The sequence below is a fragment of the Oryzias latipes genome, chromosome 19, assembly GCF_002234675.1.
Source record: "Oryzias latipes chromosome 19, ASM223467v1".
In the NCBI taxonomy this organism is placed as follows: Eukaryota; Metazoa; Chordata; class Actinopteri; order Beloniformes; family Adrianichthyidae; genus Oryzias; species Oryzias latipes.
The window spans coordinates 21,777,500-22,019,315 of NC_019877.2; the positions used below are offsets into that span (position 1 = coordinate 21,777,500).

Sequence of the window (241,816 nt, forward strand, 5' to 3'; positions counted from 1 at the left end):
AGCTGTACGATCTTCTGTTGATGGGCAACCCCTTCCTGAACCTCTAGACCTACGTATGGTTCCTTCTGAATATCATGACCTGAGTGTGGTATTCAGTAAGGTTCGCGCTAAGTCTCTGCCTCCCCACCGCCCCTATGACTGTGCAATAGACCTCCTACCATGGACTCAACCACCTAAAGGTCACATCTACCCTGTGTTTCTACCTGAACGGGAGGCCATGGAGGAGTATCTACAGGAGGGTCTTCAGGCTGGAATCATCCGTCCCTCCTCCTCTCCAGCAGGGGCTGGGTTCTTTTTCGTGGGAAAGCAGGATGGAGGACTACGACCTTGCATTGATTACAGGGGGTTGAATAACATTACTGTCCGGAACACTTACCCCCTCCCTCTGTTACAGTCCGCTTTTGATCTGTTTAAGGGGTTCCAGATCTTCACTAAACTAGACCTGCGGAGTGCATACCATCTGGTTCGCATACGGGAGGGGGATGAATGGAAAACTGCATTTAACACTCCCAGTGGTCATTTCGAGTACCTTGTTATGCCCTTTGGACTTACAAATGCTCCCGCAGTTTTTCAGTGTCTTATTAATGACCTACTCAAGGACATGATTAACAGATCTGTGTTTGTATACCTTGATGATATTTAGTTTTTTTCCCCAGACCTTAACACCCACGTGCAGCACGTCAGAGCCGTTTTACAACGCCTCCTCGAGAATCAGCTGTATTGCAAGGCAGAGAAATGCGAGTTCCACACTACTCGGACTAAGTTTCTCGGGCATGTGATAACCCCAGGGTCTGTTCAGATGGATGATGCCAAGGTTAAGGCTGTTCTTGAGTGGCCAGTTCCTTCTGGACGAAAGCAGTTACAGCGCTTCCTGGGGTTTGCCAATTTTTACAGGCGTTTCATCCGAGGTTTCAGTGGCGTGGCTGCACCTCTTCACAGACTCACCTCGGCTAAGGTACGTTTTGTCTGGGATGAGGGAGCTGATAAAGCGTTTGTCGGGCTAAAAAGACGATTCTCTGCATCCCCTATCCTGACTCAGCCGGACACCTCTAAACAATTCATTGTGGAGGTAGAGGCTTCTGAGTCTGGGGTGGGGGCTGTTTTGTCCCAGAGGGCGTCTGATAACAAAATCCATGATCAACCGTTTCTAGTTTGGACAGATCATAAAAACCTGGAGTATATTCGAGCAGCCAAAAGACTTAACCCACGCCAGGCCAGATGGGCCCTGTCTTTTGACAGATTCAATTTCTCCATCTCCTATTGGCCTGGCAGGAAGAACATCAAGGTGGACGCTCTTTCACGGCAATTTCAGCGGGAGGAGGAATCCGAGGATTCTACGGCAGCTGCCACCATTGTTCTTCCGCATCTAGTGCTGGGAGCGTCTCGATGGGCCTTGGAGCGCAGGGTCAAATCTTCAGTCCCTGATGTGACTACCATTCCTACTGGATGTCCTGCTAACTGTCTTTTTGTTCCTCCCTCTCTTCGCCCAGCAGTCCTCAAGTGGGGGCACTCCTCCCGGTTGGCTTGCCATCCTGGAGTGACAAGGACTGCGTTTTTGGTGGCCCAGCGGTTTTGGTGGCCCACAGTGTCCTCAGACATTCGTATCCTCATGTCCTGTGTGTGCCAGTGTCAAGGTCCCCAGAAAACCACCCGCCGGTTTCCTACAACCTCTACCTGTGCCTTCCAGACCTTGGTCCCACATGTCTATGGACTTCATTACTGGGTTACCCAATTCTAAGGGTAATGTTGTCATCCTCACCATCATTGACAGGTTCTCCAAACTGGTCCATGCTGTGCCTCTGCGGAAGTTGCCGTCAGCCAAGGAGTTGGCTGTTATTGTCTCCAAGCATTTATTTTGTTTACATGGCCTTCCGCAGAACATTACTTCTGATCGAGGACCGCAGTTTGTTGCCGCCTTCTGGAAAGAATTCTGCAAACTCCTTGGGATCAAGGTCAGCCTAAGTTCAGGTTTCCACCCCCAAACCAACGGCCAGGTAGAGCATTACAACCAGGACTTGGAAACAACCTTGCGAGCCTTGTGTGCCAAGAACCAAAGCACTTGGTCTTCTCAGCTGCCCTGGGCTGAGTATTCACACAACACCCTTCAAGATTCCTCTGGTTTTTCCCCTTTTCAAGCTGCCTATGGCTATCAGCCACCTCTTTTTCCCCACCAGGAACAATCGGCTTCAACCTCGGGTCCCGCTGCTTTTGTGAGGCGTTGCTGACGTACATGGAGCAGATATCGTCACCTACCTCTGCAGAATCAGGAACGGTTCACTGCTGTGGCTAACCGACGCAGATCGGCAGCTCCTGAATACAAGGTGGGGGACAGAGTGTGGCTTTCTTCATCCGATGTACCGTTGAAAGGGGGAGCTCGAAAAATTACATCCCCGGTACATCGGTCCTTTCCCCATCACACTGATCATCAACCCTGTGGCAGTCAAACTGGACCTTCCGAGCAGCTTGCGGATCCACCCGGTCTTCCACGTGAGCAAGCTGAAACCTGTGAGAGACAGTTCCCTCCACTCCACTGTTCCGTCTCCTCCAGCCCCCCGTTTTGTGGATGGGGGACCAGTCTATACCATCAGCAGTCTTCTCGCCTCTAGAAGGGGTTGGTCGGGGAATCCAATACCTCGTAGATTGGGAGGGGTACGGTCCTGCCGATCGACAGTTGGTTCCGGGACGTCATATTCTGGACCCGGATCTAATTGATCGCTTTCATCGGGACCATCCTGATCAACCATGTCGTCCGTCTAGAAGCCGGACTTAGTGTGGGGGGGTTGTGTTATGGTTGCCCTCTAGTGGTGTTTCTTTTGGTTGCATTTCTGGTAGGTTAGCTGTGGTCCCTCAATAATTGATCACAGCTGCCTGCAATCATGTTGCTTCCTATTTAAGTTCTGTTCTCTCTGTGTTTTGTGTTAGAGCATCTTCTCTGTTTGGGTCTTGTTTGGTTCAAGTAAAAGCTTAAAACTTGATAGATTTGTTTGAGTCTTCCTGCTTCTGGGTTTATCCTCTCTGACCAGCCGTAACAGTCTACTGGACTTTAAATGTGTAGTTGTAGTGTTAGACAAGTTAATTCTTCTACTATGAGTTCTGGTAAATCGCCAGTCTGTCCTGGGGGAGGATCCCTCCTTCATGTGGACACCCCTGAGGTTTCTTCGTTTTTTCCAGAATCTGTTTTTTTTAGGAGATTTTCCTTACCGCGAAGGGGGGATCTAAGGGCAGGGATGCCAGTTTAGCTTAGTCAGTTTGTTAGTTCAATTCAATATTTTCCTATTGAATTCTATGTATTCATGATTCTTCGATTTTATGTTTAACTTTTTCAATTACCTATACGAAAGCCCATTGAAAGGACTGTTGTTGTGAATTTGGGCTATACAAATAAAATTGAATTGAATAAGTAGGACAATATGATTCATTTTTGTTCAAGTAAAGCTATCTATTCAGGTGGAAATCCTTTCCATAATTTTTTTATGTTCATTCAATGTGAAAGTTTTTTGAGTGTCCAACCAGATCGAATGTTTGCCGTACAATTTCATCACACGGGTTCATAACAGGTTTTATCAGGGTTATGGAGAGTCTTGCTGGGGATGTGGGGTGGGGGGGTGCCACCCACTTCCATATTGTTTGTGACCGCAAAGTAATTTTTCAGTGCGAGCGTAGAGTTGATGAGCAAACACTGACTGTCCTCACCCTTTTAAATTTGAAGCCTTATCTAAGTCACATATCAACAGACAGACTGGACTCCTTTATATGCTACCGGCAGCAGGTAAAAAGGCTCCAACGAGGAGAAACTCAATCCTCAACCACCAAGTGAGGACTGGAGAAGCATTGTACGTTGTTTTATTGCATGGAAGTTTGTCTTTTTGTCAAGTCTGAGCAGCTGCTCTCTTTCTCTCTCTCCACTGCCTGCTCTGTTTCTGCTGATGGCTTCAACTGTTTCTACTTACGCAGCTTTTCACCTGCTGCCAGAGTCTAAAGGGCCTGTAGCCTTTTCGTCCAGCCTGCCGAGTCTTGTATACAATTTGAATGTTCTCACCTGTTTTTTTGCCCTGACCTATGAGTTTTACCCTATGCCCTGAATGTCTTTGTATTAGACATGGATGTCTATTAGTTATATAATAGATAGACATATTAGATAACTAATAGACATCTATCTCTGTTTTATTACTCTATTAAATGTCCACCAATAGTGTTCTGCATATACCTGTAGATGTCTATTAGAGTACTTTATAAAAATTTTGTAGAAATAAATTAGATGCCCCCCTCCGCAATCTCAAGTGCATTTTTGTGATAATTGTGGCAGAAAAAGCTGGAAGTTGCAGCTGTTTTTTCTAAAAGATGTGATAAAAGTTAAGTTAAAAGATTTAAAAACTGTTTGATTTGTGTTCGTTGTTGTTTCAAGATGTTAAAAGTAGAGACTCATTGTGCGCTGAGACGCTGTCACTTTAACCCAATGCATCATGGGTGTAGTAGTGGGCAAGTAGTGGGATGTAGTGCAAACATCCGCCGAACGCAAACAAACTGGCGTCTCTGAGCTTCATTGTTTTGTTCTCTTGTTCCACGGTCTGATACCGGATTCTGTGGAAAGCTGCACCACTAAAGACGAGCTTTAGCTGGTATTTTTGTTGGAACTGAGAGACTTTATGAGCAGAATCAGAACAAGGAAGTGAAGACTTTAACCACTTCTGATTGGTCAGACTGATGACGTGTGATTAAGCCTCCAAGAATGATTGGTGGAGGGGGGGGACTTTTCCCAATACAGCTAGCTGCGCCTAAATCGCGGTACCGTCATTCTTATCAAAATGTCTTTAATAAAATCAAATAAACACAAAGAAAAAGTATTTTATGATCTTTCATATTCCTAACTACTCAGTGTTTTATCAGGGCCTGTTTGGATGAACACAGAGCTGAAATCCTGGAGATGGGAAATGTTTCTAGATCAGTTAATGAGGGTGATTTCCCACGGCACACCTGACCATCTCCCACTGGCGGGACACTGGTTGAAAAACACTGTTCTAGAGGAAGACCAGAGGTTTCTGGATGCAGAGAAGGAAGACATGAAGGTTGCTGCTGGTAGAGGATGCAGGAGACAGAAGAAACTGATTGGCTGTGGAGACCCTGAAGGGAAAAGCCCAAAGGAAAAGAAGACTAGACATAAAATAGGAAAGCCCAGTCCAACATGTTTTTGTGACCTTGGTATGCCGTTGTCCTTTTTTCTCCTTTTGCTATCAAATATAAATAAGACAACATTGGCGTTGATTCCACTGGTTCCCAAGTTAACTGCTATCTGCCCCTAATTGCCCCTGAGAGTGTGTTTGTGTGGCCCTGCGACAAACTGATGGACTACTGGATGGGAACCAGAAAACCTGTGACCCGAAAATGGGTGCAGTGGGTTCTGAAGATTGGGTTGTGTACAGTCTTCTAACCTGAAACCAGACTCACTGTGACATGGATGACATGTATGTTACATCATAAACACTCTCATTCCACATTCCATGGGGGGAAAAGATCCTTGTGAGAAGAGATGATCACTCAAACCTGATTTTTTTTTTTCTAATCTGAAAAATACAAACAGACGATCAGGTGCTTATTGTAGTCCCACCACCCCCTCTGTGCTGCTGCCCTAGGTTGCAGACCCCTGTGCCCTGTAGACTAAGATTTGCACTAAACTAGCAAGTTTTGTATGCATCGAATAAAATGAAAGTAACAATTGAAAATGTTTCTGCTCACAAATAAAGACCCATCAAAACTACTAAAAGAATATTGATCTGGCTAAAAGATTTATGAAACAGTCAAGTCTTACATTTATGTTTGCTAATCTTTACAGAAGGCGTCATTTTCACCAAGGAACTGTAAGTGAACAATCATCCAAGGATCTGAGGGTTGGAAGACATTAGAACAATAAAAAGATGAAGTTCCCGTTTCATTTTTTGGAGATGTTTAAATCCTGGTGTCACTGATGTTAACTCTACGGGAATGGCACCTATCCTGCAGTAGAGAGGTGTGCAGCTGATGCAACTGGATCTGTGGGTTTGTGCTTTAAAGGGTGGTGTAGTGTTTATTTAGGTCAGTGGATCTTGATTTAATGAGTTTGCTTTTTCCGCCCATTATTTTATGTCCAGTTTCACATTTAAAGCACTAAAGAAAATAAAGGAGCACATTTTAAATTAATGTATGCTATCAGTCAGATGCTAATTTTCTTTCTAGAACTCATTCATTTTCACAAAATGTTTGTATTTGATCAAAGACATTTGTTGAACTGGAGCTCCATGACTGTGAGCTGTAGAAAAAGGACAGCAGACAGACTCCTACGAACAGCTCTGAGGGGGGAGATGGCAGGCGTCTTTGGGAAACCAGTCGCTCGTGTCTGTCAGCTGTAAATTATACAGGAGGATTTGTTTCCTCAGCCTGTGAGATGAGGTTATTAGGAAGCTCTGACACTCAGCACAGGCAGAATGAGGAAAACTGTCACAACTGCTGCTTCCATAGTGAGCACAGCCACACACATGTACAGACAGAGACCTGTCCTCTCAGCAAACACGCATGTCAGGGGTTTGAGTCTGTAATCAGAGGGAGGCAGAATGCGGTAACAAAACACGAAGGAGCACAGATGGGGAGGCTCTGGCAGTAAAGAGGAAAAGAACCCTTCACCTGAATGTGGTCAAGAATAAATGGTGTTCTTCAGAGAGCTGGGCAGGGTGGTCATAGGGCTCGATTGTCAAATGACATGTTTGAGGGATTTAATGATTAATGGTGGAAACGTGGGCTTCCTGTGATCGTAGTCTTCAACAGCTGACTTGAGCTTGATGATAGAAAAACTTGAACCCTGCTCCTAAGCTTCTAGTCTTGCTACCGTTCCACCTGATCCTCTGGACACACAGTACCTTCCTCCTCTGCATGTCAACTAACTCTCTACCTTTTCCTGTCATAGTTCCAACATTCAGTGTCCCTCTTCTCAGTCCAACTCTCTTGACTTTCGTCTTCTCTCTCTTCCTATGAACGCGCCTTCCTCTTCTCCTTGGTCGTCCAACAGTGGTCCAATTTCCACCAGTACCTTGATGATGAACGGCACCGATGGTGGTCGTTGTTTATCCGGGCCACGGATTCGGTATGGATATCACAAGTGTGACTCGCAGATTTGGTTTGGCAAAGATTTTATGTTGAATGCCCTTCCTGAAACAACCTCCCGTATTTATCTGGGCTTTGGAGCGGCACCATCAGACCCTGGCTTAGACCCCCCTCATAGCTACATTCTGAAACTGAGACCTAATTTTGTTTTCCTAAACTCAGGAGCACCTCAGGAAATGACAAATATATATTGTACTTTTTTGCCATTTCCCTATACTGTCATAATACGAACACCAGACGGACCCAGATGCTGTAACCAGGAAGGAGGAGGCAGGTAAGTGGTTAGGTAAGTAAAGAGATTTATTGTTGCGGATCCAAGTGGTCTTGTGGATTAGCGTGGCAGGAGGTTTTTAGTGTTTTATATATTTATTAAGTTTTCAGTTTTAAAACATAGAACAAACAAACTCAAAACCCAGTCCCCCACCCCCTGCTGCTGTCAGTGTCATATACACCAGTATCAATTTTAGTAATGGAAATATAAGGAAATAAAATGGTACAAGTTATAAGCAGAAACATGAATATATAAAATCTGTCACAGTATAGGTTAAATAACATATACATTACAAAAAAATAAGTAAAGTGCAAATATATTAGTACACACCTAAAGAAGAAGAAGAAAAAAAACAAAAAAAAACAAAAAAAAAAAACGGCATCATTCTGTTACACTTGTAGATGGTAAACTATAAAAGTTGAGAAATGGTCTCCATACCTTATAAAATTTATGCTCTGATTGTCTTACAGTAAATCTTATTTTTTCAAGCTTAAGATGGTAAAGCACATTTTGAATCCAATGTGATATAGTGGGTGGGGCAGCATCCTTCCACTTAAGCAGAATGAGGCGTCGAGCTAGTAAAGCTGTAAAAGTAATGATTCTCTGACCACCTGCAGGCAATGTCGGAGCCCTGCTGTTTATTCCAAACAGAAATACAAGTGGGTTTAAAGTCAGTTGGACTCCCAAGATGCAGCTAAGTGCCTCACATATATTTCCCCAAAAGCACTGTATTTTGGGGCAGTACCAAAACGTATGAACTAGTGTGGCCTCTGCTGATTTGCATCTGTTACACAGTGGATCAATTTGTGGGTACATTTGGGCTAATCTGGATTTACAGAGGTGAGCACGATGCACAACCTTAAACTGCAATAGACAGTGTTTTGTACAAATCGAGGATGAGTTGATGTTCCTCACTATATTTTCCCAGTCTGTTTCATTAATGGTTTCATCAAGATCCTGCTCCCAATATGTTTTAATGGTTAGCATCGAGGAAGACTCTATGGCTGAGATCATGCCAAGCAATTTAGAGATGGATTTCTTCCGGGTGGGATTGAAGATCAAAATGTTATCCAGAGTATTTTGAGGAGGTTTAATAGGGAACCCTGTGATGGAGGTCATGATGAGATGACGCACCTGCAAGTATCTAAAAAAATCTGAGTTAGGGACATTATATTTGTCGACCAGTTGCTGAAAAGTGGCAAATTGATTATCAAAAAATAAATCGTTAAAGGTCGTCAAACCGTGTCGCCGCCACCTCTGAAATGCAGCATCCAACAACGAAGGTTGGAAAAATGTATTGGATGCTATTGGAACTTGCAGGCTCATCCCTAAGTAACCAAAATGTTTCCTGAATTGATGGCAGATTTTAATCGAGTTATGTACTACAGGATTATCAATAGTCAGAGGTTTAGTCAGTGGGAGTGCTGCACCAACGACCGAGGGTAACAGACCAGGTCCAGCAGAAAGTTTTTCCATCTCCACCCACGGAGGTCCAACATCATTAGAGTAATGTGCCCAGTATGTCACACAACACAGATTAGCAGCCCAATAATAATAACGTAAATTTGGAAGTGAAAAACCACCATGTTGTTTTGCTTTCTGCAGATGTTCCTTGCGCAGCCGTGGTTTTTTGCCGTTCCATATGAACGCTGAGATAATAGATTCAAGTTTTTTAAAGTAACTATTAGGGATATATACGGGGATGCTCTGAAATAGATATAGAAATCTGGGTAATATCGACATCTTAACCACGTTCACTCTCCCAACTAGCGAGAGGTAAAGGGGAGACCATTTAGCCAGGTCCTTTTGTATTGTCACCTGCAGTTTCCCAAAATTTTCTTTAAACAGATCACAGGGTTTTTGTGTTACAGTTATTCGTGGCAGGAGGTTTTTGCGAGGCTGAGGTCGAGGCGAGACGAACCAGAGTTGGCGTGGCTGGAGATCTTGATGAGTGGTGTGGCTGGAGTTCTAGAAAGGAAGGCTTCAGCGTAACTAGGAGGACAGCTGCTGCTCGAGGTGGTGTAAGACTCAGGTGACTCTCGTGACATGAGATTCCTGAGGCACAAAAAGACAAGGTTAGCAAAGGTGCGAGACAAGGGGGCCAGACATAGAGCTCAGAGAGACTAGGCACCATCAGGGTTGACGAACTGGTGATAAATGCTTGAGCTGGGTCTCCTTAAGTAGCACAGGTGATTTGATGAGATGAGTAGTCACAGCTGGTGAGACAGGAGCAGAGCAGAGCTGGGAGGGGGAGGAGGACTGACAGAGGCACCATGACATATACGCTTAATTGAATGGAACTGCATTTGTCTTCTCTTATTATATAATTGTATTATATTTATAACCATACAATAATCATAAATATTATAATTTAGAATTATTATAAAGGATTATACTGCATTCACTCTTCTATGCATTCACATGTGGGGGTTTTATGGCTTTGCTGAAGAGGTTATTCATATCTGGGTTCCCATGCAAACAAAATAAGACTCATTTTTAGGCAGAGCAAAGAAATTTTTCAACTGTTCCAGAAGGTCTGAAAGCTCTGCCACCTTCACAAACACAGTGAACCATCCCACAAAAGTGGTCTGGACCTAACAGCCCTGATGTTAACTCACCCAAAATCAAACAAAAGAAAACAGCACAAGACCATTTTTATTCATACTGGAGATCCTGAACAGCACACTGGCAGCTCACAAAGAAATAAACAGAAAGTCCAATCTTGCAATTAAACCTGCAGGCATTTTACAGTCACCCAAACTAATTTCAATGAGGCTGTTAGATCATTAACTGTGTTTCCAGAATGTGACTTTCCCTCTAACTATGAAAGATTCTTATGTCTCCGGTTAATGTCACCATTATCCAGCTCTATCTGCCTTTACTGTGCAGCAGCCAGTCGTAAAACTACAAATGAGCTTCAGTCAAATGTTGTGGGTCCTGCTATTGGACACACCCACACAGTTCATTCTGTAAAAGAGGTTGCCCAGAATCTTAAAAACTGTCTTTCTCATACCTGCAAAAGCTTAAAGAAGCTCATTTCTGATTCATCTCATCAAAGTATCTGTGACCAGTGATGAGCCACTCACATGCATACTGTAGATTTGGTTTAAAGTAATCCAAGAGCTTACAATACTACTTTGTGAAACTGTAATGCATTACATGCCTCCAGTGTTACTTTATCTGTCCTGCAGTAGTGGAACATGAGCACAAGTGAACCATGTGCTCATTAGGGGAACCAGATCCTCCCCAGCTCGACCGGCCAGACCAGGAAAGAGAACTGGCATTAGACCCCCAGACCCGCAGCACCCCTTGCGAAAGGACGCACGCAGCCCAAACGAGGTAGACCGCCCACCAACCCAGGTGCAGGGGAGACCCCCCCTACGGGGCCCCTGTGGCAGCACAGAGCACAGGTGACCCCGGCATCTGGGCCCCGAGGCCACAGGACAGGCGCGCTTTGCCGTACCGGGCAGCAGCTATTGGGGCCACATGGGGCAAGGATGGAGCCGGGACCCAGAGGACCCAGAGGACCCAGAGGACCCAGGAGCCGCCCCCCCCCACCCAACGGCATTTTGTCGCCGCAGGCCAGAGCTGCCCCAGGTGCCTGACCCAACACAAATGTAAAGGAAGCACATCTGTGCTGTCTGGTATTAAATGTTATGAAAATGAAAAATTATTAAATGGGGTACCGTCCCATGTTGCATGTTGGCCAAAAAGATGATAACAAGATATAATGAGTGACGTGAATAGAAGCCTGAGAGCTAAATATTGTAATTTGCAACAAGGAACTTAAAGAGAATATTCTCGTTAGTTCCATCCTACATGACTCAACAGTGTTGCTGAAGCTAGCTGAAGAAAATAGCTCACAGACCTCCATATTTCTGAGCTTAAAAAGTTGATATTCCGTGATACAGACCCTTTAACCCACTAAAGCAAACCAGTCTTTGCCCCTCAAAACTAAAACAACAGAGATAAACCCAAATTATTTACTTAAACTAATGACCGGCACTCACTAAAGCTTCCACAACTGTTCAAATTCCTCCTGTTAACCTATAAGGCCTTACATGGAATGGCCCCTCCTATATTAAGGACCTCATAGTGCCTTACCATCCAATCAGAACACTTCGCTCGCAAAATGCAGGACTGCTTGTGGTTCCTAGAATTATTTAAAGTACAGTTGGAGGTAGAGCGTTTAGCCACCAAGCCCCTGTTTTATGGAATAAACTCCCAGCTCATGGAAGAGAGGCCGACACAGTTTCTACATTCAAAGTTAGACTGAAAACATTCCTCTTTGGACAGGCTTATTGTCAGACTAGCTAGTATTATTATATTATTTAACTTAATGTTAATCTGTTTAAATTAAATTTGACAAAAGCAATTAGTTGTTAGTAGGCTGCTAGAAGTTAGAAGCTGGAGAAAGTATGGTGCACTGGGGTTCCGTCCTCTATTCTCATCTACTTCTCTCATCCTCTCCTCTATTTATTTATCATTTACTTCTCCATGCCTCTGGTTGGTGCAGCGCAATTCATGCATTGCCCCTCTTTTCCACTCCCATCCTGGGGAGTTGGAATTATTCCATATTCCGTGCTCCTGTACCTTACCATGTACCTCGTCTCTGCTCCTGCTCTTGGCTGTGGACCCTGCCCCTTGCTCATCTCGCGCCCCCAGCCATCTTCCAACTCTAACTGAATGAAGCTGAGGGCCTCTTGTGTTGGACATATTTTACTTTAACAACAGGGGTTATTAATCTTCAGACAAACCAAAGGCATGACTGAATAAACCCCTTTTGTAATTGAGGCCAAACTTTATTAATTTCAATCAGGTTTGAAAATCTTTGGTGTTGGACCGGACGGAAAAGGAAAGAAGGGAAGAAGAGAGAGGGATGTTAGAGAGAGGGGGGGGTAGGAGGGTGATAATAGGAGGGGAAGGGGGATAAGACCATGAAGCAGCATAAAGCAACAAGTTTACTGGATGTTTATCGTTACGGTATCATCACAATACAGATAGTGTTCACACGCATACTTATGCCTTTAAACCAACTAGTGTGAAATATTTCATTCATTCAATCACGCAAACTGTTAGTGCAAAGGTGAGCTAACACCTGTGCTCAGGTGAGTGTTTATGTTCTTCTAAAATGGATGGTGGAATGTGAAAAGAAGGAGGGAGAGCGCCCACCCATCCCCACCCCTAGACCCCCGCCACAGCAGCAGCAGCAGCCAGAACCCCCCAACGCCACATGGCAGCAGGCAGAGAACAACCGCCCCCCAGCGGGTTAGATCGTCCTGTATGCTTTTCAGTAATGGGGTGTGGTTTAGCTGCACCAGTTCTGATAGTTTGGGGGAAAAATAGATACCTAGAAATTTGATATTTCCTGATTTGACTGGTATTGTGAGTCTTTGTGTCATGATTCTTCAGGCTAAGCGAACCCAGATGCTGAAACCCAGAGTAAGACAGGTAAGTGGCAGATGAGTAATCGTTTATTGATTCTCCGTGTGAGGCTGAGATTTAGTCCCGGCGAGGTCCCAATGTGAAGATGGCTTGTGGCGTGGCTGGAGGTGATAACGCGGTCAGCGTACGGCGAGGAGTCTTCCGGTTCACTGGAACGGCTTAACTGATGACCCACACTGGTGTCACTCGTAACGTGGTTTCCTGAGGCAGGAGAATAGGAATTAGGTTGGGTACGTGAGCAAAACAAAACAAGATAGAGCATAGCAAGACCAGGCGAGTCACCGTAAGGGTTAACGATCTGGCGTCGGCTTGAGGCGTTGGAGCTCCTTAAGAGCAGAAGTGATGATGAGGAGAGTGACAGCAGCTGGTGGCAATCAGGAGAAGAGTGAAACAGTGCTGGAGGGGGAGGAGTCTGCCAGAGGCACCATGACACTTTTCTCCGCATTACTGTTCAGTGGTAATAAAACAGACTTATTCCAATTAATGGAGTAGTCTGATATGGAGGACAATTCATTAATGATTGTTGCTGTTTCATTTACAGAATGTAAATTACTTAAAAACAGTAAAATGTCATCTGCATAGAAGATAAGATATTTCTCTATAAGAGTTCTGGTAAAACGCCTGTCCGTCCTGGGGAGGATCCCTCTTTCATGTGGACACCCCTGAGGTTTCTTCTATTTTTCCAAAATCTTTTTTTTTTGCAGTTTTTCCTTACTGTGCGAAGGAGGATCTAAAGGCACCGATGCCAGTTTATTTTAGTCTGTTAAGTTTAGTCTTCTCCTACTGAATTCTAAGTAATCATGATCCTTATGATTGTGTGTTTACTTTATAATTACCGGAACGAAGTTCATTGAGACGACTGTTGTGATTTTTGGCTACATAAATGAAATAGAATTGCATTGAAATGAACTCCCGGCTAAAATGCTGTTTTGCTGATTTTTTTTCTTTTTCTTACAGCACAGTGTGTTCTGCATCCTGATTGTCTGTAAATATAGTCAATCAATCTCCTCCGTGGCAGGTCTCCTGTACAGAATGTATTCAGTTTGTCAGACTTACATAAGTATCTGATCGCTAAACAGCTGTAAACATCTGTTTATTTTGGAAAAAGAAAAGAAAAAGATCAATACATTTTTGAATATTTTTTTTTTCAGAACACAACTTGCGGTGATAAATGAAGAACCTCTGTTGATAGTGGATAGTTATTGTACTTTTGTAATATTGATATGTGGCCAGTGATCATTGCTTGTTTAAAAACAAGACTTTCTCCTAAATTTCCAAACTCTCTCTCACTACCTGCATCCACATTATGACTGGAGCCTGAGGGATTCATGCCGCTGTCTAAACCGGCGGCACAGTGTGAACCACTTCATGAGTCAGTCAGACGGTACAGCCACAGTGAAGCTTCGGACTTCATCATTTCTGGCGCCTCCTCTAAATGAAGCCAGCTTCACAAAAACTCCTCCCCCAACACTCGACACTTGCCTGGAAGCCTGGGTACAGAGCGTCACATGACCAGGTGGACTGGTTGTCCGATGATGAGCAGCATAGACCCTTGCCAGGGCAGTTGTGGACTCACAGTTGTTCCCATGACCTGCATGAACTCCAGTGTTGAAGGTGCCATAATCCCCACCTGCTGGACCTGATCAGTACTCGGAACTGTTATCATTACCAGAAGGTAAAGAATAGATGTCCCAAAGGGATACAGTCTATTATCAGCAATGACTCAGAAAATGGGAGACATTTTTTGGCACATGGTGGTAAAAAAACAACAACAAAAGAAACATCCCCCAGATTTTGTTGCACATTTTGACTGCAGGACAAAACAAACACATAGACTTCAGTGGGGATGGATCCATCCATGGACGGCTGGGATGCAGTGGTGGGGCGGTCGACATCTGATTGTCAGATTGCAGGTTGAAGTCCTGCCCCATCCCTGAGACCCTCCTTGCTAACCAAGACACTGAACCCCGCCTCTGTGGAAGGTTGGCGCCAGCGTTCGGCAGTGGAGCCACCGTCAGTGTGTGACTGAAAACGCTTTGGGCCTTCCAGGTAGAACAGCGCTAGAATACGCAGGAACCACAGAGGAAGGGTGGATCTAACTGCTTCTTTTGACATTAGCATAATAAACAGTTTTTGCCTGCACCCTCGCATCTGCTATAAAGATCATCTAATTTGTGCTTCAGTTCACTACAGTCACATGATGACATGAATCAGTCTAACTTTTGACAATCTGACAGAAAGCTTCTGATTATGATTTGAGGTGGAGCATTTAGGTTGAAGTTGTAACTTGGTGCAGATGTGCTGACGTCATGTTTGGTTCCTGAGTGTTTTGACTTCCAGAAACAGAAAGCGGACCCTGACAGGCACAGTGCGCACGCTCCTTTTTAGCCCATTCAAGCTCAGTTTCAGACATCCAAACGTTTTGAATGGAGTTTCATCTCCACTCTGACCTTCCTGAGGAATGAGTGGATGTTTCTGGGGAGAGTTTGCTAAGGACTTTCCGTCCTCTCAGTCCGTGAAGCTGAGAGAGAGGTCTGTGCGTAAATCACAGTGGGCCGAGCGCATTTGCGTGCGTTGGGGGGTGGGGGTGGAGGGTGGGGGCTGCCTACAGAGAGTCAGCGGCTGGAGCCGCAGATGCTCCAGGCGCGCTGCAGGATCCAGACGCACGCGGTAATTAGCGGCGGATGCAAACACGTAGATCATGAAGATTTGACGGGGACAGGCGCGTGGATCCGGTGTCCTACAGGGATTGAGTCAGGCGCCCCCGGTCCTCCGTTCCGGCGCGGTGATGGAGATGGACCGGCGGCGGAGAGCCCCGCTGGCTCTCACCTTGAACTTCCTCGCCTTGCTCCTGGCCGTGTCGGCGCTCACCACCAGCTACTGGTGCGAGGGGACGCGCAAGGTGGTGAAGCCGTTCTGCCAGGGCCCGGTCTTCAAAAAGCAGTCCTTCTGCATCATGTACAACAGCTCCAACATCAACGACACGCGCCTGGTTCAGTACATCTGGGAGACCGGCGAGGACAAGTACGTGATGAGGAAGTTTCACACCGGAATCTGGTTCTCCTGCGAGCAGAACATCAACATGACCGGTGAGTTGGTGGTCTGGAGACGCGGCACAGTCAAAAATGCGCGCATCGGGATGCGTCACTCTGCTGGGGGTTTGAAGCCACAAGTTCGTCCTGCTTTAAACTACAGACTCTGCTGTGGGAAGTCAGCCCAAACGTGAAGAAGCTTCACGGAATCAGCCTTAAAGCTCTGTGGGTTTGAATAAAAGTCAAAGACTTGATTCACATGAACTCAGTTGAAGAAAACATGTCAGTTGTGTCACCTGCAGTCGTTCTCGATCCACTGATATGAATGCATACTAATGAAAGCTGACTTATCAACATGTTGCCGCACGACTGCTGTCATTCAATGTCAACTAAATGTCTCATTTACATTCTGTTTCAGGGGAAAACTGCAGAAGCTTCATTTCTGTTGCTCCCTCAAATGAAAGAGGTAAGAAAACATTTTTATAACATTTTTTAACATGAGAAAAAAAATCAATAGTGTTAGTTTGCAAAAAAAAAAAAAAGGAAATCAATAAAAATGAGAAAATGAACAGAAAATAATTGCTGTCTTTTTCATCTTGAGGGAGGTGTAAAGGTGAAAAGAGGATTTAAAGTGGGCTCTAACTCCTTTTGTTGGCCTCATTGCTGGAAAAGAGAGAGAATAAACTCATCCAAATTAGTCCTTATGGTTCCAAAGATGAACGTTTGACACTGTCCAGATTAAATCTTTGAGTATTTTTATCCTTTTAAGGATTCCCTGCTGGTTTTGTCTCTGTTTTTTCTGAAGCCAAATATTAGAGTCTCTCAACACGACTGTAGTTAGAGGCTTACTTAAAAGGTGTTTACTGTTCTACGGAATTAGGATTGAAGTTTAGGACATTAATGACACATTTTTACCTCAGCATTGTTTTTTTTATGCAGCTTCTTCCCAATTGCAGAAATCTTTGTCTTACTTCTACTTTGATGGTCAGATGATATATAATAAAAAAAACTTTTCTTTGTTTTAAAAAGGGAAAAAATATAAAGCAAAGCAGAACATTTTATGAGTAAAACTGCTGTCACTGAAACAGCGAACCTTGAGGGATGTCTTGTTTATTGCAGGAGGAACATACTAACGGCATTCTCCACAGAACGACTCCAGACTTAAGCTCTCCTTAATGTTTGCCATCAGACACAACAGCAGCTGGTTTGAGTGTCAAAGTGATGCAAGACGATGCAAACACTGCAAGGATCCGGAGGTGGACCCACCGGCCTGCTTAGTCCAAAAGTTATTGTGAAGAGTCTCAATATATTTCTGTCATTTTTCCATAAAAAAGGCCTGAAAAGAAGACAAAGAAAACAATCCTGAATTTATTTTGAAAAAGAAAAAGAGACGTTGAATGTTCCACTCTCTAGGGCTGAGTGCCAATTTGATGTAGAATTGAATCTATGATTTCATTCATTTGTTAAATAGACATTTAATTTCTTTATTTAAAACCAAATGTGTTCTTATAAAAACATTTGTTTCAAGTTATTTAGGGCTAAACTACGGATGACCCTGAAGGGGAAATCCCATCAACAAATCACAAAAAACCTTTTAAAGATCACAACAACAATTAAAAAGCAAAACAGATATTGGAAAAAACAGCATTACATTTTAGAAAACGGAGTCTGAAAACAAAACGTATTTTCCAGAAAACAAATGAAATGTTTGAAAAACAAAAAGGTAAAGGTACCGGTAGGTATTATGGGACATCACTGACTGGATGATGTTATCCAGGATCGCTTCATGTCAAATAACTGTCAGCTGAAATGATAAACAAACGTCATCGTCCAATCAGAGACGTCCCATAGTACCTAGCATCCGGTTCCTCATGGTGGATCGCTTTTCTAACATTTTGTTTTGTTCTTGTTTCCTAAATGTAAGGCTGTTCTTTAATATTTGTTTAGTTTTTTTAATTGTTGTGACTTTTAAAATGTTTTTGCGTTGACTGATTTGTTGATGTGGTTTGCACTGCAGGGCCACCGTACTAAACAAATATTTAATTTATTCAGCAATGAATTCTTACCATAAAACTAACTAAAATATAGTTTTTGACTGAAAAAATACACATATTTGAGTATCTTTACTGCCTGCTTATAGAACCAGTTATGAATACATTAATTGTGTGTATTATTCACCAAATGCAAAAATTGAAAGAAAAAATGTTTTTTTATTGATTCATTTTCTTTGCTGAGCTTCTAAAGGGTTAAAGGAAATTTAATACTTATGAATCCTAATGTACTTTCCAAATAAGGAATTGTTTTGTTGTTGATTCATTATTTTATTTAAACCCAGGCTAAATTATTAACAACAAGAAAATAACAAAAGGTACACAACTAAACTGACCATCTGACAAAGACTTTTTACTCCATTTAATGAATCAGAAGCCTTTTTAAGACACAGCTGGTCAACTCTCAAAAAATCAACAAATCATAGGGCGGCTAGCGCACAACTATTGGAGCAGTCAATTCAAGAATAACAGAACATGATTCTAGGGCGGCAGGTCGGCCAATGATCGAAGAATGTGCGGTTTGATCCCCAGTCAACTGCCGTTGTGTCCTTGGGCAAGACACTTCCCCCTCCCTGCCTCCGGTGTGGCTCCACTGGTGTATGAATGTCCCGGTGATGGTCAGAGGGGCTGTGGCTACATCAGTAGCTACCATCACCAAGAATGAATGAATAATGGACACATTGGAAGAACTTTGAGCGTCTGGAAAAGCAGATAAATCTAATCCATTATTATTCTATTTGGTGTTTACAGGCCTCAGAAGTGTTTTTGACAGCATTATTTGGTTTCTGCCTCTGTCTACAACCTTTAAAAGTTGATTTGTTCTTTGAAATTGTGTCTCTGAAGGCTTTTGGCTTTTTTAAAGGTGTCCCAAAACCCAGCAGACGTCTGGATCCAAAAGCAGCAGGTTTATTAGCTCAGCTAAAAGTCTGGAAAGCTAAATCTGAGTCAGGCAGGCAGGAGTCCATAGCAGGCATGAGATCATCAGAGGAGAGACGGGATAGTCAAGATCCAGGCGAGAAAGCATTTTTACACAGACCCAGTCCAGGATTTCAAAGACTATGAGAAGCTCTCTGGATGAGATCAAATAAGACGACGATACTTTATTATCCCAGCTTGGGAAATTGCGTTGTTGCAGCGTCCACATACAGGCTCAATACAAACACACAAACGATGGGGGACACAATCAGAAAAAACAATCGGTTCACATAACAGCTCTAGAAAAACAGACACCACACATGAAATGAGTATATCTGTTGCAAATGGATGGTGAGTTATAGAGTCCAATGGAGTGAGGTAGGAATGGCCTTCTGTAGGTTGGTGTGACAGCCTTAGCCTCTTGGAAAAATGTTCTCCGCTGTCCGTCAACAACAGGATGGAGACTCTGGATTATCCATGATGGATACGAGCTTGTTCAAAGTCCTCCTCTCCATCACAGCTTCAAACGGGTCCACTTTACATCTGATTACAGAGCCAGCTCTTCTGATCAGCTTGTTCAGTCTATCAGTGTCCCTGGCAGCTATGCTGCCCCCCCAGCAGACCACTGAGAAGAACAGAGTGATGGCCACAACAGACTGGTAGAACATCCCGAGCATCCTGCTGCACACGTTGAAGGACCTTAGTGTCCTCAGGAAGTAGAGTCTGCTTCTGGCCTTCTTCTTCTTCTGTTCCAGCTCAGTCTGTTGTCGATGGTTCCTCCCAGGTACTTGCACTGCTCTACCTCTACCACATCTCTGCCCAGGATGCTTTAGGGGCTTAGAAATCCTCAACCTCATTCGAAAAAGTTGTGTTGGACCTAAATTTAGTTTGAGAGGTTTTACATTTTGGTTTCATTTCTTTCAGAGAATATTTCCCTCTGAGGTTGATCTCACTTCCTTTTTAAACCTAATCAGGACCAGCAGTTTTACAGGAACTCTCAAGTGAACATGGTTTTCCAGCTGCCCTGCTCTTCATCCCAGTCTCTGAAGTCTCTGCTGAAGTCTGTTGGATTCAGAGATGCTGATTTATGCTCCACCCAATAGATAGTCCTCCTCTTCTTGTTCTTTTCTGCCTGGAGCTGCAGCACTGGTTTATCTGGGGTTCTCAAAGAAATCTTTCCCTTCTTGCTTTGCAGCGTAACATGTTTTGTTTTTAAAAAAAGGAATCACATAAAAGGGTCAATCCTACCAGTTTTTTCCTGACCCAGATTGTCCCGATTCTCCTTGTAATCTAGTAAGCAGTCGTCAATGTACGCTCATGTAAATTAAGGCAAAAACTCCAAAGTGCAAGCAGCAGTTTGAAGATCTGTAACCAGGCAACTGCGTCTTTTTTCCCCCTTCATAGAAAAAAACAGAGACTGGCTGAAATGAAGAGAGCTGGAGCAGCGGCTCAGAAACAGCCCTTTCAGTTCTATTACAACCCTAATGAGTGTGACTCTGGCGAGGAGCGTCTCTTCTGCTGCTCCCTCGCTTAATGGACGGACGTGATTGAAAGGCAGTAAAGGCCTTAAATGTTCTTAACCAGACGATCACTTCTTTCTTTAATGCTTTCAGGTATTAAACACCAAGTCTGACATTCAGTTGAGCTGAAGGATGTGCTGATTATACAACAGTAATGTTCTTGTTATTATACAACGTACTGGGAGGATAAATGACAGTTTGAAAGATTGTTTTTTTCACATCAGAAGGGGTCAAGAGCTTTTTCTATCACGCTGGCTTAAACTCAGAATGTCCCCTGTTTCTTTATTTGGCACTGAAGGTTAATTGCAAACGGTAAGAGCTGAAGGTCGGTGAATCTTCCTCTTCTTCGTCACCCTTATGTTCCTCCGGACGTGTGGTCGCTAAAGCGCTCCTCTCTCCACAGGCGTGCTCTGGCTGTGCATCGTGGCTGAATGTCTGTACATCCTCCTGCTGGCCACAGGAGGCCTCCTCATGTCTTTGGAAGTCTGTCACTTTGGCAATGTCATCGACGGCCTCAAGCTCAACGCCTTCGCCGCCATTTTCACTGTGCTGTCAGGTAAGACGTGTCCAGATGGATGCACTATTTTTGTTGAAGGTAAGTGAAAAGCCGGTGCACCCAGAGACGGCGGTTAGCAGCTTTTCTGCCTGTGGTTTTTCATATCCACTCCCACGTCACTGAGTTTGCACAGGAAGGTTGTTTTTGTGTTGATCCATCTTTTCTGAGCTCAAGAAATGATGAAAAGAGACACTGAGGTCTCCATTCATTCTATTGAATTTTGTTATGTATACTTAAAGACACAAAGCTGACGGCGCGTCTGCCTGGTTCAGATGTTTCTCAGAATAAACAAGACTTTGACTTCCCTTCCGGAGCCGAAATTTGTCCCGTCACACATTCAGGTTCCACCTCACAGCCCAGAGAAGATTTCCAGCTGTTTGCAGAGGAATTAGCAGTGACCTTCTTTCTAATCCACTCAGTGACAATGACGCCGTCCACCAAACTCTCAGCGGTGAATCAGCAGCGAGAGAGACTTGGCTCCGGCAGTCTCTCGGCCACACAGGTCACATTCAGGAAGGAGACTGTTCCTGCATCTTTCCATGAAGGATGAACATGTATTGAACACACTAAAACAACATTTTTAAACTTTTAATTATGTAACTTTTTTTACATGCATATAAAAAAGACATAAATATTATTCCAGAATAAATAAACTTGAACCTTAAAAAACTTTCAATATTTTGCTCTCCACAAAAATATACATATTTCTGTGGAGATGCAATAATTCTTTTAAATTATACAAGTTAGAAATAAAGTAAACGTTAAAAGAAAAAATACTCAAATTCCTTTACTTTTCTGTCATTTTAAATGTAAGAAAATAAACTTATAAATATCCCAAAAGATTTTGTTCTGCATAAAAATAAATCTTGGAAATAAAACTAACGTTTGTGCTTTTCAGCAAAAACACATCAGAAGGGTTTTATTTGCTCTTCTGTGGTTTTATCAGATCTGGACTCCTGGCTTCATTTTTTAGCCTCCAGTTCATTTCTGTTTGGTGTGTGTGGTCCTGTCTGTATGAAACCCATCAGACTCTTTTCATTGATAAAAACCTGTTAGTGTGAATATTATCTTTAATAAAACACAACAAACTAAACCAAATAACTTCATCACATGAAAATACTCCAAAAATATTTGGTGTTTTCCTCATTTTGTGCAGCACCAACAGTAAAAATCCTCCCAAAAACTTCTATACGTTCATCAACAAGTGAACGACCTGGGAGTATTTCAGGCAGACAACTGTAGCAGTGCGTTTACCTGGTTACTCCTCCCTGCGGGCGTTTCAGTCTAATCAACTCACCTGTTCAGTGTCCTACTTAAGTCCAGGTGTGCGGTCCAATCCTCTTCTTTCATTTCCGCGAGCTCTGCGTTCGTCACCCCACCCTCCTCCCCGGCTTCCACCTGTGAGCTCCGTTAGGGGTAGTTTATTACCCAAAGTTTTCTATGGAGATCTTTGTTTTATGTATCTGAACAGAGCCTGATGCCAAACTAAAAGAAATATGGAATAAATCTTTACTGCATGAGTTCTCTGACTGAAATGATCTATTGTTTCTTTCTGAATGAAAAGCGCCGCTGGTTTACTGCCTGCATCACCGTCTGCAGCTTTATGTCAGGTACAAACACCAAAGAAACCACAGATAAATGTAGAATAGATCATATATGACAAGTAAAGACGTATTAAATGTCTACCCCTTGTGCTATCCTATGGCGTCCAGATGACCCCATCCTTACATTGTCAGAGCACTGTCTAGTGGGTCTAGATGACCCAACTCCCATGGCCTCAAATTTACGGGTGATGTCCCTCAACCCAGCCGGTTCACACTCTGCCACAAACCGCCCCAATGCATGTTAGAGGTCCTGGCTCGATAAAGCCAACAGGACAACATCATCTGCAAAGAGAAGAGAGGAAACTGCAGTGGAGAAGGAAATTCAGATTCTTAGGAATGCTTTTCAGATCAAGTCCAGAGCATCTGCAGATGTTCAGTTCTGGCCCCTAAAAAACGAGAGGGGATGCACCTTTTTGTTTGATTTAATGCACCTTAGTGGATCTATTTTCTCCCACATGAAATATATAAAAGTAACATTCAGATCCACTATGATAAAGAGGCACATGTCTAGCGGCCTGCTGCACACCTGACTGAGCAATCCTCTTCTCTGTGTCAAACATTACTAAAAAGGTGAAACATAAACCGTAAATGAACCTTCTGTTCACATCTTTTAGGTCAAATGTCTTTATTTATTTTTTTATTGGTAGATTTTAGACAAATCAAAAAACAATAAGTAAATCTCTTGTTTAAATACAAACAAAAACCAATAAGCTGCATTCACCGGCTTATTGCTGTCATGTTTGATTCGTTTTCTTTCATTGTGTGATTTCATTAGAATTAAGAAACTCTGCAATAAACTGGGAAGCAGGAGTAGATGGAAAAGTGGAGAGAATGGCTCCCCAGTGAAGGTGGAATACTCCATCTCATCATCATCAGACAGATGTTTCAGCTGGTAAACTGCGAGCTGTCCTGATGCTCATTTATACGTATGTCAGCGGTCTTTCTGATCTGAAATCCTGGACGTCTGCTTACCTCTCTGCTTAAGCCTCTTCACATAATCCGCCTTCCATGGACTGTCATTGAGGGTTTCCTCCTTAAATCCACAAACAACACCTTCATCTTAGTGTGAAGAGGAAGATTACTGTCTCCAGGGCAACTGCTCCACCTCATCTGTGAGCAACCCCCCCCAAATACGTTTTGTGATTGGGACATAAATGAGTTTTTATTATTAAGGACCCACAATACAGTATGTGATTGTTGCAGATGAATCTTAAGTGAACAGAATAAACCAAAGTACACTACTTGAACTTTTTTTTTAGTCCGAAATCTGCTGTTTCAGATTATTACTGTTTTTTTTCATAAAACAGGATCAGAAAAAGTGAATTGGGAGGCATTGCATTTGAGAATTTAACAAGTGAGCTGCCGGGGAGGCAAAAATAAATCACTCAATTTGGCGTTCATCAACTTCAAATGAAAGAATTCATCCAGAACAGGCATTTTCTCTGCAGCTTCCATTGGCCCTGACACAAAGCTGCTTGTGATTTGCATGGCATTATGGTAATTCTGAGGGATAACCTCATAAAAACCCTGACAGGTACGAGAGGAAATGTCGGCTTTCGTCGCCGAATCTGGTGCAGGGATTTGCAGCGGCGCTTTAGGTGCTAATCCGATTGAAAGGCTCTGATTGCTGTTCTTCATTCTTGGTCTATCTTGTGGCCGTCTGAGGTGTGGGAAAAGACGAATCCTGCTTTTCTGGTGACAGAATCTTAAGCACAAGACAAGAGGAAATCAGAGCAAATATTGAGACAGATGTGGAAGAAGGAAAGACTGCAAACAACTCCAACCTACTTCTGGTGGCTTACCTGACTTAGGTCTTGTGGGTTGTGGGGTCACAACTCACGGCCAGCTCACCAAAACTTCAATGGAGGTTTATGCCAGAAGTTGGGAGTTCTGAGTTCTGCCGTGAGCCACGCCCAACTAACTTTGGGTCGCAGCTGAAGTACCGTCACTTTGCCGGAGCAGAATCCTCAAGTGAGGCGAGGCCGGGAAGTTTAAACCCACTCATCAGATCAAAAAAAGGTTGGAGCCTAGATCGGTTCTGATCCAGAATTCCACTCTTCCATTTCTCACTCAGTAACTTTTTTGTTCCTATTGTTATTTATGCTTCAGGTGTAATCACCATTTTTGTGATGATTATTCTGTTTTTAGAAATCAAAAAACTGTGTTGTTTTCTACGACATTGTTTCCAGGAGTCTGATGATACGATACATATCACAATTTATCTCTAGACAGTACCATAGACAAAATGTCCCTATTTTACTAAAGTGTGATCTGGAAAAAACTTTGAATGTTCATACACCTTTCATGTTAATAAATGATAACATTCATTTTCCTTTAGTTCAGAACATGAAGCACTGCAACTGTATCTCAATATAGTATCTTTTACCAAAGCTAATTCATGGGGCGAAAAACGTCAACCTTCAACTTTGTCTGATTTCACAAGAAAATATTTGACGGTATAAAAAAAAATAACAAAGAATAAAACTGCCATAAACAATAAGGTGTTATAGGTATGGATGAGAAATAAAGTGTTGTTTGTTTCAAATACTGCTAAATGTAGCCAAACTGGTACTTCTAATAAAGAAAGAAAAAGAAAAAGGAAACCTCGCCGATTCTTTCCAGAAACATTGAAGTGTGATGAAGCAGCGAAAGCAGGTATTTGATTGAGTGCAGCGCTGCATCTCCATTTTCACACACGTGGAAGTAAAAACATGGATTTCATCTCATCACCACGACGATTGTCTTTTTTTCAGCGCGTTAAACATGAAACTCTGACGAAATCATTTCTCTGAATTAGAATCGTTTGCTGTGAAGGTCCGCAGAACTTTGGCCCGCATCGCCTTCAGCATCTTGACTGAAGCTCTGTTCAGGCCTAACGTGCGCATCGACAGCATCATTCCCCACGAAGCACCAAATACAGGCTACCGGCAGCAACCCCAGTTAAAACTAAGTTGTACGTGTCTCATTGAGCTCTGCAGCAACCATTGACTGTCTAATACAGCTGGACTGATCGCGTCTGATGTCATCCATAGTTCCAACCAAATGAAGTCAATTCAGCCTCCATTGTTTTTTCTTCCCTGAAAGCCGGCTCGGGAAAATCTGTCAATCAAACGCTTTGAACATTTGACCTGCTTTCACTGAGGCATCTGATTGGTTAGTTTGTAACTAGAATAAAAAAGAGGATTATCAAGAAAATGTTAAAAATCAGATCCAGAACGGTTCTTCTGACCAATAGAACGACTGAGGAACAGCGGTTTATTTCACCATAGATGTCTATGGGATGTTGTGACACTTCCTGTTTAGAACACTGGGGGGGAGGGGTCAGTCCAGTCCTCATCTACAGTCAATGAAAGCAGTTAAAAAGCGCGAGGCTAATAATGAGTGAACACAAGCTGGATCTGATTATTGTTTTGGTGCAGAGCAGCTAAAGAGGCTCGGTGCTGCCGCCTAGTGGTCGGGGTTTAAGTGGAAAACAAAAGTAAGAAGCTGAACTACATGTTTGCTCATGAACAACTAGTTCCGTATCATCTTGGCAGCATTTTAAATCCATACAAATATCGTCAAATAAAATATTGCAGTATTTCACTTAATGGATTTTTTACACCCCTGATAGTTTCTGCTGAGCGTCAGGAGTCCGTTAGAAATTTGCCTCTGAATTGTGGGTAAGAATGTTGGCGCGGAGCAACCCCGCTCCCATTCCCATCACCCATAACTGAGCTATCTGTTTTTCTTGTTTTCTCCTGCCGGCTTACAGCCCCTCACAACCCCAACCTAACATTGGTGGTGCAACAATAGTGGCAGCAGTGGCAGATCTGTCCATCCGTCCAGTTTTAGTCCAGATTCCAGCTCAGACCAGGAAAACAAAGACGTTCATGGATCAGTGTGTCTGATAATGGTAGTCTGCATGCTCCGCCCCTTTCTCATTTATCTCTAGCATGTTTTCTTGTCTTTAATGTAAATCTCAACAATTATTTTTTCCCTCCAGTATAAATAAAAAAAAACAAACACTGCTAACTCAATTCCATAGAATTAACCCTTGCGCTATCCTAGGTACTTTAACGTTGGGAGTTGGGTCATCTAGACCCACTAAACAGTGCACTAAAAAGAAATGCCAAATCAGTGATCAGTTATTCCCAGATGAATGTCCTCGGCTGCTTTCAGACAACCAGAATGTTGCATTTGGGTTCATTCCGCTGATCAGCAGCTTGACCGTCTTTTTGTGGGAGACTGCCACCATGTGGTGAGATCTGGTGTGATTGTGTGGCGCAGGTTTGCTGGGCATGGTGGCCCACATGATGTTCACCACAGCCTTCCAGCTGACCGTCAGTCTGGGCCCGGAGGACTGGAAACCCCAAACATGGGACTACAGCTGGTCATACATGTGAGTGGAGCTTCTTCTGTTTTTCCTCTCAGATTTTTGTTCTTTAGCTGCATTTCAAAGTCTTGCTAACAGCTTATGCTTAGTTTTCACAGAACGTCACTGGAGGTCAAACGGTGTTCTCCAGACTTCTAGATACTGCCTTTTAGTTTAAAAACAAACACATTTTTTCCACATTCAAACTTTTTGGGTAATGATTTTAGCACTTGAATAGGTTCAAATATACAAAATACTCCTAAACAATTGTTTTGGTTTTGTTTTGATATTCCAAACCCGTTTTTGTCTCTTTCAGGGTCACAGGGCTGCTGGAGCCTATCCCGACCACTCGTGGGCGGGGACATCCTAGACAGGTCGCCAGTCTGTCACAAGGCCACAATCACACACCCATGCACACTCACATGCACACTTATGGACAATGTAAAGTAAATGAACCTATGAAAAACAATAGTATTAAAGGAAAAAGACTAAAGTGTATTTTGGAGAATGCACTAAAATATTAAATGCGCCCACTTTGGCCGCCCTCATTTTATCTGCAGCGCTTAGAGAGCCATTCAAGCGTTTTTCACCCTTTAGAAAAAGAAAACACTCATTTGTATTCATGCTATTGTTACTATTGTGATCAATATAAAATGAACTACTGTTTTTTTGGCATAAATAAAACATAAACATGAGAAAAATGTCATATTTCAAAATATAAAACAGTGGTTCACATTCCTATCAAAATAAAAGACACTGCGTCCCACAGGATCATCTCAATGCAGCAGATGTGGTTACACAGAATCAACAGTGATTTAAAAAAAAAAAAAATACTGTTTGTGGGGCATCTCAGCCAAAAATGTCTACGTTCACTAACCAAAATGAGTGCAGAGCTAATTTAGTGAGTCTGGCCTTTGTTAGTCTTTGTTAGTGTCCTAACAAAGGAAAATCTCTGCCTTGGTGTTACGGCCCCAACAGGCAAACCTCTCACAGTCCAGGGGAAATCACAAAGGGGCCATAACATTTGAAAATTGGACACCAAGAAGTTGAGGAGCCCAGTTTATTGGGAGAAAGAACCTGTGTCCTGTAAAGCAAAAAAAAAAAATGATTGTGCTGGTTCTGCCTAACAGAATCTAACTAATGAAAAGAAACAAACAAAGCCTGCAAATAAAGACTACCACGGTCCAACCCCAAACTAAGATAACAAAACCCAGCAGGATAAGACTGCTGAGGACCAAGACGGGATCAAAAGAGAAACAAACCAGCACATCTCCAACTCAAACCACAACCTCTGCTCTGCTCCTGCCCCAGACGGAGGAGTGAGGGAAGACCGGAGCGTGAGATTGACAGGCGGATTGGAGCAGCATCCACTGTTATGTGGTCGCTGTACCGCTCCGTTAATCGGAAAAAGCAAATGTTTTCATTTGTAGTTAAAAATTTTATTTTTGTCATATTTTAAGTTCAAAAGTCAAAACATAACTTCAGGAAAAATGCTTTTTTCACACTTTTGACCGAAAAAAGGATTTTTTAGTACAGAATGTACTCAAAAGGCAAAGTTCCCATTTGTATTTTTAAAAAAAGTGTTATTGTAAGTTGAAAAGTAAAAACAGTTAGAAATCAAACAAAAATGCTTTTTTTACACTTCGCTATTGTGGTGAAGAAAGAGCTGAGCCAGAAAACAAAGCTCTGAATTTACCGATCGATCTTCGTTCCAATCTTCACCTATGGTCATGACCCAGAGGTCATGACCCAAAGAGGGAGGTCCTGGATACAAGCGGCTGAAACGAGCTTCCTCCGTAGGGGGGCTGGGTGGTACCTTAGAGGTAGGGGGAGGAGCTAAGTCACCCTAGGGCCAGAGTTTCTTTTTAATTTATCGACAATTATAGAATCAATGTTCAATCAGAACATCAAATCCTTAAATGGATTTCTTTTAAACTATTCTCTTTTAAAGCAGAAAGAAGATTTTTTTATTTTTGCTATGAAACAATTCCTGTTTTTATCATTTGAACGTGCGACAGACTGGTAACCTCTCCAGAGTGTACCCCACCTTTACCCAACAGCACCTGGATAGGCTCCAGCATCCCTGTGACCCTGAAAAGGGTTCAGCTGTTTCAGAAAATGGATAGATGTATAACTGCAAGTTCCACCGCTGTAGTTGAAATCATCACTTACACAAAAAAGGGTCTTTTTTCCCAAACAAGTTAGGTTTTGGATGGAAATCCAACAAATGCCTCAGAATTGAATCCTGTGGAATCCTAATGGAAAGTAAACTGGTTCGGGATTCCGTGGCGATGCCTTCCTCATTTCAGAGTTAACACCAATAACTTCAGTTGAAATTCCTTTTAACTGAGACTACATTTTGACTGTTTCTTAGCTTGGCGTGGAGCTCCTTCACGGCCTGCATGGCGTCTTCAGTTACAACCATTAACCGCTACACCAAAACCATCCTAGAGTTCAAGCACAAGCGCAGAAACATCGAGAAGAACCTGAAGATCAAGCAGAAGCTGCTGGAGCTGGACTCTCCTGAGCAGGTGTGGGACATGTACATCAGCTCTGTGCCAAGCACCGCGGAGGAGCTGCTGGACCTGTCATCCAACGGGCGCAAACACTCCAACACCTCCGTTTTCCTGGACCTCAACGACCTTCCTGATGCTCAGGGTGAGGAGTACTGCTAGACGAGGGGACTGGGCTCTTCAGAGCATCAGTGTGGTGGTCAGTCGGATCCATATGAGATGCTGCGGTTGCTTTGTAGTGTGGCTTTACTTAGAGACACACCACACCGTTAGGAAGATCAGGATGATGTGTGACGAGAACCAGACTTGACCCAAAACCAGGTGGTTTGGCTGCTTAGCAACCATCTGCCACACTCGGTTGGGCTTTCCATCTGCTTGCTGTGGTGGATGGGATGCATTCCTTACAGGCCCACTCTAATGAAAAGAATCTTCTTGGTGTTTTTAGCATGTTCTTGTAGCTTCTGTCTCATGATTTTGGAGTATTTTTGATTCAAATCACGATGGATTAGGAGAAGATTAAACATTTCTCTCAGTTGTGACACAGATACTGCGCTGGGTGGGGCTAAAGTCTCCATGCTCCGCCCCTTTCTGATCCTCCACCTGCAGACCAATAGATCCATGAACGTCTTTGTTTTCCTGGTCTGAGCTGGAATCTGGATCAGAACTGGACGGATGGATAGATCTGAGGTTGCTGCCATTTTTGTGGTACTGCCAATGTTAGGCTGAGGGTGTGAGGGCTGTAAGCCAGTGGGAGAGAGTGTAAAGAAAGGGATGATGGGATAGCCCCTCCCACAACTCAGAGGTGAATTTTTACTCCTAGAAAACCACCAGGGGTTTGGATAAAAACGGCATCATCATCTTGAGAAAAGCACTGGGAAGGTTTTGAAAACAGATCCAAGTTAGCAGCCGTGAAATTAACGGGTGTTTCGTTTCATAGGAGCCATGGAGTTCAAGTCCTTTAGAATATTTTAGAAGCGTCATTTTCTTTTCTTTTGCTGCCTGGTCCACCAGTCATTTGAAAGGATGGGCTGAAAAGCTGGAGGAGGGAGTTGTGGATCAGATTTTCTTTCTGTTGTGTACCTGGCAGAAGTGCGTAACTGTGTTTCCACTGGTTATTTTGAAGCATTTTTATGATTGTTTGTTACAATGACACACTCATCTTAACCAGGAGCTTGAGGACTTGGGGCCTCCCGGTGTCATGTGACTCTTCGTCTACTTGAAAGCCTGCAGCAGTGTGTTTGGATCATCTGTAGAAGCTGCATTCTGCGGGTCTGTGGTCCTGTTGAGAAGATCACTGCAGTAATCGGCTGAAAGACGATGCCTGAAAGGTGTTTGATCTTCCTGATGTGGAAAGAGGGAAAAATCTGCACACAGCAACATCTTTCCAGCCGTTGGTTGATGATGTTACCCCTAAAGTTGTGCAGACTCTGCTTGACTAATCACTAAAGAGGCAACCCTTTCATGAACACTCTTTTAGCCAAGGTCTTCTAACAGTGTAGTGCAAAACCAGGCCAAGTGGAACGTGTAGAACGTTCCAACTCAAAGCCAACCCCGTTACAAACGTTGGATCTTGTTCTTCCTGAAAAGCAGCAACCTCTGTTAAACTGATTAGCTTAAAAAAACCACGACACTGTTCAGATGTATGCACTCTTGGGGGTTTTAGGGAGACATGAACGAGCGATTGTTTCCAGAACGGATGGCGACAGGAAACACAGTGCCTTCACTTCCTGCCGCCTATGGATCGCTCGCCATGCTTGAGAAGAGAACAGCTTCCTTCCTTCAACCTTCAGAACTTTGTAGCATTGTGCAGACGGCCAAACCTCTTCAACAGGAATCGATCTTTTCTGAGGGAAAAAGGCGTCTTTGTTTACATCTATTTGATAATGCTGGTGTTTTATTGTAAGTGCATTCAATAATAATTCTAATGTGTGTTTTATTTATGTGAACGTTTCAAATTCTACTTCACTGAGTTTCTTCTTCTTTCTTCATCGTTGTGTGAACTAAGTATTTCCAGAGGATCTTTTTTGTAGTTTTCATCAGTTTGAAACATTTGAGAGTTTTAAAACATTTACTTCATTTTTGTTGATTTGTAAAAAAGATGGATCATCTCAATAAATGAATGCTTTCTTGTTTTTGTTGCTTCATGTAAGTCTTTCCATATTACCACTAGATGGCAGTATTGCTTTATTCATTGAAAGGTCCTCCCACCAGAGCTGACGGACAATTATTTTATTTATTGGTTCATGATATGAATTATTAGTTCTTTTAATTTGGAAGACTCGATGAAAATGGAGAGGGAGCGTTTTCAAAAAATACTTTTATTTTTGTTTTCAAACTAGTGCAAATGCATGCAAACCTAAACCAAACAACCCTGTATGCAGAAGTGTGAAGCCTTCATAAAGTCCTCAAACATGCTTTCAGCTCTGATGATCGGTACTCGCTCGGCTCCACTCGTCCTCCAGCAGTTGCAGCTGGCGGGTTTTTCAGCGGGAACGTCGACCTAAGGTGGTGCTGGGGCGTCCGGATCCGTTTGCTGCCTTCATGTTTTACTTCATGAAGCCTTTAGGTCGTGTCTGAGCTCAAGCGTGAAACATGAAAGATGGCTTGTACTTTCAAAACAAGGCTTCTCTTGGATTTCAACCTTAAATTAAAAACGGGGCAAAGGTCTTTGAACGGGTTACGGAGTGAAAGTGGTGGGTTCCTTTATCATCTGACTAGAGCAAAACTAGAACCTGAGACTAAAGACTAAAAAAGCTACACGAGCGACCACAGCCTCTGTAACCATATCTGTGACAAAGGGATTGATTTGGAACCGCATGACGGATTCATGTGCTTGAATATTTTGACTTGTGGTCTGAGGATGGAAGCTCCGATGTGGGCTCCCTCTGGGACGGCAGATCGTCCCGTTCAGACGTCACTGCCATCCAAAGTCCTGTCCTGCCATCTGATAGAAGCGCTGGTTGTGGGGTCTGTAGAAATCTCGGAGTTTCTGAACCACCTCTGGGTCTATAGAGACGTGCGTCCTGCCTTTGGTCTTTCCTAGGCAGTGAGGTTTGCTGCTGCCCTCCGGTTTCTTCAAACATGGGAAGCCTTTGGTTTTGTTGAAGTAGAAATGCTTATCCGTGACGATCCTCTGAAGGCCCAGAAAGTCCTGGACCTTGCCCAGTTCTCCAGCCGGGTCTGAGATGAGCCTCTCACCACTGACCAGGTGGATCTGTGCCCTGGGGAACCACGCCAACCAGCGCTCCATGTGCTGAGCGTACAGGCCGATCCAGAGCGGGCTCCACAGAGAGTCGATCTGACCTGGAAGCAGATGTGAGGGAAGAGGATTTTATTCCAAATGCTCTGTTTCCTTCTCCTTTTCAGACTCTCTACAGCTAAGTGGCTCTGTATCCATTTTTGCAGAATTTCTGTTCTTCGGGTTCCTTTCAAAGACGCTTTGCTGCTCATTCCAGGAGATTCTTTCCTCCTTTCAGTCTGGAAGGATCTCTGAAGAACAGAACTCCTGTGTTTGACCCCACTGAGGCAAAACGGGAACTCCTCCCTCTTAATTTAGCTGCACTTTGGTCCAGAAAGGACCTGATGTTTTATTGGAGGTTTTTTTCCAAACAGGGCCTTCAGCTTTTGTCTGAAAATAAAGTTCTAATCTAGTTTTATGACAACCTCTGTACCAGAAATTCGCACTAGTCTGAATGTTCCACAGTTAAGACGCCTAATTCAAGTCAAGGAGGACCACCGAAGGACCACCCCGTTATGGAGACATCATGTTCTCACGCGTCCGTCAGCTTCCCAAAAACATCCTGTCACTCCAGGAGCAGTCCATTCATTGATCATTTCACAACATTTTACAACAGACCATATCTCTACAAACAGATGGTTTACATCCAAACAACAGTGGTTCCCGTCTTCTCAGCGTGAACTTTGACCTGAACTTTTGAACTTGGACACACCCCTCGTCATGACCTTCGACCTGTCTGCCGGGGTGTCCTCTGGTGTTGACTGTGAGGAATCGGTACATAACTCCTGAAGATGCTGCAGGTTTGAGTGATATTTTTAACCAAACTCCTGCTCAGATTTACCTGCACCCTGTGATTATGTGGTTGATCTTTTCAATAACAGACTTCCGTCTTCCATAGAGGCAGCGGCTCCCTTCAAGACAGAAACACTAAGACCCACTGCTGAAACGCCATGGAAGACCGATGACATTAACCCTTGTGCTATCTTAGATGACCCCGCCCTTACATTGACGTGTTCTCCCTACCATGACAAAGGTGGATAAAGGTGGAAAGATTTCATGTAATCCATGGACACCAGTGAAGATCACAAATCATTGAAGAAAAAAGGTTCAGAACACTGTCTAGTGGGTCTAGATGACCCCACTCCCAACGTTAAAGTGCCTAGGATAGCACAAGGGTTAAGCATCTGAAACAGAACTGCAGGAGAGCAGAGAGGAGATACAGGAAAACGGACTTAATAATTCAACTCTGAATTTACCATAAGTTCATTAACTTGCTGTTTTCAAAAATCATTTCAGAAAATGAAAACAATTCAAATTTCCTATTTAAACGTTTAACATTGCTATCTAATGCTGCATGATGCTGTCCCGGTGTGGGGGGGCACACACGGCCGAGCTGCTCTGGGTATGAAGACATTCCCAGATACTGTTTCCTCACAGCAGAGCCACGCCTTGAGCTTCTTTACGAGCTGACGTTGATAGTTTCCATTGTGAGTTTTATGTCTTAATGGAGGGGAGTGCGAAGGGTGGGTTGGCTTTTTATTGTAATATTGTGTCTGTTTTTTGACGATCTGTTGAACAGACAATGAAACGGCGTCGTACCTGTGGTGTGGTTCTTGAAGGCCAGCGTCTCAAAGGGGGGGATGTCAGGGGTCTTGGAAATGATTTGTGTGTAATCTGATATGGCTCGGGTCACGGGATCACGGACCACCACGATCAGCTTGATGTCCTGGGACATGGCATGGACTCGTGCCGGCGTATCCACGGTTACAAAGTAACGAGGAGTCTTCTCCATGACGATCTGACCACCAAGCGCTTTCGGCATCATGCTTCTGGAAGCACATTGGGAGAGGCAAGTCAGTGAGGGAGGAAACGAAAAGGCTGTGAAGAACAAGAAAGTACTTTATATCCCCCAAGGGCACTAAAATACACACACACTAAATAAAAATACACATAAAGGAATCAAAAATGTTTGCGTTAGAAACAGTTAAACACAATAGTTTGAAACACTCATTTTATGAAGGTGGACATATTTGTCATCCAGATGTTAGAGACTTTTTTTCAGTTCTGTGTCTACCTGCTCATGACGATGTTACTGCTTCAAAATATCTGTGACTTTTTTGTTTTTACATCCTCTTTAGCGTCTGAATACCCGCAGTCATTGTAGACCTGAAAACCTCTGCTGATCAAACACAATTGATTAATTCTTCATCACAGACTCTACAGGCCTCAGCTCACATGAAACCCAGACATCCAAGTTCCTCTGAACAAATTCCTGATGTTCTGCACTCTAACCTTTATAACTACATTTATTTCCAACGGTGAATACAGTGTAGTAGTGCAGTAGTTGTCATGGTGCCTCTGTCAGTTTCCTCCCCCTTCCACCGTCTGCTCTGCTCCTGACTCCACCAGCTGTGACCACTCACATCATCAAGCCTCTGCTCTTCTTAAGGAGACCCAGCTCCAGCATTCACCCAGCGCCAGTTCGTTGCCCCTTATGGTGACTAAGCCTGGTCGAGTCAGCTTATGTTTAGCTCTCTTGTTTGTTTGTGCTTCGCTAATCTTGTTCTCCTGCCTCGGGACTTCATTCCAGGAGTGTTACCTGAGTCGGATGTTACCACGAGCAGTTCCAGCGTTCCAGAGGAAACCCAGAGAACACTACCACGCTACTACCTCCAGCCACGCCACATCAAGATCTCCAGCCACGCTAAGAACCTGCCCAAGTCAAAACCTTCAGGCCTCATCCAAGCCGGATCCGCCTCTCGCCAAAACCCACACCGGAAAATAAAATCATTACTTACTTTTCAACTTACCTGTGTTTTCCTTCCGGGTTCCAGCATCTGGGTCCATCGCATCTACGAACCATGACAGTAGTACTGTGAATACAGGCTGAAAGGGTTCTGGTCGCAGAAGCCATTTGTGTTTGGCCAAACTGGGTCACGTAACCATAATTAAATACCAGAGAAATGACGATGACAGTGGTACGCTTCTGCAGTGGTTCCAGTAGGTATGCAGACCTTATGGTGGCTAAAACAGAGACTGACATGATGAATGCATGTCTGCCAAAGACCCAAACCTCTCCACAACAATGAGAGGAACCTGCCAGAGAAAATAAGCCGTTGCTGTTTCTGTTTCACTCAGAGAAGTCAAGATGGCGACTACCGCTACTTCAAATGAAAGAGGGTTCCGGCCGACCCAACCCACCAAAGCCCCTTTGGCATCATCACCGGTACACCACTCAGGCTTCATGCAGCATTGATCTCTGGACGCTCAGGCCTTTCTTATATTCATGACAGTCCAGAGACTCTCTATGCCACAGACTCTCTAGGTCAGTGTTTTTCAACCAGTGTGCCGTGGCACACTAGTGCCGTGGGAGATGGTCAAGTGTGCCGTGGGAAATTGCCCTCATTAACTGCTCTAACAACATTTTCCATCTCCAGGAGATCAGCTCTTTGTTTATCCAAACAGGCCCTGATAAAACACTGAGTAATTAGGAATATAAAAGATCTTAAAATTACTTTTTCTTTGTGTTTGTTTAATTCTATTAAAGAAATTTTGATAATTATGACGGTACCGGGATTTACCTGCAGCTATAGCAGTTTGCGGAAAAGTCCCGCCCCTTTAACTGTCTCCGCCAATCACTCTTGAAGGCTTAATCACATGTCATCAGTCTGACCAATCAGAAGTGCTTAAAGTCTTCACTTCCTTGTTCTTAATTCTGCTGATAAAGTCGCTCAGTTCTAACATATATACCAGCTAAAGCTCGTCTTTAGCGGTGTAGCTTTCCACAGAATCCGGTGTCAGACCGTGGAACAAGTGAACAAAACAATGAAACTCAGAGACGCGCGTCTTTCTGCCCTTTTTCGGCCGTTTTCACACTACATCTCCCATGATGCATTGGCTCAAAGGGACAGCGCATGATGAGTCGACCTTGTGAAACGTCTTTAAACCACAACAACAAACAGTTTCTAAATTTTCTAATTTAACTTTTATTTCAGCTCTTAGACAAAACAGCCGCAACTTCCTGCTTTTTCTGCTACAATTATCACAAAAATCCACGTGAGACTGCGGCGGGGGGGGGGGGGGGGGGGGGGGGGGGTGTCGATCAATACAGACCATGAATTTCTGCTTTTTTTTTTTTGGGATACTGGTGTGCCGCGGGATTTTTGTCAAGGTTAAAGTGTGCCGTGGCTCAATAAAGGTTGAAAAACACTGCTCTAGGTAGATATGAATGTTTTAGAATAAAAACAGCCGTCCACGGCGTCTTCGTCTGTCCAATGATTCATCTAAATGGGGAAAAGAATAAAAAACTGATCTGCAAACATTAAAACAAATCGTCAGCAAATCTTTTCACAAAAGTCACCCCTGTGTGTAGTTTGTGTGTGTTTTTGTGCATGTTTGGGTTTGACCACAGACTCCAGTGGAAATATCCCTTTGTTTTCTGTGAGAAAAGTGTGTTTTTAAAGTTGTTCCGGCCTCTGGGTCGTATAGTTTGTTTCTGTCTGCAGGCAGTCCGTCCTGGTCTGCTCCGATTGGTAACAGCTGACTGGAACCAGCTGACCAGAACCAGCTGACCCTACAGCACTGCCGTGACCCAAAAACGACTTTATGAGATGAATGAATGAATTTCCGATTGATCTTATAAATATTGTCTTCAGAGTCTGTCTGGATCGTACCTCTTTACTGGCACTCAACCTTTACAGATGCAGATGATGATTCATCTGATTAGGAGACATATTTTAAAGTAGAAAATGATCAAATGCATCTGAAAACATTTAAAATGTTCTGTTTTTTCACAGCAAACTGTCTTTTCTTGGAAAAGCAGAGATGAAGTTTTTATGCTGACTCCAAACACAAACACTCCATGAGCAAAAAAGTAAATTTTTATCATCCAGCACATAGAAATCTTTTCTTTTATTACATCTGATTTTAAGAAACTTTAAACTGTTCAACTATTTCCTGTTCACTTCAAAAAAATGACTGAAGCCTGCAGGGATTGGTAACATTAAAAAAATCATTTATTTTGCTTGTGTCATAAGAGATGTTTTTTTTCAAATTTTATACATTTATCCTCATCTTTGAATCACCAAACAGCAGTTGTAAAGAGTCCTATGACTTACACACGCACACTCACACAGGCACACGCACACTCACACAGGCAGGTACACACTCACTAGGGGTGTAACGATACAAGTAGTTGAACCGAACTGTTTTGGTACGACAATTTCGGTTCGGTTCACTTCTGTACCGTTTCGGTACCTTTTTTTCGTTTTTTCCCTCGCACATGCATTGTAACAACCCAGCTGCTTTGTCACTCGAAGCGGGGAAACGAGAGCCAAGCTGCTGATCAACTAGCTGTGTTGACTGTCCGTGCCCCACACGCCCTCAAACAGTCTCTGAGAGAGAGGAGACAGAAGTAGATGCTCCATCTCCTTTCCGGCATTTAAACCCATTCATTATGAACACACAAACAGCGTAACAACATGAACCTCACTTCTCTTCATCGCTCTCTCAGTGTTGATCAAGATTTCACACTTCCCATGAGTCTAAGTGGCTATAGGCGGGGCTAACCTCCCAGATCGCCACTGTATTAACTTTGCGTCGAGGCGGAAGTAATAATGGATTTTCCTCTGAGATGCTATTAGGTGATGGACAGTAAGCATGTCAACATAGGGCTAATGCAGACGCAAGGCCAGAGATGAGGACCCCCCCCCCCCAATCTCCTTACGCTCTCCTGTGTAGGGGGAACACTTCAGCTGTGTTGTCAGCATCCATGAAGGGAAAACACAGTTGGATAAGTCGAACGCTGTGTGTTGACTTTGTTACACAAAGATAGTGTATGCCACAGTAACACATCTAATCTGTTAACAAATTTTAAACGGCATCACCGACTGTAACAATCAGGTCTACAAGAAAAGAAATGTGCAGTTCAAATGTTTTTTTTCAGGCCAGTGTTAAGTATCCAAAGTTTTTGGTTCCTGGCAGCTAATAGTTTTTCTTATTTTATAAAGCAGATCACCTACATAGGTCAATTTTATTTATTGTTATGTAAAACCAATAAATGCATTTTGTTAGTAATTTTTTTCTGCCTAAGTCTTTTGTACCGTAAAAATACCGAAAATAGATGGATGGATAAAAACTTTATGAATCTCCCAAGGGAGAAATTCAGGTGTCCAGCAGCAAAACACACACAATAGATAACAATAAAATAATAGTTCATAAAAAAGCAGTTCAAATCAGGCAGATTTGTTAAACAGCAGTACCGAACCGAAATGTACCGAACAGAGACCTATGAAATTCTGAAACGAACTGAATTGATATTTTAGTGTATCGTTACACCCCTAACACTCACACATATGCTATATAAGCTCTGGTAAAAACTTGCCACACACCCGCGTGTTTTTGATTTTTGTTATAAAAAACTTCACTTGAACATTTGGCTCAGAGGGAGTGCAGACACATGACAACAGCTCATGTCTAATGAGGGAATAATAGCTGATTTTTAAAAAATCCTTGGACACGTGTGTGTGTGGTTGTATTTATGTGTGTGGGTGGGTGGGTGTATTTACGTGTGTGTGTGCAGGTGTGTGGATTTACGTGTGTGTGGGTGCAAGTGTTTGTGCGTCTTGTGGATTCTCAGTGTACTGCAGTTAGAAGGGATGTCTTCAGGCTAAGTGGTGCCTCACACTGATCATGTCAAATTGCATTGTGTGTGTGAGACGGGGGGGTTATAGAGGTTATATTTCAGATGCATTTGAAACCTGACCTGATAGCAAACAGCTAGAGGACTGTGCCATCACTGTAGAGAGTTTGCACGTGTCTGTGTGTGTGTAGGTGCATGTGTAGATTGCATCCCAGAACCTTTTCTTTGTTTCAGATAAGGTGGGGAACTAATGAAGGAATGATGGAGCAGATGCAAAGATGCTTCCATTAGTGATCTGTTTGGTTGCAGCCTCATATCCAAGAGTCCATAGCATATAATTCAATTCAATTCAATTCAATTTTATTTGTATAGCCCAAAATCACAACAACAGTCGTCTCGATGGGCTTCGAAGTAAAACATGAAATCAAAAGGATCACGAATACAAAGAGTTCAATAGAAAAATACTAAAATGAACTAACAAACTGACTAAGCTATACTGGCATCCCTGCCCTTAGACCCCCCTTCGCGGTAAGGAAAAACTCCCAAAAAAACCGGATTCCGGAAAAAACGAAGAAACCTCAGGGGTGCCCACATGAAGGAGGGATCCTCCCCCAGGACGGACAGGCGATTTACCAGAACTCTTAGAGAAGAATTAACTTATCTAAATCTACAACTACATATATAAAAGTCCAGCAGACGAGCTTCATCCAGCCGTGGTTGTGGGGACAGTCAAAGGCGCGAGTCGAGCCGGAGACAGGAACCACAGCCAGGTGTAGGAGCAGGAGCAGAGACGAGGTACTCGGTCAGGTACAGAGCAGAGACGAGCCAGAGATGAGCCAGAGGCAGGATCCACAGCCAGGTGTAGGAGCAGGAGCAAAGGCGAGGTAAACGGTCAGGAACAGGAGCACGGATGAGCCAACTGGAGTCTGGAAGCACTCCCACTCCCCAGGAGGGGAGAGGAAAAGAGGGACAATACATGAATCGCACTGCACCAAACAGAGGCATGGAGAACTAAATGATAAATTATGATCAAGAATAGAGGAGAGGAAGGGTAGAAGTAAAAAAAGGAAAGAGGACAGAACCCCAGTGTACCATAGTTACCCCAGCTTCAACTTCTAGCAGCCTTTTAAAAGAAATAGTTATTATTAAGTTTAATTTAAACAAACTAACATTAAGTTAAATAATCTCTGAATACTAACTAGTCTGACAATAAGCCTGTCCAAAGAGGAATGTTTTCAGTCTAGCTTTGAATGTAGAAACTGAGTCGGCCTCTCTTACATGAGCTGGGAGTTTATTCCATAAGACAGGGGCTTGGTGGCTAAACGCTCTATCTCCAACCGTACTTTTACTAATTCTAGGAACCACAAGCAGTCCTGCATTTTGCGAGCGAAGTGTTCTGATTGGTTGGTAAGGGACTATGAGGTCCTTAATATAGGACGGGGCCATTCCATGTAAGGCCTTATAGGTTAACAGGAGGATCTTGAACTTAATTCTAGAATCAACTGGGAGCCAATGGAGCGAAACTAACACAGGAGTGATGTGATCTCTTCTGCTAGTTCCAGCTAACAATCTAGCAGCTGCGTTCTGAACAAGCTGGAGACTTCTTAAGGAACTCTTAGGACACGCTGCTAACAAGGAGTTACAGTAATCCAGCCTCGACGTAACAAATGCATGGATGAGTTTTTCAGCATCACTCTTAGAAAGTATATTTCTGATCTTAGCAATATTCCGCAGGTGAAAAAAGGCAGTTCTACATGCCTGAGATATGTGAGCCTTAAATGATAAATCCTGGTCAAGTAAAACCCCAAGGTTTCTAACTGTGGAATTGGGGGCTATACTTATACCATCCAGGGAGACTATCTGAGCAGACAGAGCATCTCTGAGGTTTTTAGGACCAAGTATAATGACCTCAGTTTTTTCTGGGTTCAAGAGGAGGTAATTAATTGTCATCCAGGTCTTGATGTCACTGATGCAGGCGTTCAGTTTCTCTATCTGGTCATTCTGGTCAGGCTTCATGGATAAATACAACTGCGTATCGTCGGCATAACAATGAAAATTAATGCTGTGTTTCCTGATTATGTTTCCTAGGGGTAACATATAAAGCGTAAACAGGATCGGTCCCAAGACTGAGCCCTGTGGGACTCCATAGTTGACTCGAGTGCACTGAGAGGAATGGCCATTTACATTAACGAACTGATACCTATCAGACAGATAGGATTTAAACCACTGGAGAGCAGATCCTCTGATCCCTATGTCCTGCTCTAATCTATGGAGTAAAATACCGTGGTCGATAGTGTCAAAGGCAGCACTGAGGTCCAACAGGACCAGAATAGAAAGTAGTCCCTTTTCTGAGGCCAATAACAAGTCATTAGAGACTTTAACTAGTGCAGTTTCCGTACTGTGGTGAGGTCTAAACCCCGACTGAAAGTCTTCAAAGTGGCTGTTGTCCTGTAGGTGGCAGTAAAGCTGCTTAACTACAACTCTTTCTAGGATTTTAGAAATAAAGGGCAGGTTTGATATCGGTCTATAGTTGGCCAAGATGCTAGGATCCAAACTGGGCTTTTTCAGAAGAGGTTTAACAACTGCATATTTAAAAGACTGTGGCACGTAACCCGTTTCCAGAGAGGCATTTATCATTGTTAATATGGGATCATTAATTAGGGGAAAAGTTTCTTTAAAAAGTCTAGTGGGAATTGGGTCTAACAGACACGTTGAGGATTTGGAGGACGTAATAATTGATGTTATTTCCGCTTGATCCACAGCAGTGAAGCAGTCTAATGTTACAGAGGTTTCTATGGATGCCTCCATTTCTACCGCTTCAGCCTGTTCTGGGCTGATAGTAGGAATAACTTGATTTAACTTATGTCTAATATTTGAGATTTTACTATCGAAAAATGTAACAAAATCATCAGAGCTGAGAGAAACAGGAACATGTGGTTCTACTGAGCTCTGACTGCGAGTTAATTTAGCTATAGTGCTAAAAAGAAATCTTGGATTGTTTCCATTCTCTGTTATTAAGGTTGAATAGTACTGGCTTCTAGCTCTACGCAGAGCTTTTTTATAATTTAATAGGCTATGTTTCCAGATATCCAGAGACTGCTCTGAACCGGAGCGGCGCCATTCTCTTTCCAACTTACGGGTTTCTCGTTTAAGAGAACGAGTTTCAGCGTTAAACCACGGTGCTACTCGTATTTGTCTGACGAACTTAGGTTTCAAGGGGGCAACAACATGGAGTGTACTCCTGAGGGCTTGTAAGGCATCATTAACAAAGTGGTCATTTATACTAGGACTGATACTATGGGAGCTGGTCTCAGAGTATTTTCTCAGAATATCACTAAGTACTGGCTGAACTGTGTGTTTAAACTCAGACACAGAACGGTCAGTTAAGGTTCTTCTAAGTTGTTTCTTATTCACTGGGGCAGAAGGATGTTCCAGTGTAAGCTGGAAGGTAATCATAAAGTGATCAGAAATGATGGGGTTAAGAGGAAGGACACTCAGCTGGCTGATCTCTATACCATGGGTTAGAACAAGATCCAGGGTGTGCTTATGACAGTGAGTGGGTTCATTCACACTTTGGGTGAAACCAACATCATCTAATAAAGCTGCAAAAGCCTTTCCTAGGCAGTCACTGGGGTCATCAACATGAATATTAAAATCCCCTAATATTATAGTTTGATCAGAATCTAAGACAATAGTCGATAGGAAGTCGGAAAACTCAGTTAAAAATTCTGAATATGGGCCGGGGGGGCGATAAATAATTATGAGTAAAACAGGTTTTCGAGTTTTCCTGTTTGGGTGACTTAAAGACAATATGATGCTTTCAAATGAATTATAAGCATTTTTAACTTTAGGGCTGAGAAGTAAGCTAGACTGTGATATTACTGCCAAACCACCTCCTTTCCCTGAAATCCTGGATTTCTGATAGTTAGCATAAGTGGGGGGGGTTGCTTCATTCAATCTAACATAGTCATCCTGATGGAGCCAAGTTTCTGTTAAGGCTAAAAGACTAAGATTGTTATCAATGATTAACTCATTGACTAAGAGGGACTTGGAGGAAATGGATCGAATGTTTAATAAACCGCATTTAATTACATCATAATTCTGCTTGTGAGTACTGCTGTCTGTCACTTTAAGGTTTCTAAGACGCGCTCCTTTCATTTGTCTTTCAGCACATAAGCTAAAGCTTGAACCTGCTTGACTTTCCCTGCATGGGTTTTGCACCGGCACTAACCCTAAGGGAGGCTCAGAGGAGCGTTTTACACTGCTGCTCTGCGCCCGGGTCTCGTCTCTGGATTGTCAGGTTAACAGACTAAGGCTAGCAGAAATGTTTCTAGAAAGAAGAGCGGCACCGTCCCGGGTGGGATGGACGCCGTCTCTCCGCATGAGACCGGGCTTCCCCCAAAACGCGCTCCAGTTATCCACAAAACCAACGCCGTTTTCTGGGCACCATCTAGAAAGCCAGCGGTTAAATGATGAAAAGCGGCTGTACATTTCATCATTGACTAAGTTCGGCAGGGGACCAGAGAAAATTACAGTGTCGGACATCGTCTTAGCCAGTTTACACACCGAAGTTACGTTTAACTTAACCACCTCTGACTGTCTCCGTCGGGCATCATTACCGCCTGCGTGAATCACGACTCGACGGAACCTGGACTTACTCTGAGCTAACATCCTAAGGTTCCCCTCGATGTCACCAACTCTGGCCCCCGGATAACACCTGACAGTAGCCGCTGGGAGCTCCACGTTTCTAACTTCAGAAGAGCCTATAACCAGAGTTGAGTGTTCAGCGGGTGTGTCGCTGAGGGGGGAGAACCTATTACTAACGTGGAGTCTCGGGTGCTCTAAGTTTTTGCGTTTAGCACTATGTTTCCTCCCAACCGGTACAAACCCCTGACTGTCTCCCGGCTGTTGGGAGGGCGCTGGGGTGCTAGCTAAGTTATCCCTGGTAGCGCGGCCCGCGCTACGAGTAACGACCTGGCTAGCCGGCTTAGCTTCCACTGTGCGGAGCCGCGCTTCTAACTGCTCCAGCCTGGCCTCCAAGTCTAACACAAGACTACACTTAACACAACTACCGCTATCTTCACTAAAGGAGGCAGGATCATCACTAAACATATGGCACATGGGGCAGGAGAGAGGAGGAGAGGCGGAAGGAGTGGTGGCCATGCCAGGTTTTAAGCTAAGGCTAGCGGTGTTTAAGTAAAGAGAAGTGGTTTATTTAGCAAAATGAGAAAAGTGAACAGCAAGTGGTTTAACAGTGGTGAATTCGCTAATAAAAGGTACTAGATGTGAATATTAACCCAGATAACCCTTAGAGTAAGCAATAGTAGTAAGGCTAATGCCAAACAAGAGGACAGCAGTCACACAACTAGCACTGGGAATAGCTCACCCGGAAATGACGTCACAGGAAATCCGTCTTGATGCTATAGAGTCTATAGCATCAAGAGTCCATAGCATCAAGAGTTCATAGCATCTAGAGTCCATAGCATCTAGAGTCCATAGCATCTAGAGTCCATAGCATCTAGAGTCCATAGCATCAAGAGTCCATAGCATATAGAGTCTATAGCATCAAGAGTCCATAGCATCAAGAGTCCATAGCATCAAGAGTTCATAGCATCTAGAGTCCATATTATCAAGAGTCCATAGCATATAGAGTCTATAGCATCAAGAGTCCATAGCATCAAGAGTTCATAGCATGTAGAGTTCATAGCATCTAGAGTCCATAGCATGTAGAGTTCATACCATCTAGAGTCCATAGCATATAGAGTTCATAGCATCTAGAGTTCATAGCATCTAGAGTCCATAGCATCTAGAGTCCATAGCATCTAGAGTCCATAGCATCAAGAGTCCATAGCATATAGAGTCTATAGCATCAAGAGTCCATAGCATCAAGAGTCCATAGCATCAAGAGTCCATAGCATCAAGAGTCCATAGCATCAAGAGTCCATAGCATATAGAGTCTATAGCATCAAGAGTCCATAGCATCAAGAGTTCATAGCATGTAGAGTTCATAGCATCTAGAGTACATAGCATGTAGAGTTCATACCATCTAGAGTCCATAGCATATAGAGTTCATAGCATATAGAGTTCATAGCATCTAGAGTCCATAGCATCAAGAGTCCATAGCATCAATATTGGAGGCCTATTATGTTAGATGTTTGTCACCTATGTCGACGAGTGACATTTGGAGTATAATTTTTAAACTGTTGCAATGTAATGGGAATGGTTATTTGGTTATTTTGCTATTTGTTTATATACCGCAAATTATATCGTTATCGCAATTTTAATCTCTAATATCGCATATCGCGAGTTTTCCTCATATCGTGCAGCCCTAGTCCATAGCATCAAGAGTCCATAGCATCAAGAGTCTATAGCAGGGGTGTCAAACATACAAACCGCGGGCCGAATCCGGCCCGCCAGATGGTTCAATCCGGCCCAGTCATGAAGAGTAAAAGTTATAACATAGCATCAAGAGTCCATACCATCAAGAGTCTATAGCAAGGGTGTCCAATACCAGGTCTCAAGGGCCGGTGTCCTATATGTTTTCCAATCAACCTGCCGTTGAAGCTCCTAATTGTCTAAACACACCTGATCCAGGTAATCAACAGCAGATGAGGCAGGGTTTCTGGAAAACCAGCAGGTTGCCAGCCCTTGAGGCCTGGATTTGGACACCCCTGGTCTAGGTCATCAAGAGTCAATAGCATCAAGACTCCATAGCATCAAAAGTCCATAGCATCAAGAGATGGCGTACGCCACAGTAACACGTCTAATCTATTAACAAACTTAAAACGGCATAACAACTGACTGTAACACTCAGGTCTACAAGAAAAGAAATGTGCAGTTCAAATGTTTTTTTCAAGCCAGTGTTAAGTATCCAAAATTTTGGTTCCTGGCAGCTAATAGTTTTTCTTATTTTATAAAGCAGATCCCCTACATAGGTCAATTTTATTTATTGTTATGTAAAACCAATAAATGCATTTTTTTAGTAATTTTTTCTGCCTTAGTTTGTTGTACCGAAAAAATACAGAAAAGAGATAGTTAGATAAAAACTTTATGAATCTTCCAAGGGAGAAATTCAGGTGTCCGGCAGCAAAACACACACAATAAATAACAATAAAATAATAGTTCATAAAAAAGCAGTTCACATTAGGCAGATTTGTTAAACAGCAGTACCGAACCGAAATGTACCGAACCGAGCCCTTTGAAATTCTGAATCGAACCGAATTGAGATTTTAGCGTATTGTTACACCCCTAACAAGTATGCAGACAAATAAAACAATAACAATGAGAATACCAGGGGAATCTGTGGTGTTAACGTGTTTTATCGCGTGAGCCTCGTCGTAAATATGAACTTAACTTTATTTTGAAAGTGCAGTGGAATTCTTTTATTTTGAAGCTCGCGTTGCAGAGGCACAGATGTGGACCGCAGACATGACAGATGTAAACATTCTGATTGATCAATGGACGATCTGTGTCAACGCAACAGAGGAAACCGCCTCACTTATTAGTGCATCAAACATCCAACATGTCCAGTCTCTTAAATGAAGCCCCCGTTTCCCTTTGAGGAACCCCTCTTCTGTAAGGTATTTTTCACCCCCTCCCTGAAGAATCGTGCTACTCAAAGCAAGGCCGCTGGATATCGATCCTGTGGTCGTTAAGATTCCTGAATGTTTGTGGCTAGATGATGTGCACCTGGGATCATGGCGCTATGATGGGCGGAGAGCAAAGATGTTGCGTACAAAGCCAAGAGGAGTTCCAGACAAAGGTGATGTATGACAGGGACTCAGCTGGCTGAGAGTGGCAGGAGGACACAGAGGAGCCAAAACCCTCTGGTGCCTCATCAAGACCCTGCTGTGTCGTGTGATGTGTGTGTCTGCTAAAAAAGAGGGGAAAATGACAGCATTCATCATCAGCACAGAGGCAATTATGCAGCCAAGAATGGCAGAATTTAGGAAAGTCCTGGACTAATATAGTGTAAAAACCGCTCCATCTATCTTTCTGGTCGGTTCAGCTTTACAACAATAGCCAGTGAGAGAGTGCCAGCCATCGACCCCTCATTACACACACACCACTGCGTATTCATGACTCAAAAATGAGTTCATCTGTGTGTTTTGGCGATCCGTTCATCCATTTCCTCTGTATGGGGGCCTATTAAGGAATCTATCCATTGTGGCTGGGCCCTGTCCACTTCCAGGAGACATCCATCATACGGGGACTACCTGTGATTATGGATACCAAGTCCCATGGGAAGACTTTAATGAGGGTCATGTGGCCCTGCCGGTCTAGGCCTTATGGTGATCACCTTCAGTACAGTAGTGAGATGGGGCACCTGAACAAACAAACATAACCCCCAACATCTCACATGGCAGAAGACAAAAGCATTCTGCAGCGCTAACAAGCTCAGTAAAAACAGCAAACCTGCTTCCATGATATGATCTTCCTTCCTCTATCATCTGCATCACAATTACATTTGCATTGTCCAAAAAGAAAAGCAGCATGTGCGGAGTCCTTACAGCACAAAACAATCAACGTATGGGAATGAATTGAAAAGCTTTGCCTAATGACTCGTATGAAATGCAAATGAATGGTCACTGAAGCAGCTGACTCTGACAAACCCTCACTTAATTGCATTTTATCAAGAGGAATAAAGGAAGAAAGTAGCTTTTTTCTGCCTTTTTTTCGGCTTTTTACAATATGGTAAATATTAAACATGAAATGTGTTTCTGGTAATTGTTTATCAGGTAAAGTGAGAAAAACAAAACCTTTTGCGTTGATGGTCTCATCAGACTGCTGGTGATTTCCTCACCTGTCTTTGTCACATCTTCAGTTCTTGTGTCTTGTGTGCAGGTTGGATGTGGCTTTTACCTGGAGGGCTCCGCCCCCTTTCCTGTGGCTCTCCATGAGAGGCGCACAGCTGCCTGTACTTAAGGTCTCCGAGTGTTGCTTAGTTCAGTCTGTTTGTCCTGTTATGTTTGGGGAGTTTTTCCCACCATGAGAGCAGTTTTCTGTCAGTAAAAGAAGTCTGGATCTTCCCCGGATGCAGGACTTGTTGTCTTGTCCTGCATCTGAGTCATCTGGATACACCGTGACATTCTTAGTTTGCGTTGTGACTGTTTTCTCGGTTGTGGTCGTGTTTTTGTCACACCGGTTTTAAATCGAAATGATTATTCGTTGTCTCTATGTGAATTATTCTTTGTCTGCTTTTCAGTTCATCCTGGTAAGACCTTCTAGGATCTGTTCCTCCTTTGTTCCTGCTGTTGTCATGTTTACATTTATCTATGGAGACCTGAAGTCCCCACCAAAGAGCCTGGTATGATGGTCTGACCCAGCTGAACCCAGCAGGAGATTCTTTGCCATGTCCCATCATGCCCCGCTCCTACACCTTCCTGTGGAGGACACGTTCTGCTGCTGAGGAGGGACTGCTCCTCTTCATGCTCCCTCACACTGAGGAGCGTCATTGGGACCACTCCCCTTAACGTTCGCTGTACCTCAGGAGAGTCGTCAGGTCATCCCCATGTTCACACCCTCTGTCCTTGAGGTGGGGATTGCCTCTCTTCATGTACCCTTTTACACGAGGGGGTCAGAGGGAGTTCTGCTCCTCATGAGCACACAGACATACCTGGATCATTCTAGAACAAATCCACATACAAAATACTAAGACAAGCAGTTTCTGAGTAAATGTACTTGTCCTGAGACCACATCTATGAAAAACAACAAGAGAAGAATGCTTGAAAACAGTTTTTAGAATACAAAGAAGTCTGGAATACCCCCGAAAAAGCCATTGTCCCCTGTCCCACCCCCCAATGATCAAAGGGAATCTCAAATAAAATGGTCAAACTGACATTTAAATGTCAGTTTTTGGTATTTTTTGTTTCATTGTTGTCTGTTCTAACTCATTCGTTTGTTAAATACAATATTTCAAATAATTATTATTCAATCAACCGTGGTACCATAACCTTTTTAGCATGGTAGAGATCACATGATCTGCTGGACGTGAGTTTTCCAACAGAAGCAGCAGAAAAAAAAGATTTCCTCTCTTCTGTTTTCCATATTTTCAGTAAAGATTGAAATAAACCCAAAGAATCTGAATGAGACTTTTCTATTTTCTGTACTGATTTAGATGCGTTTGTGGTCTTGGTCAGCATTAAAAGCTCCGTAAAAATCAGCTTCACCTCCTGAGAGAAAACTACATCCTCATAGTTACGGTGATTAGAGTAACAGTATGTGTGTGGAGAAGACACACACACTCACACACATACAAACACACCCACACAATCACATAATCACACACACACACAATCACACATACACACACACCCACACAATCACATAATCACACACACACACACAATCACACAATCACACACCCACACAATCACATAATCACACACAATCACACAAACATACCCACATTCACACACACAATCACATAATCACACACACACACAATCACACAAATACAATCACAATCACACAAAGATGCACACCCAATATCACAATCACACACACACATTCAGACACACAAACACAATTACACACCCTATCAGACAAACACACACACAATCACACTAACAAGCACACAATCACACACATAATCACAAACACACACACACAGACACACACATACTCACACCCACACAAACAATCACACAAACACACAATCACACATACACAAAAACCTACACAATCATATAATCATACACAATCACACAAACATACCCACATTCACACACACAATCACATAATCACACACACACACAATCACACAAACACACAATCACAATCACACAAACATACACACCCAATATCACAATCACACAAACACACACATTCAGACACACAATTACACACCCTAACACACAAACACACACACAATCACACAATCACACACACATTCACACACACATACACACACACAAAGCTCAGCAGGGATTGTGGTAACACTAACTTCCTCCTCTAACCAGCCTTATCCTCCTATCTCCTCCTCTTCCTCTCCCTTCCTCCTGACCTTCCCCCGCCACGCTGTCTTTCATGAAGATGTGAGCCGCTTTAATGGATTCTTCTGCACAGCGGCGGCGTAACCTGACCCCCGTGTTTGTGTGAAAGAGCCAGAACCGCCATAGCGTGTAGGATGAAGCTTCCTGTTGGTTGTAACAGTAGCCCGGCTGACCACAGCTGACTGCTGGGATGCTGAAGTGGACCCAAGGTCAGAGTGAAGAGATAACAGCATCGATCCCTAAATAGAGAAGGAAACCTGCAGGCCGCCTCCAGCCTCATCGCACAGCTGCTGCACGTGCACTGCAGGAGCGTTAGGCCGTCGGTGTCATCTGTCCTGCTTTTTACCCACAAAGAGCAGAAAACAATGAATCTGAGGCGATGCAATGCCGGACGGGTTCACGCAATCCAAAACCTCTGTTGTGTTGACTTATTGTCACTTCCTGTGTTGACAAAATGATGGAAACGTTACTTAATTAACGAGAGTATAAAGATTTATTGCATTCCAACATTTACCAAAGCCATGAGCATCGTCTTCAAGTCTGCAGCAGAGTCTGCTTGAAATTCATTCTTACTTTTGAATGATTGCTAAATTATTTAAGGAAGTACTGAAGAGGGTAGATTGGCTCTGTTTTCAGCATTAAAAAAAACATCAGTGTCTTCATTGTAAAAGTTCTTTTACTTATTGTTTCTTATTTTTTGGAACAATTTTCTTGAACAAAAATCAAACTGACAGCGTTTCATCAGACCACGTTTATGCTGCTGTTTACGAGCTGCAGTGAACACATCATTGACTCTCAGCATGACGACCTGAGGTCAGAGGTCAGACAAGCCAATGTGTTACCGGGGCCCCGAGGAGGACACCTGACCAATAAGCCCTACCTGGCGTGACACTGATCTGAAGGGCCAGGAAACTGGTCTTTCAGCCCACTCCTCCTAGGATTTTCAGGTCCAGTTCTGTATTTAGTGATTTTTCTGAGCATCATCACAGAACCACTGCTGCCAAAACACAGCAAGGTTTAAGGCGGGATGTCCTGAATGAGCGACTGAATGAGGTGTTTTCAACCAAACCAGGATGAAAAAAACTCCAAAATATCTAACTGAATGTGCAGAAAGCAAGTTACCATTGTCTTCCCAAACCAGATGTGAGTAACATCCTCCTGGACGGCTCCCCGGACCCCCCAGTGTGAAACCAACCAAGGTTTCCAGGTTTGTAGACAGAAAACCAGATCAGATCCACATGACAACATCTGGCTCCAGAGATGATTACAGCACTGAGAGTTTATCCCACCAGCCTGTCTGTCCCTCCCCATGCTGTACAAATGCACCCTGCACACACACATGCACACACACGCACATGTGCTCACACACATGCACACCCACACATGCATACACATGCACACACACATGCACACACATGCACAAACACATGCACACACCCACGCACCCACACATGCATACACATGCACACACATGCACAAACACATGCACAGACACATGCACACACACACACACACACCCACACATGCATACACACGCACCCACACATGCATACACATACGCACCCACACATGCATACACTAAAGGTTCGGTTCATTTTGGACAAAAAAACTCTTTTCATACAAAAACAAACTACTGAATTGCGCACACACCCATGCACACACACATGCACAAACACATGCACACACACATGCATGCACACACACACACACACACACACATGTGCTCACACACATGCACACCCACACATGCATACACATGCACACACACATGCACACACGTGCACAAACACATGCACACACACACCCACGCACCCACACATGCACACACATGCACAAACACATGCACACACACACACACCCACCCACGCACCCACACATGCATACACATGCACACACACATGCACACACATGCACAAACACATGCACACACACATGCATACACGCACATGCAGCACACGCATGCACGGACTGTCCGTGCCTGATGGCACAGACGTTCTGTCACCTTTGAGTCAGAAAGGCTGGCAGCATGTGTGAGGATGTGCTTCACCGTGACTAAAGGTTCGGTTCATTTTGGACAAAAAAACTCTTTTCATACAAAAACAAACTACTGAATTGCGTGCAGAGCTCAGGAGGAGCTCTCTCCCCGTCTCGACTTTAGCGCACGTTTCTTTCCATATTTGCTTGAAAGTGACTAAAACCAGAGAAAAGATAGTCTCAGAGGGGTTGACCCAGACAAAGTCCGCGCGCGTGCTTACCTGTACCAGTCCAGTCCTCGTGCATAATGCCGATCAAAAAAGTGCGGTTCGGACCCCAGGGCGCGGATGTCGGGGTGCAGCCGAAGAAACTCCAGCAGGGCTCTGGTGCCCCCCTTCTTGACCCCAATGATCAGAGCCTGGGGTAACTTCCGAGAGGCTGTCCACTCTCTCCCCGAGCTGTTCGAGTCCTGCGCTGGCTGGCCGCTGCCAGGCGCGCCCTCTCCACCAGCCAGGCTGACCAAGCTGGTTCTGTTCCGCCCATAAGGCCAGTCCGGGCCCGGTACCAGGAGGTCCCGCGTGGATGGCCTGAGTTCATTCCTGTCTGTCAGTTCCGAGGCGCACAGCCCGGAGAGGAGGTACACCAAGGAGCAGCAGAGGAGGCTCAGGGAGGAGGCGATGGTGAGGCGGTGGGACAGCCGGCGCGGGTCGGCGCGTGGGTGATGGGGTAGAAGGTGCTGGGGGGGGGACGCTGCCATCCTTCGGTCGCTGGAGCCTCGCGGAGGTCCATTCTAACAGGAGTGCGGCTCCTCCACCCTGCCGGAGAGAGTCCATCGGCGCGCTCCGCTGCTCCTCTCCTCCTCCTTCATGCTCCTCCGCTGTTGGTGCCAAACTCTGAAAACGCTGGAACCGGTTTCACACCGGGAGGTGTCACTCCGTTTGCCGCGGAAGCTTTGATGTCTGAGCGGGATCTTTGTGGGATTACTCTGCCTCTCTGGGCGCAGCCCCCCCCCCTTCATCCTCCTCCTCCTCCTCCTCGATGAGGGGGTCATGGCTTCAGGCGCTTTTAATTCCACTATTATTTATGAGGTAAACCGGAAGTAGCTCCGCCGGGTTTTTGATGGACTGACAAACATCTAGTGAATTTCTGAACTCCTATATCTGCCAGATCGTGAAGTTTCCCGCGCTTCGGGCTGAAATGGATCCATCAAAACTGGCAACGCTGAGATCAGAGCTGAAGCAGGTCGGAGAGCTTTGCCATAATTGGTTTAGTGATCAGACAGTAATAGTCTGCGGCGCACCTGCTGACCCAAAGGCTCCTGAACTCCTGCCCCCCCCTGCTGCTCATTTCCCAGAGAGCATTGCAACTTGAACACAAGAAGGAGACTTCAGCAGGCAGAGCTGCACACCTCAGACCCTGACTGGTGTCTTAGATCATCCACTGCAGCCCAACACTAAACTGAAGTTTCATTCATCATGATGTGTGTGCTTGGATGCAGAGAATCCTCCACGTCACGCATGGTTCTGAGTGTCCTGAACCTTTGGGCTCAGCAAAGCTCAGTGGGATAAAGAGCTCTGCAGTGTTGCCTTTTCTAATTGCAGAGCAGAGCTGAGGTTTGGCTAATGGCTCATAGGAGACTCATTAGTTCCTCACAGCCACACAAATATCAGCACACACACACAAACACACACGTGCTTCATGTTCCATTTGGCTTACCGTGTCATTATCCCGGAGCAGATGCGACCCACGCCATAAAACCTCTGCACTGTCCAGAAGCGACTGAACATTCTTTCAACCCCAGGATTTTCTGTGGTTCCGCCGTTTCTCCGTTTTCATGAGACATCAGAGAAATCAGAGGCTTTGATGTGAAGAAAGCATTCATGTCTTTGCAATACTTTGTCATGTGTTTAAGTCCCACTCCAATCATCTTCTGATCTACTCTTTAAACATCACAGTGCTCTTATAATTCTGATTATGCGGGTTTTGGCCAAAATGTAAAAACCTGTGTGGTTTTTCCAGGACATAGTTTCTGCAGAGCAGCAGGACTTATTCACCTTTAAGTTGTGGGCGGGACCGGCGGCGCAGAGTAAGTCTGCACACATTTCCCATCATTCCTTTGTTTACACTGCTAGCTTAAATGAAATTTCCCCATTGTGGGATTAATAAAGTCATCTATCTATCTATCTATCTATCTATCTTACAGCCCCTCACAACCCCAAGCTAACATGATCAGAGCATTGTTTTATGCTAAGTGTTGTATTTGTTTGTCTGCAGATGGAAATGAGCTCTGACAGCTGGAGTCTGACACAAAACATCTTATCTCTGACTGATGCTCCTCTACACGGTTCCTGTCAAATATCTAGATAAACTAAACCCCTGGAAGAGCAACATCAGAACCATCCATCCGTCCAGTTCTGATCCAGATTCCAGCTTAGGCCAGGAGAACAGAGATGTTCGTAAATCTATTTGTCTGCAGGTGGAGGCATCAGAAAGGGGCGGAGCATGGAGACTTTGGCCTGTTGATTGTAGTTTGTATGTAAGAACTACAAGCTTTTTTTAAATCTGCTCCTGATTTGGATAAAGAAATACTCAGAAATGGAATTTCAAGCTTCCCCTTCATCAGAAAAAATGCTATATGAACACGTCACCATTTCCATTGGAGGGGGTCTTTATGTGATCTAATGTTACAGGTTTTTTTTGTTCTTTTAACACTTTGTTGACTGATTCCAAATAGAATGTTGGCAAATGCATTAATGCCAATATTTATTAGGAAGTTTCCTGTATAAACTGTCTGAAGGAATGCAGATCAAGTCAATAAGGTTCATCTTCCTAACGGTAAATATGCAGAAAAAGGTTCCAACACTTCTTTACGTTTTTATTTTTAACTCATTGAACAGCTTTTTTTCTTTGTTTTTGTCATCTTTCTTGTTTTTTCTCTTCCCTCTCTCCCTCCAGTACATCCCTTCCTCCTGTGTCCAAAGCAGACGTTCACTCATTTCCTGTTTATTTTACCACCAACCTGGCTCCATGGATCATGGGGCAAAGGTCATCAGGTGGGATTGTGTGTCTTTTGTCTGCAGTCACCAACAGATTGTTCCATGATAGAGTGGCCGTCTATAAAAGAGTGACCCCGGGGTCAGGGCCGGAGCCCAGACCATGATTCATTATCAACACAGCCACATCTATAGGGACAGACCCACACTCCATCGCTCAGGAAAACCTACCAGATTTTTTTTCTTCATTGATGAGAGCTGTGGGGCAGCGTACTCAAGTCTCAACCTGGAAGTTTGAGACTGGGTTTGGTCACAATCAGGAAGAGTTTCCGGCATGAATCCTGGAAAAACAGACTTCTTTCACTGTGGCTCCTTCTATTATAGCGAGCAGCTGAACTCAGAAAATGACGATAACCGTTTAGTGCAGAATTAGCTGCTGTTGTCTTTCAGTAACATTGACTGGGCGTCCCTTCCAGCTAGTTTGATTGACCCCCTCATTGACCACACCATTGCAGGTAAACTAATGGTAGATGTAGCCATAGCTGAATTACAGCCATAACTCACATGTGGGGAACCTTCTGCCCCTCTGGCTGGGGCTGGCTTCATCATCTCACCGGGAATTAAGATCTCATCTCTGTTTTTGGGAGGCTCCAAGCTTTTCACTGATCTATTTTGTGTAAAATATTGAAATACAAAGAAAGAGAAACAAAGAGACAACAGTACTAGATCAGGCTTTAAAAAAGTCTCATCAGGATTCTGAGCAAAATCGCCTCAGAGGTGCAGGAAACAAACAAGAGAGCTAATGAGGAGCTGTCGCAGAGCCATCACTAGACTTAAACCGTCCAGATGAATCCATCCATCCGTCTGTCCATCCCTCCGTCCGTCCGTCCATCCCACCGTCTGTCCATATGTCTCTCCATGCGTCCGTCCATCCGTCCGTCCATCCATCCGTCTGTCCATATGTCTGTCCATATGTCTGTCCATCCATCCATCCATCCATCCGACATTCCATCCATCCGTCTGTCCATTCATCCATCCGTCCACCCATCCATCTGTCCGTCCATCCAACCGTCCATACGTCCGTCCATCCATCCGTCTGTCCATATGTCTGTCCATCCATACATCCGACCGTCCATCCACCCGTCCGTCCATCTGTCTGTCCATCCATCCATCCGTCGGTCCATCCGTCCATCCATCTATCTGTCTGTCCATACGTCTGTTCATCCAGCCATCTGTCCATCCATCTGTTAATCCATCCATCCATTCGACCATCCATCCGTCTGTCCATGTGTCTGTCCATCCATCCATCCATCCATCCGTCTGTCTATACGTCTGTCCATTCATCCATCCGTCCACCCGTCCGTCCATCTGACTGTCCATCTGTCCATCCATCTGTCCATCCATACATCCGCCTGTCCATCCATCCATCTGTCCATCCATCTGTTAATCCATCCATCCATTCGACCATCCATCCGTCTGTCCATGTGTCTGTCCATCCATCCATCCATCCATCCGTCTGTCTATACGTCTGTCCATTCATCCATCCGTCCACCCGTCCGTCCATCTGACTGTCCATCTGTCCATCCATCTGTCCATCCATACATCCGCCTGTCCATCCATCCATCTGTCCATCCATCTGTTAATCCATCCATCCATTCGACCGTCCATACGTCTGTCCATTCATCCATCCGTCCACCCGTCCGTCCATCTTTCCATCCATCTGTCCATCCGTCCATCCTTCCATCTTTTTTCCTGCTATTTTAAATGAATAAATGTTACTGTGGTGAGTACTTATTTACTTTATAGATATCCTCAAAGAAGGATTTTCACAATAAAATTCACTTTGTTTCAGGGCTTATCATAGACGTATTTTCATGTTTTCTTGGAAAGATTTTGGTTCATAACAAGGCAGATGATAATTTAACAATATATATATATATATATAAGATGGTGTAAAATATATCAAAATATTTCAAAATGCCCGGTGCTTACAGTGGGTTCATTGTCATGGGTTGTAGATATCTGCTGGCATAATGTGTGCTGTCTGCAACTTTATCAGAGGGCTAAACCTCTTGCATCACCTTGGCTACTCATTATTGACCTGCAGGCAATAATCCTGCAAAAGTGAGGAAGTTTGTGAACATGCACGGGGTAAACAGGGATCAGACAGAGGAGTCAGATTAAATCAGAGATATTTAAGGAAGGATGAGGTCTACTTATGCTGCTCCACGAGGGAGGGGTTCGTGGGTTACTGTGTTTCCTTTGTGTTGCCCTCAGGCCTGTTTCTTGTGTATATGGTTTCTCATTAATGACTAAGGTGCTGCTTTGACCCCTGCATGTCATAGCTGCAATGAGGTCATTGTGCAGATGTAAAATACAGGTCACGCTCTGCTGAACCACTGAGCTCTACTAATTAAGTGAGTCTGCAGGTTGTGACCAAGATGTATTTGTTAGCTTTCTGAAGGCAGCAATAAACCCAGATTTCATTTTGTGTTCAGAGGCACAGGACAGAGAACAGTCGTATTTTAACATTCGTTTCAGAGACTATATGGTGCACCAAAATGACACCCAAGGGAGCAGAGACTCCAAATGAGAAGAAACGTCTTTTCTGTAGCTGAGCAGGAAAGTCATGGCAGTGGACTTCTCAGATTATCTCATGAACGGCGGCTGAGCATCAGTAAAGGTGGTATGGAGGATGAATTAGACCTCAAACGTTGGAGAGGTCCAGGGGTAGATCTGGAATTGGGCTAGAAGTGAGACAAAATATAGTCCAATTTGAAGATCCAGGAGAGTGGGAGAAGAGCCAAAATTTTAATACTTTGTAAAAGTTATCTAATATTTATAAAAAGCAATAACAAAAGTTTTTTTTAGTAACTGTCATGTGCAATCACCATCCTTATTAGGAATGTTTTTTTCATAGAGTGTACCATCAAATAACAACGAGACAAAAGCTTAAAAACACGAGGGAAGGATGACGATGCAAAGGGAGCTCCTGTGTTTTTACTGTGACATTCACTTACTAGTTATTTTAGAAGATGGGAGTCTTGTTAGACTGACCTAAACTGGCCCTAATGCCCTGCTGCAAGTGTCAGCTCCACGATGAGCATGGCTGTGAGGAAGCCTGGCTAATCAGCTGAGCTGCTGCCATTTAAGCCCTTTACGCTGCGAGATTAGCACACTTTGGAAAGGGGGTTTGTCCTCATGGCATGAGCATTTCTGTTTGAGTTCAGAAAGCTGAGCAAGTCCACAGACGCTGCAGAGTTCTGCAGGTTTGGACAGATGCTTTCCTCTAATGGAATAATAATCAAATGTAATTGCTGAGGGCCACTTTCTGGGTTTTCCAAGCATTTTTTTTTTCAATATTGACAAGTCCGCAGTCAGCTGGAGCATAAACAGCTCACATTCCATATCGATCCTGCTTTTACAACCAGAACCAGCAGTAGTGATTTATCTGAACCACCATGGAGATACTCAGATATGCATGAAGGAACATACATCTGATCAGAGACAACAGGTCCATGTGCCGGCACTCAGAGGGGGAGCGTGCAGGAACAAAATGTGTTGGACAGAGACAGATCAAGGCAGAGAAAAGAGATTAAGACTACCTGCTGGAAAGCCTGTCCTCATTTCCAACCCCATCTGCTTGCATTGTTTCACATCCCTGTGGTAAAAGGGGAAGATTACTGCTCCCCTTGGTCTCTGACAGGAGAACAGACTATTTACTGACATGAACGTTATCCCAGATAAATCTGTTAGCCAGGATTTCTGCAGATATTCTCCACAAGAGGATTAAAGAGACAGAAAGTATAGCAATAGGAAAGTAATCCCATCTCGTTTATGTTTCACCTTTTTCAAAAGCTACTATTAGCGGGGGTTCCCCGTCCATCTGGGGCACAGTGGTAGAGCGGTCGACCTCTGATTGGAGGTTCACAGGTTATAATTCTAAAATGACTTGTAAGTGAATGTCACAGTAAAAACAGAAGCTGCCTTTGCATCCTTACCCTGCCCCGCCCATGTGTGGAAATGTCCCTGGGGGAGACACTGGACCCCATGTTGCTCCTGGTGGCTATGGGTTGGCGCCAGTGTGATGTTGTTATTAGTGGTCTTGCTATCAAACCGTCTTCCTATGCCAGGGCAGTTAAACCAGCAGATGATGGGGTAGAAAGACAGGCAGAGCAAGAATCAGCGGAACAACAAGTCATAGCATTCCTTAATAAAAAAGGCATTGCCATCAACAGCAACGACATCGAAGCCTGCCATCCCCTACCGAGGAAAATGAAAAATTCCTCCCCAGCAATAATAATGCGATTTATAAATAGAAAGCATAAAAATGCCCTCCTAAAGCAAGGAAAAACCTAAAAGGAACGAACGTTTACATGAATGAACATCTAACCAAGAAAAATGCTGCCATCGCACGGAAAGCACGGTTTCTCAGAAAAGAAAACAAAATACAATCAACGTGGACAACAAACTGCAAAGTTTTCATTAAAATAAACGGCCCACCTGAACAGGCAAAAGTAATTGCAATCAGAGAGATGGAAGAACTGGATCAATTTTGAAAGAAGACGGCAAAAGTACAGTCTTCTTTAACACAAAAAAATAAAATAATAATACACAACTATGGACGTAGACATCGACCCAGATACCAATTTCTTTGACTTTGTAAATAACCACTGCAGTTATGACACAGAAGAAGAATACAATAGAAACACAAATCCTAATCACGAACTCTCAATCATACATTTCAACAGCAGAGGCTTATATGCGAATCACCAAACCATTGAAGAATACTTACAGCAATTTAACAAACCTTTAAAAATAATTGCAATTTCAGAAACCTGGCTAAAGGCAGAAAAGGGTTTCCACTTCCAGCTTGAGAGCTATGACTTTCACTATGTGAACAGGAAAAATTAGCAAGGTGGGGGGGGGGCTCTTTATATACACAACAGTCTCAAACACAAAGTTGTGGAGACAATGTTGGGCTGTATTGATGATGTCATGGAATATATATCTGTAGGGATTAGTATGGAGAAACAGAGTAACATCAGAATCAGCTGCGCGTATCGAGGCCCTGCATCTGACATGGAAACCTTTACAAGCGCTATTGAAAACATGTTTGCCAATATTTCCAAGAAGGTCATATTTCTTTGTGGTGATTTTAACATAGATTTGTTGAACCCAAACAATCACACCAAAACAGAAGATTTCACGCATACAATGTACAGTCTAAGCCTATATCCATTAATCAACAAACCCAGCAGAATAACAACAAACAGCGCAAATTTGATAGATAATATTTTCACAAACTGCATAGAAAACAGAATAAAAGCGGATTACTAATGACAGACATCAGCGACCACATCTCAGTATTTGCTAACTATGAATGCCTTTGTAGAGAAACAAAAGAGAAAACGCAAATAGTTTACCGAAGAAAACTAGCAGAGGAATCAATAAATACTGTCATGGTGCCTCTGTCAGCCCCGCCCCTCTCTGCTCTGCTCTGGAGGATTCCCAGCTGTTGCCACTCACCTCATTAGCCCTGCTGCCTTCTTAAGAAGATCCACAGCCAGTATTCGTCGCCAGTTCGTTGCTCCTCCATGGTGCTTGTCTGGTCTCTCATGTTTATGCCAAGTTAAGTTAATCCTGTTTAGTAATTTGTCTACGCCTCGCTTCCAGGACTCAATCATCACGAGTGCTACCTGGGATTTCCTCCAGAACCGCCTGTTCTATCCCCGCTCTCCTCACCAGCCGTTCATGCCCTCTCAGCCTCAGCAGAAGCCCTCCAGCCACGCCTCGCCTTCCTGCCACCTACCTGCAGTCTCGAGCCGAAGACATCACCTCTGGGAGATCACCTTCAAGAACAAAATAAATCAAATTACTTACCTTACAACTCTCCTGTGTTCCTTCCGGGTTCCAGCATCTGGGTCTGTCTCGAAGCCTCGAATACCATGACAAATACATTTAAATCAGAACTACAAGCAAAAACCTGGAAAAGTCTGTATGAAAGTAATGTCAACGCAGCTTATGAAATATTTATGCAGGAGTTTACATCCATATACGACAAACTGCCCACTTACAAAATCCTGTAATAGAAATCAACGTAATAAAAACCCATGGATGACCACTGGACTGAGAAACGCATGCAAAAAAAAGAAGTTTATACAAACAATTCTTAAAAACAGAACTGTTGAAGCAGAACAGCGATACAAAAAATGTAAAAACGAACTAACCAAAAAAGACTATTATACAGAAATATTAGAAAAAAATAAATCAAACACTAAAGAAATTTGGAAACTACTGAAACAGTGTCATTAGAAAACACAAAGAGAAAACAAATTACCCAGACTCTCTGGTTGGTAAAAGTGAGATGTGCAATGATATTCAGGACATGACAAAGGAGTTTAACGAATATTTTATAAAAATAGGGCCAGATATAGCCGACGAAATAAAATGTTCAAAAATATCAGAAACTGTCGAACACGGCATAAAAAGAAATCCAAACTCGATGTATTTGAGACCCGTGGAAGCAAAAGAAGTTCTTAAAAGCGTCAACGCATTCAAAACCAAAACATCTACAGACTGTAACGGAATTAATCTGATGGTGATAAAAAAAAGTAATTGATTCCATTGTTGACCCGCTAACCTATATCTGCAATTTATCCTTTCAAACAGGAACATTTCCACAAAAAATGGAAATAGCCAAAGTAATTCCATTACATAAATCAGGGGACAAACACCAACTAACAAATTACAGACCAGTGTCTTTACTCAATTCTCAAAAACACTCGAAAAAGTCTTCCTCACAAGGCTGGAAAGTTTTATAGAAAAACACAAACTAATATCCGACGACCAATATGGTTTCAGAAAAAAACAGATCAACGTCCATGGCGATTACGCAACTAACTGAAGAAATTATAAATGGCACCGATAAAGAAGAGTTCACAGTAGGAGTGTTCATGGATCTGAAAAAGGCTTTTGACACTATTGATCATAACATTTTAGTAAACAAACTGGAAAAGTATGAAAAACGAGGACCAGCATTAGAATGGTTAAACAGTTACATTAATAACAGGCAGCAGTCTGTCCAACTGGATGACTGTAAATCATCCCTGCTAAATTTAAGTTATGGAGTTCCACAAGGGTCAATATTAGGTCCCATACTGTTCATACTTTACATCAATGACATACACTTGGTATCAAATACACTCAAATACTTTTTATGTGCCAACGACACAAGTATAGTCTGTACAGGGGAGAGCCTCAGGGAAATTGTAAAAACAGTAAATACAGAGTTAGGGAAACTGAAACAATGGTTTGACAAAAATAAACTGTCACTCAGGGTTAACAAAACTAAATTCAAGATTTTTGGAAATCACCACATTCCTGCAGATTTAGAAATAAAAGTTGCCATTGATAATCTTTTTCTGGAAAGAGTGACTGAAACGAATTCCTCTGAGTAATTCTGAACGACAAAATAAGCTGGAAACCACCAATAAAGCAGGTCAGAGCTAAACATGATAAAAGCAGAGCAGTGTTGGGAAAAACGCATCATAGTCTCACTCACAAAGCACGTTTACTAATATATTCATCCATAATACTACCATAGTTACAGTACAGTGCAGAAGTTTGGGGAAATACTTATAAAACAAACCTACAGTGTTTAAATATCTTACAAAAAAAAGCTGTTTGAATGATTCATGGAGTGGACTGTGGGTCACATACAAACGCTCTGTTTTTAAAGTCGGGTTTATTGAAAATACGGGATCTGAAAACAGCACTCGTCATGTACAAAGCCAGATACAACTTACTTCCAATAAACTTACAGCAAATGTCCAAAGACAGAGACGGGGGTTACAATCTAAGAAAAAAACTGAATTTCAAAAAGCAGTGCATTCGAACAACAAAAAAGAAAATGTGTCTATCCAATTGTGGTGTGGATTTATGGAATGGAATGGATGAAAGTTTAAAACAAACTAAAAGTTTACATGTATTCAAAAAAACTTACAAGAAGTCACTAATAAAACTGTATTAGGCCAGAAACGATTAGTTAAACAAAAAATGTCACTTTGGCACAGTTACAATGCAGAATTGTATTGTGAATGTTTTGTAACTATCTGTAAATAGCAATACGAGTATTGAATACGCACATCATCATGTTTTGTAAAAAGGGGTGGGAGCAGACAAGATTTATCTTTAACCCACTCCTTTTCAAGCACACTGTATTATTTTATGTCTTTTAAACCACTGTGTGTGTTGACTTTTCATTTGTGTTTAAAATAAAACGAAACTGAAACTGTATGTGTGTATTTGGACACACACAAACTTTGGACTTTGGACCTCCAAGGAAGGTAGAGAAGCACCATATGAGAATACGGCAACATTCGTTCCGCTGCGTATGGTTCTGTCAGGCACATTGTGAAGCCTTCTTTCAAAATGACAAATTAAAAGGTCTTTGAGTCTCTGTTGACGTTTGGGTCTCATGGTCAGTACACACGAGTCTCACTTGTTCATTTTCATAACTCATACGAGGCAAATGGTGAAGAAAATGTGAGTCAAATTTAATCACACTCTGCTCAACACAGGATTAGGTTTTTCCTCCTGCATGTCATACCACTGGATTAGTGCTCCCGTCTGCCTCCTATATCAAACAGGATTACATCTGTAATGCATTTGCTAACCTTTCATTTGGATTTTTTTTTACCCACAGGTGTAGGAAACAGTCCATCCATCCATCTGATTCCTCACATTTGACAAGAATCTGACAGATTTCTGTCAGCTAAGAAAAGCTTTTCATGAGATTCTTATTCTGCTGACTTTTTTTTACTTGTTAAAGTCTTTTTGTTTTATCCATACTTTTTTCTGTGTGTAACTATTTTTTATACTGGAGTCTAGCTTTTTTTTATCTGATCATGTTTTCAGGTCATATTTCATTTTCTTCCATTATTGAGTTTGGTTTTCTTCAACCTTGTCAGCCAGAGAAAGTGGATCATAGCTGCAGCCCTCACGGCCTTCACGCCTGAAAAACAACAGTGGGCTGAACTTTAGAAACCAAAATGTGACTGGATTTGACATTCATTCTTGTTTACTTGTTTGTTTGGACACATATTTATTTACACTTGATGATCTGGAAGAAATCTGGAAAACTTCTCCTGCACTGCTGGAACTGCATTTCTGTAGCTGTAGAATTCACTTTAAGTCAGCTCTGCTTGTGTTCAGTTTCACCAAAGTTCAAGTCTGACGTATTTGTCCCCTAAAATCCAGCTGGGACTCCGTGAAGCTCCCAACAACCTCCACTGAATTTGCTGAGTTTGATCCTTCTTCATTTGTATTTGAGAGGTTTGAGTGTGAGTCTGGCTTTTCTTTGAAGATGTTGTTATCCATTTGAAGCTGTCAGGTTCTCTCCTCTCCTCTTTCCCCTCGTTTTGTTAAACAGGTGTTTCCTTGTGTAGACCATCAGTCTTGGCTATTATTAACACGAGCCTGTTTTCTGGTGTGGCACCTCTTAGTTTTAAGCATGCTGTGGTTGAGCCCCTACTCAGACAACCAAACGTCGATAACAAAGTCTTGGATCGTGTCAGGCCTGTCTCCAAACTCCCTTTTTATTCCAAAATCTTGGAGAAAACTGTCAACACACAACTGCAATCTTTCCTGGTCAGAAACAATGGGCTGGAGGTTTGGAGGTCATCTATACCAAACAGAATCAGTTATTTTAAAGGGTTTTTAATGACATTCTCCCGGCAACCGACATGGGAGATCATGGTTTCCTTGTTTCACTTGATCTATCTGTTGCTTTTGTCACAGTAGACCACAAAAATCCTGCTGTCAAGGCTCCAATATGTGGTGGGGCGTGGTGGCGTCACTCTCACCTGGTTTTAAGTCATACCTGACAGACCAAACATCAGCATATAGTCTTTGTAATTTTACCTCAGACACAGATCCACTGTCTTCTGGGGTCCCACAGGGCTCAATTTTAGGACCACTTCTGTTTTCTATTTATTTACTATTATAAGGAAACAAGGAGTGTCTTTTCATTTTTATGCTGATGATATCCAGATATATCTCCCAATTAACAAGAATGGCTCCTCGCTGAAACAGTTAATGTCATATCTAAATGAAATCAGAGCATGGTTGAAATGAAGCTTCTTGAGTTTTAATGAGAGGAAAACTGAAGTAATGGTAGTTGGCCTTAGCAACCACTGTGACCCCTCTATTCTGGACCCTCTACTACATAAACTTTGCTCTTCAAGTAAACCCTCCTTACCTGGCTGAGGTGTGGTCCTAAAGGTGGTACATCATTGCTCACTCCATACTCCCATCATTCACATGCCCATTTAGCGGAACTTTACTGATGGTCCAGTCTCTTGGCCAGGGCGCCCATGTCATGATACTGCCTCCACCATGTTTGGAAGATCTAAACTGAGTTCAGTTTATCAAATATGTTGTAATGTAGACTTGAAATCAACAGCAAACTGCTTCCTCTCTAAGATGCAGCAGTATAGGCTGAGCATTGATGATGATGAAAATTGTGTCATTGTGTTCCTGCAGAAAAAAACTAACTATTTTCAGAGCAGAGGACATTTTTTATATTTGTATTTGTGAAACTACTGATAGGCAAGGCAAGGCAAGTTTATTTGTATAGCACAATTCGTACACAAAGTAATTCAAGGTGCTTCACAAAACAGAAAAATGCATTAAAATCACAATACATCATAGAAATAATCAACATAAAATTTACTTTAAAAGAAAAGAAAAAAAAAATTTGAAAATTGATTTAAAAATAAAGGAAGGAAAGGAAGGAAAAGTGCAGATAGGACCTTTCAGTCATATACACGGCTAAACAGAAATGTTTTAAGTCTAGATTTGAACATGAACACAGAAGAGGCCTGTCTTACGCCTTCAGGGAGGCTGTTCCAGATTTTAGCTGCAGAATATTGAAACGCTGATTCCCCTTGTTTAGTTCTGACTCTGGGAATCAACAGGAGGCCGGCCCCTGAGGTCCTCAGAGTACGAGATGGTTCATATGGCACTAACATGTCAGAGATGTACTTTGGTGCTCGGCCATGGAGAGACTTGTACACAAGCAGAGCTGCTTTGAAATCTATTCTTTGAGGTACAGGGAGCCAGTGCAGAGACCTGAGCACAGGACTAATGTGATCATACTTCCTGGTTCTGGTCAGGACTCGAGCAGCAGCATTCTGGATGTACTGAAGCTGTTTTACAGCTCGTTTGGACAGGCCGGTGAGCAGGCCGTTACAGTAGTCTAACCTACTGGAGACAAATGCATGGATAAGTATCTCCAGGTCTGGCTTTGACACTATGTTTTTGATTTTGGCAATGTTTTTCAGATGATAAAATGCCGCTGATGTTACTGACTTGATATGGCTGTTAAAGTTCAGGTCAGAGTCCATGATTACCCCTAGATTTCTGACTTGATTTGAGGGTTTAAGAGACAGAGAATGAAGGTAGCTGCTGACTCTTTGTCTTTGTTTCTGTGGTCCAAAAATAATAACTTCGGTCTTGTTTGAGTTTAGCTGGAGAAAGTTGTTCTGCATCCACGCACTGATCTGTTGGAAGCAGTGGCTGAGAGAATCCACCGGCCCATATTCACCTGTTGTCAGTGACACATAGATCTGAGTATCATCTGCATAGTTGTGATAAGATATGTTATTACTGCGTATTAACTGCCCTAGTGGCAGCATGTAGAGGTTGAACAGAAGGGGTCCCAGGATCGATCCCTGGGGCACACCACAAGTCAAGGCCATGTAGTCTGAGACACAACTCCCAATTTCAACAAAGTATTTCCTGTCTTCCAGATAAGACTTGAGCCAACTTAGGGCAGATCCAGAGATGCCAACCCAGTCTTGGAGTCTGTGCAAAAGGATACTGATAACACATTTGGGAGGACAGAAAAGGATGGTGTGTGATTCGTCAAAGTTTCTCAAATGGAGGTGCTTAACTTCAACAATTCAGCTGATTGGAAGGAAAGGTGAAGAGACCACAATGAATGAACATTTCTGTTGTTCCTGTGACGCCTGTCTTTGGACAATTTGACAAGACGAGTTTCCACAATGGAAGACTTTTAGAAAACAACTGGTTTAATGGCCACATACTGTGGTTAAGACTTTCAGGGGGCCGGCATACGCACACTTTCTGCTTTATTTTCTCCTTGTGACACATCGCTTCCATTTTAAATTGTATTAACACACAGTTTCACAGACGGACTTTTCTGCATCAACGGGAGCTTTGCATAGATCTATGTGTAAAATGGGGGGAGGGGTCATCATCAGTCGACTGGTCCAGAGGATCCAACAAACTAAAACGGCCTCCATTCATAAATAAAGCCTTCCTGCCGCCGGCAGCCAATCAAAAGGCTGAGCCTCAGCAGGAGTAACCGCCAATTTCTTTCCAAAACACTGATCTGAAACCTGTCCGTGTGTAAGGCAGGCCCCTAAACACTGACCCTTCATCTAAAGAAAAGCAGAACAAAGGTCTTCTTAACACATCATTCACATTTCTGTCATAGCTTCGGTTTGTTGTTTACATCCAAGCATGTCCTCCTTCTTTCTTCCATATTCCTACTTTTCCAACTCACCTATACAAAATGTGATGTTTTAAATAAGTTCCAGAACCTGAGAGACGCTCGCTCGAGTTAACGTCTAGTTTCCATGAGATCTGTTGGTTTCCCAGTGATGCACTGGTGATGATGTTTCCTGGGTAACCCCCACAGAGAGCTGACCGGCTCCTACAGTGTACATACATGCTTTAGCCTCCATACATTTTCATGCCTTAAAAAGCACAAACCTTCATGAATGGTTATACTTACGTTTCAATTGTTTTTGCATTTTTCAAAGTGAAGAATCAGAAAAGAAAACATGAATCTTGCAATCAAATTTGAGCTGTTACCACGAGAATGGCATCATTTGACCCAAGCAAACTAGAAAACGATGTAAGTTTCTACTCAGTCGCACAGACAAGAACATAGAACAACGTTCTTTAAACCTGGGACTCACTAAAATTAATGTTTATAATAATATAATAATAAGGGATTAGATTTATCTGTGTTCTTCCAATGTGCCAAAGTATCTCTCAACAAAAGGAATAAAATCTTTCACATCCAAGTTTCAACTGACGGTGGTTGGAGATCATTGTCCTAGAGAACAACACAGGTTTACTTTTATCTTGGCTAAAAACTGCATCCTCATCATCATCATTAAAAGAGCACTGGGAACACTTTGAAGATAGATCCGAAGATGACTGGAGTGGGACTTTAAAAGAACCAGAACAAAAGTGAAATACAGTCAGGATGATAGAGGCTCCTCTGGATTGGTGACATCAGAAGAACAGAGAACCAACAGACAACATGGTTACAATTTAAGCTCAGCTATGCTTCATTTAGGGCTCTTTGAATTGTTATATGTTGTAGTATTTTATCAGTTGAGCTGAATTTATCAGCTATATTTATGAAATAAAACATTTTAATCTCAAAAGGTTTCCCCTGGTCTCTAGTCCTGTCAACTGCGTTACCAGTTTTTGTGCCATAGATCTCTTAAACGTCGAAAGAAATGTAACAAAAATGATTGTTAAGATCTCTGAAGAGGGAAATATAAAGACGGAGATTAAATTCACACTCAGTGTACCGTGGATTTATGTAGAAAACAGTTTCATCCTCCAAATCACGATCACATGAAAGCCATAAAATGAGCTTAAGTTACCCAATTAATTCATTTGGCATATTCAGTGTGTAAACTAGAAACATAAAGTAATCAAACAAGAAAACTGATGTTTTGAGTTTTTGCTTGACATGAAATGTTCCACTAATTATAGAATGACCCAACTAAACCGTTATCTGACAGCTCCCACATGGGAAGAATAAAACAATAGAAGTGGTGGACCTGAACATGATGTTCAAATGGTCAGAAGTCTGTGAGGCGTTATTGTACTACATTACTGAGGTACATTAGATGATGATTGCCGCACCAGATGTCTTTATTTTAGAATTTAAACCAAAAAAAAAACAAAATTTCTTTTGCTTTTTAATTATTTTAAATAATCCAATCAAGTCTTTTGAACAGCTTATGCCACTCTTGTGTCCTCAGGAGGCTGAAAGGTGGGGGGCCCGGGGCCAGGGTCAAGGCATCCAGAGACATCTGAAATGCCTGGTTACCCCGTGCCCCTTCTGTTTCATTAACTACCCCTTGTTACACCAATTTCATTTTGACGGACAGCAAGAGAGGCTGACCCCCCCTTTTGTCGTTGTGGGGGTGGGCATGGTTAAACCGATTGGTGTTTTCATTTGCTTGTGTGTTTCCTTCAACTTTAAGTCAAAGCAGATTCCAGCAACGCAACTCCTGATTTTTGTCTTGCCTAACCGTTAAAGCCTCTTAGTTTACACGTGCGGCTGTTAGACTCCCACGGCTCTCATTTTAATGTGCAAGGGCAGAGATGGTTCATGGGAACGCAGTGACAGAGGAGTTGAAGGTGGAGGTTGGGACTGCACCTAAGATCAGCTTTGAGCTCCTTCTTGTTTCCATGGTGATGGACAGACTGACAGATGAGGTTAGACAGGAATCTCTGTGGACCAGGATGTTTGCAGATGACACTGTGATCTGTAGGGAGAGGAGGTGGAGGACCATCTAGAGAGGTGGAGGTTTGGTCTTAAAGGAGAGGAATGAAGCTTAGCTGCAGCAGAGGAGAGGAACTGAAGAGGAACAATAAGGCTACAGGGAGCAGAGGTGGAGAAGGTGGAGGACTTTAAGAACCTAAACTCAGGAGTCCAGAGCAAGAGAGAGTGTAGGAAAGAGGTGAGGAGGAATCTACAAGCAGGTTGAACCAGGTGGAGGAAGGTTTCAGGAGTGGTGTGTGACTACAGAGAGTAATCAAGAATAAAATGAAAGGTGAAGAAGACTGTGCTGACAGCAGCCATGATGTTGGTTCAGAGACTCGAGGAAGAGCTGGAGGCAGCAGAGATGAAGATGCTGAGGTTCTCTTTGGGACCAGGATGGATCATCAGAGGATCAGATCATGGTAGATGTTCTGGAGATCAATGCAAGGAAGCAGGTGTAGATGTTTGGACACAATGAGAGGAAGAGCAGTGACCGCCTTGTCATATCTGACCTTACGTTTGGATACGGGCTGTCTGCAGGTGACAAGCAGGTGGCCCGCTCAGTGACCCCAGAGAGAAAAATGTTTTTCTACGGGCATGCTGCAGATGACAGGTTGTAGTAAGACGTAGGATAAAGAAAGGGTAACGGTAGGTGAGACGCTGAGATTTGTCATTTATTTGACTAAATTCTGCCGCGCAGCGTGAGGGCATCCTTCAACAGCGTCACCTGTATGTCATAATGCTGCGTTCACACACCGAACGCGGTTCACGTGTAAAATTTTTGTCAAACGCCTCCCTTTAAGCCAAATCCACGGCTCAATGTATGTCCAAAAACGTGTTCACACGCTTGTTGCCTCAAACGTGAGTGGGAGGAGCTACCGCCAAGTGATTTCAGCCTGATGGCTACACGGAGCGGTGTCTGTGTATGAAAGACCCGAATGATGTTTAGAGATCAGGTTTATTCATTAAGAGTTGCAGAGTTTGCAGAGTTCTACAAAACCATGGGTGGTAACGTCTCCATGTCTGGTTCATGACATCATTCAGAGACTCTCCTGGTACGGAGAGTCTCTCTGTGTCTCTCTCACACTTCTGTCTCTCTGTGACCCAGTTTGACGACCTGTGGTTCCACATTAGTCCGAAGCAGACAAATAATAAAAATGGAGGATCTTTTAATTCTTTTTCAATGAAGAAAAGAAAACTATCATAAAGTTTAGGACCAAAACAATCAGCTTCTCCCTGTGTTGGGTTTGGACTCTACCCACTCATTGAGTCATTGAACACATCACATGCCCAGAGCTGAGTCCCTGATTGGTTGACACGATACGTCACCTTCGCCAAAGTTCCTCTGCGCCGCCACGTCCAACGCTCAAAGCGCATCGAAGGACTTCTGCTTACATCTGTACGATGACTGGTCCAGTTATTTGCACTCTGCTACTGAGATATCCTTTACTTCCTTTTATTCTGACTCCATGTTGCTGGGTGGAGCCTCAGTACATGTCTGAAGTGAACAGCCATTGTCAATTCTGTCACATTCTGACTGTATTCACCTTCAAATGCTCTATTTCTTGTTTTGTTTGTTTTGTTAGACATAATGCGCTGAAATCTTTGTAAAAACTATGGGTGAGTGAAAATAAGTTTTTGAGAACATTTGGTGGCAACTCAGCCAGAGGAAGAAAGCAACAAGAACACGATCTAATCACAGGCATCTCTGTACATCCCACAAACCTCTGGACAGTCTGTCAGACGAGCAGAAACTAGAAATGATCAATATACAGGAAGACTTGGATGAAATTTATCAAAGAAAGGGGAAGGAGCTTTCATTAGATCCAGAAAACAACTCTTCATATTTTTTTAAGTGGAGAAGCATCAAGGACAAATAAACACAACAACTGAGCTAAAAATCAATGACATAAATTGTAGTGATGATAAAATAATCTCTAACTATTGCTCATCATTTTACAAGAATCTGTATTCTTCACAATATTCTGAAATAGAGGCTGAACTCTTTCTTAACTCTTTAAGAAATCCCTGAACACTTAAAGATTCTGAAAGAGATTTTTGTGATAATCCAGTGAGTCTTGAAGTAGTCTGTGAATGCATCAAACGGTTACAACAAAACAAAAACAAAGTATTTCAAATGATACCTTACCCTGGAGCATGACCCAACGACTTATTACTCTTATCCCAAAACCTCACAAAGATTTACTCATCATTGATAATTGGAGACCCATCTGTCTTCTTAATAATGACTAAAATTTTAGCTTTAGTTTTTGCCAAAAGAAGGAAAATTTGTTAACTCTGTAACGAATCACAATCAGGTTTTTTAACCAACAGACATATCGCAAATAGTATTCGTTTAGTTTTGGACATACTCAATTACTCATATTTAATTGCAGATGAGTCCTTTATGTCATTTCTGGACTTTTTAATGGCCTTTGACACAGTAGAACATGACTTCCTGTTTCGCTTATCATAAAAAATGTTGGTTTTGGTGACTACTTCTGCGAAGTCATTAGAACTCTTTACAACAATGCCACCTGCTCTATTAAATCTATTAACTTCAACATGGTTCATAACCTAAGTTTGACCTAAAACGTGGAATTAGACAGGGATGTCCTATATTTCCATGTCTATTTCTTCTAGTAGCTCAGCTTCTCTGTGACCAAATTAAATCCAGTCAATTACAAGTATCTCTATCGCTAACAGATCTACTGTCGTCAGTCAGCTTGCTGATGACACAACTCTCTTTCTTAAAGACAGCTCACAGATTTAATTAGCGATAGCTATAATTAAGTCTTTTTCCAAAGCTTCCGGTCTCTCATTAAATTTGAAAAAATGTGAACTTCTCCCAATTAAATCATGTGATTCAGATTCACTCTTTAATATTCCTGTGAAGACATCCGTCACATATCTTGGTATAAAAATATCCAAAACTGAAAATGACAGAGGTAATATGAACTTTCTTCCAATTATTGATAAATGAAAAAGAGGTTTAACCTCTGGCTCTTACGTGACCTTTCCATTAAAGGTCAAATTCTCCTCTCCAAGGCTGAAGGGCTCTCCAGAGTCATTTATGCTGCTCAGCCTCTTCATGTCAGCAGTGTCATAAGCATAACTATTGATAAAGTGCTGTGACTTTGTTTGGAGAAACCGAACTCATCATATAAGGAAATCTGTTCTAATGAATGATTATACTAGTGGGGGCCTGAACTTCTTGGATTTCAGTACCTTAAGTATGACTTTTGGAATGAATCGGATCAGACAGTTTCTGAAAAATCCAAACTCTCTGTGGGACTTCTTTCCCAATTACGTTTCCTCACAGGTTGGTGTTCTCGACTTTTTACTGCTCCGCTCCTACAAGCCCGACAAAGTGTCCATCAAACTGTCTTCATTTCATAAACAGATGCTGCTTATTGGTTCTTGATTTATAAACATAACTTTTCTCCTCACAAGTTTTTCATTTGGAACAATAGATATATTTTTTGCAGAAACAAAACTCTCTTTAACCAACAGTGGCTTGATCATAATATCAGATTAGTCAGTCAATTATTCAATCAACAGTTTCGACTCTACACTTACACTGAATTTATTCATTTCTACAACATCCCTGTTTCTGTGAAGGACTTTTCAGTTGTTTTTGATGCTGTTTCCCTCAGCCTCACCTATCTTTATAAAGGATCTCCGACTCCATCTGCTCCCCAACTCCAGGTTCGCGTGACGGAAACTTGCTGTCGGAAAAATCTGCTTCTCAACTTGGAGAAACCAAAAGATCATTCATAGGTTTGATCCAACATATACTAGAATATAGGTATAATATTACTAAAAATGGTTCTGTTTTCAGTAGGCCTGCACAATATACCGCAAATTTATCGTTATCGCAATATCCAGCTCTGCAATATGCATATCGCAATAGACAGCGAATATCGCAATAAATCGCAAACCCAAAATATGTTAAAACAATCTTCTAACAGCTTGAAGCATTTAACGAATCAAATAAATCCCTTTATGTTTTGACCAATCAGATGGACGCCTTCCCATTGTTGACCAATCAGATGGAGGTCTATTATGTTAGATGATTGTCCCCTATGTCGATGAGGGTCATTTGGAGTATAATTTTAAACTGTTGCAATTAAATGGGAATGATGTTTTTGTTTATTTTTCTATTTGTTTATTTACCGCAAATTATATCGTTATCGCAATGTTGATTACTAATATCGCATATCGCAAGTTTTCCTCATATCGTGCAGCCCTAGTTTTCAGTGTGAGGAAACGTTTATTCATATTTTTTGGAGCTGTAAGTACAATGAAAAAATTTAGGACAAATTAACAAACCTGATAAAAACTTACATTTATTCACATTTTACTTTAACATGGAAAATATCCTATTTGGTTTTGTTAATTGTGATAATACATTTTTATTTCAGTTTTATTTAATAAATCTCCTGATTTTATTAACAAAGTATTATATTCACAAGACTAAATTAAGTAATAAAGCTCCCCATTTTGTTGATTTATAGCCCAAATTAAATTTTACTTACATTCCATTTCCCCCAGTACAAACAAAAATGCTATTAAAACGTGTCATTTTGCTCAGCTTTATTATTTAATATAAGTTTATTTGGTGTTTGTATCCCCCCTGGCGTTTTCTCTGAACAATTGATGTACAGTTAATTGTTTTTTGCTGTATGTCACGTGTGTTCTGAAACAAAATTAAAAACAACAAATAAATAAAAAAATGTCTTTATTAGGAAGGACGATGCACAGGAATCCAGAACTCCGCTTGTGTCGCCACCTACAGGAACAAGAGGGAAGTCGGTGCTCATGATCATCCAGGGCTCCATCATCCTGTGAGAAAACTGCCATGAAATGTTTCAGAGTCCTGAAAGATGTTTATCCAGATAATCCGGTTCTGTTAGACAGAACAGACTGAGGATTTGTACTTCAATTTCGTTCCTGCAGCTTGTACACGTGCTGACTCGGCCAATTGCAAAGCTGATTTAATCTCTCTGGGAACAGCAAGAAGTCTGAGGTCCCGCTTGATTTGAGGGTCAGGGTCAAGGCATCTTCAAATTTAGAAAACTTTAACCAAAGTGAGGGGTTAAAAGTGTGTATTGTCCGGATGCTTTGCGTCCATAAGGAAAGCCCTCCGAGGTGTGGGCGCGTCAGACTCGCCCGGATCTCTGAGATTAAAACAAACTTCGACACAGATTGATTGACATAATCTTTCAAAGCAAACAGGACTTGAGGATTAAAAAGTCTTTGACCAAAAACAATCCTTTATCAGGACGCAGAATGAGTATTTCTTAACCTAAATCTAAATTTGTGCCAAAAATGTTGTTTTTTTCCTTTCTTCCCGTATTTTTTAATTTGAAAATGCTTCTTGAAAAAGGACTTCTTCACGATGACGTATAACACAGTTATAAATTCACTGTCAACAGAAAGACATGATCAGACATCAGTGTGATGCAAAGCCAACCCTCACCTGTGGGTGAAAACATGCTCTGCAGGCTGACAATTCCTGATTTTCTGTCCAAACACTCTGTTCCACCTGGTAGAACTCACCTTTGGTGCTAATCCTGCCGCTGGAATCGCCCATGCAGCTCCCAGAGAGGAGCTGGGAATGTTGTGGGCGTGGTTAGATTTACAGGAAACGCCGTGTCTCTACCCCACGGATCTTAGGTCGCCTCAGGTGTTGGTCATGGTCTTTGAAAGTTTTTGCAGCCACTCTCACCTTAAGTCTGGTCTGTTTTCAAAAAATGATACAGATGTGGACGACTCATTTGTTTTCTACAAACCTGCAGGAGCACTCATTCATCCCAGTGAAATAAACTGTATTTAGCTAGTGGGATGTATTTTAAACATCAACCGTGGGGAGGCTTTGACGTCAAAAACAGCAGTGCAGGACTAAAGACCACCGACAGCTGAGGAAACATCCCAGCAGTGCTGATGGAGGTGAAATGGAAGAGACATGGTGAAGTGAGAGGCGGCCCTTCTGGGGCTGATGGGAAAGCTCCACCACGGCCTCTGGGTAACCTCCATCCGTCAGGTTATTGCCAATAACCCGGCCTTTTAAACATTGATAAGGGTGATCACCTTGTTCATAGAAAGGCCGTTTCGGAGCAGCAGCGGCCCCTCGGAGGCGTTTTAGATAAGTGGAGGACACATCATCCAGAACTGCGCCTCAGGACAATCATCTCGCCACGTTTGGGCCTTTCAACCAACCGCAGGCGACTGAGAGAAACAGTCAAGCTGCACAACTCTGAGCTTCTAAGATTTATTTAGAAATAAATATGACAATTAGATTTAAAAGCATGGTTATGAGGAGACCCCACCCCCTCTTCCCCACCACCACGTACACTGAGACGTACACGGCACATGCATGACACATGACATATGGAAAGATGTCTCCTCCAACTGCCAATTTGCAAAATCCAGATGACTTCTTTGGAAACAGTCGATCATATTTGACGTGTGGAAATGTCAGATTTAATCATGGGAGCTCCATGGACGTGCACACGTGCACACGTGCACATGTGTCCTGGCAGACAAAGACAAGGAATCCCCAGAGGAGAAAGACCTGGAGGACAGACTCACGCAAGCCAGCTGGACTTGACACAAAAATCCCCCACTGACACGCACATGCATGTGCAGGCACGCGCACACACACACACAAACACTATGCCTCATTTACATCTTTATTGCCACAGACGAACGGGCCGTGCTGTGTGACATCATTTCTGATTTACGGCGTCACATGCATTAAAATATGGCCGTTTGAAGCATTAGGGATCACAAATGTGGCTCTAATATCTCTGCAGCACAAAGCGGTGAACGTCTGGCAGGTCGACATTTCTGGATAAATGTCAATATAAAGAAATTTTAGTCACAATTTACAAACTGTAGGATTTTGAGATTGAATGTATTTAGTTGTATTTGCACAAATAAAATTCTGGACACGTTTATCTGTCAGTGTTTTTAATAACATGTTTGTTGTCATAAGCACAGACAAATCTAATCCATTATTATTATTATTATTATAACTTTTCGAGTGTTGTTTGTTGTTTAGGTTTGCTCACACTCCTTTATCCAGACCAGCAGATGTTGCTGCCATCATGAGGAAATTCAGAAAAATACAGTTTTCTCTCAGATGTAATGTCAGACCTGTCAAAAGAAAAGTGTTTGTCATTTTGAGAGAATCAGAATTCATAGTAAGTACACCTTTATGAATGCCAGACGAATCATTTATCTGAAGGATTGTTGTCATTTAGTGTCATGGTTTAAGTTTCTTTGCTTTTGTCATTTGCTTCTGTCATGTTTTGAGTTCGTTTCCTGTTTTATTTTGAAAGGTTTTCTGTTATGTTGTTTTGACTTTTACTTTTGGTCCCCTTCTGCCCTCATTGTCTCCACCTGTGTCTCGTCTATTTAGTACGGTGGCCGACAGGGCTCACACTACATACAAAAGAAACAACACAATGACATTACCCGCAACACAACAACATAACCGCAGGATAGCATAAACCGCAGCAAAACGGAAATTTTTCCTACCGGTGGGAAAAAATCAGGGTGTTAGGGTTTTTTCTTACTAGATAATGTAATTCTTTACAAATATACGTGTGTCTAAAAATCTAAATTTACCCAGCTCTCCACATAGTGACATCTGCATCTAACGTTCTTTGCCTTTTTTTTTAAATTAACTTTTAAGTCATGTTTAACCCGCTCTGGAGCCTCTGAGGGTTCAAACGCGGAAGCGAACCCCGAAGGAAGATCAGCCTCACCGTCTTACCCGTGTTCTGCATCCAGCGGCTCGTCTTTAGCATTAGACGTCTGCGCACGCAAAGGCAGCAGGGAGGGGAGGGGGTGTGGGCCGGTTTCGGTGATCAGAGCCACTTGCCGCCTGCAGGCTGTACATTTGGGATGAAATACACAACTACCACAGCACGTGGGGGGGCCACTGGGGTGGCCAGGTGTCGGCCACCCCTGGTGGCACCACTGGTGGGTCCTCCAGCAAAACCGTTCATGCTGCTGCCTAACTATGTAGTCACAAGGGGGCGCTCCTGTATCTGTCCCCAGCCCTGATAGAAAACAGGGTTGTGTCAGGAAGGACATCCCGTATGGAAAACTCTGCCAAACCTCCCGTGTGGGAGCTGATTGGCTGTGGCGACCCCTGAAGAGGCATGACGATGGGCAGACAAAAGCAAAATGAAGTCATGGATTTCATGGTTTGTTGCAAATTAGCGACACTCAGCATAAAGGGATTGAAACATTTTTAGAATCCTTTTCTACAACCTCTCTCTCTTCTATTAGGTGACCTCTGTGTGGTGACCTTTGTGTGGTGACCTGAGGGATTCCTTCTGTGGGATGAAGCTGGCCTTTGGTTGAGCTCACATGCATCCTAAATTTGCATAGAGAGATGGGCTGAGTAGATCCTGAACACGCGGACGTTCTCGCTGGATTTGTGTAGCAACCTCTGTCTCCTCGAAGATGTCTGTTTCATCTGCATCGAATATGGAAACACTTAAGATTCGCAACACTACACAAAATGACACACTACAATTCGTCATAACACAAAAAATGAACTCACAATACGAAAAAATGAACTCACAGCACAACATTTTATCTCAAAATGGGAGTATCACTTCCGTTGCAAGTATACAGGTTTACAGGTATACAGGTATACAGGTATACAGGTATACAGGTTTACAGGTATACAGGTATACAGGTACAGGAACACGGCAGAAGCGGCTGTCACACAGATGGCTCTCAGACAGAGCAGGAGAGAAGCTGCCGGTACCGGGAGAATCATAAATCCAGAATGGAGACTCGATTACTGATGTGTTTGCCCCGTAGAAATTTCAGAATAAAAGCAGTGAAACTTCCATTTTGAGGTAAAGTGTTGCGCTGTGAGTTGATTTTGTCGTGTTGTGAGTTAATTGTTTCTTGTTGTGACGAATAGTAGTGTGTTACTTTGTGTTGCAAATCTAAAGTGTTGTGTTGTGACCCTTCTGGGCCACCGTAGTTCAGCATCACCCTAACCTTTGCATCAGCAGTGATCATGTAGGAAAAGAACAGCCAGGCACTGTTGCATCTCCACAGGGATTTGGCTTTAATACACACGTGTGTGTTGTGTCACTGCATCTCCTCGGCCAGCATGGAGTCCTTCACCCCCGCCGCCAGCACAGCGAAGAGGAAAGGCGGGAACAGCGAGCGGAGGTAGAGGGCCACTCTGGGGATGGGGTGTGCAAGCACAACCTCCTTTCTCTTCCTGTTCACAGTTTGCATAATCTCATTGGCCAGGACTGATGGACGCACGCCGTGGGTCAGCTGGCTTTTGATGACTGCAGGAGAACACGAGGATTCAGGTTAGACAGCAGAGAAACATCTGCACCTGCGTGAAGATCATGCTGTTGCTCCCGGGGAAATGCTCACATGCAGCCAGGGCGTTTGGCTTTGGACTGGGTAGCGGTGCTGGTTCAGCGCTGTTTATGAAGGTGTGACTGACGGTGCTGACCACAAGGCCATACTCCTCCACTTCAGCCCTCAGGCAGTCAAAGAAGGCCTGTGCAGCGTGTTTGGAGGCGGCATCTGGGGGTAAACACAAACACGTCTGGTCAAAAACCCATCAGAGGATCATCTTCACAGACTTTTTTACCATTGTTCCTGATTGTTCAACAAGCTACGAGCTATCAGTCACTTTCATCATGACTGGAACTCAAAAACCCCAAGTTCAGCTGTCGAGGTAGTTAGAAAGGTTGCTTTACCAGTTAAAAGGAGAGTTTGACGTCTGCTGTTTCTACGGCAACGACCTGATGCAGCCCTTTTGGATTATTATTGGCTTTGCAGTGATGTCATGAGCTAAAGGCTCATGTCTTACCAATGGAGCCTTTTTTTCAAACAACGTTGATGTTTGTTTTTCATATCTCTGACATTTTTTTTTTACATTTATGATGATAAAATGATAAAAGAAACATTAAATCTGCCGTTTTCAGGTAGAACTCACAAAGTTTGGACTTTTGTCAGAAACTGGACTCACATGAGCTCCTGAAAGGGACAGCCAGTCTACCCTGGACGCTGTTCACCAGGATGATGTGCCCTGACCTTCGAGAGATCATGGCTGGAAGAACACCTGCCACAAGCGTCAACGTCCACATCAGATGAAGAACATAATCTGTGGGGGTCCTTTAGAAAAATCCCACCCACCTTTGGCAAGAGTGCTGGGCCCAAAGTAGTTGATGTCCATGATGTTTCTGTCCGTCTCCAGAGAGACGCTCCGAGCGGGAGCCTTGAGCTTCACGCTGCTGTTGCAGATCAGCACATCCACGCAGCCGTAACACTCCATCACCTCAGACACCACCTCCTCCATGCTGGCCATGTCACTGAAATCCAGGATCACCAGCTTTGGAGCAAACGTCTGCAGCGGGGGAGGCGTGACGTTGTCATGCGAGCGACGCTACTACATCATCGCCATACACCAGCTGTCCAGCGGGGACTTGACAGCCAATATGACAAACAAGCCCAAACATCAGGGGGTTGACGGCAACTCTGTGCCTGCCTAAGACCAGGGGAGCATGCGCATCCAGGATATCCCAAGATACATCCTAACATTTTAGATTCCTGGCTTTATTACGGATCAATAGTCAGGCGAGCACCTATAATGTGTGTACGTTTCTTTATTTGAGCTACTTCAAATTTAAAAAACCTCAAAACGGACCAACAAACACGTGTCAAATCCTTAGGGGGGGTGGAAAAGATGACGGAGCATTTCAACAACAAAGAGGTTCTGTTCTGCCGGTGGTCACGTTGGTCTAAAGTCTAACGTTTGTTTTGTGGTGTAGACCCGTTTGAAGCCCACAGTGACAGTTGCTGTCTGAAAGGATTTCCTGCCATTGTGTCCACTGGAGGAAGTGGGGATCCTGAGGGTGGTAACACTCCAGGATTATGATCAAACCAAACAAATCATGCTTAAACTCACATGTAAACATGCTAATTCCAGCTGGGAATCAGGAGATTTTTGTCTAATCGTGTTGTCTAATCAGCATCTGGCCATGGCACACCTGTGAGGTGGGCTGGATTCTCTCAAAGGAGAAGTGTTATCACAGATTTGAGAGAAAAGGTTGCTTTGTGTTTGTAAAAATTGTTCTTTAAGCTCACCTCATGACAAATGGGAGACAAAACCAAAGTGTTGCATTTAGATTTTGTTGATTGTCGTTTACTCACCTCTCTGGGGTCGGCATCGCCGGTCAGAGAGTCGTAAAGAGACTCCAGTTTGTCCCAGCTCATTCCACATAGGATCAGTCTGGCGCCGCCTTTGTGGAAGAGGCGGGCGCATTCTACACACAGAAAAATAAAGATGGACACGTGTTAGTTTTAATCATCCAACTCTGTGTAAAGTCACGCCACAACATCATCAGTTATCATTCCTAAGAAGGCTAAAATATGCCAGCAGGTCTGACATTAGTGAAAACATCTGAGGGACAGCTGCAGTTCTTCAGCTGCAGTGTTGCTGTGTGAAATGTAAATGTGAAAAGTAAATTAACTACTGCATGTGCTGTCACTGAATGAGCTCAAACTGTATGTAAATCGTTGTCATGTTCCCGTTTTTCCGTGTGAAACATTGAACTTTGCCTGCAAAGGTCAAATCATTTACCTGTCCCCACTCCAGACACAGCGTCGGTGATGACCACCACTTTGTTTCGCACCAACGACTTGGACATGAAGTGAATCACCTCGTTGTAGATGTAATAAACCCCCGCTGCGATGACGACGAGCAGGGGCAACACCATCACCGAGGGCAGGCCCATGTTCTGTAGACACACAAAGCCGTCAGGAAAGAGGAACTGACTGTGTTTGCTCCAGCCGACATGCTGCTGCAGCACCGCTCCTGTGTTCTCTGGCTCCTGCCTGTTCGTCTGGACTACAGATGACAGCAGTCAGCACGCAGCCGCAGAAGCAGAAGACTGACGGCACAGACACACTGATCCTCTTTTTCTGCTGTCCATGCTAATCCATTTGAACATGCATCATTTCTACTTCCTACATTCACAAGCAGAGCAGTCAGTCCTTCACGGAAATGCGTTGATTTGGATTTAAAAATGGGATTCTTTGATGGAGCTGCTTTGTTGTTATTTTGGTTATATCTGTTACACATTCTGTCTCAGTTTCTTCGTTCTGATGTGGGTTTATGGGCATTTTATTCCCTGAAAGTGGGACCAAATATGACTCCAGGTCAAAGACCACCACTGGAAAGTGGATGCTCTGACTTCTGAGAATGGCAGAATAACCTCCCTGTGGTTCAGCACTGCACTAGCTAGCAGTGGTATGGAAGGAGACGGGTATGGGGCTTTTTTTAAGGCTTCAGGTTTGGCCACGCCCTCCTGGTGACGGTGACCTTTGTGGTTTCATGTGTCGCAACTAAAAGAAAAATCAGTTAGGCTATTAGCTTACCAAGCAGGATGTGACAGAGACAAAGCACCAAACAGACAGAAAGGGGCTCATCTGAGCACGGAAAGACCATTCACACATGTAAGGGCAAAAAAGCCATCAAAAAGAGACAACCTGTCAACCTGGGGAGATTCTGACAGAACAGATTGGGCCATGAACAAAAATCTGGTATTGACTGAAAGATGACAATACCTCCAAAAACTAAACAAATAAAGAAGAGAACACCTCAAAAAAAGCAGACTTAGTTATGTTTTTCCAATAAAAAGCGTCAAGGTTTGGATTCATTAGAAGATCAGTAAGAAAAAGCAGTCTGACAGCTGTCAGGGTCATCAATCAGGAATCACTCACTGTCAATCGTCTTTATGGTTGTAATTTTACAGTAGGCTTCAGATATTTTCTCTGGATAACCAGTTTGTGTCATCTGCTTCCCAGCTACGTATTGACACAAATGACACATGAGTTGAAGGAATCGGGGATATTGGAGAAATGAATGGATTGAATTCCTGCAGCTTTTAGGGTTTGGTGCATCTGAATCCTAAAAGAACTCAAACCTGCTAAAGCTTGTTGAAGAGTTACAGACCTTTTCTTGTAAGACTACTTTTTGAAACTGAATCCATTTTGAAGTTGTCTTTTCATTCTGAACAAACTGTCTGCTGTCAGGGTGCTGCTTTTTGTCAGGTTTTCCATTTCTTATGTCTGTTTCCTGGTCTACTTGTTCTTTGGCCTGAAAATCTGTACGTCTGCACGAACACTTGTCGCTACTTTTTTATGGCTTTCTTAAAAAGGATACTAACTGCTAACAACTTTGTATTTTCATTTGGACACGTTATTTTAAGCAAACTCTTCTTTGAGCAACGGTTGATAGTTAATGTTCTGCCGATACGTGTACCATGTAAAGGGAGCTTGAGAAGAACAGCTAAATATAGTGGAGTAGCGGTGGGGCCACTAGCAAATATTTTACCCCATCTCATGTCTTGATGCTGTCATTGGACACTCCAAAGACCAGGGAGTCGCACATGCATGAGCAATAAATAACCCTTTGTGACTGCCTTTAGTTTGGAGATAATGCACACAGTTTCCCCTTATTTAACCCTTGTGCTATCCTAGGCACTTTAACATTGGGAGTGGGGTCATCTAGACCCACTAGACAGTGCACTGAACCTGTTTTCTTCAATGATTTGTGATCTTCACTGGTGTCCATGGATTACATGAAATCTTTCCACCTTTGTCATGGTAGGGAGAACACGTCAAAGTAAGGGTGGGGTCATAGGATAGAACAAGGGTTATCTTCAGACACCCTTTGAGAAATCGGAAAATCTTTGTTCAGTTTTTTGAGGACCACATGCACACAGCGAGTCAGCCTCTGGGTTCAATGGAAGCACAAGCACACACCTGCAAGCTGTGTTATTATTGGTTCACTTACGGCACAGACACGGAGCTAATCCCTTCGCAGGACCAGCTCTTGTTTTTTTCTGGATGAAGTTAGGTAAGAAGCCACTTTAAGTTCTCCGTGTGTCCCTCGTCCATTCAAGCGGCTCAGTGAGAGGCTCAGTGGACCCGCCTCGCCACCGGAACCACCTGCTCAGAATAGCCTTAGCTGGAGTTTGCCATTAATACACACATATGTTTGGTGCACAGTATCTGAAGTATGTGCGCTTGCTGCCAGTAGGGGTGGACCTCGAGTTTGGGTATCAGCAGCTCCTCTGTCAAGACAGCTGGGGGAAGAGGTGCTGCTTATAAAACACGCAGAAAAATGTTACTGCTGCAAAATATGAAATTTATCGAACATAATAGTCATCCGCACAAAAACCTTTTCCATTGTGTTTTGTTGTGGTGGTGTGGCATTCAGGGGTAGGACCAGTTCGTACCGCGTTTTTAGCCTGTTTTTGTCAGAATTAATGCGACGAAATGAAATGTGAAAAAGCACAATGTGTGTGTGATGCTGACCAAAAACTACAACACTTAAGGATAAAAACATGATGATGAACTTGGTTTAATACTTTAACCCGATGTTGTGCTGTCTGAAATTAGGCCTATTTACCACTTTTTGTTTTAACTAACTACCCTATAAATGAAATTATATACTTGATGGAGAAAAGAAACATCTGGAGAAATGTTATAAAGTATAGTTTTTTGTTAAGAACATTTCTTATAGCATTAAAATGATTGTTTCAATCAGGGATTTTAAATAAAAGTTGTTCAAATAGAGAAAACTGTAAGCTTTTTTTTCTCCTAAAGATTTTTTTCTCAGGAAACTACACGTTAAAGTTCTTTTTTAACGAATGGTTGAACATTACAGAACATGGCTTAAGACAGTGACCCAAAAAAATAATCCAATAATAGCAACCAGAAAAGCAAACAGAACATCAAACAATGGCGACAAAAGAAATGCAAGGCTTATCTTTTGTTTAAGGCTAAATCAGGAAAATGTTACTTTAAATACCATTCATTCCTATAGTTAAATATTTAAAAGGAGAATAAAACAAGTAAAATAAAAACAAAATCAAACAAATCGCCTAAGAGTCATTCATCATTGCAACGGCACATTCCTTCCTTGGGAGAAAACAGTTGTCTTCCATCTGCAGGTGGAGACAGCGCGCTGTTATCGCGAGATCTGGAGGAATTCCCGGAGCTCCTTTTCCATTCCCTCTCGCTCCGTTAGAAAAGAAGAAAATAAACGCACCGCGGCTAACCGGGCTGGTTATGGAACGGAACCGCACTGTGCTCTCCGCCACGGCTGAATAGGTCGTTTGTCTGGACGCGGGACCTCTGTCGGGAGAAAGAGGCAGATTTTAAACCGATCCTTTTTTATTTTAAGTGGAGTTGAAGACGGGAAGCTGGAAAGGATTTTGTCAGCAAGCGGATCTGCGTGCTAGCCGAGCGCTAGCCGCTGCGTAGCCGAGGGGCTCTCGATGAACTTCGCGTGGAGCGACTACTGCGGATGGGGTAGCAGCCCACAAGCTTCGCCGTGGGCCCTTTCCTTTCCACCGGAGGGGTTTCTGCCCCGTGGACGCGCTGCATCCTAGGCTGTATGCAGTAGTGGGTCAAATGTTGAATTTGACGGTGAACTCCTCGTCTCCCAAATTGATGTTTTCCTGACTAGCTAACAGGATATTAGCCGCCTCCCTACAACTTGGCTTTGTGGTCGCAGGCCACGCACCGAGAGGCTGTTATTGATGACGGACTGAGGGGGAAATCTGGCGGAACGGAGGCGACGCTTCACGGGGATGCAGCTCTGAAAGAAAGTGGTGCCGAAAACTTTAGCCCCTCCGTTGCAAGCGGACAATGTGTCGAAGTGTGTTTTCCAGGCGGCGATAGCGGACACGTAGAGAGGCAAAGATCCGGATTACACCCCCTGCAAAAAACCACCAACGATGTCCGCCGCAAAGGAGAACCCGTGCAGAAAGTTCCAGGCGAACTTCTTCAACAAAAGCAAATGTCAGAACTGCTTCAAGCCTCGGGAGCTGCATCTGCTGACGGACCAGGACCTGACGCAGGTGAGCCGCGGTCCTTTCAGAGAGATTTAGCTCATGTTGGTGTTAAATACGGAGGCAGAAAGCCTGATTGTGAACCCGGCACGGCACGGGTCACGGTGGGATCCACCCGCCAGGGCGGAACTGCTTCACAGGGTTTGATGCTTTCACATTTATGTATGTTTACTTGAAAACATATTAGTCACCTTAAACATTGAGTTCAGTGTCTAGCAGCTGTTTCTCTAAGACCGGATTTATTTCCACAATCAATTTAATTCCTGATTGATTTAGAGAACAAGACTAGTTTTTTTAGTTTTTTTTTAGATCAGTCAGCAAAAATAAAATCAGGACAACAGTAAAACTATATACCGTTTGGTTTTGCAGTATTTTTGATGTATTGTATATTCATCGTTTGTGAAAAAACATAATTTTATCTCATTTGAAGACATCCATTTATGGATAATTTCTACTGCAGCTGTATTTGTTTGGAAATGTTGTTTCTGGTTTAATCTGCAGTGATAAGTGGTTTTGTGTCCTTAATTGTCCTAAAATGTTGGGTTTTTTTTCAAGAGTGAGACCAGCATGAGGGATAAAAGCAGAATAATAAATCATTGGAGTTCCCTTCGGATGCAAACTCATTGTATTTCTCTGCACATTAGCTCAGTCTCTGTTGTATCCTATAATTGATCCCAAATGAGGCCAACTGGGCCAAATGTCACCAGTCCTTAGCCTTCCCAAAAACGCCAAACCAGCGTGTTATAGAGGTATAAAGATGTTTTAGTCCCAACAATAAAAACAACCTTTCCTGCAAAGATGAATAAATGCGGAAGCAGGACTGTGAGGAGACTCCACTCTACTAAAGTATGAATGGTTTAAACTAAGTGTTATGCTTTTCTGTTACCATTTTAAATGCTAAATTAGTTAAAGAAATGAAACAGTCAAAAAGGTTTCAGCTAGTTAATGCAAAGGGGTTGCATTGGAGACTAATATGAACTGCTTGAGGCTCTTCAAAGGTGATCCTAAACACAATTCTGAGGAGAATAATGCAACACGTCCTTGTTCATAATATTTAAGTTGAGGATGGAAATGTTGCAAAACATGCCCAGTCACTAGAAAAAGTGTTTCTTGTGGTGTCAGGCTGCCTAACCCAGCAAGAGGACAATGCAGGAAATCTGTTCAACAAGGGAAAGGGATGGGAGTATATGATTGAATTATGCAAATGTGAGTCATTAATTAGACGTTAGTTAATGAGAGTTTCAGAGCTTTGAAATGGAGAAAACAGACCTCGGGTAGCAGAGTGATCTGCAGAGTCTAAGGGTGTATTCAGACTAGGGTTGTGCCGATGGACGATATCATCGTCCATCGTGATGGGTGACTGACATCCCGATGGAGTGACCACCATCGTGATGCCACGCCCCCGCCACGTTGCGAGTCGACACCATAAGCCGCGGTTACATGTAAAAAATATCTTGATGGGATCAATGGTCGGATTAGAATCCAACCGTGTTCATGGGCCCAGAAAAATGTTTTCAGAATATAAAAACGTTCACTAAGGTCACACTTTCCGTCGGAATAAATCATTCGCACATGCGCAGTAGGGTTTGAAAACCGGAAGGGGATATAACTTCCGCCGAGTGGCTTTTTTTTTCAAACTTTATTGAATGTAACAATTCAATACAAAACAATCTTAAAAAGCGCCGAGCGGCTATATACATTGACACATCAGCTCGGTAAAATACGAGATGATCTTCTAAACGTGCTTTTAATAATGTTACGGTTATTATGAAGCACCTGTTCGCTCATCATTTGAATTTTAATCCGTGTGGTCAGTGCTTTTTCTGAACGAAGCCAGGATTAGCAGTATGCTAACACGGGCTAACAACATTAGCTTTGGGTGGCGCTGCATGCTGTGAATAACATCAGCCTTTATTTAGTCGGGACACGACTGGAAACACAAATCCACGTGATTGTTTGAATGTTTTCTAAGGACTGAGCGACATTTCTGCTTTGAAGCTCAAACCGCTGTGTGTGCTGACGATCCGAGCTGTGCTCAGACACACACTTTTAGACCCGGTTCTGAGTTTGGTTGCTTGTACCCCTAGAGCTGCGGGACGGATCGCAGTCTTAAATCTCCCACACATACCGCTCATGTACCCCCCCCCCCTTCCCATCAAACACAAAGCTGTAACTCCGCGCTCCGCCGGTCCACTTCACTAGTCAAGTGCGGGAGCGGACTACTTCTTTTCTATTTTGTTTGTTACTTTTTTTGTTAAAGTCACTTCCCTCAGTTTATACTGGATCATCGCGGATGAGTCATTAGTTGGGAAATAAAATGAAAAAAGCAAAATAACGAATAGCAATTATATAACGAACGAAACATGAACGAACGAAAAATGTAAAAAAAATACCCCCCCCCCCCCCCCAACGATGTCATCGTCCATCCCGATGGTTGACAGCAAACATCGTCAACAGCCAATTTAAGGGACATCGCCCAACCCTAATTCAGACTGGAAAAGTCTGTTGGTCCGGATCCAGTCCGCTTAATCTGTTCCCGGATCCGGTCCTGGACCTTGTGTTTGGTCTGTATTCAGACTGCCGTCAATCAGCCTTTCCAGATTCAAACCAAAGCCTGTAAACAAAACCAAACGACTAAATATCTCTTCACTCATTGGTCAGAAAGGGGCGGGGCAAAGCAACTAGAGGCAGATATTATGGAAGTCCTGCAGTTTTAGTTCATTCAAACTCACTGACAAATTTTAAATGCCTGTATCAACATCAGGCTCAACACTTTTTACTGCTGCTTTGGTCCAGCAGAGGCGTGCTGCAAGGCAGTGACTGACAAGAATAGGTCTAAGAAGGTATGCTGATAAGTGTTGATGACACACAGATTGTCAGGATTGAGAAAATTCTGTCCAGGAATCATAAGGTCACAGCGGCGCCGGGCGCGTGCCGCATAACGAGACACAAACGCATATAGAACGTCTTTTTAGCAGAGTTAAAATAAAGTTCTAACAAACATTTGGAGCCTTTTCTCCTCTTTGATAACACAAAAATAACTGCTTTACTTTCGTTTCGCATCTGTTGCTATATTCTTACTGTGCTTACATCACATGACTGACGACTGGCTACGGTGGCCGTTTTGGTTCAGTTGCTCTGCTCTGAGGATGGATTGTATTCAGATTGAGGAATCTCAGAGCGAACCAAAGTCCGGTCCGATTGGAAACAAACCGATTTCGGTTCCTGGTCCCAGACCAGGGTCCGTTTGGGTGTATTCCGACTGAAAATTTGTTCCGGATTATCGGAGGAAACAAACTCCATTTTAAGCGGACCAAATGTGTCTTCTCTGAATACAGCCTGAATCATTGACTGTATAACCAAGGGGTGTCAGAATCCAGGCTTCCAGGGCGGGTGTCCAACGCCTGTTCCAATCAACCCGCAATTGAAGCTCCTAATCGGCTAAAAACTCCAGATCCAGGCAATCGGTTGCAGATAAGTCAGAATTTCTGGAAAACCAGCAGGAGGTCAGCCCTCAAGCCCTGAAGTTTGACACCCCTGGTTTAGGAGAAGTGGACTGAGTAAAAAGAAGAAAGAAAAAAAACCCCGTTCCAAATAGGAAGTGGCCTCTGCACAAGGACCCAAAATCCCAGAGACTTCTATGTAGGGGATAATGGCAATCAAAGTGTGCAGTATCAGAAATGAACGCACGGCGTGGAGGCCAGAGTTTTCCACGGTGGAAGGTCTCACCACAGAGTGTAGTAGCTCACTCAACGTTTGGGACCTATTTAGAATTAGATATGGTTCTGAAAGTGATATCTGCACTGCAGCAAGCTGGTCATCATCTTGTACTTTTTAGGGGTTTAGTTTGGTGAGACTGCCTCTTTGTTTTCTTAATGTGTTCTGTCTGCTGCATTAGTGCTGAGCGAAGCCCTAATGCTGCTTGTAGGGAGTGTATTTTGTATCAGCCATGCGCTTTCTGAAGCACCAAGTTTATTATTTAAAGGGAGTGAAATGTTTTGTTCATGAATGCTGTTACCTGAAGGAGAGGCGGTGTACAACAGCTAGGAAGAGTGTCGACCAAAGTGAAAACTGATAGTAATGATGGGAGTTTATATGTGGGAGTTGGACCTCCCATTTGTCCTGGCACATCATTACTAACATGGGTGCTAAGCCTCTTTCCTCTTTAGAGACCCACTACAATGAAAATCGTGTTTTTAGCGTGTTCTTGTAATATTTTTCTCGTGATAGAGGACATAGAAATACAAAATTGAGATTAAAACTGTTTTCTTAGTATGTTTTTTCCCCAAATTGTTGTGAATCAGGAGCAGATAAAATACCTGTACTTGTTACATATAAACTATCAGAAGGTCAATGTCTCTCTGCCCCGCCCCTTTCTGATCATCCACCTGCAAATAGATCCATGAACGTCTTTGTTTTCCTTAGTCACCATTTATGTTCCACAGGTAAAGATAGCTAGGGGTGAGAGGGTGTAAATAAAGGCATGATGGGAAATAAAGGAAAGTTCACTCCGCACCAAAGGTCCTGGCCAAAACCTCGGAGGTCAATTTCTAAAGAACTCCTGCTGCTCTGCAGAAACTGTCCCTCAAAACGATACAGGTTTTTGCCTTAAAATGGGGAAAAGCCTCATTAAAAGACCACTGCGAAGACTTTTACAATAGATCTAAAGATGATTGGAGTGAACCCTTTATCCTTATGTTGTGTTTTGAGTCCAAAGTGATCAGTTTTCGGTTGTGAAATGGGTCCATTTTGACTCAAATACAACATAAAGGTTAAGAAATGCAATTTATCAACATTTGCCACCATATGTAGCCTTGTCTCGCCATAGAAACACTTAGGTAATCTATGCTTTACAAAGACTGATGTTGATGAATTCAGCAAAGACAATCAAAAGATTTATCTGATTTTATTTATTTATCTGATGTGCCTTTTTAGTTATTTATTAGAGACTTTAGGGATTTTTCAAGTCAACCCTTTTGAATGCAAATATTTACAAATTAGCCAAAACCACACAGAATAAACCAGAAAATAGTAGTACAGTAAGAAATTAAAAAAGTGTAAACACTGTTTCAGCTTTAAGCTTATTTGGATTTTCACTCGTTTTACTACAGGGCAATATTTGTCCTGCGTAATTTTTTTGTAGCTTCATTGTTATATTGTGTATTTTGTGTAGTGTATCATCACATTGACACTGTTTACCAGGGGCTACAAAGTGCATTGCAAAGAAACATCTGGATCCCAAAAGGCCTCTTTCAATTAGATCCAACGTGCTTCTTTTTTGGGTCGCTGCCCTCCCCCACAACTCTCAACCCATTCTCCAGTTCTGATGATTACCTAAATTGCTGTGTTTTTCCACTTTCCTCCTTTCTCTCCTCTTCAGGCTAAACCCATATATGCTGGATGGCTGTGCTTGGCTCCTGAGGGAACAGACTTTGATAATCCAATGCAGAGATCTCGGGTAAAAGCCTGCATTACACGATTGTCTAGTCGTTCACTGAACCATGTTTACATTCTCATTTGACTGTTACGCTCTTCAATTCAAATATTTGGACTCATGTCAATAAGAATTTGACTAAGTTTAGAGAAGTGTTTTGTAGATTTTGACAATGACAACGGTGCATGCACCTCTGCATTATTGGGCGCTATGGGCAGAAAACCCTCAACCCAAATATCTCTGAGGGTGGGGGCGGTTCCTTTCCAAACAGCAGCTCTGGGAGGCTATTCTGACGTCCTGCAAAGAAATTCAAGCAAAAACTCTCCAAAAACCATCATTGATAAGTGGTCTTATGTTCAAATGGAACCTGACCCATGAAGATGTTTTTGATGGGAATAGCTTTGGATTTCAGTAAATCTGACCTCCTGATGCAGCAAATTCCAATGTTGTGGAACTGTTGTAATAATGTGGAACAGACACTTTGAAGGGTTTTAGTCTAGAAACAAATACCGCTATTTTTAGGAGGTTTGTTCACTGACATTTAATAGAAACTCTAATGGTTAGTGACTTGGAAATTATGCCGACTGTCATTTGCATTAAGGATTTAGAACAATCATAGAAAAATGACAAAAATAAACATTTGAAATGCGCTGTAGTTTTTTACATACACTTTTTATGTCCACAGAAATGGCAACGGAGGTTCTTTGTACTGTATGAACATGGTTGTCTGCGCTTTGCACTGGATGAGTCGGTGAGTAATGCTGCCTGTCTTTCGCTCTACTATTACTCTTTTTGTTGACTCCAGATGGGGCACTTATGCTGTATGAGAATCGGGGATGTGTTGGTGAAATAGTAAATGGCATACAGCGCTTTACTACCTTACAAGGCCTTAATGGCTTTACAGTCACAGTCCCATTCACACACTGAAAAAGGCTCGACACATGGGCACGCAGAGCGGGAACCCAACCTGCAATCTTCCGATTAGAGGTCTACCGCTCTACCTCTGCACCAGCTGAAGCAGAGACTGGATGAGGGGGTCATACCCCACCCCCAAGTGACCTTGCAAACCTGCAGAACTACGTGTGGCTGATGAGGAGCAGGAGACGTCGATGTCGAGCTGTCAATGCGGCAAATTGTGGATATACCCGCTGATGATCAATGTTTTTGTGGCTATCTTTATTGTTGTCTTAATATTTGGGGTAATAAATAATCAAACTGAGGAATCAAACCGCCTCCCTGGAAAGGTCTATGTCAGAGTACTGGAGATGAGAGTCCGTCCGATAGTCGAACCTCAGATCCAGGAACAACAGTGCAGTTTCCGTCCTGCTCGTAGAAAATTGGACCAACACTCTTTAGGGTGCTGGAGGGTTCGTGGGAATTTGCTTATCCAGTCCATATGTGTTTCGTGGATTTGGAGAAGGCGTTTGACCAGTCCCCAGTGGTATCCTGTGTAGGGTGCTCTGGGAGTATGGGGTCCGGGGAGCCTTACCGAATAGAATATATCGTGACAGTACATTTGGTGATACTTTTATCGATTCAAAATGCTGCCAGGACAATATTTATTTATTTATTTATTTATTTATGAGCGTCCTTGTTGAACTCTTGTTTTTCCACTTCACCCTCCAGCCGCTAGTTGGCATCAGAACACAGAGCCTCTTTAAAGTAGCTCTACTCTGCACAAAACAACAGGAAGACCTCAGCCAGCTTTTTTCGTTGTTATAAGACATGAACTACTTAGTTTTTACTTGGGATAGAAATCAAACCAAAACTTTGTGCCATGTTGTTGCCAACAATATAAAAACGCAGATTGTGGTGCTTTGTAACTGCTCAGATAAGAATGAGTGAAGCACTGGAGCTTCACAGCGCCGAATGCACTCTGCATCGGCTAAAATGCTGTCGGCAAAGCGGGCCAAAGTTCTGCAGAACCTCCCAGCAAAAGATTCCAGTTTAGCGAGCAGACTGATATGTACACAAAGCATCTTTGCCACATTAACCCTTGTGCTATCCTAGACACTTTAACTTTGGGAGTTGGGTCATCTAGACCCACTAGACAGTGCTCTGAACCTTTTTTCTTCAATGATTTGTGATCTTCACTGGTGTCCATGGATTACATGAAATCTTTCCACCTTTATCCACCTTTGTCATGGTAGGGAGAAATAAGGGTGGGGTCATCTAAGATATAACAAGGGTTATGATGCTGCTGCATCATCATCACACTTTATTGTTTCTGCAGAGAATTAGTGATTTTTGTTTCCCCCTTTATCTTTGAAGTACCATTCAGGCCCCTGTATCACGCTCCGTTTGAAAGTACTGGAGAAGCTACAGTTAGCAATATTGGAAATAAACAGCAATTTATTTCCTCAATCGTGCTTTGGAACCTTATTGGTTAGGGCACATTCATGTTTTGTCTTTAACTGAAATATATTTTGTTGTGGAAATCAGGCAATGTGACTTTTACCTTTCTATATCTGAAGTTACCAAAATAAAAGCACTACAAATTTGCCCAGGTAAAAGCATTTTATGTATGAGATACAGTTGCAGTGCTTAACATTTTGCTCATTCAATCAAGAGAATTTGACAATTTTATTACAATGGAAGACGTATTTTTTTCAAAGGCATATTTAAAAAAGAAAAGAAAATTTGTTCCGGTACAATATCGGGATACGTATCGTATCGCATCGCCAGACTCAGTACACACCCCTATTACTGAGGGCTGTCCAGTCTCTGAAGAGCTTGGTTCGCATAGCCGGCAGTAAGTCAGACCTGTTCCCAGTGCATGTTGGACTCCGGCAGGGCTGCCCTTTATCACCGGTTCGGTTCATAGTTTTTATGGATAGAATTTTTAGGCGCAGCCAGGGTCCGGAGGGGGTCTGGTTTGGGGACGACAGGATTTCCTCTATGCTCTTTGCAGATGGTGTTTATCCTGTTGGCTTTATCAAGTCAGGACCTCTAACGTGCAGGGGGGCGGTTTGCGGGCGAGTGTGAAGTGGCTGGGATGAAGGTCAGCACTGCTAAATCTGAGGCCATGGTTCTCGACCGGAGAAAGGTAGTTTGCCATCTCTGGGTGGGTGGAGTGTCCCTGCCCTGGTGGAGGAATTTAAATATCTTGAGGGAAGACCGGAGCGTGAGATTGACAGGTGGATCATAGCAGCGTCCACAGTTATGCGGTCGCTGTACCGGTCCGTTGTGAAGAGAGAGCTGAGCCAAAAAGCAAAGCTCTCAATTTACCGGTCGATCTTCGTTCCAATACTCACCTATGGTCATGAACTCTGGGTCATGACCCAAAGAAGGAGGTCCCGAATACAAGCTGCTGAAATGAGCTTCCTCTGTAGGGGGGCTGGGCGTTCCCTTAGAGGTGGGGTGAGAAGCTCGGTCACCCGCGGAGAGCTCGAAGTAGAACCTCTGCTCCTCCACATCGAAAGGAGCCAGTTGAGGTGGCTCGGGCATCTAGTCAGGATGCCTCCTGGACGCCTCCCTGGGGAGGTGTTCCGGGCACGTCCCACTGGGCGGAGGACCTGGGGAAGACCCAGGGCACACTGGAGAGACTGTCTCTCGGCTGGCCTGGGAACGCTTTGGGGTCCCCCCAGAGGAGCTGGAGGAAGTGGCCGGGGGGGAGGGAAGTCTGGGCATCTTTGCCCGTTCCGGATAAGTGGAGGAAGATGGATGTATGATGGAGGGATGGATGGAAGGATGGAAAGGGGTGGTTCTTCTCTGTATAAATAGGGTCAGAGCCGGCTCGGTTTCCTTAGGAGCCTCAGGTCATTCAACATCTGCAAAGGCGTGATGAGGATGTTTGATGAGTCTGGGGTCTCTCGTGCCATCTTGTCTGCTGGGGTGTGCTGGGTCATAGACTCAAACTGATCTGCAAGGCCAGAGACCTAGTGGGCGTGAAGCTTGTCCCTTAAAGACTGTGATGAGAAAGGAATGCTTAAAAAACTGCAAAGTATCCTGGATAACTCCACGCATCCCCTCCACAAGTTCCTTGATCAATACATGAGCTTACGGTCAGCGAGAGGAAAACCCGCCTTTAATAGAACGAAGCGACACAGAAGATTTTTCCTTCCTGGGTCAAAGAAACTGTATAATTAAATAAAAACCGTCTTACCTTAGAAAGCAAAGTTACAGTTTTACATGTTAAACATTTGAACACCGCAAATTTACACTACACTGTATTGTAAATAGTTTTCCCTGTTTATTCTATATCTGACTGTGTAGAAATGTATTGATAGCTCTGCTTACATTGCAATTTCCCCCTGTGATAAAGTATTCTGATACTCATTCATTATTGGGCTTATCAAATGGAACTTGTATGTGTTTCATTAAAATTCAGACAAACAGGAAAAGCACAAAGGTAAATGACAATATCACTAATATATTGTAAGTAGTGTAGATATCAAGAGCACACTTTTGGTAACTTGGCGAATAGCAGCCAATAATTTAGTGTTGACTGTGGAACATTATTTTTGCTTTTGATTTCTTTCCCTCATGATCTGTTGCTTAATTATAATCTCTTTTTGATTTGTCTAAAAGATGTGGCTTTTTTAAAGTGCTGGAGAAATTTTAAACCAAATAATGAAGATTTTTAAACATCTGAGTTTTTTTCTGTGATTCAATTCAAACCTTTTTAGTTTAGCTCAATATTTACAACAGTCGTCCCAATGGGCTACAACCGGTAATTGCAATAAACATGAATCATAAGAAACATGAAGTCATAGAACTAAACTAAACTAAACTGGGCATCTCTGCCCTTAGACCCTCGTTCGCGAGTTTCCATCTTTACATGGAAACCCTAAAAGAGCAGAGAAGTACCGCTCAAACAGATGATGTAACCAGAGTGTAGAAAAACTCTGAAAACAGGAGTAAAAGCTCTGGAAGTCAGCTTTACAGACTGCAAACCCGTTTGTGCTGGTGCTGTGTCGCCAGGGGAATAAAACATGGGTGACCAAACCCATACCAGCTGATCAGACTGGAGATTAGACTGCTTGTGTGCAAACACTGGAGACCACACACTGCATGGCAGAAACACAAATTCTCACTTTGCCTGAGTTATAGAAATGCAAAACCAATATCAGGATAGTTGGACTTAGTTTCACAGCTCTTGTGTCTTTGTATTCATACGTCTGAGGTTGACTTTTTCTGTCTGATAAGGAAGGATTTACAATACACCTTTGGCTAGGCTGTTGGCTTTGATTTGGGTGTTGTATTGATGAACACATTCAGGCTTTGCTGCATCGTCTGCTAGCATATGTTTGAGAACAGTTCTTCATGTTCTCTGATCCCTCCTTCCCCTTCATGATGGCACATTTTGGTGAATCCAGTCTACTTGTCTGTCATAGAACTGAGACACAAGTCTTCTTGTAAAAGACCACAAAGTGTCTGTGTCCAAAACAAGTATTTGAAGCCAAACTCTAAAAAGCTCTATTGCCAAATATGACAATGGGAGGAAACCTGTAAGAATGGGACTGCATGTTTCCACTGTACAAGGAGTTTCCAGTGACACCCAGGCTGCGGTGCATTTTTGTTTTCCTCTTATTGTAACAGTGATTCCCAATCTTTCTGTCACATTATCCTTTGGTTGTTTTTATCTTCTCCACACCTCAGGAACGGGAGGTCAGAGAAATGGCCGGTTTGTAGACTTATCCAAAGCCCCTCAACTCACAACATGTTTACAGTTTTAATTTCACAAAGCTCTTTTCTGTTTACCCAGTGGCTCGAAGCTCTGATGAAGGTCAGATGAGATGTGTCCAAGGTCAGGGTTTAGGTTGACATGTATCCATTCTCTTACACAGCCTACCTACATCCTCCCTCCCTTTTCTGGTCCTAGCTCTAGTTCTACAGCTCTTCAGCAGATCTGTGTTCAGAAGCCTTTCGTTTAGCCCACCGCTTGTATTTGAAATCAAATGTAGTCATTTTAAATGCACTAGAAAACAACTGAAACCAGTTCTTGTTCTAAATGTTTTTCCAGCAAATTACAGAAAATATCACAAACTCTAGATTGCAGATCCTTCCATAGGAGACAGCAGAAGGCCGTCATGTGTCCCGTCTCATTCACCTGCAGTTTTTATCTTACTTACAAACTATTCACTTAGACACCACGTCTTTGAGAGATCGGTCTTCTCTACTTGAGGCAGTAAATGTGTGGAAGGTTGTCGCAACTCGGGGCTTCAATACGTTTTACAAGATAGTTGGTTTCAAAGAGCTCTTGTGGTTGAAATGAGTCATCCCTTCAAAGTTTAAACTGAGTGGAGTGGCTTAGACTCTTGCACATTAATGCATTCATGGGTATTTGTTCGAATAGATTGCCAGCCCAGCCAACTCTTACCATACTGTGGGAAATTACTGGATCCTTATCATTTCTTTCCTGTTAACTAGTATCCCCCACATTTCCTCTGAAGCAGTAAACACCAGACATAGAAAACATTGCAATGGCAGAAGTTTGTAAACATTTTTCTTACCTTCATCATCTTGTGTTTTCCTCAAAAAGCAAACACGACCAAAATCCGTCAAACCCTCTGAAAGAGGTTTTTAAATTGGATATTTTGGTGACGTGTTGTTCTTTTTAGACGCGCATCCACATGCAAGAACGTTCATTAAAAAACTGTTTTGTTTTGAATTCTAGTCTTCGCTCTTTCTAGGCAGGGACATTAAATTACATGTCACACTCAAATCTGTGAAATTGCTAAATGATTTAAAAATATCAATCATTTAAAGCAGTTAGTGTTGTTTAGTAGTTGCTTTAGAGAAGAATCTAAAAAACAGTTTTAACTCTTTAAATTGACATCCATCCATCTTCTTTCTCTTATCCGGGTCGGGGGGCTGCAGTCTAAGCAAAGATGCCCAGACTTCCCCCGAGACGTTCCCAGGCCAGCTGGCCTGGGTCTTTCCCGGGGCCTCCCCTAGTGGGACATACCCGAAACACCTCCCCACGATACTTAACCATCTTCATCTGGGGGAGGAGTACTCCACCCACCCAGAGAGGGAAAACTACCTTTCTCCGGTTTTTAAATAGACTTAAGTTATAATTTTTAATGACTTCACCTGAACGCAAGGGGTGGAGCCACAGAATTTAATTTTGTTTTTTTTAAATCTGTTATCAGAAGTTTTATTGTGAAATAATACAATAATTTATAAAAATAATAATCAACTTTCTGTTACTAGACGTAAACATGTTTTTAGTCATTTTAATTCCAGTTATGGTTGGAAAACAATTGATTCCATTTAAAGTTTAAGTCCCACTCGAATTATCTTTGAATCTATTGTCACTGTTCCCAAAGTGTTGTGTCGTTCTTTAGCCAAATCCAAAAATCTGTGTTGTTTTCTAGGACATGGCTTCTGCTGAGCAGCAGGAGTTCATCAGAATTCACCTCTGAGTTTTGGGTGGGATCTTTGGATCTTTGATGTGTGCTCATATCCCATCATCCCTTTATTTATACTTTTTCCCTCTAGCTTACAGCCCCTTACAAGCCCAAGCTAACATTAGCGGTGCGACACAAATGGTGACTAATATCAGATCTACCCACCCGCCCAGTTCTGATCCAGAGTCCAGCTCAGACCAGGAAAACAGACGTTCATGGATCCATTTGTCTGTAAGATGCATCAGAATGGAGCAGAGCAGGGAGGCTGTGGCTTGCTGATTGTAGTTTATAAGTAACAACTACAAACTTTTCCAAATGTCATTTTTTAATCTGCTAGTGATCCAAAATGATTTGAATAAATACTGAGGCAGCTTTATTCTTAATTCTCTCTGTAAATGTCTTCTGTCATTAGAAAAATGCTACAAAAACATGTTAAAAACGCCAAAGACAACCTTTTTTAGAGCGGGTCCTTAAGGCTGTTTAATTTCTTCAGGGGCAGAACAGCGAATGTTAGTGACCTAGATGTTCAAACAAGAACACAATTATATCCTTCTAATTTAATTCAATTCTTAAAACTATGAGAGCAAGGAGCTAACCACATTGGAATTAAAACTTTAGATATTCAAAGAAATGACGGCATCAAGACAGAGCAGCTGATGTGAAACCGTAGCCTTGTTTCCCCAACAGGATTGGTGAAAGTTTCTCTCTGCTCCACAGCTTCATTCCTCCCTCTATGCCCTTATTTGGTGAAATGCAGAACTTGTGGAGCACATGGCTCAAAGAAAAGGAGAAAACTTAACAGCTCAGAAGAATCAGATGTGCCCCAGCAGGCTGTGAGGGGCAGAGCAGCAGCACTTTTACTGGTTGGCGCTTTCACCTCAGGGCAACATGGTCCGGGTTCAAATCCCAGCTGGGTCCTTTCTGTGTGGAGTTTGCATGTTCTCCCCATACATGCCTGGGTTTTTCCGGACAGTCCGGCTTCCTCCCACCGTCCAAAAACATGTTTCATAGGTGGATTGGTTACTCTAAATTGTCCCTAAGTGTGTGACTGCAAGCGAATGGGTGTGTGATTGTGGGCCTGCAACAGGCTGGCGTGTTGTCCAGGGTGTAACCCCGCCTTTGCCCTATAGTTGTCTGGTTAGGCTCTGGCAAACCTGTGACCCTGAAAGGAATAAAGCAGATTAAAAAAAATGGACGGAACACTCTTGAAATGAGGAATAAGGCAGGGATTGGAAGGGCATCACTTCAGACGAGGCGTTTTGGCATCAAATTATGTTTACCAAATAAAAGTTTGTTCCGTGACACAAAGACAGCGATGCCTCACTCTGTGCGCATGCTGGCAGGCGCGTGCTACCTGAATGTGGTTAGTTCAAGTACCATAGTTAGGAGATGAGCATTTACAGTGAATGTGGTGGAACTTAACCAATAAAAAAAAACCTGTTGGACTGGCAGTTGCGTGAAGGGATGTTGCTCTTGATAAGATTCACTGGACCAAAGAGACATGGGTTAATAAAAAATTCACATTAAAAAATACTTCTGATCTAAGAGGACTTTATCTGAAATTATAATAATACGTTTTTACAAATATTGAGCGATCCTTTTGCAAACTGGCTAAAGAATATTCATTTCTTTTTTCTGGTCTGCATTTCTGTAAAGACGTATGAGGAAAGTCTACTGTTCTTTTGTTTTCCTAATGGACTAAATTCATCCTCATGATCTAGGTTCTGCGCCACGATGCCATATTTGGGCCTCTGGGAGTTTTCAGATAGCTCTTTATAAAGCTGAATGTGAGTTCAGTGGCCTTAAAAGGAGCAGAAAAGAGCCTGAGCACCTGCTTAGCATCGGTAGCAGACACAGTCCAGTAAAGCCGGATAAGAGGGCAGCAGGACCACGGGCAGACGGAGGGAAGGCTGAAGCAACATTCAGAGTATATTGATCCAGGCAGTTACTAGACATTACCATTGTAAAGGACATGTACTTTAAAAGTGTCATACCAATGTTTCAACAATTTCATTCATTGTCATTGAGTTGCGGTTTACAGAACTTCCGGGCTTTGGTTCGGTTTGCAGAACCCCCAGGGCTTTGGTTCGGTTTACAGAACCCCCGGGCTTTGGTTCGGTTTGCAGAACCCCCAGGGCTTTGGTTCGGTTTACAGAACCCCCGGGCTTTGGTTTGGTTTACAGAACCCCCGGGCTTTGGTTCGGTTTACAGAACCCCCGGGCTTTGGTTCGGTTTGCAGAACCCCCAGGGCTTTGGTTCGGTTTACAGAACCCCCGGGCTTTGGTTCGGTTTGCAGAACCCCCAGGGCTTTGGTTTGGTTAAAGAACCCCCAGGGCTTTGGTTCGGTTTGCAGAATCCCCAGGCTTTGGTTTGGTTTGCAGAATCCCCGGGCTTTGGTTCAGTTTACAGAACCCAAGGGCTTTGGTGCAAGATTCCTGTCCTAAATAGTGTTGAGCCGAAGGGAAGCTGCTGCTTCCAAACCCAACAGAAAGCGGTACTACACGAGTCTTTCAGCGCCAATGACAAAAAGTATTCTGTTACAGAAATCTGCTGCAATCCTGCTGCTGCAGTTCATTCATATCAAATCGTTCTTTTGAGGTGGGGGCAGCAGTGGCTGGGGTGGTAGAGCAGGTCGTCCAATGACCAAAGGGTTTGCGGCTCAATCTCCGCTCCCCCCAGCCAGCTGCCGTTGTGTCCTTGGACACACTTAGTTACCATCACCAAGTATGAATGAGGAGTGAATGAATAATGGACACATTGTCAGCGCTTTATTATTATTTATTCCAACTGCAGTCATGGGATGTTGGGTTGTAAAGACTTGTCACCAGCAAAGTACCCCATTCCATCATTGTAAGATAGAAAACTGGCTTACCTGCGATGATGCTCGTGTCAATGCTGTGTGCTAAAGTCGCTGAGATTTGAATTTTTCTTAAGAAGCTATGTTAGACAGGTTTGGTGAAAATCATAAATTCTTGAAAGTTTGTTTGGTTTGCTGAAAGGCTTTACTTAAAATGCCGAACCTTTTGCTGGAAGTCCTGAAATTCGGCGATTAAAGTCGGTTTCAGTCACGGCAGTTTATCTGGAAACGCCATCTTCAAAAATCGCTCCTAACCTGTGACATCACTCACTCTAGATCCTGACGATGTCGCTCATCGACTTCCGTTAGAAATCTGAAAATATCCCGAAATGTGCGTAAAACAGCATTTGCATTAAACTATAAGGTATTTTAGAAAAGTAGAACTGATAAAGCCTAATCTTTGCTGAACACTTGAATGGTTTCTCTAAAGTTGGACAGAAGTTCATAGCTTTAGAGGAGTACAACTTTTTGAATGAATATCTCACTCATTTGTTATGCGGCTGAAAATGGTATATTCTTTTGCTTAATATTTCAAAAACCATAAAATATATGAACACCAAAAGAACGAGCAGTAATATCCTGAAGGAGCTGAACGTACCAAGATCGCTAAAACCACTGAAAGTGTGAAGGTCTTCTTAATGTGCTGAATATGGAAAGGAGCAGGAGAATAGCTTTAAAGCTGTCAGCTCATCGTCAATCCTATTTTGTTTGGTGATGACAAGTTCTCAGATTACTTACCAGAATTAGGAACTTTATTATTATTATGAATTTAACACAGCCCTGCACTACACACTATAGTATTGTTGACAACCATCTGTAGCTTTGATAACTTCTTATCTAAACAGAGTTTTTGAAAGCGTTGTTGTTGGTCTCATGCTGAAAAGTATTTTTGTTTGTAACTTACTGCTGTCATTTCCTCTTTCATTTTAACACCAGCGTTCTCACAGTAGAAGCCTGTGAAATCCGGTGAACCACTGATCTGTTTTCCCTCCCGTCGTGTTTGAGCTCCAAACTATTTGGACAGCGATATCAGTGTTTAGTCGTTCTCTCACCCATCTGATACGCGAACAAACCAGCAAAAGACCGTTGTGGAAACAGTTCCTTTGTACAGAAGCATTCTTTTCTTCATTTATGCTTCACTGTGTTGTGACGCTCACATTTAATAAAGCATCTGTCGTGTCGTCTGTCTTCTAGCCAAGCACACTGCCTCAGGGCACAGTGAACATGAACCACTGCACAGATGTCATCGACGCAGAGCCCAAAACAGGCCAGAAGAACTCGCTGTGCATCATCACCCCTGAACAGGAGTACTTCATCAGAGGAGAGAGTAAAGAAATCGTCAACGGGTAACCTGTCCTGACTTCTCTGCTGAGGATGAGGTTTGGATGTTGCAGAAATTCAGAATACTTTCCTGCTCGTTTATAGATGGAGTGAACAGCTGATTGTTTATCCCCGGACCAACAAGCAGAACCAGAAGAAAAAACGTAAAGTGGAGCCTACAACCTCCCAGGTAGCCATCTCTACTCTGGGTGTTCTGGATTAAAGCTCTTTGATCCACTTTGCTTGAATTGCACAGATTTTCACTTATTCGTGTTTTCCTGCACAGGAACCAGGACCTGCCAAGGTAGCTGTGACTGGTTCTGGGATCCCCGAAGCAGAAAAGGTCCCTGACTCAAGTTCTATCATTTGGCAAGAGGAGTTAAATCAGAGAGAGGCTGAGGGGGGAACAGTCTGGACTGCTGCTGACCAGCCTTCAGGGTCACCACTGCCCCCTACAGGCAAGGAGGAATAACTCTTTCTTTACTGCTATTGTTTCTTAGGTTATGTTTCACTTCTGTGGTAATACTAAAGCAATGTTATGGTAGAATACTGATCCACTGGCAGGATGAGATTTTTATTATTGAAAACAAATCCTTTTATAGAAAAGACACACACCCAAATATATGGACTTGCTTCCTCTGAGTAGAAACCCATATGGAATTTTGTCAAAGTACACATCCTCATTTGTAATCATTTGTTGTATTTCAGGGGACGTGGGGTCTGTTGGTCCCAGCTCCGATGCAGGCTCTGTGAATGGGGACAATGTAGACTGGAGCAGCCAACCGCTGCTTGGCTCTGCACCTCAAGCCCCCGGGGATCTCCTCTCCCCAACAGGCTCCTGCTCCAGCTTGGGTGGGGTGCCGCGCTGCCCGTCTCCTGTGCCCAGCGACCCCTTTCCCTCAGGAAGCTCTCTGCTGTCCAACGGCTCTCACATCAGCGGTTCCGTCAGCTCTCTGGACTCTGATGCCAGTGGCAGTACGGTCACCAGCAACGACAGCCACCAACCAAGCCACCGGGTCGGACATCATGACACAACGCGGGCCCGCCGCATGGAGGCGGAGGCCAGAAAGGCTGAGAAGAGAGGCCGGTTCAGAAGTCCTGAAAGGCAGGATAGAGAGGCGGTCTTCAGCCCTGAAAGGAGGTCAGTTTTCATTCCGATCTGGTTTCATTAGCTCGTATCTCTTTAATGCTGGTCCTTGGGTACATTTGAAATAACCGTTTTTAGGTAAAAGAATGTTTGTTACTGTTAAGGAATAGTTGCTAAACACAACATTTTGGAAATCTCCAAAAGGCTAGAGGTAAATGGAATAATTACAGAGGCCTTTTTGGTTAGAAAATTATTAAAAATTTCATTTACTTCAAGAAGTCAGAATTTGTACACACAGCCTGCTAAATTGAAGTAAAATTGAATATCCCCATTGATTTAAAAATGGAGAAGGAATGGGTCATATTGTGGTGGAGAGTTATCTTCCACTATAAAAACGGTAATGTTCAATCTTAACAGTGTTGCATTTAAAGCCCATTTTGTTGAAATTCAGGGTTTAAGCTCCCTGAAGTTCAGCAATTGTGAGTCAGGTGTCTGTCACAAGTTCACCAAGAAAGCATCTGGGGGAATGTTGCATTGATAAATTTACAACTCTGCAAATATCATGCCATTGTTTCTTAAAAAAGAACAGTGGGGCAAAGAAATATTTAGCCAATTGTGCAAGTACCTGTGTAAAGTTTGCTAGAAAGCATTTGGATCATCCAGAAGAGGATTGGGAGAATATACATAATATTAATAATACATTTTGGTAAGAACTCTCCTCGTTGTGTTTGGAGGTGAAAGAATGCAGAGTTGTATCCAAATAATACCAGACCTACTGTAAAGCACGGGGGTGAAAACATCATGCTGTGCGGCGGTTTTTCAGCAGAAACAAAAGTTTACGCTCAATGGCAGGGTCAAAACAACCGAGCAGACCCACCAAGGCTGGAAACTTAACAGTACTGTAAAAGTATATGGGGGAAAGAGACTGTGCATAACAGCAATGCTCATTGGCTGGTCTCTCTGAGTAAAGAACATAGCAACCTCCCTGAACAGAATCCAGTATCCATCACAGTGGCAGACATCCAAGAAAGAGTCTGAGGTATAAAGAACTGGACAGCACCGGGCCCTGACATGATACATGCCTACTGGCTAAAGAAACTCACCGCACTCCATAAGCGCCTGGCAGCTCAAATGAACCAGCTGCTAAGAGATGGGACTCACCACGAATGGCTAACGGAAGGGCGAACGATCCTGATCCAGTAGGATCCCTCAAAGGGTGCAGTCCCATCCAACTACCGGCCAATAACCTGTTTCTCCACAACATAAAGGCTCATGTCAGGCATCATTGCAACCAAGATAAATAGGCACATGGATCAATGCATGAGCAACACACAAAAGGGCATTGGTAGAGACTCCAGAAGAGCCAATCACCAACTCCTGGTTGACAGAACAGTTGCTCGAGACTGTAAGTCACGACACACCAACCTGTGCACAGCCTGGATTAATAACAAGAAAGCCTATGACTCAATGCCACACACATGGATCACTGAATGCTTGGAGCTGTACAACATCAACATGACTCTAAAAGTGTTCATAGGAAACTTGATGAAGCTGTGGAAAACCACCCTTTAAGCCGATGGCAAGCCACTCTGTGGGACTTCCAGATCCAGACTGATAGAATGGTAATGGAGAATCAACCAGACATTGTAGTGGTGGATAAAGAACAGAGGAAAGCCGTTGTGGTGGATGAGACAATGCCAAGCGATGGGAACATCAGGAAGAAGGAACATGAGAAACTGGAGAACTACCAGGGACTCAGAGAAGAACTGGAGAAAGCCTGGAAAGTGAAGGTGACAGTGGTGCCCACGGTAAGTGGAGCACTCGGGGCAGTAACCACCAAGCTGGAGGAGTGGCTACAACAGATACCTGGAAAGACCTCAGACCTCTTAGTCCAGAAAAGAGCAGGAATAACTGAGATACTGGAGGACCCTCAAGCTCCCAGGCCTCTGGTAGAGGACCCGACCTTAGAGGAGAAACCACCCTAGCTTGTTATATATATTTAATTAGCTTTTTGAAGTATTTAAGTATCTTTCTGAACATGTGTGCAAATTATTTATTTTTGCTAAGCTCTCGCTGTCCAATCTGCTGGGTAGGAAGTGCCTGACCTGATGAAGCAGGTCAGTAGGGTTTCTTTCTTAGAAACTGTACTTTGGTATAGATGCTGTTCTGAAAATACTGCAGGATAAGCAGGATAAGCCTATCCTTTTAAAGACCCTTATTCACGGATCAACACATGCACAGTTCAGTGACGCACTATGCATCTGATATGCTCACTCACATCCCACAACACAACTAGTGTCTCATATCTGGGATACATAGGCGTTATATGCTGAGACTATAAGATTTGTGCACTTTAAAATGATTTATTTGTGGTTTTATTGTTTTTTTCCCTTAATCGTCAAGTTGTTGCCTATTAATCACCTGCCAATCATCTTGTTTACTTGTTTGGGTCAGAGGTTTTATGGAAAGCTCACATGTTCCTTGTAATCCCCAGCTTTTGTCTGCAGCCGCCATCAAACTCGCATATTCTGTAAAGGGCAATTTAAAAACCTAAATCTGTAATCCAGTTAGGGAACAGTCAGTTCAACACTTCCATCCAGAGCTGGACCCCATCCATGTGTTTCATAAAATTACACGACACAGGGGTGTTGGAGCGTCTATCCGAAGCCTGAATTACTAAAGGGGTTTAACCCTAACCCTTTATCCAGTCTCTAACCCTAACCCTCTGTCTAGTTTCTACCCCTAACCCTCTATCCAGTCTTTAACCCTAACCCTCTATCTAGTCTCTAACCCTATCCCTCTGTCTAGTTTCTACCCCTAACCCTCTATCCAGTCTTTAACCCTAACCCTCTATCCAGTCTTTAACCCTAACCCTCTATCTAGTCTCTAACCCTGACCCTCTATCCAGTCTCTAATCCTAACCCTCTATCCAGTCTCTAATCCTATCCCTATGGTCTTGCATGATGCCTGAATCGCGTTCAGCGTCAACGCAGCATTAGTCACATGCATCCATCCGGGGAGGGGGTTGACTCACATAGATGCTGCAGGTTTTTGGGTTGTCCTGGGTTCGTGGGGGGTCTTAGACAGATGCACCTGCATCTTAAAGGCGAGCACAGGTGTGTCTTGCAGTTCCCTTGAGGCTCATACAGCCCCCTCAAGTGATGTCATGAAAATGGTACTACTATTGTCGTGCGTGTGGGAAGCCCACATCCACCCGGATGGGCCCAAGAAAAAGAAACAGAGAAGGAACTTCTCTAACAAAATTGTACTTAGATGCAGGATTGTCTTCTCCAGTAATATTCTACTGCATCATGCTATTCTACTCAGTTTTCCCTCAAGCTTCTTGTCTCCAGTTACTCCTAAAATGCTACGTTCTGAGTTCTTTATAAAATACTCTGTGGATGTTTGACCTCATACTATTTTTCTGCTCTTTCACTCTTTAATCCCTTTTAAGGAGAGCAGCTTTTCCCAAAGAGTTCCCAAATATGGGAACTGTTCAGGCAGGAAGCCAACGGTACATTTCCCTCTCTGCAAAGCCCGTTCCTCTGTTGCTTTCTGTGGGAGCATTTCAGCCAGTGGTCTACTTTCTCACAGACTGCTTGTGATGGATCGTAGAGAGCCTGACCCTGAATCAGTGACCCAGAGCTCACTGGCTGGCGCTTGATCTTTAATACACAGCAGTTTCTCATAAAGTTGCTCATTGTAAGCATAACCCTCTAAAACTGTCCACGATGAGTCCCTTTGTGCTTGTGTAACTAAGACTACAGTGGTTTTTCACTTAAGGGACCACATTGATTCAGTAAAAGTAGTTGATTACCAAATGGGCTGTGACAATCTGAATAAGCGCTGCCTGTGAGTGAAGTAGTGGCCGGCTACTTTTTGATGTAGTAACTGGCAGCAAATAATCTGTGTATGCAGGGTGTGAAATAAACACTCAACATTGCCAATTGGGAACATTTAGTCTGGTAAGTAAAAGTTAGGTTACCGCTTGCTAATGTTTATGCTAAATTAGCCATGTTTCGTACCCTATTTTGGTGGATTTTCTTTAATGCTCCTCCTCTACTGATGGCACACAAGGTACTCAAGTGCTTGTGGTACAGGAATCCAACCTGCTAGCTAGTCAACTTTGTTTTTCAGAGTCCTTGTAGATGTTTGAGGCTGTTAAACTCCTCTCTCCACACTTTTTGCACACGTTCCTGAAGCATACATGACCATTTTCACACTTTTTTCTCTAAAGAAAAATAAGACAGATCTGATTGATGTAAATTAAGTGAACTGAATGCAGTTTCTACTGGAGGAAAAAAAGGAAAACCTTCAAAACTGCACTATAAAAGGTCTGTGAGACAGAGCTTTTATAGAGCGTCCACTGTGAGACAGTGAAAGGCGAACAGCAATATAGCAAGGGTCCATTGTATGTCTGTTTACTGCAGTGTCATGGTTTTTGTTTTAAACACCAAAGATTTTTTGTGAAAAGCAACAGCTGTCAATACTACACCTTTAAATAAAGTGAGTTTGCGGTTGATCTTTCTTGCCCTCTTGGTTGGCCCTTTCGGGTAGAGCTGGGCTGCCAAACTACTGAATGGATTCAGTTTTGATGTATATATTTACAAATGTATTCATTTGTAATAATATATTTAGTTTCTGTTAAAAGGGACGGTGCAATTTCAAAAATGCTAGATTACATCTGGTTAAGAGAAGCCTGAATCAGCCAGAGGCTAGTTTTCATCTGTAGCCCCCTGGTCAGGATGTAAAACAGCACTTACAATACAAAACAACCTACATATACTAACTCTTACTATATAAAGAAATCAAATTTCACATCAGAACACATTTCAATCTTTTCACTAAACTGTATTGATTCAAATGCTGAAATACTAACATTAAAAACTAACAAAAGCTGATTTTGTTGTTTTGAAAGTGATGTATATGGCACACATCAACAATTCCAAAATTCCTTAGCAAACATCAAACTCATGCTTTTTTTGTCCCAGATGTTTCTCCCGTTGGTCAAATGATCAAACGCTGATCTCATTTCTAAATGGAACCTTCTGTTTTCTTGATTTTATGTGTGGGTCACACATTTAGCAGCTTGACAAAGTCTCTCTTGTTGTTTGGTTTGTGTGTTTCCAGTCGCTCTGGTGTCATTGAAAAGTTGGAGGCTTTGGAGCTGGAAAACCCTGAGAAGATGGAGGTTGAAGAGGCGGGAAGAGGCGGCGGCAGACAGGGCCGCAGCGAGTATAGGAGTTACAGACAGGTGTGTGAGCCCACCGAAGTCATCCGTCCCTCTGCAGCGGTTCCCCAGCAAGATGATCATAATATGACTGACAGCAGGATTCTCCAGAAGCATCGTTTTTAAAATCCATCTGTCCAGTCCCTCCCCTTCCTTCATCCGTTCTCCTCCCCTCCACCCTTTGCCTCTCTGTTCTGGTCTTTATTTTGATTGCATGTCAGAGGTCAGCAGTGTGTGCTATATTAATCTCTAGTTTCCATTATTTGGGGGGAGTTCCCCTGATGATTGAGCTTTCCTTTCCCACCCTCACCCTCTGCTCCGTCAAACTGGCTGGGACTTGATAGAAGCAAAGCAGTCAAACAATGACTGTGCAGACCCTAGAGCCTTATCTGTGGAGCCCACAGAAAAAGATCTCAAACACACAGACTGTGTTCTTGAGCCTGTCGTGATCACATTTCTGTTGTTCCTTTCCTTTCAAGCTCACCTGTATCTCTTTTCTCTGGATTACACCCAAAGAATTGCTGTGTTGCTTTGAATTTACCAAAAAAGGCTGGTTATTGGCCAAAATAGAGGTGTTGCCACAATTTTACCTTATAAAGTTGAGACAACTATTGTTGTAATATTGGGCTATATAAATGAAATTGAATGGAATTAAAAGTGTATTCATTGATGAAGCTTTTAATGCTTCAGTATAAATGTGGTAGAAGCTACAAAAACCCTCTAGCACCTCTAAAAGAATACAAAATAGCAAATCGGCCAAATTCTCTCCACCCACACATGCACACTTCCTGTCCTGCCTCAAACAACTCTCTGGACTGAGGCTTTAGTTAGAGGCTGTCATTTCTTTTCCAGGTGTAAAACAATGTAGGAAACGGTTCATTGGTTTGTTGTTTAGGAGCTGAGGCAGGACCCAGATCCAGGTTTGGACTTTCCCTCCAGGCTGCCCCCCCTGAGAAGAGCCAAGTCTTTGGATCGAAGGACCACAGAGTCTGTCATGACGGTGAGGCTTCTACTCATGTAAAATGACATGTCACGAGCATTTAGTGTCTGGTTTCTGGTAAATCAACTAAGGTATTATCAGTGACTTACTTGATGTTAGTGTGACACCAAGACCACCCAGGCATTGACGGAGCCCCCTTGACAAACCCCTCAATAAAGGTGACGGGTCATGCATAGACAGCAACCATGACTTCTGTCATTCTGCCGTCTGGCCAGAACAAGGCAGCTGTAACCTTTTGCTTTACCTCAAAGACGTTTGTGTTCAGAGTAAAAGATTGTTCTGTTTTTGTCCTGCATTGTTGATAGATTGGGCATTTCCATACAGGTAGCCTCCAATCAGCTTAGAAGCTTATTAGTAAGACTACAGGGGATTTCAAGCCCCCAAGGGCTGCAGCACTGGAGGCCAGTTCTTGATGGAAGCCAGACCCTTTCATCCTTTGCAATATTGTCATTGTCATTATTGTCATTTATTATTTAAACATCTGTGTTCATTGATATGTAAGGCAGGAATTAGTCAGGCAAATGTGTGAAAGCGTTGCATCTCTGCTTTATGTGTAAAGCGTGGCAGACTTACAGATGAGGTTGGTTCTGGTTGTTTCGACCTGGAAAACTGCAAGGTCAGTGTGTCCATGTGTGTCTGGATTCACAGACAAAGCCTCTGCTGTTCTGCTAAGCTGCTGGATCCAGGGTCAGCGGCAGTGCCAGGGCCTCAGAGCAGAAAGAGGTCGCTGGGTTGAGGGCTAGATTGGGTTAGGTAACAGAAGAATTAAACCCTGAAAAAGCCTCAGTCTCAACAAACAGAATGCCAATGACTCCTAACAAGCTGATAGGCTAACTTTGGCTCTGCACACCCTGTGTGTGTTTCCCACATCCTGCTCATATGGAAGAGGCCTATATCTGATAGAGTGTCTCTGTTTTTATATGAGAACAGAGTTTAAAGAGAAAACTCTACAGTCAAGACATCAAAACTATTCATAGAAGAAAATTCCTTCTTCTTGAGCTCCTGGTCTCATTTCTAATCATGGCTGTGAATTTTACAGACTCTCTTCCTTTTTAGAGTAGTTCTGAGCTTACAGAGATATACGCTTTTTTTTATAATAGTGCAATAATAATAATGATAATAAAGATGGATTGGATTTATCTGCGCTCTTCCAGATGCTCAAAGTTCTTCATTCATTCACTCCTTATTCATACTTGGTGATGGTAACTTCTGATGTTGCCACAGCTGCCCCGGGGCAGAATGACAGAGTCTGCCCCATTTATTGGACAAATCATAGATTAATTGAGATGAACATCTATCAGAATAAATCTATATTGTTGGACATTAATTACTGGTGTTAAGCGCTTCATAGAAATTAGTCTTTTTTCTTTTCTTTTTTTGAGACGTAGAAGAGATGAAAATGTTGTGATTGTTTTGCTGAGGCTTTTGCTTCAGACCTCCAAGGTTTCTTTCCAAATATGATCCTCTGACAGAGTTTAGTTTGGGAAAGAAGCCAAATACACACACAGAATGACGCTGTTGGTGGCAGCTAGGTAAGTTTTAATGAACAAGATTTTCAATTCAAGCCTGCCACAGGCAGTGGTCTATGGCAGGCATGTCCAAAGTCCGGCCCATAGGCCAAATATCAAACTTTCACCGGCCCCCACACTAAGAACTGTGTGTACGATTGCTTGAATGTGATTGGCTGAAAACAAGGGCCGCCGCGTCAGGGAAATGAGCTTTTTTTTGTTTTTATTGAAGCACACAACAACTGTCTGTCTAATATGCCAACAGACTGTAGCTGTTGTAAGGAGTTTAATATCTAGAAGCATTACCAGACGACATGCTAACTTTGACAAACCAACTGGACGGAACGGTACGAAAAAATGAAGAAACTGGAAAGTGTTTTACCGCACAGCAGCGCTTTTCACAAGAACCTGTGAGTCAAATGAAAACGCTACAAAAGCGAGCTACAACCAGAAACACTCACCTACCACTACTTTGATTACACTGACCTTCAGATTACACCGTCTACATGAGGTGTAGTCCATCTGTGTGCTTTACCTTCACTCTTATAGGTACTTTATGTTCACATTGTGGTCATCACTGCTGGCTGTTCAGATGTTCACGTGTGGTCGACACGGTTTGGACTCAGAGCAGACTACAGTCACTGTCAGCATCTGAGTTGTGCATCTGGCAGAAGTGCTGCTCATCCATTGGCCATTTCAACCACCGTGACCTTAATTGGGCTCTAATCTAATTGGATGGGACCATTTCTGCCTCAAGCAAACTAAGCATGAGTTTTTTTATGCTGTTGCTGTTAAAGAAAAGAAAAGGTGTGGCTTTACAACTCTTTCTCTTAGTTGGTTCATTCAACTCTTTCCTTTTCTTCCCCTTTTCAGCCAGATTTGCTCAACTTCAAGAAAGGATGGATGGTAAAACTGGATGAGCAAGGCCAGGTACTTCACTTCTACTGTCAAAGCTTTGCCTCTTGCACCTGAAGGGGTTCCTTGATATTTACACCCAACACAGACCAAACCTTTTTCTGTTCTGTTTTTAGTGGAAGAAGTATTGGTTTGTGCTGACTGACCACAGTCTGAGATATTACAAGGATTCAATCGCAGAGGAGGTGAACATGTTTTCTTATCAAGCTGTCGCTCCTTTCCTTTTTTTCTGCCTAATATTGTCTTTGAGCTGTTTTTTATCCTTTTAAACTGCAGGCCTCTGACTTGGATGGGGAGATTGACCTGTCAACCTGCTACAGTGTCACAGAGTATCAAGCTCAACGAAACTATGGTTTTCAGATTCATGTAAGAGTTCCCTTTTGTTCTGAGTGCAAACTTCCTACAGAGTTCAAGGTTTTACATACTGCCTGAAAGAAGGAAACAAAACCTGGTTTTTATTTTACTATAACCTAAAAACGACCAAGAAGCGGATGATCTTCTAAACCTGATTCTATTATTGTTATGATTATTATGAAGCACCCGTTTGCTCATAATTTTCTATATCCGTGCTTTATTCTTGGCCACACGGAGCCAGAAGAAGGGTTAGCATTAGGCTAATACGTGCCAACAACATTTAGCCCTGGATTCACTTCATATCCATGCAGTCAATGCTGCAATGTGCATCTTGACTGCAGGTTAATGAATAACATCAGCCGTTATTCTGTCGACACGACTGGAAACATGAATTCACATGATTGTTTACACGGTTTCTCTGGACGAAGCAGCATTTCTGCGTTCAAAAGCCGCCTCCGTTAGCTCACACACCGTCCCAGAGCCGCTCCTCTGCTTGGAGAGCCGGTTCTCCTGAGTCCAGCTGCTCACTGATGCAGAGCGGCCGGCCGGACTGCGGTCAGAAGCCTCCTCTGGAGCGTACACCGTAACAAAGCACCCTCCCTTGCCCGCTAAGACGAAGTTACGATTCACAGTTCAATTTCAGGGGTTTATATCATTAAAAACTGTGTGCAAACTTTTAACAGTTTTTTTTAAGGAAAATGGAAAAGGTGGTTGTTGTTTTTTGTAATGTTTTGAGACCAAATACTGTTAGAAAGAACTGAGCCATTTTTTTAATTCTCTCAAGTCTACCTGGACTTTTTCACCAAAGGGCGTAAAAACAAACCCGCCAGAAACTGAAGATCTCAATGGTTTTTATCTGGCATCAGTAAACACCGGTTGTCCTGCAGTGTTTGCTGTTCTGGCCACTCTGACTTTTTTTTTTGTTATCACGTGTGTCTAGACTTTGGATGGAGTTCACACTCTCTCAGCGATGACAGCAGGAATCCGCAGGAATTGGATCCAGGCAGTAATGAAGAATGTCAGACCCTCCACTGCCCCTGATGTGGCCAGGTCAGGAAAAAGGACCGTCTTCACCTCCTGCTTTGAATCTGAGAGGTTTGACTCTCAGAAGTGGCTCATTGCTCTGAAGGTTTCACTGATAGTTTTATCACATTGTGGGAGGCTCATTCAAAACAAAAACAGGCTTGTCAGAACAGCAACACATTTCCAAAATATAAAAACAAGTGGGTTTATGTTTAGTTCCCTGTAGAGGGAGACTATCACTACAATCGTGTTCCCGTCTGTGAAGATTGTAAAGAGGGTTGGCTCAGAACAACAGAGCAGAAAGCAGAATTTACTCGTATCTTTACTTCTTGTGTTGTCATTCTATTTCAAAACGTATTCACTAATTAAATCCCCACTCCAGTCATCTTCTGATCTGTTTTCAAAGCGTTCCCGGTGCTCTATTAATCTTGCCATTTTTAGCCCAAATCCAAAAAATCTGTGTCGTTCTCTAGGACATAGTTTCTGCAGAGCGGCAGGAGTTCAGTAGAAATTCACCGTTGGCATGGAGTAAGCCCGCCTTCATTTCCCATCATCCCTTTGCTTACAAAGGGCCTCGTCACTCTAGCCGCCATCAAGCCAGGGCAATGGAGTAGAGAGGATCTGAGTTAGCCCCGCCCACTGAGTTTGATTGGACAGTTTGACAGATAACATAATGAAATGCCGCAAAACGGACCAGGAAATTATTCATTAAATCAGGAAATCATGGAATGAAACATGAAATACATGTTTCTTAAATCATTTAAAATGTTATATCAGCTCAATGTTGATATTGTACTAACGGTTTTAGTTATTTATTTCCAATTTTAAATGATAAATTACGTATTTATTTCATATTGAACATATTTATTTTAATGTGTCCCTTCCAGCCCACACTGGCCATGAAATATTTAAATGACTATTTTGATATTTTAATGCCACATATATTGAAACATTTAGTCATTTATTTAACGACAATTTAAAATAAGTACTGACACATGTATTTAATAGTTTAATGGCGTATATATTTATTTCAATTTGTCTCTTCCGGTCCTCCAAAGCAGAATCTCTAAAACAGTTGATTAGTGAGAGGCTGGTTACTGACAGCGTCCTTTGGAAGCGATTGTGATTGTTTACCGGACGCATAAAGAACAAAGACAAATAGCTACACAGCAAGTTTAACATTGATAAGGCCCACATGCATCAGAAATGTCTTGTGTGCCACTTCCTTTAGCTCGACTGAAGATCACGGATCTTTTACTCCGTTGGAGGGTCTGGTTAGACCGGATGTAGCTCAGGACTTGGCCTCTTCAGAGGCGTCTTCTGTGGCCAGAGAACCTGCAGCAGGAGTCGCGCGGAGCCGAGCTCGGGAACGCAGACGAGAAGGCCGCTCAAAGACATTCGACTGGGCCGAGTTCCGACCCATCGCCCAGGCTCTGGCTCAGCAGCGAGCGCAGGAGGCTGAGGGCCTCCAGGCAGATGCCAGCGAGCCGGAGCGAAGTCGCAGGAGAGAAGAGCGGCGCAAAAGGTACGAGTCTGTGACCAGCTCAGAGCACAGATCCAGCACAGAAGGAGGGAGCGTCCCAGACTCCCTGTCCCCCATCTCTCTGGAGAGGCAGCAGAGGGTAGAGGAGGTGATAGAGGAGCACTGGCGACAGGTGGAGAAGACGCCCATCCGAGAGGAGAGGAGGGTTCCTCTCGCCAGCACAACGCCGGCGACCAGAGACACGGCAGAGCTGGAGCTCCTGCTGGACAGCTACAAACAGGGGGTACGCTACCTTTGCCAGATTTATTCTCCTCTCCAGCTGGGTAGAGATAGAGGGCAGATAAATATATCCCTCCTAGAAGTGATGTTTCAGAAGAGCTTTGTCTTCAGGCTCATCCTCTCTTTATCCTGTCACTGATGGTGCAGTCCAGCTTTGAAAACACCAGCAACTATCCTCACAGGAAATTTGATTCACAGGCTGTTGCTGATAATAAACGCATCACAGAAGTGTAGATAAAAGGGCCGTTTAAACATCTGGTTAGAATTTGATTTGGAATTAAAATCATTGCACTCTGGAGGAAGTGCGGAGCAGGCAATGGAGTAGGCAGCACGAAAGACAGGCTCCGTTGAAAATAGGTTTAAACTAATCTTTTAAGGCATTTTATTTTTATAAAAACTGTAAAACTCCATCAGGAACTGTGTAATTATTGTGCCATCTTTCATATTTGTTAGCTAAAACTATTTTAATGGCCAATAATTTGCGAAAGTTCAAGTTCACCGGATCCGCTCCGTCGGCCGGCCCCAGAGAGCCCGGCTCTAGCAGCCCACCATCCGCGGCCCAAGCTGACTCCTCGGCTATGAAAGCCGAAATTCTTTCCTCTCTGAAGGCGGACATAGCTGCAATGTTCCGACAGGAGCTGAAGACTGCGCTCTCGGACGACTTCGAGGCCATTAAAACCGAGTTACATATGCTAAAGACGGAGCTAGCTAACAACACGGCTACAATGCGGTCCGAGGTGGAGGCGATGAAGATTACAATGGCGGACATGGGGCAAGCTCTCTCCTCTCAGTCTGACGAGGTGACCTCTCTCCAAAACAGAGTGGATAAATTGGAATCAGAAGTGAACGGCCTGCGGGAGAAATGCCTCGACATGGAGGGGCGGATGAGACGCTCAAACATCCGCATCATTAACATCCCCGAATCCGCGGGCTCCAGCTCACCCACAGCGGTTTCCAAGCTCCTACGGGATGTCCTGCAGATGGATAAAGACATCCTCATCGACCGCTCTCACCGAGGAGGACCGGCGAGGAACCGGACCGGCAGACCGCGGGTCATCATAGCCCAGCTCCACTACCATCAAGATTGCATGGAAATCCTCCGGCGCGCCCGGGAGTCCGGCCCGCTGCGCTGGAAGGGCGCCGACATCTCCATCTTCCCCGATTACCCTCCAAGTGTGGCGCAGGCGAGAGCTGCCTTCGGCGAGGTGCGACGGCTCCTCCGGGGCCGGGAGGGAGTGAAATACGGGCTCATGTACCCGGCGCGACTCCGGATTACGCACAATGGGACTGAAAAATGGTTCCAAAACGCGGAGGAGGCGACGGCTTACGTGAAATCCACGATCGCGGGGAGCGCGTCCACAAAATGATTTGAACTGAGAGCGGATCTGAACGAGGTCAGTTAAAATACAGACATCCGTTTTCTCTTATTTTATGGTCGCATTGACTCGCGGACTCCCAAGAGTTGCTGCTGCAGTCCTTCTGTTATGTTCACTTGTTTTAAGTTGGAGTTTTACTTATCCTATATGTGACACATGTGCCTGTTCTGGAACGGAGCCTGATCTCCTGAGAGCTAGTGTTCTTCCCAAAGCACTTAAATGTGCAGTTATCTTTCTATGGGTTTGGGTAATCACCGTGTTCTGGTTGGTGATGGGGTGGGTTTCATTGTACCACACTTTGAGTTCTGGTTTGACCTTGTAGTATTTTATCTCAGTCTGCATTTGCTTATCTCTTTTTGTAAAGACCTCCACAACGTTGTTACAAGCCCTATTATGAGCAACATAGAAATTATTTTCTCTACTGATGACCAGGACACCAACTGATTCAAACTTTTCATTTGGGCCAGCTGGCCACGATGTTCATTTTATTACTTGGAATGTAAAATCCTTAAACACCCCTGTAAAGCGAAAAAAAGTATTGAACCACTTAAACAAGTTAAAAGCAGGAATAGTTTTTCTCCAGGAAACTCACCTTCGGACCTTTGATCACTTTCGACTCAGGGGAGGGTGGATCGGGCAATCATACCACTCTAATTTCCACTCTAAGTCTCGAGGTGTAGCCATTCTCATTAATAAGAACGTCCCCTTCGACATGTCCTCAGTGGAAACAGACTCTTCAGGACGTTATGTAATTGTCACCGGCAGGTTGCTCAACACACCCGTAGTATTGGTTAATGTTTATGCACCTCATTGGGAAGATAGCTCATTTTTCCCTAATTTTTTTCCCAAGATACCAAATATGAACACTCACCATTTAATATTTGGAGGAGACATGAACTGTGTCTTGTCACCGAGTTTGGATCGCAGCTCGTCTCGACCAGCACCCTTGACCAGTTCGGCTCTACAATTACAGTGCTTTCTTAGCACAAACGGTGTTATTGATATTTGGAGGTTTTTGAATCCCACGTCCAAACATTACTCCTTTTTCTCTCCTGTCCACAGAACATATTCTCGTATTGATAATATTTTCATAGATAAACGACTCCTCTCTCTTGTTCGCAAATGTGAATACCAAGCCATAGTTATTTCAGATCACGCCCCTTTACTTATGACTTTACGTATACCAACTTCCTGCAACAGTTATCGACCCTGGCGATTTAACAACACATTACTCTCTGACGAAAAGTTTACTAAATTCATCTCATCCGAAATAACATTCTTCTTTAAATGTAATTTGACCCCTGGAATATCCCTTTCTACTGTTTGGGAATCATTGAAGGCGTACCTGAGAGGACAGATCATCTCCTATTGTGCCCAACAAAAGAAAAGTAATAATCAAAAACTCGATAATCTGACTAAAGATATCTTTAAATTAGACACAATGCTTTCAGTCACTCCATCCGAAGATTTGTTTAAATTACGTCTTAATCTTCAAACAGAGTTCAATTTGTTATCTACTGGATATATAGAAAACCTAATAAACAAAGCACAATGCCGGAAATATGAACATGGTGAGAAGGCTGGAAAAATCTTAGCCCACCAGCTTCATCAAAAAGCTGCCAGCAGAGCTATAATTGAAATAAAAGATCAGTCAGGTAATAAACACAGAGACCACTTAGAAATAAACTCCTGTTTTTATAAATACTACTCGACCCTGTATGATACAGAATCATGTGGTGATCCAACTCTATTTGATGCATTCTTTAAGAAAATAAATGTCCCCTTAATTGAAAATAACTTGTCTCGGGTATTGGACAAACCCTTCTCTGTCCAAGAAGTTATGAACACAATTAAATCCATGCAAAATGGAAAATGCCCAGGACCTGACGGATTTTCTGTTGATTTTTTTAAGAAATTTTCTAACCAACTCTCTCCATTTCTGCTCTCAGTTTTTGAAGAGTCTCTTGCCACAGGCACTCTTCCTCCAACAATGCGTCAGGCGGTCATCTCCCTTATCCCAAAACCAGATAAGAATCCTCATGAATGTGGGTCATATCGTCCTATCTCCCTTTTAAATGTAGATAACAAGATTCTTTCAAAGATGCTAGCCGGGCGTTTGGAGACTGTTTTGCCCTCAATTATTGCAGATGATCAGACCGGCTTCATCAAAGGTCGCCAATCATTTTATAATGTTAGACGCTTATTCAATATTCTTTATGGTCCCGCTTCACCTGATGTCCCAGAAGTTCTCCTGTCTCTGGATGCAGAGAAGGCTTTTGACCGAGTGGAGTGGGATTACATGCTCTACACTTTAAAACAATTCGGCTTTAGTGAATATTTCATTTCTTGGATAAAGATTCTGTATTCTTCCCCATTAGCAGCTGTTTGTACGAATAATAATCGCTCCCCCTATTTTTCCCTCAAGCGCGGGACCCGCCAGGGCTGCCCCCTATCCCCGCTGCTATTCGCCATCGTGATTGAACCATTGGCCATAGCAATACGCCAGGAAATTAACATTATTGGAATAAATAGATATAATTTTTCAAATAAGGTATCCCTTTACGCTGACGACATGCTTCTGTTCTTGTCCAACCCCCTACGAAGCTTACCAGTAACTTTGAATCTACTAGAGGAATTTGGTAGAGTATCAGGATACAAGGTTAACCTTCAGAAAAGCGAGATCATGCCAGTGAATGCAGAAGCTAGAAAAATTAATTTTGCCCAGTTCCCTTTTAAGGCCAGTCTACATAAAATAAAATATTTAGGAATTTCTGTGACACACTCCTTTAAAGATATCTTTAAATCCAACTTCTTGCCCCTGCTAGCCCAACTTAAAAAGGATCTAGAACGCTGGAGTCTTTTACCGCTTTCATTGGGTGGGAAAATAAACACTATTAAAATGAATACTCTCCCAAAATTTTTATATATATTTCAATGTGTCCCCATATACATATCTAAATCATTTTTTACAGATGTTGACAAATTGATATCTGGATTCTTATGGAATAAAAAGAACCCCAGGATTAGGAAAAGCGTCCTTCAACAACACCGAAAACATGGTGGACTATCTCTCCCTAATTTTCAGCTCTACTATTGGGCTGCCAACATAAGAGCCATGTTACACTGGAAAGTCATACACTCCCCCACTTTAACACCTCCAGCATGGCTATGTATGGAAAACTCTTCTTGTCTTTGTACCTCCCCCTTTTCATTACTCTGTTCCAAACTTCCATATCCTGAGCCTCTCTCGAAGTACACCTCCAATCCTGTAGTGCAATATTCTCTTAAAATTTGGGCACAATTTAGAAGAGTGTTTTCCCTTAAAGATCTGTCAAAGTTGGCTCCTGTTTTTAGAAATCATCAGTTCATACCTTCAACCTCAGACGAAGCTTTTCATGAATGGAGCAGGAGAGGAGTTTGTTTAATTGATGACCTGTTTATTGACAACACGTTTGCATCTTTTGATCAACTTCTGGTTAAGTTCAACATCCCTCGCTCTCATTTTTTTAGATATCTGCAGCTTCGTAGCTTTGTTTTTAAGTCATATCCCTGTTTCCCATCCCATCCACCTGATTCACTATTAGAATCCACTTTGAAAATTAATGTTGGCTCCAGGGGAACAATTGGCAAAATCTACTCCTTGTTAAACACACATGATTTAGAGCCCTTGACAACACTCAAATCTCACTGGGAAGAAGAACTACACTTGAATATTCCTGACAGTATTTGGAGTGAAGCGTTAGATAATATACATTTCTCATCAATCTGTTTGCGTCATCAGGTTATCCAGTTTAAGATCGTACACCGACTCCACTGGTCCAAAGCTAAACTTTCCAAGTTCGTCCACAATATAGATCCCACATGTGACCGATGTAGCTGTTCCGTAGCCACCCTGTCCCATATGTTCTGGTCCTGTTCCAAGTTAGATCACTTCTGGGAATCTATATTCACTTTTTTCTCTGATGTGCTGCGTACGCCTTTACAACCCTCTGTTTTTTCTGTATTATTTGGTGTTTTACCTGTAAACCTGGACCATAGAGCACAAACCATCATATCCTTTGGGACACTGATTGCCAGGAGACTCATACTGCTCAAATGGAAAGAAAAATACCCTCCAACCTTCAACATGTGGCTGAAAGACCTTCTGCACTTTTTGGTGCTGGAGAAAATTCGATCCTCTATGAAGGGATCGGTGCAGAGGTTCTATCTAACATGGAATCCTATATTAGAGCATCTGAGAGACTTGCATGTCATGGTTGCCAAAAAATGTCTGTGACTGGTCTTGTAATGTGAACAGGTGTTTTTTTTTTTTTTTTTTTTTTTTTTAAATTGTGTCCCGCCAGGTGTCTAAGCTTCTGTAAGACTTGAGACTGAATGGTACAATGAGAGTGGGAGGGAGGGTGGGGGGTGGTGGGGGGGGGGGGGGGGGGTTGTTTCATGTTGTCTGTTTTGTACTGTTTCCAAAAAACAAAATCAATAAAAAGACTTGGTGCAAAAAAAAAATCATTGCACTCTGAATTCAGACATATAAGATACAGAAAAAGTCAAACTTTACGATGCTTACTCTAAACTCGCCCATAAACTCGTTAATAGCTTTTTCTTGTCATCGTTGGCAGTTGTCTGCGTTTCCAATATCACAAGCTGAGTTTGGAGCGCGCTCTCTGCGGAGGATCCAGTAACCCCTGCAGCCTTTCCTTTTCTGCAGATAAAGGAGCTGAAGGCCCAGCTGGAGAGCTGCCATCAGCAGCTGCTGCACTCCAACAAGCACAAGCAGGAGCTGGAGTTCCAGCTGAGGACGGCTCTGGAGAGAGAGCAGCACGTCCGCTCCGGCTACATATCTCCGGTGAGTTACTCCAGTCCACGTGACTTCCTGTCAGTTTGTAACATCCTTTGCATGTTGTAAAAAGCTGGAACCAAACTGACTTTGAAGCAGCATAATGTCTCCACTTTTGCATGAGTTCATTGCATGTAAAGTTCAGTGGAGTTTTCTGACTGCATTAGCCTCTCTTAGTCGATCTTCTGTCTTTGTGCTGTGTGTGAACTCATGCTCATTGTAATGCCTTTACTGACTGTGGGCCACAGAATCCCACCATAGTAGATGCTAACTTGTCTCGCAGAGCTTCGGTTCTGTCTAACGCATTTCCTGTCGCATGGAACAACTGGGTTCTTCTCCACTGGATGTTCTCCTGCAGACGGTTCCCCGTTAATGTGTGCAGGATCAGATGATTGTTGTCATGGCTTGGTGTGAGGTACAGGAACAGGAAACCATGGATTTGGGAGTGTAAATGTATACATGTGCATGTTTGGCTGTGAATTTGCTGTGCCGGACCTCTGAGACGAGGGTTCCAGATGCTTATGACCCATGAGATGGTGCTGTGTCACAAACTGTGCCCCGTAGTCCTACAGTGAATGGTGCCGTTACAGCTGAACTAGCAGGAGGCATTGTTGACTCCAGTTTTTGTTCTGAAGCGTCTGTGGCGTGAACAGGCGGCGGTACGTATGTTGAGCAGCTGCATCGACTCCCTTTAGAAAACTAGAGCGCTAAAGCACGAGGAAACATTTCAGCTAGAGCACGAAGCCGGCTGTGACTGGAGCCGGGTCCGTGGGGTCATATTTGTAGATGCAGTGAAGTTTATTTTCTAGTGTTTAACCAGTCAGGGTTTTCAAATCAGTGTGTCTGCTGCAGTCGTCCCTCTGTCACACCTCCAAAGATGATCAATCTTTGTGCCGACTGTTGCTGTGAACATTTGATAAATCCACTTCTTTTGTTGAAACTAAAGGAACAAGGATGGAAATACTACAGATGATGGTAATTTGGATGTTTTTGCCCTTTGACAGCTGGGGTTTAAAATAGTTGGAAGTTGTTTGATCTGCACGGTTCCTGGGGAACTCTACAAAGTTGAATGCTTCAGGTACATGTTAAAAAAGAAGAAAGAAACTGTGTGGGTATTTGAATTTGAAGACAGTCTGATCAGATGAAGGCTGTGCCTCTACTTCCTGTGGGGTTCAAGCGGTAACGTCCACGCCGCCCTCGGCGCACGTTCAAGCGGCCACTTCCAATGAAAAGTCTACGTAAACAGGAGTCCATGCTCGTTTTGGTCTTCAGCGTTCATACACCACTGTGCAAGTTTCTACCCCTGTTTTCAGGCTCTACATGCAAAACGCACGGCCATTGAACGTGAGTTGATGGTTAAATCGGGTCAAACTTTGGCCAAGCTGGGCCTCAGATCTGGTAGGGATGTAAGGATGACATCCCTGTTATTGATGGAAGTGTCAACCTGACCATGGAGTAGAAATTAATGTTTAGGGTTTTTGGCGGCCAGAATTCAATGACTCCATGTCTTTCATTTATCGGAATAGAGCTGCTACAGAAAAAGTCTGCAGCAGATTCAGGACATTTTCCCCGCTTCCACATTTCACACCAAGACGCTTCCAGCTGTAGGTGACGGATGAGCGCTAGAAAACGAAGAAGCCCCTCCCTGCTTGTCCAGTGTGAACAGCGTGGGCTAAACATGCGTTCGAAAGCCCTTCAAATGCCCCGTGTGTGCATAGTTTAAGTTAAGGATAATAACAAATGCATCAAAGTATATCATGCTGTTGCTCTCCCCGTCAGCTGATTGCATGACTTCCTGTATTTTACCCCTGCCTGCTGTTCGTAAAGGCAGTTTTTTTTAAAGTAGCTCATTTCATTTTTCCACAGAAGAATTGGATTTGGGAAGGTTGGAAACAGTCTTTGAATTATTGGCTGATGAGGCCTGGTCTGCGTTTGAGAGGAAAGCTTCCAGCTGAAACTAATGTTGCACATCACCACATAAAGTAACCTTTAACCGTTTAATGTGCATGCTCTCAGGGTTCGGTTGTGATCAACTAACTCCCAACATTGACTTTCTTTTCAAAACTTTGCATTTATACTTTGCAGCTTAAATCCTTTTAAACCATTTTTCTTATTTAAAGACTTTTATTTGTAAGTGTTTGTGTTGTCAGGAAAGCTTTTGGCCACTTTTTCCTCATAAATGTTGGTGACTTTTAGTTGATGAGCGAGCGTGTCTCCCCTGCTGTGTGTTAACCAACTGTCTGGTCCCCTTTTCTAAGCTGGAGCATCCTTTGGGTCTGGAGGCCGATGTGGCGCCCCAGATGAAGAGCCCCCAACCGGTTAGTTCCCAAGCACAGAGTTTAACCAAGAAGTACCAGGAGACCAAAGAGCTCCTGAAGCTGCAGGAGCTGAAAAAGCGTAACATGCAGGCACAGCTTCGCCTCTCGCTTTCTCACTCCTCCCTCAAGGACGCCGACTTTTCGGAGCAACAAGAAGCAGCCCTCCTGGAGGGCATTCCCTCTGAACCCATCCAGAAGACGGTGTCCTTGCTGCTCCAGGACAGCCCCGAGGCCATTCAGGAACTGGAAGAGCTTGCAGCAGAGAAACCCTTGACTGTAAGGGAGTTAGGAAAACTCTTGAAATGTCACAGCACAGAAAAACATCAACTTCAGGAGCTTTTGGAGACGTGGAAGTGCAAACAGGAGGTAGAAAATGAACTAATGAGGAGCTTAGCTAGAGCTGGAGAGAGCATACGCGAATATGAAGCACGTCTTCTGAACATGGAGGATGCAATGGAAAAGGTCAAGAGGCAAAGCTCTGAGAGTCAGAGTAGACCTCACAGCTCCTCATCCAAAGTGGAGGACCCCTCAGACATGAAGGGAGCCGCCGTCGGCTGGCTGTCTCAGAAAGCTGAACTTCTAACAGAGGAAAACGGAGCTCTGAAACAGCGATGTCAGGAAATCATGAACCAGCTGACGGAGGCCGACAGAGAAATAGACAGACTGAAAGCTGAACTCAGCAGCCAGCATCACCCCATGGCGGAGCAGCTGAAGAAGCTGAAGGCTGAACTGGCCGAGAACCAAGCCAGTGTCATCGATCGGGAATATTATGAGCGGGAGCTGAATGAAAAGTCCCTGCGGCTCCATGAAGCGCTGGTTACCTTGGAAGAACTGGGCAGCACCCTTGCAGACACTGAGAAGAAGCTACAACTGAAAGAGGCCACTTTGATAGGTTTGGGCTTCCAGGTAGATTATTACGACAAGGAGGCGTTCCCACAGAAGGAGCAGCTCACACAGCTGCCGGAAAGCTCACAAACAACGTTTCTGGAGACCAAGGAGAGCCTCCAGGCCGCAGAGCAGCACTGCGTGGAGCTGGAGGCTAGGAATCGAGAACTAGGTGCACTCAATCAGGACATTGAACACGTCAGCAAGCAAAGAGTACTGGAAGTTGAACAGGAAGTAAAGAGGCTGCGGTGCGCGTTAGAGGCAAATATGGGCAAAGATGAACAGGAAAGGACTGATGGGAAGAGGTCGGACGCAGGACCAAAGCAGGTTGACCACAGGGGACCTTTGGAGGAAGTAGTGGGGAACCTGGAGAGGACATGTGAGGCAATAAGCCAGGTTGTGGAGATGTTAGCGGAGGTAAATACAAATGTAGAAGACATGTTCAGCCGTCTGAAAAGGGCTTTGAGTGAGTCTCACGAAAACCCACTGTGCTTGAGTGAGGTAGACATGATATCAGTGCTAGAATGGGAGTTCTGGAGCCAGCTGCAGAGCATCCCTGGATCAGAAACAAACCGCTGTGAGGCCTGGTTGGCAGAGCGGATCCTGGCTCTGCAGAGTCTGCTGCTCCTCAAGACCCCAGTTTGTTTTCCAGCCCAAACTCAAAGTGAGCCAGCGGCAGCTTTTGCCTCGGCGTACAGCTGCATGGATGAGGAAACGCACGCTCAGGTTCTTAAACAGTTAACTCAGACTTTGGGGGTAAAGTTTCGTCATTTGAAACAGATTGTTTCCAGCCTGAAGTCTGACAGAGATGACAAAGTCCTGTCCTTGGCTTTTGAGGGCTTCGGCCCCGAGCGACATCAGGAACAGCCGGCAGACTATCTTCAGGTTTCTCTGAAAGAAGCCTGCTTCTCTTATGTCATCATAAGACTACAAGGCTGGCCTAAAAAAGAGCTGCAACATGCAGACGACCCTCAACTCTCAGAAACCTCTACAGACGGTGTCCTGGAGCCAGGGACTGAAGGAGAGCTGAAGGACTCTGTGGACGGAGCCACAGAGCTCTCCGGCGTAGTGGGCAGGCTCAGACAGGACCTACTCACCGTCACATCCAGCTACCAGCAGGAAACCCAAGAGCTGAAGAAGCAGCTCGCTCAGACCAACCAAGAGCTGCACCTCCAGGCAGAGGAGAGCCGTGAAAGAATCGACTCCCTCACAGGCTGCATGGAGAGCCTGAAGCAGCAGCATGAGGCGGAGAGGAGGAAGCTCACCGAGCAGTTTGACCGAGAAATGGAAGAGCTGAGGAGCATGATGAGTCCCGCTTGGAACGGGACAGACCGGCCCACTGCACCGCTGCAGGCCTCAGCCCCAACAGCATCCACCCTGAGGGAGCGCATCCAGGAGCTGCTGACCCAGCTGTCCGTCATGACGGAGGAGACGAGGCGGCGGGAGGAGCTGGGAGACGTCGCCACGCTGCGCTTGAAATACGAGCGAGACCTGGAAAACCTAAAGGTGGAAGTGCTCCTTATCTATTCCGTCCTCCCATTTGTGATGCCTCATTTTCCTTTGTGGCGTTCCTAGACTCGTCCACCCCCCCCCCCCCCCACCCCAGCATCCTCCCTCCTGACTAACCCAGCCTCCCCTTTTCCTACGCTGCGCCCCCAAACCACTGTTTCTCTGTGCTGCATGAAAACTAACCGCCAAAGAGCTGACATGAAGACCCGTGCAGCTCCACACGGAGCTTTAGTTGTTAAGATTCAGGAGCAGACGGCAGCACTAACCAGACATTTAAACCCTCAGCGACAATTTAAGCTCATTCAAAATCTACTTTGAATGCAAAGTTTTGTATTTTGGTTTAAACTCCCTGATGTTTTCTCTTAACCACTTACCAAATGTGCTGATGAAGAAGTAAATGTCTTTCTGTTTTTTTTACTATAAAGTCACTTTTGTGGCGATAAGAAATGACTAATTGTGACATGAATTGTCTTCTTTAACCTCATTTTCTTTTCATGTTATACCATAATAATGATTTCTTTAGGAAATGAGGACAGAATTTGGTCCATTTTGGTTTATTTTTTCTTCAGTGACTGCTGAAGGTTGTGGCTAAAATTTAGAACTAACGGAGTTTCAGGAACATTTGTTTTTGGATGTTTTTGTGCTGCACGGCCTAAACCTCCACATATTAAACCAGGAGGCTTTGAAATGAATAGATACTAGAAGGGAGGAGTTGTTTTTCCAGATCTATTCATCAAAGAATCTAAACACATGTATGGTAACCTTCAACTTTGTTTATATATTCATACTCATGCTTAGGATTTACATAGAACAAAAGTCTTGAAGGAAAACCCACAGCTCAGTTTGTCAGAACAAATGAGAACTGCTGGTTGTTGCTGCAGCATGAAGGATGGCACAGATCAACCCGTGGAAGCGCTGACACGGAAGGACAGGCTGTTCTGGAAGCAGCCCATAGTTCGGTTCTGGTGATTCACATCCTGGTAGGTTTTAGGTCCAGAGAGTTTGACAGCCAGTCAAGAATCAGAATCAGAAGTTGGTGCTTGGGACAAAGTGGCCTGTGCCCAGATCTGGTTCCATTTGACTGTGGCGTCTTTGGAAACGCTGCTTAGCAGCGAGGAAGGATGAGCTTCTCTGTTCCGGTCGATGGGCATCTCCCAAACCGAAGCGGCTTTTAACGCCGTCGTGAAAGAAAAAATAACTGTGGGGCCCGTTCTGGATCCAAGGGACCCAGAGAAGTTTGGCTTTGAGGATTGCAGGTTGAATCCTGAAAGATTTTCATAAACAGTGATGTCACCAAACTACTAAAGTATTGTGAGCATTTCTGTTGTTACAGCACAAGTGTAGTTCGAGCCCAAAAGAACGTTTGGACTGCCTCTTTTGTTGAAAAGTTTCCTAAAATGCGTCTCTAAATAAGGTTGTTTGGGATAATGGCCGACGAAGTCTGCGTTAATTCTGATAATGCACGTGTCAAAGGCCTTTAGCCCGCTTTTACCGTGGTCAGTACAAAAGAAATTAATATTCTGTCAGGTTTTAAGACTTTGTTCTTGTTATTTTTTCAGCTTTTTTCACAAAAAGCATGTGTTACGTGCTGTGGCGCGTTGTCACGGTAACATGACAACATGCCGCTGAGCCGGGATCGACCTCGAAGCAGCGGCAAAGGAAAGCAGTCAATATGCTGATGGTCACGTTGGGTTAAATCAGGGATCCCCAAATCCAGGCCTTAAGGGTCGATGTCCTGCTGGTTTTCCAGAAACCTGCCTTATCTGCTGCTGATTACCTGGATCAGGTGTGTTTAGCCAATAGGGAGCTACAATGGCCGGATGGTTGGAAACACGTAGGACACCGACCCTCAAGGCCTGGATTTGGGGACCCCTGTGTAAAATAAAGCACCAGTTCAGAGGAAGTTCCCCTCTTACCGCTTGTTTTTGTCCAGATGATGAAGATGGTTTGTTTCAAAGGAGTCAGCGCAGTGATACAGAACATTTAAGATATGTGACCGGAACTACTTTTTAATCCACACCCAGCAGCCAATCAGAGTTGAGAATTCCCCCGGACCGTGGTATAACCTGTGTTTGTGTGCATACAGTGTTTGAATAACTTTTGATGCTAAAAAAAACCCTCCAAATATCATTTGTAAAGCCCAACCTTCATTTGTGTGGTCCATAACCTTTCAGGACATCTTACTGAGCGTCCAGCAGCGGTCTGACCTGTAAACGTGTGGATATTACACAGATCTGTTCCCCCTTCCTGCACACACATCTGTAAATAATCAGAAATAAAGCGAGTCCAAAGGTTTCATTGGTACCCGTCTGTAACAAGCGTCTTTTAGATGTCACGTTTGGCCTCCTAACCAGAGTGTCAATGAAAGCTGCCTCTTGTGCTGTCCGAAGAACTGCCCGGTTCAGGACCAGAATGCCCGGCTTGGCCTGATCTGACTTCAGGAAGTGTATGTGTATTTTGTTATCCCTGTTAAAACACGGAGCCTAAATTCCTGTCGCTGGACTGGGACACACAGGCCTGTTTACTCACTGAACATGTAGAACAGAAACTGGACCAGGTTCTGGACCAGGAGACTGACAGACTTTGGACTGCCTGTGAGCGGTGAAGGTTTCGTCTTCGCATTAGCTGAAGAAGGCATTGGCGTTAGTCCACAGGTTTCCTCACATGTTCCATGACGGACGTTCCCATCGGCGGTTTGTTCTATTGCAGCTGTTTTACTACGACCCAGAGATGTTTGAACATAAACACTTGTTGGTTTGTGGTTTCTCCCTGTAGTTTAGTTCATTGCATCCCAACATTCCTCCCTGAGCCGTTCTGTCCCCACTCAGATCTAGGAAAAGCATCAGTACATGTTCTAGAAGGTTCTCCTGATGACCTGACTGTTTTCTGTAATAGGCCACCTGTGAGAGAGGCTTTGCTGCTATGGAGGAATCACATCAGAAGGTGATTGACGAGCTGCAGAGGAAGCACCAGCGGGAGCTGGAAAACCTGCAGGAGGAGAAGGACCGGCTGCTGGCAGAGGAGACGGCCGCCACCATCGCTGGTACGACGCGCCGCCACAAATGTCCTCTGTAGAGGAGACCGTCTCATCTGCTGATGAAACCGTTTGTCTCTGCTGGTTCAGCCATAGAAGCCATGAAGAACGCTCACCGGTCGGAGCTGGAGAAGGAGCTGGAGAAGGCGCGCAAGGCCAGCAGCAACACGGAGAACGCAGACATCGAGGGGATCCGCAGGCAGCACGAGTGAGTCGCCGTCTGTCGCTCAAGCGGTGTGGCATAAAAGAGTTATTAGCAGAAACAGCTGTTCTTTTATACTTTTCAATGTGGTTCCTCAGTCTGTGTTCACGCTGAACGCCATTCACGGGGGCGCCAAATTCACCTGTGTTCATTCCACATGCGTGTGGGAGGAGCTTCTGTTTGTAGCCTGATGACTACATGGGAGCATTGACTGTATGAAAGACACGATGGCGTTTAGAGTTTTTTTATTTGAAAGAGTTCTATAAAAGCGTCAGTGATTCCATCCCCACGTCTGGTTCACGTCATCATTCAGAGTCTCTGCCGCCACGGCGAGCTTCACCGTCTGCTGCAGGAGCGGCGTCTGAGTCACGGCGCTTTCTCCGGCCGCTGCGACCCAGTTTGACGACCTGCTGTCAACCAAAACAATTGAACAACTTTTTGTTGTTCAATTGTTCTTTTTAAAAAAAGAAAAATGTCAAAGTTCAAGAGGAGAACAATCAGATTCTATCTGTGTTGGTTTGGGACTCCACCCACTGATCACGTCATCTACACGCCACGGGCCAAAGCTGAGGCCGTGATTGGTTAACGCAAAGTTTTGAACACGTGACACGTTTGTGAGAGAGCGACGCGCCACACTCGACGCTAAAATCGGGCCGCAGGACCTCGGATCGCGTCTGATCATTGACTCAACGCCTCAGACGGCCCAAACAGGCGTTCGGCGTGAAGACAGCGTGAAAGGAAACCATCTTTGGATCCTTCTGTTAGTGCTGCTTCCTGTCATTTACCAAGTCAACAGCAATGTTGACCCCCTGTGACCTCAGGTGGAGTTCAGAGTAAAAATGTAATTGTTTAAAAACATGAAGGCAGAGCTGCGCGCACTTAGAGAACACGTCACATACATGAAACATGGCTCTCCTCATAAGTATAGCTGACCTAAATAATTCATCTTTTGTCTCTAAATGTTGAAGTTTTATTCTGGTATACGTTGTTCATCTAATCCCCTCCTCTTGTGTCCACATGCATTTTGTGGGTACTCTTTGGGTAGACATTATTGGGAGGGCTTGTTCTAAAGCGGACGTTTCCCTCCGATCTCCTCTTCCTCCTGAATCTTCATCTACACCTGTTTGCTGCTATGTGGTCGGCACACGTCTGCCCTTCTTTGGCCTTTAAGCAGTTTGCTTTTACAAGGAGAACATGGAGCACATATGTGGTTAGGATGAACACGTCTGAGGAACGACCATCCAGACATGTTTAAACCCTCGTTCGGACCTAAACTTCAGATAACCGGGCCTCCGCTGTGGCCACAGCACGCCTGCCGTCCGTGTCAGCCATTTCTTTGGCTTCTGGTCCTGGTGGGCTGCGAGACCATGTTCTGCGGTTCCGTCGGACCACAGGCTGCACCGGGTTCAGGCGGAGCTGTTCTTTTACAGAAACTGAAGTCTGACATGTTCATCAGAACCAAAGAGTATTTTTTTTTCACATAGACGTCCGCAGGAAGCAGAGATTGAAGAAGCTCCACTTCTTCCAGCGTGTTTGAACTCCAGCTGGAGCATGTCAGAGTGTCTGCAGCTCTTTGTTTAAGCTGAAAGTGAAATGACTGAGCAGCTATAAACCTGTCCTCTCTAGAGGATTATCTGACAGAGCGGTGGGAGTGATTCCTGCGCGAACATGTCAGCCTGGGTGATGGAAGGAAGAACAACTGCTCTGCACACAAACTTGACAGACCCCTCCTGACGTTTCTCCCTCATTGTGACATTGTGATGCCTTTCAGGGAGGAGCTGTGCTCTTTCCATCGGGAGATCGAGGTCTTGTCGGAGCAGTACTCTCAGAAGTGCCTGGAAAACGCCCACCTGGCCCAGGCGCTGGAGGCGGAGAGACAGGCCCTCAGGCAGTGTCAGAGAGAGAACCAGGAGCTCAACTCGCACAACCAGGTGCACACGCACACCTGCTCTGCTCTGCGGCATCGTGCCCATGACAAACCGTTTGTGAGCTTCTTCTGTTTGACCCTTCAGGAGCTGAACAACCGCCTGGCGGCAGAAATCACCAAAATGCGCTCCATGACGTCTGAGGACGGAGCAGGAGACCCCGGCGCCACCATCCAGGGCAAAGAGCTGTACGAGCTGGAGGTAGTTCAGCTGCTGAATGCAGCATCCTCGCCGTTCTTCATCTCCATGACAACAGTTTCTGTGGAACTGAAATGTTGGTTTGATGTGCGTCTTCATCATTCGTGTCCAGGTGATGCTGAGGGTGAAGGAGTCTGAGGTCCAGTATCTGAAGCAGGAGATCAACTCCCTGAAAGAAGAACTGCAGGCTGCCCAAAGAGTAAGTTCTCATGCACGCTCTGCAGTGTCCCCCTTTATTCGCGGGGGTCAGGGGCCAGAGGCACCCACCCCCAGCGGGCCGAGAACGTCCGTCACGATCCTCGAAACCATTCGGAAACGTTCATTAAAGAACACTGCAATGCTGCTTAAATTTTCTTAAGTTATCCGAGCTTCAGTGATGAAGCAGGGGAGTCACATGACCCGCGAGGATTGAAACGTGAATTAGCATCCTGTCCGTGTTTGAAGATGGGAAAAAGGACGTTTTCCTTCATCTGAACATCCAAACTGTCTTTAGGACAAGAAGTATGCAGCAGACAAATACAAGGACATCTACACCGAGCTGAGCATCGTCAAGGCCAAGGCGGAGTGCGACGTGGGCCGGCTCAGAGACCAGCTGCAGCTGGCCCACGAGGCGCTGGGCGACCCGTCCGCGGACGACGCCGACAGAGGCGGCTACGGTACGTTCACGCTGGGACATGTCCTGACCACGCCCACCGCTGTGGGGTCAGGCCGCGGCCCGGTTTCATGTCAGGCAGCCGTCCAGGTTTAATATCGTTAAGCTTCTGGTTCATTCAAATGCTACTACAAGAAATTTGGTTTAACAGATCTGCAAACATGAGTAGAATTTGATTAACAGGTGACAAAGATTCAGTGGAACAAATGTAAGAAATTCAATAAAAGCAGTTTTTTTTTCTAAACACAGTTATAACTCTCAGATCATTTTTTTCACTATTTGGTTTTCACATAAATCCACATTCATCCTGTTCTTTTTAACACAGAGGAACTTTTTCTGTGCTTGTGTTTCTTAACAGTTTCCTCCATAAGTCTCTGTAGGAAAATTAATAAATATCCTTTTTACAGGTTTTCTTAAATCAGAACAACGTTACGTGATTGAATCTTCATTCTCTGTGAAATGCTCAGACATTGTGATGAAGGTGAAGACGACAAAGGGATGCTAACAACCGGACGCCAACATTTATTGATGGATAAAAAAAAGCTAAATAAAATGAGACAACCGGAGTACAACTGGTATTTTCTAACTATAATAATAAACGTGAATTCACCGCGACTTTAACTCTGTTATCTGCATGTGTGAAACATTCAAAAGTCAGGCAGAGCAGCTTCTGGTGGCTGAGAACAAATAAATCCATATCTGGAGGAGAAAACTGAAACCAGCAGCTCTATGTTCCTTTAAGTCAAAGGCTCTTCTTCGGTTTCTTCACTGACTCTTTTCTCCACCAAGAAAACTTCCAATTATGTTTAATTGTTTGGCTTTCATGAGAAAGTGCTGAAAGTCACATGACGCGTCAAATCAGACGCATGTGGTCGTTTTCCAAAATAAAACTTCCTTCAGTATCAGAAAATAAACACAACGGAATTAATCAAATTCAGTGTTTGCTTCTGTCTGCGGCCCGGTACCGGGTTAGGACCACGACCCTAAACCTTTACCCCCTTCTCCCTACAGATATCATGAAGTCCAAGAGTAACCCTGACATCCTGAAGATGGCAGCTGCTGCAGCCAAGCGCTCCGAGCGCACCATGAGATCCAAGGTAAAAGAGGCCGAAGAGCAGCTCCATCAGTCGTGTTCTTCTGAACCACCAGCTGTCTTACGCTCCTCAGATTGCAGTACAATCGTCTGATCCTCACCAGGTTGTTGAAGTCGAGCTTCTTCCAGTTCTTTTCTGGAGCAAAGGCAGGTTTTCCACTATGCTGCTTGACCTTTACCCACCTTCATAAGGAGACGTAGCATTTGAACAGAAAGGACTCCGCTAATGTTCCTTTAGCGGTGAATGCAGGGAGAATGCAGCTCACGAAGGTAAAAGAGGATCTGTGGCTGAGACGGAAACCCCTTAAAAACACTAGAGCCTTCCTGGGACACCCACTGAGTTCAGTCAGTGGGTCTAAAGAAAGCATCCTCAGGGACAAGTCTGTGGAAAGAGATGCAGGACCATCTTTAGCCAAGATTTGATCAAAACTTGAGAAACGTGCTGCAGTGACCTGGTTACCTAAGTCTGCGTTTGATTGAGTCTTTTATTGCTTAAGGTATTTATTATTCTTTCAAGACATGCAGGACACGGATGACAAAGACCTGTCTGTCTTTGTGTGGTTTAGCCACAAAACGCTCATTTTCTGAACAATACTCCAGCAATAAACACAGGCCGAACGCTCTTCCATCAGCTCTCTGGTGTTTTTACTGCCAAAAGATCCAAACGTTTCCAAAAATGTCTTACTTTGTGGAGAAGTCTGGACCTGAATCACGAATGATGCAATGCCGTGCAAACAACCACATGTCTGCAGATTCTCAGTCATCCAGGTGAATCCTAAAACATTCAACTGGACAACACGTCTGGCCTCTCATCCCAGCTGGTTCTGAGTCCGACTGAGTCTCAGTCGCTGACCCCCCGCGTGTCGCTAACCCCGCAAGTCCTTGACCCCCGTGTCGCTGACCCAGTGAGTCCTTGACCTCCGTGTCGCTGACCCCCCCGTGTTACTGACCCTGTGTCGCTGACCCAGTGAGTCCTTGACCTCCGAGTCGCTGACCCCGCGAGTCTTCAACCGCAGTGTCGCTGACCCCCCGAGTTACTGACCCCGTGTCGCTGACCCAGTGAGTCCTTGACCTCCGAGTCGCTGACCCAGTGAGTCCTTGACCTCCGAGTCGCTGACCCCCCGAGTTACTGACCCCCGTGTTGCTGACCCCGCTAGTCCTTGACCTCCGAGTCGCTGACCCCCCCGTGTTACTGACCCCGTGTCGCTGACCCAGTGAGTCCTTGACCTCCGAGTCGCTGACCCCCCCGTGTTACTGACCCCGTGTCGCTGACCCAGTGAGTCCTTGACCTCCGAGTCGCTGACCCCGCGAGTCTTCAACCGCAGTGTCGCTGACCCCCCGAGTTACTGACCCCCGTGTCGCTAACCCCGCAAGTTCTTGACCTCCAATCGCTGGAACCCCCCCGCCCCGAGTTACTGTCCCCTGTGTTCCTGACCCCGCTAGTCCTTGACCTTCGAGTCGCTGACCCCCTAGTCGCCCCCCCGTGTCTCTGACGTGTTGTCGTGCTGAGTTCGTTTGTGTAGTGATGATGAACGGTTGTGTCTGACGCCACCTCTTTACAAAAATGGCTGCCTTGACCTCTGCCCCCCCTCTTTTGGCCTCCGGTCCAGGTTTACTGCAGGACTAGTAAGTTAGCCTTAGTGAACCCAGTCATCCTTGACGATCATTGAGGATTAACTGGACTGCTCTAGAGCTCGGAACAGAGTATTCTAGACTCTGAGGCCATCGGAGTTGCTGTGACCAGAGTCAGAAGTGGTATCTTTCAGTACCAGTTTATTTCAGTCATTCAGGTTTTGTTCTTTTGGGTTTTACTCGCCTCATTTCATTACCTGGTTATGACCAGACGATTCTGTTGAATGTCGTGTGTAAAACTCCCCCTTCAGTCCTGTCTCTCTGCTGCCCCCTGCTGGTCACATGAGTGCATTGCATGCCAATGCAATTTGTCAGTTGGTGTTTTGACTCCATGAGAGGAGTGGTCTTGGGGTTTTCTGTGGTCTAACACACACTGGCCGGTGTGCTTTCCCCTTCTGTCCTCAGTCTGTGAGTCGTGACATGCCCTGGGACAGTTAGGGCAGCTGAGGACGGGTAGGCCTCCTCCCCTCTCCTTTAGGTAAACCAGACTCACCCACTGGTGGATTTCCTCCTTTAAAGTCACATCTGTACATAATGTTGTTCCTGGCTCTTGTCCACACCCTCCAAAGCAGTGAAATGCAGGATAAAGTGTGTGGGTGGTTGAACTCTTCCTTATCAGCATGTCTCTGCTTCAGGACGGCTTGGGGGGGTGGATGTGGAGTCAGCTGATCAGGAGGGTGCCTCCTTTTGGGTTATGAGGTGCTTACTGACTAACTGATGGTTTCCCCCCCCCCCTCAGAGTCTGAAGGAAGGGCTGACGGCGGAGCAGAGGCTTCACCTGTTCGACAACAAAGACACTAAGGAGTTCTGATCCGGTGCACGGCGTTTGCTGCATGCTTACATTCCCACTGTGTTTCAGTTCTGTATTTAGTAAAGCCACACACTGGTCACCAAACGCAGCTCATGTTATGGAGGAACATGGCAAGTGTCAGTTTCATGCTAGAGTTTGCATTCCATTCACTTCAATTAACTGTGACTTTCTTTGATCTTACTGTAAATAGTTTTTAACGTGGGCGTCGGCCTCGCATACACTAAAACTGACTGTGTAAGCTACTGTTTTAACCATCCTAACTGTTGTTGGCCAAAGACACCAGCCGGATGTTCTGTGGCGCAGACGAAGTAACCGTTGAGTATCTGACCCATAGGAAGTAGTCTGTAGCGCTAATGCTAATCCCAAACACAAAGTGCTCATTATCAAAGCAAAAACCTCTGCTTTTGTGGCTTCACACGACTCGGACGAGAAGAAGCGTTGGGAAGGCGACCGCCACATGCTTTTGAGCAAAGCTCGCCGACATCACGTCAATGAAAGGTTGTCGGCTTTTACTTCTCTGCCGTCGTGGCTCCAGCTGGAACGGACTTGTTTTTGTCGTTTGGTTCAGTGCAGTCCCTTTGTATTTATTTAAAGGTTGGGGTTTTCTTTAACCTTCCCAGTCCTCTGTACTCTTGTTTTTGTAAATATGAAGCAGATATACACCAACTGGTTTATTAGCAATAAATATTTTTGCACCCTTGTTCAGACTGGATCATGTTGCTTTATTTTACTTGAATGTTTCAGTGGATTCATTTCTAAAAAACCTTTTTCTTAAGAATTGAATTCATCAGGGCTCCACAGTGGATTGGGATCTATGTTGGGGAACTGTCTTGACCCACAGCCAGAAGGGTCCGGTTCAAGTCCTGGCTGGGGACCTGAAATCCACCAAAAACATGCTTCATAGGTTCATTGGTCACTCTAAATTCACCCTAGGTGTGAGTGTGCATAGGTGTGTGATTGTGGCCCTGCGACAGACTGGCAACCTGTCCAGGATGTCCCCGCCCACGAATGACTGGGATAGGCTCCAGCAGCTCTGTGACCCTGAAAGGGACAAAACGGTTTAGAAGACGAATGAATTTACCAGATTTCTCTGAGCTGACATGATGAGAAAATTTCTCCTCTTGTGAGATGAATAAAGTTCAGCTCAAGCATAAAAGGTATGAATAACCAAACTGTCTTTTTTTTATACTGCAGTCATTAAATCTACAAGTCAGTGGCAGAACCGTTTTCATGCTCATGCCTCAACTTTATTTATATAGCACTTTTCCTATAAGATAGCACAAAGTACTTCACTTTAAAACAAAAATGAAAAAGTGATATAAAAACAAGCACGAAAACCAAAATTCTGCCCCCTACGCTGACCTACACACAACCCCCCACCCCATTCACACCTACCACCCCCTAACTGATGGGGATAGACGATGGGAAATAGGCTAAGCACGAAAACGGGCGGGGACCGGACTCGCCATGGGCGGGACCCAGCATCACCACAGGCGGGGACCAGACTTCCCACAGGAGGGGACCTGCCTCACTACATGCGGGGACCAGACTGACCACAGCTAAGCGGTGATCCAGGTCCCGATTTAGAGTTACAGCGACTGAACTGCATAAAAATGAAAATAACCATAATTACTAAAAGAAAGAAATATTTAACCATAAAATGTGAAATAAGAAATATTATAATTACTAATAGTTCTGTGTAAATTCATAAAACAAGATGAAATGGATGCATACAAATTCAAAAAATAAGTAACTCATCTAACCTGGCTAAAAACCAGGCGGGTTAGGTGCTTCTTGAGTCTTTTTTCTTAAAAACATTAATGCTCTCTGTGGTCCTCTGGCAGACTGTTCCAACAAACCAAGCCATGGTGCTGAAAAGCTGCCTCTCTGTAGATTTTGTTTTTTAAAGCTGGAACGGTTGATAGACCAGAGCCAGAGGATCTCAGGGTCTGTGAGGGTTTGACTTAAAGATCTGATAAATAAGAAGACGCAAGACCGTTGAGACATTTAAAAACCTGTAAAAGTATCTTAAAATCAATCCTGAAGCATATGGGGAGCTAATGCAGGGGTTTTAAAATTGGGGTGATGTGAGCCCGCCTCCTGGTCTTGGTGAGACATAGTGAAGCAGAGTTCTGGAGAAACTGAAGGTTCTTAATGTTGGTTTTTGAAAGACCAGCAAGCAGGGCGTTACAATAATCAATTCTACTGATGATGAGAGTATGTATTAGCATCTCCATGTTAGTAAGAGAGAGAAGGGGGCGGACCCTAGCCTGACTTCTAACAGTTTTAATCACATTTTAAATGAGAGGTAAAGTTAGCTTAGAGCCGAAAATAACGTCCAGGTATCTGTTTCTGAATGGCTTAATGAAAATCTCTCTCTTCTCTCTCTTTGCTTCAGGACTGGTGACTAAAATTTCAGTATTTCACATCTAAAATACAGTTAAAAAGTGCTTCTATTGGCCTTGTGTCATCAGGAGACATAGCTATGTACAGCTGGGTATCATCAGCATAGCTATGAAAGCTGATGCTGTGGCTCCTGATGAAATTCCCCAGAGGAAGCATGTAAATGTTAAAAAGCAAGGGGCCAAGGATGGAACCTTGAGGCACACCACAATTAATTTCATGGACCCCAGAAAAGTGTGTGACCATGCTTACCACATGAGATACGATTTGAACCACTTGAGAACAGTCCCTGAAAGGCCAACACTTTTAAGTCTGTTCACGAGGATCAGGTGATCAACAGTATCAAAAGCTGCACTTAGATCTAGTAGAACTAGTACTATAGAGATCTGACCTGAATCCAAGGCACACCTGACATCATTAATCACAAGGCTGTCCTGGAACTGTGGTTCGTTCTAAAGCCAGACTGGTTTATCTTAAAGACGAAACTCATTCAGCTGAATAAAAACAAGTTTTTCTAAAACGTTGCTTAAAAGTGGAAAGTTGGGCACATGTCTGTAGTTATTAAAAACTGAAGGGTCTAAATTAGTTTTCTTTAGTAACGCGTTCACCACTGCAGTTTTAAAGGCAGCAGGAATAATGGAGAGGAGTTCATTATATTTAAAGTCTCACTCTCAAAAGACCCGTAAAATGATTTAAAAAGTGATTTGAGAATTGAATCTAAAAAAAAAAACAGGTCGTTGGATTAACCTGGGAGAAAACTTGACCAAATGTTGCAGCTTCAACCAGGCCAAAACTGTCCAGTGCTTCATCAGGTAAGATCAAACCATCGTTCCCAATAAAAAGGCTTTTCTCTTCATTTATGATGTTAGATCTGAATGGATTTTGCTCCTGAAGTGGTCAGTAAAGTCCTCACACAATGAGGCGGAGGCTGGCATTGTGTGTTTTTGTTCACATTTGAGTGAAAACTTTTCACTTCTTTCTTGCAAACAAAAATGTACATGAACAAAAGGATTCTGAGTCTGCAGCTTTCTTTTCTTGTCAAGTAACGTTTAATAGACCTGTTTAACAGATGAAGTTACTTCAAAAGAAAATTCAAATGAGCTTTAACTAAAATGTACTGTTTCCATGCTTTAAGGACCCATATTTGACCTCGATTTATTTTCTTCCCCCATGCTGTTGAGTTTCCGCTTTCATGTGTTTTTCAGTCGAACAGTCATTCAGAATGGATTTTACTTTGAAAGGAAAACCCGGAAGTAAACGGTGTTCAAAGCAGCAGCTTGACGTCAGAGCAGTTGTGTTCCAGGAAAGTGAGCAGAACTCCACCGGTGTGAAATGTGTCCTACGTTTTACGGGAAGCCGTCCCCGTGACGGTGCGGACCGGGACGCACGCCGGCCAGAATGAACCGGAAGTTCTGAAGCCTTCCTTTGTGTCTCCCGTCCCGGTGAGTGGCGCTCAGCGGGGCAGAGCGTCCCCCAGTACCGTCTTTGTTTCATTCCAGCCGGGCCTTGCCGATGCGTTCCGTTCCGAGTAAAAACGTGATGCGGAACTCCGTCTAGTGTAACGCGCGTTACTCTCGCCGCTTCAGAACCGGACAAAGTTCGTCTTTGGCTCCCGGAATCGTTATGACACCGTACTAGATCCGGAATGGACGAGGCAGAAGAACGTTGTGCTTTTCGGTGTTTTTGTTCGCCGTTGTTGCTTAATAACGTGATTGTTGTGCTTCTGCCAAATCATGCCTCATTTAACTGTAAAAGTTAGCTTTATGTCGGGATAAAGTCACTTTCTGAACTGAAACGTTTAGCCGAATCAATGCGCGGTGATTTGTCCGCATAGAAAGACATTAGAGTCCGTCATTTAGAGCCTTAAATGCGACTTTTAACGCGTTTTCTTAAAGTTCTGAACAAACGAAGCGGGGTTCGGTGTTAGCTTGAACCCACTGGACTAGCATGCTAATAGCAGGTTCGTTAAAGCTAACTTTGTCAGCGTGGATCAAAAAGTTATGTGCTTTAATTTTATCTATTTTCATAAATCTTCCCTTTAAGACCTTCTTAAAGTCGACTTACATTGGGGACAAAATCCTTTTTTATCGGTTTATCGATGGTCAAGTCCGCGTCAGCTGCCTAAGTCAGCGCTATGAATGCTGGGATTGAAGTTTAATCAAACCGCCGCTTTGATTTAATTGAGCACAAAAATATGAAAACACGAGAGAGAGAAGATGAACTCCGCTAAGAAAGTTTTCGACGCGACCGTAAGTGTGACGGGACCGTGATCCTGAGTGGGTTGGTCGGTGGGTTTGCCTGTCGAAGGTCATGTCTGTTAACGGGAACCACGTTAGATGACGTCCAGGTACGTGTGGGCGGAGCTCCATCCGGAGCCGAGGACGCTCCACCTCATTTATCTTTTCATTCCTCCTTTTTCTCGTCAAGATGACGGCGCTCCCCCCACCCCCCAGAGCTGAGCCTTCAGAGACCTCCTCCAGGATGTGGGAGCCCAGAGGAGCGGGCCGTCCTGACCTGGACCCCGGTGAACGCTCAGGTGACTGCGTGGGCAGCAGAACCGCGTTGGTGGACGGTGGCACGGCTGGAAAAGACCACGGCTTTGCTGCAGTTCTTTGCTTCTAGGGCGCCGTTCATTTCTATAAATGAGTCTCATTCTTTTTTTTCCCAGTGATGGATCAGCCATCTGGGTGCCTAGCTGAGGTACAGCTTCAGGATGTGTCCCCCTCTGACACCCCCCCTGGGATCAACCTGACCGGGAAGGGGGAGGAGAACCCCCTTGGCTCCACCGCTCTGGATGCTCTGCAGCTGGTCAGGGGCTCCAGTTGGTACCCAAACACCAGCGGTCCCGGATCGCCGTTCTCAGACAGCAGCTCTTCAGAACCTGCCATTCAATCAAGAGATCAGAGCCAACCAGACGAAGCCTTCTCCCAGACCACAGTCACCCTCTCCTACATGAGCAGGTCTCATGTGTTCTCCAGGAGCGACTCCACGTCTCAGCATTCACCTTTGTACAGCATCCCGCCTGTCGGCAAGCTCTCCCGTGACCCTCGCTGTGGCTCTGAAAGTCACCTCAGGATCACCGATTGTTCTCAGGAGCAGGTTGAAGAGCCTGGTGACCTTCCAGCACAGAAAGAAGGCGTGTTGCCTCAGGTTCCAGCGGAACACGTGTGCAGGGCAGGGGGACGCGTGACGCAGCGCTGTCTTCAGCTCAATGGTGATGGATTTGCAAAGAAGTCTGTAGCAGATGTGGAGAAGCAGCACTGCCACCTTCTGAAGGACAGCAGGAGTCTGGAGAACGGAGAGCCTGGCGGCAGGTTGCTCTCTGAAGGACAGTCCTCTCCGGAGACTCTGACCTCCGTCATAGCAGAGAGGGAGGAGACCGGCGGCTGTGAGGCGCCCCTCTTTTCTGTGGTTGTGTCAGAGATCACCGATGCTCAGAACTCGTGCAGAGACTTTAGGAGTCCTTTGGAAGACCCCATTTCCCCGTCCTCTACCTCACTGGATGGAGTGGAGGACGTATTTGTCCTCCCTCAGGCCTCCCGTTCACCCAGTTCTGACAGTTCCCACCTAGAGAATGCTAAGGGGGGGGCGTGTGATGCCTGGAGCGCCGGCATCAGTGACGCCACCACGGGGCTGGACTCGAGTGACAATGATCAGCCAGCACACAGACCGGAACCTGATTTTAGAGTCAGGAACTCTGAAAACCACCAGGATCCTGTCGTCCCACACGCTTTTGAACAGGAACCCCCAGCGCCCGCCGGGGCGGGGGTGCAGCTGGAGACAAGGATCATGAGCAGAAGCTCACCTCCATCCAACATATCAGGATGCACTCTCAGCACTCAGGACAACAGCGCCCCCTGCTCCGCTTCACACCGTTCAGCCGTAAGTCGTCCCGAATTCAACCCCATCCCCGAAAGAGAGAGCACCTCCACCCTGAAACGGACGAACAAGGGCAGATCCACTAATGGTGACTCTACCTCTGACTCTGAACTCCAGACAAAAGCCCGGAAGCATCCTCAGGTGAAGAAAGCCATCGTCCCCCTACGGCCCCGTACCGTCCGGTCCAGGAGGAAACCGTCCTCGCTATCCGGCCTCGAGGCTGCTGCCCACAGGACCGTCGCAGGAGCCCCCCAACCGCCTTCCCAGGCTGGGGTCCCAGCGGAAATCACTGTGCCGAGTCTTTCCTCACCACCACTTCAGTCAGAGTCTCCAAAGAACCAAGACAAAACCAAAAGCAGGGAGCCCCCCGCCCCTGGCAAGGCAAAAGGGGCCCGCACTCCAAAACGGAGGCGAAGGAAAGCAAAACCAAGCAATCCCTCCTCCATGTTTGCCCCCAAGGAGCCTGAGATCAAGCTGAGGTACGTCAGCTTCAAAGAGGAGAAGAAGGAGTCAAAGGTGGACTTTTTCTCTCCCTTCATCCGAGTGGAGCGAAATCCGTCGCCGCCGCCGCTCTGCTCAGTCATCAACTACCCAGAGGAGGTGCAGGCGCAGCAGAAGCTGCAGCCCAACAGCCGCAGCTTCGTCTCTGCGGTCGTACCCAGCACTTCCTGTCTTTACATGGGTCGGCCGTCCAACCACAGCCAGCACCGGCGAGCCTTCATCTGCTGCCTGTGTGGACAGCCGGCCAACGCCATGGACCTGGGAGACCTGCACGGACCGTATTACCCGGAAGGGCTCAGACCAAGTACCAAAACAGCCGCCAGCACCTCAGCTGTCAAGGAGGAAGAGGAGGACTTCAGTGAATCAGACTCCTCCTCGTTCAGCAGGAGGAAGTCTGTGGCTCCACACACAGCCTGGTCTGTCAGGAACCAGCTAAGGCAGAACATGGAGAGCCGCCGGCGGGTTGGCGGTGCCACCAACAGCCCTGCAGCTAAGCAGGCCATATTAGTGGCTGGTTCTTCCGAATCGCAGGACTGGTTCAGCCCCCCCATCGTGCCCCAGGAGCCTTGTGAATACTGGCTCCACGAGGACTGCAGCGTCTGGTCCGCCGGCGTGTTCCTGGTCAAAGGCAGAGTCTACGGGCTGGAGGAGGCCGTCAAAGCTGCCCATGAGACGGTAAATCCTGTTTGGACACTGCAGATCACCTGCAGCAAAGGCGGAGAGGTGTTGGTTCCTACTGAGCCCAAGAACTGACAGGAAAAATAATAAATAGTCCGTTCACACAAAAAAATATTACGTTCCCTCGAAATAATAATTCACGTGATGAGTCGTTCATGAACACGGATGTTAGCGATACGTGGATTTACAGCAGAGACCTTCACTTTTCTGTCTGTGTGTCTCATTACGTTGCATGGAAGACACAGAAGATGTTTAGAGATCAAATGTATTTTTTTCAAAAAGCTCAAAAGTATCGGTAATCACGTCTCCATGTCTGCGTTTATTCACATCCCGGTACGGTCTCCGTCCTGCGGCTACGTCCGTCCGTGTCTCTGTGACCCACATTCATTCAAGAGGGGAAAAATAAAAACAAGAATGATCGATCTATTATTGTCTCGATGAAAATAAGAAAAATATCATAAGATTTAGGATGCCCAAGCGTCCTGCTTCCCCATACCGCAGCGATTCTCCGGACATAGCTCCACCGCAGAGCTCTTTTATTGGTCATTCTGGCATTTGGCCAGCTGTGGTATGGGATGTTGCAGCTTAGGGTCGAATTGGAATAATAATATTCAGGACTTGTCTTTTATTAACATATTCTTTAGCAGTCACTGAACATCCGAAGGCTACATGCTACGAATCCCATCATGCATCTCGACCAATCACCGTAACCCTGTAACTGTGGTGCATTCAAAGACGACAGGATAAATGTATATCAGAAAATTATTCCGTTCGCACGCATTAATTATTCTGTGGGAACGGAATATTATTTTGTGGGAACGCTTTATTTATTTATTTTACCCATGTCAGATCCCGGGCTCCGTAGATTCCCGCCTCAGGTGTTGGCGGATGTTCACTCGTTTGAACAAATGCTAAACCAGTTAACCTGGTGGTTTTAGCGACCCCATTTGACCCCATTTGACCTCTGGATGTCATGCCGAGGATAGTCGTAGCCTAGCTGCTTAGGGTAGTTCTGTCCCGATTTGAAGCAGGTAATGCTGGCCCAATCAGAACTTGACCGGTGGGAGTTCTGTGGTCCATGTACCACATTGTGAACAACGCCGATCTGATGCAAACGTGTCTTTACGGACGAGCAGAACCCGTGGAGCTGAGCGGTACTGGCAGCGGTTCAGGGAAAGTCCAGCTGACCACAGAAGCTGAGCAGGATGTCCGTGTTTGTCAGACATGTCCTCTTCTTTTAGGTGTGTTCAGGGTGTCAGCGTTCCGGTGCGACTCTGGGCTGCGTCTTCAAAGGCTGTCCCAACAAGTACCACTACAGGTGTGCTCTGGAGTCAGGTGAGGGCTCCCGCTCGTGGCTGTGGCTCCTCCCATTATTCCTGAATTTGGTGAAGATGGCGCATGAGTCTGAACCGCCGCAGACACGCTGCTCTGTCGCTGCTGGAGCTTCCTCCATGCAGGAGTCGGCGGTTCGAACCCCACACACTAACTGTTCCCTTCCTGTTCCGACAGGGTGTGCGCTCATCGAAGAAAACTTCTCCATGAAGTGTAAAAAGCACAAGGTAAGGAGGCGTGAGCGCGCGGCAGCAGCTCGGCCAACGCTCTAACCTCCAGTTTTCTCTTCTGTGGACAGAACAAGACGCTCAAAGCTCCTCAGTGGGGCAGGAGGTGACGCCAGTGGGGTAAGATGCTCCAGGACGGGGCATTGTCTTATTGTGAAAGAGCTAAAGCTCATGTCATTACTTTGTAATGGAACCCTGGGTTCAATGGCAGAGGTCAAAGGTCAATCAATATTCATTCACCAAATTTTCACTCAAAACCCCTTTTCTGTTGGGGCGGCCGTGGTGCAGCGGTCGACCTCTGATCAGAAGATGGTAGATTCGATCCCCCGCCCATGTGTCAAAGTGTCCTTGGGAAAGATACTGAACCCCCCCACCCTCTCAGGTGGAAGGTTTGCGCCAGTGTTCGGCATCAGTTTGTGACCTTAAAGCGCTTTGGGCCTTCCGGAAGTAGAAAAGCGCCGTACAAGTACTAGTACTAGTACACACTGTTTACTATTTTCCCTTCCATAGAGAGTTTTACATAAGTAGTACATGAAAGTGAACGTTCATGACTAAAATGGAAAACCTTCCAGACCAACAGGAAAACTGCCTGATATACAGAAATGACTTTATAAAGTTGGAAGGAATCTAAACTCTACTGTTTGTATTTGCAGGCTTGCTTAACGCAGCTTTGTGGGGCGTTCTCCTGTAACCATGGCAACAGCACGCCGTGTTTTCCTGACTGACAACCATCACCCACAGACCTTAAGAGGAGGCTGACGCCAAAGGCGTCTGCCAGCTCTCCGCTGCAGCACCGTTGGATTCCTCGTCTGCTTATTTATATGAAATCATTTTTTTAGTCAGAAATTACAATCAGATGTTTAATTTTGTAAAGATTTTCTAATTGATTCTATTCAGTTAATTTATTCTGGAGTTTATTTGCTTCTTGGGCTGTTGACAAAGAGTTTAAGGATGGTGTGAGAGTGAAGGTGTGTTTAGGAGTTCCTCTTTTGTTTCCAACCATAACCCCTTTGGGGTCGTCTGTTTTATCCCAAATATCAAATTCACGCGAGTTTCCTGCTGGAAGTGCTTTCGAATGTGTCAGACCACCTTAAGAGGCTGGTCAGACCGCCTTAAGAGGCTGGTCAGACCGCCTTAAGAGGCTGGTCAGACCACCTTAGGAGGCTGGTCAGACCGCCTTAACAGACTGGTCAGACCGCCTTAAGAGGCTGGTCAGACCGCCTTAGGAGGCTGGTCAGACCGCCTTAGGAGGCTGGTCAGACCGCCTTAACAGACTGGTCAGACCACCTTAAGAGGCTGGTCAGACCGCCTTAAGTGGCTGGTCAGACCGCCTTAACAGACTGGTCAGACCACCTTAAGAGGCTGGTCAGACCGCCTTAACAGACTGGTCAGACCGCCTTAACAGACTGGTCAGACCACCTTAAGAGGCTGGTCAGACCGCCTTAAGTGGCTGGTCAGACCGCCTTAGGAGGCTGGTCAGACCGCCTTAAGAGGCTGGTCAGACCGCCTTAGGAGGCTGGTCAGACCGCCTTAACAGACTGGTCAGACCACCTTAAGAGGCTGGTCAGACCGCCTTAACAGACTGGTCAGACCACCTTAAGAGGCTGGTCAGACCGCCTTAACAGACTGGTCAGACCACCTTAAGAGGCTGGTCAGACCGCCTTAAGTGGCTGGTCAGACCGCCTTAGGAGGCTGGTCAGACCGCCTTAAGAGGCTGGTCAGACCGCCTTAAGAGGCTGGTCAGACCGCCTTAGGAGGCTGGTCAGACCGCCTTAGGAGGCTGGTCAGACCACCTTAAGAGGCTGGTCAGACCGCCTTAAGTGGCTGGTCAGACCGCCTTAACAGACTGGTCAGACCACCTTAAGAGGCTGGTCAGACCGCCTTAACAGACTGGTCAGACCACCTTAAGAGGCTGGTCAGACCACCTTAAGAGGCTGGTCAGACCACCTTAAGAGGCTGGTCAGACCGCCTTAAGTGGCTGGTCAGACCGCCTTAGGAGGCTGGTCAGACCACCTTAAGAGGCTGGTCAGACCGCCTTAACAGACTGGTCAGACCACCTTAAGAGGCTGGTCAGACCGCCTTAAGTGGCTGGTCAGACCGCCTTAGGAGGCTGGTCAGACCGCCTTAACAGACTGGTCAGACCGCCTTAAGAGGCTGGTCAGACCGCCTTAGGAGGCTGGTCAGACCGCCTTAACAGACTGGTCAGACCGCCTTAAGAGGCTGGTCAGACCGCCTTAAGTGGCTGATCAGACCGCCTTAAGAGGCTGGTCAGACCGCCTTAAGAGGCTGGTCAGACCGCCTTAAGAGACTTCTTGCGGCTCCAGCTTCAGGCCGAGCAGGTGACCGTGTTGTGTTCAGATGTCGGTGAGTTACTGTGAGGCCTTCAGGTGTTGGTTGTTCTGGTTTTGTCTGCGTTGGGTTTGGACCTGGACTCTCACAGGAACAGCAGCTGGATGGATGAGCGTTCCTGATGGCGTCCTCGTGACTGACGACTGTTGCTCTTCCCCACGCCGCACGCACTTACAGGCTCGTCAGCTTCGGGGACCCTGCTCTGTGTTTGGGTTGTTCCGAGGGCGGTGTTGGGACTAGCAGCGAGGCCCAGGGTCAGCGTGACCCAGGGGTCAGCATGTCCCAGGGTCAGCGAGGCCCAGGGGTCGGGGAGCTGAGGCCTCGCCGTTTGTGGTGTTGGTGCCATCCCTGTGCGACATGTTGACCTACGATTGTGTTTGTTTTGCGTCTTCATCACATGTTGTGTGTTCATCTCAGGACGGGTGTTTTCATGCTGCAGCTTTTTCCTTCTTGTCGACATTCCAGCCTTTTCCCGCCGTCTGCGGACAGGAAGTGCCGCCTCCTCGTCTGTAGCGTCTTTCACCTCTTTGAGGTTTTGTAAATTAAACTGTTTTTGCTGTTTGGTTTCAGATCTGCTCTTTTTGCGTCTTTGTTTTTTTCCACATGAATCTCCAAAAAGCGACATAAAGTGGTGTTTTGGGTTGAATCTGCTTTTTCATCAGAACCGTTCTGGAGTCCTGCGGTTCTGTCCAATCCGTCCCTCTGGATATTGGACTGAAACATTCAGGACACACCCTGCGTGTGCGGCGGCGCGTGTTCACACTGACCGAACCGCTGTTCATGTCAACCCCCCCATGTTTACATGAATTCATTTATCATTAGGAATAAATGGACGTTTCATTTGACTTTTTCTTTTCAAAGTTTTTTTTCATTTTGTGAATAATTCTCCCACCAAAGCTCTTCGTTTAGCATCATGTTTGTGTTTTCACGCGTTATTTGAAGTTTTTTGAAACGGTCATGAATCTGTTTTACAGCTTTGGACGTCTCTTTTACCGCTCAGTTCAAATCTTTTCCTTTTATTAGAAACATTGAAGTTTTTTCAGTCCGATGTGAAAACAGGAAACTGTCTTTCATTAAAACTGAATCCTGGAAGGTTTAGAATCCATTAAAGGAAACAGAAAACTCGCTTTCCTGTTCAGCAGAATGATTGACAGCTACAGGAAGACCATTGTTTGGACAACGGCACTGAAGCCACGGACCAAACGTGTCACCTAACCAACGTGAAACGACGTGTGAGGCAGAGGGCGCCGGATGCTGACGACCTTGTTCAAAAACCCTCCAGCAGCTGCAGAATCCAGAGGCTTCCATTCTTGAACTTTTTCTGTCTGCCGTCGTTCTTTAAGGAGCCAACAGGCCGTCGCTGAGCGACCTACAGGTGACCCGGTTCTCCTGACACCAGTCCTGCTCAGCCCCAACTTGGACCTGTGACGGCAAACGTACCGGGCTGCAGTCGCCGCTGGCTCATGGGAGAAGGGGGGGCATAAACAGAGATGGGGGAGCAGAACTACTGCTGGGTTTGTGTTTCTGGGCTTTTTTGCAGTCACATGTCATGATGGAAACCCGTGTTGCTTCTCAGACTTACTGGCTGGGTCCCAAACTTACTGGCTGTGTATCAGACTTACAGATTACTTCTCAGACTTACAGGCTGCTTTTCAGACTTACAGGCTGTTTCTAAGACTTACAGGCTGCGTTTCAAACTTACTGGCTGCATCTCAGACTTACAGGCTGCGTCTCAGAATTACAGGCTGCCTCTCAGACTTACAGGCTGCATCTCAGACTTACTGGCTGCGTCTCAGACTTGCAGGCTGTGTTTCAAACTTACTGGCTGTGTATCAGACTTACAGATTACTTCTCAGACTTACAGTCTGCATCTCAGACTTACAGGCTGCTTCTCAGATTTGCAGGCTGCTTTCAGACTTACAGGCTGTTTCTAAGACTTAAAGGCTGCATCCCAAACTTACTGGCTGTGTCTCAGATTTACAGGCTGCCTCTCAGATTTACAGGCTGCTTCTCAGACTTACAGGCTGCTTTTCAAGCATGTAGTTGTGTCAGGAGAACAGCCAGCAGCACAGATGGTCTGTACCAAGACGGTCTATTGTTCAGAGTCAGGAGGTTGACGGTGAGGTCACAGATCGTCATGAGTTAGCGTCTGTATAACCCTCCACAGATTTTCCAGCTCTTCAGAGCGGCAGGACATGCAGAATGCAAAGACTCTTCTGCTAGTATCTCCATCCGTGCTGCAGCAGGAGACGCCCAGCAGAGATTTGAGATCCTGCAGCTTCATGTCTGGAAAGCAAAAGGAGGCCAAAGGCTTCCCTACATCTGGAGCGGGATCCATTATTCTGCTTCAACACTCAGGCCCAACGAACGGCCTTTTAGAGACCAATGGAAATGAGAAACAAGCCCAGACTCTTTGTTGTCATGCTTCATTTTTTAGTCCACAGACTGAGTGAGATAACTACACAACATGAACACACAATACACACTTGTTGGTTTTCAGAGATGTTTTTAGCCCTAGTGTCCCTCAGGAGATCCCAACACCAGCTTGGACACAATGCAAGAACAGATTGAAATTGTGCTACCACAAAATATTCACACCACAACGTTTGACCTTGTTGTTAGTTTTTTTCTGGTTATTTCCATAGTTTTCTTCTATTTGTGAGCTACCCATCATGCAGTTCAGAAAGATTGGCATCTCTTTTTGGATTTAGACAAAAAGGATGTCATTTTTTTTGTGGTTTTCAGGCAAAACTTTAACGGTAAACATCTCTGTAGAAAGAAAAGGAAAGCAGGCAAAACACAAAGTGAAGTTCAGGAGGACAGAGGTTTCTCAGTCACACTCCTAACGCCTTCCTCTGAGAACAAGACATGAACGTTACCCGGAAAGAAGAGTGAAAAGGAGGCGACCAAACTTCAGTCTGAACGTGTTGTTGTCTCCAAAAGGATGATCCAGCTGGATCCTTCCATGAAGGATAACCCAAAGGTCTTTGCTCTCTGGAAGGTCACATGACTGCTGCTCCGGTTTGCCTCTGATCTGATCCAAACGCTGAAAGACGGAGCAGTTCTTCCTGATGCCAACATCCTCACTCATCCCTAAACTTTATGGTTCAAATATTACAAACACAGCAGAAACAGAAAAGCCTTCTGAGGCTTCAAGGTCCCAGGTTGTCACCCTAATTCCTCCTTTCAGACGAAGATTCTTGGACCTCCTTCTTGTTCTCATTTTGATGTTTTTTGCTAGAAGTATTGCTTAAATAAACACTATTTGGCTTTTCTTTTAGTGACTGGATTTCTAACACAACAATGTATTGGTTTACAGACGTCACTACGTTTTCCGTGTAAATGACGTTTCCGCGCTCAGGTCCAAACACATGCACAGCTACCTAAGTGACGGGGCGCTGTTCCAGTGCCTCAGACGCATATTTCAATGGGCGTGGCCACCAGCATCCGCCCCCCCGGGGAGCCAGTTTCCCGCGGGATGCGGTCGTAACTGTTGGTGGACGACACCGAGCTGGTGGTGGAAACGGACACAAAGTGGTGGCCGGACTCCTTCATCCCTCCTTTGGCGGCGCCGCTGCTTCCCCGCTCCGCCGCCGTGGGAGAACTGGACGCCAGAGTCTGCTGCTTCATCCTTTCAACCAGCAGCTCCTCGTCTTCCTCCCCCGATGAAGATGCCGAGCTGGTTCCTTCCACCTCCCCTTGTTGTTCTCCGCTCCCTCTGTCAATCTTCTCCCCTCCGTCTCCTCCCCCACTCCCGGTGCTGCCGTTGTTGTTGTCAGTCTCTGCGTCCAGCATCCAGGAGTGGCTGAAGTAGCTGAAGACCTCTTTGACGGAGCAGCGGCGGTCCTGCTCCACCGAGAGCAGGCGGCGGAACATGCGCAGCGCCTGCTCGGTGAAGCGCCGCCACTGCGACGGCACGGCGCCGGTCCTTCTTCTCTGCCAGCGGATGAACTCCTGGTAGAAGGAGTCCGCCGGCATGGCCTTCTCCCACGGGAAGTTGCCGGTCAGCATACAGAACAGCAGCACCCCGAAGGCCCACACATCCGTGCTGTAGTCCACACAGAAGCCCTCGTGGCGGGAAACATCGCACAGCTCGGGGGCCGTGTAGGGGATGGTGCCACTCACCTGCAGAGAAACCCGGGAGGTTACGGCGGCAGGACAGGCCGCACGCCGCGAGGCCACAAACCTCAAAGGTACTCACTCTCTTCACGGGCGAGCCGGCGCGGCGGGTCATTCCAAAATCCGACAGCTTGACTTTTCGGCACTCTCTGTCAAAAATGAGGACGTTCTCCGGCTTGATGTCCCGGTGGACCAGCTTCCTGCAGTGAAGGTAATCCAGAGCGATGGCGACCTGGTGAACGCAGCGCTTTGCTATGGCCTCAGGTAGACCCACCTGCAGAACAGACAGAGGAAGAGTTGTCTGAAGCAGTCGGTGTGGACATACTAAGAGCTACACGCGTGTGTCATCAGCATAAGCCACAGCTGCATGTGTACCTGAGGTGGGATGATGTCAAAGAGGTCTCCTGCCAGCGCGTACTCCTGTGCAAACACGTAGTACTCGTCGGTCTCGAAGGCGATGCCAAACATGTTTATGATGAAGGGGCAGGGCGACATGTAGAGCGAGATGCTGTACTCCCGCAGAAAAGACTTTAACTTGGTCGTCTTCTTCTTTAGAAACTTCAGAGCCATTTTGGTGCCTTTAAGGAAAAAACACCAGTTTCTCTTCAAACTTTAGTGTTTTCTAAAGAAAATACTTTAAAAAGAAGCAGTCATTGAAACATCTTTTCAAAGAACAGCTACTTGTTAGAGCTATTTGCAGATGTAACTAAATATACACAAACACATTCAGCATAAATACTCATTTGGTCTCTAAACAGCTTTTCTAATTCAGATGCGGAGTATGAAGTCTTCGGATTCCCTTTTCTGTGAGTTCATAACGCCAAAGGCTTCGCTCCTTCAGTCTCTTTGCTGTTCAGCATCATTCTGAATGTTCTAAGATCACACATGGACGAATGCACACGAGGACTTCAAACACCTCCAGGCTCCTGGAAGAGAAAGGTTTCAACACAGAAAGCCTCACCTCTCATCCTATGGATGACCAGGTCCACTTTTCCATACGTGCCCTTCCCCAGCTCTCTGATCACCTCGTAGTACTTGTTCACTTCCAGCCGCTCCAGGTTCTGGGCAGCAATCAGCTGCAGCTCGTCCAGGATGTCCATGTTGGCTCTGGAAACCAGCGGAGACGAGCTCATGTTGGCCGCAGCTTCAGGTGGACGGAGCAGACGGGGAACGTGGGGAACGGCGAGGAGCCGCTGCACAGAAACAAGTCAGGCAGAGAAAAAAACACTTTATATGTAAGGCTGTCATCAAAACACCCGCAAAGCTGAACAAAGAGAAAAGGCTCAAAAGAGTCTAACCTAAGTGAACCCTAACGCTGAATCCCAAAGCAGTCCTGAACAGAAAGCAGAAAAAGGGTTTTGAGGAGCTGAAAGGACTAAAAGCCATGAATGATGAGAACGTGAAGATCTGTGCAGGAGAATCCTTCATTGTTCTTTCCAGGGAACTCTAAGGGATTATCTCTGATGGGGGAAACTTCCCAGAAGAATTCTGGGAAATGCTTATGCTTTAATGGAGAAAACAAACACAAACACAAACCAATTCAAAGACACTTTTCCTTCTTTCTCTTCAAAGCTGCAGATTCCTGAAAGCTGCTTTCTATCCACCTCAGTCTGCAGCTCTGGTCTGCAGGGCCATCGTCACTGAAATGCTGATTCCCTGAAGGAACCCTAAATGTTAGCCGCCAGGGGGAGGAGCTGTGAGCGGCGTCCCCTCCACCCTCTGCTGCAGTCACATTATTCCCATTGATTCCTGTTTATTCCTTCTCCTTCCTGACCCACAAGTCCTGGAGCATCTGCAGAAACTGCAAACATGCCGGTTACACACACTGACCAAAAATATAAACGCAACACTTTAGTTATTGCTCCCATTTTTTATGGTATGAACTCAAAGATGTGAAACATTTTCCACATACACAAAATAACCAGTTCTCTGAAATATTGTTCACAAATCTGTCTAAATCTGTGATAGTGAGCACTTCTCCTTTGCCAAGACAATCCATCCCACCTCACAGGTGTGCCATATCAAGATGCTGATTAGACAGGATTATTGCACAGGTGTGCCTTAGAGTGGCCACAAGAAAAGGCCTTTTGATCGCAACATCATTCTGATCCTAAACATCAGAATCGGTTTCTTCAAATCCACAATCAGCTTCCAGTTGTCGTTATTGTGTGCGTCCTCGTTATTGTGCCATCTTTGTGTGTATTTTGTTATTGTGCCATCTTTGTGTGTATTTTGTTATTGTGTCATCTTTGTGTGTGTCTTTGTTATTGTGTCATCTTTGTGTGTATTTTGTTATTGTGTCACCTTTGTGTGCGTCCTCTTTATGTGTTATCTTTGTGTGCGTCGGTGTAACTGTGCTATCTTTGTGTGTGTCTTTATTATTGTGTGATGGCACAATAACGAGGACGCACACAATAACGACACCTGGAAGCTGATTGTGGATTTGAAGAAACCGGTTCTGATGTTTAGGATCAGAATGATGTTGTGATCAAAAGGAAAAATCACAGTTTTTATGTGAAGGTCAGTGGCCAAAGTACAACACGCACATGACATGTATGTGTCAGTAGAGGGAAACACGCTAACAACACGCTAACAAGAGAAATCTGTAGATGTTTTCAGATTTGTTTTGAAAATGAAAACAGCCAAATTTCCACTGAAGAAAAGCCAACAATTGAGAAGAAAAAAACCCCGAAAGTTCTCATCATCAGCATCTCAATTCCAGGAGAATTCCCTCTGAGATGAAGCTTTCAGTCTAAACTGCAGGTTCAGACCGTCTTCTGCTGTGTGGACAGATGGATTTGGACAGAAAAGGAGATCCAGCCCATGTGATGGTTGTGAGGGTGAGAGCTCGTCAGTGCTGCTCCACAGTTAGGACACCTAAATCCTCAGAGGCCCACAGCTAAACACCCCCTGATGCCTACAGGAGCAACCAATGAGGTCAAAACAGACAAAAACACATCCTGCACCTTTCCAGCTCTCCACTACTCCTCCAGTGCTGCAACTGTGCGCCACCAGCTTTAAAGCTGTGCACCAGCGGCAACCCAGTGACGGGCTGAGGCACAGAAACGGCCACCGCCATGACGGCAGCCACACGGCCCTCCAACAAACCCAGATCTCCTCCGCTCCTGTGACAGAACGCTGGCGTGCTCACACCACCAAAGTCCCAGAACCAGTTCTGGACCTCGTTTAGAGACAAACCCAAAGTACCGATTCACTTTATTCCTTTGAGCAGAAATCATTCATCTCAACTCTCCATTCATGGGAAAAGTTCATGAAGGTTTGTTCTTCTATATGATCCCATCAATATGTTGTTTTGTCTTTTTCCACATTCTGAGCTTTTAGAAACGTAAAGACCACATAAAAAAAACACAAAGGTCTTTTTACATATCCCTGTGGAACTCCCTGAGCATTTCTGCTCTAACCTGCTGTTGTCTAGAAAAACTAGATAAAATGTTTATTTGTCTGATTAAAGCCAATTATTGCAGCAGCAGAAAGTAGCAGCACTGACTTTCTTGTCCTATAAGGTCATGTGACTACAGAACCAAAACACTACAAGTGCAGTTGATCCAGTTTGGACATTTGTTTGAAGTCATTAAACACCTTCGATGAGGAACTTTACAGTCCTAAAAATGTCAGAGCGCCCGTTCAAATGAATTCTTTTCAGTCCTTACAGGTCTAATAACTTCTAGTTTAGAAAGCCTAATGTGTGCTACGACACCAGACTTTCTATCAGTCGGGGTGTATTCAGACTGGAAAAAACGTTTGTTCTGGACCCAGTCCTGAACCTTGTGTTTGGTCTGTATTCAGACTGCAGTCAAGCAGAATTTCCTGTTACAAACCAAAGCCTGTAAACAAAATCATTTGACTAAAGATCTCTTCACTCATTGGTCAGGAACTACGAGGGCGGGGCAAAGCAACTAGAGGCAGAATCGTCTGATCGTCTGTATCAACGTCCTGTACAACATTTTTACCTTGGTCTGGTGGAGACGTACTGCAGGGCAGTTACTGAGGAGACGACGGCGATGAAGGCGCTGATAAATATTTGTCCATCCATCCATCCATCCATCTTCCTCCGCTTATCCGGGACGGGTTGCGGAGGAAGATGGATGGATGGATGGATGGGGTCGCGGGGGCAGCAGTCTAAGCAGAGATGCCCAGACTTCCCTCGCCCCAGCCACTTCCTCCAGCTCATCTGGGGGGACCCAAAAGGCGTTCCCAGGCCAGCCGAGAAACGTAGTCTCTCCAGCGTGTCCTGGGTCTTCCCCGGGGCCCCCGCCCAGTGGGACATGCCCGGAACACCTCTCCAGGGAGGCGTCCAGGAGGCATCTGGACTAGATGCCCGAGCCACCTCAACTGGCTCCTTTCAATGTGGAGAAGCGGTTCTACTCCGAGCTCTCCCCGTGAACCGTCACCTTAACGTGGTGGGGGAGTTTGAGAGCTCGAGTGATCCCGGGAGCTAAGCTCTACAAGCGGCTGAAATGAGCATCATCCGTCGGGTGGCGGGGCTCCCCCTTTGAGATAGGGTGAGAAGCTCGGTCACCCGCGGAGAGCTCGGAGTAGTTAAATATTCGGAAAAACAGTGAGAACCAACATGTGTCACGTTAGAAGTTGTTTTAATGTTCCTGCATTGATCCGACCACAGTTCAATGAGTTGCTGTCTCATCTTCTTTCCTAGTCTGTTTACATCCCATAATGCCCAGCTATGGTGGCTGTTTTGGTCCAGTCGGTCCGATCCAAGAACAGATTGTATTCAGACTGAGGAAACTCAGAGCAAACCAGAGCTCAGTTCGATTGGAGACGGACCGAAACCACCTCCAGAGACGGGTCAGAGAGCGGTTCCTGGTTCTGGACCAGGGTCCACTTGGATGTATTCAGACCTAAAATGAACTCTGGTTCACTTGAAGCTGACCACATGTGTCCGGTCTGAATCCAGCCTTGGAGTGGTCGGACCTGGAAAGGTTGGCTGTGAGGTGGAAAACACAAAGAAGAGAGGATTCCTCAGTGGGAAATCTATGCTGCAGTTTCTGTTAGCAGCCATTCTGGTTCTTCCACATGTTTCTGACTCCGCCCCATAGAGGCCACAGCAGCTAAACACTCCACAGACCTTTGGTGACCAATGCTAACTGACCAGTGCAGTGTGCGCAGGGGAGGGGACTGGACTCTACAAGCCCGGTGGGCCGGATGGTGCTTCCATACCAACCCAAAGCGGTAGAAAGCAAGACGAGGCTCTTCTGGCCTTTGGCTGCACAGCAGTGGTTCCAGAGAGTCCACTCATGTTATTTATAGCTGAACGCTTGTGACAGTTTGAGCACATGTGAACTAAACAAACAGAGCTCAAAGACGCACCAAAGGTCTGAAAAAGATGCACCGCTCCGTTCAAACAATGATGGGATTATGCTGCTTTTTTGGAACCAGTGTCATTGGAGCCAAATGACAAAAAGACAAATGTATTTACTATAAACTACTGCGTTTAGTAATCCTCTGGCATTACGATGCAATACAGCATGGATCTGCAGCAGGTTTCCCAGAAGGTAAAGGAGAGAAACTAAAGCCGCATGAGTGTCAACAGAATAAAGGAAACATTCCATTTGCTGAAAGACTCCCTCCAACCAAAACGGTGTTTTGGGTGTTTTCATCAAACTCTCCATAAATTTGTCTGTTTAGGCTTGCCGTAGTATAAACTTGTAGCACCATGACATGAACTCCCTCCTATTGAATCTTAACAGTAACCTTTAAAACTGCCATAAAATGAGATGTTTGAGGATGTTTTTATAGTTATAGTTATTCTGCAAAATACTGGATTCTAAATGTTTCCACATGATGTTTCTGATCTAAATGAGGTGAGGAATTTATTCTTAATCTGTTTTTCTACATTAAACCTTCCTGTATGATATGGAGTGTGTTGGGTAATCTCTGTGACCTTTAGCGTGACCCCTTAGCAGTATTGGATGGATGGATGGATGGATGGACGGATGGATGGATGGATGGATGGATGGATGGATGGATGGATGAACCTACTCTCTGTACCCTCAAACAAGTGAATGGTAAGGGTCTGGGCTAAACTAAGGGAGTTCTTAATGTAAGGAGTCGTCTGTCAATCATTTTAGGTAATCATTGAAAACAATCGGCCCGTTATCAGTCTGATGATCAGTCTGATGATCAGTTCGGTATCCACACATGACCAAACGCCGTTTACCCGCCAGCGTTAGATGGGGCCTGTCAGTCACACGGTGATCTCACTGATTTACCGTTCCTGAAGGTTAAACGTGACGCGACATGAGAACCGATGTAATACTGGAGGGTAAAGATCAATGATGATTGGCTCTGGAAGGGTGACGCTGGAATCAGAACCAATTGGAGCCAACACTGTTTTACACACACACACACACACACACACCATTACACACACACACACACACCACTACACACGCCAACACACACACCACTACACACACCAACACACACACCAACACACACATACACAAACATCAAACTGGTGGAAGAAGTGTCAGTGTTGTCTGACGTTGACGTTTGTAGGAACAGAAGAACCTTTGTCAGTTTTTCTTGTTCTGTCCATCAGCTGAGATGGGAGCTGAAGGCGTCTCTTCTGGAGGTGGACAGATGTTCCAGATGTTGCAGATAAAGCTTTCATCTGTTTACCTGTTCAGAAGAACTGAGGTCAACCTCAACAGTTGCTGAGGTTTTCATTGGGATGATTTTCTTCAGACTTGAGTTCTTCCCATGTTTTCTTCAGACTTGGACGCTCAGGTGTTGGTTTGGTTGATTTAGTCACAGAGATGAACCTTCAGCTGTGGTGGTAGAACTGTTTCCTGTAGATCAGGTATACAGGTGCGAGTTTGTCTGACTCACTTCTACCGACCAGAACCTGATCAGAAACAGGACCGGGAACGTTTTCACAGCCACACAGTTTGATGTGAATGTGGAGAATCTCTGCTCCTCTCAGGAGGCGGCCCGGTTCGGTTCGGTCCGGACCGCGGTTCTGTTGGTACCAGCATGCTGAGCACCTGCAGGAACGTGAGGAGCATGGACCTCCTCTGCAGCAGGAACACAAGGAGGAACACAAAGCAGCACGCGCGCACGCGCACGGACCAAACCGCAGATATCTGACATTCGTCTCCAGTGCAGAAACACACACGTGACCAAAAACAGACCGAGATTCACGGATCCAGGCCTCGGCGGCGTCGGGGGGTAAGGACATGCAGCTTACTGCCTCTTACCCTTCAGATGCCCCCCACACGGACGCAGTGGGGCCGCCCAGTCAGCCCGCAGTGCCGGTGGACAGTGCGCATTCCCGCCGTCCTGAGAGGAGCCTCCGCGGAGCCGTCGGTCCCGGGATGCGGCGCTCAGCATCCTCCGACCCCCCCGCTCTGCGTCCTTTTGTCTCCGCAGCGCTCGGCTGTGCTGGATGGGAGGAAAGCCCTCCCCCTTCCCAACGCTCTGACCAATCAGCGCGCGGATCGCTGTCTCCGTACAGACTATGCTGCCTTCACTGGCTGTGGGAAAACAAAGCTCTTATCAGACTCAGACGGACTGCATTTCGCCCGCCGAGGAGAGTTTGGACCCGTTTCAGGCACAAATGGCCCACATTAGCTCCAGGCATGAATACTGAGCTGCAGTCAAGCTAAAGGCTAAATATGAAGCTTTCCTCAAGCATTTTAGAGTAAACTATATCCATACGATCATATATGACCTTTGGCACACGTAAGAACCTTTTTTTTTCTAAAATATGAGTCATTTTCTTAGCTTCTTTTCTTATCAGGAAGTAAGACGACTTGATCTCTGAAGCCCCGCCTTTCTCCTTGTGGGTACCGCCCATTTCATGACATCATCCTAGAGTCGTCCTCAGCAGCGTTTCTCCCACGAAAACAAACATCTGAACTTTTCCATAGATGGTCATTCATATCGTTCATTTAACCCTTGTGCTATCTTAGATAATCCCCACCCTTACATAGACGTGTTCTCCCTACCATGACAAAGGTGGATAAAGGTGGAAAGATTTCATGTAATCCATGGACACCAGTGAAGATCACAAATCATTGAAGAAAAAAGGTTCAGAGCACTGTCTAGTGGGTCTAGAGCAGTGTTTTTCAACCTTTTTTGAGCCACGGCACACTTTAACCTTGACAAAAATCCCGCGGCACACCAGCATCCAAAAAAATAGATAAATAAATAAAAAAGAAAAAGCTCAGTCTGTATTGATCTACAGCCGCTCTGCAATCTCACATGCATTTTTGTGGTAATTGTTGCAGAAAACGCTGGAAGCTGCAGCTGTTTTTTCTAAAAGATGTATTAAAAATTAATACATGGGCGGTGGCTAGACGTGGCTAGATGTTGATATTGCTTGTTGCTTGACACCAGCTTGGAGCCAGTCTAGAATGGAGAAGTAAGACACCTCCTTCCCTCCACTAGTCTGAGGGTTCACCTTGGGCAAGTGATAGCACCCTCTTGCCCCCCCACCTAGGGTTACAGCTGAAACAAAAAGTCTGGCCAACGGTGTACAATGGCGGAAGAGGATACAAATCCCAACGGCTAGACAGCGGATGAGCCAGCACCGCAGTGCCGACGCGGCCACCAAGGGTGTTGCAGAACCTTATCCGGGTCTGCTCCAGCCATCGGATGCAGTTGGCTGCATGTGTGCAGACTGTCTTGGTTCGTCCTTGCCTCTGTACTTTTGCTACCAACGGAGAGGGGTACTAGCAGTACTGGGCAAGCTACTAGTTCCTATAAGTGCCCAAGCTAGGAGAGGAGTGGAAAAGCCCTGTGGCGATGGAGTGAGGGCCCACCGGCAGGTCTGATGAACTGGAAGCCGCAGCATGATCTCTGCACACAGGCGGTTGGAGTGTGATGGCCGTGCTTTTGCTGACGAACGACAGCATTGCAAGGTAGCTGCTCCAATGACAAGGCAGCCCTGTTTAGGGATGCACTGCCTGCCCTAGTACAGGGAAGGTCCTAGAAAAGGTGGACTAAAAATTGCTCGTTCATACAATCCTGGCTGGCAAACCGCGGTCGGCGGGAATCCACAACAGCGGTACAAAAACCACTAATCTTGTGCTGGCATCATGGAATGTCAGAACCCTACTGGACAACCATGATCGACCTGAAAGAAGAACAGCTCTCATTTCACGTGAACTGGAACGCTACAAGATTGACATAGCAGCATTACAAGAAACTCGCTTCTCTAATCAGGGCCAACTCAGAGAACATTTTCATACATTCTACTGGTCTGGCAAACCATCAGGTGAAAAAAGAGAAGCAGGGGTTGGCTTTGCAATTTCAAATCGACTTGTAAAAGATCTTGAGTCACTACCAACTGGAAAGAACGACCGTTTGATATCATTAAGAATTCATATTGGTCAAAGAAGATATCTCACACTGATCTCAGCCTATGCACCAACAATGACCAACAACGATGATGTTAAAGAGCTCTTTTATCACTCACTAGACAGCTTGCTCTCTGAGACTCCTGCTGCAGACAAGCTCATACTATTAGGAGACTTTAATGCAAGAGTAGGAAAGGAACATGAAGCATGGCCCCAAACGTTGGGAAAATTTGGAAGAGGGAAAATGAATTCAAATGGCGAAATGCTCCTGACAAAGTGTTCTGAACACGAACTGGCTATCACAAATACATTCTTTAACTTCCCAGACAAGTGGTACCACTCCTGGAACCATCCAAGATCCAAGCCCCAACTCTACTGGATTACATCATTACAAGAAAGTGTGATATGAGGGACTTTCGTAGCACCAGAGCTATGAGGGGAGCCGAGTGCTCTACTGATCATTTCATGATCCGCTCCAAATGTAACATCAAACTAAAACCTCCACCTATGAAGAAGAAAGGATCAACCCCCCCCAAGAAACTGAACGTAGTGAAGTTGAAGAAACAAAGTGAGAAGGACAAGCTTGTAACTGTGATCAATGAAAATCTCTTAACACCACCAACTGGTACTTGTGAAGAACAGTGGCAAGCCTTGAAGAAAACAGTGTATAGTGCGGCATCAGGCGTGCTTGGCAAACCCACTAGGAAACATGCAGACTGGTTTGATGAATCAAACGAAGAAATTATGGAACTTATCAACAAGAAGAATATGCTGTTCCACAAGACACTAGCTCCTAGATGTACTAGAACAACAAAAAGGAAATACAAGACCGTAAAATCTGAGCTCCAAAGGAAACTGCGGCAAATGAAAAATGAATGGTGGACCAAGAAAGCAGATGGAATCCAGAGCCTTGCAGACCGAAATGACTCCAAAGCCTTCTTTGCATCACTGAAGGAAGTGTATGGTCCGAAGGGTGCCTGCTTGGACCCAGTGAAGAGTATTGATGGCAGCGTGCTCCACACAGACAAAAGCAAGATCATGGAGAGATGGAGAGAGCACTTCAGCCTCCTGCTGAATCCAGAGACCACCGTTGATGATGTTGCTGTCAGCAACATTCCACAACTACCGGTCAGGTATCACATGGATACACCACCAACCACAGAAGAGCTTGACAAGGCCATTAAGAGAACAAAATGTGGGAAAGCTGCAGGACCAGATGGTATACCATCGGAGGTCTGGAAATATGGTGGACCAGCTTTGACAAAACACCTGTTGCAGCTATTCCGCAACATCTGGTCAACAACAACAGCAGAAGTCCCTCAAGATTTCAAGGATGCAATCATCGTGACTATTTATAAAAGAAAAGGAGACCGTGCAGAATGTGGAAACCACAGGGGAATTTCACTTCTTTCAGTAGCGGCTAAGATACTTGCCAAAATTCTTCAATTTAGATTACAGACTCTTGCTGAAGACATCCTTCCTGAGAGTCAGTGTGGCTTCAGAGCCAACAGATCTACTCATGATATGATATTCACACTGCGACAACTGCAAGAAAAGTGTGCTGAACAACGCCAACCACTAATTGTCACCTTTGTGGACTTCAGCAAGGCTTTTGACACGGTTCACAGAGAGACCCTATGGAAACTACTGAGTCGTTACGGTTGCCCACAAACCTTTATTAGAGTGTTACGTAGTTTTCTTGATGGTATGACTGCTAGTATCCGCTGTGGTGATAGTTGTTCAGACGCATTCAGTGTGGGACATGGTGTGAAGCAAGGATGTGTTCTTGCACCAACCTTATTCAATATTTTCCTTACTGCAGTCCTACAAAGCATGCCAGAAGAACTTGGTGACCTCTTTATTAGAACCAGAAGCGATGGAGATCTTTTCAATCTTAGGCGCCTGAAAGCAAAGAACAAGACACGGGAACTACTGATACAGGAGTTGCTCTTTGCAGATGATTCAGCACTTGTAACTCAAAGTCTTCAGGCCATGCAAGAGCTACTGACAGCCTTTGCTGAAGCTTCCGCAAGATTTGGACTAACAATCAACATCAAGAAAACAGAAGTCCTAATCCAAGACACCCATAATGCAAAGCTAAACCCATGAACAGTGCTCCTGAATTGTACTCCACTGGCTGAAGTAGACAAGTTCTCTTACCTGGGAAGTACTATCTCCAATAGTGGAATTATAGACACAGAAATATCAAAAAGAATTCAATCTGCAGCGTCAGCCTTCGGAAAATTGAGAAGTCGTCTGTGGGACCAGAGAGGAATCCACCTGAAAACCAAGATAAAAGTCTACAGAGCCATCATAATGCCAACACTTCTGTACAGCTCTGAAACTTGGACCACCTACAAACGCCATATTAAGAGTCTTTATAAAGTACAGCAGAGACATCTCTGACAACTAATGAACATCTCATGGAAAGATAATGTATCAAACCTCGAGGTACTGAATAGGGCAGAAATGCCGAGTGTTGAAGAAATGCTCACCACATGTCAGCTAAGGTGGGCAGGGCATGTTATACGCATGGAAGACACCAGACTACCAAAAGCTGTTTTCTTTGGAGAATTGAAAGAAGGAGCAAGAAAAGTTGGAGCCCCGCTACTACGCTTTAAAGACGTATTCAAAAGACACCTGAAGAACATAAATCAATATGACAACTGGAAGGGAAAAGCTGAAGACCGTGTGACATGGAGGAGGGTGGTGACCGGCGCTGCTGCTGCTATCAGAGAACGAAATGTTCAGCTATCGTTAAAAAGAAGGCAGCGTAGACTAGAACCAGCACCTCCACCCACTGAAGCGACCTACAGGTGTGAAACCTGCGACAGGACATTCAAGACAGCAATTGGGATGTCCTCCCACATACGCCATAGGCACAAGCTCCTCCCCGCGTCATCGTCGACATCGACGGACTGCTAAAGAAGAAGAAGATTAAAAATTAAGTCAAAAGATTCAAAAACTGTTTGATGTGTGTTCGTTGTTTTAAGACGTTGAGAGGAGTGACTCATTGTGCGCTAAGACAGTCACTTTACTGCATCATGGGAGATGTAGTGCCCGTAATCCGCCGACCGCCGAAAGACCAGCGTCTTTGAGCTTCATGGTTTTGTTCACTTGTTCCAGTCTGAAACCAGATTATGTGGAAAGCTACACCGCTAAAGACGAGCTTTAGCTGGTATTTTTGAGAGACTTTTTTGCGCTAAATCGAAACAAGGAAGTGAATACTTTAACCACTTCTGATTGGTCAGACTGATGACATGTGATTAAGCCTTCAAGAATGATTGGTGGAGACAGTTAAAGGGGCGGGACTTTTCCTTACACAGTTATAGCTGCAGCTAAATCGCGGTTTCCCGTTATTCTTATCAAAATGTCTTTAATAGAATCATATAAACACAAAGAAAAAATAATTTTATGATATTCCATATTCTTAACTTCTCAGTGTTTTATCAGGGCCTGTTTGTATGAACAAAGAGCTGATTTCCTGGAGATGGTAATTGCTTTTGGATCAGTTAATGAGGGCAATTTCTCAGGGCACACTTGACCATCTCCCACGGCACACTAGTGTGCCGCGGCACACTGGTTGAAAAACACTGGTCTAGATGACCCAACTCCCAGTGTTAAAGTGCCTTGGATAGCACAAGGGTTAAGTCCATTAGGACTATGTGCTATCCTAGGCACTTTAACGTTGGGAGTCCAAATACTTATTGCCACTGTAGATTCTTTTTGATACTGATATGAATACTGTTAGCATTGTTGAGTTTTTAGTTGAATAACATGGATTTATGTTGATTATCTGCAATAATCTGGGATTATGATGGTTTCTTTTTACTTTATTTTACTTTCTGTGTATCTCCTTCAAACTCCATCCATCCTCAGAAGCTGCTGAATCTCTTTCAGGGTCACAGCGCTGCTGGAGCCAACCAGGCTTCTGTTGGGCGGGGTTTACCTGGACAGGTGACCAGCCTGTGGCAGATCACTAAATATATATTATATCATATACACAAACAAGAGGTAGGAGCTACACAACTCCTAAAATGTACCTGGATGACTACTGTCCTGTCAATTTTTGATAACTAAAATATTAAAATAATAATTAAATAAAGGCTGAAATTTCTACACCACACTTGGATGCAGCAGGAGTCAGAATGGGGGGGGGGGCTTTGTAATAAAGGAGTTCTCTTGATTCCCCGACGTAGATTGTTTGGAAAAAAGGAAATGATCATTGACAGAGCCATCACCATCTTTAGCCTCTGACCCCTGACCTCTGACCCATCCTGACAGACAGCTCCCTGAGAGGACAAGGCTACCAGTGGAAGGGAGGGGAGGAGCTTCTGAGCTTCAACATTCATCACATAAGCAGGAAGAACCTCTTTCTGACCTCAGGTCAATGACAGAGACCCTCCCTGACCCCCCCGGATCAGCTGGGAGATTCAGCAGACAAACACAGATGCTTTTTAAGCCTTCGTCAACTGGCTAAGGTAAAACATTTTTTTACACCTGCACACTTTGAAACAGTAATCCATGCTTTCATCACATCCCGGCTGGATTACTGCAACTCTCTTTATCTTGGACTCAGCCAGTCGTCTCTCTTGCGTCTCCAACGTGTTCAAAATGCAGCTGCTCGTCTTATGGTTGGAGCACGCAAGAGAGACCACATCACGCCGAACCTAGCATCGCTTCACTGGCTGCCTGTGCATTTTAGAATTCATTTTAAGATTCTTCTACTTGTCTTTAAATCTTTACACGGTCTTGCCCCGCTGTACCTCTCTGAGCTTCTCTCTCCCTATTCGCCGGCCCGGTGCCTCAGATCAGCTGATCAGATGCTTCTGGAGGTACCGAGGTCCAGACGGAAGCTCAGAGGGGACAGAGCTTTTGCTGTAGCCGCTCCAAAGCTGTGGAATACTTTGCCGCTGGCCATTATAGAAGCCCCTTCACTGTCCATTTTTATTTTATTTATTTTTTTTTTTACTTGTCCTGTCCAACAGCTGGGCAGGCAGATGAGAGCTGAGGGCCTCTTGTGTTGGACATATTTTACTTTAACAAGAGGGGTTATGAATCTTCAGACAAACCAAAGGTATGCCTGAATAAACCCCTTTTGTAATTGAGGCCAAACTTTATTGATTTCAATCATGTTTGAAAATCTTTGGTGTTGGACCGGACGGAAAAGGAAAGAAGGGAAGAAGAGAGAGGGATGTTAGAGAGAGAGGGGGGTAGGAGGGGAGGGGGGATAAGACCATGAAGCAGCATAAAGCAACAAGTTTACTGGTTGTTTATCGTTACGGTAAGGTTCAAATGTAGTACAAAAAGGGCGGGGCCTGTCCACACACACACTCAAATGTTATCAACACACCTGCTGGCTGAAAAAAATGTCCACATGTCGACATGTACACAAAACAGATAGTGTTCACACGCATACCTATGCCTTTAAACCAACTAGTGTGAAAAATTTCAGTCATTAAACCATGCAAACTGTTAGTGCAAAGGTGAGCTAACACCTGTGCTCAGGTGAGTGTTTATGTTCTTCTAAAATGGATGGTGGAGCGTGAAAAAAAGGAGGGAGAGTGACCAGCCATCCCCACCCCAAGACCCCCGCCGCAGCAGCAGCGGCAGCCGGAATCCCCCAACGCCACACGGGAACAGGCAGGGAACAACCGCCGCCCGGGCGACCAAGCCCGCCACCCAGGCCAGGGCCAGCAGGACCGCCGCGAGGCCCCCAGAGCCAGAGAGCAGGGAGGCACGGAGGGAAAGAGAGCGCCGCCCCAGCCCAACCAGGAGAGCAGCCCCCCCGCCGCGCCGGGAGAGCCCAACCCAGGGCCCCACCGGAGAAGGACGCCCACAGCCCCAGAGGAGCACCCCATCGCCACCCAGGAGTTCCGGGCATCCCCCCGCCCCAACCCCAGGTACGAGCCAAGACCCCCCAAGGGAGACCCGCTCCGCACCCCAGGCATCCACCCACCCGGCCCACGGTTGGTCCAGGGAGGAGCAAGGCAGGGGCCCGCCGCCCCCGCCCTAGGAGGGGGGAACCCCGGGGAAAAAAGGGGGCCCACAAGGGGTGTTGTAAATATGGTCCGACCAGGCTCGGCCACAGTTGGAAATTTGGCGGGGCCCAGCACTCAGGGGCAAGGACCAGGACCCACCCCCCAGGGACATGAACACCCCAGGCTCAGGTGTAATGTAAACCCCCCCCACCGCGCGGAGAGAGAACCGCCGGGCCCAGGAAGCCGGCACCCAGGGGACACAGCCGCCGTTGCCAAGGGGCCCATGTCCATTTTTAAAACCCTTTTTAAAAACCCATTTTTATGCTTTGGCTTTTAACCCAATATGAGACCACTGTTTTTCTAACTGTTTACTATTTTCTATAGTTTTATCTCCCTCTATGTTTCCCCCCCCTTAACATGTTTTAATGTTTGTCTCTTACTATTGTGTTCAGCACTTTGTCTCAACTACTGTTGTATGAAAGTGCTATATAAATAAAATTGAGTTGAGTTAATAAAACTACATGAATGTTTGTCTTCCTGCATCTTCCTTATGGGTAAGGAGCTCTGGCCCATGGGGGCGGGACGCTGATGGTGGTGTAACATGCACGTCTTCAAATCTTATCATCCGTTACCGGAGCTCCGTTAGTCCACTGTACATTTACTGAGATTTGTGGTTAAGATGCTTCACAAAAAGACCAAGACGCTGCAGCAGAGACAGCATTTTAATTAAAAAGAATCCTTCAGTAAAGTGAAGTCAGTTCATCTAAGAATTCAAATGTTAAAACGAAGTGAACAGAGGGAAGCAGTGATCACGGACGCCGCCTCTGGCGTCTGCACAGCTACACGAACAGGTAGAACGGCAGTGTCTTGGTGTGCAATTGGTGTGCCAGGTTCCTGATGCGGCACAGGCGGACGTTCTGAGCGTCTCCTGCGCTGTACACTCGGAATATGTGGTAACACTCCTTCTTTTTCAGTGCAAACTCCAGCTCGTTGACGGACAGCTGGATGAAGGTCTTCTCCTTCCTGACAGTGGACTTGACCTCCACAAACACCTCCTCCTGCTCGCCGGTCGCTCCAAAGCTCAGTCTGAAGTCGTAGGGCCGGCCGCTCTCTCCACTCTGGTTGCACCACAGCACATGGGTGGGCCGCCCGGGGTCAGCGCCGTCTCTCCAGTGACACAGGAAGGAGTAGACCAGCTGCTCCCCCCATTCCCCAATGGCTTTCAAATTGCGGAAGTCTTCAGTCAGCACCACCTGTTGGGAGCAGAGGGTTAGTGCTTTCCTTCACAGAGCTCCTGTTGCCCCCCCCCGTCTAGCACTAACAGTGTCCGGCCTCTGACAGCTGAGCTCCACGTCCTCCAGCGCCGCCTGGCCAGGCTGGGCGTCGGTCCAGAGGGGAAACTTCAGGGTGACCGGCGGACGCTCTGTTTCGCTGTCTTGACCTGACGTCCCCTGGAATGTTCCGGACAGCACCACGGGCTCGGGGGGGGCTCTGAGTCAGACAGAGGAGGTTTGGAGGAAGAGTTGAGGAGCTGTTCACCAACATCAGCTTTGTGAATGACACCAGGACTAGCAGAGGACGCTCACAGGTCGCTTGGAGCCGGCTGGGCGCCGGATGCCTGAGCTGGCTGTGCAGATGGCGGAAAAGGCGCCGCCGTCTCTTGTCCGGTCTCAGCTCCGCGGGACCTGGGGGTGTCGCTCTGTGTCCTGGGATCTGGCAAAAACAGACAACACCACATGGAGCAGGTCCACACTTACAGGACATTCTGAACGCCCCGTTTTCAGATCCCGTCAGACCAAAGTGAAAACAGTAAAACAGCAAAGAAAGCTTCAATGTGGGGTGAGGTGGTGCCTCCAAAATAAATGTGCTGTAGGGGGCAAAAGGGACACATGTTGGGGTGGCATTTTAAACTGTCCCATTTTTAGAAACTCTCATTTTGTTTAGATCAGCTATAGTGCACAATCTGGTTTATTTCAGCTCTTTCTACACTTTAGAAGCTGAAAAAAAACATCAAACTAGAAAAGTGACCACTGAAACCAAAAAGTGGTGGATTCCAAATGAATAGATATGATCTCAAAACTCCCCGTTTTCTCCAGTTTTTAGCTGAAATGTGATTGAAAAGGGTTTCAGGTTCTTGGTTGGTATTAATTCCGTTTTGTGTTGCAGCAGAAACCAACAAACTGTCACTGCACTCATCAGAGGGAATCAGTTCAAATGTACAAAGTTTAGTATGATTTTCATTCAATTAGATTTATATGAAATGATTAGACCCTCAAAGATTTGTCATAGCGGTGATTTGATCTTTTAGGGTTTTCCTTGATGAGACTTTTTTATTTCTCTTTGACAGGTAAGCAGAATGAACTGCTGTGGTAATAAAAGCCACAATGTGGCGCTCACACGTGTGGACGGCAGCTTTAAAGAGGTTAAAGCTGTTTCCAGGTGGGAACGTTGATCCAAGACCATCACAGATGTATTGGAAACTCGTACCATCCGTATTGTTTACAGGGATTCATGCATCAAAGAGGAAAAAGCTTTGAGCAAAAGAACTGCTAAGGCAGGATGTGTGATCCTCTGAACAGACACTTTGGTAGAAGTAGAAAACACAGAGTAGCGCAGAAGTAGAACGGCATTCATGTAAATGTGGACACAAATGCTAATTCTTTCATTAAAAAGAGGAGTGCCAATAAGTCAGTCTTATCATTCGTTACCCTTTGGACTCAAATAATGGCAGACTGGATTTAGTTTGGGCCTTTTATGCATCTTACCCCTTGTGCTATCCTAGGCACTTTACCATTGGGAGTGGGGTCATCTAGACCCACTAGACAGTGCTCTGAACCTTTTTTCTTCAATGGTTTGTGATCTTCACTGGTGTCCATGGATTACATGAAATCTTTCCACCTTTATCCACCTTTGTCATGGTAGGGAGAACACATCAATGGAAGGGGGGGGTCATAGGATAGCATAAGGGTTAAGTATTATAAAAGAACTGGCTGAATTGTGGAGATTTGACGCTTTCAAGGATGTAAAACATGCGATCAGAACATTGTTTTCAATAATTTACCACTAAATCTAACAAGTAGTTTTTGGGCTTTTGACGGCGCCACCGTGTGAACCGAATGAGCCAAACGTCTGTGCCGACCTGGAGGCGGCCTGGAATGGCTCACGGCTCTCTCAGGTTCTGGCTGGTCTGGAAGCCCAATGGTGCTGCCGCTTCTGGGCAGAAACTCTGACCTGGGGCCAGCCTCCTCCTTCAGGTCTTTTTCCTGGGGAGCAGCGGGAGGAGGCCACATCTGCATGATGGCGTCGACCGCACTGCTGTCCGCCACACCTGCAGACAGGCAGCATCAGACACTGGAAAGAGCTCAGCCTCAAGTCCAACCACAGAAATGAGCTGTTTTTTAAACTGTTCTTTATTCCAAATGGGTATTTACCAGCATGGCTCCCTCCTTTCTGCATAGGTGCCCGGGGGGGCCAGCAGGCCAGTGTTCGCTCTCCATCTGGTTGGGCAATAAAGTTTGAATCCTCCAAGGAGCTCCTGGAGGAGAGACTGGACAACCCTGGAAAACCAGAATTTCAGGAGACAAAACCAGAGGTTGGAGGAAAACGGCCACTTTTGAGGCTGTTCTGCCATGAAAACATGGCACGTGTGTTAAAGTCCCATCATCCATCACACCTAGGTGTGTGAAATTTGTTCATTTGACCCCTCCCCTGGGGGAGTGGTGAGCTGCAAACACAGTTAACCACAGAGCTTCCACAGGAAAGCACAGTGAACAGTTTAACCCCCTCCCCCATTCCAACCCCTTAATGCAGCAAAGCACTGGGTCCCATTTTTAGAGTTTTTGGTACGACTCCACCTGAATTTGAACTCATGACCTTCCAGTCACCGGGCGGACACTCTACCACAAGGCCACTGAGCTGTTGCGTGCGTGCATGCGCGTGTGTGTTTGCTTTGATCTGAGTCCTCTGTCACGATGCTGCAGAGTTCAGAAGCACAGTAGCTTCTGTTCTGCATGACTCTGAGAAATCAAGAACGGAAGGAGCAGAAGGTTGCTGGAACAAATCTGCTGCTCCACTGGCTGCTATAATGAATCAAGCTACAGTTCTGACCTGCTGACTTCACAGTTGTCCTCTGAACGCTCCACCGTGCCACTACTGTGTAAAATCATTACTTAGCCTGACTGAAGCTGTACTGTGTCTTGGCGGGGCTCATCCAGCCTCTGCTGAAAGGACAAATTCTCCGGGAACAAACTCAAAGCAGCTTCTGCTTGACAGCAGGACAAACAGATGTACCTGCTGTCACATTTCCTTTGGTTCCAGCCTGCCTTTTCCTCTCCTCTCTTCTTTGTGTCACCAACACATTATGTTCCAGACATAGACTTCCTTTCTTTTTATGTTGTTGCACTTCCTGTCTGACGGAGCCGCTGTTTGTTAGCATCTGCTTACCATTTTCCAGGATCGCCTCTGCACCGGCAGGTTCTGGTACCTCCCACTTCTCTTCATCGGGGGGCAGCTCTCCAACGTCTTCTGACGTCAGGAACCTGGTCAGCTCCTTTGAGTTCTGCAAACAAAATCATTACAGTCACCAACCAACAGGCTGTCCGGGATAGAAGAGCCTCGAAATCAAAGCTCAGCTTTTATGAGGACACAGTAATTCATTTTGGTCAATGTCATTTCTCCTGTTGCAGAGACTAGAGGGGGGAGTCTGTGCCTCCGCGGCTCCACCCCCATCGTTATGAACGCAGCTTGAATCGAACAGAACTGGGACCCCCTCCAGGGCTACATCCATGTAGCAGACAAAGACCAAGAACTTTTATCAGCGGAAATGGAGAATCGATTCTGACCAGACTGCACTCACCCCAGAAATAGTCACCAGATTCACCAGGGTGTTTAAAAATGGCTGCAGTTCTTTCTTGTGGCTTTCTTCAGTACAGAAAAGTTTCACCAGCTCCCTGAAAAACACAGAGAGTCAGAGTCAGAGCGGAAAACGATAAAAATAAACAAGGCTTGAAGCTAAAATAATCTTTCTTCTGGGCTTTCACAGTGCTGCAGCTGGTTAGCATTAGTAACGGCTGTCGGTTAGCATCAGTAACGGCTGTCGGTTAGCATCAGTAACAGCTGTCGGTTAGCATCAGAAACAGCTGCTGGGTAGAATCAGCAACGGCTGTCGGTTAGCATTAGTAACAGCTGTCGGTTAGCATCAGTAACGGCTGCTGGGTAGCATCAGTAACGGCTGCTGGGTAGCATCAGTAACGGCTGTCGGTAAGAATCAGTAACGGCTGCTGGGTAGCATCAGTAATGGCTGCTGGGTAGCATTAGAAACGGCTGTCGGTTAGCATCAGTAACAGCTGTCGGTTAGCATCAGTAACGGCTGCTGGGTAACATCAGTAACAGCTGCTGGGTAGCATCAGTAACAGCTGTCGGTTAGCATCAGTAACAGCTGCTGGGTAGCATCAGTAACGGCTGCTGGGTAGCATCAGTAACGGCTGCTGGGTAGCATCAGTAACGGCTGCTGGTTAGCATCAGTAACGGCTGTCGGTAAGAATCAGTAACGGCTGCTGGGTAGCATCAGTAATGGCTGCTGGGTAGCATTAGAAACGGCTGTCGGTTAGCATCAGTAACAGCTGTCGGTTAGCATCAGTAACGGCTGCTGGGTAACATCAGTAACAGCTGCTGGGTAGCATCAGTAACGGCTGCTGGGTAGCATCAGTAACGGCTGCTGGGTAGCATCAGTAACGGCTGCTGGGTAGCATCAGTAACGGCTGCTGTGTAGCATTAAAAACGGCTGTCGGTTAGCATCAGTAACGGCTGTCAGTTAGCATCAGTAATGGCTGCTGGGTAACATCAGTAACGGCTGCTGGGTAGCATCAGTAACGGCTGCTGGGTAGCATCAGTAACGGCTGCTGGGTAGCATCAGTAACGGCTGCTGGATAGCATCAGTAACGGCTGCTGGGTAGCATCAGTAACGGCTGCTGGGTAGCATCAGTAACTGCTGCTGGGTAACATCAGTAACGGCTGCTGGGTAGCATCAGTAACGGCTGTCGGTTAGCATCAGTAACGGCTGTCGGTTAGCATCAGTAACGACTGCTGGGTAGCATCAGTAACGGCTGTCGGTTAGCATCAGTACGGGGTGTCGGTTAGCATCAGTAACGGCTGCTGTGTAGCATCAGTAACGGCTGCTGTGTAGCATCAGTAACGGCTGTCGGTTAGCATCAGTAACGACTGCTGGGTAGCATCAGTAACGGCTGTCGGTTAGCATCAGTAACGGCTGTCGGTTAGCCTCAGTAATGGTTGTCGGTTAGCATCAGTAACGGCTGCTGGGTAGCATCAGTAAGGGCTGTCGGTTAGCATCAGTAACGGCTGTCGGTTAGCATCAGTAACGGCTGCTGAGTAACATCAGTAACGGCTGCTGTGTAGCATCAGTAACGGCTGCTGGGTAGCATCAGTAATTGCTGTCGGTTAGCATCAGTAACGGCTGTCGGCTAGCATCAGTAACGGCTGCTGGGTAGCATCAGTAACGGCTGCTGGGTAGCATTAGTAACGGCTGTCGGTTAGCATCAGTAACGGCTGTCGGTTAGCATCAGTAACGACTGCTGGGTAGCATCAGTAACGGCTGTCGGTTAGCATCAGTAACGGCTGTCGGTTAGCATCAGTAACGGCTGCTGGGTAACATCAGTAACAGCTGCTGTGTAGCATCAGTAGCGGCTGCTGGGTAGCATCAGTAATTGCTGTCGGTTAGCATCAGTCACGGCTGTCGGTTAGCATCAGTAACGGCTGCTGGGTAGCATCAGTAACGGCTGTCGGTTAGCATCAGTAATGGCTGTCGGTTAGCATCAGTAACGGCTGTCGGTTAGCATAAGTAATGGCTGTCGGTTAGCATCAGTAACGGCTGCTGGGTAGCATCAGTAACGGCTGTCGGTTAGCATCAATAACGGCTGTCGGTTAGCATCAGTAACGGCTGCTGAGTTACATCAGTAACGGCTGCTGTGTAGCATCAGTAACGGCTGCTGGGTAGCATCAGTAATTGCTATCGGTTAGCATCAGTAACGGCTGTCGGCTAGCATCAGTAACGGCTGCTGGGTAGCATCAGTAACGGCTGCTGGATAGCATCAGTAACGGCTGCTGGGTAGCATCAGTAACGGCTGCTGGGTAACATCAGTAACGGCTGCTGGGTAGCATCAGTAACGGCTGTCGGTTAGCATCAGTAACGGCTGTCGGTTAGCATCAGTAACGACTGCTGGGTAGCATCAGTAACGGCTGTCGGTTAGCATCAGTAACGGCTGTCGGTTAGCATCAGTAACGGCTGTCGGTTAGCATCAGTAACGGCTGTCGGTTAGCATCAGTAACGGCTGTCGGTTAGCATCAATAACGGCTGTCGGTTAGCATCAGTAACGGCTGTCGGTTAGCATCAGTAACGGCTGCTGGGTAACATCAGTAACGGCTGCTGTGTAGCATCAGTAACGGCTGCTGGGTAGCATCAGTAATTGCTGTCGGTTAGCATCAGTAACGGCTGTCGGCTAGCATCAGTAACAGCTGTCGGTTAGCATCAGTAACGGCTGTCGGTTAGCATCAGTAACGGCTGCTGGGTAGCATCAGTAACGGCTGCTGGGTAGCATCAGTAACGGCTGCTGGGTAACATCAGTAACGGCTGATGGGTAGCATCAGTAACGGCTGTCGGTTATCATCAGTAACGGCTGTCGGTTAGCATCAGTAATGGCTGCTGGGTAGCATCAGTAACGGCTGTCGGTTAGCATCAGTAACGGCTGTCGGTTAGCATCAGTAACGGCTGCTGAGTAACATCAGTAACGGCTGCTGTGTAGCATCAGTAACGGCTGCTGGGTAGCATCAGTAACGGCTGCTGGGTAACATCAGTAACGGCTGCTGGATAGCATCAGTAACGGCTGCTGGGTAGCATCAGTAACGGCTGCTGGGTAACATCAGTAACGGCTGCTGGGTAGCATCAGTAACGGCTGTCGGTTAGCATCAGTAACGGCTGTCGGTTAGCATCAGTAACGACTGCTGGGTAGCATCAGTAACGGCTGTCGGTTAGCATCAGTAACGGCTGTCGGTTAGCATCAGTAACGGCTGTCGGTTAGCATCAGTAACGGCTGTCGGTTAGCATCAGTAACGGCTGTCGGTTAGCATCAGTAACGGCTGTCGGTTAGCATCAGTAACGGCTGGTGGGTAACATCAGTAACGACTGCTGTGTAGCATCAGTAACGGCTGCTGGGTAGCATCAGTAATTGCTGTCGGTTAGCATCAGTAACGGCTGTCGGCTAGCATCAGTAACAGCTGTCGGTTAGCATCAGTAACGGCTGCTGGGTAGCATCAGTAACGGCTGCTGTGTAGCATCAGTAACGGCTGCTGGGTAACATCAGTAACGGCTGCTGGGTAGCATCAGTAACGGCTGTCGGTTATCATCAGTAACGGCTGTCGGTTAGCATCAGTAATGGCTGCTGGGTAGCATCAGTAACGGCTGTCGGTTAGCATCAGTAACGTCTGTCGGTTAGCATCAGTAACGGCTGCTGAGTAATATCAGTAACGGCTGGTGTGTAGCATCAGTAACGGCTGCTGGGTAGCATCAGTAATTGCTGTCGGTTACCATCAGTAACGGCTGTCGGTTAGCATCAGTAACGGCTGTCGGTTAGCATCAGTAACGGCTGCTGGATAGCATCAGTAACGGCTGCTGGGTAGCATCAGTAACGGCTGCTGGGTAGCATCAGTAACGGCTGTCGGTTAGCATCAGTAACGGCTGCTGTGTAGCATCAGTAACGGCTGCTGGGTAGCATCTGTAATTGCTGTCGGTTAGCATCAGTAACGGCTGTCGGCTAGCATCAGTAACAGCTGTCGGTTAGCATCAGTAACGGCTGTCGGTTAGCATCAGTAACGGCTGTCGGTTAGCATCAGTAACGGCTGTCGGTTAGCATCAGTAACGGCTCTCGGTTAGCATCAGTAACGGCTGTCGGTTAGCATCAGTAACGGCTGTCGGTTAGCATCAGTAACCGCCTTCGGTTAGCAACAGTAACGGCTGTCTGTTTGCATCAGTAACGGCTGACGGTTAGCATCAGTAACAGCTTTCGGTTAGCATGCTTGTTGACTTCAGCAGTGTGTTGGTTCATATCACAAGGATCTCCATCACAGAGATGTATTCAGTACTTGCTGAATGAATGTGGATCGCTGCCTGTTTACATCAGTTTGACTTTTTTGTTTGGGTTCCGTTTCCTTTGTGGCATCAGGACTGTGTCAGGAACAAACCTGCAGATCTCCAGCTTGGCAGAGAGGTGGTCTTTTTGAATGTAAAGCTCCTTGTCGTCCTTCAGCAGACAGATGACATCCTGAGTCTCTATCACCTCTTTCTCTGCGACATTCAGCCGGTACACGATGTAAAGCTTTCCCACCTGGAAACCACCGTCACCCAGAATGTCAGTTGTGTTTTCTTAGGAAGAAAGCGGTAACTTTCCTTCAGATGCACAAACCTGGCTGAAGGAAAGGGACTTAATTCTCTCTGCTATCCTCCTCTTGCTCAGCTTCCGATAAAGCTCCGACAGCTCACTGCGGTGGAAGAGAAACCTCTGGATGTAGGGGATGACGGCACGCACCAGGGCCTGCATGGACGGACAGGGCCTCAGATTCTCGGTCTGAGGCTCATGTGTGACGCACTGGGACAGCCGGCGGACGCCACAGATCTCCAAAAACAGCAGTCTGTCCGACTCGCTGAAGGCCGCCTCTTCGGCTGGATACTTTGCACTTTTGAGATCTGGTTGTAACGAAACAGTCAAAGCGTTATTCTCAGCACCAACAATCTTCAAACATTTCTGTCCTTACTGATTTACTGCGAGGAGACGACAATCAACCACAGCAGTGTGGGGGGTGCTTTCTGTTTGTATAAACTGCAGATACTGAGCAGCTGTAGCCTCCATGTTTTGTGTTAAAGGGTCTATATCACGCTTTCTTTTAGCCTGTCAGAGTAACCTAGATCCATGCATTAGGTCTTATTTTATTTAAGTATCGGTTATTTTTCAGCTCATTTTCTTATCCGGCAGTAAGACAACTGGATCTCTGAGGCTCCGCCTTTCTGTCCTTGTGGGTGCCGCCCATTTCATGACATCCTCCTAGAGTCGTCCTCAGCAGCGTGTCTGTTTCTCCAACGGAAACAAACATCTGAACTTTTCCAAAGACAGACGTTCATACTGTTCATATAAAACGAAAGCATTTAACCGATCACTGCTAGCTCCACGGAGAAAGTTTGCGTGTCTGTTAGCCTGGGGGCGGTGCTAGTAGTGCAGACTCTTCTTGGAAGGGGCTGTTCCTCTCTTTGTGATGTCACAATGTAAAGAAACTCATTTTGGTGGGTTGGGAGGGGCTGGTGCTCAGAGAGCAGGTTTTTAGAGGAATACTCAGTATTGGATCATCATAACACTTTGGGGTTGTTTTAGTGAGGAATGAACATTATTACACTTCAAAGCTGAAAAAGTTGATTTGATATGATGTAGGCCCTTCAAGTAATGCAACAGAGAAAGACTGTCTTCTGCTTCAGGGCTGCTCAGATTTAGACGAGGAGAGCTGAACATCCACAGAAGAATCCCGTCTTCATTGATCTTCAGTTTCTTCAGCTCACCTGTCTTACTCCTGGAGACGACCTTCTTCTCCGCCGGCGGCAGGTGGAGCAGACAGAGACTCGGCTCGGCTCTGAAGATCTTCTCCAGCTCTTTCCTGTCACTGATCAGGGGTTCACGAGCCAGACTCACCCAGCTGTTCTCCTTGGTGAGGAAGACCCTCTTCTTAGACAGCATGCCTGACCAGAGGAGGAAGGCTACATGAGTTCATGACATGTCACATCCTTTCTTTATGATTGGCGCTCCTTCAATATGTCCATGTTCTAATGCACACGTGTCAAACTAAAGGCCCACGGGCCAAATGTGGCCCTCATGTCATTTTATGTGGCCCGCGAGAGCATAAAAGTTTTTAATTTCTTAAAATAAAAAAGAAAAATTGGTTTATTCAGAACTAGGGGGAATCAGAGTTGAAATATCATATTGGGCAACTATACATTAGGACTTAAACACTGTCCATGTAACCTAACCTGACAGAATCTAATGTGAAAGGATTTATGCTAGAATAACAAGCAAACATATGTTTTCTATGCAACTGTAATTGTGACTTTAAAAAGTAATAATAAGTTAAAAAATGAGTTATTTAACATTAAGGAGTAGGTACATTTATTTACATGTATAAGTTATATTATTATATATATTGAGGACAGCCGCTGTGCTGATGTGGCCCTCAGTGAAAATGAGTTTGACACCCCTGGTCTAATTCTTACTGCGTCACCTTTAGGAAACATGTTGTTGCTTTTATGGCAAACGACTGACTACATGTGATGAATAAAGAATGCCCGCTGCTGCAATCTGCTCATCCTGCATGGTGGTGTAGTGGGTAGCACCTTTCCCTCACAGCTAGAAGGCTATGGTTCAAATCCCAGCTGAGACCTTTCTGTGTGCAGTTTCTTTGTGGCTCTGGCTTCCCTCCACAATTTCAGGCCTCGAGGGCCGGTGTATTTGAATGATTTCCAGATAGTCTTGCCCTACTCATGGCTCATTACCTGGTTCAGGTGTGTCCAGCCAATCAGAACATGCCAGAGCAGGGTATGTTGGAAAACATGCAGGAATGTGGCCCTCTGGTCTAGGATCATGTTTCAAAGGTTGACTGATGACTCTTAAGCATGTGTAGCCAGGTTAGGCTCTGACAGCCCCGTGACCCCCAAAGGGACGCAGCACGGCCCGTCCTCAGCGCTCCTTTGATTCATGACCATAGTGTCAGACATCAGTACAGACGTTTCTTCCTTAAACCTTTCCCCAGACGGACATGGAGACGGGCCATGCGGCGTGCTGACAGGAAGTGCCTATTTGGAAATGATGCATCACTCACCTCTCAGAGTGGAGCAGTAACCTTGATTGAGCTCGTGGGCATTTTCCTGGTCTTTGCATAACTGAGCTGTTCCGATAACACAGAAAAAGGGCATTTCAGAGTGAATCAGACAGGAGAGGAGTGACAGGACGTCTGGAAGGTTCCAGAATGTGAGAACGCGGATTCTTTGCAGGAAGGCCGGCGGTGTGAGTGGGCTCACCGAGTCTGGCATAGAGCACCGACACGTCTTGCAGCATTTCAGCGGTCGGTGTGGTGGACGAAGAGCAGATGGCTTCCAGCAGACTGACATACTGGGCTATGGTGGGGCTGGAGTTCACCTCCAGCAGCTGAACACGGGACACAGCAGCACACGCGTGTTATCGTGTTCTTTACCAGAAAATGGAGATTCATTCTTTACTCATGCAGCACTTCATGCTTCTTAACACAAAGAGCTGAACACCAATGACAATAATACCAATAATAGTGACCCCCCCCCCCCCCCCCTTAGGGACAACAGTAACCACACATGAAAAGCTGGATGCAGTAAGCAGACATGTTTTACAAAACATGAATACTAGGAAGGCTGATGGTTTACATGCAAAAATGATTACAAGATGGATTTTAAATAAAGTTACATTCAAAAATAAGTCAGTAATATTAAGCTCATTAGTGTGTGGATTTATGACAAACAACAATAACATGTTTTGCTGTAGTATTTCATGTGAACAGCTGACTGCAGCAGAGCATCTTACTCTGGTGAAGAAGTTCTTCATGCCGTCCAGGGGGCCGTAGAAAAACGCCAGAACTCTGGGCTCCTGGACAGCGCTGTCTGGTCTCCGGGTCAGCTGCCGGTAACGCTGGAACATGCTGGTCGTGTCACTCCAGCACACCTCCTTCAGGTGGTAGAAACGCCCAGAACACCAGCTGTCGTTCCGTCTGTGGAGCAAATTCCATGTGGTGACTAAGACTCAGGCTGGCGTCCAGAGTGCAGGGAGGGGGGCTGCGTACCTGTGGGTCTCCACAAACACAGCGGGGGTGTGCTGGAACAGCTCCTTCAGGCTGTTCTGAGGACAGTGTGTCTGCAGGTACGAGTAGACGCTGTGGATGTGCTGGACCGTTGTGGTGAAACTGGCCCCCTCTGACTCCTGCTCGGGATGCTGCTCCTGGTTCTGGGCCTGAGGTTTGATGCACCACTCCTTCAGAAAGTGGATCAGAACATCCACTGAGATGACTTCCCTTATCCCTATGGAGAACACAAAGGTCACGCTGACGACCAGCCTTCAAGTCTGCAGCGGCCAGAGACCAGAGGCATGGTTACCCAGAGCTCTGCTGAACTCGCTGGAGTTTAAGTCAACGTAAAAGACGTGAGTTCCAAGCAGCCGGGTGACTTCAGGTAACGGCAGGTAGACAGAGCCTGGACACAGACACTTCTTCTCCTGCTGCTCTCCCTCCTGCTCCCGATAAGCTGGAATCCATTCAAGGCTGCACAGAAGGTGGTGGAAGGAGGACTTGGTGTTTCTGATTGGTCGCCCATTGCTGTCAATCACTTGAGCTGTGAGGAACTGAGAGTAAAGATGTCTGCAAAGGAAAAGTGAAGCATTAGAAATGTGGGCGCACAATTCCAACACAGCAAATCCTTTTGCACTTTAGCTCATTCAGAAAACACTTCTCCTCTCTAACCTATTTTGTTTCTTGATGAAGGGTTAGGATTAGACACAGACATCTGGATGAAAGCTCTCATTTTTCCAGGTGACCTAAGACCTGTTTTCCATCGTGACACATTTCAGGACCCCGTGTGTTTACAGAGAGGACTGCATCGGGGATGTCGGCCTTCAGTGGAAGAAGGAGGCGCCACAGAGGGAAGCACTTGGAGGTTTGGCGTCTTACCCGGTGTTCCAGTTCGCCTCCAGCAGCTCCAGCAGGGCCGTTCTCTGCTGCAGCAGGGCTGAGCCCGACAGCGGCGCCGTGGCCAGGAGCCTGAACTCCTCACAGGGGTAATCGTCCAGCAGACAGTCCTGGGCCGCGCTGAGGCCCATAGCTCTTTCAGCTGCCCAGGGACCGTTGGCCTGTTGGTGGAGAAGAAGGGGAAACAATCTCAGGATCCTTTCATCCTGATGTCCTTTCATTACATATCCAAAGTATTGGGGGGTTTATATAAATCCCCGCTGTGGGATGTATTTTAAATGATGTCCCTTCAGTCATCGATCAGTTCTGGAGTCCACAGATGTATCATCGTCTTCCTCTTCAAGCCTTCTTTAGTTACGTTGAGTCAGGCACCTAAAACAAACTAGTTGCAGTGCGTTTGCATCTGCTCTGTTGGCAGCGTTTCCCTCACCAGCTCTTCAGCGGTGAGAGCTCGTCGTTCTTTGCGGATGATGAGACCATCTCTGACTCCCAGGCTGCTGAGCAGCTCCCTCCATCCGTCCACATCGCCGTCCGTCTGCACATAACAGGGACTCACCAGGATCCAATCACAGCCTGAGCGAGCGGAGAGAAACGGGGCTCACACTCCAAGGAAAACAACAAACTCTTTGTGTTCCATGAAAAAGAAGAAACTCAATCTGTTGCATTTCTGCCACAACAGTATTTGAATGCAAACAAAGCCAAGAATCAGCTGAACTAGACCTGAGGGGGCTAATGGCTTTAAAACCACTAACTTCTAACTAGCTAATCAAAGTAACAGATCACTATTTTCTTTAAAGGTCAACTTTTTCTTTGGTTTACCACACATTAACAACCGTTCCTGTCTCATATTAAGCTCCGCCCTCTCTGCACTGCTGTTCAGAAAGGCCAGTGGCAGATGTGAACCCCACTCTGTCTGCTTGCTTCTTCCTGACAGGCCGAAATTCAAAGGGAAGGCGGTCCATACCAGGCAGCGTCCCGTGCAGGTCCATGTTTCTGTACTCCTTGGAAAAGTGCACCCTCTCAGTGGCCGGACACAACAAGCCCCTGGAGGTGAGGACGGGTACTGCAACGTCTGCGTACCCCTTGCTGGACGACGAGTGTTGCTTGATGAAAACCAAATAACTCACAACCACAGCTGCAGGCTTTGACTGTGGTCAGAAAGGATGGAGGAAAGACAGTTACAGGAAATGTGATTGAGCTGATAACATGTGTGGCTTTCTGTTACCTTCCATTTCTTGCTCTTAATTGTGGGGTAGATGTGCTGCTCCAGCAGCTCCTGTGGTTCCAGCTCATGAACGCCGAGTCTTTTCAGCAGCTCTCGGACCTGCTGGCTTTCCAGAGGCTCCAAACAGCTCAGCAGGGATGGGTGAACAACGCTGACGTCCTGGTACAGGGCCGAAACTGCTCCTGGAAGAAGATCACACACACAACCACGTTTGCAGCCACAAAGATATACTACTATTTGCTACTCTGATAGCAAGAATATCACTACACTGGAGATCTAAAGACACCCAGGGTGTCCCTGCAGCTGATGGATCTTATGCAACTAGTACAGCTCAAGAAAATAGAGTATTCAGCTTCAGGATCGAGGGACACATTTGTCTCAGTCTGGGGTCCAGATTTAGATCACTGGAAACCTCAGAACTCTACCTGAGGCCTCCTCGCATTCTACCAAATGCTACAGCTGATCACTACTCCATTTACTGGGGGTAATGATGCTGTTCAGTTGTGGAAAATGGATATGACTAGAATTAGCAAACCAACAAAAAAGGAAAAGCTTTGAATTTTACATACAAAAACGCAGCAATACAGAATGAACTTACTTTAAGTTCCTTAGGTTCAGTGTCATGATGGAACAAAAGATGAATAAACCAAAACACACGTATTACTTTCATGGATGTGAAGTTCTTAGAAATATTGATGGTATTTTGTTCTGATGTAGCAACGCCACATAACATTTGGATTGATATTTTACTGTTGGAAGAAATACAGTAAATACATTTCCAAATTAGCCATCAGTATTATTAATGGTCCATTTTCTTCATCATGTGAGCACACTCTGATAGTTTGATTTTTATGTATTTGTGTTTGGACTGCTTATGTGGTAAATAAGTGTATTTATGGACTACAAATATGGCGGCCAAGGACTTCCTGCCGGTGAATTCTTGTCTCTCAAGTGTGTGGCTGATTAAAAGCTAATTGCAGCACAAGGAGGGGAAAGACGGAGCAGAAGGAGAGAGGAGAGAAGGCTGGGGTGACGTTTGACTACCGCTTGACTCAAGCGGCTTGAGGGATGGATTAAACTAACGGATGGTTCTCTGGATTGAAGGGTGTACTGGAACTTTCTGCCACCCTTCCTAAGGTCTTGCTTTACCAGAAAGTCTCACGATTTCTGTCACAGCTGATCTGGTAAGAAGTCGTTGTCCATCGGAACACGGACGGAGCGTCACAGGCGTCATCATCTTTGAGACTGCTTTGTCTTGAGAGGCAAAAAATGCCAAAGAAACTTTAAAGACTGGGTGTATTTGGGTGGTGGTTTCCACTAAGGGTGGTGCTTTTGTTGTATATGTAGATTTCAAAATAACAAAGTAACTGGGGGGTATTCCAGAAAGCAGGTTATGCTAGCTCCCACGGTAAGTTTGAGGCTAAGGAAGTGGATAACCTCAGCTTACGGAAGAATGTCCTGGGTTAGGGGGTGTTTACTGTTTTAAAAATCGACATAGAGACTGAACTTCTCTGGAGAGGATGACTGGATCCAACCTGTCCATTGGTGTTAAGATGCGATTTGGTACTTTTCCTTCAGGAATGCTGGTGTAAACGCTGACGATCTGTCAGAAAACGGAGTTTTGGGGCCGTGCGACGCTTGCGGGACATTCGAACCCTGACACGATTATTAAAGACGACAAACTGCAGGAGCACAGTGTTTGGAGATCGGCTGTTCGTCCTTGCCTTTCCAAAGCTCTTTTCCGTGCTGTGTTTGAACGCTGTGACGCACGGTGCAGGTGGGGCTCCGAGACGGATGTTTATTATTAGCCACAGCTGTCTGAGGCCTTGATGCACACCTACGGTTTTAGCTGCCTTTAATGTAGGAGACATTTCAAACCCGATCCATTTAGGAACGTCAAAGTCTCTGTGACGGAGAGTCTCTTCAAAAACAAGACTTCAGACTTTTCAACTGTCTGTCTGCCTGGGTGTCTAGAGCCAAGAGGCCTCCGGTTCAAGTGCCGGCTGGAGGACCTGAACCAGAACACCAATGGGGGGCCTGAACCAGAACACTGGGGGACCTTTCTGTGAGGAGTTTGCATGTTCTGCCCGTGCATGTGTGGGTTCTCTCCGGCTTCCTCCAACCGCCCAGAAACATGCTTCATAGGTTCATTTACTCTACATTGTTCATAGATGTGCATGTGAGTGTGCATGGGTGTGTGATTGTGGCCCTGCGACAGACTGACGAGTGGCTGGGATGGGCTCCAGCAGCCCCGTGACCCCAAAAGGGAATAAATGGGATTAGAGGACGAATAAATAATTATTTTTTCCAAGAGCATCAATGTGTCTTTGCATAACCAAAATGTTATTTCGTTTTTAATGTTTTTAGCTGTGCTGTCTGACAATAAGAAGGTCTTTAAGTCCTTCCGTGAAAAACTGAAAGGGCAAACACTCAAACATCAGTTGAAGGAGGGAAGATTTTAAACTTTTTGATTTTTCTCCTTTTTCTCTTGTGAAGAATTATCTTTATTAGAGAGAAAGAAGGAAACATCTGTCTGCCATCAAATCCCTGCACACATTTTCCATGTTTAGCCACAAACGCTGCAAATCAAGACTCACCTGTCTGACCCTGAGCTTTCTTTTTCTTTGTCTTAGCTTCTTCCACGGGGAAGAACACTCCCTCCCCATTTAGAGACACCACGCTTCCATCTGCCAGAGGGATTATGGGGAGATCTTTGAGGTTTTGCAGGATGGATTCTGCATCTCCGTAGCCATGCTCCATGGCTCGGAAGTTGCAGACCAGCAACCTGGCCAGCTGATGGATGTTCTCCTCTGGAAAACGAGAAGAGTTTTCAAATTTCAGACAAAACAAACGGGAGCTTTGGTCCGCCACACCTCTGCTTATCTGACCCCATGGCTGCACCCACCTTCATGAAAGCCCCCTGCTTTCAGCAGTTCCTTTGCCATGGCTGTGGTTACCGTGGTTACATCAGACCCCCGCAGGTATCGGACTCCCAGGTGAGTGAGCAGGGAGGTGGGAGGAGTCGGACTCAGATCTGGATGAAGATAGGACAGAGACAGATACTTTTCCAGCTCGTCGCTGCCAATCACGCTGCGGATCACGGCGTCCTGACAGATGGCCACTTGAGACGGCAGTTTGTACACGACGCCACCGTCTGAGAAGACATGAGCACAAGTTACGCTTTCTTCTGAGTGCTCCCGTTCCAGATTTTGTGAGCCATACCTGAGTTACGTGTCGGTAGGAAGGCCTTGCCCTTCAACAGCTGTATAATTTGTCCGGCAACAGGCTTGAAGAAGTCCAAAACTTCATCAGGGAGGGGTATGAACTGCAGGAAGCGGCAGAGTCCTTTTAGCCCCTTGAACTCTGAGTGATCCTAAAACAGAAGTAGGGAAATCCATCAAAGTGTGTGAAGCTTTGCAGGAATTCTGTGAAATGTCAACTTTAACTGGAACTAGCTTTCTCCAAGTCTGTCCATTTTTCATTCACTCATTTGTTTTGTTTGGGCTTACAGAAAAGACCTCCATGGCCTGCAGGAACAGCTGTGGGATTTCAGACCGCAGCCACTGGTTCCAGGAGCTGTCCCTGTCCACGTCTTCCCGCGACGAGGGAATGTCGAAGTCTCCTGCAGATCACAGGGTAATAGATCACAGACAGAGAAGCTGGGATTTAACACACATCCATTCTTCTGCTGCGTTTCCCGCGGCAGAGGCAGCCAGTTTCAATGTTACGTCAAAGGTAAAGACGCGATCTGAGGTCCTGCGGCGCGATTTGAGTGGCCCGGCAGCGACTAAATTAGGGACTCAGCTTTGGGCGTGTGACGTTTTCAGTGAATCGGTCAGCGGGTACAATACACACATTTTTGTCCTGAACTTCCATCTATTTTATCAACCTGCTGGGTTGGTGGAGGCGGAATAAACCCTGGACAGGTCGCCAACCTGTCACACCTGCTGCGCTTGTCTGTCTGCTGCTGCCGCAGGATGAGAAGGCAGCCTGCTTGGACCTCCAGAACGTTGTGATTTTTATTTTCAGAGACAAAAATAAAAGGGTCCCCTGTTTTTATTTTGGTTTTTGTTTTGCCCTCCCGGGTTACTGCAGGACAGAGAGCCGTCAAACTGGGTCACAGAGACACCGGCTGTCGTGCAGACATGGGGTTGGAGCTTCCGGTACCGGGAGAGTCTCTGTATGATGTCACGAACCAGACATGGAGACATGATTACCAATGTCTTTGTAGAACTCTGCTAAATAAATCAACCGGATCTCTAAACCTCTAATGTAATGAGATCAGTGCATGAAACTGTCAACAATACGTCACAGGGTCACGGGGTCACAGGCATATGCATCGAGTCCAGAAACATGGATTCAGCTGAGTGAGCATCGCTCTGAGCCCCATCCATCAAACGAAGACAAACTTTTAGAATGTTATTGATCCCCTGAAAGGGAAATGATCTTCATGCCATAGCTCTGCTGAATAACAGAACAGATGACAGCGACGTCCTGCTGCTTTTTTGCTGCCAGGACAGAACAGCTGGTCAATACACAATGCCCCGGACCCGGAAGAGGTGGGCAGCAGAGGTCACTCTTATTAGGGGTAACAACGGTCCGTGTTCATCTTAAGGAGATAAGACCACGATGAAGCAGAACAAGAAAAACCCGAGCAGGCGGCGGTGGGATCCCGCTTACCTGCAGTTCCCGCTCTTCTGACAAAATGCGGCCAGAGATCGCTGTATTATCGGTTTTATTCCATTTTCAACAGAGCTACAGTAAGATTTCCATGTTATGGGATCAACAACATTCTTGGAAGTTCTATTTTATTTCAGTACATTTTAATACACATGAACAAATTTGAACAGTCGATGCATTCATGACTCGATGTACACGTCTGTGACCCCGTTACGTATTTCTGACAGTTTGTTAAATGGGGAAATTCTGGATTCACAACAGACATGTTAACCGTTAAACTAAATGTTAATGGCAGAGGGCCACTAATGAATATCAACCTGTGCACACCTGCTGCTTCATCAGAGAGGGCTGATAAGAGTTCAGCCTGCTGCTCCAGGTTGGACTGGCTGAGCGCAGCCTCAGGCTGCCCAGCGCAGGGCTGTATTGCTCAGCAATGGTAATAATTGCCCTGATTGTTTGGCTGTGTTTTGGCCCTAACTGTAGCCGGATCACAGGCGTTTTTTGCGGCCCCTGTTGGTCGTCCTCCTAGGCTGCATGAGCAGGTATGTGTGTGTTTGTTTATTGGTTTTGTTAATCTACATTTTTTTGTAGGTGCTGCTGTTTCCTGTTTTGTCGCTGTTGTTGGTCGCATCACTGCCCTGCCTGACCCGGTGCCGTTCGGTGCACCATTGCTGAGGAGCATTTCCGCTGCCGGGACTCCCAGCTTTGGTTGTGTCCCATACCCGGACTCAGCTGACTGCCATCCGTCCGCACTGGAGCAGCGTGGCAGAGCCGGATAAAAGCAGTCGCTGCGGGTCTCTCCTCTCAGCTGCTTGGCGCCCCGGACATCGCCGGAGTCAGTGCCCCCCCTCGGATTGGCATCAGTTGCCACCACTGGACGCAAGGGGGCAGCAAAGGGGCCTGCTTGCGCCGGGACGGAAACCGCGGCAGTTTGGCTCAGGTGACTGTGTGGGCTTGGTGTGATCGTGGTTGGGTATTTGTGTTTAATTCTTTTTGGTGTGTCTCTTTGGCATGAAGTTAATAAAAATTTGTCTATTTTTTAGAGCACTGGTCTCAGTTTCCTGTGTCAGAGTCCTTCACTTCTGTGGTTTTTAGTTTTCTGGTGGCGGCGCTCGGCAGCAACGGGAAACCATATTGTCACATTGTTTTTTCTGCAAAGCTGTGCACAAGCTTTTCCTTAAACGTTCTTTTTGACAGATTCCTAGCCCCATACTCAAGCTCAGGAACACATTATTGGACGGGCAGCGAGCAGAGAATTCGCCCCAGCCGACGTGCATAGTTGCACGCGAATGGCGCTTGGTGTGAACGCAGCTTTACCTTGGACAATGAAGCGGAAGCCAAAACTGCGCAGTGGCAGGTACGCGAACACCGGCTGCTTCTGAGGCTGGCACGCGACGTCTTCTGGCGGGCTGCTGCCGAGCTGGAAGGCCAGAGCCAGCTCAGTCGACTCAACATCCTGTTTGACCTGAACATGAAAAGGACTGTCAGCACAAACTGAGACGGGGTAAAGGTTTCTGCTCAAGTGTTGGCTGCCAAACCCTTCAGGGATGGGACAGGGCGGCACTGGATCCTACAGTGAGGAGAAAGGGGAGGCCTAACTTCTAAAAGCAAAACCGGTATGTGTGAGCACCATGGAGGGGGGGGAGTGGTCACCTTTTTAGGATACAAAGTGGTTTTGACCACCAGCCAGCGCTCGATGCCCTCTGAGTGCTCCACCTCCAGGACGTTGTGACCCAGGTCTTTGCGGGTCATGGTCACGAGGCGTTTCTCGCTCTGCTCACATAAACAGGAGTGTGAGACGCCAGGATTGGATGGGGAAGGCGCCGTACATGCAAACATGGACTGACGTGGTTGTAGATGCTGATGGACCGAAGGCGGTGCAGGAAGAGCAGCAGAGAGGGGTGCACGTCATGAAACAAGTTCCTGGTCTGACGGCTCTCCGAGCGCAGAGGAAGCCGTATTTTGGTGGTCCAGCTGGAAAAGAAGCAGCAGACAGAAAATGATCCCAGCAGCCTCACATTCATACTGTCAGCCACATCCAGCCAGCCTGGCTGCAGGGATGCTACCGCTGCTGCTACCGCTTAACCCTGACTGCTGCTGCAGCTGATGATGATGCTGCTGCTACCGCTTAACCCTGACTGCTGCTGCAGCTGATGCTGCTGCTGCAGCTGATGATGATGATGATGATGATGCTGCTGCTGTTTAACCCTGACTGCTGTTGTCAGGTGCCTGCCATTCCCTAAACAGAGCCTGTTCAGTTTGCTTCAAGGAAAAAACTCAGGAGACTCTACAGGTCGAATCAGCTCAGTGGTAGAGAAATCAGACAACACAATGTCCTGGATTGTTTTTGAACATTGTGCTGATCAAAGCAGAAGTCTCTGTGGTGAACGTTACAATCGTCTGCAGAATCTATTGATTTTCTGGATCCTCAAACTGTAAAAATGAAAACAAAACCATGAATGCAGACGTTCTGCGTCTGCTTCCCATTGAAGTCCCACCCGTGCTGACGGAGGAGCTGAAGCTGGGGGTCCAGAGGCCTGTCGTCCTCGGCCCAGTGGGGGAGGATGTATCCCATGGGGCCACAGCTCCGGTCGAAGCGCAGGTGGAAGCCGTTGGAGTGGATCTCGGGACAGTCAGTCACCTTAAACACAGACTTAAAGCCGATGCCCTTTTGTCCTGCAGAAAGGCGGACGACCAGAGGAAGGCGATCAGACACAAAGGTCACGTCTCTGACATCCCACACTGCAGAGGGCCTCCTTCACCTTACCAATGTATCCGTACTTGTGCTTGCCCTTGGTGCTGCGGCCCACGTCACAGATGGCTCGGACGTTCTTCTCCTGGAAGCCGCTCTCGTTGTTCAGGATGGTGATGCAGTCCTGTTCCACCACGAAGGCCAGCGACGGGACGCTGGTCTCAGACGAATAGCTGTTGTCGTCAGCGTTCTGGGAAAGGCGCAGACATTTTAACGGCGTGCATTCCCTCCCGTCGGTCGCCTTGGGGGGGGGGGCAGGCTGCTGACCTGGATGAGCTCCAGGACAAAGTGCGTGTCTTTGCTGTAGAGCTCTGTGGAGAGGCGGTCCAGGCCCCGGCCCAGCCGCTCCTGCTGGACCTCCATCAGCCTCCGGCCCTCTGCGGACAGCTCCACCCCGATGCCAAACTCGCTTTTCCTTCATGAAGCAGACAGACTTCAGACGGGAAGACTTCCGGCTGCAGCCACTGAAGAACGCCGGAGGGTCAAACCTGATGTCCTCGATGACGGCCTTCTGGAAACAGAGCGGGCTCTCTGACTGGAGCCCGGCCTTCTTCTCCTCGTCTTCATCAGCAGCTTCACCTTCCTCCCCCTCAGCTTCACTGCTGTTTGAGGCTTCATTAGCACATGAGACCAGCTCATACATCTCCTCCTCATCCTCCTCTTCCTCAGAGTCCAAATCTTTGTCAAAGACAAAAACGATGGTTAGCTGCTGTGTTCAAATACATGAAGCAATCATGTCGTTGGGTTTGGTCACCTGGTCGGAGGTCTAGTTTAGAATGTGAGGATGAAGAGTCTGTCACGTCTTCCTCAGCCGACTCGTGTTCACTGGCGTTGAGAGCTGACAGACTGCTGCTGTTGGAATCTGCTAAATTGGACTGCAGTCCCAGGAGAGCTGCATTACTGCCCCAAATCCCCAACGAACAACACCATGTTTGTTGATGGACTTCAGCCTCACCTTGACCCGGTCCATGTTTTCTGTGTACATGTTGTGGTTCTGAGGTGGGTGGAGCTTGTTCTGGTAGTCTCTGATCCAGTCTGTCACTCCAGTGAGAATGCCCAATCGGTGCAGGCAGTTCAGGTGTCTTAGGTCAGACTGAGCCGTGCGGATCAGGACCTGCTTGGACTTTGCTTGACCCAATACGAGCGAGAATGGCTCCAAGAACACCTGGGGGGTACAGTCATGCAGGAACTTAGACCTCTCGTGTCAAAACCACATATTAGAGCTCAGTAGAAGTGTTTGTGGTCTGGGCTGTGGAACCTGCCTTCTGCAGAAGAGCCTGACAGGTTCTGGTGGGGATTCGGATCAAACAGTCCAGCAGAAACTTTGCCACCCTGCTGTAGCAGGAAATGTCCTCTTCAGCCTGGGACAGATCTGAAGACATTCCTCATGTCAAACAGCAGCATTTCTACACGCTTGGATGTACTTTTAAAAAAAAAGAGAACTTCCAGAACCTTCTTTGGCCATGGCCCCTGCCAGAGCGCTCTGCATGTGATTGGCCAGGAGGGCTGTAGGGGCATTGCTGACTCCGTCTGCGACCACCATGGACACCAGGTGGCCAGCGGTGCCGACAGGGTCGAGGGCGGCGACCGCCCTGAAGAAGTGCTTGTCTCCTGTGTTGGTGGTGATCTTGAGCAGCAGGCCTGGTCTCACCTCCAACGCTGCCAGCCCTGTATTCGCTGTAAACGGACGTCACTCATGAGCCAAACTACAAGCAGTAATGACACCTCCATTATAGGTCTGCATGAACAGTCAGCTCATATCAATCCTCTTAATGTGCTAGAAATGCACAGCTGTAGAGTAAACAGGAAGTGCATAGGTGCCACCTCTAAAGATATTCTCAGGACATGAATTTGCATCTGCCGTTGCAAATGACAGACAGGCGCAGTCTGTGTGCAGCTGTGTGCTACAGGAGATGCAGCGTAAAATCAGAAAAGCCCGTTTGTTCAGTTATTCCATCTTCTAAAAAGCAGGACCATGAACGCTCCACCCTGTCTTCATCGTTTTTAAGCGTCTCATAAAAACGGCTTACCTGCATTTCTTTCTATGAAGTCCTTCAGGGGCCCATGAAGGGGCTTGAAGACAAAATCCCATTGGCTCCATTCACTCAAGTCCTCCAGCAGGGGGCAGCATAGTAAACTAGCGAGGGCCTGACCTTTGGACATATCACCTAGACGTCCCACTGACTCAGACCCACTTTCAGTGCTTTTTTAATGAACAGAACAAAGAGAAATCAGGATAAAGAAGAAGTAGGGGTCTAAAGTAAATGACAGACTTTGGACTTCCATCCTGACCTTTGGTTTCTGTGTTTGGACACCACAGCTGACTCATAGCAGATTAGGCTCACCCCTCGGCCGCCGAGCTCCCTCTGCCGTTGGACAAGCCCAGCCAGCGTTGGGAGGGGGCCGTAGCCCAGGTCCCGACTGTCCCGGACGCCATAGTGAGCCCTGAGAGCTGACTCCATGCCACACAGCTAGAAGCAGTCAGGCGAAGGTTAAAGCTCAGCTTAGGCTTCAGTGTGTGTTTCAGTCAGAAGACGGCCTACTTCATCAGGGTCAGAGGGGGTCATGCTGCCACACTGCTGGATGAACTCAAATACGTCTTGTTTGCTGGGTCTGAAGCCACATCCAGCCAGATTCTTGTTGTTTTCCAGGAACAGAAGCGATCCCAGAGATTCCTGCAGCAGCTGCACAGTCAGAGGGATAAAAACGGGGCTGGGGGTTAGTCAGGGCAAAATCAGGATGTCTGTCTAGGACAGACGGGGTCTACTCAGACACTTATTCCATATCTCAGGAAGCTGCACCTGAATGTTTTTCACCAGGAACTCCAGGAAGGTTCCTCGCTCTAAAGAGAGGAAATGTGGGATCTGGAAGTGTTTGGTCAGCTTCCTCTCCAGGGCAGCGATGTGGGCCAGAGTGACGGCTGAGTTCTGACTCCTCAGGTTTTCTCTGACAAACTCCTTCACCTTGGCTGAGAGACACACAGCACAAGAGTCATTGTTTACAGAAGAAGTCGAAGAGACGGCGGTGCTTTCAGAGCACCAACCTTCACTGGGGAGGTCCGGGACATCTCTGTCCGCATCCTGGCTTCTTTCTGTCTTTTTGGGGGTTTTCTCCTTGGGCACCAGGTCCTGGGGGGCAGCCAGGGAGCCGCCGCAGATGGCCAGCTGAAACAGAGCTTTTGCCAGGCGATCATCTGACACCTTTATCAGGAAGCTTTCAAGGTGCTGGAAAATAATTCAAGGAAAGCCTGAGTCAGCACTTTTTCTTCTTAAATGATTGCTGAATGCAGACTACAAATGTTGTGGTGAAGCCAATCCCACAGAAAAAAACTTTGCTTTTGGCAGTTTCCTGCATTTTAAAGTTTTACAGAACTTTGAACAGGTCCAGGCCAACTGGAGATCTGCGATTACCCAAAATCTTAGATTGAAGGGAGCTGAGATGACAAAATTCCAAGTGATGTTTCTGCTGTTTATGGACGTTTAACTCCCCAGATTTCACTGGTTTCTATCAGTCAACCTATGACAGGTTTTATTCACGTCTGTTTTTGATCAAAGACAAACGTCAGCGCAAAGGAAGAGAATCGGCTCCAGGAGGGAGTTTACCTTAGCCATCTTGGGGCTGAACACTGTGCTGGCGTTAGAGAGGACCGCCAGCACCACTTCAGCCGCCGTCATGGAGGTATACTTCTTTCTGACATCCATGTTTATGGTGGAGAAGGAGCCAGGGCTATGCAGGGGCTTAAAGACGCTGTCCTTGATCTTCCTCAGACGTTCCAGCGCCTCCTGCTCCAGCTCCTTCTGGATGACCTCTCGGCACTGCTCCAGCATGGTGCGTTCATTGCGAGCCACTCTGGAAACAGTCTTCAGTGGGCAGAGGAGACAAGGCAAAAGGAGAGGCTGTATGAACGGCTTCGGTTTCATGGCTAATGGGAAAATAGTTTCATAACATTATGCTGTGACCTAAAACGATAAAAACAGAAGCTTCAACACGTCTTTGTTTTTATTTCTAAAGTCAGTCCTAACAGTTTTCATTTTGCTCCACATTTCAGTTGAAATGATACTTGAGTGTAAAACATGTATGTTCAAAACTGAATGTTGAAAGAGAAATTTAAAGGGTCTATATCATGAAAAATCAACCTTTTTAGAGCCTTTAAGTGTTTTAAAATGTTCATTCCTCTCTAAAAACAAACCCCAATTTATAATTTAGTCCATTTACACGTTTATGAGTGGTCCTATAAATTCCTGCTCTCTGAACAGGGTTCGATTCCCGGAGGGGAATGAGCAATGGTACTGGGGGCAATTACCATATCAATGGCGAGCAGTTAACATCACCCAGTGAGGGTCCTTAGGCAAGACCCTTAACGCTACCGCCTCCCGAGCGCGGTTTCGGCTGCAGCTCACCGCTCCCCAAGGGGATGGGTCAAATGCGGAGAAATAATTTCCCTGCGTGGGATAAAATACAGTGTATAAAAAAAAAAAAAAAACACCAGCCCCTCCCAATCCACGAAAACGGGCGGGTCTTCACATTGTGACGTCACAAAGTGAGGACCCGTCCCTTCCAGGAAGAAAAAAGTTTGGATGTTGTTTGTTTTTGGAACACGCTGCTGAGGCCGGCTCTAGGATGATGTCATGAAATGGGCGGCACCCACAAGGAGACAAAGGCGGAGCTTTAGAGATCCAAGCATCTGACTTCCTGGTCGAAAAATGAGCTTAAATGAATAAAAAAAAAGGTTGTTTCGTGTGCCAAAGATTATATGGAAATATTTACATGGAAATATTTGACTCTGAAAGGCTAAAGGAAAGCATGATTTAGACCCTTTAACACAGTGGTCCCCCAACCTTTTTGTCATCGCGGACCGGTACAACGCAAGGCACGATTACCGCGGACCGGTTGGGGGGGGGGTTGAGGTGCAACGCAAGGTGTGTGTCACGTGATGTTTCAAAATATTGATGATGATGATGATTCAAAATAAAACGTTTTTTTCGAAAAAAGCAATAAAATGGAAATTATTTTTTCTTTCTGTGCGTCCCGGTGCCAAAATTTCCCGCCCGGTACCGGTCCGCGGCCCGGTGGATGGGGACCACTGCTTTAACACAATGAACCGATTCTGAACCAGATCAGAATCTAAATGAATCCAATCATAAACTTAAAATCTTTTAAGGCAAAACAAGCCTCTTTAACTAGACATGGCATCAATATAGATATTTTACTAAAGAGGATCTCTGATACTTCTTAAAATATCTCTCAGAAATGTTGAACTAAGACACAACAAAACGTTTTTTCTAGTAATCTGGGACTGAAATAATCTGTGCTTTGACCAGAGGAAAGCAGGCGTTTGCTTTGCTCGGTTGTTTATGGATGACTGACAGCTCTCTCTGAGTGTCAAGCGGGTTTTATTGAGCTGAAGTGTTTTAACTTCCAAGAACTGACTCACTTATTAAAGAGACAGATGTAGAACAGGGAGTTCTGCTGTTACTACATAAACATGCTATATTTATATCACCCAAACACCTGATGTGTCATGTGTCTTTGATTAAAAAATAGTTTTGTAAAAACCTCAACAGAGAACACTTCTGCGTCTGACCTCATCAAAAGTAGAAACAGTAGACGGTGTTTACTGTAGCCTGACTGAATGTGAACCGTGAGCGTGCTGTGGAGGACTTACTGCTATGGGCAGACCAAAGCTGCTGATCCGGATTCCCAGCTTGTAAGGAAGTTCACAGTCATAGTGATCGGCCAAATGCTTCATAAACTCGGCCAAATCTAACTTTGGTTGTTTCTGGCTTTTTCTGAAATAGTAGAGTTGCTGGGAAAACAGAAAACATGCTATTCAGTCAAGTCCAAGTAGGATATGAGCTTTTTCTGTAGGAAAGAGTCAGATACATTTTCATTCCGACAAACGTCCGATGTGAATCAGTGAAAGCTGATTGGCTGTGGCGCCCCTGAAGGGACACGCCGAGACGTGAATATCAACAATTCAGACCAATTTTGATTTTATTTCATACCATTATTGTGTCCTACTGAAAGCACTTTGACGTGTCATAAAAACACCACATTGACCGCATTGATAGATTTTTCCTCTTTGAAAACAAACCCACGTGAGGACGGGGTCTTGGCTTGAGGGGGCTCTTCACATCACGTCTCCTGAAACAGCTGCCTTCATGGGAATCGTCCTCAGTGGACGTGTGTGTCTGCTTCTCAGGTTGTCTGTCTCTGAGCTGTGTTACCTTTAAAATGTCGACGGTCCGGATCTTGGGGATGTCGTCGTCTTTGGTGTTACTGTCCATCTTGAACATGCGGTAGATTACGGGGAGTTTGCACAGAGGTCCCAGGTTCAGCTCCTCGTAATGCTTCTTGTTTTTCAGGGCAGCGAGAGCCTGGCCCAGCTCGTACAGGGTGCAGATGCATGACACTGCCTCGGTGGCCTGAAACGCAGAGGAAGCATCAGCGGCGTGGGGCGGTGGTCACTGAGATGAAGTCGCTCACAGAGACCCCCCCTCACCTCTATGAACAAGTTGATCTCCTTTGTGAGGTACTGCAGGGAGTTCAGGGCTGGAAGGACCCTTGGCGTCAGCTGATTGGGGTCTAAAGATGGAATTACTGTCAGCATCTTGAATACGACCTACAGAACAAGAGGAGACGTTACATGCTGGACGTTCTGGTACACTGAGGAGAACATTGTGTTCCTAATGGCACAGCTGAACTGCAATGAAAGGTTCATCTTTAAACTGGAATCAAATAGTTCAGCAAACATACTTCACTCCAAAACATGCCTCTCATCTGCTACTCCAAACCAAACCTGCAGTAACTTGGAGACGTTGCTGTCTGTACTTGATTACATCTGTGAGCAGAAGAACATGTGTTCTTCTGCTGACTTCATATGGACACCTTTATTTAAGCTTTGTTGTCATTGCAGTCAGTCTGCCTTTGGGACAGTTACAGGAAAAAAGGGTTCAAGTTTACTTTGACCTTTGGCAAAATGATCCCTGAAAGCATCTATTTATTAATGCTGAGTCTGAGTGATCTGTTCTCATCAATAGTGGAGGAATATGTTTTTTTTACAAATGTAAAGTTACCGTACGTACAGGAACATGTCATCATTTCAACACCCTTATTTTCTAAAAATGTGTTTTCTTTATATTAGTTCAGACCCGTTTGACGTTTTCCTAAGCAAAGAAAACGGATTTAAAATTGCGAATCTGACCAAATGAACTGTACTAGAATCCGGCTGGACTGAATTCAGGTCCATGTTTATAGATGGTTTAGGAATGACCCAACCCCCCTCTATAGATACTGACACTTCCCACGTCAGCCTTCAAGAACAAAAACAATGTCATAATGATGCTGTGTTTGGAAAAACCTCCCAGTGAGATGACAGGCGGAGCCATGTGAACGAGAGGATGGAAAGTGAGAGAGAGGATGGAAGGTGAGAGAAAAGATGGAAGGTGAGCAAGAAGATGAAGGTGAGAGAGAGGATGGAAGGTGAGAGAGAGGATGAAGGTGAGAGAGAGGATTGAAGGTGAGAGAGAGGATGGAAGGTGAGAGAGAGGATGGAAGGTGAGCGAGAGGATGGAAGGTGAGCGCGCCACGTCCGTGAGTGGAATTGCGTGAAGCAGGTCCACGAGCTGCAGACGTTTCTGGTTTTTGGTCGTGTTTTTTTGCGTTTTTTAAATTTATGAAGCAATAAGTTCAGTTTGGTGGATATAAACCAATCCAGGTCAGATTAAACTTTCTTTCTGTTTTACCAAATGTTAACATGAAATGTGAACACATTTCAAAATAAATGCTACAGCTGATCACTACTCCATTTACTGGGGGTAATGAGGCTGTTCAGTTGTGGAAAATGGATATGACTAGAATTAGCAAACCAACAAAAAAGGAAAAACTTTGAATTTTACATACAATAAACGCATCATGACAGAATGAGCTTACTTTAAGTTCCTCAGGGGTCAGTTTCACGATCGAACAAAAGATGAATAAATCAATTATTATTACATTATTTTCATGGATGTGAAGTTCTTTGAAATATTGATGGTATTTTGTTTTGACGTATCCTTTTGTTGCATTTATGGTCTGACAAACCATAAATGCACTGCCTTTGGTTTCATAGGTGCAATATTATTTCAACTTTGACCTATTTTCCGTGTCCAATATTGTTCAGAAAGCCCTTTTCTGAGTTCATGCTAAAATCTGTTTCTTAAAGCTTTTTGAAGGAAACAACTCTCAGATCTATTGGAAACGTTTCTGTATTTCTTTGTGTTCTAGTCGGTGATGTCCCAGTTGTTAGGAGAACATCTGGAGTTGGTCCTTCATGTCATAAAGGCTGCTGACCCCCCCTCTGCTCTGTCCTGAAGCGGAGCGGCCTTCCCTCACCCTTTGTTTGGTGACCAGGTCTCCGTCGGCAGCGATGTCTCGCATCACGCTCTCGGCCAGACTGTTGATGGTGTCGGGGTCGGCAGCTCTGTTGGTCCTTCTCCATGGAAACGCTTCTATGGCCTCCAAGGCCCGCATGTTACAGCCGTGCACTTCTCTCAGCTGGGCATAATATGCCTCTGAGCTGTGGCCTCCTTTAGCCCGGCTTCTTTCCTCTGTGCTGGGGTTTGTAGCGGCCGCGGCCTCTTGCTCTGTTGCAGTGAGGACGAGGACCCACATTTTAGGACATGAACTATTGTTTCTCTTTCTGCGTGTGTGTGGATACCTGAGGTTGTCCTCAGAGGCGTGTCCTTGGCTGCTGCCTCAGGCCGAGCAGACGCCTCCTTCGGGTCCGGTGAGTCGTGAACAGGCGTGTTCTGCAGCAGAGGAAACTCTTCACCAAACTGCTGAAAGTTGTCGGTACGGACCGGCTCCGATGACGGAACGGTCCGCTGGTTCTTCTTCTTCTTCTTTTTCCGCTGGAAGACAGTTCTGGTTATCTTTGGAAAAACAATGTGATGACCTTTAATCACTGATACTTTAACTTTGTTCAGACTGGTCAAAAGAGCTGATGAAGACACCGGTGAGGGTCAAGGTGGAGGTCCTGCAGTCCGTTAGAGGCTAGTGTGGAGAAACTGCTGGGATTTTTTACATTTATAGTAGAACTGAATATTTAACATGTTTCTGTGCAGAGCTTAACCAAAGATTTGACTAAATGTCACATGAATACTGAAGAAACTCTGTGGGGAGTTGACATTTGAGACAAAAATATTCATGTGACCTTGAAACAGCGACCTGGTCTTCAGGTAAACATGAACGTCTAGAAAGAAGTCTTCTATGTTTTCCACCCGTGATGCATGTTGAATACCAAAAATGTGTTTGAATGATTTGATTAACAGCCACAGATTGTGTTTGCTGGCAGTTTCTCTGCTCTTTGACGTGAGGCCTGTGGTGAAAAAGTACCGGCTCTACAGTACATATCTCATGCACTTTGGTTTCTTCACATCTGGTTTGTTTTGCAGGGGCACAGCTGACTGGACTAACCTCTGGTGTGGTCGGCTTTAGGGTCGCTTGTTCCTCTGGTCTGGATCTGGTAAGGGGCTCTGTTCCAGGAGAACACGTGGAGGAGGAGCCTAATGCACTTGGGGGAACGCCTTGACGATTATCAGAGCCAGCAGACTGTGGTATCTTCAAGCCAGCAGGTCCGTGGCCCTCCTGAGTGTTTGTTAGCGGCCCTTCATGAAGATCCTTCTGAGGAAAGTGCATCTTATGGAAAACTCTGTCCTCACAAATCACCAGATCATCTTCCAGGAATTTTACGAGGCAAGAAATAGTTTTGAAACCCAGATCAGATAGCCTCAAGTTCTGATGGTATTTCTGGCTGTACTTTATGGTTACAGTCTTCAGAGGAACCCCCTCTGGATGCTCAGTCATCAAAGCACTGACCTTTGTCAAAACATTGGATCTTTTCCTGCTGCCTTCCATTTCCTTTCCAAATGCAGGAACCCAGACTTTGGAGATCCTAGTTCTTCTGAAACACTACGTTTCCCAGTTCCTCTGAAGGTTCATGCCAGAGGAAGCTTCAGAGCAGAAATGACTGAGGTGGTTCAGACGTTTTCCAGGTGGGTGCTTCTCCACCGAGGCTGCCACGTTTTGTCTCGTCCGTCATCTAAATGACTATCAGGAAGAAAAGAGAAAACCTGTTTTCATAGTAAATTCATTTTTAACAACAATAAGATGAACCCAGTCATCTGACACTACCTCCTGTTTTTAATGTGCCAAAGATCATGTGGTCAAGGGGGAGGGGACAAAATGTTTATCACAGGGTTCTCAGAGGCGGGGGTACTGGGGGTCAAAGTGGGTGGGGCTAGAATAGAGGGAATGCAGTAAATATATGAAAATCCAGAAACTTTTGTGTTTTTTTCCAAAATCCGATCCTGTCTTAGCAATATTCAATTGTCTGAGCAAATTGTCACTGGTTCTGTTCCTTTATGTTCCTGAGTACAAGGAACATTTAAGGATCCGGATCACAGAGTTCAGGGGAAAAAAAACCCACATTGTCAGCTTCAAACCGACTAATCAAACAGCTGGAAGCTGAAGTAAAATCAGATAACTGGGTAATAAATGTTTACAACGTTTTTACATCCTCAAATAAAATAACTTTAACGTGAAGCATAAACATGAAACCAAAGAAACGGAGGACTTCCAACACGTTCCAGTTCTGTTCAACACATTTGATCAAACGTAGACGTTCTCTCATAAAGACAACCATGGCACACGATAAGGAGGAATGTGTGAAAATACACACAGCATCTTTGCTAGCATCCAATTATTCACTTCAATTCCCAGAAGAATTCTACGCGAATACAAACAATAAAAATCAACAAGAAGGAAGCAACCAGCAGCTTTATGTCGTAAGGAATAGTCATATTACACATGAATAGTCATGTGTAATATGATATTGCAGAAGTGCATTGATCAATCTGGCCCTTTACCAGCAAACAGGTCCCGCCACCACCCGACCAGCATGTTTATTTACGGCGTCACCTTCACAGCTGATGTCGTCTCTACTCCAACAATGACCCAAACTCCAAAAGTGACTGAAGGACTGGTCCACAGCCAGTGGTGATCCACTCCTGCAAAAACCCACTGGAGCTGAAAGCGTCCTCTTCTGCCTTTATACCTCCTCCCCTCCCTTTGCCCTCACCCTCCTGCTGGTTCTCTGTCATCAAACAGAAGAAATGAAACTGAAAGTCAGAACCACCCAGTCCTGCTTCAGTCTCGTTTCCACGGAAAGGGCTCATCCCCCGAAGAAGAATCCAGAATCCGTGAGCTGCAGTACGCTCAGAGAGTCGGCCTTGGAGATTCAGGGGAAGACGAAACACACAAAGGAGGAAGAAGAGCAAGGTGCACATTCCTGCCTCCAATCAGCTGCTGTGTGACATCAGCCAGCAGGAATCAAACCCTGTTCCTGGGCGGGTCATGAGCCTGCATAGCTGTCATCAGTCAGGGAGGCTCTGTGATGGAGGCCCGGGTCCCCGAGCCTGAGAAGAGCACTGGATGCTGCTGTGCTACAGTGGACGGCCAGTGGACTGACAGAAGATGGAAAGCGGATGGATAGACGGACATTGGACCGGGTCAGAACATTCAAACCCCCCCAGTTATACTGTTTGTGAAGGAAACAATACCTAAGTTGCAATAAGTTGCTTAAAAACCTTTAGGTTCAGTTTGTAATAGTTTAACTAGTACTAGCTTAACTTTAACTAAAAAATCTGACAGGAGTTTGTCAGTAGATGAAGGACCGATCATCGTTTTTCCTATTTGACCCATAAGAAGAAGAAAAAAAACAGAAGAAAGGCTTCAGTGTTGTAACCATAGAAACGCCCCAGCCAGAGCAAATTCATTTATTCATCTCCTAAACCCGGGAAATACCAGAGAATGTGGCTGCTAACACCTATTCCTGCGGTCTTAACTGTTGTTACACAGACGTTGCCGGGTTCATATTTATTTCAGCGTTTCATTTCGTTCAGCAGAGAAACGTTTTCTTTCAAAACTGAAGGACTTCATCCGATTTTCTGAATTTCTCTTTAAACCTCAGAAACAGAGAGCCTGCTAGCATTAGCATTTAGCTAACAGATCCAAACTCACTTCATGTTCATCCTCACACCGGACTCCTCTAACGGATAACGGAACCCTCTCTGTGTCCGTTCTGGTCTGTGTCAGACCCTGACCCGCCTCATTCCGTTCCTCTTTCCGAGCTCAAGGAGCGCGCGTCACCATGGCAACACATCACGGCTAACCGGTAACCGTTGCATCACGGTCTACTACACTACACACGTTCCAGCAGACCGGAAACACCGGTACACGGTCACGGTCTCACCGGAGGCTTGACTCACCTTCCAGGAAACATACGCCACCAAAAGAAACGAAACTTGGGTTAGATTAGAAACTAAACGAAACTAACGCGCGCGCCTGCTCCTGCCGGAACCAGCGTTGTGCTGCATTCAGGTTACTCAAAGAAAGTAGGAAATACCAGCTTCATTCTGGGGACAACCGTTAATGTAATTTTCTGCATTTGCTGTCAATTTGTTTATATAGTCTTATTTAGGCCCGTGAACCCGTAATAAAGTAATTGATTAAAAAAACAGATACTTATGTTTTTCAATCAAATCAAACTTTATCTATAAAAGCACCTCACATACTTTGTGCAGCTTGAAAACACTTCACAATTAAAAACAAAAACAGACACCGAATTTCAAATAAAAACCCAGCCCACCCTCTACACCCCCCACCCCACGCCACGCCAGATACATCCCATGACGCCGCCACACACACACACACACACACACACACACACACACACCCACACACACCCACACACACACCCACACACACCCCCACACACACACACACACACACACAAGTTACAGCTTCACTTCTAAAATCCGCTTCAGGCTCCGCTGGGAGGAAACAGGTTTTTGGGAATCCATTCATACCAGGAGCCAGCTCAGCCACAGGACCATCACCACAATGTCCCCAGACCCAGACAGCAACGGGGTCCACTCCACATCTGTGAGGCTGCAATGTTTGACCCCAGCCGCCCCAGCAAGGGCAACAACCTCAAACTGATCCAGCAACCACTGGCACAAAGGATCCAGACAGGGAAACATGGGGGCTAAAATGATAAAAAGAAAGAGGTTCACATGTAAATGCATAATATGTATGTAAAAACATAGAATGGAAAATAACATTAAATGCATAAAATAATATATATTAAAACTAATAGAATAAAACAAGCAGATAAGATCAATAAAAGCCAGATTAAAAGTGTGGATCTAGAGCTTCTTAAAAACTTCTTCAGTCTCTGAGGTTCTCCAGCAGGCCGTTCCACAGGCGAGGACACAGAGATAGTGGAACGAAGCCTCACTAAATGTTTTGGTCCTCACCTTAGGGACAACTAAAAGTCACCGGACGACCTCAGGGTCCACCCTGGAAAAATCAGATCACTTCAATAACAAAACACAAGACCATTAAAACATTTATAAACCATTAAGAGAATCTTAAAACCAATCCTGAGACACACAGCGATTTTAAAACCAGTGTAATGTGTTCCCGCCCCCAGTGTTATTGTTGTAACACGCTACAGACAAAGCACATGGACCACGGAGAAATTGTCAGTGTTTAACGTTATTCCCTTTACAGGGAACAAGACTTGTGTCATTTCATGAGTTGCTGCAGAAAGATCTTTTAACCCCCTTTGTGGTACTGTATTGCGGCCAACGAGGTATGATAGTTTATTTTAGTTAGTTTTTGTTGAGCTTTTTCTCTAAGTCTTAAATTAGTTTATATCATGTGTGTGATGTATATTGAAATAAGCTGTTCTCTGTGAGAATGTTTTCATTTCTATTTATTTATATGTTTGTACAGTTCTCACGGGATGTTTTGATGGCACCTGTGTGCAAATAAACGCCCGTCAACACAGAACGCCTTGTGTCTGTGATGTATCCAGAGGGGAGTTACACCCTGGTCCGCGTTAGAACTCGTGCAGCAGAGTTCTGTAATAGTTGTTGGTTTGACAGAGACTTTTTGGGTAAACCAGAGAGCAAGGCATTACCATACTCTAACCTACTGAAAATAAAAGCATCAGCACCTCCGAAGGAACAAGAGAGATGAACAGACATCTGGCAATGTATTCAAGGTGATAAAATCCTGTCTTTACAAACATGTGGGATAAAATTCAGATCAGAATAAAAAAGTATGCCCAGATTTCTCACAGAGCAAGAAGGTTCAAAACTCTGACGTTTTACCCTCATTCACTGATCTAAAAACATTTCCCATCTCCATGATATCAGCTCTGTGTTCATCCAAACAGGCCCTGATAAAACACTGAGTAGTTAGGAATATGAAAGATCAATATATACTTTTTTCTTTGTGTTTATTTGAGTCTATTAAAGACATTTTGATAAGAATGACGGTACCGCGATTTAGCCGTAGAGTCAGCTGTTTTCTGAAAAGTCCCGCCCCTTTAACTGTCTCCACCAATCATTCTTGGAGGTTTAATCACACGTCATCAGTCTGACCAATCAGAAGTGGTTAAAGTCTTCACTTCCTTGTTCTGATTCTGCTCATAAAGTCTCTCAGTTCCAACAAAAATACCAGCTAAAGCTCGTCTTTAGCGGTGTAGCTTTCCACAGAATCCGGTGTCAGACCGTGGAACAAGTGAACAAAACAATGAAGCTCAGAGAAACGATCTCCGGCCGTTTTCACTCTACATCTCCCATGATGCATTGGGTTAAAGTGACAGCGTCTCAGTGCACAATGATTCTTCGTGTTAAACGTCTTGAAACAACAACAAACACACATCAAACAGTTTTTAAATCTTCTAACTTAACTTTTATGTCATCTTTTAGAAAAAACAGCTGCAGCTTCCAGCTTTTTCTGCCACAATTATCACAAAAATGCATGTGAGATTGCGGAGGGGCTGTAGATCAATACAGACTATAGAGTTTCTCCTTTTATTTATTTAATTTTCGGATGCTGGTGTGCCGCGGGATTTTTGTCAAAGTTAAAGTGTGCCGTGGCTCAAAAAATGTTGAAAAACACTGGATTAGAGGAATCATCTCTCTCTTGTCTTCAGAACCAATCATTAGAACGTCAGTTTTGTTCTGGTAAAGCTGTAAGAAGTTCTCTGACATCCGTGACTTTAAAGAGTATTTATAGGTTTAAGGTCATCAGGAAAAATCACCATTTACTTCTCAGTTTTCTCAGTTTAAGTCTTTTCAAAAGGATCTATCCACCATCAGACAGAGACCAGGTCCTGCTGGACGTTGAAACCTGAAATCCTCTAGAACATTCTTCTAGACCGTTGCAGTGAGTTTGGACTGAAGACACCAGAGTTTACCAACGCCAACGCTGGACATTGCAGCCCGGATCATGACTGACTGTGGAGATTTCTCTCTGGACCTTCAGCAGCTCGGGGTTTGCTCCTCAGCAGTCTTCCTCCAGACCCCTGATTCCCAAACGAAAGACACACTTTCCTTTCATCAGAACCAAGTCTTTGGACCACTGTTTAACAGTCCGGTCCTTTTTGGCTCAGTTGAGACGTTTCCTCCATTTGTCCAGACTTCTTCTTGACCCGAGGAACCCGACAGTTATAACCCGCCTCTCAACTGCGTCACAATGTGGTGGTTTTGAGGCTGTTCCTACACCTCATTCCAGTCTTTTTGGAGATTCTCAAACCTTAAAATCTTGAAATCATTTGGATGGAATCATGGAAACACTTTTTTTTTTTTTTACGATTTTCTAATATTTTGTTGTGTAACAGCTGAAGCTTTTGGAACCATTTGACTTAGCTTCAAACTAAAACCATGTGTGTTCTGTTCTTAATAACCCTTGTGCTGTCTTAGATGACCCCACCCTTACATTGACGTGTTCTCCCTACCATGACAAAGGTGGATAAAGGTGGAAAGATTTCATGTAATCCATGGACACCAGTGAAGATCACAAATCATTGAAGAAAAAAGGTTCAGAGCACTGTCTAGTGGGTCTAGATGACCCAACTCCCAACGTTAAAGTGCCTAGAATAATGTGAGGAAACCGGAGATTCTAAACAGGACTGTAAGATAATTAAATTAGGTTGGTTCGTTCCCGTCAGTTTCCTGCACACAGAAATGAATGAATAATGACTCAGAGACAAAACTTAGCTTCAGTGAAGATTTACTCCACACAAGAGGCGCAAATTTGTATGAAGGGTTACAGACAGATGAACAGGGTTGCTGCATCAAAGTCCGAACAACGGAGCTCAAAGTTTGAACAAAGAAAACAGGAAAATGGGCTTGGTATATAAGCCCTGCATTTGCATATTCAGAACATCATCCGATGGATGGTGGTGTGAAAAATCCACCCCCAGGTTGTTGCAGGCTAGATGTTCAAAGGTCAGAGAGCTTAAAGTGCCAGATCTCTCTGAGGTTATCACAGACATTTACCAGAGCGCATACACCAGCACACACAAAGATGGAAGAGGAGGATGCTGAAGGAATGTTACGAGACAATAGTCTTGGTTGTGCTTTGTAATATAATTTTGAGATGATAACACATAGTGAATCAATTTTAAACCGTTAATGTAGTAAAAAGTAAAAGTTAGTGTAATAAAATGTAAAAGGGAGTTTCTAACTATTCTGTTTTTAATTATTCCTAACAGATAGCACAAGGGTTACCGCAGTGCAGTCCTTTTGACCAGACGTTTCTGTGGAACTGCTCTGAACTAGAAATAGGAATATCATATGTGGAGTACCTCAAGGTTCAATTCTGGGACCAACTTTGTTTTTACTTTATATTAACGGTATATGCAAATTGTCAAACATTATGAAATTCATACTTTTTGCAGACGATACCAGCATTTTATGTTCAGGGCAGAATCTAGAGAAACTTCTTAGTGACATAACGCAGGAATTTTACAAGTTAATACATTGGTTTGGTAAGAAAAAATTATCTTTGAATCTAAAAAAGACTAAATTTATGCTCTTTGCCAGGAAAAGCAAGGAGATGCCAGTGGAAATTATTATTAATGATACACCAATTGAGAGAGTGCATAAACATGTGTTTTTGGGTGTAATTATTGATGACAAGCTTTGTTGGAAACCTCACATCATTTACGTTCTAAAGTGGCTAAATGTGTTGGTTTGATGAAAAGGTGTAGCTCGATGCTTAACCAATCCACTTTATTTATTTTGTATCATTCTTTTATTATGGCATATCTAAATTATTGTATTGAAGTGTGGGGAAATTGCTACAAAAATAATTTGCATCCTTTAGTTATACTCCAAAAGCGAGCCATCTGATTAGTTCACAAAGTTAAATATAATGAGCACACCAATCCACTTTTTCTTAATACATTTAATTTAAAATTGCAGGACTTGGTAGATTTTAAAACGGCCCAAATCATGTATAAAGCTTCAATAAATTCTCTGCAGACTAACATTCAATCTTTATTTCAAAACAGAGATGCTGTTAATAAATATAAATTGAGAGGAATCAAAAAATTCTGTCAACCCAAAATAAGGACAACATTAAAATCGATGTGTATCTCAGTAAAGGGTGTCTCACTCTGGAACAATTTATCGGACAACATGAAAACTTGTAAAAATCTTGTTCATTTTAAAGTTATGTTTAAAAGATATATAATGAATGTGTACCAGGATGCAATGTAACAATGATGAATATGTGTAGTCTTGGACTTTGGAAGGATCATTATCAAAGTGGTTGTTTTGTTTTATTTAGTTTTATTCTGTTATTGTTTCCTTTATAGGGGGTTTGGTGTTTGGTCGGAGTTTTTGGGCATGTATGTCTGTCGTCATCAGGTGTTTTTTGTATGTTAGCGTTATTATGTCAAATGTTTAATTTTGTTGTTTTGTTGTTATGATTGTTGTTGAGTGGGGGTTTGGATTTTTATAAGCTTTCGCTTCTTCCATTCCCCTTTCAAATCTTATTTTCCAAGTCATGTATTGACTTTTATTTTCTTTTTCCAGGTAAATGTTGATTTGATTTGAAATAAACTTGTTACTACTAAAAAACTGTGGGGCACATGAGCAGCCTCAAAGAAATTCATTCAAAGTGTAATTTAGGTTTCCATCCAGGAGGAGGCGCTACTGCCCTATCTGAAAGAAATCTATTAGAACCCCTGATGAAGCTGTGAAGATGTCTGATTCATTCATCACCAACACAATGGAGTTGTGTTGGTAAATTAAAGGTTCTTAAAAAGCGTGCCCATTAGTCATAAAAAACAGATTAAAACCTTGAAATGACAGGCTTTAGCACCACCATGAGACATTTTTGTAATTAAAAAACTTTACCAGAAAACGCATTTTGAGCTTCGTCTTAGCTCAGATGAGGCATGTTTTTAAAGAACAAGATACTTTTATGTCAGAAAAGGTTACACAACAACAAAACACGTGTGTGATATGCTCTATGAGATCAGTTCTTTTGAAACTCCCTTTTGAAGCTTGAACTTTCTTTTGTGAATGTTGTTGGTTTGTTTCTTGGTGCAACACTTATGCTGGGTTCCAGCTGTAGACCTCTGGAATCAAACCACAGCAGAGGATGAAATAAGGAGCAGGACTCCCCCCTCTAACTTCAGTTCTTCTGTCTTCGGCTGCACTGGCCCGTCTGCTGCGGTTTTTGTATGCATCACATACTTAGGGACATGGCCAAACCAACCTGCTGCTAGCCCCAGGTGGGTTGGTGTTTGCCACTGGAGGAGAGAAAGATTCAATGGAAATGGTCAGATGGAGCCTGCCGGCCTTGGATTGTGTTCAGTGTTTCCACATTGGATCAAATTTTTGCTAAAAGGTTTTCTGCTTTGAACATTTCTTCAGCTCTGCTCTTAGCTCTGTGGCTCTGCTTGGGGTGGAAAGGAGCAAAAAGGGTCATGTCCCATTGGCCGATGTTGTTCAGGAGGAAGCAAACTGACGGCCGCCCTCTCTCCCTTTCTTGGATATTACAGTTTTTCTCCATTGGTTTGGCTCATTTCTTGAAACAGAAATTACATTCTCAAAACAACATGGACAAACCTCCAAACCACTTGGCAATCGTTCACAACAGAATTGAATTTCTCATTAATGTCATCAAATTGCAAATGTCTTAGTACATGTGTCAATGTCTCAGTACATCTTTGCAATTGAGTAAGTACAGGTAGCCTACATTTAGCACAATTTCCAAGTGAATAGATCGTGTTGATCTAAACTGATTGTTGATTCTCAGTCTAATGGTTGTTCGCTCCAAAATGAGTCAGCATCATTTCATTGTGTGAGTCATCACATGCACAATAGTCTGTTCAATTGTCCAAATTAGTAAACATAATACCATGAATATGATATATGAATCCCTTGGAACATATGATAAATGGTATTTATTATTTTGATTTCATCCCTGAAACAGAGAGGTCTCTTAGGGCCTCACCTACCACTATATGTTATCGTATGGAACAATGTGAATTTCCACCGTGGCCTCATCATCAGGGCCTGGTTCACTAATCATTCAACGATGGTCATAGTGTTCCTACCACCTTACTCTCCTTTTCTCAATCCTATTGAGGAGTTTTTCTCCGCTTGGAGGTGGAGAGTGTTTGAGCATCGGGCTCAAGATCAGAAGTCCCTGCTCAATGCGATGGATGCTGCGTGTGAGGATGTTACAGGAGGTCAGTGTAGGGATGGTTGAGACATGCACGCCGTTTCTTCCCTCGTTGCATCGCAAGGGAGAATCTACGCTTTGATGTGGACGAGAATCTGTGGACAGACAGGAGAGGGAGGGTGAGGACAGCGACCAGTGAAGAACCGTTAGTTATGTAACTCAAGCATTATTTACAGAACTGTAGGCTGCATATCATTTTCATTGTTTTTTGTTTGTGTTTAATTTATAAAGTATATTATGCTGTATACATTTTCTTTTTACTCTGATGTATGAAAGTTACTTTATGAGTGTGAATGATAATGGTTAGAATTTCCTTGGCAGAATGAGTCCAATGTGTGCTGTTAAAACTAAGAGGCTACTCTCACCCTAAAATCCTTTTTCTTTTTCTCAGTTTCATACAAAATTGTATTCTGTTAGCTATACAAAAACAGTACAGTGACCATTGTCAATAAAGGACTGAGCTAAGACTGAAAGGTGGACATGAGGGATATTTCAATGGTCCTCTGCTATAGTTACAAAACATCTAATCATTTTGACTTGCAGTGCTTACAGAATGCCAAAGGGACAAAGTATTTTGAGGGCACTGACTGTTTGAATGAGAAGGAAATTTAGTTTTGACACATGAGTGAATTGCTCCTTTTTATATACCATATTCGTACCATTTGTCCTTATCATCCTCTTCATGATCCTGTGGCTGCACTAAGCTCCTTCAGTCAGGGACTAACACCTCTCAGCAGGAAGAAGCACTTTCACACATGTATGTTCCTGTCAGCTGTTAGGACTCCACCCCGCCGCACAGACAGTAATTATTGTTGTCTTAGTGTTATTTATATCTATCTGCTGTTTTTCATGCTCATTTTCCCTTTGTGGGATCAATGAAGTTCTGTTCTACATTTTGCCTTGTGAAACATCTTTTTATCAGTTGTGGTATTTGTGAGGCTGCAGAGGTGAACAGTGTGGTCCCACCTTTACGGGAAGAAAGCACAAACAGGAAGTTTGCGCTGAGTCAACAAATTTCCTTTGACCTTCAAAATAAGAGGTCAAATTCTGAAACTGGAACTGCATGTGCTGATGTCAAAAATGATAAGTCTTCTCTAGCTGCAGTAAACTGAAGTTCACAGAATCGTCTGTCTGGAGTACAGATATTTTATATGAACACCTTTCTTTTTAAAGTCCTGCCATGCAGGAATCCATTTAGCCCAGAATTTTCTCTTCACTCTCAATTTTCTAGATTATTTTCTGTTTCTTTCCTTTTTCTATAATTCTTGAAAACCAAAAGTTTCTGTTGTTCAATCAAAGCCATTCATGGCTGAACCAGAATGTCAGCTGCAGATGAATCCCACATTATCATCTTACCACTTCCATGCTCAACAGTTGGTGTTGGGTTTTTCTCTGGCTAAAAATCTCCATTTTCTCTCAGGAGAACGTTGTTCTAAAATATGGGGGCTCGCTCAAATTAAATATTTCTGCTTGAATTCAACAGCCTTTCCATAAAATCATGTGTGCAGTTTGGTTTGATAAGTGTTTCTGACCCTACCGGGTTAAAGAATGTGAACTGACAGCCGTCCTTTACCAGCAGCAACACCTCTAAAATATCTGTAGAAAATGGGTCGGACAAGATGTGGAGACATGTCCTCATTTATTAGTCTTTCTTGAAAACCTTTGTCTGATTGTAAGGAAAATATTGAAATAATGCAGAATATTTGCATAAAGAATTGGGGAAATGTGGGAGCTAAGTCTTTAATCTCACAGTCAAACGGCGCTGGTGTGCAGAACGACCACATCCACGTCTGAGGACGCAGCTCTGAAGAGGTAAGAGACGTTTTTTTGTCTGCTACACAGAAACCTCTCTGGGGATGACTCAAGACGGTTGCCTCACTTTGAACTTCTCTTCCATTTCCACTATGGTCACATTCAGAACACGCAAACTCCTCACTTCCTCCGGTTGTGTCAAACGTACACATGTGCAAAGATGTGCAGATGAAGAGCACGCTTCCTGACATCAGAGCAAACCCTGCAGAAATATTTAGAAAAGCTTCCTTTTTCTTCAGATCACTGAGATGTGGCTGTTTTTCTGTCAAAATGTCTTCACAGCAGGAGGAACCCTTTTTCACACATGGTGTAACCCCATCTATTAAACAATAACCAGAAGGACATTACGTCAGCCCTTTGAGTCTATGGTGGATGTTTTCCTGCATTGGGGAAGAGCAGCGGCTTTAATCCCAAACAAATTTATGTTGAACATCTTTGATTTTGTCCCTGTAAACGGCATCAAAGTGATCAGCTTCTGCTGCTGTCAGCTGGTTTTTCCAGTCTCCGGATATTCCTGAACAAACACACAATAGAAGGCGGATATTAGACACAGCTAAACTCAATCAAAGGTTTTCAGTTTTTATCAGAACGTTTGCATGCTTCTGTCTTCCTGCTCCTGGCAGACCGCTCTACTTACCTTTCCTGAGGAACTGAGACTTGGTCTGGTCCATAAACTCTTTAGGAACCGCCGAATAGTTGGACATGTTGTTCTGTTTCATGTTCTTGAACAGAGATCGGTCTGCTATTTTGCTGATCACCTCGTCATCCAAAGTCTTTTCCAGGAACTGAGAGATTCTCGCCACCGAGTCTTTCAGGTCCTGCGCCACAGAGACACGCCCACCTTAGCTTTGTTACGCTCTACTGTCGGCTTGAGCGACTTCTGATTCTTCTCACCATAATCATCTCCTCATAGGAGATGTACATGATCCTGTCCTTGTCATCAGCGTTCAGCCACCCGCTTACGTGATCGAACCAGGATCCAAAGATAACTGAACACAGTCGGAGTCATTCATCACTTTCTTCCCTTGAAATGTCAACATTTATTCCAATTCCTCGTTCAGAAAAGGACATAAAACAGGAGCCCACCTTTTCCATCAAGGAACTTTTGGAGGAACTCTGACTGAGAGTCAGGAGTCACCAGGAAGGAGGCCATCTTGGAATAGTGGAAGATGGATGTAAAGACGTCTTTTGGGTTTCTCATGACGTAGATCACCTGCAGAAGAGAAATTTGTGAGGCAGGTCTTTGGGCTGAGGGAGGAAAACCCACATGTAAACTCCATGCAGAGGGGGCCCAGATGGGATTTGAACCAGGGCCGTCCCACTCTGAGGTGACAGTGCTAACCACTACACCACAGTGATTGACTGAAGGTTAAAGTCCCACTCCGATCATGTACTGATCTAGTTTCAAAGAGTTCCCAGTGCTCTTTTAGTGATGATGACACAGTTTTTAGCCACAAATCTGTGTGGTTTTCTAGGACATAGTTTCTGCAGAGCGGCTGCCATTCATCAGAGATTCACCCCCCCCCCCCCATTTCCTTTTATGGAGCAGGGACTGCGTGGCTCCGCCCACCGCATTTTCTGCATCACAGATACAATCTTTTGCAAACGAGTTACAGCGATTTGAATAAAGAAAAACTCAGAAAAGCAACTTTAAGCTCAAATTCCATCATCAGAAAAACAAACACAAAACGTGTTAAAAAAAACCACCAAAACCAAGAGTTTGATTGGACCGCGTCTTTAGGAGCAGGACTTGGGCTGTGTCCAGAGCACGTTCGCCATTTTCTAGTGCTGTCCGGATCTAAAATTCTAAAATGATTAGATCACAGCGGATCCATAGTCGCCATAAAACGCTCGTTTTGATTAGACTTTGACTATGTGTCATTGGTGACGTAATGTTTACCTTTTCAAAGAAAAGCTGTGAGCGTGGCGTCCAAATCGCTCGTTTTTTATGGTTACATCGTTTTTTTCGTGGTTAGGGAGGGAATTGGGAGCAGAGGCGTTACTGCTGTTGCTACGCAACGATCCAGACAAATGAAAACAATCATCGTTTAGAAATCACAAACTCTTGTTTTCAAATGCAGACAGCAAGAGAACCGACTTTATCACCACATTGGCGACAACTGCGTTCAGTGGTCAAGTGGAGCAGTGTCTGTCCTGAGACTGGAACCTTATGGGTTCAAATCCACAGGCGGCTCATAGAGACTCCCTCCCGTTTGCATTAAGAGTTTAAAAGACGTTTTTTCTTCTGTCACCATCGCATAAACCACCAAGCAGCACAGATCTGGGCTTTATCTGACAAGATAGACCTGTGTGTGTCGTCTCTGCTACACGTTCTTGACTCCTGCTGTACAACAGTGATCCAGTTAATGCAATAAAGAAAGACAACACGAGCGTCTCTGCTGACTCAGAAACGTCCGTTCAGTGCAGCTGGTCTTGTCAAGCTATTGCCAGACTGAAGTCCTGCAGTAAGAGCTGGGATTGAGTCTGTGACAGGCTCCAGCGGGCAGGAAGTGACATCACCACTGTCTGAATGTCTGAAATGTCTTGGCGTTTACCTTTGGTTTAGCCTTGAAGAAGGACGGGGGCATCATGCTGTAGTGGAAGTGAGTGGTGAGCATGCGTGGAGACGGCCTCCCCTCCAGGTTCAGTATGGAAGCTCGGACCTCCTCCAGCCATGGAACCCGGTCCCAGTTGGGAATGGTCTCCACAGAGGCAGGGTCCCCTCCACTGACGATCAGAGGGACCACCTCCTGCATCCAAGTCGTACCTGCACCCAGTGACAATGAACTGACCGATGCAGTCATGTACAACCCAACGCAGGATGTCACTGTGAAATACTGCCAAAGCTTTGATGAGGATAATATTACTGAAAAAGGAACATATCCTTTTACGAAAACAAAAACGTCATTATTTCAAAAAAACAAAACTGTCCCTTACATAATGTTCAGTTATTCTCTGTTTTATGAGCAGAATTTACGAAATTCTTGATTTTTCTTTAAAAAGTTCAAAGTAAAAGTTCAGAATTACTAACACCTAGTTCTGTTTAAAAAAAGACGCTTCATAAGTTCAGACAGCTCTGTTCCTACCCCCACAAATGGTAGAAATTCACAAAGGACCCCCCCTCAAAGAGGATCACATCTACAAAATGTCAGTAGTTCTAGTTTTAGTCACATTGGCCCCTAAAGGAACTGAGTGCTCCTTTTTTTCTAAACTTGTTCTGTCCAACAGCTGAGCAAACAGATTAGAACTGAAGGCCTTTTGTGTTGGACAGGTTTTACTATCACAAAAAGAAGTTATAAACTTTAGAAAACCAGAGTGTAGATTTGTATAAACCCCTTTTTTATTTCTTTGTTACATTTAGTATTTGTGGGGAGGGAGAGGGGAAGAATGTGAGAGGTGGGGGGGGGGAGTAAAAGGAAGAGAGGTGAGAAAGTGGGGGATACAAATACTGATTTGAATAAGTTATTATTTTAAGATGTAACAATTATACCAGATCTGCTGGAAAGACAAATATTACATCCAAAGGTGAAATTCTGACATGAAAATGAGCGGAAAATATCTGTTCATCAATACACTGTGGGTAAGGAGGAGGGATAAAGCAGACAGGGAGCAGTGTGCACGTGCACATGGGGGTGGAGATACGTGCACACTGCCGAAGTGAACCACGTCTTCATAAAGGCAACCAGATCCTTCCCAGCCCGACCAGCCAGACCAGGAGAGGGGAGGAGAGACCCCCAGGCCAGGAGCGCCCCCGGCGACGGGATCCACGCAGCCCGGGAGGGGGGGAGGAGGGGAACGCCCACCCACCCAGCCAGGCGCAGAGAAAGCCCCCCTACAGGGGCCCCCCTGGCGCCGAGAGGCATAGACGAACCCAGCATCCGGGCCCCCAGGCCACAAGACAGGAAAGCTTAACTGATTGCTCCTTAAAACCATAATCTATCCTTATGGAAGTCCTATTAAATGTCCTCTGTCCGTCTTTCTGTTTTAGTTTGGATGTTGAATTATAAACAGACGCTCAGCGAGTTAAGATTGTCAGTATCTGCAGCATTACTTCCATAAAACATGACAAGCTGCTGCTGTTAAAGAGATAATACACAGAACATCCCCGAGCAACGACATCCACAGTTTGGACTCACATAAAAGAAGGAAAGTACACTTTTCTATTGTGTGTAAAAGTTGCAGGTTCACTTCCTGCCTTGCCACAAACGTGTCCAAGTGTCCTTGGGCAAAACACTGAACCCCACATAGCTCCTGCAGTAAACCCTTCATGGAAATTTTCAGGGAAACATCAATAAAAACAAAAAGACCAGGATTCTGCAGTTTCCCTTTGGAAAGTGCCATCCTGTGGACCCTAGTGCATTCTGGGAGAAAATCTGACAGTATTCTGCAGTTTTCTCGTCACATCATGTCACAAAATCATGTGAGTCTCAGGAACTTACCGTAAACAACTAAGCATTGTGGGAAAATATAGAAGTGTAAGATTTTCTTTTAAAATGAAGTGTTCAAGAATATTCCAGAATGTTTCTTTGTGTTTCAGCTGAAAACTGTTTTTGTTAGGTTTTTCCTGGAAACAGCAGAGTGCATTGTGGGAGTTGACGTCTGCATTTGTTAGTGCTTGTTGCACCATAGGTTTTGCATCTATGCATGACGATGCATTGCTGTTCCTGTGTAGTCATGCCTGCTCTGTGTCAGCAGGTTACACCAAAGTTCTAGTCTTTCCAAAATGCAGCTGGTTGATGATGAGGCAGTTTTCTGGACGAAGAAGGTAACAGCTGATAACAGCTTAGTGGTTGAATACATTAATAACCAGTGAGGAACTGGCCAACTCTGAAAGAGTTAACTCTAAGTTCACAGTAAAGTCAGTCACTGTGGTTTTCTGGGTGTTCTGGGTGTTACTTGTGTGTTAAATTCATGATTAAGATATAGTGTGTAGTTAGTTCACACTAAACGCGCATCAGTTTGTGTTTTCTCTCTGGAGGCTGCTTCTGGTAAAAATTCCCACATTTTTCTGTTTTTTTTTTCTTGATCTGAATACAAGCCTGGCGGTCTAAAGACTAGTCTAATTAAGTGAAACCTTCACTAAATGTTGCCCCACATTTGACTCCAACAGTAAATTTGGTTGTATTTTCATTTCGGCCCCCGCCTGCATTCCTTCATCCTTGGAGTGTTTTTCTTCTTTCTAAACTGGACTCTGGTGTTTTTATTTGATTTTTCTCCATTTTCCACAACCTTGAATAGACTTTTCTGTCTGTCTGTCTAACACCAGAGTGGAGATGATGGAAACAGATTCACTTTGTTTCTGCCATGGAGGAGGTCAGTCTCTAACAGGGACCTTCATGGGCCAGAAGCAGTGATGCAACATCCCCGCCTGGACTTGACCTAGATCCTGCAGCTGCAGGCAAAAGTCTCTGCTGTCCGAACGGAGATCAGCGCAAACACGAACCGTCTGCATGAGCTGTGCAGCTGGACCCAGACTGCACAGACAGACAGACCATCCAACCCCAGGCAGCTCACCTGATTTCGGATAGGTGACAATCAGAACATCCTGAGGGCGGAAGGTAAAGTTCTGGAAGTAGTCCAGGCTCGCCTCGGTGTGGATCAGTTTCGGTACGTAGACCCCCCGGTACAGGAAGTATAAGTCCGCCTCGGTCATGTCGGTCCGCCGCGTCGCTGCGAGCTAAAGACTTTCTTCTTCCTGCCTGCAACCCTGTGAGCACAGCATGAGAGGGAGGGGTTCAGGAGCCGCCACACACACGCAGGAAAAACTCATGTGATGACAGCAACTCACAGTCTGAACGCTGTTGGAGACATTTCTTCTCTAAAAAAGGATTTATTTGATCTGTTTTAGAGAGTTCCCAGAGCTCGTTTAACAATGATGAGTTTTTCAGCCTACATACATCCAAAAACCTGTCAAAGTCAAGGACATAGTTTCTGCATATGGAAGCGTTTCTGTAGCATCAATCAAAATAAAAGTCAATGCCAAAAATGCTTTTTCATTTTCAAAATGACTCAAAAATAAAATCAAACATCTATCCACCAAGCGGCTTATTCTTTTTCTACTTCAACACCGCTCATTCTAGGGCTGCATGATACGAGGAAAACTTGTGATATGCGATATTACTGATGAATATTGCGATGACGAAATAACTTGCGATACATGAACAAATAGGAAAACAACCATAAAACATCAATTCCAGTTCGCTGCAACAGTTTAAATAAAAGTTTAAATAACACTCCAAATGACCCTCTGTCTACATAAGAGGTGAACATCTAACATGAAAGAGCTCCATCTGATTGGTAAACAACGTGAAGGTATCCTTCTGATTGGACAAATGCATAAATGGATTTATTTGACTTGTTAAATACTTCAAGCGGCCATAAGATTGTTTTAGTACATTTAAGTTAACCTTCTTTTGTGATATGCGTATTGCACAGCTTGATACTGCGATAGCAATAACTTTGCGATTTATTTTGCAGGCCTAGCTCATTCTGTTACTTCATTAAAATGATAAAGAAAATTGTATTTGACATTTCTTTTTCAAAAAGTTCTCAAAATTCAATTAGAAATATCTCATTTCTAATTAGAATGGATGAACAGAAATTCTTTTTCATTTTCACAATGGAACTCCGTCAAATGACTCAAAAATAAAATTCAATACTTCAAAATGCTTTTTCATTTTCTACTTCCACATTGCTCATTCTGTGACATCATTAAAGCGAAAATGCAAAGAGGGGATTGCATACCGTGTGAAAAGTGCATGATTCCATTCCAGTCAGCGTTTCCAGGAGGAGGCGGGGCGATGATGTCAGTGCTCACTGTTCTCCTGCGTTGTTCATCCTCCCGGCATAGGTACAATAACCGTTCGGCCTACAACTACCGTTTGGGACCTATACCGGCAAACAGTGTTGCCAGATTGGGCGGTTTTGGTTCTAGATTTGCTCGTAAAAATTGGGCGGGTCGGCATAATTTGGGCGATTATAGGGTCAATTGGGTGGGTTTTATTTCCTGATGAAAATATAGTAGCGGACCACGTTAGGCTGGGTGGCAGTTGGAGTTCCGCTAAGCCACTATGTACTAGAGCTCCTTGAACGCACCAGGCCGCGTTTTGGAGGAGCTACCAGCTAATGATTTTTGCCTGATGCTAGCGGTGTCTGTGTTTATCTCACTTACAATGCATGGAAGACACGGAGAATGTTGAGAGATAAGGTTTATTTATTTTGAAGAGTTCCACATGGTATTCTTGTCTCCATGTTTGAGTTCATGAGATCATTCATAGATTCTCCCAGAGTCTCGGCTTCAGCTCCCCTGATGATGGTGTTTCCATCTCTCTGACTGAGTTTGAAAGCTTGCTGCCCCGCGTTAACCAGAGAGGGAAAAATGAAACCAAGGGACCTGAATTATAGTTATTGTCTCGATGAAAATAAAAAAAATCACATGGTTCAGGAGAAGGGTTAGCATTAGGCTAATACGTGCCAACAACATCTAGCCTTGGATTCACTTCATATCCATGCAGTCAATGCTGCAATGTGCATCTTGACTGCAGGTTAATAAATGGGAATAACATCAGATGTCATCTGATGTCAAAAATGATAAGTTTTCTCTTGCTGCAGTAAGCTGATGTTCACTCACTTTGAACTTCTCTTCCATTTCCACTATGGTCACATTCAAAACACACAAACTCCCAACTTCCTCCTGTTGTGTCAAACGTACACATGTGCAAAGATGTGCAGATGAAGAGCACGCTTCCTGACATCAGAGAAAACTTTGCAGAAATATTAAGAAAAGCTTCCTTTTGCTTCAGATCACCGAAGTGTGGCTGTTTTTCTGTCAAAACGTCTTGTGCTATCTTAGATGACCCCACCCTTACATTGACGTGTTCTCCCTACCATGACAAAGGTGGATAAAGGTGGAAAGATTTCATGTAATCCATGGACACCAGTGAAGATCATAAATCATTGAAGAAAAAAGGTTCAGAGCACTGTCTAGTGGGTCTAGATGACCCAACTCCCAATGTAGTCGGGATGTTAAAGTGCTCAGGTTAAAGCAACCTGTTAAAGTGCCTAGGATAGCACAAGGGTTACACAATAACCAGAAGGACATTACGTCAGCCCTTTGAGTCTATGGTGGATGTTTTCCTGCATTAGGGAAGAGCAGCGGCTTTAATCCCAAACAAATTTATGTTGAACATCTTTGATTTTGTCCCTGTAAACGGCATCAAAGTGATCAGCTTCTGCTGCTGTCAGCTGGTTTTTCCAGTCTCCTGATATTCCTGAACAAACACACAACAGAAGGCGGATATTAGACACAGCTAAGCTCAATCAAAGGTTTTCAGTTTTTATCAGAACGTTTGCATGCTTCTGTCTTCCTGCTCCTGGCAGACCGCTCTACTTACCTTTCCTGAGGAACTGAGACTTGGTCGGGTCCATAACCTCGGGAGGAACAGCCGAATAGTTGGACATGTTGTTCTGTTTCATGTTCTTGAACAGACATCGGTCTGCTATTTTGCTGATCACCTCGTCATCCAAAGTCTTTTCCAGGAACTGAGAGATTCTCGCCACCGATTCCTTCAGGTCCTGCGCCACAGAGACACGCCCACCTTAGCTTTGTTACGCTCTACTGTCGGCTTGAGCGACTTCTGATTGTTCTCACCATAATCATCTCCTCATAGGAGATGTACATGATCCTGTCCTTGTCATCAGCGTTCAGCCACCCGCTTACGTGATCGAACCAGGATCCAAAGATAACTGAACACAGTCGGACTCATTCATCACTTTCTTCCCTTGAAATGTCAACATTTATTCCAATTCCTCGCTCGGAAAAGGATATAAAACAGGAGCCCACCTTTTCCATCAAGGAACTTTTGGAGGAACTCGGACTGAGAGTCAGGAGTCACCAGGAAGGAGGCCATCTTGGAATAATGGAAGATGGATGTAAAGACGTCTTTAGGGTTTCTCATGACGTAGATCACCTGCAGAAGAGAAATTTGTGAGGCAGGTCTTTGGGCTGAGGGAGGAAAACCCACACGTAAACTCCATGCAGAGGGGGCCCAGATGGGATTTGAACCAGGGCCCTCCCACTCTGAGGTGACAGTGCTAACCACTACACCACAGTGATTGACTGAAGGTTAAAGTCCCACTCCGATCATGTACTGATCTAGTTTCAAAGAGTTCCCACTGCTCTTTTAGTGATGATGACACAGTTTTTAGCCACCAATCTGTGTGGTTTTCTAGGACATAGTTTCTGCAGAGCGGCTGCCATTCATCAGAGATTCACCCCCCCCCCCCCATTTCCTTTTATGGAGCAGGGACTGCGTGGCTCCGCCCACCGTATTTTCTGCATCACAGATACAATCTTTTCCAAACGAGTTACAGCGATTTGAATAAAGAAGAACTCAGAAAAGCAACTTTAAGCTCAAATTCCATCATCAGAAAAACAAACACAAAACGTGTTAAAAAAACCCACCAAAACCAAGAGTTTGATTGGACCGCGTCTTTAGGAGCAGGACCTGGGCTGTGTCCAGAGCACGTTCGCCATTTTCTAGTGCTGTCCGGATCAAAAATTCTAAAATCCAGATCCCGAGAAATTTCCCAGAAGTGTCTGTGAGAAACCCGTGTTCATGATGATCACTAGATATAGACACGACGTTCTGAGTTGTTTAAATAATTTTTCCAAAATAAAAAGTTTCGAAATAAAAGCTTGATAGAGAAATAACAACAAACGAAATAAAACAGGCAAGTAATTCTATGCAGAACAACAAGGCACCGGGACCTGATGGTTCCCCCATTGAGTTATATAAAACCTTTATTGATAAATTGGCTCCAATACTCAAAGTGGTATATCAAGAGGCATTTAGTTTAGAGAAACTACCACTGACTATAAGTCAGGCTACAATAGTGGTCCTGCATAAGGAGGGTAAAGACCGCCTATAATGCAGCTCCTATAGACCAGTAAGTCTATTAAATAGCGACTACAAGATCCTGACAAAAATTTTGGCTAATAGAATCGATACTATATTGCCAAAGTTATACATTCTGACCAAACTGTTTTTTTACCCAGCAGATAATCATTCTACAACATGCGACGCCTGCTCAACATTCTATATACACAAAACAGACACAAAAATGTGAAATAATAGTCTCTTTAGAGACAGAGAAGGCCTTTGACCGTATCAAATGGAAGTACCTATCCACGGTCCTAGAAAAGTTTAAATTCGGTCCCTCGTTCAAAAAATGGATTAAAAATAATACACTGACCGAAAATATAAACGCAACACTTTTGTTATTGCTCCCATTTCTTGTGCTATGAACTCAAAGATGTGAAACATTTTCCACCTACACAAAATAACCAGTTCTCTGAAATATTGTTCACAAATCTGTCTAAATCTGTGATAGTGAGCACTTCTCCTTTGCCAAGACAATCCATCCCACCTCACAGGTGTGCCATATCAAGATGCTGATTAGACAGCATGATTATTGCACAGGTGTGCCTTAGACTGGCCACATGAAAAGGTCACTCTGAAATCTTCAGTTGTATCACACAGCACAATGCCACAGATGTCGCAAGTTTTGAGGGAGCGTGCAATTGGCATGCTGATAGCAGGAATGTCCACCAGAGCTGTTGCTAGGGAATTGAATGTCCATTTATCCACCATAAGCCGTCTCCAAAGGCGTTTCCGAGAATTTGGCAGCACATCCAACCGGCCTCACAACCGCAGACCACGTGTAACCACACCAGCCCAAGACCTCCACATCTAGCAAGTCCACCTCCAAGATCTTCTGAGACCAGCCACTCGGACAGCTGCTGAAACAATCGGTTTGCATAACCACAGAATTTCTGCACAAACTGTCAGAAACCGTCTCAGGGAAGCTCATCTGCATGCTCGTCCTCCTCATCGAGGTCTCGACCTCACTCCAGTTCGTCGTCGTAACCGACTTGAGTGGGCAAATGCTCACATGTGATGGCGTCTGGCACGTTGGAGAGGTGTTCTCTTCACGGATGAATCCCGATTTACACTGTTAAGGGCAGACGGTAGACAGCGTGTGTGGCGTCGTGTGGGTGAGCGGTTTTCTGATGTCAATGTCGAGTAGCCCATGGTGGTGGTGCGGTTATGGTATGGACAGGCATATGTTATAGGCGAAGAACACAGGTGCATTTCCTTGATGGCATTTTGAATGCACAGGGATACCGTGACAAGATCCTGGGGCCCATTGTTGTGCCATACATCCAACAACATCACCTCATCTTGCAGCATGATAATGCACGGCCCCATGTTGCAAGGATCTGTACACAATTCTTGGAAGCTGAAAACATCCCAGTTCTTGCATGGCCAGCATACTCAGCGGACATGTCACCCATTAAGCATGTTTGGGATTCTCTGGATCGGCGTATACGACAGCGTGTTCCAGTTCCTGCCAATATCCAGCAACTTCGCACAGCCATTGAAGAAGAGTGGACCAACATTCCACAGGCCACAATAGACAACCTGATCAACTCTATGCGAAGGAGATTAAAGATTCAAGATTCAAGAACAACTTTATTATTATTGACATCAGATGACATCTGATGTTATTATTTATTGACTTGGCGATTGAACCATTGGCCGTAGCTCTCAGAGGGGACAACCAGATTGACGGAATTTCCAGAGGGAGTGTTATACATAAAGTGTCACTCTATGTGGACCATTTGTTGTTGTATATCTCTAATCGATCTATATCAATACCTAGACTACTCAAGGTGCTAGATCAATTTGGTCACATTTCTGGATATAAATTGAATTTCACCAAAAGCCTGTTGTTCCCCATTAATAATATTGACAGTGATTTTTCCGCTTTCCCCTTCAAAGTAGAAAAAGAAACATTTAAATACTTAGGAATAAACATCGCACGCACAATGGGGGAACTACGAACTCGAAACTTTGAGTCTTTGTTAGAACAAACATCACAAGACTTAAAAAAATGGTCCACATTACCAACCACACTTTCAGGCAGGATAAATATTATTCAAATGTCCGTCCTACCAGAGTTCTTATATACTTTTCAAACGATTCCTATTTTCATAACTAAACCCATCTTCAGGAACCTAGATCGAATGGTAGCGGTTTTTATTTAGAATAAGTCAAATCCTAGAATGAAAAAGACCTATTTGGAGGTACCAAAGGACGCAGGAGGGCTAGGACTCCCAAATTTTATTCTCTACTACTGGGCAGCCAACATCACCAAATTATTGCATTGGAAGCACCTATATGAGACCAATGAAGGGGAAGTTTGGGCACAAATGGAACTGATGTCCAATCCAATGCCACTGCTAACTTCATCATTATCTCAAAATCGACCACAACAAAACATGAACCCAATTGTTAGAGCTTCTATCCAGATATGGTTCCAGTTCAGGAAACATTTCGCACTTCAACAAGCCAGCAGATTTTTCCCCATCTTCTTTAACCCATTCTTCCTGCCCTCTGTCACAGACAATGCCTTTAAAAGCTGGCATATCAAAGGTCTAAAGTTCTTCTATCAACTTTTTTCAGGCAATGGTTTTTGCGCATTTGATAGTCTGATCAGGGATTCCAACGTATCCGCCTCACACATGTTCAGATATTTACAAAAAAGTAGTTTTGCAAAGACCCCGTACTCTTCATTTCCCTATTTACCGCCTAAAAATGAAGTGGACACCCTTTTAGAATTAGATCCTTTCGGCAAGAAAACAATTTCAAATGTTTACAAACTTTTGCTGGATATGAAACCTATTAAATGGGTAAAAACGAAAACCAGTTGGGAAAAAGATATTGAAGTCAATTTGTCGGAAGGAGAGTGGGAATCCTGTCTGACTCGTATACACAGTTCGTCACTCTGCATTCGTCATGGTCTAATTCAATTCAAAATACTTCACTGTCTCCATTATACAGGAGAGAGAAAGCAAAGATTTTTCCAGGTGCCGATCCTGCCTGCCCAAGATGCAGACATGTACCAGCTACTGAGGGTCACATGATTTGGTCCTGTCCCAATCTTCACAATTACTGGGGAAATATATTTCAGGTCCTGTCCCATATCTATGGAAAAGAATTGACACCTGACTTTCGGATTGGTATTTTTGGAATTATGACACCTCAACATAAAGCAAACAAATCTCAGGAAAATGCCATTGCTTTTGCCCCTCTACTCGCACGTAGATTGATTTTAATCCACTGGAAATCTGACAAAGCTCCGTCAGTCTCCCAATGGTTAAAAGAGTTACTTTCCTTCCTGCCTTTAGAAAAGCTCAGAGACAGGGTAAAATCAACTCAACAAAAACTTTCGGTGACGTGGCACCCCCTGATTGAATTTTTGAAAACATTTACTTTTAATGTTTAAGAACTTGCATGTGAGAAATTGAGACTGTTATCAATAACTTTGTTTTTTTCTTAGTGTTCCATCATCTGTCTTTAGAGCCTAGGGTGGGTTGGGTGGGAGGGTATTTTTATTTTCTATTTATTTATTTATTTTTTATTTTATTTTATATATTTATTTATTTTTGCTTGTTTTGTTTTTATTCTTGTCTGTTCTGCCTTATTTCTTAGTTATATTCTACTTTCTACCTGTTGCTTGCTTATGCATAATAACTTTTTTTTTTTGTTTCCGGTCCATATCTATAAATATGAGCCCAACAATGCTGTAACAGTATACTGTGGATGAAAAGCTGACAAATAAAGTTTAAAAAAAAAAAAAGTGTTGAAATGTACTTTTGTAATAACTCATCAATGTTTTCATTATTAGATCACAGCGGATCCAGTAATAGTTGCCATAAAACGCTTGTTTGGATTAGACTTTCACTTTGTGTCATTGGTGACGTAATGTCTACTTTTTCAAAGAAAAGCTGTGAGCGTGGCGTCCAAATCGCTCGTTTTTATGGTTACATCGTTTTTTTCGAGGTTAGGGAGGGAATTGGGAGCAGAGGCGTTACTGCTGTTGCTAAGCAACGATCCAGACAAATGAAAACAATCATCGTTTAGAAATCACAAACTCTTGTTTTCAAATGCAGACGACAAGAGAACCGACTTTATCACCACATTGGCGACAACTGCGTTCAGTGGTCAAGTGGAGCAGTGTCTGTCCTGAGACTGGAACCTTATGGGTTCAAATCCACAGGCGGGTCATAGAGACTCCCCCCCGTTTGCATTAAGAGTTTAAAAGACGTTTTTTCTTCTGTCACCATCGCATAAACCACCAAGCAGCACAGATCTGGGCTTTATCTGACAAGATAGACCTGTGTGTGTCGTCTCTGCTACAGGTTCTTGACTCCTGCTGTACAACAGTGATCCAGTTAATGCAATAAAGAAAGACAACACGAGCGTCTCTGCTGACTCAGAAACGTCCGTTCACTGCAGCTGGTCTTGTCAAGCTATTGCCAGACTAAAGTCCTGCAGTAAGAGCTGGGATTGAGTCTGTGACAGGCTTCAGCGGGCAGGAAGTGACATCACCACTGTCTGTCTGTCTGAAATGTCTTGGCGTTTACCTTTGGTTTAGCCTTGAAGAAGGACGGGGGCATCATGCTGTAGTGGAAGTGAGTGGTGAGCATGCGTGGAGACGGCCTCCCCTCCAGGTTCAGTGTGGAAGCTCGGACCTCCTCCAGCCATGGAACCCGGTCCCAGTTGGGAATGGTCTCCACAGAGGCGGGGTCCCCCCCACTGACGATCAGAGGGACCACCTCCTGCATCCAAGTCGTACCTGCACCCAGTGACAATGAACTGACCGATGCAGTCATGTACAACCCAACGCAGGAACATTCTTGATTTTTCTTTAAAAAGTTCAAATTAAAAAGTTCAGAATTACTAACACCTAGTTATGTTTAAAAAAAGACGCTTCATAGGTTCAGACAGCTCTGTTCCTACCCCCAAAAAAAGTAGAAATTCACAGTATTCCCCCCCCCCCCCCCCCCCCCCAAAAGAGGGTCACATCTACAAAATGTCAGTAGTTTTTGTTTTAGTCACATTGGCCCCTAAAGGAACTGATTGCTCCTTGAAACCATAATCTATCCTTATGGAAGTCCTATTAAATGTCCTCTGTCCGTCATTCTGTTTCAGTTTGGATGTTGAATTATAAACAGACGCTCAGCGAGTTAAGATTGTCAGTATCTACAGCATTACTTCCATAAAACATGACAAGCTGCTGCTGATAAAGAGATAATACACAGAACATCCCCGAGCAACGACATCCACAGTTTGGACTCACATAAAAAGAAGGAAAGTACACTTTTCTATTGTGTGTAAAAGTTGCAGGTTCACTTCCTGCCTTGCCACAAACGTGTCCAAGTGTCCTTGGGCAAAACACTGAACCCCACATAGCTCCTGCAGTAAACCCTTCATGGAAATTTTCAGGGAAACATCAACAAAAAGACCAGGATTCTGCAGTTTCCCTTTGGAAAGTGCCATCCTGTGGACCCTAGTGCATGCTGGGAGAAAATCTGACAGTATTCTGCAGTTTTCTCGTCACATCATGTCACAAAATCATGTGAGTCTCAGGAACTTACCGTAAACAACTAAGCATTGTGGGAAAATGAAGAAGTGTAAGATTTTCTTTTAAAATGAAGTGTTCAAGAATATTCCAGAATGTTTCTTTGTGTTTCAGCTGAAAACTGTTTTTGTTAGGTTTTTCCTGGAAACAGCAGAGTGCATTGTGGGAGTTGACGTCTGCATTTGTTAGTGCTTGTTGCACCATAGGTTTTGCATCTATGCATGCCTGCTCTGTGTCAGCAGGTTACACCAAAGTTCTAGTCTTTCCAAAATGCAGCTGGTTGATGATGAGGCAGTTTTGTGGACGATGAAGGTAACAGCTGATAACAGCTTAGTGGTTGAATACATTAATAACCAGTGAGGAACTGGCCAACTCTGAAAGAGTTAACTCTAAGTTCACAGTAAAGTCAGTCACTGTGGTTTTCTGGGTGTTGTCCTCGTTTGTCTCTCATAGTTGAGGTTTTTAACTATGATAGAAATTACAGCCTCTCATCTTTTAACTGGGAGAACTTGCACAATTGGTGGCTGACTGAATACTTTTTGCCCCACTGTCCATTTAAGGGGTCTATGTGGCAGAGGCGGTCCTGGCCCTGGGTGAAACACTTTCCAGCCTCGCCCCGCAGGAACAAAATATGTCATTAATTTACCTTTATTAATCATATCAGTAAAACATACTGGTATGTTGAAGTCATGATTAAGATATAGTGTGTAGTTAGTTCACACTAAACGCACATCAGTTTGTGTTTTCTCTCTGGAGGCTGCTTCTGGTAAAAATTCCCACATTTTTCTGTTTTTTTTCTTGATCTGAATACAATCCCGACATGAATTATTAATAAATTCCTGACATTTCTGTTGTCATCAATGGAAATTGAAGGATATACTCATATTCTAACAAAATAGACAAACGATTGTTTTCATGACATCTGAAACATTGACCGTATATGAGAATAGATTAGATGAATTCCACCAATGAGATAATTAACTAGACTAGTTAATTAGACCAGTCTAAAGACTAGTCTAATTAACCCCTGTGCTATCTTAGATGCCCCCACACTTACATTGACGTGTTCTCCCTACCATGACAAAGGTGGATAAAGGTGGAAAGATTTCATGTAATCCATGGACACCAGTGAAGATCACAAATCATTGAAGAAAAAAGGTTCAGAGCACTGTCTAGTGGGTCTAGATGACCCAACTCCCAATGTTAAAGTGCCTTGGATAGCACAAGGGTTACGTGAAACCTTCATTAGTCAAATGTTGCTCCACATTTGACTCCAACAGTAAATTTGGTTGTATTTTCATTTCGGCCCCCGCCTGCATTCTTTCATCCTTGGAGTGTTTTTCTTCTTTCTAAACTGGACTCTGGTGTTTTTATTTGATTTTTCTCCATTTTCCACAACCTTGAATAGACTTTTCTGTCTGTCTGTCTAACACCAGAGTGGAGATGATGGAAACAGATTCACTTTGTTTCTGCTATGGAGGAGGTCAGTCTCTAACAGGGACCTTCATGGGCCAGAAGCAGTGATGCAACATCCCCGCCTGGACTTGACCTAGATCCTGCAGCTGCAGGCAAAAGTCTCTGCTGTCCGAACGGAGATCAGCGCAAACACGAACCGTCTGCATGAGCTGTGCAGCTGGACCCAGACTGCACAGACAGACAGACCATCCAACCCCAGGCAGCTCACCTGATTTCGGATAGGTGACAATCAGAACATCCTGAGGGCGGAAGGTAAAGTTCTGGAAGTAGTCCAGGCTCGCCTCGGTGTGGATCAGTTTCGGTACGTAGACCCCCCGGTACAGGAAGTATAAGTCCGCCTCGGTCATGTCGGTCCGCCGCGTCGCTGCGAGCTAAAGACTTTCTTCTTCCTGCCTGCCTGCAACCCTGTGAGCACAGCATGAGAGGGAGGGGTTCAGGAGCCGCCACACACACGCAGGAAAAACTCATGTGATGACAGCAACTCACAGTCTGAACGCTGTTGGAGACATTTCTTCTCTAAAAAAGGATTTATTTGATCTGTTTTACAGAGTTCCCAGAGCTCGTTTAACAATGATGAGTTTTTCATCCTACATACATCCAAAAACCTGTCAAAGTCGAGGACATCATAGTTTCTGCATATGGAAGCGTTTCTGTAGCATCATTCAAAATAAAAGTCAATGCCAAAAATGCTTTTTCATTTTCAAAATAAAGCAGCATTCGTTGACTCAAAAATAAAATCAAACATCTATCCACCAAGCGGCTTATTCTTTTTCTATTTCAACACCGCTCATTCTAGGGCTGCACGATACGAGGAAAACTTGCAAAAAATGCAAAGAGGGGATTGCATACCGTGTGAAAAAAGCATGATTCCATTCCAGTCAGCGTTTCCAGGAGGAGCCGGGGGGATGATGTCAGTGCTCACTGTTCTCCTGCGTTGTTCATCCTCCCGGCATAGGTACAATAACCGTTCGGCCTACAACTACCGTTTGGGACCTATACCGGCAAACAGTGTTGCCAGATTGGGCGGTTTTGGTTCTAGATTTGCTCGTAAAAATTGGGCGGGTTGGCATAATTTGGGCGATTATGGGGTCAATTGGGTGGGTTTTATTTCCTGATGAAAATATAGTAGCGGACCATGTTAGGCTGGGTGGCAGTTGGAGTTCCGCTAAGCCACTATGTACTAGAGCTCCTTGAACGCACCAGGCCGCGTTTTGGAGGAGCTACCAGCTAATGATTTTTGCCTGATGCTAGCGGTGTCTGTGTTTATCTCACTTACAATGCATGGAAGACACGGAGAATGTTGAGAGATCAAGTTTATTTATTTTGAAGAGTTCCACATGGTATTCTTGTCTCCATGTTTGAGTTCATGAGATCATTCAGAGATTCTCCCAGAGTCTCGGCTTCAGCTCCCCTGATGACGGTGTTTCCATCTCTCTGACTGAGTTTGAAAGCTTGCTGCCCCGCGTTAACCAGAGAGGGAAAAATGAAACCAAGGGACCTGAATTATAGTTATTGTCTCGATGAAAATAAAAAAAATCACATGGTTCAGGAGAAGGGTTAACATTAGGCTAATACATGCCAACAACATCTAGCCTTGGATTCACTTCATATCCATGCAGTCAATGCTGCAATGTGCATCTTGACTGCAGGTTAATGAATAACATCAGCCGTTATTCTGTTTGGACATGACTGGAAACATGAATTCACATGATTGTTTACACGGTTTCTCTGGACGAAGCAGCATTTCTGTGTTCAAAAGCTGCCTCCGTTAGCTCACACACCGTCCCAGAGCCGCTCCTCTGCTTGGAGAGCCGGTTCTCCCGAGTCCGGCTGCTCGCTGATGCAGAGCGACCGGCTGGACTACGGTCTGAAGCCTCCTCTGGAGCGCACACCGTAACAAAGCACCCTCCCTTGCCCGGTAAGACGAAGCTACAGTTCCGACTGCTCTGATCCGAGACACGGTTACCGGTGCCGGCCAAACCGAGTGAGCACTGACATCATCGCCCCCCGTCTTCCTGGAAATGCTGACCGGAATTGAGTAATGCACTTTTCACAAGGTGGATCTGATAACTATAATGCAATCCCCTCTTTGCATTTTCGCTTTAATGATGTCACAGAATGAGCGATGTTGAAGTAGAAAATGAAAAAGCACTTTAGAGGATTGATTTTTAATTAGGTTTTTCTAATTGAATTTTGCTACACTTACACGTACACACTACACTTACACGCTGCATTTACCAGAGAACCTTTTGAAAAAGAAATGTCAAGTACCATTTTCTTTATCATTTTAATTAAGTGACAGAATGAGCGGTGTTAAAGAAGAAAACGGAAAAGCAGTTTGGCGGATTTATATTTCATTTTATTCATTTATTAGCTTTATTTTGAAAATGAAAAAGAATTTCTGGCATTTACTTTTATTTTGAATGATGCCACAGAAATGCTTCCATATATGCAGAGCGGCAGGAGCTCATCAGAAATCACCTCCGAACGTTGAACGTTGGGAGTGGGGTCATCTAAACCAGTGTTTTTCAACCTTTTTTGAGCCACGGCACACTTTAACCTTGACAAAAATCCCGCGGCACACCAGCATCCAAAAAAAAAAAAGCAGAAATTCATGGTCTGTATTGATCGACAGCCCCCCCCGCCCGCAATCTCACGTGCATTTGGGTGATAATTGTGGCCGGAAAAGCAGGAAGTTGCGGCTGTTTTTTTCTAAGAGATGAAATGAAAGTTAAATTAGAAAATTAAGAAACTGTTTGTTTGTTGTGGTTTCAAGACGTTTCATAAGGACAACTCATTGTGCGCTGGGACACTGGCCCTTTAAGCCAATGCATCATGGGAAATGTAGTGTCAAAACTGCCGAAAAATTGCAGAAAGACTCGCGTCTCTGAGCTTCATTGTTTTGTTCACTTGTTCCATGGTCTGACACCGGACTCTGTGGAAAGCTACACCACTAAGGACGAGCTTTAGCTGATGTTTTTGTTAGAACTGAGCGACTTTATCAGCAGAATTAAGAACAAGGAAGTGAAGACTTTAAGCACTTCTGATTGGTCAGAGTGATGACATGTGATGAAGCCTTCAAGAATGATTGGCGGAGACAGTTAAAGGGGCGGGACTTTTCCGCAAACTGTCATAGCTGCAGGTTATTCGCGGTACAGTCATTGTTATCAAAATGTCTTTAATAGAATTAAATAAACACAAAGAAAAAGTAATTTAAAGATCTTTTATATTCCTAACTACTCAGTGTTTTATCAGGGCCTGTTTGGATGAACAAAGAGCTGATTTCCTGGAGATGAAAAATGTTTTTAGATCAGTTAATGAGGGCAATTTCCCACGGCACACTTGACCATCTCCCACGGCACACTAGTGTGCCGCGGCACACTGGTTGAAAAACACTGATCTAGACCCACTAGACAGTGCTCTGAAACTTTTTTCTTCTATTATTTGTGATCGTCACTGGTGTCCATGGATTACATGAAATCTTTCCACCTTTATCCACCTTTGTTATGGTAGGAATAACACGTCAAAGTAAGGGTGGGGTCATCTAAGATAGCACAAGGGTTAATCGCCTCCTCTAAGGTCATTGGGGCCTGATAGACAATGATCTGTGGTTGGAATGAAGCTCAGATGCTAATCGGCCGTTTGTGTCAAAGGTTAGAAGCGGCTTTTCTGTCACATCCAAAAGCTTTTTAGACGTAAAGGCGCTGTTTCAGCAGAACCAGCGTTGGTTACTGTTTAACCCTGTCCCTGATAGAAGCACAAAGTCAAGTTTAACTGCAGCGATAAGATCATTGATTCACCTGTTGCTGAGAGAAACAATATTTACCAAACCCACTTCATGGAAGCAATGACCGCCAGAGAAGGAGCACATTCTTATCCATTTTATTGATTGATATGAAGGTACAGGGTGGCACGCAAGCAAAGGAAGAGAAAACAACCTTTTGTGCTAGTTTATACAAAAGGAGGGCAACAGAAATGTCTGTACCTGGGACTGGAGGTGAAGGACCCAAAATGCAGGAGACCTGGCACGGTGGCAGAAACAAAAACTTTGAATGAATAATCTGAGATATGACAAAAACCACGGAAAAAAAAAGGTTGCAGAGCAGATCACCTGAAAACCAGACCCTTGGGGGGTGACATGATGATCCCCTCGTCAGAAACAGACATGAAGAGGAACGGTCCCGACAACCCTCTCCAGGGACAGGACACGTGAAAGGGAGCGGCCCCGGCGACCATCCTCGGGAACAGGAAACATGTCTAAGGGGAAAGAAACAGCAACCCTCCTCAGGGACAGACATGTGAAGAGGAGCGGCGCCAGCGATCCTCCTCAGGGACAGGACATGTGAAGGGGAGCGGCACCGGCAATCCTCTTCAGGGACAGGACACGTGAAGAGGAGCGGCCCCAACGATCCTCCTTAGGGACAGGACACGTGAAGGGGAGCGGCGCCGGCGATCCTCTTCAGGGACAGGACACGCGAAGGGGACTGGCCCCGGCGATCCTCCTCAAGGACAGGATACGTGAAAAGGAGCGGCTACCCTCCTGTGAGGGCAGAACCCACTGCCCCACAGCTAAGTTAAGTTCATTTGTTATATTTTTCTCTTGAATAAACCATTTCATTTTATTTCACACATTTCATAACAAAATTGACTTAATGACTTGTGCACACATTTAGTTAATTTTGTATTGTTTTGAGTAATTCTATTCTTTGAGTTCTGTTTGAGGCCTGATGCTGGGGCAGAGGCTGGAGCAGGAAACTTCCTGATGATGTGGCAGTGGGAGGAGCTGAAGAAGTTCCTGATGACTTGGAAAGGGAGGAGCATGGACAACTTCCATTTGGAGAAGATGGAGGGGAAAGACGAAGTGTATTCTTATGTTGGACTATTGTTTGTATTTTTTGGAATATGTTAAGCTTGCTTTGAGGTACAAGTTCAGTTTCTGTTGAAGCGTTAAATTACTAGTAATTTACTACTTTAATTAATATTTAGGTTTTGAATGTTTTGTATTTGTGCTCCCCTCCCTATTATGTCATTGGTCTGATCAGCCAGTATAAAATCTCCCTAATGTTTCCTGTAAGGGGGTCAGTTTGAGTTCAGTTGGTTTGAGCTTTTGTTATTGATTCGCTCAGTTACATTTTTGTTAAGTTGACCCCATTTTAATTTGAGCCCCTGTCGTGTTGTGTTGGGTAAAATAAAAACCCCTGATTTGAAGATCTTTTTGTCCTGTGGCTCAATCTCTGCCGAGCGGACCCTGACACCTCCTCAGGGATGGACATGTGAATAGGAGCGGCCCTGGCGATCCTCCTCAGGGACAAGACAAGTGAAGAGGAGCGAACCCAGTGATCTTCTTCAGGGACAGGACACGTGAAGGGGAGCGGCCCCAGCGATCCTCCTCAGGGACAGGACACGTGAAGGGAAGCGGCGCCGGAGATCCTCTTCAGGGACAGGACACGTGATGGGGAGTGGCCCGGGCGATCCTCCTCAGGGACAGGACACGTGAAGGGGAGCAGCGCCGGCGATCCTCTTCAGGGACAGGACACGTGAAGGGGAGTGGCCCGGGCGATCCTCCTCAGGGACAGGACACGTGAAGAGGAGCGGTCCAAGCGATTCTCCTCAGGGACAGGACACGTGAAGGGGAGCGGCCCCAGTGATCCTCCTCAGGGACAGGACACGTGAAGGGGAGCGGCGCCGGCGATCCTCTTCAGGGACAGGACACGTGAAGGGGAGCGGTCCCAGCGATTCTCCTCAGGGACAGGACACGTGAAGGGGAGCGGCCCCGGCGATCTTCCTCAGGGACAGGATACGTGAAGAGGAGCGGCTACCCTCCTCAGGGATGGACATGTGAAGAAGAGCGGCCCTGGCGATCCTCCTCAGGGACAAGACAAGTGAAGAGGAGCGGCCCCGGTGATCCTCCTCAGGGACAGGACACGTGAAGGGGAGCGGCCCCAGCGATCCTCCTCAGGGACAGGACACGTGAAGGGGAGCGGCGCCGGCGATCCTCTTCAGGGACAGGACACGTGAAGAGGAGCGGCCCCAGCGATCCTCCTCAGGGACAGGACACGTGAAGGGGAGCGGCCCCAGCGATCCTCCTCAGGGACAGGACATGTGAAGGGGAGCGGCACCGGCAATCCTCTTCAGGGACAGGACACGTGAAGAGGAGCGGCCCCAACGATCCTCCTTAGGGACAGGACACGTGAAGGGGAGCGGCGCCAGCGATCCTCTTCAGGGACAGGACACGCGAAGGGGACTGGCCCTGGCGATCCTCCTCAAGGACAGGATACGTGAAAAGGAGCGGCTACCCTCCTCAGGGATGGACATGTGAATAGGAGCGGCCCTGGCGATCCTCCTCAGGGACAAGACAAGTGAAGAGGAGCGAACCCAGTGATCTTCTTCAGGGACAGGACACGTGAAGGGGAGCGGCCCCAGCGATCCTCCTCAGGGACAGGACACGTGAAGGGGAGCGGCGCCGGCGATCCTCTTCAGGGACAGGACACGTGAAGGGGAGTGGCCCGGGCGATCCTCCTCAGGGACAGGACACGTGAAGGGGAACAGCGCCGGCGATCCTCTTCAGGGACAGGACACGTGAAGGGGAGTGGCCCGGGCGATCCTCCTCAGGGACAGGACACGTGAAGAGGAGCGGTCCCAGCGATTCTCCTCAGGGATAGGACACGTGAAGGGGAGCGGCCCCAGTGATCCTCCTCAGGGACAGGACACGTGAAGGGGAGCGGCGCCGGCGATCCTCTTCAGGGACAGGACACGTGAAGGGGAGCGGTCCCAGCGATTCTCCTCAGGGACAGGACACGTGAAGGGGAGCGGCCCCAGTGATCCTCCTCAGGGACAGGACACGTGAAGGGGAGCGGCCCCAGCGATCCTCCTCAGGGACAGGACACGTGAAGGGGAGCGGCGCCGGCGATCCTCTTCAGGGACAGGACACATGAAGAGGAGCGGCCCCAGCGATCCTCCTCAGGGACAGGACACGTGAAGGGGAGCGGCCCCAGTGATCCTCCTCAGGGACAGGATACGTGAAGGGGAGCGGCGCCGGCGATCCTCTTCAGGGACAGGACACGTGAAGGGGACTGGCCCCGGCGATCCTCCTCAGGGACAGACACGTGAAGGGCAGCGGCCCCGGCGATCCTCCTCAGGGACAGACATGTGAAGAAGAGCAGCCTCGGCAATCCTCCTCAGGGACCGCAGACGTGAAGGGAGCGGCCCCGACGATCTTCCTCAGGGACAGGATACGTGAAGGGGAGCGGCCCTGGCCATCCTCAAGGACAAGACACGTGAAGAAGAGCGGCCCCGGCGAGCTTCCTCAGGGACAGGACACGTGAAAAGGAGCGGCCCCAGCAATCCTCCTCAGGGACAGGACACATGAAGGGGGAGCGGCCCCAGCGATCCTCCTCAGGGACAGGACAGGTGAAGGGGAGCGGCCCCGGAGATCATCCTCAGGAACAGGAAACATGTCTGAGGGGGAAGAAAAGCTACCCTCTTCAGGAACAGGCATGTGAAGAGGAGCGGCCCCGGCGATCCTCCTCAGGGAAAAGACACGTGAAGGGGAGCGGCCCTGGCCATCCTCAAGGACAAGACACGTGAAGAAGAGCGGCCCCGGCGAGCTTCCTCAGGGACAGGACACGTGAAAAGGAGCGGCCCCAGCAATCCTCCTCAGGGACAGGACACGTGAAGGGGAGCGGCGCCGGCAATCCTCTTCAGGGACAGCCTGTGAAGGGGAGCGGCCCCGGCAATCCTCCTCAGGGACAGGACACATGAAGGGGAGTTGCCCCGGCGATCCTGCTCAGGGACAGACACGTGAAGGGGAGCGGCCCAGGCGATTCTCCTCAGGGACAGGACATGTGAAGGGGACATGTTGTTTTTTGCAAACATGTCACGATGAAGTGTCATAAAACAAGCAAACGCAGGTGAAACTGGTGTCATGTCAATAAGGTTATTTATTATTTGACCCTTAGAGTTTTAACATTTAATTGATGGAGGGAGGAGAGAAAATATGAAAACCTTCCTATAATTTAATAACTAATAGAAGAATCATCATTTCTAATTTAAAGGTTGTAAATTAAAATTACAAAATAATTTAAAAGAAATTTACCATCTCAGTTTGTTTTGAGAACTTATTTGTTCAAATTTAAGAACAATGTTTGTTTGTTTATTTGTTATTGTTTGTTTTATTTCAGGAATCAGGAATTTTCTTTTTCATTTTATCACAGTGACAAAGAAAAATTAGGTTCTCTGGTCCCGGGCCAGCCGTTTACAGTGAGAAGGCACGAATAAGTAAATATCAATATAATATTGAGTATTGCACAGTGAGGATATATTATAGTATTGCACAGTCCTATGATATTGCACTTGACATTTAGCAAGTTGTCCATGGGGTGGGGAGTGGGGGGTGACAGTGATCTTCCAGAGTTCAACAGTCTGACTGCTTCTGGAAAGAAACTGTTCCTCATCTGGTGGTCCTAATCTTTATGCTCTGTAGCTCCTGCCTGAGGGGAGCAGGGGGAACAGAGTGGGTAAGGGGTGGGTGGGTTCTTTCAGGATGGGGGAGGCTCGTTTCCTGCATCTGCTCTCATAGATGTCAGTGGTGGTCTGCAGGCTGCAACCCACAGTCTTCAGCTTTAGTCACTCGTTGCAGAGGACGTTCTCCACCACACACCTGTAGAAGGACAGGACGCTCTCCACTACACACCTGTAGAAGGACAGGACGCTCTCCACCATACACCTGTAGAAGGACAGGACGCTCTCCACCACACACCTGTAGAAGGACAGGACGCTCTCCACCACACACCTGTAGAAGGACAGGACGCTCTCCACTACACACCTGTAGAAGGACAGGACGCTCTCCACCACACACCTGTACAAGGACAGGACACTCTCCACCACACACCTGTAGAAGGACAGGACGCTCTCCACTACACACCTGTAGAAGGACAGGACGCTCTCCACCACACACCTGTAGAAGGACAGGACGCTCTCCACTACACACCTGTAGAAGGACAGGACGCTCTCCACCACACACCTGTACAAGGACAGGACGCTCTCCACCACACACCTGTAGAAGGACAGGACGTTCTCCACCACACACCTGTACAAGGACAGGACGCTCTCCACCACACACCTGTAGAAGGACAGGACGCTCTCCACCACACACCTGTAGAAGGACAGGACGCTCTCCACCACACACCTGTAAAAGGACAGGACGCTCTCCACCACACACCTGTAGAAGGACAGGACGCTCTCCACCACACACCTGTACAAGGACAGGACGCTCTCCACCACACACCTGTAAAAGGACAGGACGCTCTCCACCACACACCTGTAGAAGGACAGGACGCTCTCCACCACACACCTGTAGAAGGACAGGACGCTCTCCACCACACACCTGTAAAAGGACAGGACGCTCTCCACCACACACCTGTAGAAGGACAGGACGCTCTCCACCACACACCTGTACAAGGACAGGACGCTCTCCACCACACACCTGTAAAAGGACAGGACGCTCTCCACCACACACCTGTAGAAGGACAGGACGCTCTCCACCACACACCTGTAGAAGGACAGGACGCTCTCCACCACACACCTGTAGAAGGACAGGACGCTCTCCACCACACACCTGTAGAAGGACAGGACGCTCTCCACCACACACCTGTAAAAGGACAGGACGCTCTCCACCACACACCTGTAGAAGGACAGGACGCTCTCCACCACACACCTGTGGAAGGACAGGACGCTCTCCACCACACACCTGTAGAAGGACAGGACGCTCTCCACCACACACCTGTAGAAGGTCAGGACGCTCCTCCACCACACACCTGTAGAAGGACAGGACGCTCTCCACCACACACCTGTAAAAGGACAGGACGCTCTCCACCACACACCTGTAGAAGGACAGGACGCTCTCCACCACACACCTGTGGAAGGACAGGACGCTCTCCACCACACACCTGTAGAAGGACAGGACGCTCTCCACCACACACCTGTACAAGGACAGGACGCTCTCCACCACACACCTGTAAAAGGACAGGACGCTCTCCACCACACACCTGTAGAAGGACAGGACGCTCTCCACCACACACCTGTAGAAGGACAGGACGCTCTCCACCACACACCTGTAGAAGGACAGGACGCTCTCCACCACACACCTGTAGAAGGACAGGACGCTCTCCACCACACACCTGTAAAAGGACAGGACGCTCTCCACCACACACCTGTAGAAGGACAGGACGCTCTCCACCACACACCTGTGGAAGGACAGGACGCTCTCCACCACACACCTGCAGAAGGACAGGACGCTCTCCACCACACACCTGTAGAAGGACAGGACGCTCCTCCACTACACAGCTGTAGGAGGAGGTCAAGACTGTGATTCCCATCCCAGCACACCTGAGCCTCGTCAGGAAATAGAGGTGCTGACGCGCTTTTTTGACCAGAAAGGAAGTGTTGGTGCTCCAGGTATGGTTGTTGGAGATGTGCACGCCCAGATACCTGAAGCTGGAAGCTACTTCCACCACGGCCCCTCCAATGTGAATGGGAGGACGGGGGTGTCTGTCCTTCTTGAAGTCCACAATCATCTCTTTGGTCTTCTTCATGTTGATGCAGAGGTTGTTGTCTCTGCACCAGCCCTCCAGATGTTCCACCTCCTGCCTGTAGTCGGACTCATCGTTGTTGGTGATGCATCCAACCACAGCTGTGTCATCCGCCAACTTCACAATCAGACAGCTGGGGTGACTTGTGAGCAGTCATGCCTGAGCAGGGTGAACAGGAAGGGGCTTAGCACACAGCTCTGGGGGGAGCCCGTGCTGAGGGTGATCAGGGAGGAAGAGACGTCGCGGATCTTCACAGACTGTGGTCTGTCCATCAGGAAGTCCAAGACCCAGAGTGGGGCTCAGTCCGATTGTGTGTAGTTTTTGGATGAGGGTCTGTAGGATGATGGTGTTGAAGGCTAATGTGAAGTCCACAAAGAGCAGTCAAACGTACGAGTTCTTGTTCTCTGGGTGAGGGTTATGTGGACCACAGAGGAGATGGCGTCCTCTCTGGATCAGTTTGACCTGTGAGCGTATTGGTGCAGGTCCTTGGTGATATCGATGGATTCTGTGATGTGGGTTATAACCAGTTTTTCAAAGCATTTCATGACTATCAGTTTTAGGGCCACGGGCCGATAGTCATTCAGGCCCGTCACTGAGGATGTTTTGGGGATTGGAATGATCATGGTGGTTTTCAGGCAGGTGCGGACCACTGCCTGCTTCAGGGAGGTGTTGAATATGTCTGTCAGCACCTCTGTGAGCTGCTGTGCACAGTCCTTCAGCACCCGTCCAGGCATGTTGTCGGGTCCAGCAGCTCTGTGAGGGTTGATCCTCTGGAGGGTCCTCCTCACCTCCGCGGGCGTCACGCTGAAAACTGTTCGCCAGGTGGGATGGTGAGTCTGGTGCTGGGGGGGGTTTGGAGTCCTCAAAGCGGGAGTAGAAAAAGGTTGAGTGCGTTTGGTAGAGAGGGGTCCTCGGGGCATTGTGCATCTCTGGTTTCTGGTTGGGGTAGTCCGTTACAGTCCTGGTGCTGGTGACATCGTCCGTGCACTTTCTGATGTACCCGAGGACTCCTGATGCATAATCCTCAAGGTCCACCTCCTACGGTGGCCCAGAAGGGTCACAACACAACACATTAACTTTATACACAACACACTAACTTTACACACAACACATTAACTTTACACACAACACACTAACTTTACACACAACACACTAACTTTACACACAACACACTAACTTTACACACAACAGATTAACTTTACACACAACACATTAACTTTACACACAACACATTAACTTAACACACAACACATTAACTCACAACACAACACAATAACTCACAACACAACACAATAACTCACAACACAACACATTAACTCACAACACAACACAATAACTCACAACACAACACATTAACTCACAACACAACACATTAACTCATGGCCCAGAAGGGTCACAACACAACACATTAACTTACCTCACAACACATTAACTCACAACGGAAGTAAAGCAGCAATTGGAGTGCTTTTATTCTGAAATTTCTACTGGGCTGAGCAGCTAACTACCTAACAGAAAGTAATGTCACAGTGAGCTGTGGAGGGAGCTGCACGCGGGCTCCTCTCCTCTCCTTTTTTCCGCTCCGTCCTCTCACACAGGCACGTGCAGTCCCCAACACACGCACACACAGGATGGAGCGGAAAAAAGGAGAGGAGAGGAGCGCGCGTGCAGCGACAGAGGGGGGTGTCAGAGCGGAGGGAGGAGTGTGTGTTCATATTGTGTGTGTTTAGAGGAAGGAAAACCGTAGTAAAGACAAAGTTTCTGGCAACACTGCTGCTAGCTTCTCTTGTAACAATAACATGCTCCCTCCACAGCTCACTGTGACGTTACTCTCTGTTAGGTAGTTAGCTGCTCAGCCCAGTAGAAATTTCAGAATAAAAGCACTTCAATTGCTGCTTTACTTCCGTTGTGAGTTAATGTGTTGTGAGGTAAGTTAATGTGTTGTGTTGTGACCCTTCTGGGCCATGAGTTAATGTGTTGTGTTGTGAGTTAATGTGTTGTGTTGTGAGTTATTGTGTTGTGAGTTAATGTGTTGTATTGTGAGTTATTGTGTTGTGTTGTGAGTTAACGTGTTGTGTTGTGAGTTAATGTGTTGTGTTGTAAGTTAATGTGTTGTGTTGTGAGCTATTGTGTTGTGTTGTGAGCTATTGTGTTGTGTTGTGAGTTAATGTGTTGTGTGTAAAGTTAATGTGTTGTGTGTAAAGTTAATGTGTTGTGTATAAAGTTAATGTGTTGTGTGTAAAGTTAATGTGTTGTGTGTAAAGTTAATGTGTTGTGTATAAAGTTAATGTGTTGTGTTGTGACCCTTCTGGGCCACCGTAACCTCCCCCTCATGCAAAGCTGCCTCCCTGAAGACCTGCCAGTCTGTGTGCTGGAAACAGTCTTGCAGAGCTGATGCAGCCTCACTTCTGTAAATAACAACAAACATTTTTTGAGACAGAAGATTTAAAGACAAGCATGAAAGGCCTCTTTTATTTAAAATCAATATCCAACAGCATCTTGAAGCGAAGACTCATGAAGTTTGAAAGCACCAGCAAAGATAAAGATGAAGAGAAAACAGTGAGTTGTGGCCAGTATCACATTCCCGCCACCAGGGGGCGCCAGAGATCTTTCTGTTTTCATGTCAGTCATATTTAATTTTTAGATTTGGGGCTTTTATTTGTGTGAGAGCAGTGTCCTGATAACATCATCAAAGGAACACAAAAGGAGCAAACAAGAATGCAAATGAAATGAAATGATGGGATTGCATCCAAATGCAGAGATTTGCATGTATTTCAGAACGCATCAGTGTTTGTGTTCAAACACGGAGAACAACATGTTGATCATCAAATGAAAGCAGCATCACACGTGAAGCACCAAAATGACAACAAGGTGCTTTTCAAAGATCTGCAAAATGAGTAAAACTTAAAAAAAAAATAGATCACACCAGAAAAAGTTCATTTTTCCCTCTCAGACACATATTTTACAGTTGAGATGAAATTAAATATCTATAAAACACCAGCAGTTTAGTACAGCGGCAGCAGCAGATGCACTCTCCCATCCCTCCCTCTTCCTGCTTCTTCCTCTGAGAAAACGGTGGGCAATATTAAAACACTCGACCCGTTCCTTCTCAAAGCCAGCCCATCATCACCAGAATATTTTCATATCCAAAGGTAAAACTTTCCCCCTTCCTTCAATGTCTTATTCAGACTTTAGGTGAAGAATCCTCGTCCACTGTTTGTTTCAAACTGTTATTTCACACACAAAAAGTCAGACGTAGAGACGCAGACGGTTTCTGTCACCTTTATTTATGGCTTCATGCTGCTGTTGCCATGACGACAAAGTGCTTCATCTTTTTAATCTGGCCTCTGCATGACTTTTGCTTCATTCTTTTATTAATTTTCTCTATTTAATGCATTTTTTTAATTATAAAAGGACTATTATTATGTTTTTAATATACTATCATATTTATTAGAATATTCATTAGATTTAAGGTTTTATTTTAATCATTTTCTTTTATTCATAT

The 241,816-nt window shown here is 45.1% G+C and overlaps 9 protein-coding genes and 2 long non-coding RNA genes across 23 annotated transcripts; 4 read left to right on the forward strand and 7 right to left on the reverse strand.

The window, feature by feature from the left end:
- Positions 1–12,858: 12,858 nt before the first annotated feature.
- Positions 12,859–13,275, reverse strand: LOC111946436. The gene is made up of 2 exons (XR_002872169.1): positions 13,130–13,275; positions 12,859–13,048 (listed from the first exon to the last, which is right to left on the reverse strand). It is a non-coding gene; the product is annotated as an uncharacterized LOC111946436 (long non-coding RNA).
- Positions 13,276–14,746: 1,471 nt separating this feature from the next.
- LOC101161515 (germ cell-specific gene 1-like protein) lies at positions 14,747–31,524 on the forward strand. The gene is made up of 5 exons (XM_004080750.4): positions 14,747–15,936; positions 16,298–16,345; positions 20,769–20,921; positions 26,795–26,906; positions 29,254–31,524. The coding sequence occupies exons 1-5, from the start codon at positions 15,636–15,638 to the stop codon at positions 29,552–29,554; spliced, it is 915 nt and encodes a 304-aa protein (XP_004080798.1). The 5' UTR covers positions 14,747–15,635; the 3' UTR covers positions 29,555–31,524.
- Positions 31,525–31,699: 175 nt separating this feature from the next.
- LOC101171614 (heparan sulfate glucosamine 3-O-sulfotransferase 3B1-like) lies at positions 31,700–54,282 on the reverse strand. The gene is made up of 3 exons (XM_004080703.4): positions 52,520–54,282; positions 34,230–34,459; positions 31,700–32,695 (listed from the first exon to the last, which is right to left on the reverse strand). Exons 1-3 carry the CDS (start codon positions 52,993–52,995, stop codon positions 32,307–32,309), a joined length of 1,095 nt encoding a protein of 364 aa, XP_004080751.1. The 5' UTR covers positions 52,996–54,282; the 3' UTR covers positions 31,700–32,306.
- A 24,144-nt stretch (positions 54,283–78,426) lies between these two features.
- Positions 78,427–83,873, reverse strand: dhrs7c (dehydrogenase/reductase 7C). The gene is made up of 7 exons (XM_004080704.4): positions 83,695–83,873; positions 81,478–81,634; positions 81,048–81,160; positions 80,031–80,241; positions 79,864–79,956; positions 79,260–79,415; positions 78,427–79,168 (listed from the first exon to the last, which is right to left on the reverse strand). Exons 2-7 carry the CDS (start codon positions 81,629–81,631, stop codon positions 78,960–78,962), a joined length of 936 nt encoding a protein of 311 aa, XP_004080752.1. The 5' UTR covers positions 81,632–81,634; positions 83,695–83,873; the 3' UTR covers positions 78,427–78,959.
- A 901-nt stretch (positions 83,874–84,774) lies between these two features.
- LOC101161759 (myosin phosphatase Rho-interacting protein) lies at positions 84,775–136,773 on the forward strand. Of its 5 annotated transcripts, XM_011488496.3 has the most exons (25): positions 84,775–85,768; positions 91,140–91,217; positions 91,879–91,944; positions 102,600–102,751; positions 102,831–102,915; positions 103,012–103,183; positions 103,434–103,866; positions 108,943–109,066; positions 109,938–110,042; positions 112,424–112,480; positions 112,582–112,650; positions 112,742–112,831; positions 113,760–113,869; positions 115,074–115,608; positions 121,686–121,823; positions 124,073–126,523; positions 129,422–129,569; positions 129,651–129,768; positions 131,534–131,693; positions 131,775–131,888; positions 131,998–132,084; positions 132,379–132,541; positions 133,549–133,634; positions 135,668–135,740; positions 136,002–136,773. In XM_011488496.3, the coding sequence occupies exons 1-24, from the start codon at positions 85,646–85,648 to the stop codon at positions 135,698–135,700; spliced, it is 5,697 nt and encodes a 1,898-aa protein (XP_011486798.1). In that variant the 5' UTR covers positions 84,775–85,645; the 3' UTR covers positions 135,701–135,740; positions 136,002–136,773. The 5 variants fall into 5 exon arrangements, with proteins under 5 accessions (XP_011486798.1, XP_011486797.1, XP_023805320.1 ...); XM_011488495.3 differs by lacking the exon at positions 135,668–135,740; XM_023949552.1 differs by having other exon boundaries at positions 135,668–136,117.
- A 2,872-nt stretch (positions 136,774–139,645) lies between these two features.
- On the forward strand, positions 139,646–148,287 carry LOC101162006 (transcription factor 20). 2 transcript variants are annotated; one of them, XM_011488499.3, is made up of 7 exons: positions 139,646–140,823; positions 140,904–141,012; positions 141,145–143,531; positions 144,776–144,869; positions 145,044–145,093; positions 145,165–145,213; positions 145,747–148,287. In XM_011488499.3, the coding sequence occupies exons 2-6, from the start codon at positions 140,904–140,906 to the stop codon at positions 145,201–145,203; spliced, it is 2,679 nt and encodes an 892-aa protein (XP_011486801.1). In that variant the 5' UTR covers positions 139,646–140,823; the 3' UTR covers positions 145,204–145,213; positions 145,747–148,287. The 2 variants fall into 2 exon arrangements, with proteins under 2 accessions (XP_011486801.1, XP_020567698.1); XM_020712039.2 differs by having other exon boundaries at positions 139,646–139,918.
- A 1,565-nt stretch (positions 148,288–149,852) lies between these two features.
- LOC101172110 (serine/threonine-protein kinase SBK1) lies at positions 149,853–158,997 on the reverse strand. Its single transcript, XM_011488506.2, has 5 exons — positions 158,800–158,997; positions 152,523–152,754; positions 151,937–152,139; positions 151,644–151,835; positions 149,853–151,567 (listed from the first exon to the last, which is right to left on the reverse strand). The coding sequence occupies exons 2-5, from the start codon at positions 152,692–152,694 to the stop codon at positions 150,854–150,856; spliced, it is 1,281 nt and encodes a 426-aa protein (XP_011486808.1). The 5' UTR covers positions 152,695–152,754; positions 158,800–158,997; the 3' UTR covers positions 149,853–150,853.
- An 8,590-nt stretch (positions 158,998–167,587) lies between these two features.
- Positions 167,588–201,774, reverse strand: LOC101162250. 8 transcript variants are annotated; one of them, XM_011488504.3, is made up of 48 exons: positions 200,257–200,427; positions 199,208–199,438; positions 198,806–199,009; positions 198,048–198,261; positions 197,723–197,973; positions 195,852–195,971; positions 195,577–195,774; positions 195,015–195,155; positions 192,952–193,209; positions 192,393–192,573; positions 192,151–192,317; positions 191,893–192,033; positions 191,642–191,820; positions 191,380–191,552; positions 190,802–191,026; positions 190,612–190,721; positions 190,305–190,514; positions 190,104–190,224; positions 189,838–190,027; positions 189,617–189,764; positions 189,365–189,539; positions 189,096–189,273; positions 188,445–188,571; positions 188,251–188,370; positions 187,915–188,062; positions 185,427–185,539; positions 185,140–185,290; positions 184,823–185,071; positions 184,515–184,727; positions 181,918–182,099; positions 181,657–181,840; positions 181,123–181,265; positions 180,675–180,853; positions 180,106–180,365; positions 179,796–180,030; positions 179,540–179,723; positions 179,008–179,134; positions 178,809–178,874; positions 177,499–177,675; positions 176,357–176,637; positions 176,136–176,278; positions 171,739–171,832; positions 171,327–171,441; positions 170,315–170,440; positions 170,023–170,211; positions 168,470–168,596; positions 168,206–168,374; positions 167,588–168,136 (listed from the first exon to the last, which is right to left on the reverse strand). In XM_011488504.3, exons 2-48 carry the CDS (start codon positions 199,244–199,246, stop codon positions 167,723–167,725), a joined length of 8,139 nt encoding a protein of 2,712 aa, XP_011486806.1. In that variant the 5' UTR covers positions 199,247–199,438; positions 200,257–200,427; the 3' UTR covers positions 167,588–167,722. The 8 variants fall into 8 exon arrangements, with proteins under 8 accessions (XP_011486806.1, XP_011486805.1, XP_011486807.1 ...); XM_011488503.3 differs by having other exon boundaries at positions 198,806–199,012; XM_011488505.3 differs by having other exon boundaries at positions 198,048–198,240; positions 198,806–199,012; positions 200,257–200,426.
- LOC110017186 lies at positions 185,462–187,649 on the forward strand. Its single transcript, XR_002292486.1, has 2 exons — positions 185,462–185,553; positions 187,189–187,649. It is a non-coding gene; the product is annotated as an uncharacterized LOC110017186 (long non-coding RNA).
- An 8,796-nt stretch (positions 201,775–210,570) lies between the features above and the next one.
- On the reverse strand, positions 210,571–216,733 carry LOC105358383 (sulfotransferase family cytosolic 2B member 1-like). The gene is made up of 7 exons (XM_023949373.1): positions 216,549–216,733; positions 216,275–216,467; positions 213,316–213,527; positions 211,847–211,973; positions 211,655–211,749; positions 211,398–211,578; positions 210,571–211,274 (listed from the first exon to the last, which is right to left on the reverse strand). Exons 2-7 carry the CDS (start codon positions 216,411–216,413, stop codon positions 211,165–211,167), a joined length of 864 nt encoding a protein of 287 aa, XP_023805141.1. The 5' UTR covers positions 216,414–216,467; positions 216,549–216,733; the 3' UTR covers positions 210,571–211,164.
- Positions 216,734–217,953: 1,220 nt separating this feature from the next.
- LOC101174401 (sulfotransferase family cytosolic 2B member 1-like) lies at positions 217,954–228,159 on the reverse strand. The gene is made up of 6 exons (XM_023949372.1): positions 227,934–228,159; positions 225,252–225,463; positions 219,603–219,729; positions 219,411–219,505; positions 219,154–219,334; positions 217,954–219,030 (listed from the first exon to the last, which is right to left on the reverse strand). Exons 1-6 carry the CDS (start codon positions 228,070–228,072, stop codon positions 218,921–218,923), a joined length of 864 nt encoding a protein of 287 aa, XP_023805140.1. The 5' UTR covers positions 228,073–228,159; the 3' UTR covers positions 217,954–218,920.
- Positions 228,160–241,816: the final 13,657 nt, after the last annotated feature.

Coding starts and splice junctions, on each gene's coding strand:
- LOC101161515 (XM_004080750.4), top strand. CDS start 15,636: ATGGAGATGGACCGGCGGCGGAGAGCCCCGCTGGCTCTCACCTTGAAC. Junction 15,937..16,297: donor GCAGAACATCAACATGACCG/GTGAGTTGGTGG, acceptor ATTCTGTTTCAG/GGGAAAACTGCAGAAGCTTC. Junction 26,907..29,253: donor GACTACAGCTGGTCATACAT/GTGAGTGGAGCT, acceptor ACTGTTTCTTAG/CTTGGCGTGGAGCTCCTTCA.
- LOC101171614 (XM_004080703.4), bottom strand. CDS start 52,995: ATGGCAGCGTCCCCCCCCCAGCACCTTCTACCCCATCACCCACGCGCC. Junction 34,460..52,519: donor CGAGGACTGGACTGGTACAG/GTAAGCACGCGC, acceptor ATGTGCTTCCAG/AAGCATGATGCCGAAAGCGC. Junction 32,696..34,229: donor CTTCAAGAACCACACCACAG/GTACGACGCCGT, acceptor ATCTGCTTCCAG/GTCAGATCGACTCTCTGTGG.
- dhrs7c (XM_004080704.4), bottom strand. CDS start 81,631: ATGGGCCTGCCCTCGGTGATGGTGTTGCCCCTGCTCGTCGTCATCGCA. Junction 81,161..81,477: donor TGTGTCTGGAGTGGGGACAG/GTAAATGATTTG, acceptor TTCTGTGTGTAG/AATGCGCCCGCCTCTTCCAC. Junction 79,169..79,259: donor GCCAAACGCCCTGGCTGCAT/GTGAGCATTTCC, acceptor GTTCTCCTGCAG/TCATCAAAAGCCAGCTGACC.
- LOC101161759 (XM_023949550.1), top strand. CDS start 85,646: ATGTCCGCCGCAAAGGAGAACCCGTGCAGAAAGTTCCAGGCGAACTTC. Junction 112,481..112,581: donor AACTGGATGAGCAAGGCCAG/GTACTTCACTTC, acceptor TTCTGTTTTTAG/TGGAAGAAGTATTGGTTTGT. Junction 113,870..115,073: donor ACTGCCCCTGATGTGGCCAG/GTCAGGAAAAAG, acceptor CACTTCCTTTAG/CTCGACTGAAGATCACGGAT.
- LOC101162006 (XM_011488499.3), top strand. CDS start 140,904: ATGACGGCGCTCCCCCCACCCCCCAGAGCTGAGCCTTCAGAGACCTCC. Junction 143,532..144,775: donor TCAAAGCTGCCCATGAGACG/GTAAATCCTGTT, acceptor CTCTTCTTTTAG/GTGTGTTCAGGGTGTCAGCG. Junction 144,870..145,043: donor CAGGTGTGCTCTGGAGTCAG/GTGAGGGCTCCC, acceptor CTGTTCCGACAG/GGTGTGCGCTCATCGAAGAA.
- LOC101172110 (XM_011488506.2), bottom strand. CDS start 152,694: ATGAGCTCGTCTCCGCTGGTTTCCAGAGCCAACATGGACATCCTGGAC. Junction 152,140..152,522: donor GGTCATCCATAGGATGAGAG/GTGAGGCTTTCT, acceptor TTTTCCTTAAAG/GCACCAAAATGGCTCTGAAG. Junction 151,568..151,643: donor CCGGCTCGCCCGTGAAGAGA/GTGAGTACCTTT, acceptor GTTTCTCTGCAG/GTGAGTGGCACCATCCCCTA.
- LOC101162250 (XM_011488501.3), bottom strand. CDS start 199,246: ATGGAAGGCAGCAGGAAAAGATCCAATGTTTTGACAAAGGTCAGTGCT. Junction 190,722..190,801: donor AGGGGCCATGGCCAAAGAAG/GTTCTGGAAGTT, acceptor GAATGTCTTCAG/ATCTGTCCCAGGCTGAAGAG. Junction 171,833..176,135: donor GCCAAGCTGGAGATCTGCAG/GTTTGTTCCTGA, acceptor TGTGTTTTTCAG/GGAGCTGGTGAAACTTTTCT.
- LOC105358383 (XM_023949373.1), bottom strand. CDS start 216,413: ATGACCGAGGCGGACTTATACTTCCTGTACCGGGGGGTCTACGTACCG. Junction 211,974..213,315: donor TCTTCAAGGCTAAACCAAAG/GTAAACGCCAAG, acceptor TCTCTTCTGCAG/GTGATCTACGTCATGAGAAA. Junction 211,275..211,397: donor GTCTCAGTTCCTCAGGAAAG/GTAAGTAGAGCG, acceptor GTGTTTGTTCAG/GAATATCCGGAGACTGGAAA.
- LOC101174401 (XM_023949372.1), bottom strand. CDS start 228,072: ATGACCGAGGCGGACTTATACTTCCTGTACCGGGGGGTCTACGTACCG. Junction 219,335..219,410: donor CCTATGAGGAGATGATTATG/GTGAGAACAATC, acceptor TCTGTGGCGCAG/GACCTGAAGGAATCGGTGGC. Junction 219,031..219,153: donor GTCTCAGTTCCTCAGGAAAG/GTAAGTAGAGCG, acceptor GTGTTTGTTCAG/GAATATCAGGAGACTGGAAA.